General features: G+C 40.6%; 1 protein-coding gene across 2 annotated transcripts; it reads left to right on the top strand.

Annotated features, from left to right (window-relative positions):
- Positions 1-102,275: 102,275 nt before the first annotated feature.
- LOC124615832 lies at positions 102,276-225,312 on the top strand. 2 transcript variants are annotated; one of them, XM_047143982.1, is made up of 8 exons: positions 102,496-103,018; positions 103,096-103,311; positions 111,380-111,546; positions 144,820-145,023; positions 180,522-181,398; positions 181,472-181,690; positions 193,992-194,106; positions 225,038-225,312. In XM_047143982.1, exons 3-8 carry the CDS (start codon positions 111,435-111,437, stop codon positions 225,158-225,160), a joined length of 1,650 nt encoding a protein of 549 aa, XP_046999938.1. In that variant the 5' UTR covers positions 102,496-103,018; positions 103,096-103,311; positions 111,380-111,434; the 3' UTR covers positions 225,161-225,312. The 2 variants fall into 2 exon arrangements, with proteins under 2 accessions (XP_046999939.1, XP_046999938.1); XM_047143983.1 differs by lacking the exons at positions 102,496-103,018; positions 103,096-103,311 and adding an exon at positions 102,276-102,398.
- Positions 225,313-288,358: the final 63,046 nt, after the last annotated feature.

Below are 288,358 nucleotides of genomic sequence, written 5' to 3'. Positions count from 1 at the left end.
AACACTGTCAACCTCTTCAATCTGCATGTCTTCATATGTTATTCACAGGCTGGAAGGAAATCTCTTACAGGTTCTGAACTGCATATAGTGGGTCTTCTCAAAGTTTGATGACAGTGCATTAACTTTAAACCATTTATTAATCTCAGTGAACATTTGATTAGCAGCTATTTCTAAATCTGTACTTGACTTGCTACTTATTGCAATGTTGGTATCATTTCCAAACAAAACAAACTTAGCATGTGGCAATGTAACAGACGAGAGGCCATTAATGTACACCAGAAAAAACAATGGATATAAGATGGAACCTTGAGGAACACCACATGTAATTAATTCCCAATCAGATGAGGACTGACTGCTTACTGCACAGGTATTTTGCAACGACACCCTTTGTTTCCTGCTAGATAGGTAAGACTCAAACCATTTCATGGCACTGCAGGCGACACCATAATATTCTTATTTACTTAAGAGAATGGTGTGACATACCGGACAGGTACAGAAGTTCACCAGAAAAACAGTGACATTGTTATGTTGAACATAGATGCATTCATTCTCAGGTTATAACCATTATGAGTGGCACCAGTGACACGCTCGGCAGCGTAAGTGCGTACCGATATGGAATCAAATGGAGTTTTAAATGGTACAAAGTGCAAATTACATGCCTTATATGTTACATGTGTTTAAATGTTAGGTAATGTTTACTCATGCTCACATTTTAACCATTATTTCCTCATTTACAGCGTACAAAAATGTCGTTAATGCAAGAAGAATGCATTGAAATCGTCTTGATGTCCGGAGGATGAAGCACATGGGTCATTGCTGAGGATTTTAACAGTCACTACCTGACCTGACAGCCCTTTTCTCACGGTGCAGTTGCCAAACTTTTGGTCAAATTCTGGGCAACAGGTTCCATCACAGATAAACTGAAAGCTGGAAGACCAAAATCCGCCACCAATGTAGCAACAACAGTGAGTGTGCTGGCATCATTTATCAAGAGTCTGCAATGGAGCACTTGCTGCCTGTTGCAGGAATGTAGGGTTACCCATGCCTCAATTCTGTGAATTTTATTGCACCACTAAGGGCAACTGTAGAAAAATTCAACTGCTCCAACATCTCAATGATGATGACTCACACGGTCGGATACAATTCACAGAGTGAGTGTCACAGCAGCTGCAGATAAACCCCGGAATCCCCCATGAGGTACTGTTTAGTGATGAAGCCAATTTCTTTATCAATGATGAGGTGAACAAGCAGAATCACAGATATAGGTCGGATACAAATCCGCACTGGATTGATGCATCTAAAACAGCCAGCTTGCAAAAAGTGATGGTCTGATGTGGCATATGGGGTACCCAAGTGGTGGAACCGTCTTTTACTGAAGGTTCATTCACAGCCAACATTATCTGAGGTTGCTGGATGAAGAAGTGTTTCCTTCACTGTTAATGCAGGATGAGACATTTCCAGAATTCTTTGAGTATTATGGTGCCCCACTGCATTGTGGACATAGTGTGTGGACTCACCAGAATGTGCAGTTCCCCAAAAGTGGGTTAGTCATAGGAGTACAGTGGAGTGGCCGCAATGTTCACCAGATTTAACTCCTTTGGATTTTTACCTGTGAAGTCACGTTGAGATGCTGGTTTATGCTGTGAAAATATGGGATCTGATTCATCTTAAGCAGCTCATTGCTGATACATGCAGTCAAATTTAGCAAGATGTGTCAGTGAAAGTTCATCAGGACTGGGATTAGAGGATAGCATTAACACTCCAACATAATGGACAGCTTATCAAACCATTTCTGTGACTTGGTGTTCTCTCGGGAGTGTGTAATATTGTCATAATGCCTTTTTGGTACATAACACTCATGATGTGTATCACTGCTGCCACACATAATTGGTTATAACTCGAGAATGAATAAAGCTGTGTTCCAAATATCAAAGTAATCAGTTTTCTGGTGAAATTATCTGTCTGTTTGATTTGTCACATGACCACTTTGCCATTAGAAATTTTGTGTGCATATATGCTTGCTATTTCTAGAAAAAGAGCTAGTGCTTGAAAGCTGGCGTGAATATCATTTTCTGTTATGTGTTTTTGTGTTCCACGCATCGATCCTCTATAGGTGAGTGGTTGCCTTTCCCTTATTTTACATATTGCTCCGTTCTGGAATTCCTATTTTGTTGTATAGGACTTTATGAACTTAGAACAGATACACCTGTCTGCTTCCCAAGATCTGTGGCTAAAATACATAGATTTTGTAGTTTTGGACTTATTTTGTGTGTAGTGGATTTCTGCAGGGTGATCCAATATATAAAATGAAGGAAAGGCAACCAAGAGCTAGTGCTCTAAAGCAAGGATGAATAGTGTTTTCTGTTATATGTGTCTGGCTCCACTCTTGCCATGCCAACAGCAGTATGCATATTAGTATCTGTGAGGTTGCCTTCCCCTTTCTGTACAGTCCTGGCTGGATTATGGAGTGCACAAACGGTGTAGTGATCAAAAAGCCTGATCTACCATAAGACCATCAATCCTATCCATAACTACAATTTGGGCTGGCTAAAAGCACCTTTAAGACCAGCCCCACATCCAGTTATCTGCTGTCCATTCAGTGACCGCTTCTTTCCAGAGTCACCAGTGTTTCCAGCTGTTGTTTGACCTCCCATGGAACCTGTTTTCAAGAATCACCTCTGAGCAATTAGACTCCATGGGACCTGCACAAATCGGTATGGAGTATACTCCTGTCCCAGTTAGTTAAACACTCAGAATTATTTTATATTTGCTGGGGTATAGGAAAGTTGGTACAGTTGGAGACACAGTTTATATCAAATTTTAAATTAATGTCACAATATTATGAAAGGAAGGTTGCTACTCATCATATAGTGGAGATGGTGTGTGCAGTTATGCACAACAAAAATACTCTCACAAATAAAGCTTTCGGCCAATAAGGCCTTTCTCAAACACACATGCACACGCGCGCACACACACATGACTGCAGTCTCAGGCAACTGAGGTCATTCCATCCTGGATTTTCCAAGTTTGATTTAAATGAATGTCACAAATACGTGGCTGTACTCAGAGATTCAAAAAATGGTTCAAATGACTCTGAGTACTATGGGACTTAACATCTGAGGTCATCAGTCCCTAGAACTTAGAACTACTTAAACCTAACTAACCTAAGGACATCACACACATCCATGCCTGAGGCGGGATTCGAACCTGCGACCGTAGCGGTCACGTGGTTCCAGACTGTAGCGCGTAGAACAGCTCGGCCACTCCGGCCAGCTACTCAGAGATGATAAGACTATTTGCTGCTCCATAAATTAAGAACATTCTAAAAATTTGTTTACCAATTGAATGTACCGTGTTTGGTGCAGAGTCACGTGCATAGTTAGACACAGTCTCAAGGGTGCTGGGGCAAATTTTCAGTAATGTATTCTTCATGTGAAAATCCTGATCTGCTCTGTTCATTGCCTGCACTTAGAGATGTACAGTGTTTCACCCAAGCAAATAAGTCCTGACTGTAATACACATTCTCCTCCAGCTACTATAGCTGGGGAAAGAGGTGTATTTATATTGGATACCATAACATATCATAATTTATGAAACAGATTAACCCTTACTTAGGACTAACAACTGTTATTAAACACAAATGACATGTGTAACAACAATGTGAAATTGTCTGTTTGATTGTGGAACCAACAGTAATAATTTATGTGGAGGATGGGGGCCCAGAGCCAGATCATCTTGCAACGGTACATTCACGTGACTGATAATTAAGTGCAGAGCACAGCGTCCTGGACAAACGACAGCATCCTACATTCAAGATGTCTTGGAGCTGTGTAAAATAGTGGATCCTAGACTGAAGGAGGAAGATAAGGTTGCACATCTCATGAAGAGTGGTGCTGAGGGCATGTATCAAGCCCTACTCCTGAAGGAGGTTTCGACAGCAGACAACTTCATAAAATGGTGTCAGTATATCGAGACAATGGATCAAAAAAGAATTACATGCAAGAAGTTTGAACGGCTTCCAAATGTCATATTGATGTCTGTGATGGAGGAAGCAACTGGTTTCAAAAGCGTTCTTCATCAGATAGTGAGAGAGGAAGTTCAGAAGGCACTTAGATAGTGCGGCAAGTAAAAAACCGAGAAGCTTCAAGAGGTCACTGTGGTGTCACCGCCAGACACCACACTTGCTAGGTGGTAGCTTTTAAATCGGCCGCAGTCCGTTAGTATACGTCGGACCCGCGTGTTGCCACTATCAGTGATTGCAGACCGAGCGCCACCACACGGCAGGTCTAGAGAGACTTCCTAGCACTCGCCCCAGTGGTACAACCGACTTTGCTAGCGATGGTTCACTGACAAAATACGCTCTCATTTGCCGAGACGATAGTTAGCATAGCCTTCAGCTACGTCATTTGCTACGACCTAGCAAGGCGCCATTACCAGTTACTATTGATGCTGTAAAACATGTACCGTCAAGAGCGACGTTCACCATTTATGGATTAAAGTTAAGTATTCCAGCAGCTACGTACGTTTTTTGCTAAAGTCTAATTTCCTTGACCTGTTCCAGACCTCACGCCAGCCTGCGTGAGCTAAAACACGTGCCTTTCGGCTTCCTCTCATAACTGGTGTTGGCTCTCATGCCAACCCACAACAGTCACAAGGGAGGAAGTGGAACAGACATTGAACCCAATCTCTCGTCCTTTATTTCCCTTTAAAACAGTGAAAAATTCGAGACCCAGCCAAAGTTATGTTCCTACAATGCCGTATGAGGAACCTGTTTGGGCACCACCAGAAGACTGACATCTGGAGGACCCAGGATAACTAACCAGTATGTTTCCACTGCAGATGACTGGGACATGTGGCATGCTATTGTGTGCTATTGTCAAGAAAGGCGGTGGATATTCCATGATGCCCGTGCCACAAGACAGCAGACCAGTCTTAACCAACGCCAACTTTGGGACGACAAAGATGAACAAAAAGATGTGAATGGAAATGGAAATGTCGTGTGGCTAGGGCCTCCCATCGGGTAGACCGTTTGCCTGGTGCAGGTGCAGGTCTTTCGATTTGACGCCACTTCGGCGACCTGCGCGTCAATGGGGATGAAATGATGATGATTGGGACAACACAACACCCAGTCCCTGAGCGGAGAAAATTTCCGACCCAGCCGGGAATCGAACCCGGGCCCTTAGGATTGACAGTCTGTCAGCTACCGGGGCGGACAAGATGTGAATGAAGGACGGTGTAGATCACCATCGCCGCAAGCTAGTCACTGGAGAGGACGCTCTCGAACACACCAATCAAGGTCTCTATCGCCATTTAGAAGCTCCAGCTGATCACCTAGCCACTGCAATGTGGAAAACTAAAGGGTGCGACCTTCCTTGGAGGTGAGGCCGCCAAAGAGAAAAATCCTCTGCCATTGATCACTACAGAAATGATAGGAAACTACTTCAATATCCTCATGGATGGCCAACCAGCCCAAGCTCTTGTGGACTCTGGAGCATCATATTCAGTCATTTCGGAGGAGTACCATTGCCAATTGCAGAAAACCATATTCATTGACAACAAAACATCTCTGCTGAAGGTGGCTGATGGGAAATATGTAAAACCTGCAGGAAAATGTGTCATTCATGTGGGTATAAGTGGCCATACACAGCACTTAGAATTCATTGTCGTACAAGAGTGTAGCCATGATGTCATTCTCGGATGAGACTTTTAGAAAGCTTCTCAGACAATTATAGATTGTGGTCACTCGAAATTATGCTAGACAAGATGAGATACTGTGGACAAAGATGTGCATCTGAGTGTGTGGAGACTATGTGTGATGGATGAAGTGATCATTCCTGCAGTCAGTGATAGAAAGATAATGTCTTGCTGTGATCTGAGCCATGTGCAAAATTTTGACAGTATCTCTATGGAAGGCCATTCACAGTTGTTACAGACCATCATTCACTTTGTTGGTTGACAGGTCTTAAGGATCCAACAGGATGACTTGCCAGGTGGGCACTGGGCACTAGCACTACGTCTTCAGAAGTATGACATTACCATAGTGTACAAAAGTGGAAGAAAACACCAAGATTCTGACTGTTTCTCAAGAAACCCTGTGCGAGACCATTGAGACTTTGATGAAGATAGTGACTGTCTCGCTGCACTCCAGGTTCTCTCTGCTGAGCAGAAGGACGCCAAGATATTCAAATTATGCTTACCTTAAATCGGTCAGAGGATGTGAAAGGACAATTTAAGGTAGTTAATGGATTACTTTGCAAGAAAAACATTGATCTATTTGAAAAGAGGTGGCTACCAGTGAGTCCTAAACACATGCACTTAGATGTTCTACAGAAATTCCATGACACACCTGAGGCTGGACATTTAGGATTTATTAAGACATACGACAGGACCCACAAGAGATTTTTCTGGCCAGATTTATTTATGAGTGTCTGTCACTATGTGCCGCACTGTTGAGAGTGCCAGAGGAGAAAGGCAGTGCCTCAGAAACCACCTGGCTGACTCATACCAATTCCACCAGCCGAAACGCCTTTCCAGCATGTTGGGATTGATCTCCTTGGATGGTTTCCAACGCCTGCTAGTGCCAATAGATGGATTATTGGTTGCACTGATTATCTGACACGCTAAGCCATTACAAGAGCCGTGAAAACAGCCGAAGCATCTTAGGTAGCCAAATTCATCGTGGAAGACATTGTATTAAAACACGGTGCGCCAAGGTTGTTAATTACGGATTGAGGGAAAGTTTTTCAATCGAATCTTGTGACAGAGATAAACCATTGGTGCAACATTACTCATCACATGATGACTGCCTAGCATCCACAAACTAACGGGCTTACTGAATGCCTTAATAAGACCTAGGATGACATGCTATCAATGTTCGTCAATGTTGAGCACAGCAACTGGGATGAGGTGCTACCTTTCGTGATGTTTGCCCATAACACCGCCAAAAAAGACACCACATGGTTTACGCCATTTTTCCTGATGCATGGGTGTGAGGCGACTACGACGATGGATGCTGTGTTTCTGTTACATACTGATGATGTGGACGACGACTACATCAGCCAGGTGTTAACCGCAGCTGAGGAAGCTCAGCAGTTAGCTTGACTCCACACACTGCAGGCTCAAGAAAACAATCACCGAAGGTATGATGCGAGCCACCACCCTGTTGTCTACCAGCCTGGTGACCTCGTCTGGATCTTCACTCCTTTTCGGAAGATTGGTCTCTCTGAGAAGCTCCTCGGACAGTACTTTGGACCTTATAAGGTTGTAAGACAGTTGTCTGATGTTACTTATCAAGTTGAAGATTTCGATCCCAACACAAGACTACAAAAGATCAGAGATACGGTCCACATCCTTTGAATGAAGCCCTATGAGGATCCTGCAACCTAGGGTAAATTTGAAGCTCTAACGACAGACAATAAGCACCACTATTTTACATATCTCCAAGGCATCTTGAATGTAGGATGCTGTAGTTTCTCCCGGAGGCTGTGCCCTGCACTTTAATTTATCTTCAGCCTTGCACTTTTGTCGTGTGTCGCCGAAATACTTGTGCAGTTCCACCTGGAATACTTCCCAGCTTGTGAACTTCTCCTCATTGTTCTCATACCACTGCTTGGCAGCGCCCTCCAAGTAGAAAAATATGTTAGCCAAACACAAGGTGTCATTCCATTTGTTAAATTGGCTATACACTCATATACCTTCAGCCACTTGTTTGGATCTTGGCCATCATCACAAGAGAACCCGGAAGGATGTCTGATGTGTTAGCACACAGTTGCTGTCATCGTAACGTCCTCTTCTTCTTCTGTCTCCAATAGATTGCGATCTGTTGAATATGGCTTGAACTCGGGTTCCTCGCCACGTAAGCAGCGGCTCTGTTGTGGCCTGATGGGAGCCACTGTGTCATTGATAATGTGCGCTACACAAGTTCCAATACCCAGCACCTCCGCCAGAATAATGTCACGTAGAAGAAGGTGTAATTAGATGAATGACGAACACTATCTTCACTTAACGAAGGTTTATTCAGCACTTGCACATACAAGAGCGCGGAGTGAACTGCCTCCAGCCAGAACATATATGGTATACAGGGTAAGTCACCTAAAGTTACTGCTGGATATATTTTGTAAACCACATCAAATACTGACGAGCCGATTCCACAGACCGAACTTGAGGAGAGGGGCTAGTGTAATTGTTTAGTAAAAACCATACAAAAATGCATGGAAGTATGTTTTTTAACACAAACCTACGTTTTTTAAAATGGAACCCCGTTAGTTTTGTTAGCGCATCTGAACATATAAACAAATACGTAATCAGTGTCGTTTGTTGCATTGTAAAATGTTAATTACATCCGGAGATATTGTAACCTAAAGTTGACACTTGGAACCTCCGATGTTCAGTTGCGTCTAGTAACAAACACAGGCCACGATCGGCGAGCAGCATCTGCAGGGACATGTTTACGATGACGACCATGTTTATGAGTGTGGCTGTAGTCCACTGTTGTGGTTTGGCCTAGCTGTCGCAGTGTCCGCATGTAGCACTTGCTGCTATTGTTATTCTGCATTCGTCTCCGCACGCAGACCAACTGTAGTACACCGTGTTACCAGACATCTGTGATAGTGTAGTGTTGTAGGAACTGTGACCATGGTGTATTCGAACTCTGAAAAGTCGGAGATGATACTCATCTATGGCGAGTGTCGACGAAATGCAGCTGAAGCCTGCAGGGTGTATGCAGAACGGTACCCGGACAGAGAGCATCCAACGTGCCGCACATTGCAGAACATCTACCGCCAACTGTATGCAACAGGTATGGTCGTAGCACGCAAACGGGTCCGTAACAGGCCCGTCACAGGAGAAGCGGGTGCAGTTGGTGTGTTAGCTGCTGTTGCCATGAATCCACACATGAGTACACGGGACATTGCGAGAGCCAGTGGACTGAGTCAAAGTAGTGTCATGAGCATACTGCATCGTCACCGCTTTCACCAGTTTCATGTGTCGCTACATCAGCAGTTACACAGTGATGACATTAATCATCGAGTGCAATTCTGTCAATGGGCATTAACAGAGAATGCGTTGCAGTTCTACCTGTTTACCGATGAAGCGGGTTTCACAAACCATGGGGCAGTGAATCTACGGAACATGCATTACTGGTCCGTGGACAATCCTCGCTGGCTCATACAGGTAGAGCGACAGCAACTGTGGACTGTAAATGTATGGTGCGGAATCATTGGCGACCACCTCATTGGTCCTCACTTCATTGCAGGGGCCCAAACAGCTGCAACATACGTCGCGTTTCTACAGAATGATCTGCCAACATTGCTCGAAAATGTCCCACTGGAAACACGTCGACGTATGTGGTATCAGCATGATGGTGCACCTGCACATTCTGGAATTAACACTAGGCTTACCCTTGACAGGATGTTCGACGGGCGTTTCATAGGACGTGGAGTACGCATAAATTGGCCAGCCCGTTCTCCTGATTTGCCAGAGATTGCAATTGTGTGCAGCAAATGATGGCCACCACATGGAACATCTATTGGCCTGACATGTCGGGACACACTCTATTCCACTCCGTAATTGAAAATGGAAACCAGTGTGTACGTGTACCTCACCCCTCATGGTAATGTACATGTGCGTCAGTGAAACAGACCAATAAAAAGGTGTTAGCATGTGAACGTAATGTGCTGTTCCAGTCTCTTCTGTACCTAAGGTCCATCACCGTTCCCTTTGGATCCCTACGTAATTCGGTGCTCTCCGATACACACGATCGAACAGCAGAGGAGTGGTACTCAAGCGTCAACTTTAGGTTACGATATCTCCGGATGTAATTAACATTTTACAATGCAACAAACGGCACTGATTACGTATTTGTTTATATGTTCAGATGTGCTAACAAAACTAACGGGATTCCATTTAAAAAATGTAGGTTTGTGTTAAAAAACATACTTCTGCACATTTTTTTATTGTTTGTATTAACCAATTACACTAGCCCCACTCCTCACGTTCGGTCTGTGGAATCGATTCGTCAGTATTTGATGTGGTTTACGAAATGTATCCAGTGGTAATGTTAGGTGACTCACCCTGTATATACAGTTACAGAACATTCCAGTACAATGATTCTTGACATTTGTGGATACTTCTACAATGTACTCGAACTGAATATAGAAATTAAAATTTTACAGTTCAGGTGAGTTTTGAACTCACTGCATTCCATGCAACAGTGTAGTATCATAACCACTACACTACAGTGACTGTGCTACTTAAAGGAAACCTGATTTACTTCCTCGTAGTGGCATTACTGGCATCACTCTAATGTGACTGGAGCAGAATTTGAATAGACATCATCTTTCAGATGTATAAACATGCCTACCAACTTTTTGCTATTTTTTTCCCATAGTGTAATTTCTTTTGTTTACACCTTTCCACTAGTCAACAAAAAATTACTTCCTGTACAAAAAGATTTGAGCATTTAATGACTCTCTCAGGAAGTCCGAAATCATTTTAGTCCACACAGGCATACTTGTTTGGTCACCCATTTGGATGCAGGATTGAGGATAACTGGAACTTAAAACCTAAATCTGACCATTCAGACTTTCTAATTTTCTATACTTTTTGATTACAAGGTTTTCAGCAACTAGTACATTAATGTAAAGTAAAAGATAATATTCAGTAAGTTCTCAGTCTGCAGAGAGACAAAGAATAATTTTAGTTCTCCACATGCAAGACAACAAAAATTTAACTTTTACGTAGGTTTAAGGTTTTGTTTGTTTTAGTTTGTCACAAGTGAATGTTGATCTATATTGTGGTCAAGAAGTGTATTACATTTTGTGCGATGGAGTCACAATCATAAGCACTTCTGAAAGCCTCCTTGCCTCACAGGGCTTAGCAACAGTTTTCTATTAGTCCAAAACTGCATTGGTCACACACATGTATTTCAAAAATGACAATTGATTTTTACTGCAGACTGTGTTGCTGAGAGCGGTAGAAGCACTTGCTCCCGCATTGCATTGCCACTTCTGTGCACAGTGTTCATACGTTCAAAGTGTCCTTTGTTGTCATCAGGGAAATGCATTACTTTATTTGGAGAGTCTGCCTGCTGCAGAATCTGCCACTGAATTTGCTCTGCACTTCACAATTTGAAATCACAAAGGTAAGTGACCACCTCACTAATTTTTCTGTCACTGTTCTCTGTGCCATTGCACATATGTTAACTTATGAATGTCTTTCACATGAGCATCCACAATTGTCCTACATGTGTTAAAACAAATACTTTACTTGCTCTGTCACATTCACTATGGCACATTTTTCTTCTCTTTTTACATACCTCATGTTCTACACATTTTTTGTTTTGTCAATCCTTGCGTCTTTTTTTAATCCTATGGATCAGAATCTTCTTTTTATCAACAATAACCTTAAAGTTTTCTGAAATCTTATACATTAATTTTACAAGGAAATTTTAATATCTGTATAGTTATTTGACTTTCATAATGACCAAGGGCATGATAGATACAGATTGATTTTCGTACTCCCTTTCTTTTATTTTGAATCTTTGTTTTAATTGCACATGTATACAAATATTCAAACAATTATGTTACAATTCTTTTACGACATCCTTGTTTGCTCGCACAGGTACCAAAATCTTTACTTTCACAGGGTTAATGAACATAGATAAATGCGAAACAAACCACACACAAAAGGCTTTCATGGTAGCACAAACATGCTTGCCTTATTTTGACTCTGTCATTGAATCTTTAAGCCCAATGTAAGGCTATCATAGCCCGCCTTGCTTGGATACATACATATAAATGCAAATAAACTTCGAAAGTCTGTTACTAACTACCTGTAAAATTTCCTTTCTATTATCTATCTATGTGTATTATGTAGAAGTTTATTTACAGTTCCCTGCATTTATTTGCTATTTTACTGGAACCATCGCTCTGTTGTTTCAGTCTTGTGATCTACTCTTTTGACAGTACTTAACTACACTCATGCTCATAAATTAAGGATAATGCTGATACATGGTGAAACAATGCTCTGGTGGGTGGTTTGCGAGTTTAAATCACCTCGGGATATGACCATGCAGTGCATTTGACCTGCGGTCATCGCATGGTGGCGCTGGCAGCAGTCCACATATGCAGAGGTGTGTTGTTACATGTCAGAGTACGGTCAGCAAGTAAGTTTACAGTCGTTTTCAGAGATACTAATGGTGACTGTGTGCTGAAAATATCTCAAAGAACACATATTGATGACGTCATGAGGGGTAGAATACCAGGGCGACTGGAGGCTGGTCAAACATAGCAGGTCATAGCATGGGCCCTCCGTGTGCCACAAAGTGTTATCTCAAGACTGTGGCAATGATTCCAGCAGACAGGAAAAGTGTCCAGGCACTACAGTATAGGTCGTCTACAGTGTATAACACCACAAGAAGACTGGTATCTCACCATTAGAGCCCACAGATGGCCACAGTACTGTAGGTAGCCTTGCTCAGGACCTAACTGCAGCCACTGGAACAGTTGTCTCCAGACACACAGTCTACAGATGACTGAACAGGCGTGGTTTATTTGGCCAGAGACCTGCAAGGTGCATTCCACTGACCCCTGGTCACAGGAGAGCCCGTAAAGCCTGGTGTCAAGAACACAGTACATGGTCATTGGAACAGTGGTCCCGGGTTATGTCCAAAGACGAGTCCAGGTATAGTCTGAACAGTGATTCTTGCCAGATTTTCATCTGGCGTGAAACAGGAACCAGATACCAACCCTTTAATGTCCTTGAAAGGGACCTGTATGGAAATCATGGTTTGATGGTGTGAGGTGGGATCATGATTGGTGCACGTACACCCCTGCATGTCTTTGACAGAGGAACTGTAACAGGTCAGGTGTATCGGGACATCATTTTGCACCAGTATGTCCACCTTTTCAGGGGTGGGTCCCACCTTTCTGCTGATGGATGATAATGCCTTGCCCCACCGAGCTGCCATTGTGGAGGAGTACCTTGAAATAGAAGATATCAGGCGAATGTAGTGGCTTGCCTGTTCTACAGACCTAAACCCTATCGAGCACATCTGGGCTGCTCTCGGTCGACGTATCGCTGCACATCTACAAACCCCTATGACACTTCAGGAACTCCGACAGGCACTGGTGCAAGAATGGAAGGCTATACCCCAGCAGCTGCTCGCCCACCTGATCCAGAGTATGCCAACCTGTTGTGTGACCTGTGTATGTGTGCATGGTGATCATATTCCATATTGATGTCCGGGTACATGCGCAGGAAACAATGGCTTTTTGTAGCACATGTGTTTTGGGATGGTTTTCTCAACTTATCACCAGTACCGTGGACTTACAGATCTGTGTCATGGGTGTTCCCTATGTGCCTATGCTATTAGTGCCAGTTTTGTGTAGTGCCACATTGTGTGGCACCACATTCTGCAATTATCCTTAATTTATAAGCATGAGTGTATATTAAATTAGGTCAGTGTTTGAGAGACAGTTCATTGATTTCTGCTTTGTACTTCCATATTGACGAGTTCATGTCACATTAGTGATAACTGTGTATTACTAGGTTCACTCATTTAGCATCCCATTTCTGATGTGTGTTACATATAAAATTATTGCAATCAATATTATTTTCACTTCTGGGTACTGTACTTCTTGCTTTACACTAAAAATTACCTAATGTGGTTCCCATAAGCATAGTCCTCAGTTGTCATTTGTATTTGTGCTAAAGATCATTGTGTTCAAAAACACATATCCATTACTCATTGGTAATTTATGTATGTAACCATGTCTCTATTTTTTGTTGAGCGTCATTGACATGTGAAATTCTGAAATATTGGATTACTATATGCTGTAAAGTTTCATCTGTTTCATCTAGGTTTTTAGACATCTATAATTACAAATACATCACATCATACAAGATACAAAAATAACATAAAATTTTATTACTATTGTACATAACTTTTTAGATCTTTGTGAGGATGTAATCCACATATTTTCTCAGAGTCTCCATTGGCTAACAGGGAACATCTTCTATGATGGATTCTTAGTGTTCTAAATGGACTAGTATACATCAGTTGCCATTTCTTATTCTTCTTCATCATTAATGAAGGTTTTGGATGGTTTTTAAGGAGTACCTTGTCCCCCTATGTTAAACTCTTGTGTTTTCTGTAACCTTTCTTTTCACCACCTGGTTCACATCTTTCTGATCTCTTTCTTTACATCATGGCATTTTGTCCTTTGCCTGGGGTAAGTAGATGAGCAGTCAATTTTGTGAGTAACTAGCTCCATGTTATATTGGTAGCACTTAATGATCTCAGGTTTATCGCAGTAGGTATTAATATATTTCATTAGTGTATTGGCAAATTTGGCTTGCTGTATAGCATCAAGGGTTCGTGATAGTGATAATTTGATATGAATGTGGTTCAAACTAGATTCCACATCCATGTTATTGTGATTTTGATTCATCAAAACAGTAAGACTGCATGATACTGACATACAGTAAGTAATTCCTTCTGTATAATCTTTACCCTGTTACCCTGGCAGTGTCTGCCATACCATGCTTTAGTTTTCAACAGATCCTCAAAGACTTCCTCACCATGAACTGTTAAATTTTATTTACCACACGAAAGGTCAATGACACTGTTCCTCTGATGCATAAATTCTAATTCAATTAAGCAGCTTGCAGTTAAGCTTTTGACAATTAGGAATGTCCATTTCATTGCTCAATTACCTATATGCAATGTAACCTGTGCTTGCCATTTCCCACTTTGTGATTTCGCACCAATAGCTCCCAAAATCTTGCAGTTCTGCACTGGCGAGGTGGGTGTCTGATGAGTCTCACTGATTTTATTGAAAAAATTGCTTGCCACAACATTAGTAAGTTCTTAAGCTATCACACATCATAACCTTTCAATGTATCAGGCCCTAGTGACTGTCAAACATCATCATTGTTCGAGGTCTCATTGACAGTCAAAGTATTATACTGGCTGCATCTATCAAAGTAATAGCAGGAATTGTTCCCACAATCATACTAACAGCTGCCTAGACCAAGTCTTCTGTCTGTTGCATAACTCCTCATGAATGTCCATATCTGCATTTTATCTCAGCATATCTATGATGCAATTACATCTACTGCTCTCACTCCACCTGCAGCTTGCACAAGAGGGCTGAATACAGTCATGTTTAGTTTGTCAACCCACCTGGGATTGGTGGAGTGTACCCTACAACACCTCCACAATTCTAACAGATTAGTTTTGTGGTAGCAACCAGTTTTGATTGCCTGGTTGTGACCAGCTTGGATTGTCACTGGGTTTAGGCCTTCTCCTATCCCCTATGTCTTTGTTGTTTGTGTGAGGTGTTCCAGTGTTATTTATCCTGTGATGCCCCAACGTATTGCCATGCCTGTTCTGTCCATCGTTACTGTGTGTGTTACTGGCATATCCTGGGTAAAACCAGTGATCATTCATTCTCTTTTTTTTCTTTTTTTTGTTGAAATAGGAAGTACTATTTTGACAGGGGTCTGTTTACATTTGCAGGTTTGTGCGTGATTGTGTGCTGTTGTCACACTACACAGCATTTGTAGTCTGATTGTTATGGCTGCAGCTATATGCTGTGTTTTGATCAGTGCCATTGCCAGAGTGGCAGTTTAATTCCTTATGCATTAAATCCAGCAAATCAAGAACAGACATACTGTACATTGCTCTAAATTTGCTTCCAGCACATGGATTAATTTCTCCTTTATATGCAGTGCTAACTTCATTTTTAACAGTTTCATAATACCTTTGTGAGACATGAGTTCCTTCCAATATGTCATTTTATATAGATGTCACTCGAAATACTTTCAATAAACTGCCCTGCCTCATTTTATAGGGCTCAGGATCATACCCTTCCTTCAGAAATCACTCCTTTATGGATCAAGACCAGTACTTATTTAAGCAACCTCTTTCAAATTCTTCACAACTTTGGCATTTTTCAGGTTTTCCACAGTCCAAAGGATGGCATCCCCTGCCACAAATTTGATCTTATGCTGATTGTTCCACATTTGGGGTAACACACCTCTAAACTCTCGTATGAACACAACTGAATGTGGTGACTTCTCTGGAAAAAATACCTGAAAGTGTCTACGTTTCCTGTAACAGTATAGCAGATAATGTCAGTTCTGCCTCCACCCAACCGAATAGTGTCTGTATAGGGACTGATTGGTCCTGTGTCTTCTGGTCCCATATACTGTCTGACATTTAAATGTGCTTTAACAATCATATCACCCACAGGTGTACTTATTGGTGATGGATCATTTGTGGCACTCTTTATTGCTGCTATCTCTTGCTACAGACCATGGACCTGATTATTCACTTGTTCACAACATTATGGTACATTTTGCTTCAACTCGGTCTTGATTTATCATCATCATCATCATCATCATCATTTAAGACTGATTATGCCTTTTAGCGTTCAGTCTGGAGCATAGCCCCCTTATAAAATTCCTCCATGATCCTCTATTCAGTGCTAACATTGGTGCCTCTTCTGATGTTAAACCTATTACTTCAAAATCATTCTTAACCGAATCCAGGTACCTTCTCCTTGGTCTGCCCCGACTCCTCCTACCCTCTACTGCTGAGCCCATGAGTCTCTTGGGTAACCTTGCTTCTCCCTTGCATGTTACATGACCCCACCATCTAAGCCTGTTTGCCCTGACTGCTACATCTACAGAGTTCATCCCCAGTTTTTCTTTGATTTCCTCATTGTGGACACCCTCTTGCCATTGTTCCCATCTACTAGTACCTGCAATCATCCTAGCTACTTTCATATCCGTAACCTCAACCTTGTTGATAAGGTAACCTGAATCCACCCAGCTTTCGCTCCCATACAACAAAGCTGGTCGAAAGATTCAACGGTGCACAGATAACTTAGTCTTGGTACTGACTTCCTTCTTGCAGAAGAGAGTAGATTGTAGCTGAGTGCTCACTGCATTAGCTTTGCTACACCTCACTTCCAGTTCTTTCTCTATGTTGCCATCCTGTGAGAATATGCATCCTAAGTACTTGAAACCGTCCACCTGTTCTAACTTTGTTCCTCCTATTTGGCACTCAATCCGTTTATATTTCTTTCCCACTGACATTACTTTCATTTTGGAAATGCTAATCTTCATACCATAGTCCTTACATTTCTGATCTAGCTCTGAAATATTACTTTGCAAACTTTCAATCGAATCTGCCATCACAACTAAGTCATCTGCATATGCAAGACTGCTTATTTTGTGTTCACATATCTTAATCTCACCCAGCCAGTCTATTGTTTTCAACATATGAACCATAAATAATATGAACAACAGTGGAGACAGGTTGCAGCCTTGTCTTACCCCTGAAACTACTCTGAACCATGAACTCAATTTACCGTCAACTCTAACTGCTGCCTGACTATCCATGTAAAGACCTTTAATTGCTTGCAAAAGTTTGCCTCCTATTCCATAATCTCGTAGAACAGACAATAATTTCCTCCTAGGAACCCAGTCATATGCCTTTTCTAGATCTATAAAGCATAGATACAATTCCCTGTTCCACTCATAACACTTCTCCATTATTTGCCGCAAGCTAAAGATCTGGTCCTGACAACCTCTAAGAGGCCTAAACCCACACTGATTTTCATCCAATTGGTCCTCAACTAATACTCGCACTTTCCTTTCAACAATACCTGAGAAGATTTTACCCACAACGCTGATTAAAGAGATACCTCTGTAGTTGTTACAATCTTTTCTGTTTCCATGTTTAAAGATTGGTGTGATTACTGCTTTTGTCCAGTCTGATGGAACCTGTCCCGACTCCCAAGCCATTTCAGTTATCCTGTGTAGCCATTTAAGACCTGACATTCAACTGTATTTGATGAGTTCCGACTTAATTTCATCCACCCCAGCTGCTTTATTGCACTGCAATCTATTGACCATTTTCTCCAATTCCTCAAATGTGACCCTATTTCCATCATCATTCCTATCCCATTCTACCTCGAAATCTGAAACATTACTGATCGTATTTTCACCTACATTGAGCAACTCTTCAAAATATTTCTTCCATCTGCCCAAGGGATCCACAGGATTCACCAGCAGTTTTCCTGACCTGTCCAAAATACTTGTCATTTCCTTCTTACCTCTCTTTCGAAGACTGCTAATTACACTCCAGAATGGTTTTCCAGCGGCTTGACCCATAGTCTCCAACCTGTTTCCAAAGTCTTCCCAAGATATCTTCTTGGATGCTGCAATTATCTGTTTGGCTTTGTTTCTTTCTTCAACATAACTTTCTCTGTCTACCTGAGTTCTAGTATGTAGCCATTTTTGATACGCCTTCTTTTTCCTTTTACAGGCTGCCTTGACTGTGTCATTCCACCAAGCTGTTTGCTTCCTCCTACTCTTACACACTACTGTTCCAAGACATTCTTTAGCCACTTCTAGTACTGTGTCCCTGTACCTTGTCCATTCCTTTTCCAATGACTGTAATTGACTACATTCAAGTAACTGGTACCTTTCTGAGATCACTGTTATGTACTTGTGCCTGATTTCCTTATCCTGAAGTTTCTCCACTCTTATCCTCCTATATATGGACCTGACCTCCTGCACTTTCGGCCTCACAATCCCAATTTCACTGCAGATTAAATAATGATCATTGTCATCAAAGAATCCCCTGAATACACGTGTGTCCCTCACAGCCTTCCTGAGTTCCTGATCCGTTATTATATAGTCAATGACAGATCTGGTTCCCCTGCCTTCCCAAGTATACCGGTGAATGTTCTTATGTTTAAAAAAGGAGTTTGTGATTACTAAGCCCATACTGGCACAGAAATCCAAGAGTTGTTTCCCGTTCCTGTTGGCCTCCATATCCTCTCCAAATTTACCCATAACCTTTTCATACCCTTCTGTTCGATTTCCAATCCTGGCATTAAAATCACCCATGAGCAGAACACTGTCCTTGTCCTTTACTCTATCAATTACATCACTGAGTGCCTCATAAAAACTATCCATCTTATCTTGATCTGTCCCTTCACAATGCGAATATACTGACACAATCCTAATTTTCTTGCTAGACACTGTCAAATCTATCCACATCAGTCATTCGTTTACATACCTTATTGCAACTACGCCGGGTTCCATTTCTTTCCTGATGTAAAGCCCTACACCCCATTGTGCTATTCCTGCTTTGACTCCTGACAGGTAGACCTTGTATTCTCCCACTTCCTCTTCTTTCTCACCCCTTACCCGAATGTCACTAACAGCTAAAACGTCCAGCCCCATCTTACTTGCAGCCTCTGCCAGCTCTAACTTCTTCCCAGAGTAGCCCCCATTGATATTAATAGCTCCCCATCTCATTACCATTTGTTTGCCAAGTCGTATCTTAGGAGTCCCTGGTTTGTCAGTTAGAGGTGGGACTCCGTCACCTCCAAAGCTCCGAGGCATTTTGCTCTGATTGTTGCCAGCATCATATTTAAAGTACCAGGGAGGCAGGTTGCTAGCCTTACTAGCCCCGAGTCCCATTGAGTTTTACCCCTAACAGTTGAGGGATTAACCGGTGGATTAGGTAGTCTTTGCCTTATGAGCACAAAGGTGACCACGACTCAGAATATGTCCGAGGTGCCCAGCCTTATTCCAAAGTAACTGGTATCCCGACTGTCGGGACCACTTACTTGGCCACTCATACGTTGCCCGTGGTTCATGAACTAGGACATGACTACAGGAACCCACACCATTAACCACAGTCTTGATTTATATCAAGTAATTTTTTAGTAAATCATTAGAGGCACTGCACTTGCGCAATACTTATGGCTCTCACTTTGTGTAGCAGCAGCACATAATTCAGTGTTGTGCGATTGCATCTCTTGCATCCTTAACCAGAACGAGATGTCATTCACAAATTATGTTGCTGCCCATCAGAACTTTCTTTGATCTTACGCTCTTACTGCACAACTAAATTCTGAAGCTGAGTTGTGAGCCCTTGTACTAGTGTTTCAGATGTGGCTTGCACTGTCTGTAGTGTGAGCACATTATTTCTTAATTTTTGTATTGAGCCCAGTATATCTTCATACTTGTCCTTTTATGCTGTTATTTCAGAACGTATTCCTGTGAAATTAATGTTGATCTGATTGGATTGTTACTTCATGACCTGATCAGGTGTTGTTTTGATTTGATGTGATTGTTCTTTATATATTTGATGTAATGTTGATCTACTTTGGTCTGGTTGTTCCCATGCAACTTCATTAAATTTTTCTTCCATCTGTTCATCTAAACTTTTTGCTAAACACTCAGAATTACTTTTCATTTGACTATCTTCTCTTTTGTCATGAACATTTAATTTCTTGCCAAGATCTTGTGAAAGGCTATTAAAATTATTCTATAATTGTTTTGATTACTCTTTCACAACATTGCTTAGTGTAGCACTCATACAAGCTTATAATCTTTGTTAAAAATCACAAATGGGGCTGCTGTTGCAGATGTTTGCTGACCTATTCTGATTGGGAGGCAGATGTACTTCAGTTTTGATTACATCAAATTAGATGTACTCTTTGTTGTAGTTGATCCATGGTGAGGAGATCCTTTGGGATGTGCAACAAGTCAGAAAATAAGAACACACAATAAATATTTACAAAATATGGAAAGGTCCTGATGTAAGTTCCACAGATCCCAAATAAAATTGCCATTGTGAATGTGGAATCAGTCAATAAAAAGAAAACTAACTTAAATGTATTTACATTTAAAACGATATAAAACTTGTCAGCAAATATTATATGTTTAACCACTTAGATGCAGATGATAATTCTTAGGCTATTGTAGCCACACATTATCAGATAAAAAATAAAATAAAAAATCTTTTTACAGTACTTATTCACAATGACTGTATAAAATTTGTACAGAAGTCAGATTGTATTCAGTATTCACATTATGTGATAGTAACAACATACCTACATCAATTGGGTCTGCTAAGAAATTCATCAATGGAGTAGAAGGAGTTGCCCACCAATAAGTCCTTTAGAATCTTCTCAAACTGAAATTTATTATTAGTTAAATTTTTTATGGCTGTCAGCACCTCATTGAAAATGTGTATTGCCAAATAGAGGACAACTTTCTGAACCAAAGTACGTAACTTTAAATCTCTGTGGAAGTTATTATTATTTCTAGTACAGATTCCATGAACTGAGCTGTTGGTTTGAAAAAATATATATTTTAATGATAAATTTCATTATGGAATAAATATATTGGGAAACAGTAGTTAGTATTACCAGTTTCTTAAACAGCCTGAAGGAGATATCAAGGTGATAAGATAATGACCACGGTTCCCTCTTCTAATCAGCAATACTTTTATTACATGACAAACGTACAGGTCGAAGACTAGGTGGGAACTGAGGTCCCGGAAGTATACAAAACAAAGAACAACTCGAAGACATAATACACATATGATGTTCTGGCCTATTGATCTGTGGATCAACGCCACATAACCCCCCCCCCCCCCCCCTACAGTATGGAGTACGTACCCGAAGGCGAGGGGGGGGGGGGTTGGCAAGAGTTTAAGTGGGTTACAGTGAGTTCCTCTGCATCTAACGGCATGGGCCGTGTGGGAGGAGAGCGTGGAGAAAATCCTGGAATGTTGATGCTGAAGTCTTGAAGCCACATCAGCAGTTGTAGTCGTCGGCCGGTGCGGGAGTGCTAGTGTGGAAGGGTGTCATTGGCAGGGAAACTAATGATCACCTTTCCACTTGGCCTAACGTAAGCACGTAGGTTGCAACACGTAACACTCCGAGAGATTTTGAAACGTTTCACTACACATTGTGACACACCACCTAACGAGTCACACGAATCGTCACACGCAAGCAACACTAATGCAGTATCACCACTAACGACAACAGATAATCCACAAATGTCATTAGGATGAACGTGGGTAGAGAGCTAAGTGGCACCTGCTAATGGAGAGGTATGCTGAGCCGGTGGGGTGGGGAAACCGTAGCACGGTGAGGGCAGTGTGCTTCGAGTAGAGGGGTGAGTGTCAGATGGTGAGGTGTGAGTGGGTGTGGCAGGAACATGCGGGCTGCACCAGTTAGAAGAGCAGCGCGGTGTGCTATGGCACAAAGATGGAACTGTTATATTAGAGCCCTGGGAGCTAGGGCCTCTGCTATGGGAGCCGGGAGGCGGAAAACCCTGGTATGAATGTGGGCTTGTTGACGGAGCCAGTGTAGGCATGAGTTTACTCGAATCATGGGCAGAGGAAGAAGGCCGAGGGTGGCCAGAGAGCGTGGTCTCTTCAACGGTGGGTGAGGTAGGGGGAAACTCAATGCAAGCAGGTTTAACCCTGTTGAGGGAGACAGTAGTTACTGAGCCTTTAATTCTGATGTGCATTGTGTTACTGGTTCGTTTGGCAACTCTGTACGGGCCTGTGTAAGGGGCTGTAATGGGGCTTTTACAGTGTCGTCGCGAAGGAACACAAATTCGCAAGTGTCGAGCGCCTTGGGAACATATGTGTGCGGCGGAGTGTGGCTGGAAGGAGGTGGAGGTTGAAGCTTGTTAGAGTGTAACCTCACCTGTTCTACCAAGGACGGCAGTTCGGATGGTTTGGCAACTGGAGTAGGAGCAACAAGTTCACCTGGCAGTGTAAGGAACTGGCCATAGATGAACTCGGCCACTGAGCCTTTAAGGTCTTCCTTGAAAGTGGTCCGCAAACTGAGTAAGACAAATGGCAGGGCTTCCATCCAAAGGAGGCCATGGCAACTTAGGGCCGTCTTAAGTGTCCTATGCCAACGTTCCACGAGGCCGTTGCTTTGGGGGTGGTATGCTGTTGAATGAATTTTCTTGATGCCACACAGCCTACATAGTTCAGAACACAAGGCAGACTCAAATTGACGGCCTTGGTCGGTCGTCAAGTAAACAGGGCAGCCAAAGCGTGAAATCCAGTGTCTATGAAGGGTCGTGCCACTGATTTGGATGTAATATTGGGTAGCAGTGCAGCTTCCACCCAACGAGAGGTTCTGTCTATAATAGATAGCATGTATCTGTAACCCTCGGAGGGGGTGAGGGGGCCCACCAAGTCGATGAGAATGTTCTGGAAGCGACTGGGAGGAGCGGTGAAGCTGCCTAGTGGGGGCGATGTGAGCCACGAAACTTTATTTTGTTGGCACAGAATGCAGGCACGGGCCCAGGCTTGGCAGTCGCGACGCATGTCACGCCAGATGAATCGCTCTGAAATAAGTCTGATAGTGGCTCTCACACCTGGGTGAGCTAGGTTGTGTAATTTGTCGAACACTTGTCTCTGTAGAGGTTTGGGTATAAAGGGACGCATTGTACCAGTTGATTCGTCACACCAAACCTTGCCTATGACACCGGGAAAGGTGAATCGCACAGGTTTGAGTGACGAGCTGTGATCAGAAATAAGGTCCATAATGAGATTTTCACTCTGCAGTGGAGTGTGCGCTGATATGAAACTTCCTGGCAGATTAAAACTGTGTGCCCGACCGAGACTCGAACTCGGGACCTTTGCCTTTCGCGGGCAAGTGCTCTACCAACTGAGCTACCGAAGCACGACTCACGCCCGGTACTCACAGCTTTACTTCTGCCAGTACCTCGTCTCCTATCTTCCAAACTTTACAGAAGCTCTCCTGCGAACCTTGCAGAACTGGCACTCCTTTCTTTCAGGAGTGCTAGTTCTGCAAGGCCAAAGGGCATGAAAAGGCCGAAAGGTGTTGTAACAGCTCTCTTTCCAATATCCTCTGGTGCCATCGGAATTTGATGATAGGCCCTCCTACAGTCCACTACCGAGAAATATTTGGCACCTGCAAGAGCATGGTTAAAATCTGCGACGTTAGGGACCGGGTACTTGTCTATGATAGTACGAGAGTTCAACTTAGTATAGTCACCAACCATATGCCAGGTGCCGTCGCTTTTTGTGACGAAGTGGATAGGCGAGGCGCAGCATCCGGCAGATGGTTCAATGATGCCAGCTGTTAAAAGATCGTCTATTTGTTTGCAAGCCACTTTCATGAGTTCTGGCTTGAGACAGCGTGGTCGGCTTGAGACAGCGTGGTCGGCGAGAGATAGGCGGTCTGTCTTGCAAGTGAGGTTTGTGGGCGGTGCTGTCTGTAACCACGGAAACGCGTGATGCGGTACACGAGGTGACTGTCTGTGTTATAGTGTGTGCGGCGGCCGCTAGGCTGGGTTATGGCGTGGACGGCGAAAGTTTGCATAAATGCCAGCTGTCGGGTGGCTGGGAGTGACAAACAAGTGAGCTACACGAAACAAGGTTGGTACAATGTTTATTAGTAACCGAAGGCGCCGCTCTCAAGCTTGGTGGCGGTAGTGGGCGCGAATGAACAGCTGATGGCAGTAAATCAAAAACATTAACCTGCGCCTGAGAAATTAGTTGCCCAAGCGAGGAGGGGGATGAATGTGCGATCGAATTAACACAGTTAGAGCTGGCGGGAGTGCAGACACTGTACAGTTTAATTGACACATGGTCACAAATGCACTCGGGCGTGAGAACACTGTAGTGGCACCGACTAAACTTGTGTGTTGCCGAAGCATCGTCTGCTGCAAGCTGCTGCCGTGCCGTGCCGTGCCGTGCCATGCCGTTACTTAAGTCGTTGAGGCGACAGCATAGCTCAAGTTGTTCCAAGCGCAGGCATGTAGACTCGACACGCTCCGTGTGCCACTTATTGGTCCATGACAAGAGCTCGGAGGAGGGGTTATTACACTTCCTAGCCGGGTGGACCTGTTTAGCAGTACTATTGACACTCGACAAAGCACACGGGATGTGTTCCTGCGTAGGGTGGTAGAACACTGTATTCTTGACGAGGTCAAGCCACAGTTTGTGGTGTCGTAGAAAGTCGATGCCCAAAATGGGATCATCGATATCAGCCACCAGGAAGGACCACTTGGGGTTGCACTCAAGCGAGAGGGACACTGTATATGAAGTAGAACCTAAGCACGACAAATTGTATGAGTTTACAGCACATAGGACAGTTTTGTGTAGTCAGATCTTTTCAGTAGCAAGACGAGATGGAAGTAGGGAAACATCTGCGCCCGTGTCGATGAGAAAGTTTGTACCAGAGTTCAAGTCGCAGACGTAGACTTGTCCATTCGAAGCAGTAGTGTTGGACACAGAATGGAGTGTGGGACGGTGCCTGTTGTTTACGTTGCAGGAGGTGGTGCCGCTGCCCACCTGCAGTTGAAGTTTGGGTAGGAGCAGGACGGTTTACAATTGCGTGCTTGTTCCCCGAATTTTGCATGGAAGAAACAGTATTTATGGGTGGACATCTGCTCCTGCGAGTGGTCAGACGGCGGCGGCCCAGAATCTTCTGTGGAGTCAGATGTGCTGTGCAGACGTGAACGTGCCGGTAGTGCAGCGAGATTCACAGAGTTAGATTTAGTGGGGCGTCCACGCTGGGGCCCTAGTTGTGGTTGGAAACTGGCGTAGCTGCCGGACTGCTGGGTACGGCGTTCACCTAGTAGAGCGGAGTAAGCTCGGTCGGCGGCGCGCAAGCATTCACTATTTGGTCTATCTTCGTAGGCGGAGATGGCCGCTTGGACAGACAGAGGCAGCTTTTCCATCCAGATCTTGGTGAGCGTGGCGTCTGGCATGTCACATTCACCAACGAGAAGTCGAAGGCATCGCCACAGCTGGGATGGAGATCTGTTGCCGAGGCATTCTTCATAGACGAGCTGTCGAATGTTTTCTCTTCTTGTCTTGGAGACACATTCCAGTATTGCTTGTTTAGCTGTAGCGTACTTCTCATTCGGAGGAGGTGACTTAACCAGGTCATAAATTAAGTCAACACGATCATGGAGGTAGTTCATGAGGCATGTGAAACGGTCATTGTCATCCACTGCACAGACACTTAAAGTTTGCTCAACCAGGTTGAACCAGAATTCCGGGTGTGCAGGTTTGAATGCCAGAAGTTTCGGTAGATTTGACAAACTGGTGGTCGAAGAATGCGGGCAGCCGCTCGCGGACGCAAGAGTAGGCAAGTCAAAGTTAACTCTGCGTCGTGAGGGCGGTATAGAGGAAGCAGACATGCTGGCTGTGTTCATAGTAGCTGGAGGGGAAGCGAAATTCGTTAGCAGGAAGTCCGGCATGGAGCGAAGCGGGACCGGTTGTTGTGGTGGAAGGTCACAGTGGTCACGGCGGTTGCTCGATAGGTTATTATGCAATTGGTCCTCTACATCTGCAACAAAATTGTCCATCACAGAATGACTGATGAGCTTGGTGGAACTTGACACGCTCAAACTACTGCACTGATGAACACTCAGAGTAACAGGCTGGCAAATGTCATTCACATAGTGTGCAACCGGCGCAGAGTGATACACATGTGGAGCTTGCACATTCAAAAAGGTGTCCTGTTGTGGCACATTATGAAAACTGACTCCAGACCAAAAGGTTGCGTGTTCAAATCATGCCGGGGTCACAACTGAAGGAGATATCAAGGTGGTAAGTTAATGACCACAGTTCTCTCTTCTAATCGTCAATACTTTTATTACACGACAAACATACAGGTCGAAGACTAGGCGGGCACTGAGGTCCCGGAAGTATACAAAACTAAAAACAACTCGAAGACATAATACACATATGATGTTCTGGCCTATTGATCCGTGGATCGATGCCACAAACCTCTGCAGGATGTTCTCGAGTTCACACCATAAATAACTGATCTTGCACGTTATTGGGGTCAGAAAACTTTAGCTTGGCTTGTTGAATTACCCCAGAAAATTACCCCATATGACATTATGGAATGAGAGGAAGCATACTACACTAGCTTTTTTTATTTTTGTATCACCTACATCTGACAACATTTGCACAGCAAATAGAAATTTCTTTAGGTGCTTCAGCAGTTCTGTGGTATGCTCCTACCAGTTATATTTGGTATAAAGCTGTAATCCCAAGAATCTAACACAGTCAACTTCTTCTATCTGCTTGTCATCATATTTTAGGCTTCTACTTGCAAGAAACCTTGTACAAGTTCCGAACTTCGTATAGTATGTTTTTTAGGCTTAGTGACAGAGAATTTGCTAGGAACCCATTATTAATGTCCATAAAAATTCCATTATCTGACCTTTCTATGGCTATACTTGATTTACTATTTATTGCAATGTTTGTAGCATCTGCAAACGAAACAAACTTGGCCTCTGGTAATGTTACTGATAAAGGTCATTGGTATACAGAAGAGAAAGTAAGAACCCTAAAATGAAGCCTTGGGGGACACTACATGTTATCGGTTGCTAGTTCAATGATCAGTTTGATGACAGCTGCCTCCATAATGTCGACATTTGGCTCCATCAGTTATCATTTTCAATATTTTCTTGGCTCTGTATTTCTTCTATGTGGTCCATATTTCTTATCTTGCCAATTTTCATCATAACACAGCTATTAATTTTGAAAAATAATCTTATTTACTTCAGCTGTTGTTGCATGTGTTTCAGTAATGCAGTTAGCAATAGTGAAATTCTTCTTGAAATTTGAAGAACATGCACACAATATTACAAGACAAGACAAGATCACACCAACATCTTAATTACATCGAATGCAATAGCGGCCGTCTTAATGTCATGACCCCCGAGATTCCAACAATTATTAAAGTTAAAATTCTGAAAATTGAAAAATTTATGATAGGATATGATATGCCCACTGCAAACCCCAAGATTTGTGACATCTGATAGAAAGAGATAAAGCAATGATCTCCTTACCTGGTGTTTTTGTAGTTCGTTCCAATGACAATAATATTTTTGTAATGTTATATAATTTTCTTATTTGCAAATAAATACAAGTGAGTAACTCTTTCTTAATTCTGTCTTCTTCTTGGACTTATATATTTATATACTTTTCCTCTTATCAGGCATTGTGTTGGTGTATTATGTGCAACAAAGAGATTGTTTGTAATATATAATACATACATAAACTTCAATATGTTCACAAAAACCATGCAGTCCCCATCACCCATTGTAATGTATCTTTCCTTTCTGACAGATAAAAGTGACAGAAATATTTAAATTTTGATAAAAATATGCACTGCATGAATAATGATTTGCCTAATGGAAAGACACCTCCAAATGTGATGGCATTACACACATTGAGATAAATTCAAACTTTCTACCATACTGAATCACCATCATTTAAGTTCTTAAGCCATCACACATCATGACCTTTTGATGTATCTGACCCTGGTGACTGTTGAACATCATCATTGTTTGAAGGGTCATTGATGATGAAAATGTTATACTGACTTTCATGTAAAAAGTAGTAATAAATGTTATTTTGGACTTTGTTAAAAATAGATCTGCAGGTTCGACTTGCATAGAATAAAATACTTAAACCGCATGAAGTGGTAACCTATCAATCATTCTGTCTTCAAGCAATGTGCAAACAGCATTCTGATACATCTACCTGAAAAATATAAGATCATCAAACAAAATTAATCTGTTAGTAGCAAAAGGTTTCTACAATAACTGCAGACACCAGTGTTCATGAATAAAACTATTATTATTTGAAGTATCTGATGTTAGACAGTAATGGGTAAATGAAAATGGATTGATATTTGCTTGGATAATTGGAAAAATTGATTGGAAAGAATAGTTGAGAAAATTTTGAAGGTAATTTATGAATCTGTGCACAATCTTGGGTGAACTTTAACTGATAGCAATTCAACAGACCTTATATATCATTACATTCAACATCAACAAACATAATTTGCGTATCGTACTGTTGCTACCAGCATTGTGGGGTACCAAATAATCACTGCAACCATTGAAATTGTCAATCTGTCTTTAAGTTCTTAAACACACGAAGCACAATATTTTTAGTATTAGTAAACCAAATTCAATAGGTGCCTATCAAGTCTGAGTCATTACCTTCACATTAATTCCATGGTGTTTAGTCGTGAGCATGACAATGTCAGTGCAGGAATTCTCCTCCAGATATGGTGTTAATTGTTGTTGTCTGAACTGAACCTCTTGATGCAGGATCTCAGCAGCGAGTGAAGTGATTAACAGATAGGAGCTGAACTTATACCCATGTGAATAAACGTTTCTTTTCTAATAACTTTTTATAATACTTCTAATGAAAGGTTAAAGTACACAATTTTAACAATGCTGGTACGATGGATCCAAGCATGCATCTGCATGCTACCACTTCCTGAAATAAATGGTTGAAGATACATGAATTAATAAACTGAGGAGCATATTTCTTACTTCGTTTCATACAGATTTTTAACAAAGTATCAAAACATTATCCTTGCCACAAAACAAATCCATTAATTTATTTTTGGCAGTGTCTTTGGTTTATTGCTCAAACAGTTTACATATAGCTTATATATAAGAAAAGAAAGAAAAATAATATGATTCAACACAATTGCCTCCCACTGTGCACTGACGTTATACAGAGGTGCACAGTGACTAAGCTTATTTCCTGTTTTGAGGTTTGATAACCCTGGCCAGTATGGGCATCCTGAATGGTTATCAACTTATATAGGCATGTCAGCTACTTCTAACACATGCATATATAAGTTTTCTCTCCTAATAAAGTTCATGCTGTAACCACATAGTCCCAGTATTGTCAGTCAGCATTTGCACAGTGTTTAGCTTGCGAAGTATGTGCGCACAGCCCAACATCCATTATCACCATAGTTCGTGCTCACATGTCCAGTACAAGGCCAGAGCGTCCATATCATGCATTTACAGCGGCTTTCAGTGCTCAAATTTGTGAAGCTCGTGTTCAGCGGTGTGATCATTTGTGAAATCTTCGGTGTGGTGATAACTGGTTTCCATATTAGTGGCCTGAGAAATTTATTTTACCTCGTCGCTCTCTCTTATTCAGTGGGGAGACCAGCCGTACATCCAACATCTGTCGACAAGTTAAGTTCCTTGCTGCTTTTGTGACATTGTCGAGCACAGAAAATTCAGGTTATATGAAATATTGGCATTTTTAGTTTATCATGCACACACACTCATATTGTTTTAACACATGTGCACTTAACACTTTGCAGCCATGTTTCACATGTTTTTGCTCTTTGTTTCTGAGAAAATTTCATTCAGCTGCATTACATAAAGTTTCTGTAGTGGCCTTTTCGCATACTGTACACATAAAATAATAAAATTCAAATACAATTACAAAATACACTTATCCTATTCATTTGCTGACATGCCATCATTGTCATTCATATACATTAAAGTCTGTCTCATATTCTCTCCCCTTTTTATATATAGGATCATTACTTGTCATTTCATTTTAGTACATTTTATCAGATTTCATTTTCTTTACATTATTCAATTCCAATTTTATGAGTACACATTTTACTCTTGTTTGGTTATACATACTTCATATAACATTCGTACAATATTAGAAACAAAATAGTTTGTTGTTTCTAAGCGCAACTCAAATCTGATGATACCAATCAAATCAAATACGTATTCAGTGCTTAAAGGCAAGCTCAATATTTACTTTTAATGTTTATTATGTAAAGGGTTACCATTTCATGTGTTGAGGTATACAGAGTTGTATCACCAATATGATATGTTACGAATAATGAGCATAAAACAATGTTTTCATAAGTAACAAGTGTGCATAAAAATTTCAGTGTAATTCAGGGGTTGATGCATTCACGAGTAGTCGACACTCACAGTAGTTAGGTTTTGACCTCTTGATTATTTGGTAATACTCACCCTTAGTGCAGCATCATGATATGCGATGTACTGCAACTGTTTTCTTCTTCACATACTTTCACACTATCATATTCATACCTATCATAAACTTACAACTTTATTTACTTGCGGTGTGGTCCTTTCTTATGTTTACATGCTACCTAACACTCTGCAAGCATTTGTCTTTCTTCACTTTGGGGTGTGTCAATGCGTCTTTCCCTGTAAGAAAAAACTTAATACTATTGTAATACTAAATATTCATAGATAAGTGTACAGTGGCTCAATGCGACAGTTGCAGCAGTTGCATGCAGTTGTGTTTTGATAAAATGTAATTCATGTCATTTGTGCATCTCTTCTTTAACCTTATAAGTCTGAAAGATAAAGTGTATTAGAGGCATGGTGTGACCTCTTATTCAGTTTGCCACTTATGCAGCAAACACATGCACCATTGTTCTTGTTTGGGATGGTTCCTATGGAACAGAACACCTTTGCAAATAGTAAAAAACCTTTTTAAGTTTTCATTATCATTTCACATAAGTTTCACTCTTGCCTTACCCCAGCATGTGTCTTCCTGCTGTAATTGCTCCATGTCTTTACATATGTGGACATAGTATGGTCAGAGTGTTTTGTCTTCCATCAACATAGCTCTTATTTCACCACCCTGCTCTAAAAGATTGTTAAATTCCTCTAAGCATTGTGGTAATCAAGAAAGAGCATCAGCTATTATGTTCTGGTTTCCTTTTATGTACGCTATTTCAAAATCGAATTCTTGAAGATACATACACCACCTAGCTATCCATTGGTGTAGCAATTTATAAGTTAACAAAAATGATGAGGACTGATGATCACAGTATACTTTTGTGTGGTTACCCCAAAGGAAATATTCAAACTTTTTAAAGAGCCAAATTACAGCCAAACCCCCCAACCCCATAACTGAATATGAACGTTCAGCTTCAGATAAGGTGCAGCTGGTGAAGCTAATTACTTTAGGGGTGAGTTTTTCCTCTTCTTCTACCATTTGCAAAAGGCATGCACCCAAACCTTGAGAAGACAGGTTGGTGCATAAGCAAAAATCCTACTTCATGTCTGGTTGAGATAAAACATTAGGCTTTAATAATGCTTTCTAGATGTTCTCAAAACTGCTTTGACATTGCTTGTCCCATAACCAAGGTCTGTTTTTCCGGAGAGGATTGAGTAAAGCATCACTGTTCATAAGTTGGTTACGGATGAATTTCCTGAAAAATGAGTATGCTTTCAATTGCCTCTTGTTTTGAGGAACAGGGAAGTTCCTAATGGCATCAAGTTTTTTAAGATCTGGCAATATGCATGCCGAACAGATTATGTGTCCTAAAAGTCTTACCTTTTCTTGACCAAAATTAGATTTTTTTGAGATTTGCTGTTACTCCATGTTTGGAAAAGCAGTTCAATACTTGTTCAATTAATCTTAAGTGTTCTACCATAGTAGGAATGGTGACTAAAAGGCCGTCCGCATACATGTTACCTTACTCAAAAGTTCAGGTCCTAGCACTTTGTCCAGAGCAGAGATAAATACATCTGCACTTACATTCAATCCAAACAGTACTATTTGAAATTCAAAGCTCCTGCTCCCACATGCGAAGGCAGTATACTTCTGACTTTCTACATTCTTCATATAGTTTTATTTGCCAATAGGAGGACCAGAGACCAATTATAGTAAGAAATATAGCATCATGGAATTTCATAAGCTATTCCTTTAAATTGTCTGGACATGTTCATACTGGTACAGTGATCTTATTAATGCTACGTGCATTAAGGACTAAGTGCACCTTGCCATCTGGCTTACTCATGGCCAAAGTAGGACTGCAATAAGTGGAAAATGATGGTTGTATTATGCCCCATCCAATCATCCTGTTAAACTTTTTCTTACTGCTTCCCTCTTTGTCCATGGTATAGGGTATGAAGTAGAACAAAAAGTTTCATGAGAATATACTTCCATTTTGTTCACAAAATCCTTAATGATACCTGGTCTTTGTTCAAATACATGTATATCAGCAAGTACCAGTTCTCTATGTTCCGCTTGCTGTTCTTGAGAAAAGCACTTTGTTTCACTTACCTCCATTTTTATTGTGTCAATGTTTACCTCTTCTGGTGCCAACAGTTCGTTGTTGTATGTGCTGATAAACATGACTATGAGATTTACCAACTGAACCTCAAAGTCATGAGTAACTTCAGTTTTACATCTATCAGTACTTTTCCAGATTAGGTCTATTGCAAATACTTGGTTATTTACTGTGAAGTGACATTTGCGCTCGCCTATATCCATTTGTACTTGGTGTGTCCTAAATGTATCCATACCAATTAAACGATCAATGATTAATTTCTCTACTATAAAAAAAATTGCATCATACAGAAAACTGTCATAATTGAATGAGAATCAAAGCTTGTATTTTGACTCCTTTCAATTTCTGACCAGTTGTAGTTTGTACCTTGCAATTTTGCTCTAGCAGTGTGGGCATACATCCACATTTCTTCTGTTCTTGAAACACTCCCTGTGACATCAAATTAGTCAAAGATCTGTGTCAAGCACAATGGGTACTTCAAGGTCAAATATTTTGGCTTTAATAGTAGCTTGTACCTTGCCCTCTGACAAGTCTTCCTGTGTATCCTCATTACTTTGATACAGACCATCTTTCACATCACTATCTGATGAAGCAAGTGTTGATCAAGCTCGTGCCCCCACTCTCCTCCCAGGTCACAGAATGGGGGCCTACTATGAGTGATTCAAGTTTTCCAGCATCGCAGTGGTGTCAGTCTCTGGGTGAGGTGTAGCTTCTACTACATGGACTGTTGGTGTTTGATTACGCCAGTTAGTATGCTGTGAGGCTCTCAACTCAAATTCTCTTTGCCTTTGCATGTTATTTGGCATATGTGCATTCTTTGCTGGTTGAATTCAGCTGTCTGTGGATTATTTGGCTGTCTGGTATTTTTTTTTGTGTTTGTCAAGTGAATGGCTGATTATTGCCGGTAGCTTGTGTCTGTACACATTGTACAGATTGGTCATACACTATTTGCCCATTGTAGTTGTTTTTGTTACATTGTTGCCTATTTATTTTATATCTGCCCTTGAATTTACGGCTTTTGCCATTACTGTTGTGATTACCGTTACTGTTACCATAGGTCTGCATGGAGTAAGGTTGCCATCTGTGTTGTACTACAAATCCTTTGTTCCCTTGTTGGTCCATAAATCCCTGTGGCACTATCTGCATATTAACAAGCTTGGGTTGTACTGGTCTCTCTTCGTTTATCAAATCTATTGAGTCCAGTACAGATAGAAAGTATTCAGTGTCATGTTCCGGAATGATAATAAGTTTTTCCAATAATGTGGGCGAGTAGACGGATCTTTAAAATTTTCAGCACGTCTACTTGAGATACCAGGTCCATCCAGTATCTGATTTTATTCAAATAGTTTTCAAAATAGCCCCTTAAGCTTCCATGTTTGCTATTTAATGGAGCTGGGTTGAATGCTTCATGTCTGAGCCTCTCTTGTATAGCCTTAGGCCAATATTTATCCAGAAACTGCTCATAGTAGTGACAACATTCTGCCATGTCCTTAGCCCATTTGACTCAAAACTTAATTGGTCTACTCTTAGACTTAAATTTTGTACTTCTGTAGGTAAGTTTTTGCACATATCTTGCAGCTTGCTGACTACATCCATCACATTTTTTACTGACGCGTCCACTTGGGATTGTGTCTCCTGAATTTGAGATAGTCAACAACAAATCTAATTTTCTGGGCTTCAGTCCAGGTACAAGATAAAAAGTTTCGAAATGTTCTGATAAAGACAATAGAGTTTGTTTTTTTCCCTTCAGAGGTAAATACCGGAAATTGTCAAAGCCTAAGTAATCCTTCACCTACAAGTAATGTTGACAAACACACCACGCTGTCAGTGACAGGCATGTTTATGATTGTTTGTGACGTAGCACATGGCCACTGCGCTTGCTCGACAGGTACAACTGCCGGCAAGTGTTGTTGCCTACGCTATTTTCCTTCGATGGGCTAGCGACGTATTGTGGGTAACCAGTAAAAGTATCTAATTTCTCTAAAAGCGTGGGTTTGTTTTCTGTCAAATGTTGTTTTGGAATGTCAGTAGTTTTAGCAATACTGCCTCATAACCTTCCTCTGCTTCCTTTATACCTGAATCTATTTTAGCTAAAAATTTACTTTCTTTCTCTTTTAGAGCTGCTTCTACTGTATCTACATAAATCTTGCACTCTGACACTACCTTTTCAGCAAGGGTGTTGCCCTTATCCAGCGTCCTGGCTTCAGCATTTTCTGTTATTTCCTTTACATCTGCACGCATCCTATGTCTCTGTCTTTTGGCAAATTTTGACTCAAAACTTAATTGGTCTACTCTTAGACTTAAATTTTGTACTTCTGTAGGTAAGTTTTTGCACATATCTTGCAGCTTGCTGACTACATCCATCACATTTTTTACTGACGCGTCCACTTGGGATTGTGTCTCCTGAATTTGAGAATCTGCTCCACTAATGTTTTGTAACTCACCTGCAAGTTGTTCTTCTTTATCGTCTATGAATGATACTCTTTCCGATAACATATTTATATTGCTAGATGTGTCAGTAATTATTTCTTGTTTTAGTTGTTTACCCAGCTCTGTCTACTTCCTGGAAAGTTCGTCAGATAATTCAGTGCGTATAGTTTTGCTCACCTCACTGAACTGTTGACTATTACTATTCTGGAAATCGTTAAATGCCTTATTTTGCTGTTTAAACTGTTGTCCTATATTTTCCTGCTGTTTTGTGAACTGCTGTGTCAATACCCTTAAGTTGTTGTGCTACACTTTCCTGAAATTCCTGTCGTTTTGTAAACTATTGTGTATTTGTTCCATGAGTTGTGTCAAATTGTTTGTCTCACTAGTTTCCTGTTTCTGCATTCGCGATGTTGTGAGCAATTAACCAAAGGAATTTTCGCTGTCACACCCTTGTTTCACTATTTGAAAAAATGTTTCCCAGTGAGAACTGAAAAATTGTCTCATAGAGCGTGATAAAAGTGACATCATGATTAGTTATATAACCAGTGTCATCATTTATTGATAGTTGGACACCAGCCTCATTGTTTTGGTTTCCATCAGCCAGTTCATGAGTTGGCATGCTACTTTCAACTGTTGCCAAACTCGGATTTCAAACATCTTGGCATATAGATTTTTGTAATGAGTTTTCAACAATGGCCATTTCCATTGACTCCATTGTGAATAGTTTTTAAAAACATTATGAATAAAATTTTTCAAAAATGAAATTTTGTCTGTATGAGTACTTTTCAACTAATGTAGGTTTAGCCATGTATTCACTAATGAACCTGATTATTATCTGGTACACTCATGGAATTTAAAACACTCATTTTGAACTTTAATGATGATTTTGTATAAATTTTTGCCCTTTCTGTGGAAATGCACTTTCCGTACAGGATATTAATTGGAAGGAAAAGAGATTACTGCTGCCAGAGAGACAGTGCCAAGTGCGGCCATATGAGCACATGGCGTACCAGCTTCCTGAAATTTGCATTTCCGACTCATGTCATTTGTAGGCAGAATTTAATTTTAATTTGCTCCTTCAATAGTTTTATCATTCCCAATCTTGTTGACATGCAACAAATACAGTGAAAGTTTCATCAGTTGTTTGTAACAATATTATGAATCATGTGTCTCAGAAATTGTTATCACAACAATTGAAAGGTCTGTTCATATTTTGCTCGATGTCGTCCTTTAAACGGTCACCATTGAATAGGTAAATGGTGAAGGAAATGGATTAATAATTGCTTGGATAATTGGAGAAACTGATTGGTAAGAATAGTTGAGAAAATTTTGAAGGTAATTTATGAATCTGTGCACAATCTTGGGTAAAATTTAACTGATACCAATTCAACAGACTTTATATATTCAATGTCAATAAACATATTTTGCATTACATCCTGCTGCTTCCAGTAGTGTGCAGTATCAAATGATCACCACAACCACTGAAACTGTCAATCCATCTTTAAGTCCTTAAACACATGAAGCATAATATTTTTAGGAATGCTTCTCCAGATATGGTGTTAATTGTTCTTCTCAGAACTGAACCTCTTGATGCAGGATCTTGGCAGCAAGTGAAGTGATGAACAGGTAGGAGTGTAACTTGTTTATACATACAAGGGTGGTTTGAGAAGTCTGGTAAAGAAGCAAGGAAAAATATTTGTTTCATAAACAACTCATCTTACTTCTCCTCATAGTCTCCTCTGTGATCCTCCAGCTTTTTCGTCACGTTGGAAAAATACACTCCTGGAAATTGAAATAAGAACACCGTGAATTCATTGGCCCAGGAAGGGGAAACTTTATTGACACATTCCTGGGGTCAGATACATCACATGATCACACTGACAGAACCACAGGCACATAGACACAGGCAACAGAGCATGCACAATGTCGGCACTAGTACAGTGTATATCCACCTTTCGCAGCAATGCAGGCTGCTATTCTCCCATGGAGACGATCGTAGAGATGCTGGATGTAGTCCTGTGGAACGGCTTGCCATGCCATTTCCACCTGGCGCCTCAGTTGGACCAGCGTTCGTGCTGGACATGCAGACTGCGTGAGACGACGCTTCATCCAGTCCCAAACATGCTCAATGGGGGACAGATCCGGAGATCTTGCTGGCCAGGGTAGTTGACTTACACCTTCTAGAGCACGTTGGGTGGCACGGGATACATGCGGACGTGCATTGTCCTGTTGGAACAGCAAGTTCCCTTGCCGGTCTAGGAATGGTAGAACGATGGGTTCGATGACGGTTTGGATGTACCGTGCACTATTCAGTGTCCCCTCGACGATCACCAGTGGTGTACGGCCAGTGTAGGAGATCGCTCCCCACACCATGATGCCGGGTGTTGGCCCTGTGTGCCTCGGTCGTATGCAGTCCTGATTGTGGCGCTCACCTGCACGGCACCAAACACGCATACGACCATCATTGGCACCAAGGCAGAAGCGACTCTGATCGCTGAAGACGACACGTCTCCATTCGTCCCTCCATTCACACCTGTCGCGACACCACTGGAGGCGGGCTGCACGATGTTGGGGCGTGAGCGGAAGACGGCCTAACGGTGTGCGGGACCGTAGCCCAGCTTCATGGAGACGGTTGCAAATGGTCCTCGCTGATACCCCAGGAGCAACAGTGTCCCTAATTTGCTGGGAAGTGGCGGTGCGGTCCCCTACGGCACTGCGTAGGATCCTACGGTCTTGGCGTGCATCCGTGCGTCGCTGCGGTCCGGTCCCAGGTCGACGGGCACGTGCACCTTCTGCCGACCACTGGCGACAACATCGATGTACTGTGGAGACCTCACGCCCCACGTGTTGAGCAATTCGGCAGTACGTCCAACCGGCCTCCCGCATGCCCACTATACGCCCTCGCTCAAAGTCCGTCAACTGCACATATGGTTCACGTCCACGCTGTCGCGGCATGCTACCAGTGTTAAAGACTGCGATGGAGCTCCGTATGCCACGGCAAACTGGCTGACACTGACGGCGGCGGTGCACAAATGCTGCGCAGCTAGCGCCATTCGACGGCCAACACCGCGGTTCCTGGTGTGTCCGCTGTGCCGTGCGTGTGATCATTGCTTGTACAGTCCTCTCGCAGTGTCCGGAGCAAATATGGTGGGTCTGACACACCGGTGTCAATGTGTTCTTTTTTCCATTTCCAGGAGTGTAGATTCTGTCAAACTCTGCAAAATACTCATTGACTGCAAGTTTCAAATTAGTGAACAGGAAGAATTCATTTGGGACTAAGACTGGTGAAAGCCCAGTCACGTAATTTCATCACTGTTGTTGCTGATGTTTGGGATGGTACAGTATCAGGGTGAAAGAGCTTTTTTTTTGGTTCAGTTCAGTTCTGGCTTTTTCCGTGTAATCTATGAGAATTATTCCTTCGAAGTTCCAAAAAACAGTTGCCATCACCTTGTTGTTGTTGTGGTCTTCAGTCCTGAGACTGGTTTGATGCAGCTCTCAATGCTACTCTATCCTGTGCAAGCTTCTTCGTCTCCCAGTACCTACTGCAGCCTACATCCTTCTGAACCTGCTTAGTGTATTCATCTCTTGGCCTCCCTCTACGATTTTTACCCTCCACGCTGCCCTCCAATACTAAATTGGTGATCCCTCGATGCCTCAGAACATGTCCTACCAACCGGTCTCTTCTTCTTGTCAAGTTCTGCCACAAGTTCCTCTTCTCCCCAATTCTATTCAATACCTCCTCATTAGTTATGTGATCTACCCATCTAATCTTCAGCACTCTTTGCCTTATTCAGTGCACTTTCATAAGCCTTCTTCCATTGTTTTGACTGCTGTGTGCTGACTCTGGTGAGTAATGATGGATCATTGTGATTAAAGATTGCCAGACATTGTATTGAAACGTTGCACTGGATACACTTTTGGCCAGTCGTGCCAGCCACCTCGCACACAGTTTCTTCATACCCAATTCTCCACACAAGATATTAAGCACGCATTCAGTTGAGGTGCCTATGGTCTAAGCAATCTCAGGAATTTTTATTTGGCAGTCTCACATTACCATATCATGGGTTTAGTGAATGGTTTCCCTCTTGGTGAACTCAGTTGGATGCCTGGAGCATTTAAATTCATTAATCCAATGGTTAATGGTCTTCAATGATTGTGCAGTGTTTGCGTGAACTTTATCCAATTCTGTTTTGGTTTGTGTGACACTCTCATACTTCAAATGAAAATGTTTGATAACAGCATGAAACTTGGTTTTCTCCATTTTCAATTGCAGTCAACACACTGACCAGTTCAGACAGTGATCAAATGTGAACTGTACAATGTACATTGTTGAAAGTCTTTATATGATGCTTGCAATAATCAGGATTACCAGGCATGAAGGTGCAACAAAAAAGTTCCAGTCTTTCACAGTTATTTACCAGATTTATCAAACCATACTCATATATTTTAAATTAATAGTCATGTAAAGCAAACAATGTTGTGCTCTATGAAAAATGTTTTGGAAAATCTCCATCTTCAAGACACATCAGTAAGTTTGGGTCAGAAGCTTATGTACATGTTCCTGATCAGTTCAGATCAAATTGGGATAGTAAATTTAAGGAATTGACCACGGTTGTCAATGATGGATATAGTGCCCATTGCTGCTTCTATAATCCTGAGTCATGCTTCTATAACCCTGAGTCAAAGAAAATTACTCTCTCCTGCAGTGTCCCTTTCCATGAAGAAGAAACCTGTCACTTAAAAATGAAACAGAGATAGGCTTAATTTTATCTCGGATTCCCATGCTGCAGATGATAGTCAAGAGGAATCCAAAGAGGATGATAATAGTGAACAAATCAAAGAAAATGAAAGGATGAATTTGAGAGAGCAATTTAATCGGTGAGCACCTGCTTGTTTTTAGGGTCAAGATCTAGCCTACTTTGCCATTATCTTTGAATCTCAAACTTTTGAAAAAGCAATGGTGTCACAAGAGTCAGCAAACTGGAAGCAAGCAATGCAAGATGAAATGGCTCTTTGAAGAAGAACAAAACTGGGTATCTGGTACCATTGCCACACAATGACAAGGCAGTTGGATGTAGGTGGGCCTGTCATGTGTAGCAGAAACCTGAGGGGAAAAACTGACTGCCTTAAAGCTAGAATATGGACAAAAGGATATTCACAATGAGAAGTCATCAATTATGAAGACACATTCTTCCCTGTGGTCCAATACAACTAAGAGTTTTATTAGACATATCAGCTTCACAAGATATGGAAAGTGGGCAGATTGATGTTAAGACAGCATTCCTCCATGAGGATTTGAAAGCAGAAGTTTACAATTAGCACTCAAAAGTGTTTGTTGTAGAGGACTCAATTAATGTATGGAAATTGAAGAATAGTCTATGTGGATTCAAACAATCACTATGCTACTGAAACAAAAATTTGTGCAGTTTCTGACAATATTTGAATTTGAGCAAGTGAATGTAGATAAATGCATTCCTGTGCTTTAACAAATAACATTGACCTGGCACTTTGTGTGGATGATGGCACGCTTATCTGCAAGTCTGCAAAGAATATTGGAAAACATTTAGACAACACTAGGATTGACAATAGAAATAGAGGTGAGCAATGGAACATACTTCCATGGACTGGAAATTGAACAAAGCCATTCTGCAAAAAAATCCACATAAGTCAACAAGGGTACATCAGTTGTCTACTTGAGAAATTGGATCTTTTGAAACTGAATTCCATTCTGTTTGATTCTGGAACCATGTTGCACAGTGGACAGTCTCCTGAAAACTATCATGCAGTAAGGGAGATAGATAACAAACTCTGTCAACAGGCAGCTGGCAATTTAATGTGTGCAGCAACTATGTCACAGCCAGACACCATATATGCTGTGAGCATGGTGAGTAGGTTTCTGTATAAACCAGAGCCTGATCATTGGCATGCTGTTACGAGGATTATGAAGTATCTACAGGGTCTCAAAGACACAACAAAGCTAAACTACCAGACTGCTCATCTACTCTGATGTTGATTTTGCTGGCAACTGTGCTACTCATTGTTTAACAGAAGGCTATGTGAGTTTGTTAACAGCCGGGCCTGTGTCATGGTGTTCTCGTCAATAGAAAATTGTAAGCAGATCAACAATGAAGGCTAAATAAGAAGTGTGAAATGCTGCTACTGAAGTTTTCAGTTGTGCATTTTTTTCAGTGAACTTGGTTTTCAGTTAGAAAAACCAACCATGCTCTGTGCTGATAATCTACAACCATACTCTGCAAACCATTGTAAATACATGGCAGAGGGTACATCCCACTGTACTAATTATTAGGGCTTTTTCCCATTATATTCACGTACGGAACTCAGAAAGAATATTTAAAAAGGAGCAAGGTAGTGCCAGTATTTAAAGGAGGAGATAAAGGAGATCAAAGAAGATGTAGACCCAAAACAATCACAACTGTTCTGCCCAAAATAGTAAACAAAGTGATTAAAGATAGTTATAAACTCCATAAAGAAACAAAATATCTTAAATGAAGCACAGTATGGGTTAAGATAGGGGAGATCCACTAAGATTGCAATGGCAAACTTCATAACCCACATTCTTTAGGACCTGGATCACCACAGGAAAGTATCTATTGTGTACTTATACTTTTCCAAGGCTTTTGGTAGTGTCTTTCATAAAATTATTCCAGAGGAACTGGAATGTTATGACATAAGAGGAAAGGCTGTGGATATTATAAAAACTTTTGAAAATAGCCAAAAGTGGGTCGAAATAAAACATAAAGCCAGAAACACAGAGAAAAATGTCTACTCTGATTTTCTGCAGGTAAAATATATAGTAGCTCAGGGTTCAGTAATAGGAACTCTGGTCTTTATCTTGTATATACATTATGTGCCCCTTGCAGTAAATGAAAAAGTGATTATGTAAACTGATGATACAATTCACTAGTATGTAGTGACTCATCGAAGGATTTGTAAAAGAGAGCCGATGGGAACATGCAAATGGCATAACAGTGCTTTAGAGAAAATAATTTATTGATCAACAGGAAGAAGACAATGTCTATAAGATTTGAAACAAACAGAGCTAACAACTCAAAGGGTTTTATTCTGAACAATGGGCTTGCAGATAAGAAGTACATTGTAATGGGTTTCTGGGAAAATTCTTCACAATTAAATTGATAGTGTGTGCTGTTGCATATGCAAGGTGCCCATTTTAACTGAAGACATTGAAATATGTTGAAAACTACACATTGGATAAAAAAAGTCATATTTCCAATTTGTTTGTCTCGGAGAGGACATCCAATGATATCACATACGACCCACTATACCACCCCCTGAATGAAATCTTTAGTGGGAATCTTCGTTTTATGTTGCAGATAGTGATTCTATGGGAAAATGTACATACGTTTTGTCTGAAGTTTTTTCTTCACTTCAACACAGATGATCCTGGTAATCGAAGGCACAGAAATGGGCACACAATCGTAATTTACGACATGCTACTCAATGGCCCTTGAATGTGGGACCCCAGCTCCATGCTGCAACGGTAGGATGAGCCAGTATTTCATAACTACTAATTGGGAAAGTAATTTGCAACGTTGTCTTCCTCTAACACATCTGACAGGGGTCTACTCGAAGCGCCACTGTGGCTGTTGCTGGAGGCGAATTCTACTCTACTTTTCCAGTTAGAGTAAGTGTTTCAATATGGTACCACCTATTTCAGTACACTTAGTGATCCGCTTTTCAAATGACCTTACATAGGACAAATGGTTCAAATGGCTCTGAGCACTATGGGCCTTAACATCTGTGGTCATCAGTCCCCTAGAACTTAGAACTACTTAAACCTAACTAACCTAAGGACATCACACACATCCATGCCCGAGGCAGGATTCGAACCTGCGACCGTAGCGGTCACGCAGATCCAGACTGAAGTGCCTAAAACCGCACAGCCACACCGGCCGGCCTACATAGGACAGAAGCATATCCATGGGATTTCAGCATTGGCGTTTCTGATTCCGTCGACCATGTATTCACAGCCTGTTGGCACTTGCTGGTACACCTTACCTTTCAAATATCCCCACAGAAAGAAATCCAGCGACGTCAAATCTGACGTCGTCAAATCCAGCGACCGAGCGGGTCAATTAATAGGGCCACCTCTGCCGATCCACCGACAAGTGTAAACATGGTCTTATACCTCCCGTGCTTCAATTGTTTAATGCGCTGGACAATCGTCATGCTGAAACACATATCTTGTTGAACGTCCTGCAGTAGGACTGATAGTTTTTGTTTCAAAAATGTTCACTGTATGGATACATCCAACATGCTTTTGATAAAATACGGACCAATAAGTTTGTTCCCCATGATCCCACACCATATGTTAACCGACCAAGGACATTGATGGTCAACTTGCCGTAACCAGTGGGGACTGTCTACACTTCAGTAATGCATGGTATGCCAGTTAATGATGCCATGGTTTGTGAATGTAGGGCATCGGAAAATACCTCGGCTAAGCATGTGGGGGTCATTTGCATTTGCATTTTGACACCGGCCGAAGTGGCCGTGCGGTTAAAGGCGCTGCAGTCTGGAACCGCAAGACCGCTACGGTCGCAGGTTCGAATCCTGCCTCGGGCATGGATGTTTGTGATGCCCTGAGGTTAGTTAGGTTTAACTAGTTCTAAGTTCTAGGTGACTAATGACCTCAGCAGTTGAGTCCCATAGTGCTCAGAGCCATTTGAACCATTTTTTTGCATTTTGACACGCCCAATCAAAAAGCCCAACCTAGTAATGGAAATTGGCGACATGAAGTTCTTGAGGCAGTGACACATGGTATGGATGATACTTACGACGACACAGTATTGTGACAGTACTACCATCCCACAGACATACTGGAATCGCTGTCTAATTGCTGGACTCTTATCTGTGTGTTGTGGTGTACTGCCACTAGTACAGCTATTTCGCTAGCTTCTCCTGTAACATGTTTGCTTCTTTTCCTTTTGTCGGTCTGTGGACTGCCATCAGACATAAAGGCGCACACAACCTTGTGAAAGAGCGAACGAGAGCAAGCTTTCTCAGTTATGATACTAACAACTTTGTTTTTGATGTTCTGTTCCGAAACTACATTACCTGACGCCTCAATAATATTTAGCGCTGTATGCTTTTCTGGGAAATGGAATGTCTCAAGAGCTAACGCCTTCAGGCACCAATTAATGTTAATAAAATTACCAGTCACAGCCAAATATGCCTCACAACTTAGCGAGGTCCAAATATCAGTTGTTAGAGAAACACAGGTAGAGTCTTTCACTTCCAAGGTCAACAGTCTCTTTGTCTTTAGGGTGATTTTCTTCAATTATGTGGCGCATTTTTTTTATTGGTATCGAATATTTTGGGTCCACAGTGCAAAAAATGTCGAAAACCAGTGTCCTCTACGATTGAGAGTGGTTGAAAATCGTCTCTTATCACGGCCACTAGTGCTGCACCTAGTTCTTGTCATTTACTTCACTCTATGAAGCGAAACATTAGCCTTGGATCTGTGTGTCTGCAAGGAGATAAGTTTTGCTCGCAAATTAAAGTGCGAATCATGTAGGAAGGCGACCCAGTTTTCAGCCGTTCAACTGTTCTACCACTGGCAGCCAATAAGATTAATTCTCCTTCAAAGCGGCTAGTGCCGAATTACAGATAGACGGCGAGAATCTGTCTCCTGCATGCTGCACTGTTGCTGGACTTCGTGACAACTGGATTATTCATTCAACTGTCTTTAGTGTCATTAAAAAACTGTCAGGTCACGGCAATAAACATGAATTACTTCACAAGCAGGCGAGGGGCTTATTTACCACGTTTATTGCTTTTTCAAGCGTGAATTTGAAAGTGGGACTCGTACTGTTGACATTTGAAGACACGAGAAAGGACTGCAGAAGCATATGGTGTCGGCAGGTAACCGTAAATAGAACTGTAAACGAAAGTGTCAGTGCTGTAGGAACCTTAGGAAAAATGGACTTCGTGTCGCCTGGAACGCATCAGAATCGCAATGAATCTGTAACATAAATGGATGGTTTTGACAACGATGCTTTAAGGGGGGATTTAATGTATTTTGGTCCAAAAAATCACTTTTTTGAAAAATATTATTTTCTTTGTCTACACAGTTTAATATATGTTGTGTGTGAATTTTATTGTGATAGCAGCTTTAGAAATGCCTTTCAATTGGTAAACTCATTAACTCTGCATTTGCTGCCACTCAAACTTTTTCCGGCATTTGGGAAACTGCTTGCTTCAGCGGAATTTTTGCCAGTGTGAAGGCTATTTTCTTTCGATATCTATGGCTGGCATCTGTATCTCTGGTTGACATCAATATCTTTACATGAAATCTTTCTTGCATGTGGTTTATTTACGTTTTGACAATACTAACACATGTTAGTAGGTGGAAGATTGAATTCGCAAACGTTTACGTGGTAGTCAAAATTTATATACGTAACAGGTGGTGGGAAAACTGTGTTTAGGAAACGGAGGTTTTATGGAAATCGTTTTACCAATAAAAAAATAGGAAGCAGCTCGAAATATTAAGCTCTAAGTTTCAGCATCGAAAATTTGGACAGAAGAATTGTACAAGTTTGTGAATGATGTTGACATGGATTCCACTGGATTCAGACTTACTGATTTAGAGCTTCTCTGCCAGGCTAGAAAGTTCTCATGCTCATGTGTTAGCTGTAAAAATACAGAATGCATGAGTGGGAATATCGAATTATTTTAAATTACTCTGTAATTCGTGTGGCTATGAATTTTCATTTTCCTCCTCCAAAAAAACACACTGTCACTTATGAAACCAATTTTAGATTAGCAAATGATCTGAGACGCTTTTGACAGGGCAGGGAAGGAGGTAATTTATTGTGTGGTTTTCTGAATATGCCTGATGGTATACACAATACTGCCAAAGTTTCTATGAAGGAACAGTGGAGGAATTGGTGGAAATAAACCAAAAAGAAATAGATCATGGGGTAGGTATGCACGACAGTGAAATGACAGTACTAATGTTACTGACCTATGTGTGTCTGTAGGTGGGACCTGGATGAAAAGGGGTCACACATCTCTGTATGGAGTTTCATCTGTTACCGGCATTGACTCTGGTAAAGCCTTAGATGTAGAAATTATGTATAAATACTGCCACCAGTGCGCAACAAGGAAAATGTACAACAATGAAGACAGTGACAAACTGTATCAAAAAAAGCCTGCAGTAGCATGCTCTAAAAACTATAGTGGCTCAAGTGGGGGCATGGAGGCTGCTGCAGTTGTGAGGATGTTCTCCAGATCTGAGGACCAGTATGGTGTTAGATATACTAAATAACTTGGTAATGGGGACTCCTCTTCATTCCAAACTGTAACAGATAAAAATCCATACAGTACAACAATAAAAAGTTGAAATGTGTTGGCCACATCCAAAAGAGGCTTAGTGGTACACTTTGTCGCTTGCTGAAAGAGAAGCAATGTGAATTACTTGAAGATGGTAAACCAGTAGGAGAAAAAGGCAGACTTACTCTGAAAGAAATTGATACTCTTCAGTTATTTTATGGGAGACCTATCAGGAAAAAGAGGCGTGCTGTGTGGGCAATTAATTTCCACAAACTATCCACTGACCAAACACCAATACATAATCTGTGTCCGAAAGACGATTGGTGTAACTGCAACAACAGAAATGAGATGTATTCACATAAACACTTATTACCAGAACCTGTTATGAATGCAATTAAAAACACACATTCAGGTTTCTTGCAAACCCTGATTTATTGAGGAAGTGTCTTCATGCAAAGACACAACATGCAAATGAAAGCCTCAATAATTTAATTTGGATTAGATGCTCAAAAAGGACATTCTGTGGACTTGAAGTACTCAAAATAGGTGTCTATGATGCAGTTTTATTACCTTTATTACCAATTCTATGTCATTAATCAGCCACAGCTGGGCAGACAGCGTCAAGATACAACATTATCAGAATACATGAATACAACTCTACTATGATAGTAATTTAATAGATTACAATAATATCACAACTCTAAGGTAGATACAAGTATATAATGAAATTAAATATAATGGTTACTGTTGGAGTCATGGAACTGAGCTGCAGCTCAGGTAAACACTATGCTATTACTAGAGAAGAATTCTTCAATATTGTAGAAGGGTTGCTCTTTTAGCTTACACAAAACAGTAGTTTTAAACTGCTCCTATGGTAAAGACTGAATGTGATCAGGTAGAGCATTAAACAATTTTAGAGCCACCATTGGGAAGCTGTTTTGTGTCTTTGCTAATAGACACCTTGGCATGTCGATACTGTCTTTGTTGCAAGTTCTGTATTTGTGAAATTCATTTCTCTTTCAGTAAATATCATGGTTTCTCTCTATGTGGAAGAGGCAGTATACTGGCTGTAAACAGTCAGAACTCATAACCTGTTGAAAATTGGTTTACAGTGGTCTGAACTTTTTTTTTTTTTTTTTTTTTTTTTTTTTTTTTTTTTTTTTTTTTGCTTGAAGTAATGATCCTCATTGCTTTATTTTGCAGTAAAAGCACATTCTTGCAGCCTGCAGAATGGCCCCTCAACAACAGCCCATAACTTATGTGGCTGTGGAACATTGCATAGTACACAGTTAGAAGGTATCGTTCTGGTACTATACTTTCTAGCTTCCTCAAGAGGTACATGACCCATGAAAGTTTGGAACATACATGTTTGGTGTGCTGTCGCCAGGTTCATTTGGTATCAATGAGAAAGCACAGAAGTTTAACATCTGCTGCATTACCCAGTGCTCCAGTATTGCTGAGGATACATATCATCGTCTGAGTTTTTTCTTCATTAATTTTCATTTTGTTCATGATAAACCATGCCTTAGCTTCATTGAACAAGACTTCTGTTTGTTGGACTGCATGTTCAAATTCTCTCTTTTTGAGAACAAGGTTGTTTCAATTGCAAACTGCTAGGTGGGCCCATTGGAACCTATGTCATTTACGAAGATAAGGAACACTAGGGGACCTATTACTGATCCCTGTGGCCCACCATGCTGTAGCTTCTTCTCACCTGAATCAGCTTCTTGCACAGAGACAATCTGTCGTCTGTTTCTCAGGTAGGATTCAAGAATATGTAGGACAGATCCCCCTATATCATATGTTTTTAGCTTTCTGAGCAGGGCCTTATGTGGGGTGCAGTCAAATGCCTTATTAAGGCCACAGAGTACTTGTGCTATAGACAGTCTTCAAAACCCTGACTTATGTTTGTAACTAAGTCAAGTACTGGTTGTGTTGTTGACCTGCCCTCCGAAAGTTGCTCATCATAAAAGAGACTATTTCCTCCAAAGAAACTTAATAGTTGTTCTTTCATTATCGATTCCATAGATATGGGCCTGTAGCTTGCACTTCATGTGGACTGCCTTTTTTGTAAACAGGCACTGTGTGTGCTACTTTCAGAAAGTCTGGAAATTCCCCTGCACGGATTCTTTTATTTATTACTACTGCTAATGGCTGTGCTATTTCACTGGTTATAGTTTTTAACGTAGTACAGGACATGCCATAAGTATCAGGGCTCCCTGAAGATTTGTAGCTCCGGAATGAAAAACGTCTTATCACAATGTTCTTCGGCCATATACTGTGGTCCATTATTTTATCTTTTAGGTCGAATTCAACACCAATTTTGAAGCTATTATTTATTCCCTTTGTTTCCAGTTTTTCAACTGTGAAATTGTTGTAATTTGGGAAAGTGTTCTGTAAGAAGTTAGTTACAGTTTCAGCTGTGGTGCCACCTCTTAGTTTACTTAGGTGGAACCAGGCTTTTTTGTCACCGTACAGCATTCCTATTTCATCGCCAATACCTATTATGGCTTTATTTCTGTTTTTACTACTGGCATTCACAAACATTTTTATAGTGGGCCTCAAACACTATTCAACCGATTTTCCATTTTGTAGCACAGTCTTGTAAGATGTTTTGTTTTCTTTTCCTGTGTCTTCAGTGGTTTTGGCCAGTTCATTTCCTCGTTTCGCTACAGTCGAATTTCTTCTGCCTCCTCGCTTGTTTTTCACTTCTTGCCAGTCTGTATTGATGCCTTCTGAAGAGTTTTCATCCATCAGATTGTTTATGCCTGTATTTGGTTTATTTTTAACGTGGGGTTGAGTTTCACTGACACACTCATTCTTTACATTTGTACTAGATGCCACTCTAGCAATGTTTGGGTCTTCAACGTTATTTCTCGTTGGAGAATTACCACATGATGAATTTGCAGGCTTTTTGCTGCTGTTGTGATTGGTGATGGTGGTAGGTGCTGCTTCTCTGACACACTCCAGACAAGTATTTGAACTTTGCCTCGGATTGGCGATGTTTACTTCTTTATTTCTGGCTATAATACATGGCATGTTGTTTTCTACATCCTCTGCACACTGTCTTGCTGTGTTTCTCGATAATTGAGATGCTTCTTCACTTTGTGGTACCAATATTTGTAACTTAGAGTTTGTGGCAATCACAGTGTCTAGTTTTTCTTTTATTTGTTTGTTATCATTGGCTAGTTTTCTCACAATTTGCGTAAGATTATTCACTGATGCAACTAGATCAACACTGAATTGCTGCTTAGAGTACAAGATTTGTTCATGTTTCGCTGTATTAATGTCTTCTGAGATTTCGCCAGCTAACCTCACTTCACAGTTGTCACAAATGTATTTTAAGCGACCTTTTGAGCACTTTAGAATGCGATCTTTGCTGTTGGTGAGCTCGATAAATTCCGTGTGAAACTATTTTCCACACCACAGTCCACACAAAACACTGAATTCCTTATTTTTAACGTTTTTCTCGCACTTAGCACAAAGGATGCTTTTACTGGACGCCATCTTGGAACTGTTGCAATAACGGAAATAATAGCAGAATTGAAGTGCTGAAGAGAGTTGGTATAGATCCTGGTGTATTTACAACAAAAGCATTTTACACCATCGACGAGAGCAGGGTCAAGAAAGCTAACAGATGAGTGTCTTACCGGCAAATACAGACCAGTAGATTCGAAAACGAGAAAAGAGAATCCTGGAGGATAAGGAGTATCAGTATGGAGGATTTTAAAATTGAGGTAAGCTCATTAGATTTAGAAGTATGAGAAGAAAATCTTTGAACCTCATTTTCTCTGTTCTACATTATTTACGTTATTAGAAGCATATCTCAAAACGTATATGTGCTAATGCTATGAAATTTTCAGGAACTGTTCACAACGCGATGCTGTCTCCCTGGAACTAAAATGTACGAGATCCTTCAGGTACATTCTGATTTTTAGATGATTGTATGTAGAAAAGAAGTTAATTTTGGATGTGCAAAATTAAAAACTCTGTTAATTATACAATTTGTACCATAAACTAATAACTGTAGTACAGTGGTCTTATAACCTTCTCAGGACACTACAATAAAAATTTCAGATTAATTGCGTGATTAGAATTTGAGTTATGGGTTTTTATAAAAAGATAACAAAAAGTAAAAAATTCAAGTTTCTGGCAAAATATTAATCCTGAATATTTTATTACATTTTTTCCGTTAAAACACAGCTCTTTTGCTTTACACATGCGGATTTGTATAACTATAATGATTTTTTGATTAAAGGTTCCCATGTTACATCCCCCTCCTTAAAGCACACTGTGTGAATGGCGAATATCCGACATCACAAAAACTGTCACAATTATGCTTGAAAATATTGGTTTCAAAGATAGCACTTCCTCAATATAAATAACTTTAAAAGACGTTGATTTCGATTATGTTGAGAAGAGAGTTTTTAGTTGAAAGAAGTGACACAGGTGCCTGACAAACCAAATCCACTATAAAGGTGTGCAATACAAAAGGAGGCAGCTCAACAGTGTATTACCTTGATGAAACATGGGTGAATCAGAATCTTTCCAGGAGGACCTGCTGGAAAATGGGTGCTGGTACTGACGGTTTTAAAGTTCACATAGGAATAGGTTCTCAGATTTATTCTGTATCCTGGATCTTCGGGTTTTGTTCCTGAGAGCAAACTTGTATTTTAGGTGTAAGAAAAACAGAAGTGTCTACCATCTGGAAGTGAACGCTGCCAGCTTTGTGAAGTGGTTCCCTGAACAATTCTTGCTATACCTTGCTTGAATATCGGTCATTTGAATGTACCATGCTAGTTATTGCATAACTGTTACCAATAAAACACTAAGCACAAACACCAGGAAAACGGATATTATGTCTTTGCTAAAAAATAAAATATTTCACACAATGTAAACCAGACTCATGTTGAACTCCTGCAGCTCATTAATTTATATAAATGACGTGAAGAATGTACAGACTTGATTTTCTTACACGTGAACATGGTCATCCAATTTTGCATTTCCACACACATCAGTCAGTATAATCTCATGGAATTAATTTAGGTGAGGGTTGAAGGCTATGTCGGACAAAAAACATATCATTTAAGATAACAGACACAACATCCCCCCTTCAGTATGGGCACAGTCTGTGCAGCATGCTGAAAACAAGAAAACTTTCATAGTGATGTGAAGATGGAAATAGGTCTTTACCTATCATCTTAATTTAAAATCAGAAGGGGCTAGAGAGCAATGACTGTCGTGTTACTGTGGAGACTTTGTAATTAAGAAAAGTAATAATGTTTCTCACTTTTAATGGCTCATGGTTTAAAAAATGTGTATGTTAACATATCAGTTGCATATATAGCATACAAGAATTTCCTAGGCTTTATTTCTTGCAATTGGCATCCTATGAAGTATGCAGTCTATATTATTCAACATACTGCCAAGGAGGAATTAAGCTCTTCCCAGCATGTCGTATGCTGTAATAACTTGCGAGAATGTGGCTGGATAAATTTGTCAAAAACTCCAATACTTCCATAAGGAAACCCCAGTCGTTTTCAAGGTACGAATTGAAAAAAGCCATAAAATAACAGGGGCGGTTACCTGCCGAGATGTCGGTGGTTTTCGATGTTATCGATCCGCATTCCCTTGGGTTCTTTGCAGAAGATGATTAATTGTTTACTTGTTCAATGGATTAAAACGCCGTCTCTCACTGTAATATCGAACGAGTTAGTTTACACTCATGCCACCCATTCACAGCGAAAAATATGACAATTCACTGGCCATTTTTACAATAGTTTTTTATATTAATCATTTCTAAGAGTAATTTTTTTTGTGTACAGTGGTTACATTTAACTAAAATCAAACACACCCGCATACTCACCTTATGCACTTTTTTAAACTTTCTATGGAATAGAAGCATTTGCCAAGCAAAAATGATTTGAGTTTGTGCTTGAAGTTTATTTCGTTGTGTATTACATTATTACTTACAATAAAGTCCAAATGGCAATAAATGATAATTATTGCAAGCAGTTTTAATGACTTTGTCGATAGACAGTTATAATTTTGTACTTGACGTCTCCACAGAGCTGTGTCAGCTGTTCTCGCCTTCAAACATCATGAAGACTAAAACTGTTCAGCAGTGGATGCAACATTGTCAATATGTGAAGTAAGATTTCTCAAGACGACTGATCGCTATCGGTTTTAAAATTTATTATTCCCCTCACACATTTGAACATAACATACAGTGTACCGTAGGCAAATAAATCCGATTGTTGTCTGCAGCAACACAGTTCGAAAATGTGGAACTTGTTTGCCCGATCTGTGCTGCCACGCATACGCTGATCTCACCCCCTCCACGCTTCCCCAACCATTCTGCCTCTATGCCCGGAAGCGCCATACTACGTGATGCAGGATATAGTCCAATAAAATTGCATATTGCACCATGCAAAAGCTTGGGTAGTTTTAATTTTTGGGTTTGTTGCATATTATCAGAGTCTGATTAAAAACTCAACTTCAGCATACTGCTTCGGGCACTGTCCAACCTTTCACATGGAATTCCCATTCTGTTCGATTTTAATGGATAATATTCTGACCTGGGTATTTTGTCTGATTCGCATTTTTAAAAGATTGAGCCTCTGGACCTATGGATGTTGGTGTTTCATTGCTTGATAAACTGTGCGATTTAAGATGCCTAATCATGCTAGTTGTATTTTTTGAAACATTGCTGAGCTTTTTAGAACGAGTCATGAAACGAACGTTATCTCTATCCTCTGTAAATTATTGCCAGCTCTATGACTTTCGTTTTTGTATACCGGTATCCATATTGATTAGAATCATAACTTTATTCGAAAGAAACTTGATACATACAAGCATAGTGAGCTGTGAATGTGTTTGTGTGGATAGGTGCACACTTCTTGGGCCACATAGATACTTGCTTTCGCCACATGGTGACCCACGGGCCATGTTGCAGTCAATTAACACATAGTACTGCGCACGAGCCTCCACAACTCGCCATCCCATCACTATTGTTCGCGTCATGTAAGATGGCGGCCCAATTTTCAGCCGTTCTGCGCATACCACCCCTCCCTCCCACTAGCCACTGAAGGCCAATAATATTCATTCTCTTTCAAAGCAGCTGGCAGAGAGGTACAGCTAGAGAACGATAATCTCGCTCCTACATGCTGCACTGTTGCTGCGCTTTGTGACAATCGAATTGTTCATTCAACTATATATATTTTTTGTTTCCTATCTTTTTCTTGCAACAGTATAGCTGTGAATGTGTATCTTGTAAATGTTTAAGTCCCATTTAAAAAAAAAAACTCCGGTGATGGCAATAAACTTGAAGTGCTTCACAAGCAGGAGAGGCGGATTATTTACTGCATTTATAACTTTTTCAAACGTGAATTTAAAAGCAGGTATCCTACTGTTGACATTGGAAAACACAAGAACGGACTCCAGAACCATGTGGTGTTGGCTAAGAGAAATGTAAAGTGAATTGTACAGGAAAGTGCCAGAGCTGTAGGAACCATAGAAACAGTTGGTTTCGTGTCGCCTGGAAAGCATCGAAATCGTAAGGAACCTGTGACAATGATGTTTTAAATGGCTCTGAGCACTATGGGTCTTAACTTCTGAGGTCATCAGTCAACGATGTTTTAAAGTGCTCCATGTGAATGATGAATGCCCTGTAACACTGCGCTAATGCACACGATACTCTTTAAAACCTGTACTATGGTAAGTTGACGGGCTTCACCTTATAAGAAAGGATTTTGGTATACATGTTGACCACGTGTACCTGAATGGAGGCAAAATCAGACTTACACCCATTCAGTAACAACAATGATACGTCAAGCAAGTCTGAAGTGCAACTACACGTTAGGACGGACAAGAAACAACACAGCAGATGCTACCAATTTTTAATAATACGGTCGCCAGCCTAATTAGGCATTAACTGAGTTTCTTCCCTGTACAAGTGGATGTACGTTCAAGCATAACAACTCGTAGTAACACTGCATTATATGGTAAATTTTAGAACCGGAAAATCTACTGAACTGATAATTTCACTTTCTGTACCAATATGGATAAACCATAAATACATAACATTACACTATAATGTTTACTACGAACTTCATACTGTCTATTGATCTGATTAAAATCGGGCATAGGTTACCCTAGAAACAGCACTTTCGAAACACACATACAATGTCAATTTTGAAAAAGGTAAAACACTGATAAATTTTGGTTTTATATTGACTTTAACTTTGCTGGTCAAATCAGTTCAGTACACTTCAGAATTCAAATGTATAGAAAAGAAAAAAGGGGGGGACCCTGAAACTGTTACGATCACTGTATTGAAAATTTTGATTATTGAAATCATTAAGCACTCAAGATTTCCAATATATGAGTTACTACTCTTTTTGTCTTATTTCCTGCTCATTTAACTACCATTATTTTTGTCTCAAATTAATTAAATTTCATTACTAAACCAATTTCAACATTATCTTCCAACTTTGTCAGACCTTTGTTATTTACCGATATATTCATTAACAACAAAGTTCTTTAAACATTTTTCTAACATAGATAGGTCTGCAGGTAATTATTATTAACGTAAACTTTAAATCTTCATTTCGGGACACTCAGATTGCACAACATGTGGAAAGGACCCTGTCTAGGTTAGTTGTGAGGATAATTAACTGATAGGACAGTTCTGGTAAAATTTAAGTTGTTATTGAACATTATGGAACAAAAGTAACACTGGTCCACACGAATACAGTACTAAAAGTTTCAACCTGTTCGTATCGATGCGGCGGTCGGCAGGCGGCGAGATGGCGAGGCACAGAGCACACATACAATCACAGCAATGGCTCTTGATGTATCGGCACTTTGCTTCTTCTTAGCGTCGCAATACTTTTCCGTTTAGTGCCTATGGAATATTGCCATGCTGTATAGGCGTCGGAAACGGCACATCCGAGGCTTAACGAAATTACGTTTTCCAGTAGATCCTCCTCGATTCAGAACGTTTTCTCAGACCGATGCCTAATTCCGACTACTACTGCTGAGCCCGTTATGCCGTACAGCGCCCGTGTGCATTTTCCCGCACTCGCCTGCAATCCACCTTTTACCGCTCCCCTACAGACAGGGTATTCACCCGAGGTTTTGCATTCTACATATCCTATTACATTGCCTACGTATGGACCAGGCGCACAATTACAACTTTAACATCTTACAACAGTTTCAACATTTCTTACATTTCAATTTTGTTATAATATTGCTTGAAATTTGGAATAAACATTAATATTCACATCGAAAATTGTTTACATTTCTTTAACACAATGGCAAGAAAAGAAAAGGAAATGAAATCAGAACATCGATTACACTAATTTATCGAAAATCAGAAGAAATAATTATTATATGTACAATAGTATAGCGTTGGTGTTGTTACAGCCCGACATAATGTGTTACAGTTATGCAGGCTTCACGGGTAAGCACTTTGCCGAGGTAAAGAATTTTAAAAGATGTTGGTTACAGATATGTTAAGGAGAGAGTTTATAGTTCTAAGAAGTGACCTTGGTGCAGCATGAACTATATCCCATTTAAAAGATTCACGATACAACAGAAGGAGGCAGTTCAACAGTGTATTACTTTGATGAAACATGGGTCAATTAGAATGATTCCAAGAAAATGAGTGGCAGTACAGGTGGTTTTAAAGTTCTCATCGGGATAGGTCCTCGGTTATTATACTGTATGATGACTCTTCTTCTGGTTTTATTTCTGAGTATAAACTTGTATTTACGTGCAAGAAAAACAGCAGTGATTACCATTCAGCAATGAACACTGTCAGTTTCGTGATTCACAGTTCTTGTCATACCTTGCTTCGAAGTCAGTTAGTGCCAGTTATAATTCCACTCTTATAGAGAAAAAAATCAAGAATAGATACCAAAAAAAGGGAAAATTTTTCCCCAGCTCAAAAATAAAAATATTAACCACTGTATAAATCAGACTCGTGCCGATCTTCTGCAGCTCGTTAATTTATACTGTGCAAATAACATGGCGGAACGTACGAACTTGACTTCCTTGCACATGAATGGAATCACACAGTTTTGTGTTTACCCACGCATCACTGTCATTGTAGCCCCATAGAATTAATTTGGGCAAAGAGTATTAAGGCTATGTGGGAGAAAAAAAACATTAGACATAACATAAAGTGAATCGCTTGTGCATGAGGCAATTGACAATGTCCCACTTGTAGCTTGGGTACAGAATACATGGCATGCCGAAAAGCTTCAGAAAGAAGGATGTGACAAGGAAGTCATGATGCATATTAGCCTTGAACCTATCACTGCAAATTTAAAATCAGATTGTTCAGAAACAGACTTAAGTAGAAGTGACGATGGTATTATGGTGTAGACTTTGGAACAAAGTAATAATATTTCTTAGTTTTAAAGACTCGTGGTTTAAAAAATGTGTTTGTCAACATATCAGTTGCATACATAATAATGAGAACTTCCTAGCCTTTTTGATTAGGACTTTGTATCCTTTTAGTTATGCAGACTATAATGTTCAACATGTTGCGCAAAGAGAAGGTAAGCTTCTCCCACCATGTTGTAAACCTCTATCATTTTCAAGGCACGAACTGGATAAGACCCTAAAATGACTAACTGTTATTTGTCGAGATATCGGTGGTTTAGATGTTATCGGTCAGATTCCCTGGAGTTATTAGCAGATGACAGTTAATTGTTTCTTAGTTCAATGGATAATAAATGCGGTCTCTTACTGTAATATCGAACGTGTTAGTTTACACTCATAATGCCCGTTATCAACGAAAAATATGACAACTTACTGACCATTTCCACGATAGTCTTTTTCATCAGTCTTTTCTACCACTAATTCTTTTTTACACTCAGTGATTACACTTAACAATCGTCAAAAACACACACACACACACACACACACACACACACACACACACACACACCTTACACATTTTTAAAAATTCTATTGCTTAATGTCGTTTTGAGAAAAATTGTACTTTGCGTCTACACAAAGCTGTGTCAGCTGTTCTCGCCTCCCGACGTCACGCAGAGGAAATCTGTGGACATGAAGTAATGACGTGAATTAATATTTCTCTCACGACGATTGATCGAAATTGGTTTTAATATATATTATTCCTCTCACAGATTTGAATGTATAATAGAATGTGCCGGCCGCGGTGGTCTAGCGGTTCTAGGCGCTCAGTCCGGAACCGCGCGACTGCTACAGTCGCAGGTTCGAATCCTGCCTCGGGCATGGATGTGTGTGATGTCCTTAGGTTAGTTAGGTTTAAGTAGTTCTAAGTTCTAGGGGACTGGTGACCAGAGATGTTAAGTCCCATAGTGCTCAGAGCCATTTGAACCAGCCATATAATAGAATGTACCGTATGCAAACGAGACTGACTGTTAACCACAGCAATGCAGTTCGGCAACTTGTTGCCCGCTCTCTGCTGCCGCGCATGTGCAGTTCTCATCCCCCCCCCCCCCCCCCGTACCTTTCCACTCCACCCATACGCACGGAAGCGCCGTTCTAGGTGATACGGGGTTTAGTGGATTTTTTTTTTTTTTTTTTTTTTTTATTGTTTGGGTGAGGAGACCAGACAGCGAGGTCATCGGTCTCATCGGATTAGGGAAGGACTGGATAGGAAGCCGGCTGTGCCCTTTCAAAGGAACTATCCCAGCATTTGCCTGGAGCGATTTAGGGAAATCACAGAAAACCTAAATCAGGATGGCTGGACGCGGGATTGAACCGTCGTCCTCCCAAATGCGGGCTTTAGTAGAGTGTGCACTGTTGTGTTTGCCAACAAATGGAATGCAATTTGTTTCATTCACCCTTTATTTTCCTGCTGAGAGAGACTGTTCGCACCGTAGCAAATTGCCTAGTTGCTTGTTCTGTCAAATTGTTTACCCATTCTTTTTACATCTATCTGTTGCTCGTGTGGTGATACTGCATTTCATTATTCAGGTGTAACAGACAAGTATTCTTACCAACTTGAATGTTGCAGAACGAGCACAGGAAGAACAGAGTTTTTTTAAAGGATTTTGTGGTTCCCTATAGAGTTTTCGTTTATGATCTTTAAAATACGTTTTTGCATTATCGCAGTTCATCTGTACAAACACAGAAATCACTAATATACAAAAGGAAAAGCAATTGTCCTTCGTGTAGTCAAACAACCACCACTTAAGTGTATAACAGAGGACACTCTTCTTAAAACGTAGTAGTGAGAGGCACCCACATGCCTTGCTCATACTATGGCATCAAGCAGTCAGGCCTGCAAGATGAGTGGCCTGCCAAGCAAGTGGATTCATTCTTAATTTATCGAGTAACATGAACTCTCGTACTCACAATTTAGTTACAAATTATCCTCCTGTATGAATAATACGCAACGGAAACACGCATCTGACTATCAGTAATTTACAGAACTCTGACTGTACACTACGCACTGGCAATACCACATTTTCTTTTTGTCTTTTATTTAACGGCTTTTGTCAACACGTGGCCACCGCACTGAATATGAATGGCACACACATTATAAATTCGGGACATTATGACAACATACAATTCGAAGGAAAAGTCCACCAATCTTTTTCTTTTCACTATCTTATTTATTCCGATAAATTCTCTAACCTAAACACACAAATTCTATAACCTACAACAATAACACATGAGAAATACCGCCCAGTGGGCATGGCTTTACATTGGTGAATCTCTATATTATGGTCTCGCAATTATTTTTAACGCTACAGTGCACTTTCTGGATAGGATGGTGGATCTTTTATTATACCTCACACTTCGACTCTCGCAATCATCATCACTAAACTTTCCTCTAGACCGAGCGGTACCGAAGGAACAAGCATAACCCACTAATCTTTTGAAACTACCTCGCTACTCTCCCATGCAAACCACACATACCCAAATTAAATGACATACACCACACTACAACATGAAATACTACACAGAGAATAGTCACAACATTATCACTTTCAGCTTTCCCACTTCAATTAATATTTATCCCAGTTTCACACGACACTGCCCCACTTCGTAATTCTACTTTCCTACTATGAACTCTGGAGATATATGCACGTCTTCCTGTGCAATGCAAGCCAAGTGGCGTTGCTGGATAGACGGCCGACTCACCTTGCTTCTCTCTCAGAGTTTGAATCTAGTGTCACACGGAATCATATCACGCAAAGTAATATTAGGAACGTATTCATCACACACGCGAGTCCTCAACTGATACCATGGACGAGTACTTCTCTTTATCTTTTGTCTCATACACAGTTTGAGACTCACACAGTACTCACCACGTGGAAGTACTCGTCTCTAATTTCAAGTCCTGCACACGCCATTTCGTAAATATTTCAACTTATGGTACACACGCTATTTCTTAAATATTTCAACTTATCGTTGGTCACTTCCAAAGATTACCAGAATCCCATTAATATTACCTGCCTGACATTTAATTCTCCCCACAAAAGTTCCTGAAATAGAGAAATTAATATTTCAAACTACTCTTAAATATTCCACATGCATACCATGTCTCCACTCTTTCGTCATTACGGAGCACAACTAAAACAGGTCTTAACAGCACAGGATCCAGCGGCAGAGTGCTGAAACATGGCCGTTCTCTAGGTCATCTCGCACCTATCTCGAGGTGGGGGAAGACCATGCTACCGTATTGGAATGAAGCTCAGGTAAATTTCATCTCTTTGGTCCCACCAAAGGTGGCCAAAGGATCGTCTCAAAGATGATCATATATTCACATTCACTATCTGTGGTTAGCAGACGACCATACATTCATTCATTTCACAGATCTCACCAAACTGTAGGGATTTACTTTGTGGGAGTGCACATGTGATCAATTAAATAAATAAATTGTCATTCTTTCCCACACTGGTATCTGGCTTCGCTGTACTAATTGAAATTGAGTTATTTTACAAAAAAAAGTGTTGTTCTGACAAAAATAATGAAGTATGTTGTACCTATTTTCAATGTCGGGCGGTACTGTACCCTTTCAGTAGTACTGCTGTGTACTGGACAACGAACTGTCATTTTTGGTTTGCAATGACGGTATTTACACCTTTTTATGATTCAAAATAACGGTGTTAAGGTAATATTGCATTTATTGTTTGGATGGAGACGCCAGGAGAGACTGGGTCAAGTTGATCCCTGGGGCAAAATGAAAAATGATTTAGTTTAAATTCCCATATCTAGGTAACAGCACAGTATGCAAGTGAAATATAGTGCACTGACGTGGCTCGTGCTGTATCGTTCCTTGCTGTACTCTGATCTAGAATTTTCTGTGATGTACTGCAATTTTCTACATCTCTGAATTGAGACTTCGCAGGCAAACAGGTAAGATGTTGCTTTATACTTTGCATCCACAAGTAACTTAAGCAATGTGCTTTTTATAAAGACTGTGTATATGAACTCATTATTCTTTAAACTGCCTTAATAATGGAAAGTTTGTAACGTTGTCGTTTGGGGCAAGTTGGCTGGGGCAAGTTGACGACCTCGTCATCTTGCCCCATATGATTTTTGCTGTGCCTGTTTCAGTTTTACCCTGTCTTTCTGTGTGTTTTGTGTAACAGTCTTCACTTTCATGACTCGCAAAGTATCTCTTAACATGCTGAAAGCGGGCTACTTTCCTAATTTATGACACGTTATGATCCAGACATAATGAGAACTTATAAAAAAAAAATGTCCTACAGAGGCGAGTGGGACCGAAATGCTATGGCTGCTGCAATATGAGATGTCAAAGAGTAAGAAAGACCTGCTGGGTGCAGCAAACGTTTACAATATCCATGAAGCAACACTACGTTGTCATTTGAAGAAAACAGATGATGTAAGAATTGAATGTTTGTTTCATACGCAAAAATATTCGTATAACTTTGTGTGCGTGTGTTTGTGCGCGAGTGTGTGTTGTGTGTGTGTGTGTGTGTGTGTGTGTGTGTGTGTGTGTGTGTGTGTGTGTGTGTGTGCGCGCGCGCGAGCGAACGCACGCTCGCGCGCGCATATGTGTGTGCATCTGTATGTCTGTGCGTGTGCACGTGCATTTGTCTGTGTGTGTGTGTGTGATATTTAGCCTATATAGGGCCTAGATCCTACAATAAATAGGCCTACCACAACATAACATAATATTTAGAGACTATGTAGGACCAAGCGTCAGGTCGCTTATTTATTTGTAATTTTCATAGGAACGGCCTGTTTGTGGTGGACGATTTCGAGAAGTTTTTAATGAAGTGCAACTAAAAGATCTATAGGACTATGTGACAACAATAGATAAAATGTGTTTTGGAATAACGAAGCAGCAATGTAGAAGGCTTGTCTTTGATTACTCAGAGCAGTGTGGGATATCCCATCCATTCAACCCTGTTACCGGGATGGTTATCAAATTTCATGAAAAAATTTAAATTCAGTGTACAGAAACCAGAGGCAACCTCGATTGCTAGAGGAATGTGTTTTAACAAGCCAAGTGTTGATAAGTTCTTCTCAACATTGAAAGAAGTGTGAGAGAAATATAAAATTACTGCTTCTGCCATTTACAATGCAGATGAATCTGGACTCTGCACTGCGCCTAATAAGTTACCAAACGTCATTTCACCCACAGGAACTGCTGCGCTAGTATTAGTCTTAGTAGCAGAAAAGGGGAATTTTGCTTAAATTCAGTAAAGGCGTGGTTGGGAGGTAAAGTCTGGGGCCGCTGGCAGTGTGTAGTAATAGTCAGCACCCAGTAGGCCAGGCAGAGTAAATATGGTCTGGAGCTGTAGCGGCGTATTGCATGTACGCTTTGGAATGAAGCAACAGCAAGGCAGGGAACTGCAGTGTTGATTGAAGTTATTGCGATGCATGAGGCAGGGCACTAGGCCAGAGCCAGGAGCGCGATGTGTAAATGGCTGACTTACAGGAATTTACCCCTGCCATAGTTTATGTCTCTCTCTGACATTATGACAGAAGCGAGGGGAAAAGCAGTATAAATAGACGGGCAATTTTAGCTAAAGACAAGTGTGTGCCAGCTCAGTTGAGAGTCGGGACGGACCTGTGCTGGTCTGCGCTTATAGGGGACAGTCTGGCAGCGACATAGCAAATATTCTGTGTACCTGTACTTTATTTCCTTGTACTTGTTTGGGCTGTATTCCGCCTCTGGGGACGCAACACTGGGTTGGGATGGAAAGGGAGCCAGATACTTGGAGACTGCACGGTCTGCCTGAAGGAGGGCAGTGACAGCAGTCTGCATCAGCTCCAAGACGGGCCAAGTTCACTTCCCACCTGACGTACCGGGGTCCGGGCGAGGTGTACACAGTGGGAAGCGCGGCAGCGCTGCAGCGGCGCCAGAGGCGGTGGTGGGTGTTGCCATCTGGCAAGCACCACTAGCGGCAAGTTGCGGCACTGCATCCAGGAGGGCGTGGGTTCGAGTCCAGTCCTGTCCTGGGAGCAGCGGCGGCCTGACAGCCCTGAGTGGCCAGTACAACCACATTCGTCCCATGGTCGGGCAGAGCAGGCAGGGACCAGGGACTGTAACATTCTCCGTAATCACGAGCAGCTACGCGGCTCAAGACGCCACGCCTCGGCGAGTGGCGACCGGGCGAGCGTGGCTGAGTCCCAGCTGAGCCGCCTTGTTGACAACAGCAGCAGCGTCAGCATACCAGGAGTTGCTGAGCTGGTTGGACTCGGAGAACAGCGCGCGGGCGGAACACCGACATTAAGCTTCTGTAAAAAATGTGAATAAAGCAATGCTACCAAAAACCGCTGTGTCACTCTGCACTGCCCCTTGACGCTATTGAACTTTCTCAGCCTCCTGACAAAATACTGCCCGGTGGGTCTCAGCTTCAGCTTGGTCATCTGGAGTCCCGGGTTCGACTATCGACGCCCGGCAACAGAACTAAGAAAGTCTCCAAAATGTGTCAGTGGAGAGAGGAGGGAATGTTACCATAATTTGTTGCATTACTGCCACAATTTTTGATTTTTGCAAGAAAACGGATGCGACCTGAGCTTGTGCAAAGAGCACCACCGGGAACAATTGGACACTGCAGTCACAATGGATGGAGCAATGGAGATACATTTGTGTTGTTTTTGGAGCATTTTAATTCTCATGTTAAGCCGACTTCTGTATCACCAGTTTTGTTGTTGGTTGACAAATCTCAAATAACGTTGCAGTCTATCAAATTTTGCGGGGAACATCATATAATTATGGTTGGATTTCGACCTCACACTACCCACTGGATGTTTCATGTTTTGGACCTTTAAAGAGCTATTATAGCATGCGTGTGATAACTTTATGGTCATTCATCCTGGGCAGGTGGTTACTGATAAAAATGTTGGTGGGCACTGCCTATGAGGCCCTGCCTATTGCAAAGCAGTCACTGCTGGGAATGCCATTAAGGGATTCAGAAAATGTGGAATCGAGCCTTATGATCCTCTAGTGTTTGATGAGGACGATTTTGCTGCAGCAGACGTCACAGAGCATGCTCTTGCTTCAGACAGTCCTACTGAACATGAAAATCCTGCAGCAGACGTCACTAACCATGCTCTTGCTTCAGACAGTCCTACTGAACATGAAAATCCTGCAGCAGACGTCACTAACCATGCTCTTGCTTCAGACAGTCCTACTGAAAATCCTGCAGTTCAGAGTGAAGAACCTAATGTCCATTCCTGGAAAAAGCTGAATGAAGAAGCACGACCTTTAACTAGTGCCCATCCAGACAAACCAAGATTATGGAGAAGTATTTTTTACTTAAAACCAGTGCCAAAAGAAAAACCAAACATGAGGAAACGTAGAACTCACAAACAATGGGCAGATGTTTTAACAAGCACGCCTATGAAAGACAGTTCATAGCAGGAAGAAGCACAGAAGATGGAACAAGAACTTCGAAAGCAACAAAGGCGACAGGTTTGGGATGCAAGAAATAGAAGTTTTACTAAGAAACTATCGTTTTCCTATTCTGATGTAAAGAAAAAACCCAGAGTTTCGATAAAATCAACCAATGCTTCCCAAGAAAGTTTAGTTCAGTGTCCTGGATGTGACGAGATATGTGAAGACCCTCCATCAGAAGACTGGATACAGTGCTGTAAGTGCTTTAGACGGTGGCATGAAGACTGCTCAAACTGTGAAGGAGGGAAATTTGTATATGAGTTTTGTTAATGTATGAACAACCATGTATTAATATTTATAACAATAAAAATGTATTGCAGTTTTATTAAGTGTCATCTTGCCATGGTCAAAGTCATCTTGCCCCAGTACTGGGGCAAGATAACAGTTTGCATTACTTTCTAAAATTAACAAATAAATTTGGATAACATTACAATAATATGAGATACAGTTACGAACATTGCAATAAATACCAGTGTAATAATATTTGCAATGAAAAAATTTTTCATAAAATAATGAATTTATTAAAAACTTTTAATCGTTAACATCGCCAACTGGCCCCAGTCTCCCCTACGTATAATTTCGTACATATAAATGACACATAATGCTACATATATGATCGTCAAAGGAATAAACAGATAAGTCAAAACAGGGTACAATCCAATAACATTTACACCATATGATTTATTCACTAAAAATAACGTAAGTTCAACTAATAGCTGGTCCCAAAACATAAAAAGGGAAAGCACCAGCTCTGAGATTTTGAGCAGATTGTGCCTTTAACATGTGGGAAGGCAAAACAAGTCTCTACTAAATTAAATAAGAGACCACTGGAAATCTTAGTTCAAAATCCGTGTATATCAGTTCAAACACAAACTGGCAACATATTGGCTGCTTCCACAGCTCCAAATTCAGGCTCAATTACACCTGGCACTGCAGACATAATTGATATATCAGGTAACATAGCAAGAGCCAGTCGTGATACTGTTGCTCAAAGGTCGTGGACTGATGAAATAAATGAAACCACAACCATGTCAGATGATTCAATAAGAAGTGAATATGACTTGGACTCTTATTAACTTCAAGAAATTTAGAGTAAATGGAAGTAACCATGAAACTAATAAAAGCGGCATAGCATGAAACTTTTTCAATAATAAAGAATACCGACATTGAATATTAATAGTATTGGTAGTTCCCTAAAGTTATACAGTTCAAAGGTTTTTTTATATTACAGACATTCACATTATTTTAATGCAGGAGGTGACAAACATCAAATTAGATGACATCTGTGGATGTAATGCTACAGTAAACTCAGGGGCAGGTAGAGAATTAGGACTGTGATACTCACTAAAGAGGGGATTATCATCATCCAAATGGAAACACACTGAAGCTGCACGGATATTGCTGTCAATGACCAGAACAATAAGGTTATTAAAATTTCTGCAACATGAGGAAGCAGTAGAAGACACAAAAAAGTGAGTTTTATATAAAAAAAGATTTCGTTACCATCTTTGGAATGCATTAAAAAAATTTAATTTTATCAAGAGATTTTAACTGTGTCTTAAATGCGAAAGCTCAAATCCCCAATGTTAGCATATCACCAGAATTAACCTATTTAAACAAGTAGATGAATTTATCTGATGCATTGGAACATAAGAATGGAAATGTGCCTGGTTTCACATTTATCATGAACATATCTGCAAGTCGGCTAGATACAATTTATATCTCTAACAACATGAAGAAACAAATCTTACAAACTGAAATGTAACTCATTAGTTTCATGGATCATGCAACATATATCTTAAATCAGACATGTAAAAAGAAAACCTATCAAGTAAAAGATACATGGAAACTGAATGCTGCACATTTGCAAGATGGTGAATGACGAACATTCGAAGAATTTGAACAAAAATACGTTTTGAATAATTCTACAATAACCGAGGGGCTCAAATGCAACAAACCCAAAATACATAAAATGTTAATGAATTACCCATATAAAAAATTATGGTTCAAGAAAACGAGTGAATTTTACTTCCAATGTGTTCGAGACCTTTACAGACTAGATACTCCAGTTATTGGGAATTACGAGAAGATCCAGAAAATAAAATCCAAAATTTTTGCACTGAAGTGTACACGTTTATAAAGATACAAAATCTGGGTGAGAATGCATGGTTATGTACACCATGAAGAAACCTCAATATACCACTTTTTGTATGAAAGAAAGAGTTCACGTTGGATGCTCTCTCTCCAGGTACCGTTCTGCATACACCCTGCAGGCTTCAGCTGCATTTCGTCGACACTCGCCATAGATGAGTATCATCTCCGCCTTTTCAGAGTTCGAATACACCATGGTCACAGTTCCTACAACACTACACTATCACAGACGTCTGGTAACACGGTGTACTACAGTTGGTCTCCGTGCAGAGACGAATGCAGAATAACAATAGCAGCAAGCGCTACATGCGGACGCTGCGACAGCTAGACCAAACCACAACAGTGCACTACAGCCACACTCGTAAACACAGTCGTCATCGTAAACATGTCCCTACAGATGCTGCTCGCCGACTGTGGCCTATGTTTGTTACAACACACAACTGAACGTCGGAGGTTTCAAGCATCAACTTTAGGTTACAATATCTCCGGATGTAATTAACATTTTACAATGCAACAAACGGCACTGATTACGTATTTGTTTATATGTTCAGATGTGCTAACAAAACTAACGGGGTTCCATTTAAAAAAAACGTAGGTTCGTGTTAAAAAACATACTTCCGTGCATTTTTGTATGGTCTGTATTAAACAATTACACTAGCCCCTCTCCTCACGTTTGGTCTGTGGAATCGGTTCGTCAGTATTTGATGTGGTTTACGAAATATATCCAGCGGTAATGTTAGGTGACTCACCCTGTATATATATATATATATATATATATATATATATATATATATATAATTAGGTCACTTTATAAACTGTGGAAACATATTCAAAGTTGAATTCGACTCTCTAACTCTCCCTGCAGGCATATGGAATAAACCTCATAGGTAGTTGGGTAAAGACTAAAGTTTTATTAGTGTGTACAATATACAAATTTAATGTCTCATTTGCTAAACGACATTACACCAGTCACTATGAATACGCTTATAAATGTGAAATACGTCCCAACCGGAATCCATCATCTGAAACAATTTTTAATCAAATTCAGTTACATACAGATAAACATTCCAGAGAAGAATGTAATGAAGACATGGGAAAAATATTTTAAAATTATGAAAAAAATAAAAGTGCAATCGATTTAAAATTTCAGCCTATGATTGGAAAGCTATCTGGAAAAGTATCAGTTGTCAGAATCTACTATCAAATGTAAAGGCAACTTGGTACAAAGTAGTAAACAGAAATGTATCGACCACCTGACAGGATCAGCATCCGGTCCATCTTCTAATTTAACTGACAGTGAAGAACACATAATTGTGTGTAAGAAAGCAATTGAAATTTGGCAAATTGCTAGGCAGAAGCTAGTGAGTGTAAAGAGAACAATTCCCGAATATATTACTTCAACGGAATTTTTAAACACAGTTGATGTTTTGTACCAATGACAAAGCACAATGCTGAAAACTGGATAAAATGAAGTACAATGCACTATATACTGACAGAAGAAAATAAAACCAATGATGATTTCTGGCCATATATCACTACACAGTATTACAACATAAGGAAAACCAAAAACATACAAGGAAAAGTTGCAAATTTCTTAAAACTTATCATTATATAACAAAAAATTAGCTCATTGAAATCGATTAGAAAAAAAAACTGAATAAAAGTTAACCTGGAAAGTATCAACAGATTTCCACAAATCTAACAGTTCATTGACCTTGGAGATGCTTGAGTAGCTGATTACTTTTTACAACTTCATACCGTAATAAAACAAACAAAGTGTTTTCCCACAACTATCCATACTTACAGCTCAAATGTGAATGTCTTAAAATGTGCTAAACGTTTCATAAACTAATTATCATGTTCTTATGTTACTGTGATGTACTTGTGTAAAGTTATTTCGTTAAATATAGTTTTGAAAAGAAAATATTTATCTGATATAAAATCACATGGGTAGAGGGATCGAGTTACAAACCCAAAGAAAGCAGGTTTGTACGTAGCTGTGAGCTAATATTTTTTTTTTTTCATCTTCTCCTTTTGTAACAATTCTAGACCAACAAGCATATTTGTATTCGACCTTGTGTGAAGCTAACATGCCATATTTGGTGGTTTCTGTATTTACATTTCCTTATTACGAAAATACGCTGTTTTTGTTATACATCACATTACAATAAACAGCTCTCTGTGTTTCTGGCACAGTTTATACTACTAAAGTGCTAGGAAGTGTGTGTAAAAATGAAATGCGGGGAGGTAGTGCACTTAACACTGCAGTGCTGCTGCAGCTTACCATTGAACATATGTGGGTTGATATTTTTTCTGGCTTCTCATTATTATCAGCTGAGGAGGAAACTTAAAAGCAGAACATGAATTAGTGATGACTAAAACAACCTGATGAAAGACTACCATTAATACTCTGGTTATTAGCAACCATAAAATTCTGTTAGTAATTCAGTAGCTGCTGCATACATGGTAGTTTCCAATATCTGCAATGACTCATGTCAAGCATTTCAAGGATTTTATCAAAGTACAGACGAGGATGATAACGTCAATAAAAAATCGTTAGTGAAATGGGGAATATACGTACGACTATTGATGTAGGTTACTTGATAAACTCTGCTGTATAGTCTGTTAGAGGGCAGGAAGCGTAATCCTTGGTAAACAATTTTCATTTATCATCAAAAATCTCTAACATAACAGTGATACATCAACCAAGTAATTATAGCATGAATGTACACAAGAGAAATGATCAGATCTTCTGTATAATTTTAATTCTAATCAGCATAAAAGAAATATATTTGTTCTTCTTTACTTTGACAAAAATTTATTTTGCTTTACCTTCTTAATAAAATCGTGTCCTTATCTACTCCATTTCTGCCTTGTGCAAGTGTCTGTAGTAAAATTTACCGTATTACTTACATCCCAAGTTGGACCATATTACTATGAGTGAAATATTTAGCTGCTGTTTCTGAAATTTCCTAAGGGCAATTCATCCATGAGGCAATAAGATGTCAGTGTCATGCACAGTTTATTCGAAATGTACTGCTGGACATGTACACATCATTCTGACATCCTTTCCGGGTGTACCCCATTTTGATGTCACCTCCAATGATGTGAGCGAGTAGATAATTCCCTTACCAAAGGCCGGTGCTGCTACAAGACAGTTATGTAACGAGACTCCAATAAAAGGCCGATATCTCAAAAATAAAATCTTTGGTACTGAAGTAATGTTATAAATCCAGTATGAAATACACACAAGTTGCTAATCGTAATATGCAAGTATTATTTCAGATAAATGATTGTGAATCAAATTTCAAACATTGCACCAAAATAAATTTGTATTATTTCTCAAAATGTGTAACATTTCAATTACAACATGTACATAGCACTACTTCATAATTTAATCATTCTATAGTATTAGAAAAATAACACAATGCTTGCACAGTGAGGCTACTGATAAAAACTTACAAGTTTACCAGTAGTTGTTGAGGACTAAAGTTTGATTTTTGCACCATACTTTGCAACACAGTTGACTTTCAAATTAAATTTCTCCACTTGCCTGTGTAACTTGTTAAATATGTGAGCCTTACTTGTTGATACTACTGCAATAAATTGTGAGTTAGCAAATGAAAATAGTTCTATCTTTGTAGTACACATCCAATTCATATAAATACATAAAAATTGGTTATGTAACATTTCAAAACTCAGATGGTAATTATTACTGCATTAACTTGCAGTTTAAATTGTGTTGTTCCATGAAGATGAGTCAAGTAGAGAATGTTATCTCACATGTAAATTAGTCAAAAATTTGTCTAATGTCAAAGCAAGTCAAAAATTATAGTGACACAATGTTAGGGTATGACCTAGTGGTTCAAAGCATTTGTCATATTCTGCTGTTACAAAGTGGAAACTATGTGACACTTTGCATAATGAACAGACATTAATATAGGCAATAAATGAGGATGGCTAAGCTTTCAAAGTCACCTAAATACTATAGCGCCTCCAAGCTAGGGTATTAATTGCACCTTGAAGTACAAACCATAAACAGCGATGAAAGTGTTGACAGAAACAATACGCATCCTGAACTGAGATAGTAATCTGCAGAGTGAGTACTACGATCCTGAGTGAGCACACATACACATCATGGCATGACCACATTAAAGTTGTTAGTAACTACTTCTGTATAGTTCAAACAAGTCACACAGACATATTAGAGGAAAACTTTGGGTGATTGCCATTACCCCTGGATACTATTCCCTCTCTAATAGATTATAACGTTGTTGCTCATTGAAGTAATGAAGTAAGCATTACTGAAAGAAAGAAAGAGAGAGAGAGAGCAAGTTTACTGTATTGCATAAATCATCCAGTTTACTGATTATGATGACGAGAAAGGTATAGAAATACTGTACATAATATTATTGGAAACTCTTTTCCAGCTGTATCAGCAAGTAGTGCAGAAGGGTCTCATCGGGTTTGTTGTACTAAATCGCTCTTTTAGGCCTAGCTTCACATGATAACTCTATATTTAGCACATTTAGGCAAGGAAGTAGAATTTGGTAACTTAGAGTTCACGATCATATTTCTATATTTTAAGCATAAATTATATATATATATGTATATGTGTGTGTGTGAGAGACAATAACAAGCAATAGGAGCATAGTACTGCAGTTGACTTTATTTCTCATTTGGACATTTTGTTGAATCGTAGTTGAAGTAAAACCTATATTCTGCAACTGTGTATTTCTAATTCGTTATTATCTTTATAAGCTTCTAATTCGTTAATTATCTTTATAAGCAAACATTGGTTTTTAACCATTAATGGAGGGTGTGTTTTATAGTTGTTCTCATATACTACAGCAAATGATATAGCGTTCCCAATGACATTTACAGATGTCAGCTAAATTTGCTGATGAGACAGTACAGTATTTAATGTAACCAGTTTCTGTAGTAATGAATGAAAATAAAGTTGGCGATTTTTCTTTCAACATGTGTGATGAGCATAGAATTTTAGGTATGAAATACAGAGGTGTGTGTGTGTGTGTGTGTGTGTGTGTGTGTGTGTGTGTGTGTGTGTGTGTGCATGTGTGTTTGTGAGTGTGTACGTGTGTACACAGTGCAGAAGAAAATCTCTTTGAAAATTGTGTCATTGTATGGAAATATCTTTGGACATGAGGCCAATTCAATGGAAGCCTGTCATTTTTTAGGAAATGCGGTATACCTTCGAACTTGGCACAACTTTAAGCATTTAAATAGTTGACTGCATCATTTTAAACAATGCTGAGGCTGACTGGAGCGATGGGGGTGATAAATGGGGAGGGAGAAAGGGGGATGGGAGAGGGGAGAGTGCATAGATTGTTGTGTAATGATGAAGATGTCATTGATAAGGCTGATGTCATCACTGATAGGAGTGATCATGTGACTGATAAAGAATGTGGGCTTATGATGTGATGACAGTGATATCACAAATATAAACTAAGTGCACTGGTACACCCATTGGAAAAAGTATGTAAGTCATCATGGAACATTTTCATAGTGATACAGAAGCAATGCAAAATAATAAAATAATGGCTACAAGAAGTCAAAAGTACGAATTCTATCTTATATCATGAATGAGTTTGGAAAGAATATGTTAACTTTTGATATTATCACAGGATGACCTGTCATCCCACTCCTCCAGCTGGCCCAAAAATTTTATCCTGAGAAACTTTGACTTTGAGCAAGTGCATACATCACCTGTGACTTTGATGTACTCTTCCAATCCATTCTGTTGATGGTTTGTGTGAATGCCGATATTTGAAAGCATTATGGGAAGTTTCGACATTCTATAGCGATCTTGAATGTCAGGAACACCACAGAACATCAAAATATTTCACAACTGACATTAAACAGCAGCATTCACAGAGATAAGATAGGACAGAATGGCAAGTCTAGTGTGAACATGCACCAATGCTTTTAAAATCTAACAACAATAAATTATTTCTTTCTTTAACATGGATATAAAATAACACAAGCAGCAGTTTCAGACATTCTTATTTTCTTTCGCCTTTGTATACATACATTTCCTGAACCTAAATTTGAAACAGGCGTCGTTTATAGTACCTTATTACCATAAATTATATTTATATAGTAATTCTGAATAAATAAATGATCACTTATGAAAAATTTGGAAACTGTCAGAGGTTCATATGCAATGGAATTTGTGGTGAATTGTGCAATAAGTAGTGACATTATTGGGAATACAATATCTGGAGAAATTAAAGAAGCTCTCCCATACTACAAGTTCTGAAACGAGGGTTTGGTTCTAGGGCCGAAAGTAACAGTTTCATACTATCTCACCCCACCGCCCTACAGATGTTATCTGTGGTCAGAAACACTTTTCAACATATTAAAACTATATGGAGCAATTACAGCTGATGTACTGAGTTGCATATGTAATGCATCACTAACTCAGGGTATTTTCCCAGACAGGTTAAAAAATGCATTGTCATCCTCTCTACAAAAAAGGGGACAGTACAGATGTCAGTAATTATCGACCAGTATTCTTGCTTACAGCATTTTAAAAAATCGTCGAGAAAATAATGTATTCAAGAGTGGCTAGCCATCTCAACAGTAATGGGATACTCAGTAAATCACAGTATGGATTTCAAAAATGCTTTTCCACTGAGATGGCAATACTGAGTTTCACTACCTGCATAATAGAGCCTTTACATAGTAAAATGCCACCAATCGGAATTTTCTGTGACTTATCCAAGGCACTTGAGTGTGTGAATCACGACATTATGTTACAGAAATTACAGTCCTACGGTATAAATGGAACAGCATATGAGAGGTTTAAGTCATCGACCAAAAAGTTTCTTTATATGATTTAAGTAATTTAAGGAAGTTTGTCACTTCATCTAACTGGGGTGAAATTACTTCAGGTTTTCCACAGGGCGCAATCATGGATCCCCTTCTGTTTTTTTTTTTTTACAGGTATGTGAATGACCCCCCTTCTTATATGAAATAAGAAGCTAAACTGACACTGTATGCTGATGATACAAGCCTCATTATTAATCCAGTAAAAGAATCTCCTACAGAAAATGATACAAATAACATCTTATTACTTGGTTTTTTGCAAATGGGCTTGCTCTGAACTTTGAAAAAACACGATACATTCAATTTTCTACTGCAAGAAATACAATTCCTTCAATAAATATAACACATCAACAGAAGTCAGTAGCCATGATAGAGCATACCAAGTTCTGGGGTGTACATATAGATGAGAATCTTAACTGGAAAATTCATATTTTGGATCTCCTAAAGTGGCTAGGTTCAGCGACTTTTGCAATCAGTATAATTGCCAATTTTGGGGTTATAGAAATTAGAAAGCTAACATACTTTTCGAACATTCATTCTCTGTTGTCATACGGCATAATATTTTGGGGTTACCCAACACTTAGGCGAAAAGTATTCACTGCTGAAAGAAAGTGGTTAGAATAATGTATGGGGCTCATAGTCGCACATCTTGTAGGTATCTGTTTAAAACGTTAGAAATTCTTTCAACATCTCACAGTAAATTTTCTCAGTAATGAAACTTTTTCTCAATGACATGGACAAGTTTAAAAAACCCTTTATTCAGGTGTGCATTTCTTGTGCACTTGACACATTCCACATCATAACTGTTACTGTGAGATTGTTCAATAAAATACCTAACTAACAAACAAAATAATTTCAGATAATCATAATAAATTGTTTACATCTTAGTTAGTACATCATTGCTGTAATATTAAATAAATAACAAGTGAGAGAACTGTAACATTTTTAAAATATCCATCAAAAAATTTGAGGATTGCAGTTAATTTAAGAATACTTACACACTAATAGCATCATAAATTACACGATAGTTTTTGTTGACAGCAGATGTAGACAGCCAGGGAATGTACACCTTTTTTGGCTAGAATAATACCAATTAGGTCATAAACACATCCATATAAATTAGCTCTTACAAAACCAACTCGTATGTACACTATGTTTATTGTAGCTCTTAATTTATATAACTATTCGTCATTTCCGAGACTCTTATCGTTTATGTGTGATGCAAGAGAAATCAGTCACTGTCTTAGAACTGTTGGAAGCTGGATTGACCACAGCTGATATACTTAAGGCTGCTGCCTTGGACTACCAAGGTACTGAAGCACCTCTGGTGAAAGATGTAGCACTTCTGGTGCCCAGAGTACCACTCAATAATACTACATGGCTAGATCACACTGAATTGACATATCCAGGCACTACTGAACACTTGCTCCCTCAGCTCATTTATCCTAATACCTCTGTCCTAGTTCCAAAACATCTCAGGAGCTGAGAGAGCAATCCTCAAAAAAGGAATTGGCTGAGTTCAAGTCATGACCCAACATACAGTTTGATGTCCTACGAAATTTAAAATTGCACTCACTCCATTATCGAGTGAAAGATTCATTCTGTAAACTAAAAAATATCGATAAACTATGTTTGTTACCCACCAAACACACGAATACTATTACTTTGTGATAGAGTTAACTGGAAATTTGTGTATAACTTTCTCTTCCACGATATAGGTTTTCTTTCATAAATTTTCGACACGTAATTCAATCAGCCTTTCTTCTCATATAGTCTTGTTAAGCCATGCTCAAAATTGAGAGTATTTCTTCAAGGTGAGGAAAAGGTATTTTTTTTATGAAATGAGTCAACGACTTTGTATTCCCTAATTCGCCTTTAGGTGCATTCATCTTCCGCATATCAAGAAAAACGTCCAGTTCTCCTGTGATATAACAAACTCATAAAACAGTTTAAACAATCCTGCATCCTTATAAAATTATGTAATATCGGTTTTGTCATGTGTAACACTTGCAGTTTTGTTAACATAAAAGTTTTAGTGTTTTATTGGGATAATCGAATACTTAATAATGACACAACATAATCTAGTTTGCACCAGTAGCTGAGTCGCCAGGACAGCTGACCGACATGTGGTTCAAGTTTACCTGGAAGTACACTGTGTAATCAAAAGTATCCGGACACCCCCAAAAACATACGTTTTTCATATTAGGTGCAATGTGCTGCCACTTGCTGCCAGGTACTCCGTATCAGTAGTCATAAGACATCGTGAGAGAGCAGAATGGGGCGCTCCACAGCACTCAAGGACTTCGAATGTGGTCAGGCGATTGGGTGTCACTTGTGTCATACGTCTGTATGCGAGATTTCCACGCTCTTAAACATCCCTAGGTCCACTGTTACCGATGTGATAGTGAAGTGGAAACGTGAAGGGACACGTAGAGCACAAAAACGTACAAGCTGACCTCGTTTGTTGAATGATAGAAGCCGTCGACAGTTGAAGAGGGTCGTAATGTGTAATAGGCAGGCATCTATCCAGACAATCATACAGGAATTCCAAACTGCATCAGGATCCACTGCAAGTACCATGACAGTTAGATGGGAGGTGAGAAAACGAGAAACATGGATTTCTCGGTAGAGCGCCTACTCATAAGCTATACATCATATTGGTAAATGCCAAACGACGCCCTGCTTGGTATAAGAAGTGTAAACATTTGACGACTGAACAGTGGAAAAACGTTGTGTGGACTGACGAATCACGGTACACAATGTGGCTATTCGATGGCAGGGTGTGGGTATAGCGAATGCAAGATGAACGTCATCTGCCAGCGTGTGTAGTATACCAACAATAAAATTCGGAGGCGGTGGTGTTTTGGTTTGGTCGCGTTCTTCATGGAGGGGGCTTGCACCCCTTGTTGTTTTGCGTGCCACTATCACAGCACAGGCCTTCACTGATGTTTTAAGCACCTTCTTGCTTCCCACTGTTGAAGAGCAATTTGGGGATGGCGATTGCACCTTTCAACACGATCGAGAATCTGTCCATAATGCACGGCCTATGGCGGAGAGGCTACATGACAATAACATCCCTGTAATCGACTGGCCTACACAGAGTCCTGACCTCAATCCTATAGAACAGCTTTGGGATGTTTTGGAACACCGACTTCGTGTCATGCCTCACCAACCAACATCGATACCTCTCGTCAGTACAGCAATCTGTGAAGAATGGGCTGCCATTCCCCGAAAAACCTTCCACCACCTGATTGAACGTATGCCTGCGAGAGTGGAAGCTGACATCAAGGCTAAGGGCGGGCCAACGCCATACTAAATTCCAGCGTAATGGCGCCACAAACTTGTAAGCCATTTTCAGCCACGTGTCAGGATACTTTTGATCACATCGTGTTACTTATTCTCCTTTATCTAGAGCTTTTAAAACTACTTCTGTAAATATTGATACAGCAGCTTCTGTTCCCTTTCAAAACCTGAAATCAACTGATCATTGCACAGAAGTTGGTATTTATTTAGATAATCCATAAGTCGGTTTTTCAAAATACTTTCTGTTATTTTTGAAAAGGAAGACAGTTATGAAACTGGTCTGTAATTCTCTATATTTTCTGTATCATCTTTTGTATGCATGGGAATGTTTTACATGCTGCAGATAATGAGGGAAGCAATCTCATTAGAATGATATATTTATATTGTTTGTTAAGGGTGTCTTTATGCTGCTAATGCAGTATTTTAATAGACGCATTGGAACTTCATGTAGACCTATAGGGAGTTTACTCTTAAATGCATGTGCAGTCCTATTGATTTCCTCCTTATTAGTGGATAGAAGCAGCATTGTGTAAAGCACATAGTTATTTGTAGCTGTGTGTTGTATTTTTGGAAGCTTTTCTTGCAATTTGGTTGCTGTATTAGTAAAGTAGTTTTTTACGAAGTTGTAAAGGCCTTACAGTTATCTATTGAACTATCTGTGTTTCTAAATTTTATTTTCATTTGCTTTGGCTTTGTGTTACCAGTTTCTTGTTTTACTATATTCTAAATTGCTTTTCTTTTATTGTTTGAGTTCTGCGCAGTCTCAGCATTTTGGTTTCCCACAGCAGTTTTCTGTATGTCCTTTTGTATCTGAGAAAGAATTATAAGAAGACTGGGTCACTCTTATTTCCTTCGATATAACTGAGAAATTTGAGAGTGTCAGAGGATTTTCTAATATCGTTCACTACCTAGTTCTTTCTACCACATTTTCCAATATAATGCACTACCTTAGGAAATGCATCCTCAAATTTTGGTATGAATATATTCATATATATATTTGTTGAATTTTTCATTTACATGTGTTCCTTAATATACTTCTGACCATATCTGGCTGATCATCTGCATTGCAGACTTCCACCTTCTTGATTTCAGAAACAACCTCTGTAGCTAAGCACTCTTTTTGTTTCTTTGTGAATATTTTAAGTTCTACTAGTTGACCAAAATGGCTTGATATCCCAAGGTTTTTAACTGGTACCTTACAATGTTTATCTTGATATTTGTTAGAATATGGTCAATAATTGAAGATACATATTTGGTTATTGTTGTGGTATTCGTTACCCATTGTGAGATGCCATAAATGTACAGGATATTCAAGAATCTGTTGCTGACTTCATCCACTTTCAACATACCAATGTTTAAATCTCAACAAATAATAATATTTCCTTTGTGATTACATATCTTGTCCAGCACTTGTATCAATTTAGTGAAAAATGTTTTGACATCATCATTAGGAGATGTACATAAGCACAATTTAAACTGTTTTTAAGTGTATATTGTTATTTTAATTCCACTACTGGAGTTCAAAATGTTTTTCTTCACTCAAAGAAATCATGTCACTTCTTACTATGAACTGAAGCCTTCTTTTAACGTAAATACATGAGCCTTCACACCTCATTAATGTTCTGCAGTAGTGACAAGATAATTCATAAAAAGTTAAAACTATGTACACAATTTCAGTTCCTTTGCGCCAGTATTCTGTTATGCAGACAACCAAGCCATCTATGCCTTCCAGTTCAAGTTACTTATCTTGGGTGCTTCGTATTCCTTCATTCCATTCAAAACTCCTTTAGCTGGGAAGAAGGCATTATCTTCCTTTCACTCACACTGCTACATGCTAATTCTTCTACAGTTGTGCTGCTACTGCTAGTGCTACAGCAGCTGTAGTTGTTTATTTCTGCTCTGCTTGTTGTAATGTATTACTTCCCCCACCATAGTTCTTCTCCTTTTATCCACTTCACTATGTCCAGGATCTTCTGTTGCAACTGCTTTTACAGTTCTTGTTGTTGCTCTTGTTGTTGTAGGCATTGATACTGACACTGATCCCTCTTCTGACAGTATTATTATAGCGGTTTCATTTGCAACTGTTGCTTCTGTGCCATCAACATGCAGGAGGCCCAGCTTATCTTCAACAGGCAGTTGCTGGTTTCATTCTTGCGTAGAGTCTCTTCTGTGTGAGTATACTGTTGTCTCCAGTGGAACTCGATTATTTATTTCACTCTTTGTGTAGATCGTTTTCATTAGCTCTCCAAGGATTTTACATAAATAAGATTTGCCTTTATTGTTTAAGTGGATTCCATGTTTTGTGATGCACATTCTCTCCAAATTCATTGTATCAAGAAAGAAAACATTATCTATCAATCTGCAGATTTTTTTGGTAAACCCTGTTGACTTTCTGGATTTACTTGTTTACACAAGACCATTCTGTTAAATCACGCAAGTGAGTTAAGCCTATTCCAATAGTTTTTTGATTTTTAATTCTGTTTAAGAGTATCTTCAGTGTTTGAGTAACTTCAATTATCTAGTTTTTATTTAAGTCATTTGCACCACCAAATATTACTATCCATTGATTTTGTAGTGCCTGTTTACTATAATTACAGTCTTTTCAAATTTCTTTCATACAGGCACCCCTGCTTTTAAAACCTGTAGCTTTGAGTATTTCCTGATATCATAGGGTTTCAGCTAAGCCTCTTCCACTACTATATGCCTAGAGGACAACATCCATCGTTTTATTATACACTACTTCTCATTTTAATTTATCTCCATTAATATGCGTTTCATATCCAATTGGTTCAACGGAGTGATTGTTTCCATTGTGATAGTTCTTTAGATATATTTTCACACAATGCGAAGTTTTTGTCTCCATCATACATAGGTGGATTAAGCGTCCTTTTGAACGATCATGACCAGGAAAATTAAGTTTTCTATCATTCACCGTTTTATGATTTATTTTACTGTCTTCACGTAATTATTTTGGTTGAAATAGTTTTTTTTGCTACTGGTACTGCACTAGTTGTGTTCTTTAGAGTCTTTCTCCACAAGTTTCGGATAAACATTGTCTCATGTCATTCAACGTTTCAGCATATGCTGTAATACCAAAAACCGCCTGTGGAAGTTGACATATCATGTTGACTTCCAAACCGTTTCCACATTTTTCTACTGCTGCCTCACAACTGGTGCAATAGTTTTCACAGTCACATGAAAAGTGTTTTCGTTCCAGATGAGTGAAACAGTATGCATGGCATCTCTGTGTTGCTGAACATAGCCTAATACCTTTAGGTACGACATTACCACAAGAATGGCATTCAATTGGCTCAAATTAATCGCACGTTACAGAGAGATGTTCTACACCTTTGTTTCTCGTCACCATCTTATATTCAGTTTCTCTTATTGTGCCAATCCTTTTCTTTAACACTTCGAATTGTTTACAGTACTTACGGATTTTCTACCAGCAGCTTCTCGTTCTTTGATAGTATAGGATTTCACACACGAACAATTTTTGCAGCTTGTCTTCAGCAGTGGCATATAGGTAAGTTTTTGATTTCTTTTTCATCAATAGCTGATCTGGCGATGTAGATGCTACACACATGACCTCTTTTACATTATTTGTCTTGTTTACATAGGGTTCCCCCATTGCTTCATTATAAAAAATAGTGAAGGATAATACTTCCTATCATACTTAGCATTAAATCTCGCACTTATTTTTCCGCTGTTTTTAAGTTAATTCTCAAGCTACCACAATCTAAACTCTCACTTGGCTCCATCTTGAAATAATTGTTGCTCATCAAAAATACTTGGCGATGTATTTTGGAAAATATCGTGATTTCCAACTGTATGGTTAGGCAGGAACCTAGAGCTGGGTTCACATACGCAACAAAAGTGTCACCACAGCTCAAAGCATACTGCAGCTGCAAAGAAACTGTATGCGTGATCTCTGGGTTTTCAGAGGTGCAACTTAAGAAACGCAACTTTGTCATGCTGCAAACGGTTCACCTTGGTTGTACTTCGTTACGCCACTTTCCTTCCACCACTGCTCCCTGGTGGCTTTACTTCGAAACATGAGCACTCTGTCACACTTATCGTGGGATAATAGCTGCTGTACTCCATTCTATTACAACGTATTTTCTTTTTGTTACTGAAAAAACTAAAGATATCTCACAATCTTTAAAGATTTTCGGATGCCCAAATACTTGGCGGTGCATTTTGGAATATATCGTGATTTCCGACTGTGTGGTTAGGCAGCAACCTAGAGCCGAGTTCATACACGCAACAGAAGTGTCACCACAGCTCGTATCATACTGCAGCTGCAAAGAAATTGTATGCGTGATCTCTGGGTTTTCAGAGGTGTAACTTAAGAAACGCAACTTTGTCATGCCGCAAACGGTTCACCTTGGTTGTACTTCGTTACGTCACTTTCCTTCCACCACTCCTCCCTGGTGGCTTTACTTCCAAACATGGGTACTCTGTCACACTTATCGTGGAGTAATAGCTGCTGTACTCCATTCTATTACATTGTATTTTCGCTTTGTTACTGAAAAAACTGAAGATATATCACAATCTTTAAAGATTTTTGGATGAGCAAATTAAATGGATTAACCGCTATGTTTACTTGCGACACATCTTCCAAATGACGAAACCCGAATTTCGGAAACTGTTTCTCGCTGGACTCATACATGCACTAAAAGTCACGCCACAGCAAGTGGAAACTGCAATTGCAATTCCTTTGCATGCTTGTACTGCCAGTTTCCAGTGGTGCAACTAAAGAGACGCAACTTTTATCATGCCACAAAAAGTACAACTTGGTTGCACTTTGTCGCGCCACTTTCCTTCCATCACTGCTCTCTGGTGGCAGTATTTCGAAACATAAGCACTCTGTCACAGTTATCGTGGAGTAATTCTGCTATACACCATTCAATTTCACTGTATTTTCGTTTCATTACTGGAAAAAGTGAAAACAGTGGTCGTCAGGCACACTTTCGCAGCTTCTGGAACTACAAGAAAAGCAACCTGTTTGGTTTTCTGCAGCAGTGTGCATATGTGTGTGGGCAATATTTGCAAATCAGTGATGTATCCCACAATGTTAAAGATGTTTGGATGAATAGGTAAGTAAAATTAATATATGTAACGAAAAATTGAGTCATATAAATATCGCGATTTATGCAATCAAGCATTATATAAATTGTATATATAAATTGTACTGTATGTAGCTGCATATAGCAGCAAATAGTTCCTGAGTGTGATGTGTAGCAGTTAATCTAAAAATGAGCTATTCGAAAAACCTATATCAACCAATACAAGAAGATACTAAAATCTTGAAAGAATGGTGAGTCTGCATATGATATTTACATACCAGCAGTTGGTTAGTTTGCCATAGCAGACAGAATTTTCGTCTTCATGTGATATTTCTTTTATACATGTGTTTGTGTCACTGATTTATCTCTGTGTGAAATTTATTTTCAGATCCAACATTTGGGTTTCATCTTCCCTGTATGTACTTCTTCACACAACTCTAATGACACAGCCTGAACTATAACTAGCACATATGATTTCAGTTGACATTGTATTGAAACCTGCAGAATTTGTAGCATCCTGTGTGAATGATAACTCAGAATTCTACTACCAAAAAACACGAGCAGTGGCGCCACATTAGTTGTAGTTTCTGATTAAGTCTCTTCACTTAAATTTCAGAGATAGGCATTTTCATGTTCAATCTAATATTTCTCCTTCTCCTTGATTGATTGGTTATTCATCTTTAGAACAATATACATTGTAAACATTCTTCTTGCAGTACCTACTGCACAATAAGTAACCCTGTTCATATTAGTCGAGTATTTTGAAAACAAGTTGTAACCTGACAATTGTAAATACGTTTCAAAAACGGTTATTTGTTTACGTGAGAGCGAAAATCGATTGTGGAAATGGAAACTGGCAGCTAGATATTGATTTCCTGAATCGATTTTGGAGTGTTGAGACAACCAGAAAATGAGTGTTTCTTTCCCCCACCTAAAATACAATCCATTTCAAAGATATTTGCTTCACATCGCAGTCAGACAATGACGACTGAGGCTACAATCAGCCATTGAAAACATTCTGTTTTCAAATACGAGCTGGTTATTTAGCACGCATAAAGAACCCCATAAAAGATAAAATCGCTCTTCTGTAGCATGGATTTGCCAAGCAAACCTGTATGCATTCAAACAATGTTTGTCTGTTTAAACTGACAGCGAAGCTAATGCAATTCGGGTTCATGTATATTTTGAGAATAGCGTAACTGCAAAAACGCAGACAAAGCAGTCCTGGCATTGACTTTGGCAATGCGTTTACAGAAGGAAAAGAAAACAAGACTCTGGTCCAGGTAATAACTTCAGATATACTCTTACAATCCGATGGTTAGATCAACTATCTTCGAATGTAAAATGAAACTTTTTAAAACTTATAAAAGCCATCATACAAGAACAATCTTGCGTATCAAGTTTGCTCTTACTTACCCACAGATGTATCAAACAAGCCTGCATACATATTTAGAAAGCTTGTCAATTTAACTATATTTCTGAAGCAGATACTTTTCTTATATGCTGTGTTTTGGCAAAAGTGGGAATTGTTACAAATGCAGATAAGGTTTTTTTAACTTTTCCTCTGACACTGTGTTTAGAGAAGAAGAAATAAGACGCTGATCTAGCGAATGGTATAAAATGAGAAACATACAACTGGAAACTTGTTAATGGAAATGTTTCACCAAAAACCTGATTATAACGTCAAATTTCTGTGGATGGACGTTGAAATATCTAATAACTTGTTTAGCTTTTCCATCATCAGAGGTGCATTTACATGTAGGCCCAATAGGCATGAGCCTAGGGGCGGGAGCTTCAGAGAGTGGAAATTTTTGCACAGTATTTAATTTAAGATTTTAAGTTTTACAACAACTGAGCTTACAAATGACAAAAATTCTTAATGTTATGGAATAATTAGGTAGTTTAAACAAGCTGTAAGGACCATAATCGACTCTATATGCTTTTAAATATTATTAGTTTACTTGGTGACTGAATAGAAATTCAAATTCTCAATTTCTGTCTGGTATCATGTTTATAAAATTGTTCAATAATATTTTAAAGTAAGGCGACAGTCAGAGTATCGCCAATACGAGCTTCAAACGTCACTATTCCGATAATGCAGTTGGCTTCTATCTTCTGTTCATTGAGAATAGAGGAAGAGGTGAAATGAAATGAAATTATTTTGCATTGTCATCTTTGTCTTAAAGATTTTCTTTCGTAGCATTGTTTGGCCAAGTAATGCAAGCTAGTCAATGGGTCACTGTGGTGTTTAAAGGAAAAATCTTTATGCTCACGACTTGTGTGGTACGATTTTGAACTGATTACTTATTGTTTGCAAACTTATTTTCTTTTGTATTGGTGTTTGTTGACAATTTTGTGTCTTTAACTTAAATAAGTGTGACAAAAACAAATGAGCAAAAAAAAGTGGGGCGAAATTCGGATATTAACGATGGAAAAGCGAGAATGAGAAGGTCATGTTCTAAAAAACGCTTGGCAGAGCGGACATCGTTTTCACAAAAATGTTGCTGGCTCGACTTTGAGTTCAAGCAGTACTGATGAAAGGTCTAGCTAGCACTACAGCTGTAGTGAAAGAAGTAAATGAGAACGAAAAAATAGTTAAAATCGAGCAAAATAAAATTGTCCTTCAATTCAAGTCTAAAAAAAAACTAAGATTCAAATCAGATATTACAAAGAGAATTAACCTCATTAGGGATGATCATGCAGAGTGGTCTGGTAATGGATCAACAATCGACATTTTTTTTACACCATGGCATTAACCAAATTAGCATTGGTGATTTTTCTAATTCACGAAGATCAAAAGGTGTTAAAGCGAGATATTTGAACCAAAATTTATTTTATCATAACATTTTAAATTGTGAATCAACTTTTTGTGAATATTTAGTACACTCCTGCAGCAAAAGTACTATTTTCTGAGAACCATGTAAATTGTTTGGAGGTGAGTCTGTAGTTGCTACTGTTGGCATTTCAAAGTAGAGAAATATTTCTAATATTTTTATCTCATCATGAAAATTCACTTGAACACATACATTTTGAGTTATCACTTTTAACAATAAAAAAATCATATAGAATGGATAGAATGGTAGAAAAAAATTTTGAATCATATGTTGAGACTTAAAAAGGATGTATCGGTTCAATTTGTTGAAAAGGGTGTTTGAAGCAGTGAAGAAGCTAACAAGTCATTGATTTCCCCTATGTGGGCAAAATGAAAAATTTTATTCATTACATAATAGCCAATTTATGATGTCTATTAACCTTATAGCCCAGTTTGATCCTTCCCTCATAAAGCACATTGAACGATATGTACATACTGGGCAGGGACATACAAGTTATTTATCTTCAACAATCTGTGATGAAATAAAAAAGCTTCTTTCTGAGAGAAAAAAAAGAATTATCATAAGTGATATCAAACAAGCCAAATATTTCTCTAAATATTAGATTCTACTGCAGACATTTCACATACTGATCAATTATCATTCGTATTAAGACATATGAACGAGAATGGTGAGCCTATCGAATGTTTTGTTATGTTTTTACTAAACATGGAATACAAATCTGAAAACCTAGCTGAGGCCAAACTGAAATACTGTCCACAAATTCCATTGATATTACTGACTGTAGAGGCCAGTCATATGACAGTACAAGCAACTTGCATGTGGCTACACTGGTTTGCAGGCACACATTAAAAAACGAAATCCGAATATGCATTATGTCCATTGTGCAGCATATTGTTTGAATGTATATGACATTAGTGCTGCAAGCTGTCGTCAGTAAGTATGTTCATATTTCAGTTTAGTGCAAAACGTTTATAATTTTTTCTCCGGTGCTACACAATGCTGGGTTTAACTTTTTTCTTTCATGAAGCCAGGAATCAAAACAGTTTGTCAACAAGAGAGGAAGAATGTTTAAGTCTAAATGACAATTGGGAGAGTGGTACCAATGCCCTCACACATGTTACCAACAATACCTGTGAGAAACCACTTGGGAAGAATGAGGCTACAGATTTACTGAATCATCTCAGTAGACTAGAGACAGTACTTATGATTACAGTTAGGAAGAACATATTGCAGAGGATTAATAGTGTAAATGTGAAGTTGCACAGTGTAAATATTGACACTGAAATAGTGTGTGAATTACCTGAATCACTTATAGTGTGTATTAGCTCTATTTGTGGCATGTCTGACTGTTACGAAACTAGTTCCATGGAAATTATGATGAATGCACCTATAAGACATTAAGGAAACCAAAAAAATGGTTCCAACGGCTCTGAGCACTATGGGACTTAACTTCTGAGGTCATCAGTCCCCTAGAACTTAGAACTACTTAAACCTAACTAACCTAAGGACACCACACACATCCATGCCTGAGGCAGGATTCGAACCTACGACTGCAGGGGTCTGCACGGTTCCAGATCGTAGCGCCTAGAACCGCTTGGCCACTCTGGCCAGCAAGGAAACGAAAACTTCAGATTAATGAGTTAATGGACTGTGAACAAGTTCTTCTGACTGGCAGGGAGAAATTTAGAGTTGAAACATTTTTCCCAATACTCGACAACTTGTACACTAAATTTGTTATGTGGAAAGAAAATTATAAAACACTATTAAACTCCTTCATTGTTTTCAGTATACTTAAGAATAGTTCACCAGACATTATTTCTGAATGCACAGCAATCTCTAAGCATCATGTGAAACTGGTTTAGAACCTTCCTCCCCAAGTAATGTGTACATTTTGCAACACTTCTGAACTTTTGTGGGGTCGTTGACGAACCAGTCGAAATGAGTAAATTTGTACGAAAGGAGTGGTTGCAGTTCATGTTTGCGAATGTTAACATTGCTCTTGGTATGTTTCTATGAACAGCACTTACAAACTGTTCAGCAGAATGCTCGTTTTCGGGTCTTTAAAGCCTGAAATAATGATATTCTGCATTCTAGTCAGAAATTGTTTGTTTCACACCACACAAATTAAACTACCATGAATGCACACATAATATATCATTTTTAATATCAATTGCAATGTAGACAATAAACAGATAAACAAAAGACTAGTTTCATATATATATATATATATATATATATATATATATATATATATACATACATAGTATCCCTTACACCCACATATTTCTCCCTACCCAGTGATAATGCAGCACTTCCAGAATGTGTAGTTTGTTGGGTAGGATGGATACAATCCGGAGTGTTGGTTACTGGAGCTGGTTGTCTACGTGGAGCTGAAACAGGTAATCTGGGATCCATAGTCTTCTTATAAAAGGTTGGCTTGAGTCTGTAGACGGAGATCGTCTTCTGACCAAGAGACGTTTCAGAAACCAAGCCTTTTTTTGAATGTACCTGTTATGGTCCATTATAGATACATTGTACAGGTTTTCTCTGTGCATCAAGTGTTATAAGTACATGCAGAGAGGTCATGAGTTAAGGATGGATGAAGACAGATATTGTAGCATGATGTCTAACATTAATTGGTTTAAGCGACACCACATTCTGTTTCGAGTTGAAAATGGAAGTTGGAATGTCATATTCCACTGGTGTAGTATCAATGAAATCGGCTGGAATTCTAGTTGTCATGCTGTATGTCATTTCTGCAGCAATGGTATTATATTCTGGAATCAAGTAAGTGCAGAGACCCATTAAAATTTTTGGTAAGTTGTCAACCAAATCATCTGAAAGTCGCGCACTTAATGCTGTCTTCATTTTGCGATACCAACTTTGCAATTTGACATTGGATGGTAAGCAGTGCTTTTGATGTGCTATATATGTAGGGTCATTGTGAAGAGAATTAATAATTGATACTCAAACTGCAGTCCTCTGCCGTTGGGAGTGACAATATTTGGGACTCCAAAAGGTGTGATCCATCTACATTTACATTTACATCTATATCTATACTCTGCAAACCTCTGTGAGGTGCATGGCAGAGGGCATCTCCCATAGTAACAGTTATTAGGGTTTCTTCCTGTTCCATTCAAGTATGGAGCATCGGAAGAGTGATTGTTTATATGCCTTGTGCGTGCAGTAATTATTCTAACCTTATCCTTATGGTCCATATGTGAGCGACACATGGTGAACCATAGTATAACCCTAGAGCAATCATTTAAAGCCGGTTCTTGAAACTTTGTTAATAGACTTTCTCAGGATAGTTTAGATATGTCTTCAAGGGTCTGCCAGTTCAGTTCCTTCTGTATTCCGTGACACTCTCCCATGGATAAAACAAACCTGTGACCTTTTGTGCTGACCTTCCCTGTAGACCTTCAGTCTTCCCCCTTAGTCCCTCCTGATATGGGTTTCCACACACTTGAGCAGTATTCTAGAACTGGTCACATTAGTGATTTGTAAGCAATCACTCTTGTAGACTGATTGCACTTCCCCAGTATTCTACCAATGAAACGATATCTACCATCTGCTTTACCCACAACGTTGCCAATGTAATCATATCCTTGTAAATTATTACAACCAGGTATTTGTATGAGTTGACGGCTTCCAACAGTTACTCAGTATCGTTATAATCATAGGATAATACAGTTTTAGTTTTGGAGGATGTGCACAATTTTACATTTCTGATCATTTAAAGCAAGTTGTTAATCTCTGCACTACACTGAAATCTTATTACGATCTGACTGAATATTTATGCAGCTTCTCTCACATAGGACTTCATAACTGCTTCATCTGCAAAAAGCATGATTTTATTATTAATATTGTCTGCAAGGTCATTAATATACAATATGAACAACAAGGGTCCCAACACACTTCCCTGGGGCACATCCTAAATTACTTCTACATCTGATGATGACTCTCCATCCAAGATAATTTGTTGTGTCCTCCCTACGAAAAAGCTCTCAATCCTGTCACAAATTTCACCTGATACCTCATATGGTCGTACTTTTGACAATAGGTGTAGGTGTGGGAATGCGTCAAATGCTTTTCGGAAATCAAGAAACATTGCATCTACCTGGTTGCCTTAATCCAAAGCTTTCAGGATATCATGTGAGAAAAGTGTGTGGTGGGTTTCAATGATTTCGAAACCGATGCTGGCTGACACTGAGGAGGTCATTCTGTTCAAGATACCTCATTATGTTTTAGCTCAGAGTATGTTCTAAGATTCTACAACAAGTCAGTGTCAAAGAAATTGTACGGTAGTTTTATGGATCACTTCTTTTACCGTTATTATAAATGGGTGTGACCTGTGCCTTTTTCCAAGAACTGTGCACGGTATTTTGCTCGAAGAGGGGCTAATTCAGATACAAATTCGGTATAGAATGTGACAGGGATTTCACTTGGACCTGGAGCTTTGTTCAGATGTAACGATTTCAGTTGTTTCTGAACATCACTGACGTTATTGCTTATTTCATTCATCTTTTTGGGGATAGTAAGAGAGCAACTCTTCCTGCAGAATGCTGTCAACACTTTCTGCAGAGGTGTCCTTCAGTGGAACTGCCTCTGGCCAACGTGTAGGCCTATCTATCATTGTTAAGAGATAGGTGAGCCCCTGAGAGCAAGGTATTAGTACCACTAGATTAACATGTAAATGCAAGAACTGACTGTCAATTTTACTGAAAGGTCCACAGTCACTGATTGTATGTTTCGAAATTTTTGCTCATTGACAGTGCACATTTATTCTTGCCCACAGCTTTACATCTTGTTACAGTGGAAGCCAAATGAAGTGATGTCGGATCATCCACTGTCCCTTTGATGCCAGGATGAACCAAGTCATGTAGGACAAGAGAGACTTGTTGTCTATAGGATAGAGAAACATATGACCTGAGTTTAGCAATAGAATTATCACAAAGTAGCTTTGATCTGTAAGGTAACAATACTGTTAGGAACACTAAGGACCAGGGATATGAATTCATCACTTAGGCCAGTTCTGGGTCACTGCTTTGTGTCTTTGCAATATCTTCATATGAAATCCTGGCTGGTAATATGATGCCCGCAATTTTCGAACATCTATCAGCAGGAATGGTCTCTCGTCCAGGAAGATATAGTTTATCTGTGGTAAATTGAGCGAGAAATTCCACATGTCACAGCTGCCTGGTTGTTGCTTTTTCTGAACGCCGTTTAGAAGGAAATTATAATGGCTTGTGATCTGTGAGTATTGTGAATTCTCTGCTTTCGAACAGATAATGAAAATGTTTGACTCCTGAATATACTGCCAACATTTCATGGTCATAGCTGCTATAGCTAAGTCATGTGTCGGTGAAAGACCTGGAGAAAAACGCAAGTGGTTCAAGTGTGCTTTCTTGCTGCTGATATAATGAATCACCTATTGCATAGTCCAGAGTTCTTTTTCAGTAGCACTATGGCCCTTGGTGAGCCTTGGCTTCTTCAACAATCTTCCTCCACACTTCTCGGTTATTTGCTGTTCTTTTCCACCCCCGGACTCCGATGATGGTGATATCCATTATTACCTAGTCAATCCATCTTCTTCTAGGTCTCCCTTTTCGCCTAACTGAATGGACCACACCTTTCATCATTTTCTTTGGAATTCTATCCTCTGCCATTCTCTCCAAGTGTCCTAGCTATCGTATTCGCTGTGATTTCACAAATTTTACAATGTCCGTGCCTTGTATTAACTCTTGTAATTCAGCATTGTAGCGTATTCTCCAGCCTTCTTCCTCCCTTATTGACCCATAAATTTTCCGTAGTATTTTCCGCTCAGTGGTTCGTAGTGCATTTTTATCATGTTCTGTCGACGTCCATACCTCTGATCCATATGTAATAACTGGGCGGATTAGGGAATTGTACATTAGCAGTTTAGTTTTCCTTGTAACAAGGCCATTTTTGAAAAGTTGCATATTTGCAAAGTAAGCTCTGTTTCCTGCTTGTATTCTTACCCTTATAGACTTTCCAATACTGTTATCATTTGTTATTAGTGCTGTAAGGTGCCTCTTATGTGACGAAGACATTCTTACCAGATTTAATAAATTATTGTCTCTTATTGATGTACTCACGATAGTTAGGAAGTGTTGTAGTCCGAAGCCGGCCATGAACCAGAGAGCATTTCCCACGCTGGCTGGCTAGGTGACGAAGCGACCATATGTCACGCGTAGTGGGGTGGGACTCGGCGCTGGTCTGTCTCAACAAGCGTCAGACTGGGAAATATACGTGATGGGAAGTACCGCCATCTTGGCGCCGAAGTCACCGATTTTGTTTATTTATATTTGATAATTAAAGTCATTTATGGCAACATGAATATTAGGATGTTTAAAACTATTTATCATAATTCTGCCTCGTTAAAATTCACACCCGTTCATTAACAAATGCATACCTTAGTAAGTACGAACTTGACCGGAAATCCACGAACTGTGACGCGACTAGTAAGAGATACGGACTACGCATCAAAGTTGGCAGTCGGCGTTAAGAGCTCTTCCTATCTTGTTCGATGGTAGGCGTGCTCTCAGTTATGAGTAGTTTGTGACATGAGTGTTTCATTATTGATCTAATAGGAATAAAAGTGATATTACGGCATTCTGAATGTTAATTTCGAGTAAGTAGATACCCCAAAGTTGATCGACAGCAATTACAGATAATTAGCTTCCACCGACAGAGACATCCAACGCGCCAATGAAGAATCTGCACCGCGCACAAGTAGGATGAAATCCGGCGACACGACCCACCAAGGCGGATTAAGGAAGGTCTGACTTACACTCGCAAGTTCCGGGTGGAAATGTTGACCAGTTATACTGTATGTCACGTATACCCCATTCTACAGACTCACGGCTAAGCTGAGTAATAACAGTATCAGTTTAGAAGCGAGGGGATATTGCAGGGCTCCCAAGTGATTAAAAGAGGACACTCCTTTGAAGCATTTCCCATTGATTTTTAGGTTTTTAGGGGTCTTCTGGCCTCAGATCGTGACATTACCATATATTTTGTTTTGTTTTCATTTACTATGACGCCAATTTTTAAGACTTCTTCTTCTATTGTCCGGTATGTTTCTAGGAGTGTATTAATATTTCTTCCTACTATAGCAATGTCATCAGCGTATGCACATATCTGGCTAGTTTTCGTAAATATGGTGCCTCTTTTGTTGATTTTATTTACTACACTATGCAGGGCTATATTGAATAGGACAATGGAGAGACTATCACATTGCTTCACATCTTTATTAAAGTCAAAGCTTCCACTTGTTCTGCTTGTCTCTGTCATTGCCAATGTGATTAGTCTTATTAGTTTACCATATATACCAACTTCTTTCAGTACTCTGTATAGTTATTGCTGATTTATGCTGTCAAAGGCTTGTTTGAAGTCAATGAATAGGAAATGTAGATCTATATCATATTCATAGAACTTTTCCATCATTTGTCTTATCACAAATATTTAATCAGTTGTTCCTCTGTCTGGTCAAAGCCACACTGATATTTCCTCTAGTATGCCTTCTGCACACTTCTGTATTCTTTCGTTTAATATACTTGTGAAGACCTTATAAGCTGTGCTTAGAGTGTTATACATCTATAGTTTTCACATGTTGTTCTGTCCAATTTCTTATAAATGGGTATTATTACTCCAATTTTCCAATTATCTGGCATAGTTTCTGTTTCCCATACATCTGATATCAATGTGTGCAGTTCCTTTATAACAGCCTCACTACCAGTTTTTATTAATTCAGCAATTATGCTGTCTTCCCCAGTGGCTCGATTGTTTTTTGACTTGTGCACAACCTGAGAGACCTCTTGTAGTGTTGGCTTTCTTGCCTCATTAGTTTCATTGTCTACTTCCAGCTCCACTCTTTCCTCCTGTTCGTCTGTCTCTTCATCTTCTAGGCTGGTGCTTAGTGTATCTTTGAAATACTCTGTCCATCTACCTACTATCTGTTCTTCCTCCCTTAATTTTTTTTCATATTTACTGGAACAGGCCATTGTTTTTGGTTGGAATCTATTCTTCATATTGCCTAAGGCATGATAGAACTTTCTTATTTCACTCTGTTCCTTTATTTCTTCTAGTTCTTGAAATTTCTTCATATTCCACTCTCTTTTCTTTCTCTTGCACTGTCTGTTAGCTCTTATCCTTAATCCTCTATATTGTCTCACATTATTTCTGATTTCTCTCTGTAGCACTTTTGTTCTTGCCCTTTTCTTTTCCTCCATTGCTGACCTGCAATCTTCATCAAACCATTCCTGGGTTCTTCTATTCCTCCTTATGCCTATTATTTCCTCTGCGGCATCCTTAATGGCTTTTTCAATCCTGTTCCACCTTTCACCTACTCCTACTGCAGTCTCTTCATTGCTCAACTTTCTACTTAGTGTTGCTTGGTACTTTTTTATTTCATCAGGGATGTTCAGTTTATCTGTATCCCATTTCGTCATCTTTCCTATTCTGTTGCCATTTGTTAGTGACAGTTTCTCTCTCAAGACTAATTTTGTCACAAAGTGGTCTGAATCACAGTTTGGTCCTCTGCAGCTCTATACATCCGTAAAATATGGTCAATCTGATTGACTACTCCATTGGCTGCAGACTTCCAAGTACCCAGATGGATCCTTTTGTGTCGAAAGCAGGTACTTTTAATAATCATATTATTCCTTGCTGCAAATTGGCATAGTAAGTCTCCATTCTCATTGTTTTCTTCATGTAGTGAATATTTTCCAGAAACTCCATATGGATGTCCATTCCTCCCTATTTTTGCATTAAAATCTCCTATTACTAGCATCAGGTCATATTTAGGTACTGTGCAGAATACTTTTTCCAAGTCTTTGTAGAACTGTTCTTTAATTATATCCTATTTTTCCTCTGTTGGTGCATGTGCATTAACTATTGATACATTTCTAAATTTCCCTCTTAGTCTGAGTCTGCACATCCTTTCATTTATGGACTCAAATTCTAGAAGGCTTTTCCTAACTAATTATTATAAACCCTGTTCCAAGTTGGCCTGTTCTTTCTTCTGGTCCACTACATACCAATGAGCACTCAGGTTTATCTATCTGCCCATCCCTTGCCATCTTATTTCCTGTAGCCCTACGATATCATATTTGAATTTTAAAATTTCATTCGCTATTTTTTATTTTTCCAGGCTGAAGCATTGTCCTCACATTCCATGATGCTACTGTTAGATCATTTATCTGTTTCCTTTGCCTAGTGGTGAAACAAGCTTTCCATCCAGTATCCAAGGCTTCTGTTGAATTTCCGTAATATTCTTTGTTTACAGTATGGGGTTATTAGTCCCATGCCCAACCCCCAACCTGGAGGACCAGGATTTGTATGAGGTTTTCTCCTCTAGGGAAGCTGGCTTCACTACGCCTCTTGAGCCCTCCCTGCCCTATGTTGTGGGACACACTTTGTCTGGCTCCTCTGTCGAGACCAATCCGGCCTGGGTGACCCTGCCAGTAGCTATACTACCATTGGCATAGCTCTCGACTTCAACGAACAAGCAAACTCTCCCACCCGGCACTGAAGGTGCCTATTATAAGGCGGTGTCCCCTGGGTGGGATAGTCCAAAGTTGTAATATCAGAATTAAGGGAAAATTGTTTGAGGAACATGCAAGTTGAGTTGCTTTAGACAGTTCTTCTTTTAACTTCTCGAGAGGTTTGTTTACTTCGCCAGTCCATGTACCAGGACAATTATCCTTCCTCTTGCTGTTTTTACATAAGTTACATCTGTTTGATGTTGCTGGATTCCAGCAGTATGTGGTAGCGTACATCTGTAGAAATTCGCTAGTTCTAAAAAACAACGTAGTTATGCTACTGTTTTAGGATGACAGAAGTTTTTTATTGTTTTCACTTTTCTTCTAATGGTGTAAATCCTTGATGAGATACACTATAAACCAAGAACGATGTCTCTTTCTGTGCAGGAATGCACTTTCCCACGTTAAAGGAGTTGTAGAGCCGATGCTGATGCATTATGTGTTCTTCATATGATGCTGAAGCAACGAGAATACCTTCTAAATAGGAGTACACAAAAGATAAGTCATTCAGAATGCTATGAATAAATCGCTAGAATGTTTGTGCTGCATTTTGTAGACCAAACAGACTCTTCAAAAATTCGAAAAGTCCAAATGGTGCGGTAACAGCTGTTTTAGGCACATCTGGCGCAACGGAATGTGGTGATTAGCTCTAATAAGGTCAGTTTTGGGGAATATCTTTCTGTTGGAGAGTTGACAGTGAAATCTTGTTAATCAGCATTGGTTAATGGTCTATCACTGTGACAGCCATTAAACCTATATAATCTCCACAGGGACACCAGGTTCCTTCTTTCTTTGGAACGAGATGGAGGGGACAAGACCAATAGCTTTCAGATGGACGACGTGTACCAAGTTTGATTGTCTCCTGAAATTCACATTCTGCTTGTGCTAATTTTTCTGGTGACAAGCGTCTGGCTCGTGCAAGCACTAGAGGTCGTATTGTTGTGATTGAGTGCTGATCATTAGCCTGAGGAAAATCATAATTAAGTTTCTTCGTGAGTATGTTAAGACACCTATTTATGCTGATGATCAATCAAAAAACTGTCGACATATGCATCGACGGAGCCTATACTAGCGATTAAAGTTTCTTACTCGAGTAACTTGTCCGACTTACCATCAAGCAATGGGCCATAATGGCTCAAGAAATCGGCACCAACAGTTGGCTGGAGAATGTCTGCAAGAAGAAATGGGCACAGAAATCTTTGTCGATGACCTATTTCGAGGTTCAGTAGTCGTTCACCATACCTGTGAATTACGGAAGAATTTGCAGCGTGGAGTTTCAGTTTCTGAACGTTTTTTGTGATGTAGTACTGTTGCTGGCAATAAGGAAGCGTCTACTCCGGAATCGACAAGAAAACGAAGATGTATGTTGCGAACCGTTATGAAAAGGTGGCAAGATGTTTCAGCCCCCTCGTTGTGCGTGCGTCAAGTAGCGTACTATTTTCAATCTGAGCATAGCAAACTGTTGGAAAATAAATGAAGATGGTAGTGTGCATTTCTTCGCATTCTGTCGTCGTTTATAATGATACCAGCACACATAATGTTTCTGTGTAAGTCATGGTTATTTCGAGCTGTTTCTCGATTGTGTGCCAGCTCGCACTTTCTGAATCTGGGTCGTTGGTTCCGAAAACTGTCTTTCCATGTGGAAAATCTGTCATTTTGAGTTGGAGACGAAATCACTAGCATATGCGAATTGACTGGGCTTCGTAATCTCTACGTTATTGTCAGCCAAAGAAGCCGCTTCGAGATTTGCATATTGACTAGCTGCCTCGCGTTCTGTCGTCGCTTATAATGATACTAGCACACATAATGTTTCTGTGTAAGTCATGGTTATTTCGAGCTGTTTCTCGATTGTGTGCCAGCTCGCACTTTCTGAATCTGGGTCGTTGGCTCCGAAAACTGCCCTTCCATGTGGAAAATCTGTCATTTTGAATTGGAGACGAAATCCATAGAATATGCAAATTGACTGGGCTTCGTAATCTTTACGATATTGTCAGCCAAAGAAGCCGCTTTGAGATTTACATATTGACTAGCTGCTGTCATAGAATGCACTTTGATAGATAGTCGTTGAAGATACAAAGTTCTTAAACATTCATCTGTTACTTGCGTTCTGGCAAGAGCGCATATGTCTCGGAGCAAAGTAGATGGCTTCTTGTCCCCTAGTTCTACTTTGTTTACATTTTTTGACCTTTTGTAGCTATGATTCTTCAAATTCTGCGATAAGGCGTCTTTTTTTAAAGTCTGTATATGAGGAAGCTGATAATGGTTTGGAATTGGAACTTGGAATTAGCTCAGTAACTTCACTGTAAAGCGATACCAAAACATAAGAATACTTTGTCATCTCGTTGCTAATATTTGTTGTAGTAAATTGTGCCTCCACTTGCAAAACGCATATGTTTACATTCCCCAAGAAAGGTGGTATTTTCACTATCATACGCAGCATTTCCATACCATTATCGTTCCGCGATGAGTCTGGCATATAAAAAATGCATTTAAATTGTCGGTGTAAAACTGAAATAACGACTGGAGTGGTTCTTATGAACTCACTATCACATCAGGCTCACCAGTTATGGATTCTAGTAAAAATAATTACATATTTTACACCATATTAGATTAGATTAGATTAGATTTACTTTCATTCCAATTGATCCGTAGTGAGGAGGTCCTCCAGGATGTGGAACATGTCAGAAAAACAACAATACATGACAAATATTTAAACTAAAACAAATAAGCTAATGTACCATTCCACAGGTCCCAAGTGGAATGATCGTCATTTTTTAATGAACACTAAGAGTCATTTTACAAATACTATTGCACTGAATTTAAAATAAAAAAGTTTTTTATTTATTTATAAGGTAAGAAACATGTAATACAACTACTGTAATACTTATTTACAATGAACACATTACTGCACTGAAATGGTGCAGAAGTTAGATTATACTTACACACACACACACACACACACACACACACACACACACACACACACACACACAAATTTTCAGTGAACACATTACTGCACTGAAATTGTGCAGAAGATATGTTGTACTTATATACAAATCAGTTGGTTCTCCTCAGAAATTCATCAATGGAGTAGAAGGAGTTGGCCACCAATAAATCCTTTAGGCTTCTCTTAAACTGAATTTCATTGGTTGTTAAGCTTTTTATGGCTGCTGGCAAGTTATTGAAAATGTGTGTTCCTGAATAATGCACACCTTTTTGTACAAGACTAAGTGACTTTAAATCCTTGTGAAGATTATTCTTATTTCTAGTATTGATTCCATGAATTGAGCTATTGGTTTGAAAAAGTGATATATTTTTAATGACAAATTTCATTAAGGAATAAATATATTGGGAAGCTGTAGTTAGTATCCCTAGTTCCCTAAACAGGCTTCTGCAGGATGTTCTTGAGTTCACACCACATATAATTCTTACTGCACGTTTTTGTGCCCGGAAAACTTTAGCTTGGCTTGATGAATTACCCCAGAAAATAATCCCATATGACATTATGGAATGAAAGTAAGCATAGTATGCCAGCTTTTTCATTTTTATATCCCCTATGTCTGACAAAATTCGCATTGCAAACAGAGATTTGTTTAGACGCTTCAGCATTTCTGTGGTGTGCTCCTCCCAGTTGAATTTATTATCAAGCTGTAATCCCAAGAATTTAACACCGTCCACTTCTTCTATCTTCTTGTCATCATATGTTAGACATATACTCTTGGGACACCCCTTACAAGTTCTGAACTGCATGTAGTGTGTTTTTTCAAAGTTTAGTGACAAAGAATTGGCTAGGAACCAGTGATTAATGTCTACAAATATTTTATTGGCTGATCTTTCTAAGACTACACTTGATTTGCTATTTATTGCAATGTTTGTATCATCAGCAAACAAAACAAACTTGGCATCTGGTAATGTTACTGATGAAAGGTCATTGATATACACAAGAAAAAGTAAGGGCCCCAAAATGGAACCTTGTGGGACCCCACATGTAATTAGTTCCCAGTTGGATGATGCCTGATAGCTTGATACATGTCTCTTTCCTAATAACACCTTTTGTTTCCTGCCAGAGATATAAGATTTGAACCATTTTGCAGCATTTCCTGTTACACTATAATATTCTAGTTTACTTAAAAGGATATTGTGATTTACACAGTCAAATGCCTTTGACAGATCACAAAATATACCAGTTGCCTGCAATTTTTTGTCTAATGAATTAAGTACATTTTCACTGTAAGTGTAGATAGCCTTCTCAATATCAGAACCTTTTAGAAATCCAAACTGTGACTTTGACAGTATGTTATTTGAGATAAGATGGTTATAAAGACGACTGTACATTACTTTTTCGAAAATTTTTGAGAATGCTGGCAACAGTGAAATTGGACGGAAATTTGATGCTATTTCTTTATCTCCCTTCTTAAACAGTGGCTTAACTTCAGCATATTTCAGCCATTCGGGAAATATTCCACTGATAAACGACTGGTTACACAGATAGCTTAATATGTTACTTAGCTCAGAATCACATTCTTTAATTAACTTTGTTGATATTTCATCATACCCACTAGATGTTTTTGATTTTAAAGATTTTATGATGGACATTATTTCTGTTGGGGTAGTGAGGGTCAAATTCATATTATGGAAGTTACTTGAAATGTCTGGTCTAAGGTAATCCATAGCAGCATCTACCGAACCTGACAACCCCATCTTTTCAGTAACAGTTATAAAATGTTTGTTAAAAAGTTCTGCAACACTATACACATCTGTCACCAATGCATCATTTACTCTTAATGCTATTTGTTCCTCTTCATGTCTGCTTCTACCGGTCTCCTCCTTCACTATATCCCATATTGTCTTTATTTTGTTATCTGATATGACTATCTTTTCCTTGTAATATATTTGCTTTGACATCCGTATTACAGTCTTTAATATTTTGCAGTATTTCTTATAATGTGCTATAGCATCAACATTGGAAATGTTTCGGATTGACAGATACAGTTTTCTTTTTGTTTTACAAGATACCCCTATTCCTCGAGTAATCCATGGCTTCTTTGTAGACTTTGCTCTAACCTTGGTAAGTTTTGGGGGAAAGCAGTGTTCAAATAAGGTAAGCACTTTATTAGCAAAAATGTTATATTTTTCATTCATGCCATGAGCACTGTAAACATCAGTCCAGTGAATGTCTCTGAGGAGTGTCCTAAAATAATCAATTTTTGGCTTACTGATTACCCTCTTGAGCTCAGATTTAACAGATTTTATATCTTGTTCAGTATTAACATTTAACAGAAGGAACTGCATGTCATGGTCTGAGAGGCCATTGACTATTGGTTTTGTAATATAATTTTGTTCATTTGACTTTTCTATAAAGATATTATCAATGGCTGTTTGTGAGCAAGTGGTTATCCTAGTGGGGAACTTTACTGTGGGAATTAAGTTGAATGATAGTGTTACTAACTCAAATAGGTTCTTATTGGGAGAGTCTTTAAGGAAATCTACATTGAAATCACCAGCAACCACTATTTCTTTGTTTTTGGTTGTTAAATGGGCCAGTACAGCTTCAAGGTGGTTTACAAACAGATTAAAGTTACCTGCAGGTGCTCGATATACACTTAATATTATGAAAGATTTTTTGTGAAATTCTAATTCTGTTGCACATGCTTCCATATGCTGTTCTAGGCAAAATTTATGAATGTCTATGTTCTTAAATTTATGACAGTTCCTGATGAATGTGGCAACTCCTCCTTTCTCCATTTCTGATCTACAATAGTGAGATGCTAACCTAAACCCTGTAACACTTAAAAGTTCTATACCAGTGGTCACATGATGTTCAGAGAGGCAGATTATGTCAGCTGGGTTTGAAGACTCTAATTCATCTATGCAGATAGTTAATTCATTAATTTTATTTCTTAGTCCTCGAATATTTTGATGCAATAAAGATAGCTGACATTTCACATTGACTGACTTAAAATTGGATGGAGTTAAAATATCTGCTGACAGTTGAAAATTCTTAACCAATGGCTGTTTATGTTGATGTAATAAGCTGGAATTATGTTTTTTGATTTCTTTCTCAAACTGAAGGTTTGTCTCAGTTCTAACCTCTCTTAAAATTTGTTTTCTTTCTGTCCTCCCTACCCTAAAAAAGGGTCTTTTCTGAATCCTATAACCACTGGTATTTTACCACTCATGACAGTGCCTCCCCCCTTTAACTTTCCTGCTATTTCCCCAGCCAATTTACCCTTCCCCTTCCTGTTGAGGTGAAGGCCATGCCTAGTATAATCCCACCTACTGACAGAATCAACATGAACCACACCAATGTGTGACCCCGCACCCGACATGAGCAGCCGTTCCAGCTCCAAATTAACTCTCTTGACAGAAGAGTTCAAATGAGGTCGGTCATGGCGCCCAAGAACAGATACAAACTCAACACTGGTATGCCTCGATGCTGATGCAATCTTCGCCAGGTCACACTCTATGCTGTACCCAGGATCTCTGTCAATACTGTTACCTGCCCCACCCACTATAACCACGGTGTCTTCCTTAGTGAAATCTTTGCAAAGTGATCCTAAATCCTCTGTCACCTGCTCCAGACCAGCACTAGGTTTAAAAAAATTGGTGACCTGGTATTCTGATCCTAGTTCATCCTGCAAGAGTTGGCCAACACCTCTTCCATGGGAACGGGAACTACCTAACAACAACACTTTCTTTCTCTTTACTGATTTCCCTACATTCTTACTTTTCAATTTGCTGCTGAAAGTTTGTTGTGCCCTGTCTACACCTGTAACTGCTTGAGGCTCACCAGCTTCTAACTGAAGCAACAGGTCAAATCTATTTTCCACATTCACCATAAAGCTGTCAGACAAAGTTCTAGGCCTGTTCCTCCTGTTGCCTGTTGCCACTTCCCACCTCTCTTTACCCTTCTCCCTCCTTAACCTGTCAAGATCTCCCCTGGCCTTGTCTAACTCAGCCTGAAGGGCAGCAATTTTCCCCTCCTGTTCCAGTATCTTCCTATCTCTACTACAAATCCTACAAAACCACTGATGAGTCTCATTTACTTCCCCTATTCCCACGCCACTACAGTCACCCACATGGAAAAAACTACAGCACCCATCACACCAAAGCCCCGACCTAACAATTCTACGGCAAGTCAAGCACTTTTCACTCATGATAAACGTAATAATTTATTAAGAATAAGTCAGTTAAATTACAGATAAACACGAAAATATGGTTACACAAATTTGGCCTATACGCAACTGTGTGTAAACAAAAACAAAAGTGCAAAGTTTCTGAAACAACAAGTTAAACTTTACGCTACTTTCCGGAAATGCTAGTTAAATAATGAAGAGGTACGCTAAGTTAAATTGCTGGAGAGAGCAAGGAACAACTAAACGAAATTCTATAGATTTGCTGCAGCAGAACGTAAACAGAAAATACGACTGTACGGTCTTTTCGCGTTTTCTGCTATATTACGTAATGAGAAATGAAACCTTTAATGGTACACTTAAACGGCACACTAATACACTTATTTACCACGTAATCAGTACTAATCTATGTGTTTTATAATCTAAAATAACTTATCTTTACGAGAACACCAAACCTCGCGCTAGTCGCTTGGCTGCAGGGCTGCCAACCCCATGAATGCAAACATATCTTTTTTAATAATAGTTGCAATGGAAACAGGAAGCAGATAAATAAGACTAATTACTGCAATGTATCTAAAATTTTTAGAATTTACATTTCGTGTGTGTTTTACAGACATCCTGTAATAGTTCCTTATAACCGGTAATCTCGATGTCTTTCTTATTCCCTTCCCAATTATAAATTGGGTATCAACTGTTTACTCACATTATTATTATTATAGATATTTTTATTGTTTTGATCATTGGCCTACCCTTCAGGTAATTTACTTGTTTCACGACAATGTGAAAATATTAGTAGTACAGAATAAAAAACATCGATTCGTTGAAGTCCCTCAGCACTGTGGTCGCTCGTACAATGAAAAGTGAGGTAACCATTTTTTAATTAAAAAGAATCGGAAACCAAAGCGGAGTGTATATTATAATTTGTCATCTTTTACCTAAAGAACTGGAACAGTTTACTTCCGGTAGCTATTTTTCCATCTTACAAAGAAAGATAAAATACATTGGTAACAATCGAAGAGACCGAATAAATTAAATTCCAGCTCAATTCAACATCACACAATATGCAATGATAACCGAGGACGGTTTCTATGTTCTGCATGCCAATAAACTTTGCATCCGTATTGGACGGTCGAGGTATATCTGTACTATCGTTTTTTTTATTTGTTGTTCCTTCAGAGTGGCGGGCTTTTCAGAAAGATTTTGTTTTGTGTATAATTTTTGGTGCAGTTTCGAGCTGATAGCTACAGACATTTCAGTTATGAACTTCAGCCGTATAAATTTAGAAAGTCCAGTAAATATATTCGCGGTAGCAATATTGGTCAAAGATGTCCCCGAGAAAGCTGCAGTATTTCGCAAACATCGAATAAACAAGTTTTATACTCTCTAATTCGCTTTTTAATGTGATTGTACTCAGTACACGTTGCCCATTGGTTACTATCATTTGATGATGAAAACTGATTCATATAAGGTTTTCTAATCTTAACACTCCCCTCAAACATTTTGGATTTTCAATTGACGCTCATTCTGTAATATCATAAAATAATTTCGCGTGTGTTTAAGATTTCAAATATAATTGCTTATCGTTTGCAGTAATTTCATTGCTTGCCGTAATTATAGTGTATTGGCAATATGGGTTCATATGTCGAAATACCTGTAGGTTCAAGCTAGTCAACATGGTATGAAAATGTTCATTTATTGGTTAATGTGGCAAAAACTTGTAGCTTATTCCGTTGTAGTTGCATATTATCAAGCTCGTAAGTTCCTTACAACTTAACTGTTCCACATTTTTTATTATGCATTTCGAACTTGGATAAATTAATTTTATATGTAGGTCTAACCGTGATAGAACTTTATCTAAAAGAATGACAGATAGCTGAGGTAAGGACTGCCTGACAGATATTTGGGCCCAATACAATTAGGAGAAGATTGGTCATAATTAACGTTTGATTGGGTTTGCCTAAATCACGTGAATCAAAAAGACTGTTTGCTTCTTGAACAGGGATATTAACAGCTCCCTCCCCCATCATGACCCAGCTGTGGTAGTCAGGTTTGTATTGACTTAAGTGTTTAGTAGATGTTAAACTCTAAACTTCGTTCCTCATTACATTAGGCATGTATATCAGTGTGTCTCCTGTATATTGTGGTAGCTAGTCGTTCTTGAGTTGGTTATTTTGAAGTTTCTTCCCATGAGCACTGTTTCCATGTTGACAGTGTAAGAGTCCATTATCCATTCTTTAAATTCCATACAGTACATGTACAATACTAATGAAGATGATATAATAATAAATCAATTTTAGTGCTACATTAAAATATGAGCAAATCAATTGTGTGTATGAAAATGAGAGTAGTGGTGTGTGTATGATCTCATAATCTCACTTATGGTGTAATTAAACGAGGAAAAATTACACTTTTGGCATTTTCTCCAATTAAGTGAAGGCTTTTGATAGTGTTAACACAAAATTCTGCTAGGGATACAAAAATGATGTAGCAGTAAAGGCATTCCCCTTATATGACTGGAGTGATATCTTAACAATAGAAAAATGAAGGGTCATTTTAGCGAATGATATGACAGGAATAAGACTAAATTTGGTGAGGGGAAAGGATTAAATATGATGCTCTGCTAAGTTCATTACTTGTCCCATTTCTGTTCATGGCTTCAGTGATTTGTGTGGGATATTGGAGGAGCTTTCAGAAAACTACGATGTTTTGTGATGACACTAGTTCACTGATGTATTCCAAACACAATAGTCAACCCAGTCTGAAGAATAAAGAAACAGACTGCACATCAAAACAGGCCAGGCTCTAATCTTACAGTGAATCATATAGTATAAAATTCCAAAGAAATAAAAACGACATATAGGTGCCAGAACAGAGATCATTCAGCACACACTGATCAAGAATCCACATGTGAAGTTCTTAGGCATTTGCAAGCTAATAAACTTAGGTACCACCAGTACATTGATAAGTTATGCCAAAATTTCAATTCTGTATGCCTTTGCATGTAGAAATGTCTCACTGTGTTGACCTGCAGATGGGATTTCTTAAATAGCTTCGCTCATTACTATCCTGTGGCCTGATATTCTGGAGGTAAGGTAAGAAAAATACTGATTCTACAGAAGCAAGGAGTTAACAGGGCAGTCTTGCAGAAGCCTCTTTGAGGAACTATAAATTCTTACAAATAATGTACCATTAAGTATGGAATCGAAATTTATTTTTGTTTTAGGGACCTCAAGATTTCCTCTGAGAAATTAGAAGCATTTTTGACCTATGAGTTCCTGAGACACACACACACACACACACACACACACACACACACATTGTGGGTCAGCTGCACGCAAGTCAGGGACCTCATGATACAATCCTATCATCTGTCTTGGTAATTCCCTTGTGTAGAGTAAGGACTTAGCTTTGTTTGCAGAGAAAGGTCATTTGTTACGAAGTGAATGTGTTGTAGTAAAGCAAGCAGCATTAAAGATGCCAACAGTGAAACCAAAATAAAAATGTGAAAGCATCAGTTGGGAAACCTCCATCAAATAATAGTAATGTATCTCAACTCTCATCTCTTCTCTAAGAGGAGTAAAGTAAAAACCCTGCACTTGGAAAACAAATAAAACTTCTACCTTAGATGAGAATACTGGTTGAATTGCCACTGAGGTTTAAACTCTGAACTTAGGGCCTACATTAAAATCCTTGTCTGGTTAAGCAGTTGTGTGTTTCCCAATATTTCCATGAATCAGTTAAGGTGAAAGTTGTGAGTTACTTCCTTAGAGCAGGATTTTGTCAATTTTCTTCTACATGATTCTTCAGTATGTCTGTAATGGCCTCGTCAATGGAAGGTTACATTGTAACCATTCTTCCTTCTTTCAGATGGGAATGGGTCCATAATGGAACTTTACACAGATGCAAAGGAAGCACCACAGTATTAAACATCTTTACCCGTCACCTGCATGTGTACTTCAAGGGTATGTCGGAGGGTATTCCTGGCGCCACTACAATTTCTCTGCGTCTTTCCTCCATCATACCAGATTATTACTCTTAGGTACTTTAGTTCTTCCATCAATGTAAGACTAGTAAAACAGATATATCTTTTTATCTATTTATGCACCGTACACTACATTTAATCATGTTTAACGTTAACTGTCAGTCCCTGCACAAACTGTCAATCACCTGCAGATCTTCTTGCATTTTGTTACAATTTTCTGGCATTGCAAACTTCCTATAGACTCCAGCATTATCCACAAACACATCACAGGTCTTATGAGATTATCCATTAGACCAGTTACATGTATTATAAACAGTAATGGTTCTGACACATTCCCTTGGGATATTCCCGAAATTATTTTTACATCTGTTCATTTAATGGAAATAAACAGCATGGCACCTTACGCCCCTGAGGCAAGTTCATACAAAACTGTGAGGCTCATTAATGAGAACAAGAAAAATTTTTTAAGAGTAAGCTAAAATGGATAGTATGGGATGAGGTATATGTAAAATTCACTTTATTCCATAGTAAATTTGTGTCAGTATTTGAAAGTTGTTTCCTTAAAAAATTATCTGGAAGATCCATTAGAAAACAGGTAAACTACGGATAACTAACAGACTTAAAATCTCATGTAAAGGAAAGAGGAAAATTTATATAAAGGCCACAAGAAGTCCAGATCCAACATTACTTGCATAATGCAAAAAATTCTTTAGTATTTATAGAAAGACATTAAAATGTCCAGAAGTATGCATGTCCTGACAAAGAAATATTGCAGATAAGATTAAAACTATATGGGACATTGTCAAATGGGAGGCAGGATAAATAGTCATACAAGATACCATAACAATAAACTAAATGAGAATGTTGCCACTGATAAAGTCACAGATTGCAAATACTTTAATAATCGCTTTATCTCCCCCCCCCCCCTCCCCCAGCTTTTATGCAAGTGCTTTGTGAATATACTGACAAGTGGAAGCGCCAGGTGGAAAAGTCCATCAAATAATAGTAATGTGTTCCACACCCACGAGGATGATCCCATTTTTTGGGTCAATGGAACGAAAATTGAATCTCATCTAATCTAAATATAGCAACAAAAAATAGGATTAAATGGTTCAGATAAAGAAGCAAGAGACTGTATTAGAGAATTTTACCAGACAGGTTAAAATATGCAATTGTTAAACCATACATAAGAAAGGTGACAAGACGGACTTAAATAATCATCATCCAATTTCCTTAGTGACATCTTTTTCCAAAATATTTGGAAAAGTTTTGCTATCAAGAGTAATTGCACACTTAAGTAGAAACAGTTCACATAGCATATCACAGTTATGATTCCAGATGGTTTGCTTGACCGAGAATGCTATTTACACTCATCAAATAGTTGTTGTTGTTGTGGTCTTCAGTCCAGAGACTGGTTTGATGCAGCTCTCCATGCTACTCTATCCTGTGCAAGATTCTTCATCTCCCAGTACCTACTGCAGCCTACATCCTTCTGAATCTGTTTAGTGTATTCATCTCTTGGCCTCCCTCTACGATTTTTACCCACCACACTACCTCCAATACTAAATTGGTGATCCCTTGATGCCTCAGAATATGCCCTACCAATTGATCCCTTCTTCTAGTCAAGTTGTGCCACAAATTTATCTTCTCTCGAGTTCTATTCAATACCTCCTCATTAGTTATGTGATCTACCCATCTAATCTGCAGCATTCTTCTGTAGCACCACATTTCAAAAGCTTCTATTCTCTTTTTGTCTAAACTATATATTGTCCACGTTTCACTTCCATACATGGCTACACTCCATAGAAATACTGTCAGAAACGCTTTCCTTGCCATTGCCAGTCGACATTTTATATCCTCTCTACTTCGACTGTCATCAGTTGTTTGCTCCCCAAATAGCAAAACTCCTTTACTACTTCAATTGTCTCATTTCCTTATCTAATTGCCTCAGCATCACCCGACTTAATTTGACTACATTACATTATCCTCGTTTTGCTTTTGTTGATGTTCATCTTATATCCTCCTTTCAAGACACTGTCCATTCCGTTCAGCTGCTCTTCCAGGTCCTTTGCTGTCTCTGACAGAATTACAATGTCATCGGCGAACCTCAAAGTTTTAATTTATTCTCCATGGATTTTAATTCCTACTCCAAATTTTTCTTTTGTTTCCTTTACTGCTTGCTCAATATACAGATTGAATAACATCAGGGATAGGCTACAACCTTGTCTCCCTCCCTTCCCAAGCACTGCTTCCCTTTCATGCCCCTCCACTCTTATAACTGCTATCTGGTTTCTGTACAAATTGTAAATAGCCTTTCGCTTCCTGTATTTTACCCCTGCCACTTTCAGAATTTGAAACGGAGTATTCTAGTCGACATTGTCAAAAGCTTTCTCTAAGCTAAAGTTGGATGACAACAAGGCATCCACTGATACATCACCCAGGATGGTGCACTGCTGGCTTCTGACAACCCAGCTCCACTACACTCATAGTGACCAACCAACCCTGGCTTCTACATTTGGTCATTTGGTGACAAAAGTGTTCGCTGCCACTTCTACGTTGGCAGTCATAACTAACAATGCAAAATGCAGTATGCTGAGTGCACTGGTTTTTGACTGCAATAGCTATGGAGTGCCAATGGGTTTTTACCAGGTGTCTGTGTGTGCACTGTGGGGAAAGTAAACTCAAACATTTCTTAGAAATGTAGAATGTTTGTTAGTTTGTGCCTTTGGAATGGTTGGTGTATTTTGGTTTGAGCAGGGGATATGGCTCACTGTGTTTAAATATGTAAATCTATAGTAATGAGTAGCCACTCAGACAGATGGTTACATTATAATAAGTGTTACATTAGTAGCACTTTTAAGGTCTCCCTTGTTCTTCTGTTTTGTTGTCTGTAGCATTTTGTGTAATTGTTAGAGGCTCAACCATGTCACTTTCAATGCTACAGGAGGCTACCCTGGGGAAAATGTAAATTTTAGCAACGGAAGTAAATGTGTTACAAGCAGACAGTGCAGCACAGCAGAGAAAGTAAAAGTTGGGACAGAAAAGAAGTTAGCTTTGCACAGTTTAGTTATGTATGACTGTGAAAGGGCTGAGCAGGAAAAGAACTTATCTTGGTGTGAAAGGGTTATGCCAGAGAAAGCAGAGAAAATATGACAAGAATCTGACAGTTGGTGGTTTAAAAATGCCTATGATATTTCTCCAGCAGTAAAGCATATTAGCTTTTTGCCGGAGTTTCAGAGATTAAAAGAGTCATACTTGTGTGGAAGCAGAAAGTACGGATAAAGAAGTAAGTTTAAGTGGAGCACAAAGTACAGGAGTTGCGGAATTAAAGGAAATAATGTAGAATTATCGGTCCCAATATCTTGTCAAAAATGCGGAGTCTGGGTTCGCTTTTGTGTCAGATGAAGTATGTATGTGCTGTACTGAAGTAAATGTGTGAGTAGCAACACGGGTGATATTGATTTAGGTGCAGTAATATCTATGCCATTGGGTGATAATGGTTGTTGTTTAGCAGCCATAGAGCCTGGGCCAAATGTACAGGGAAGTATGTGTGCCAATGATTTTTATGTGCAGGGTGTCATTGAAGATGGTAATTTTGCTGTAGATACTGCAAAGGAAGCACACAAAGTTATTGATAATGTTAGTTATGTTGTGAAGGTTGTGAATAAGTGAAGTAATGCAGGCACATTTATTTCTGTAGGACTCAGATTCATTGCCAACTGTGATGGCAGTGCCTACTTAGAAGGGAGGATAGACAAAGAGAAGAAAGAGGAAAATGCCTCTAAGACTAATGATTGGGCTGGCAAGACTGAATCCTTTCAGGAATGTGTGCCTGAGGATCAGAATAAAGATGATGGTACGTGCAATAGTGTAGGAACTGACAGTACGAAAAAGCTTCGTGTAATTGTTCTACAGCAGTGAGGAGTGAAACTCGGACAGATTGTCTTTCAGGTGAAGGAGACTGCTGCAAATGATACATGTTTCCAAGGTTCTGTTAGCATGGGGGTAGAATTGGCTAAACTGTGCGCAACATCATTACGATTCAGTTCACATGATAAAGTGCTGTAGGGCACAGGGAGGTTTGTTTTGGTGAGCAAAGGCATAAGAAGGCATGGCACTGCAAGAAGTGGTCAATCTGTAATTGGTATTAAAGTGAGGAAACTAACTGGATTTTTCAACCAGTATATTGTGAGCAGTAGTATCATATGTAGTGTTGTAAGAGCATAGTTTTAAGAATGTGTTTTCTGAGAAAATGTAAAGGAAACTTTTATTGCAAAGACAAAGTTCCAGATGATGTACCATGTCATAAAACAAGAAGAAATGTCAGACATAGGAACAATCGAATGAAGAGAATTTGTTAATGTTATTGCACTAATGATTCTATGGAATTGTGTCCATGCGTGAAAATGAGATAATGTCAGTAAGCTAATCTCAGAAAATACTATTTAAATTAAGAAAACAGCTGGCAACATTATAATTTTAGCTGGACTAAAGTAATGGAAAAACTGAATGTACTGTACAAAATTATCAGCTTGTTAGATGTGTGTTAAGACTTCACAGAATTGCCGTGAGCTGGGATCCAGGGTGGGCCAAATTTTGTAAAACAGTGAGGAGTATTGTGTGACAACTCTTTATGTGGTATGGCTAAATAAAATAAAGGTGCAGGCATGGTTAATGCAAGAGCCTTGTGGAAGGTAGACTGAACAGGTGAAGTTACATCAGGAGCAGTATGCTGATACAAGTGCTGTCCTGTGCCATTAAGCAGGTATTGTATAGCTTGGCCCATCTATGGTACTAGTTGTAATATCACTGATGCAGAAGAAAGGCAGGGCTGCTGTACTGCTGGTGACCTGATTGCTTCACATCTGAGCTGTTGCTCTGTTACGACTTCTCTGATGCCTGTGCCTTGGCAAAATGGATGAGCCAAGCCTGTATAAATACTACTCATTTCTAGTATGACGTCTGACAGCCACCAGCTTGGTGGGGAGGGGGCTACACCACTGTAGAAATCCATGTGGCTCAACTAACCACCACCTCTGGACTCTGCTGCTGTTAGCTGTGGCCCTGCTGTTCTTGCTGAGTCTGATGCTGCTGACTTAATGCCCACCAACCAGTGGGCCACCTGCAGGCCCAATTTATGCACCTAGTCTGCCAGAAGCTGCCCTTGACAACAGGTTATTTGCTGACTGCACCATCTTCTTGCCACCCATGTACGGCTTTTGTCTTGGGGATATCAGCTCCTCCAAACATCGACATGATTGATGTAGTGTTACTGTCAATAAATGGATATTTTAACAATGCTGTTTTCATGACAAAATGTCAAATGACAACCAGCCCTTCACTCGCTGCTCCACTGCTATGTGACCCAGGTTGGTGAACTACTGGGGTCTTGATGTCTGACAACACAGTTCCAGGAGGCCAACCAATCCTTACCTCTGCATGTTTTGCAGTGAAAACTGACACATTTTTATCCGAGGAGAATGTACAAAATAAAAGAATCATATATTTGTTCACAGAATATTCCATTATTTGAGTGGCAGACGTATGATTAGACTAGTGTTCATCATTCAGTTATCTGCATCTTCTGAAACAGTTAATTCGTAGTTTGAAGATATGGTAATGAGATTCTCTAACCATTCCTTATAATGGGTACTAATGCCATAGGTACATCCTTCAGTTTTATAGATGACAGTGCTCAGCCCTAACAACCCAGTTTGTGAAAGATATGCTACAGTACAGAGTGAATGTATGACTCAAATATCATGGTTTACATACTTTTTTGAACTTGGCTTCTATTGAATACACACTACTAAGTATCCCAGAGAACAGATGACAGTTAAGTTACCACTTTATCTGACAGTCCTGCATTAGAGATTGCCCTCTTGAGAAGTGACAGAAATGTTGATAGTCTCTTTATTTCCTTGAGCCATGTAAGTGAGAGTTATATAATTTACAATATGTTATATTGCACCTGAAGCTGCAACAACCTATGTATGATGTTGATGTGAACCATAATTATTTATTCTGTTGATCTGTTAGCTAGTAGTTGTGGCCAGTTACACTTTATTCTTGCCAGTGTGACTTAAATAATTCAAAGAAGGATCTGTGGTTAACCGTAATATAATTCACACAGAATTTGCTCTGAATGAGAGGAAGATGCAGTTGAAGAAGAAACATATTATTACTGGATGGACATAATGGAGTGGACACCATTAATGCACGCTGCTAGAAATGGTGAAGTGGAAACAGTTCAGAAACTCTTGAAATCTAAAGAAAAAATTCATTTAAAAAATATGATGGGTGAGAGTTCCTATTTTATTTATTTTTCAAGTTTAAATATGGTTCCTCAAAAACTATTGTCGCTGTATCATAACATTTGTGTATTAAATTTTAATAATACTGCTGTTATGATTCCGTGGTTCACTAATTATCACTGTGTATCAGTGTTGTTACATTTTTGTTGTGGTGGTGGTTGTAACAGCTATATACCATTAACTGTCACTGTGTAGATTTACAATCAGGCAAATTGTCCATGCTGTATTGTAACAAACAATTAAGCTTTCTATTGCAATAACTACATTAAAAAAGAGCTTTAGTCAAAATCTTTAGATTGTTGTGCTATGTTAATTGGTTCCAAAGAGGAATAATCTGGTTTGGGAGTTATCTGGAGGGAATGTAGTTATGAAAACATCTCTGCTTGCACATTGTTCTGACCAATGCTCTTGAAGCATAGTTGTTTATTAGTAAGTCTTAACCTCTACTGTTAGGACCACTTTCACAGAGAAGATATTTTAGAAGAGATATAAATGTTTGTGTCATTGTTAATTGAAATTCATCCTTGTTGTGGCATGTCATCCCAGGCTGCAGTGGAAATGTTTTGGCAAGAATAATTTTAAATTTCATATTCCAGCAATATTAAGTTGTTCCATTGATTCATGACAAGGCTTTATTTTGCAAATTTGTAAGTGTATGATGTGATAAACTGCATCACTGCCCTTTTTCACTTGGTAATACAGATTTCTCTTCTTTGCTCTTCATTTCAAGTGTGTATGGGTACACAGTATGGAATCAGAAGGGTGCTGCTTTCTCCTCCATTGGCAAGTGTACTGCTGAGAGATGCTGTTGACTGGAAATAATTGTATTTTCTCATGTATGAATTCCCTGGCAGAGTGCTTGAACAATTCTAGCTGGATTGTCTGTCTGTTGACACATACGAAAGCACTCTGGTGGACATTCTGGAGGACACTGGACTGCTTCATATGGACACCTGTAGGGACCAATGTTCGAATTCTATGTTCAGCAGAACCAGTATGTTATGACAAGCCATGTGTTGAGATTGCAGTTTAATGATTATATCCATGACCTCAGTAACTTCAAAGATTTAAAAGCACACTTGTTGCTCTTTTTCATTGCTCAGTTGTTTGTTATTTTTTCTGATTTAATAAAATCAACTAACAGTTTTAACATTTTGTGAGTGTTATTTAAGTGTGAGAAACTGAAAATTTGTCACGTTATTTGCCCTGTTTGTTTTAAAATGAAATTTGTAATAAAATACATGGGCACAAGTAAACTCTTATGTAAAAGTTTTTCGAGATGGCAATTGAAGTGGAAAAATATTGAGTTCAATTATTCGATGGAACAGATTTCAACAGCCGGAAATTTAGGATGGAAACTCTTCTCAAGGAACTGGTAGCTTTACCATTTGTACAAGTGAATTATCTCATCACAAAAGTTGAAATTATGGATGGAGAGGGGGACATGCAGCGTGTCACAAAGGAAACATAATTAGCTGAACATGATCAGAAATGTAAGTCATCTTATTCAACGCATTGCCAGTTGTCTCTTGGAATATGCAAAAGATAAGATAACCTCTTTTGATTTATGGACATCTCTGTGCAATACGTTTGAGAGAAAACGAATTGCTAGTCAACTTTTATTGAGAAAATGATTGTTAACTGTAAAATTTAATGCAACAAATAATGTGCTAGTTAATCACTTTCTAAAGTTTGATAAATTGAGTCAAGATTTATGTTTCACTGGAGCAACTGCCAAAGAAATCAATATCTTGTGCCATCTACTTTAAACAATGCCTATGAAATACAATGTAGTGGTCACTGCAGTCAAAACGCTCTCAATGAAAGAGTTGATGCTGAAGTCAAATCAGAGGGGAGTCGTCGGGAAAAGCAGTAATGATACACCCTGTCCTACAACTTTCTAGACTCAACAATATAAAAAATTTTTATCAGACACCAGTAAAACAAGAAATCAACAAGAAATTTTGGGAATTCCTTCAACTTTACTTGTCATCATTCTGGAACACCTGGTCACAAAAGGGCTAACTGAAGGGTTGAGTTACCAAACAAGATTGCAGGAACCAACAACTCATGGCTAATGTCAAAGAAGAAGATGCTTTTTATTTTGCACTGTCAACTGAAGAACAATCAGTGAACAACATAAATTGCCATTGCAAATAGGAATGAATGTCAGCTATATGTTTTAAATTTTTGCGAAGTAAAACCTTGTCAGCTGCTTCAACTGAAACTACTGTGAATCTGTGGCACAGCAGATTAGGCCACTTGAGTTATGATGGCATTAAATGCCTCCAATCACAAGTTGATGGTATGGAACTGTACACTTCAATAATCCCCACGGAACAATTCTCAAATTGTGTAGAAGGAAAAGAATCACAGCTGAGTTGATTGTCAGAGACCTGTGTGGGCCAGTCTCACTGGAACTGTTCAATGGAAAGAAGTATTTGCTTATGTTCATTGGCAACTTTACACATTTCACAGCGGCATACACATTGTAATTGAAGTCTGAGGTAACTCGCTACCTGAAGATGTTTCATGCCATGGCTAAGCTAATTTCACTTTGAAGATCAGCAAATTAAGTGTGTATACGCCCCAGGACAACTGGGAAAAACCCAAATTTTTTTAGAATTCCAGGAATTTTACAGTGCTTTAGTTTTCAGTTAATTTTTTGTAATTTTGACTGATGACAAAGAGTATTACTGTTTCCCGCTACTGCAGAATAGTACTGCAACAATAGTACATAAGTGAGGAAAAAAACCGTTAAGTTGCAAAGGAAATCCTCCATTTATAACAAAAAAACACAGTGCACACACAAGCATCTGCCAAAGGCTTTAGGACGAAGACTGTGCAATAATTCATACTACAAGTGCAAACAAAGTTGACACTCGGTTCAGTGGCTGATGGGAGCAACCATAAAGTCATTTCCCATTTACAGCCACTCCCATCACGCAAATATAAACAGCAAACTACTTCCGATGAGCATGACATCAGAATTGTGTGCATTAGGTTTGTTTGAGCACTTTCCAGCGGGCTCACACGCATGCGCAGTTGAGACGCATATGAGCAGTACCTTCTCCTCCTCCTAGCTGCTTAAAGTGTGGGTTTTAATGAATTTGCTGTTTCCTCTTCGTTTCAAGTTCTCCCATCAAATAAAACAAAATGGATTTCTGTGGGCGGGAGTTATCAAGTGAAGTAAAATACATTCATATAATTATGGAAGTTTAAAATATGTTATTAGTTTGAGTTTTCTGATTTTATTTTATTTCCACAGTTTTGGCTGTCAAGCATTACGCACCTTGAAGAACAGTGAAGTTGTTTTTGTTGGTTTGCTAAAAGAAATTGGCTTTTATTAATATTTTCGCTGAGGCAGTCAATTTATTTGAAACAAAGTGTTTCAGTCCACTTTATTGGCTAGTTTCAACTGTTCACTGAATTTCAAGCCCACGTTTTCGTCTTCTGGTATGTATGGCATTATATCATAATAAAGAACCTAACATAAGGTAATACAATACTGGTACTTCATGAAAATCCCAGAGCATTCAACTCTCGTTTGAAACTTAACACTTAGAGGATCAGCCATTTATAAGAATTTGGAGCCCAGAAGACCAGACATTTTTATTCATTATTTAATACTTTACTGGCACATTTGTGTGATGTAGCTTAAAGTGCAACACAAGCAAAAAATGACCAATATTATATGTAAAAGTGTAGCTCTTCTTGTAGCCACACTGTGTATGTTAATTTAAACCCTTAACTTTTCCGGTTTGTGTGTTTGCGCTACTTAAGTGTTGTTGCTATTGGCTGACTAAATCACTTGTTGTAAGCTCCGAACATCTGCTGTCAGTGGCTGGTGAGATAACGTGACGTGAGTTGTGATTGGCCTTCAACACCACATAGCAGTTTCGATTTCGGTGCTTCGGAAACTAATGTGCTGTGTTTGGTGGAATTCAAATTTATATTTTTGTAATACCAAAATATGCAGTGTACATGTTGCTGCACATCAAAGGTCTTTCCGAAACATTTTTTTTTTTTTGCTGGGTTTCGTTTACTAAAGTGCCGGAAAATTCTACACCAGTATATAAAACATTAACCTTTCAAAGGATTGACAAGTTTTGCAGTCCCTAGGGAAAGTATACTGTTGCTTAACACAGAAAAAGTGTATTTTTAATCAGGAAATCAGGGAAAAGTCCAGGAATTTTTTTCTTTGTCCGTGACACACACTGAAGCTGCACTGTGACAGTGGTAATGAATACATGTCAAACAAGTTGAAGTAATTCTTTCCATAACAAGTAATACAATTTGAGTTTACAATCAGATATATGCCTCAGCAAAGTGGTGTCTTGGAGCAAATGAACAGAACTCATTGAGAAAGCTCGTTCTTTGATACTTCAATGAAAATTAAGTAAGATGTTCTGGTCAGAAGCTGTTCGTACTGCTGTATACCTACTTGATGGAAGTCCTACTGCCTCCTTAGGGTTCGTGCAGTTTTGTGGTACAACACGAATCCTAACTTGAGTAAACTTCAGAGTGTTTGGATGTATTGCTTATCTACTGGTACCAAAGAAAATGAGAAAGGGGAAGTCTGTCAAGTCCTTGAAGTGCTACTTCACTGGCTACTGTCCTAATAGCTACAGACTTCGGTGTCCAGACAGGGTGTATACAACCTGGGAGATCGGGGGGCAGGGGGGGGATTTTTTCATCTGGGAGAAAACTGAATTTTTTTAGAATTCCGGGAATTTTTCATTGTTTTAGTATTCAGTTAAATTTTTGTAATTTTGACTGGTAAGAATCGATACTCTAACAAAGGATATTACTGTATCCCGCTACTGCAAAATAATACTGAAACAATAAAACATGAATGAGGGGGAGCGGGGGGCGGGGGGGGGGGGGGGGACGAAAATAAAACATAAACTGCAAAGGAAATGTGCCATATACAACAAAACACAGTGCTCCTACAAGCATCTGCCAATGGCAAAATGTATGAAAGGCTTTAGGAAAACTATGCAATGCTTCATAACAACAAATTACCTCCGATGAGTGTGACGTCACAACTGTTTACATTAGATTCGTTTTAGCAGTTAAGAGCGGAATCATGCGCATACGCAGTTGAGTTGTGTATGAGTAGTACCTCTCCCGCTTCTGGCTACAGAAATGTGGCTGTTGGCAGTGTAAGCAGTCGCAGCAAGCAGCTAGATGCAACTGGAAAGAATTTACTGCTGCACCCAAGCTGCCAGATTCACACATGTGCAGCATGCCTGTATCTATGAGGGGGGGAGGGCAAACCGAGGTATCTGTCCTGGGTGACAGTTGTGTGTGTGTGTGTGTGGGGGGGGGGGGGGGGGGAGCAAATTCGTATTATTGATGAGAAAAAACCTTACTTCACAAAGCACCTAGCATCCAGCGCACGTTGGTCTATCGATTACTCATGTGATTTTGAAACGCACCCATGTTGGTTTTTGAACACACTCTGTAGGTTGATTTCTGAATGAATCATAAGTTGATTTTTGAATGCGTGCATAGTGTACGTGATGTCTCTGTTAGGGGAATCCTCGTCACATCTAGAAATAAACTTTCATGTGGGCAAAAGGGAGTTGAGTGAAGTAAATCTGAACAAGTGAATGCCAATTGCTGTCTGATTATGTGGTTGATCTTGTTTGCGAATGATCAGTGTTGTTATAATTACTAGCGAAATCCATAATTCAGACTACCAGAGTGGAAATAAATGACTAACAGGAATAACAGGTAAGAAAATTACGTATTATCTTCTCAGTGTATCCAAGAAAATGAAATTTTGTCAGAAAATTTTTGGGCAGATTGCTACACTAGTAAGGGCGCCTCTGTCTAGACATGTCCTCCATTTTAGCTCTTTGTCTGGGGTCCGGTCAGATTTTTACAGTGTGCGGCTTTTTCGCAAAGTTGAGCATAATACAGTTAAATTTACAGTTCATCCCATTCTATTGCTCTTTTATTAAATACTTTAACTATTGGCACAGCCTTCGTGATAAACGCGCATGAAGGCGGTGTTAATAGGTGGCACCAGGATCGTCAGTGTTATCGTTGATCTACCTATAAGCGAATGCAAATATCGATTATTTAAAATTTTCGTTTTGTATCTTCGCTTTGTATGTAATTTTTAACGGAGTGAGTTACATAAAATATTTGGCTATGCCTAAACGAAAGTGTACATTTTCTGATGCCCTTTCCTGCAAATATCCGGCTTTAAGAAAGGGAGAAATCAATTTGAAGCGGAATGTAAGCTATGTGGAGCTGGAACGTATGTCTCAGTGGCTAATAAAGGTAAGAAATAACTCGACAGATTAACTGTCACGGTTGTATTTCATTGTTTCAATTTATTTGTATTCGGAAGGTTAAAGTGCAGCTTACATGTCATCAGCTGCTGCTTGAATTGTAGATGTTGGTAGCAGTGTGTCGAATGAAGGAAGGTGAATGGTCTTACGTTTCTTGCTTTGTAGACAATTCTGTGTTGTTGACATAACAAAACAATTGATGCCACACTGTCACCACAATCAATGTTTTTAATTTTTTTTACATTGCTCAGTTAACCACCACCTGACCATCAGTAACAATTAACTACTAGTTTTACCGGTAATTCCCGGCTGTCACATGACTTGTCCAAAGCTGACGGGTGGTATCCTCATCTGCAGTTGACCCGTTTGATGTGTCCTCTTTTTTCTTCCTTTGTCCTCCTTTTTGAAGCTGTTTGTCCTCCTTTTTAAACAATTTCATCTGGTCACCCTACTTTTACGCAAGTTGAACTATGTCCGAGAATGTACAATGAATTTCTTAAGTCACAGAGCGTTTGATGATTAACCATTTAGAAGTATTTTGAGCCCAGAAGATCAGACACTCATGTCGTTATTATGAGCAAATTGATGTGGTGCTACGGGAAGCTCTCTCTCTTCTGCAGTAGCTAATTTATTTGTGGAAAACTTTGACGACAAGTCACTGGACTCAGCTAAAAATTTTATTGGCACATTTGTGTGATATATCTTAAAGTGTAACATGTGCAAAAAAGATCAACATTATATGTGAAAGCTTAGCATCACTTCCAGCTTATTAACCTTAAATACCAATATTATATGTGAAAGCTTTTCTTTTCTTGTAGCAACACTATGTATATTAATTTAAAACGTTAACTTTTCTTGTTTATGTGTCTGCGCTTCCTAACAGTGATGTTACTATTAGCTGACTACATAATGTGTCCTGTGGTCTGAATCTCCACTGTCATCGTCTGGTAGGATGACGTGACCTGAGCTATAACTGGCTTACAAAAGCACTTCGCAATCTCGATTTCAATGGTTCAGAAAATAACATGTAGTGTTTGGTGGAATTTGAATTTATACTTTCATAATACGAAAATATGCAGCATACATGTTGCTTCACATCAAAAATCTTTCCACAAGTGGTTTTCTTCCCTGAGTTTCGTTTTCTAAAGGCCAGGAAATTCTACACCTGTGTATAAGAACATAACCATTCAAAGGATTGATAAGTTTTACAGTTTCGAGGGAAAATATACTGTCACTTAATTAGATGGAAAAAATGTGTTTTCACCTGGGAGAAGACGTATTTTTAACCATGAAGTCCGGGAATTTTTTTTCTTTGTCCGCTTATACACCCTACCAGAGGAAGGAGACATAGTGACAGGAAGGAACATTTTCTGTGAAGGAAGATTTGACTTTGAAAGTACACTGATTGAGGGCTGGGTTTTGGATTCTGTATAGGTATCATCAGAGAAGGATCACAAAGACAATAATGGAGCAGAATTCACCAAAGAAAACTTCTTATCAAATGATGGGCGTCGTGAAAGAATTCTGATACCAGAACTGACCAGTGACAGCGAAGAAACAGAAAAGAAAACTGTTTGGAATCGTTGCAGACAGAGGAAATACCTGGATGACAAAGCTGTTCTTGCACATGTCTGTGTACGTGCGGTTGGATATGGGTGTGTGTGCGAGTGTATACCTGTCCTTTTTTCCCCCTAAGGTAAGTCTTTCCGCTCCCGGGATTGGAATGACTCCTTATCCTCTCCCTTAAAACCCACATCCTTTCGTCTTTCCCTCTCCTTCCCTCTTTCCTGATGAAGCAACCGTTGGTTGCGAAAGCTTGAATTTTGTGTGTATGTTTGTGTTTGTTTGTGTGTCTATCGACCTGCCAGCGCTTTCGTATATAATGTAATTGGATAGATAAAAAATATCTACTCACCAAGTGGTGGCAAGAGCACACACACACACACACACACACACACACACACACGAGTTTCACTTGTGGAAGCTTTTTGCAGAGCCAGAGGCTCCTTCTTCCTGCGGAGGAGTTGAAGGGGAAGGAAGAGGGGTGAACGAAAACGACGGGAGAGGCTTAGGAAAAGGAGGAAAGAATTTTCTTTCCTTCTCATCCCATCAGGTATGTCTCCCCTGGCTTCTGGATGTTTCCATACTGTACCACTTGTCCTAAACCTCTCCAGTCAGAAATAGAGAAGTGTCCAATTCCACCCGTCTGCTGTGACTCATGACATCACAAATATGGCGGAAACAACCATACACTATGACTCCAATATGGCGCCTATGATGTCATTACGTAAACATGACAACAAACACGAAAATACATTGAAAAACCAACACACACATGTTCCACAAAAAACCTAATGACACTAACGGGACAAGCGTGGGAAATTGGGGGTTTCTGAGTGGGGACAAAGTAAATATAAACAAATTTAGACACACACCACCATACCAAACCACACAAAACGACGAAAAAAACCGACAACACCAAACTCCCTCTGGAATTGGACACTTCCCTTGACCTATATAGCTCCACACCAGCTCCCGATCCCACAAATAGGAATCGAAAACTTCTCTTGATCTATACAGCTCAACATCAGCTCCTGATCCCACAAATTTGAATTTAACACTTCCCTTGACCTATATAGCTCAACGGCAACTCCCGAAACCGGAACACCCACAGCCACAAACACAAATTGGAATCAAACACTTCCCTTGACCTATATTACTCAATAGCAACTTCTGATACCAGAACACCCACAGCAACCACAAATTGGAATCGAACACTTCCTTTGACCCATATAGCTCAACAGCAACTCCTGATACCGGAACACCACAGCCACAGCCACACATAGTAATCGAACACTTCCCTTGACCCCAACACACAACATATACACTAAGAACAAGAAAAATGAAATCTTACCACAACAAAGTTCCGGCGCCACAACCTAGGTCACCCACCACAATCACACGCAGGCACACCACCTGCTAAACATGCCTTGGTGCACAGCCAGCACATCTTGGCACAGTGTTACACCGTCCGGGTTATCTGAATACTTCCCACTGACACCAACCTATCAGAACTCCGGAGATGGGAACTTGCCCTTCAATATATCCTCTCTTCCCATTACGCACCTGGCCTCAACCTCCGCTAATTTCAAGTTGCCGCCCCTTGTACATCACTTGTCACTCAACAACATCTTTGCCTCTGTACTTCCGCCTTGACTGACATCTCTGCCCAAACTTTTTGCCTTTACATATGTCTGCTTGTGTATGTATATGTGCAGATGGATATGTGTGTGTGTACGAGTGTATACCTGTCCCTTTTTCCCCCTAAGGTAAGTCTTTCTGCTCCCGGGATTGGAATGACTCCGTACCCTCTCCCTTAAAACCCACATCCTTTTGTCTTTCCCTCTCCTTATCTCTTTCCTGATGAAGCAACCGTGGGTTGCGAAAGCTTGATATTTGTGAACGATGTTCAGCTACAAACATTCCACATTAAACTAATACTGGATTGTTTCATTAAACCAGATGGAGTTAGAGTAATTGTCACTATTGATAGATAGATAGATAGATAGATAGATAGAGTAATTGTCACTATTGCATTGAAAGAGGGGAATTTTGAAAATGTGGGTCAAATCCAGACGTGGGGAGTGAACCTGAGTTAACCAAAATAAGTAATGTTACATAAATAAACAAAGTAGGAAAAATTCATTACTGATGCCCTAGGAATAAACTAGGTTGTCAATAGGTGATATCTATCCTAGACACCAAATCTGAGAAAAGATATCAATTTAAAAAGTTAGAATGAAACTAAATTCATCTTGTCGTTGCTGTAGACCATATGCATTTCTTATTAAGTACTATGCACTTAGATACTCAGACAAGACATTTAACACTTTTTGAATTTTTCTACAATGTTGTGTTTATCATTTTCATAAGAGAGCTTGAATTTCCCTATTGCATTTACTTAGTTACACAGATGAGAAATGCACTTTTACTAGAGTTATTAAATCACAAAATGTTTACCTCAAATCTGGAAGATGTGCCATTGCTTGACTGTAAATTTATTTCAGTGTCAATTTTGTATTATTTTGCGAATGGATGAGTTAATGGATTAAAGCAACTGTTTACCGTGCTATCTTGATGATCCATGTTACATTTATCTTTACTCAGATTAAGTGCTGCTCAAGTCTAACATTTTCTGAACTACATTTTGGAACTACCTTTCTATAATAATAATTCTAAAATTTCAAGTAAAATTTAAATTGTCATCATTCTACACACACACACAGCAATACAGATATCAATAGTTATTCTCCTGCTATCCTTAGCATGTATTAAAATTATCCCTCCACAGTTTTTTGTGAGATTATCTTCATTCAGTTATGTATTATCTTCAGCCCACAAACCAGAGACCTTGCCATGGTGGAGTGACTAGTGTGTCTCAACAATTTCGGCTCACCAGGGGTGCCTCAACTCTTTTGTGAGTGCATGAATGGGGCCCCAAGCCATAACAATACTTCTTTTTTTGTGCTACAATCTCACTTTGTTGTTATATCTTTTCTCAGACTTAGTCTCTGGGAAAGATATTACCTGTCGACAACTTTGACTATTCATATTGCATCGATTACGAATTTTCTCCACTTTGTTTATTTAACACTACTTACTTTGGTTAACTTGTATTCAGTCCTCACATCAGAGTTTGACCCACATTTTCAAAGTTTTTTTTTTTTTTTTTTTTTTTTTTTACGTAAATTTGGGGAAAGTCACCCAATGCCCAGCTTCATAACTAGTCCATGTGGCCATTTGTCAGGTACCTGTATGCTGCTAGCCTTCTGACAATGCTGAGAAACACACTATTAATGCCTAAGTTGTTACTTCCCCACACGTGCTGAGCAGATGATGCCTGTCACTTTGGGGCCACTGGGACTTCAGGCAGCAGCCATCAAGCCAGGTGGCCATTCTGTGGCTGGGTGGCACCTGTCAGGACAGCCATCATTCGGAGCAGGCAGCCTCATGGTGGATATATCGAGCTGTGAAAAACAATTAAAGTTGTGCTGTTTGAGACTTTCCCACTGTAGTAACTGCTTCGTCAGTTCACGGGTGTCACATTGAGTAATGTTGTGGAAGCTGCACAATATTTCGAGACAGCTGTTCACCATCTTCAGGTCCTTACTGATGTGTTGCTGCAATTGCTCGCCGATATATACAATGACTTGCTAGAAAAGCGCAGGTGCCAAGGGGTGAGGTTATAACGTCACTGTAGACGAATTACAGAACACGGTGACATCCAGTGCACCCTACTGGAGAAACAGTCCAATGTCTTCGCATTCCTGACACAACAAAAGCCTGTATCTATGAGCTGCCATCAACCATCTCATCGCAGTGGCATGTTACGGACTCTTGTTCATGGAGCTAGAATTATCTTAGATGCAGGGAGCTTATCAGCAGAGCTTAGCCATCTTCACTCTGTGTTTGTACAAAGCAGATACTCTGATAAACGGATCTGTAATGCTGTTAAATCTGCACACACTAAAGTTCAAGAATGGACAGAAGAACGGAGAGCTCCATGAGGAGGGATTTTATACTATATATTGGTGGTTTGTCCTTTAAGATTGGGAGGCTGTTCAAAAAACATCAAATAAAATGCGTCTTCTGCTCTCCTGCACAAGTGAAAACTGTGCTGTGTTCTGTTAAAGACAACCTAGGTGTAATAAGACCAAGGATGTATAAAATCCCATGCCGTTGTGGGAAATCATACATTGACCAGGTATGTTGAACATATAAGTCACACCAGACTGGGTCAGCCAGAAAAGCCTTCTGTGGCTGAACACGGTCTTGGCACAAACATAGCATGAACTACGGAGAGAAAAGGTCCCTTCCTTCCGTTTCCACGTACTGGGACTCCATCGTTAAAGAAACAGACAGAATACATATAAGTAACAACTGGATCAATAGACACATGGGATTTCAACTCGGCAAAGGCTCAGCATTGACAGTACTAAGGCATCAGTGGCTGCAGACAAAAAAATCCAAGTCAACACAGGTAAAGAATCAAAGTCCGCACACTTAAACTGGACGCCAACACACTGCCTGCGTACACACTGGGCCGCTATTTGTTGCCATGCTTTTCCCTCGTTGTGAATGTGAAGACTATGGCCCATTTCTCTGGCAGGGGGCACTGGATGCCGCCATGTTCTACAATTCGTCTGCGATGACATTATAGTCCCAACCCTTGGCACCTGCATTTTTCTAGCAAGTCAGCATATATATCGGTGAGCCATTGCAGCAACATGTCAGTAAGCACCTGAAGTTGATGAGCAGCTGTCTCGTTGAAATATCATACAGCTTCCACTACTTTATCTGACATGATGCCCGTCAACTGATAATTAAAGTTACTACTTGGTGGCCATGGAACTCTGGTACTCTCTCCTGACAGACCTGAATGCTTCATTGTGGATTTTTATGACTCAAAGAACTTCCTCACTCCCCCCCGCCCCCTCCCCCCCCGGTCTATGTCACAAGGTGATGGGCAGAAAAATCAAGTGAGCTGCAGAAACTTACTCCCCTCAGGAGGGTCCTGTCCTTCCTACCTACTGAGCCAATGTTTGTATAGACAATACTGAAAAAGTGGTTGGAGAAATCTCTTCCCTTAGTAAATTACAAAATTGATGTGTCTTAATTAAAATAGCCAGCCCTGAGCATTTCTCTCCTGCAAAAGACATTGTGGGTACCTATTACTATAACACTCCATAATTTCCTGAAGACAATACGGGGTTAAATTTTCACTGAGACTTAATGATGCAGATGGGTGAGGAACCGTATAACAAGATTAACACTGGAGCCATCATACTCACTTTTTAGCAGTATTCTCTTCCTGAGAAAGTCAGATCATGGTCTGGTCGACCACTTTATGAAAACTCACCATACAAACAACCATTATTCTTTGTCAGCTGCAGAAATGAGCACCCTCTCTGATCTCTGAATTGTGCTACTCTAATTAAAAAACATAAAATCCAGGAGATTTTAAGACTGCCGATTGCCTTTTTTAAGTATGACCACCTATACCTTCATCCTTGGCGTGCGGCCTGAAGCACTTTGCCACGGTTCGCATCTCATCACCCTGTTGGAGGTTCGAATCCTCCCTCAGGCATGGGTGTTTGTGTTGTCCTTAGTGTAAGTTAGTTAAGTTAGATTAAGAAGCGTGTACACCTAGGGACTTATGACCTCAGCAGTTTGGTCCCATAGGAACTTACCAAAAATTTCACGTCATTGTGATACCAAATTTCGCCACTACTGCAGCTAGAACATCAGTGCCACAAATACTTACACTCTCCATTCCCCAGTTGTTGATGTCTGGTAGTATCATATTTAAATTAGCCCATGAGGGAGATAGGCCCTCCCCACCTGTGGTTACCACAGAACTGTCTTCAGGAACCTTGACTTATGTCCAGAGAAACAGCATCTGCCTCTGACATCTACTGGTGACAAGGCTCCCTTTAGTAACCCCTTTTGACAAATGTCTGCAGACCACTGACTCAACACCAGTTAGTGACTGAAGGAGCCAGAGACCATGGTTCTCAGTGCTGCCTGCGACATTTCAGTTCCTACTCCCAAAGCAGAAAAGCCCTCAGAAGAAACAGGAGACCAAGAAACCTCTGGAAAAGGCTACTCCAACAATCCCAGAGGCGCCAGACCCCTGTCCACCATTGACTTAAAGTATATGCCTGTAGACATTGTTCTGTCTCCATTGGTGACAGACAGCGATCCTGAGGTGTGACCTGTGACCCATTGGTCCCTTTATGCCTAACCAAGTTGCCTGTAATATAATTCGATGGAACTGCAGTGGACATTACTGCCACTTGCCAGAACTCCTGTTCTGCGATCTGTGTTTACTCCATGAAACACCCATCACTGATGACCATTCTCCAACCCTTCAAGGTTACAGAACCATACTCTGGCTCCAAGTGGTCTATATGTTGGTTTGCACATATTTCATCAGAGAGTGGATTCCTTTCCATATCACATAGGAAGCAATACTTTTGTGAGTATGGTAGGTCCCTGCAATCAATTGAGATACCTTCAGGAATGGCACTTATGTATCTTAATACGGTCACTGTAATGCGACAACTCTATCCTTCTTGTATTAGGGGATTTTAGTGCAGTCCAGCAGTTGAGTCCCATAGTGCTCAGAGCCATTAGTGCAGTCCAGTCACCACTTGATAAACAGATTGTCTAGTTCAGATCTCTGGAGGACCAACTAGTAGTTGTATACCTCTGCTATCACTTTCATCTCTTCTCCTTCAGATTGTACCAATAAAGTTGCGAGAGACTGCTGGACTGCTATCCCTCTTTCTGTGGGCCCCTTCCATTATTGGGCAGTACCATGGTGGACCAGAGATGTTGCAGTACCTATTTAGGACTGCTGAAGGGCCCTGCAGTGCCTCGAGTGACATCCTTCACAGCCTCCCTTAATAACTTTTGAGGGGATAGTCCTGGGAATGCTACGTTACCTATTTTAAGACGTCTGCTTCTTCATCCCAAGTGTGGACTGGGCTGCCAGAGATCTAAAACTGTTCCATGTGTCCTCCCTCATGGTGGTATTTCTGTCGATGTGTGGGCTCATGCCAAATGTGTTCTGACCCACTTCGTAACACGGTCTTCTTAACTTACCACCTTTCTGAATGCCTAAAAAACAAGTTGAAGCCATCATCCATCCTTCACCTCTGGTAATCCTGAATTACACTCAAGAGCCAAAGAAAGTGGTATACCTGCTTACTATTGTGTAGGGCCCCCACAAGCATGCAGAAGTGCTGCAACACAATGTGGCACGGACTGGACTAATGTCTCAAGTAGTGCTGGAGGGAATGAGTCCTGCAGGGCTGTGCATAAATCTGTAAGAGTACAAGGGGGTGGAGATCTCTTTTGAACAGCATGTTACAAGGCATCCCATATATGCTCAATAATGTTCATGTCTGGGAGTTTGGTGGCCAGCAGAAGTGTTTAAACTCAGAAGAGTGTTCCTGGAGCCACTCTGTTGCAATTCTGTATGTGTGGTGTGTTGTGTTGTCCTGCTGGAATTGCCCATGTCAGTCGGAATGCACAATGGACATTAATGGATGCAGGTGATCAGAAAGGATGCTTACATATGTGTCACATGTCAGCCATATCTAAATGTATCAGGGATTCCATATCACTTGAACTGCACATGCCCTACACCATTACAGAGCCTCCACCAGCTTGAGCAGTCCCCTGCAGACGTGCAGGGTCCATGGATTCACGTGCTTGTCTCCATACCCACATGCGGCTATCCGCTCGATACAATTTGAAACGAGACTTGTCCAATCTGGCAACATGTTTCCATTCATCAACAGTCCAATGTCAGTGTTGACAGGCCCAGACGAGGCGTAAAGCTTTGTGTCATGCAGTCATCAAGGGTACACGAGTGGGCCTTCAGCTCCGAAAGCCCATATTGGTGATGTTTTGTTGAATCGTTCACACACTGACACATGTTGATGGCCCAGCATTTAAGTCTGCAGCAATTTGCAGAAGGGTTGCACTTCTGTCATGTTGAATGATTCTCTTCAGTCGTCATTGGTCCCATTCTTGCAGGATCTTTTTCCATGCGCACTGCTGTTGGAGATTTGATGTTTTAACAGATTCCTGATATTCATGGTACACTTGTGAAATGGTCATATGGGAAAATCCCCACTTCATTGCTATCTTGGAGATGCTGTGCCCCATCGCTGGTGCGCCAACTATAACGCCACATTCAAACTTGCTTAAATCGTGATAACCTGCCATTGTAGCAGCAGTAACTGCAGTGCCATATTCTGCCTGTTTACATATCTGTATTTGAATACACTTGCCTATACCAGTTTCTTTGGTGTTACAGAGTATATTGTGAACCTTTCACTGACTGAGAATTACTTCAGGCTCTCAACTTGTCACTTAATACAGCCCCAGGCCTTGATTCGATCCATAGTCAGATGATCCAGCATCTGAATGCTTCACAAAGACTACGTCTATTCGGGATCTTTAGCCGCAGATAGCTTTGCCTTCACAATGGGTGGATGGTGTTTCCTCTTTATCCTTAAACCTAGCATAAAAATTATGTCCATTGGCATCTAACGACCAACTAGCCTCACCAGTGTGCTCTGCAAACTGTTTGAGAGGATATTAGCCCAACGGTTACGTGGGATTATCAGATCACAGTGCCTTTTGTCTACCTGTCAGTGTGTTTCCACATCTGACTATCTGGTTAGTTTGGAAATCGCAATCCAGCAGCCTTATTCTAAATGCTAACATGTCATTGCAGTTTTTTTACCTACATAAGGCATATGACACTGCACAGTGTCTTCACATTTTACTTATCCTCCATGACTGGAGCATTTGTGGTTTACTAATGGTTTTTATTTGTCAGTTTTTATTTCTCCAATTGTTTTGTGTTGGAGTTCGTAGGTTGTGCTCAGATATCCACAGACCCAAGAGAATGGTGCCTCTGGACTCTATGCTTACACTCTCCTTATCATCATAATGGGCTAGTGACTGCCAAACCAGTGGTTGCCACTGTACTGTAAGTTGACAACTTTTGCATATAGTATAATTCCAGATCTGTAGAGATGGCTGAGTGACACCTCCAAGGAGTAGTCATCTGGAGGGCCTTTGCTTAGACTCTTTTCACATGGCTTCCAATTTTCTTCTGTGAAAACTCAGGTCATGCATTTCTGTCGGCATACCAAGGTTCATCCTGTTCCAGAACTCTACTTCGAATACATAGTGCTTGCACATTGTTGTGCAGTGTCAATTTGAGGGACTCACCTTTGATAAAAATGTGATACGACTATCCCATATTTGTCAACTGAAGACTAGCTTCATACGATTGCGTAATGCTCTCTTGCCAGAACCTCTTGTGAAGCAGATTGTTTTACTCTACTCTGTATTTATCAGGCCATAGCCTTGTTCCACTTGGACTATGGTTGCCAGATTTATAGTGTGATGGCATTTCCGCCTCTGAAATTACTGGACCCTTTATATCATGTGGAGTTGGACTGGTCACTGGCACCTTCCAAACTAGGATGGCAAATTGTCTCTTTGCCAAAGTAGTAATCTTATCACTTTGGTGCCAATGGTACCAGCTCATACTCATGCAATAGATTTGCGACTATTTCCTAGTCATTTGACACATCTGTTTTTTTCATATTGAGGGTCGTGACAACCTGAAGCTCACCACCAGGTGAGGTTCCTAGTTGGAATGCACCTCAAGACCCCCTGCCTGGATCTCTGCCTACACCATTTAGAATGTGGCCCCCGTGCATGGCTGTGCGCTCCTCCTTGGTTAATACCCAGATAATAAATATAATCCAGAGACCTAAAGATTGTGATGCCCATGATCATATTGCATCTGAAACTTCCTGGCAGATTAAAACTGTGTGCCCGACCGAGACTCGAACTCGGGACCTTTGCCTTTCGCGGGCAAGTGCTCTACCAACTGAGCTACCGAAGCACGACTCACGCCCGGTACTCACAGCTTTACTTCTGCCAGTACCTTGTCTCCTACCTTCCAAACTTTACAGAAGCTCTCCTGCGAACCTAGCAGAACTAGCACTCCTGAAAGAAAGGATATTGCGGAGACATGGCTTAGCCACAGCCTGGGGGATGTTTCCAGAATGAGATTTTCACTCTGCAGCGGAGTGTGCGCTGATATGAAACTTCCTGGCAGATTAAAACTGTGTGCCCGACCGAGACTCGAACTCGGGACCTTTGCCTTTCGCGGGCAAGTGCTCTACCAACTAAGCTACCGAAGCACGACTCACGCCCGGTACTCACAGCTTTACTTCTGCCAGTACCTCGTCTCCTACCTTCCAAACTTTACAGAAGCTCTCCTGCGAACCAAGCAGAACTAGCACTCCTGAAAGAAAGGATATTGCGGAGACATGGCTTAGCCGGTCGGGCACACAGTTTTAATCTGCCAGGAAGTTTCATATCAGCGCACACTCCGCTGCAGAGTGAAAATCTCATTCTGGAAACATCCCCCAGGCTGTGGCTAAGCCATGTCTCCGCAATATCCTTTCTTTCAGGAGTGCTAGTTCTGCTAGGTTCGCAGGAGAGCTTCTGTAAAGTTTGGAAGGTAGGAGACGAGGTACTGGCAGAAGTAAAGCTGTGAGTACCGGGCGTGAGTCGTGCTTCGGTAGCTCAGTTGGTAGAGCACTTGCCCGCGAAAGGCAAAGGTCCCGAGTTCGAGTCTCGGTCGGGCACACAGTTTTAATCTGCCAGGAAGTTTCATATCAGCGCACACTCCGCTGCAGAGTGAAAATCTCATTCTGGATATTGCATCTGTTCCTCACAGTTCTTCAGGAGTATTGTGGCATTACTACCACATGCACTGACGGGTGTAAAACAATGGATAGGACAGGATATGTTTTTAGGTCTCCCCCAGTCAGAAATAACAGTTGTTGAGGATCAAAGTGGGGAAAAAAAAACCCTAGTAGAAATCCTTGGGTAACATAAGAGATATTGCGTTTAATTGACAAATAGAGAAGATATAAAATGCAGCAAATGTTGTAGACAATAGAGAATACAGAACCCTAAAAATGGAAAACAGGTACAGCTGGAGGAGTAACACAAAGCTGTAGTACCATGAATAAATGGAAAGACAGATGCTGCCTACAAGAAAAGTAAAGAGCCTTTTCGAGGAAAGAAACCACATGTACATATATCATGAGCTCAGATAGCAAACCAATAGTAAGCAAAGGAGGACAGGCTAAATATTGGACGGAATAGAAAGGCTTGAAAGGAATTGACTTCAAGACAATATTATTGGAAGGGAAGAGGAATGAGATGAATTTGAAATCAGAGATATGATACTGCAAGAATAATTTAGTAGTGTACTGAAAGACTCCTGGAGTAGATGATAGGTTCACAGAATTATTGAGGACTTTTGGAGAACATACCACAGTAAAACTGCTTCACCTGGTATGCAAGATTTGAGAGGTGGGAAATACCATTCGACTTCAAGCATAATGTAATTATTTCTATTTCAAAAAGGGAGGTGCTGACAGATGTGAATAATACTGAACCATCAGTTTAATAATTCATGTTTTCAAAGTACTAACATAAACTATTTATGGAAGATGAAAAAACTGGTAGAAGCTTACTCTGGGAAGGTCAGTTTGGGTTCTGTATAAATGTATGAACATGTGAGGCAATGCTGACCTTATGACCTCCTTAGAAGATACACTGAAAAAATGTTCACTACATTTTTGAAATGTGGGGGAAGCTTTTGACAATGTTTAAAAGAATGCATTCTGAAATACTGAAAATAGCTCGGATAAAATGCAGGGAGGATCAGGTGATCACAACCATATGGTGCTGTCTTCTACAGTGGATAGCTCTGTTAATGATTGCTCCTTTGGCATTTTCATTCAGCCTGGAGGCTGCAGATACATACAGTGCATTGCAATGGGCACTCCCTACTGGTTTTGTGCCATGCATGTATTTGCAGTGTGATGACTGTTGGAATATGCCAGAGAAATGACCATTAAAAACTTTCCACTGCAGTGATATTAATGCACCACAGGGTTAATGGGCCATGATCTGAAACATTTGACCTGCCTAGTTCCTGACAATGATATCTTGGAGCTACTGGAGTGTACAGCAGGTTTGCAGACTGTACCATGAGCACACATGCTGCTGGTGGTGCATGAGCTCTGGGCACTCTGGGATGGGTGTGGATCTGACAGTGTGTAGTATTTGTACTCATGTAGCAACCCTGTGATGGATTCGTATGTTGTAAGGAAGGTTGTCCAAGTCATCATTTGCATCTTCTTGGTCATCTGCACTTTTGAATGGCTTGACCAACTGTTCCTCTTCTGAATTGGATGCCAGTTGGAAAGGTGTGTTTGGATGATAGATACCATTATGGTGGCAGGATACCTTAAATGCAAAATTATACAATTTGCAGGCCATAGTCTGACACAATTGTGTGTGGAGCTCCTGCAATTGCAAAAATGAATGGAGGGAATCCAGATCATAGCTCTTGCTAAGGTTTTTGTCATCCAGGCTGCACACCAGACATCAGAAACAGCATCCACAAATAACAGCCAGTTTTCTCTCAGGGACTGTCTGATGGAGTTGATAAGCACCCAATCCTCAGGGTGCTGTGGTTTGGGCCACAGAGAAAATCTCTGTTCCATACTGCCATATTCTGGACACAGATGTTGCAGAGTCAGATTTTGTGTTCTATATTAGCGTCTATGTGCAACCAATAAATGTTGTATCTTCATGTACAACATCCTCCAGTGTGATAGGCAGAGTAGGTAGAGGTTATATGATTAGAATGATGGTACTACATTCCACATCTTGAACTGTCAAGAGGAATATTCCCTCCCTGATATTAGGTGAAGGTGCAAGGAACAGTGTATGGAAATCAAAGTTGGGTGTTTTAACCAGACTGCACCTACCCATACTGTGTCAACAATGGTACCCAGAAAAGTAGTGATTGTTTCATTTAGAATGAGCTGCTTTGCAGGATGTGATAGGAAATTCGTGTGATGCAAGGCTCATGGATACATTGACCTGAAAACATATTGCTTTCTACTGATAAGACAGTGTCTAGGTCCATCAGTGTATGGGAGTGGGCAATGATGGTGGTATATACAGCAGTGTGATGATAATTTATGACAGAATGATAATTACTATGGAATAGTGACCATTGGTGAAAATATTTTTGCAGCCTTTTCTAGGAGTGATGGCCAAGCAGTGAAATCAGGTGCTCTTGTGGTCGTGATAGGTGGGATTTTGTGCCTTAAAAGTAAATGTGCAATTCCTTGATTCAATAAACAATGGTTGGTGCTACCACCTCACTTTCAGTGTAATTGTGTTGCCCCACCACTAATATCTTGGAGGTCTTCACAATCAATTGGTCTATTCCATTGGCATTTTGTGGTATAGAGCCATGCCTATACCATACTGCCACATGTCTGTTGTGAGCATGAGAATTGTGCCGGGACCAAATGTCCGTACCCTCTGTCAAACACTGTTTCTTCTGGCAAACCATAGAACACATAAAATTGTCAGCCTAGATTTGTGGTTGATTCAGTGGATAAACAATGAGAACTACCTATGATGTAATCTTACTAAGAAACAAACACGGTTTAAAATTTTTGCGAACTGACTAATTGAGTAATATATCAGCTTTCCTTGCCCCATCCCCCAACTGATATTTAATTTAGAAAAAACGACTTTTGTCAAGCCGATAGCAGAAACTATTCGATTGGAGTCACTGTTAAAGCACTTATAGATTCTGTAAGTGTTGCTCCCATGTGGGCCATTTCATAATGCTGTCTACAAGTTTATCCACCCCGTGGATCCCTTAAATGAGCTGCCCCAAATACTTGTGGAAAATAATGGGAGCACTTGTGACTGCAAATAGTAGTGTATTGTACTTGTACAGGGTGTTTCAAAAATGACTGGTATATTTGAAACGGCAATAAAAACTAAACGAGCAGCGATAGAAATACACAGTTTGTTGCAATATGCTTGGGACAACAGTACATTTTCAGGCAGACAAACTTTCGAAATTACAGTAGTTACAATTTTCAACAACAGATGGCGCTGCAAGTGATGTGAAAGATATAGAAGACAACGCAGTCTGTGGGTGCGCCATTCTGTACGTCGTCTTTCTGCTGTAAGCGTGTGCTGTTCACAACGTGCAAGTGTGCTGTAGACAACATGGTTTATTCCTTAGAACAGAGGATTTTTCTGGTGTTGGAATTCCACCGCCTAGAACACAGTGTTGTTGCAACAAGACGAAGTTTTCAACAGAGGTTTATTGTAACCAAAGGACCGAAAAGCAATACAATAAAGGATCTGTTTGAAAAATTTCAACGGACTGGGAACGTGACGGATGAACGTGCTGGAAAGGTAGGGCGACCACGTACGGCAACCACAGAGGGCAACGCGCAGCTAGTGCAGCAGATGATCCAACAGCAGCCTCGGGTTTCCATTTGCCGTGTTGCAGCTGCGGTCCAAATGACGCCAACGTCCACGTATCGTCTCATGCGCCAGAGTTTACACCTCTATCCATACAAAATTCAAACGCGGCAACCCTTCAGCGCTGCTACCATTGCTGCACAAGAGACATTCGCTAACGGTATAGTGCACAGGATTGATGACGGCGATATGCATGTAGGCAGCATTTGGTTTACTGACGAAGCTTATTTTTACCTGGACGGCTTCGTCAATAAACAGAACTGGCGCATATGGGGAACCGAAAAGCCCCATGTTGCAGTCCCATCGTCCCCTCAAAAAGTACTGGTCTGGGCTGCCATTTCTTCCAAAGGAATCATTGGCCCATTTTTCAGATCCGAAATGATTACTGCATCACGCTATCTGGACATTCTTCGTGAATTTGTGGCGGTACAAACTGCCTTAGACGACACTGCGAACACCTCGTGGTTTATGCAAGATGGTGCCCGGCCACATCGCACGGCCGACGTCTTTAATTTCCTGAATGAATATTTCGATGATCGTGTGATTGCTTTGGGCTATCCGAAACACACAGGAGGCGGCGTGGATTGGCCTCCCTATTCGCCAGACATGAACCCCTGTGACTTCTTTCTGTGGGGACACTTGAAAGACCAGGTGTACCGCCAGAATCCAGAAACAATTGAACAGCTGAAGCAGTACATCTCATCTGCATGCGAAGCCATTCCGCCAGACACGTTGTCAAAGGTTTCGGGTAATTTCATTCAGAGACTACGCCATATTATTGCTACGCATGGTGGATATGTGGAAAATATCGTACTATAGAGTTTCCCAGACCGCAGCGCCATCTGTTGTTGAAAATTGTAACTACTGTAATTTCGAAAGTTTGTCTGCCTGAAAATGTACTGTTGTCCCAAGCATATTGCAACAAACGGTGTATTTCTATCGCTGCTCGTTTAGTTTTTATTGCCGTTTCAAATATACCGGTCATTTTTGAAACACCCTGTATGTTCCAAAAGGTGTGTTCAACATAAATATTTGTTGTTTTTCCACATCTGCTGGCAACTACATATATACATCTGCAAAAATAATTAAAACAAAAGTTATAAGCTCTATCTACCTTGGCTCGCAGTTCTGCAGGATGCGGAGTCAGACATAAATCTGTATTAGACTGCACAGTAACTGTTGCTTTGAAGTCGTCATAAGTGCTTATAGCCTCATTTGGGATTATTATTATTATTATTATTATTATTATAGGTACCATGGCCTTATCCAATTCGCTTGATGACACCCAAGCCTGCAGTAAGTCAACTTTGTTGTCTACTGCCTCCATTACCAGGTGAGAAAGACGGAAACATAACTGGGCTGAAGGTATCAATGACACTGTAAGGGGTCCACAGTCCCATATGTAAAGATAAATGTAGTTTTGTTTCCCACAGGTTGAGGATAGATATCAGTAGTCTAGAACCATAAAGATACAGCAATTGTTAGTAAGTGGAGTGCAGGCAATGTGCGGGGTCAGAAGTCGCTTAGAGAGCTATAAGTGAGCAGGAAATGGTGTAATGGTAGAAGGCCGCCTGTAATACATATTGTCAACTGAGCGTATCCCTGATGCCACAAGTTGATCCTCAGCAATTTACCAAATGTCACAAGAGAGTTCATTGTGAAGTGTTTTTATTAAGTATCTACATCGTATCTTGATTACAAATTTCGCATCAACTGTGCCGACAACCTAGAATTTGATTGCAGTAAGGACTATGGTGTGTTTGTGTTAGTTAATGCTATAGTGTGTGGAGATATCAAAAAATGATCTGTGATGAGTACAATCATCATTAAATTGTAAGATGAAGGGAGTAACTGCCGCACAATTTTGTAAAGTAAGAATATAAAATTTAATTACAACGGAACACCATAGTGATTATTATTATTATTATTATTATTATTATTATTGAATGTTATTGATTGTGTTACTGCATTATTCAGCAGCCAAAACACTGATACGAAACTACTCCCACAATGGTATTAGCCAGTCAGCCCCTTTATCCTTAGTACACAGTCAGTATAAATCATTTATTAGGCTTCTACTTGATAATTAATAATATCCAAATCAATTGGGAGTGTTTAACACATAAGCAAAAAATTCTTTTGCGTCTGCCAACATAGTTTCAGATAGCTGGTCATAGGTTGACCCTATGTATCCTGATCATTAAATGCCATGTACTGTGAAATTAGATTAACTTTCTTGTGGATCTAGTCAATGAAATGTATTTAACCCAAAAATCTTAGTAAACCTGATGATGCTACTGCTGATGGTGTAAGTGATCTACATACATTCTCATATTTAGATGCTATGCTGATTTGATCTTTGATATGTACTGATTGATTAATATAAGAAACTACTCATTTCTGAGGCTTGGAGCAGCAGAGCCAAGATGCTAGTAAGTGTCCAAATTGATAAGTAACTTCCTCACTCATGCCATCTTGAAATTCTGCTTTGCATGCTCTGGTTTCAGTACAACCACAAGCTTGCCAATAGTTTTGGTGGGCACTGCGATCACTGGAGTGATCCTGAGCATTGGTGCATCATATTGTGGTGGTTCAGTGGGTGAATGAAACACGAGAGCCAGATCTCATTTCTTGTTGCAAATGTAGCACACAGCATTGTGATGCAGGCAGTGCTTTCGACTATGTTCGCTGTAGCACTCAGGACATAATTTTATGACAATTCTGGTCTTTGACTAAGCCCTTAGTGTGAAGCTTCAGGCAAAGTTTGAGCCTTGTGATTTGCTGGTGATGTTGCACATGCCGAATGGGAATGATAGAGGAATACATGGTCTGGACCATGGACGTCTACTGACATTGTGGGGTAACTAAATACTGTTGTGTTGTCTACATGGCAGTCCTTTGCCAATCAAAGTGTGGTAGAGCTGCTGCATGTGAGCTTGTGTACTATAATATTGGTCAATGAATCACAAATACTGCTGAATCCTAAGCTACTGGGGTCAGATTGTGGCTGTAAAATAGCATCACTTCATACAACTGACTACAAGAAGATAATAATAAAGCATGATTAGTGGCAGGATCAACAGCTTGATTAAACTTGCAGTGAAGTATGAAACAGTAAATAGGTTTCCCATGTCTTCTTGTCCTCATTGAAGTTGTCAAGGAAAGAGATGATGCCACAACTTTTTGTTCAAGTACTTGCTACAGTAACATTTTGTGTTGCTGCTGGAGTAGGAGCTTTGGTTGTTCATCTACAACCACAGGGATACTCTGCAAATAACAATTAAGCGCCTGGTAGAGGATTCATTGACTCACCTTCACAATAATATTTTGTTATTCCACTCTTGAACAGCTTGCAGAAATAACAAACACTTATATCTTTCAGTACGAACTCTGATATCCCCTATTTATTTATGATCATTATTTCCCCATATGTTGGTCAGTGTCAACAAAATATTTTCACATTCAGAGGAGACAGTTGGTGATTGAAATTTGTTGAGAAGATTCTGCCATAACGAGAAACGCCTTCATTTTAATTATGCTCACCCCAACTCTTGTGTCATGTCCATGACATTCTCTCCCCTATTGATGATACAAAACATGCTCCTGCTCTTTAAACTTTCTCAATAGGCTCCATCACCCCTATCAGGTAAGGATCCCATACTCTGCAACAGTACTCCAAAAGAGGATGGGCAAGCATAGTGTAGCCAGTCTCTTTAGTAGATCTGTTGTATCTTCCGAGTGTTCTGCCAATAAAATGCAGTTTTTGGGTCACCTTCCCCACGACATTTTTTGTGTTTTTTTTCCAGTTCAAGTTGTTTGTAACTGTAATTCCTAGGCGTTTAGTTGAATTTACGGTCTTTAGATTTGATTGATTTATAGTGTAATCGTAATTTAACGGTATCTTTTTAGCACTTGTGAATGACCTTGCCCTTTTCATTAATTGTGGTCAGTTGCCAATTTTCTCACCATACATATATCTAAATTGTTTTACAGTTGGTTTCTGACCTCCTGATGACTTTACTAGACAATAAATGACAGCATCATCTGCAAATGACCGAAGGTGGCTGCTCAGATTGTCTCCTAAATCATTCATATAGATAAGCAACATCAGAGGGTCTATAACATTACCTTGTGGAATGCCAGAAATCAGTTCTGTTTTACTCAGTGACTTTCCATCACTTGCTACAAACTGTGGTTTCTGTGACAGGAAACCACAAATCCAGTCACATAACTGAGACAATATTCCATAAGCTCACAATCTGATTACAAGTCGCTTACAAGGTACGATGTCAAAAGCTTTCTGGAAATCTAGAAATACAGACTCAATTTGAAATCCTTTGTTGAAAGCTCTCAGCACTTTGTGCAAAGAGCTAGTTGTTTTTCTCAAGGGGAAGGTTTTCTAAATGCGTTTTGGCTATGTGTCGATAGATCATTCTCTTTGAGATAATTCATAATGTTCGAACACAAATATGTGTTTGAAAATCCTGCTGCATATTGATGTTAATGATATGAGCCTGTAATTTAGTTGATTGCTCCTATTGCCTTTCTTGAATATTGGTGTGACCTGTGCAACTTTCCAGTCTTTGGGTACGTATCTTTCATTGAGCAATTATATGATTGTTAACTGTGGAGCTATTGCATCAGTGAACTCTGAATGAAACCTAATTGGTATACAATCTGAACTGGTGGAAGACTTACTTTCATTAAGTGATTTAAGTTGCTTCACTACTCCAAGGATATCTTCTTATAAATGACTCATGTTGGCAACTGTTCTCGATTTCAAATTCTGGTATATTTACTTCGCCTTCTCTGCCCAAGGAATTTTGGATGGCTGTGTTTAGTAACTCTGCTTTAGCAGCACTGTTGTTGATAGTATTTCCATTGCTGTCATGCAGAGGAGGCATTGATTGTCTCTTGCCACTAGCATACTTTACATATGACCAGAATCTCTTTGGATTTTCTGGCAAACTTTCGCTGTGGAAACTAGTATAAGCATCCCATATTGAAGTCTATGCTAAATTTCTGCTTTTGTTAAACATCACCAATCATGGGGTTTTTATGTTGGTTTAAATATGACATGATTTTTTCATTGTTTCTGCAACAGTGTTCTGACCTGTTTTGTGTACTGTCGGAGATCAACTCCTTCATTTGTAAATCTACTTGGTATAAATCTAAATTACTGTTGGTAAGATTTCTTTGAATTCAAGCTACATCTGGTCTTAACTTACATTGTTAATTGGGAAGGAGTGGAGATTGTCTCTCAGGGAGATATCAAGCAAATTTTTATCGCTTTTTTTTTTAATCACTATATTTTTCATTTATGTTTGGTGGATTTGGGAGTTATGGTATTCAGTCTAACTTGAAAACCTTGTGTTCACTACTCCCTATACCCATTTTGATGCTTGATAGCTCAGGATTATTTGCTGCTCAGAGGTCAAGTGTTTTCACAACCGTTGAGTAGGCTTATGAACTAATTGCTTGGAATAATTTTCAGAGAATGCATTAAGCACAATTTTGGATGATGTTTTATGTGCATCTCCAGATTTAAACATGTATTTTTGCCAACATATTGAACACCCACCAACTATAATAGTATGAGTTGGGTACATGTTTAAAATTAGACACAGGTTTTCTTTGCACCTTCCAGCAATTGTATCCCCTGAGTTGGGAGGTCGATAAAAGGATTCAGTTCTTATTTTGTTTCCGTTGCCAAGAATAACCTCTACCCATATTAACTCGCAGGAACTATATAGTTCAGTTTCACTACCAGATAAACTACTTCTTACAGCAACAATCATGCCATCACTAACTGTATTTAGCATATCTTCTCTGAACACCATTAGATCATTCGCAAAAATTTTGGCTAAACTTTTATCTCCGGATTTAGCCAGCTTTCAGTGCCTATAACAATTTAAGCATCAGTGCTTTCTATTAGCGCTTGGAGGTCTGGTTCTTTTCCAACACAGCTTCGACAATTTACACCTGTTACATCTGCAATTCCTATATCTACATTTTTCCTGTGTTCGATGTGTGCCCTTTGAGACTGAAACTCTGTCTGTGTTTTTCTGAGACCCTCTAACTACTCAGTCCATGCTACGCAGCCCCCACTACCTGTTTAGCCACCACCTATGTGTAATGGACTCCTGACCTATTTAGTCAAACCCAAAATCCCACCACCCTATGGTGGCTTAGAAAGCCAACTGGAGGCTTTACTCCTCCCTGGCCACCTTTGACGAACAACATTTCCCCACTTGGGATGACCAGGTAGAATATCTTACAAATGTTGTCTGTACTGCCGCAGGATGTTCCATTCCTTGAACTTCCTCTTTACCAAGCCGTGTCCCAGTCCCTTGGTGAACTGAGAGGTGCTATGATGCAATTCACGCATGGAGACACGCTCTCCACATTTGTAAGCATCATCCTACAATGTCAAACTTCATTCATTATAAACAGTTGCGTGCACAATGTCATCGCATCCTTTGTGATAGCAATAAAGATAGCTGGATTTCATTCAGTAGTTCTTTTAACAGTTCCACTCCTTCTTTCATTGTATGGACCAACCTTCAACAGCTCTCTGGGACCAAGATCCAATCCCAATTTCCAGTGTGGCAGTAGCAGATAAAGTCATAGTGCACTCTATTGTTATCTCCAACAACTTGGACTGCCATTTTGTGGAGATTTTGAGCTCCTTCCCCTACCACCTTGCTTTCCTCCATTGGAAACGAGATGAGGCAGCTCAGGCCATACCCTTCTCTTGTCAGAATTGTGAGTGCTACAAAGCCGCCTTTACTATGAGGGAGCTAGATGGTGCTCTCAAATCATCCCGATCCTCCGTGCCAGGGCCAGACCATGTTCACATTCAGATGTTGCAGCACCTTTCTCTTGCAGGCAAGTACTTTCTGCTTCATATGTACAACCACATCTGGGCAGAGGCCATGTTTCCCAGACACTGGCGTGAAGTCATTGCCATGCTCATACCTAAGCCCAGTAAGGACAAACACTATCCTTGTAGCTACCGCCTCATTTCTCTCACAAGCTGTGTTTGCAACGTGATGGAACGTATGATTCGAGCCCGGCTGGTATGGTGGCTTGAGTCTCGCAATTTACTAACCACAGCACAGTGTGGATTTCGAGCACGCTGTTCTGCGGTTGACCATCTTGTCACTTTGTCCACCCATGTCATGAATGGTTTTCTGTGAAAATCCCAGACTTTGCCATGTTTTTTTAATTTCAAGAAATCTTAAGACACCTGCTGGAGGACTGGTATCATCCATACGCTGAACACATGGGGCTTCCATGGCCACATGCCCCCTTTCCTTCAGGAATTTTTAAAAGACTGAGTTTTCAAGGTACGTGTGGGTTCTTTCTTGTCGAACACCTTTATCCAGGAAAACAGTGCGCCTCAGGGTTTTGTCTTGAGCATAATCTCCTTTGCCATCTCCATTAACCTTATGATGGCCTGTCTCCCAGTGGCCATCTCTGGCTCTCTTTTCATTGACAATTTTGGCATCTGTTGCAGTTCTTCATGGACTTGCCTCATTGAGCAGTGTTTTCAATGATGCCTCGATTCTCTTCACTCATGGAGCATTGACAATGGCTTTCATTTTTACACTGACGAAACCATTTGTATGAATTTCTGGCAGTGCAGTTAGTTTCTTCCACTGTCTTTACATCTTGGACCTGTTGGTCTTTTATTCTTTAAAACTACGAAATTCCTGGGGCTCTTGCTCAATAGGAAACTTTCTTGGTCCTCCCATGTGTCTTACCTTGCAGTCCACAGTATGCGATCCCTCAGTTTCATACAGTCCTCAGTGGTACTTCCTGGGGAGCAGAGCGAACCACCACCCTCTGTAAGTACTGGTCACTTGTCCATTCGAAAGTAGTCTATGGGTCGTTTCGTTTATGCATCTGCATGTCTGACACTCTTACGCTGTCTCAATACTCCTCACCACCGTGGCATCCATTTGGCCACTGATGCCTTTTACACTACCCTGGTTGAGAGTTTGTATGCAGAAGCTGCCAAACAACTGCTGTCCTCTCGCTGTGACTTTCTCCTCAATAGATATATGTGGCCATCCATCCTGTACCACCTCCTTTGATTGGGGCACATCTCTCTTCTCTGTTACCTCCTGGAGTTTGCTTTCGGCTCTTGCTCCAGCAGCTTAACTTCACTCTATCTGTCACTTTCCCAATGGGTGTGAACCTTTCACCACCTTGGCTTCATGCGGCGGCCTGTGTACACCTCGGCCTTCATTTACTTCCTAAAGACACTATTCCAGCATTGCTGTGTCGCTGTAAGTTTCATGACCTTCACACGGAACTTCGCAATAGTACCTTTGTGTACACTGATGGCTCTCAGACTGACCGTGGTGTTGGGTGTGCCTTCATCATCGGCACTAACAATTTTTGGTATCAGCTTTTGGAACACTGCTCAGTATTTACAGCTGAGCTCTTTGCCCAGCATCAGGATGCGCAGTCCATGTGGCGACACAGGTTGTGCAATTGTGTCATCTGCTCTGATTCGCTCAGTGCCCTTCAGAGCTTCAGTGTGCTGTACACCATATCCCTTAGTGCAATGGCTACAGAAAGCTGTCACTTGCTCACTCTTATTGGAGCCACTGTGATATTTATGTGGGTTCTTGGTCATGTTGGTATGCCAGGAAACAAGGCTGCTGACGCTGCTTCCAAGGCTGCAGTCCTCATACCTCAGCCCACTGGTTCTTATATTCCCTCCAATGATATCTGTGTTACCATCTGCCAGGAGGTGGTGTCACTTTGGCATCACAACTGCTCCTCCCTTCATGGGAGTAAGCTCCAAGTTATTAAGCCTCTCCCAGTGGCTTGGATGATCTCCCCTTGGCCTCTTGCTGTGAGATCATTTTAGCTAGGGTGTGTATCAGACACTAACTTTTTTCCCCATCACAATTTCTTAAGTCGTGCTGCCCCGCCACTTTGTGCTCTTAACGTTCAACCTTTGATGGTCTGCCATTTCCTGATGGGATGCCCTTTTTTTAACCACTTACTTTCTCATCTGTGTGTGCCATCTGAGTTATCGGATGTTTTAGTGAACGATGCGTGGGCTGTCGACCACATTTTACTTTTAATCCACCGCAGCAGTATGGCGAATGCTATTTAATTTTTATGTCAGAACCTCCATTTCTCTGCGTCCCTGTTTTTAGCTGTCTTCTCTTCTGTTGATTGGGATTAACGTGTAGTTGTTTCTAACTTCTCATTGTCTTCATGTTCTACAGTTCTGGTATGAGTGCATATGATCCTAGTTGTTTTTGCACCCTGAAACAAAACAAAACAAACCCTATGGCCCAAGTAGAGGAATATGCAGCCTACACAGTCGCAGAACCGCCTGAACCTCTGTTTCAGACCCTCCACTTGGCTCTGTACTAGAGGTCTGCAGTCGATCCCATCAACTATGCTGCAAATGGTGAACTCTGCTTTCATCTTGCAAGGAAGACTGGCAACCTTTACCTCTCCTGACAGCCACTTGAACCAGAGAGAATCTCTTCCAGTCTGAAGTGACACACATCATTGGTACCAACATGAGCCACCACCTGCAGTTGGCTACACCCTGTGCTCTTCATGGCATCCGGAAGGATCTGATCCACGTCTGAAATGACTCCATCCAGTATGAACACAGAGTGCACATTGGCTTCCTTCCCATCCTTGGGAGCCATGTCCCTAAGGAGACCCATAAAACGTCTAAGATTGGAGCTCCCAGCTACCATTAATCTCATCCTCCATGCCCCGAGGTGACCTGACTAATAGAGAATATAAAACAAAACTTTGACTTACACGAATAAGTCACTGCCAGTTTTGCCATTCAGGAATGCCTCATAGATTCGTTCTTTCCTACTTTTCCAGTCTAAGCATTGTACTATTTCCACATTTCCTTTAAATCAGAGTTATTGTTCTGTCTCAACTTCTTAGTCCATTGTTAAACAGTTCTGTTGCACTCATTATGCAAGAGCTACTAGTTTTGTAGGGTATGAAGGAAAAGCAAGAAAAAGATAAGAGAGGAAGCTGCAGTTGGGCTCAAGGTATACCCGTATATCTCAGCCATTGGAGTATTTCCTAAAAGTTGAAGAGTCAAGTTTGAATTGAAATCTGGAAATCATGTCAGAAAGTGGACCTCTGTACAGCTTAGAGCGACATGTCTCATTGTGATGGATAGTGTGCTGGATTGATTCAGCTGGGTTCCATGCATTTACTAAATGTCTATAACTATGGGGGAACAATATTATGTGCATTATTTTTTAAGGGGCGACACTCAGGGGGAGAGAAGGGAGAAATCTTGGATCCTGGCAGTAAATCCAGAGCTATAGTTCTAAGTAGAGGTGTAAGCAGTCAAGAGTTATGTTCTGTTTTGATTTCTTTGATTCGTTGTTTTTACTCATTTTCAGTATTCTTGTCTGTTCATCTCAATTTTTCTCCAGTTTCTTCTCTCTGTTTTGTTTGCTTCTGCTCTCTGGTCTATTTTTTTTTTCTTTTAAACCAGGCTCCACTTTTCAGTCATGAGGTTTTACTGTACCATTGATTGTAGCCAACCTGAGTAATTTCTGCTCATTATTAATATATTTTATTATTTGCCTATATTTTTCTTTGTGTATTCTTTTATGCTTATTTTGGTCTAGTCCACCCCTCCCTGTCCAACATAACCCAATCCCCCCTTCCTCCATCTCCCCCTCCCCCTCCCTCTGTGTGTGTGTGTGTGTGTGTGTGTGTGTGTGTGTGTGTGGGTGGGTGGGTGGGTGTTCAAGTAAGCACTAATCTCCTACAACCAAAGTTATGAGATCATTATAGACCATCGGTCACTCAATAGAGGTAACTATGTCCTTATTTGCAACATTCTGCAGGAAGATCTGTATAATTTTTCTATGAATTTATTGTCTAATAGTTTGGTTTGTTCTTGTTCACACTTGTGATTTCTCTCATTCCTCTTTCTTAAAAAACAGGAGCTAATTTACTTACGTTATCTGCTGCAAGTGGCAATAAGTCAGTTTTTAAAATGATACTTGGAGAAATGAAGAACATGTCAGCTGAAAATACGGTGGATCTGTCTTGTGGTTTGCGGGTTGCTGCACTGTTTGGCCACACAGATATTGTCCAGTTCATACTGAATGCTAAATGCGACCCTAATGCAAAAGATCCTGTGTCTGGTAAGTCTATGTTTCTTCGTATTTTCATTGCATTACTGTTTGAAACTGCGAGAGATGTATTTTAATTTACTTTCTCACATGGAACATGAAATATAGTGATAGCTGTTTCTGAAGAAAATGAGTTGGTAATATATCTAAACAACAATGAAAAAGAACTGTAGAAGAACTGTAGAAATAGTAACATTGCTGTATCTTCCATCCTCCTGTATCCCACAAACAAAAACTGCATTCAGTAGTTGGAAGAAAGCACAGGTAACACTCATCTGTAAGAAGGTAGCAGAAGTGTCCAATATCATTGACATATATTTTTGTAGAATCTTAGAACATATTCTCAGCACATACACAATGAGATACCTTGAACAGAACGACCACCTCCAAGTCAACCTCCATGGATTCTGTAAACATCAGTCATGCAGAACCCAACTCTCACTTTTCTTACATAATATTTTCCTGAAAGCTGTGGAGCAAGACAGTCAGGTAGATGAAATATTTCAGGATTTCTGACAAGCATTTGAGTAATTTTCTTATAAATTCTTATTAACAAAAGTTTGATCATATTGGGTTGTTGTTGTTGTTGTTGTTGTTGCAGTTGCAGTGGCAGTTACAGTGGTGGCAGTGGCCTTCAGTCTGGAGGATGGTTTGATGCTTATCCTGTGCAACTGTCATCATCTCTGAATAAACATTGCAGTCTGTATCCATTTGGACCTGCTTACTGTCTCCATCTCCTGATCTCCCTATACATTTTTTACCCTCCATACTTCCCTCCAATACTAAATTGAAGTTTCCTTGGTGCCTCAAAATGTTTTCTATCAACTGATCCCTTCTTTTAGTCAAGTTGTGCCACAAATTTCCTTTCAGAAAAGGCTTCCTAAAACTTAAGTATTATTTGATATTAACAAATTTCTCTTCTTCAGAGATGCTTTTCTTGCCATTATCAGTTTACATTTTATATCCTCTCAGTTATTTTGCTGCCCTAATAGTAAAACTCATCTATAACTTTAAGTTCTCGTTTCCTAATCTAATTTCCTCACCATCGCCTGATTTAATTCCACTACACTCCATTATCCTTGTTTTTCTTTTGCTGATGTTCATCTTATATCATCCTTTCAAGACACTATCTGTTCCGTTCAACTGCTCTTCCAAATCCCTTGCTGTCTCCGACATAAGAACAATGCAATCAGCAAACCTCAAGTCTTTTATTTCTTCTCCCTGGACTTTAATTCCTACTCCAAATTTTTCTTTTGCTTCCTTTACTGCTTGCTCAGTATACAGATTGAACATCAGGGATAGGCTACAACCCTGTCTCGCTCTCTTCTCAACCACTTCTTCCCTTTCATGCCCCTTGACTTTTATAACTGCCGTCTGGTTTCTGTACAAGTTGTAAATAGCTTTCGCTCTCTGTACTTTCCCCTGCTGCCTTCAGAATTTCAAAGAGAGTATTCCAGACAACATTGTCAAAAGCTCTCCCCAAGTCCACAAATGATATAGATGTAGGTTTGCCTTAATCTATCTTCTAAGGTAAGTCACAGAGTCAGTACTCTGACTCACGTGTTCCTACATTTTTTTGCAGTCGAAACTGATCTTCCATTAGGTCAGCTTCTGCCAGTTTTTCCCTTCTCTTATAAAGAATTTGTGTCAGTACTTTGCCACCATGGCTTATTAAATTTATAGTTTGGTAATTTTCTCATTGTCAGCAACTTATTTCTTTGGAACTGGAATTGTTACATTCTTCTTGATGTCGAGGGTATTTTGCCTGTCTCAGATGGTAGAGTTTTGTTATGGTTGGCTCTCCAAAGGCTGTCAGTAGTTATTACGGAATGTCATCTTCTCGTGGGGCGTTGTTTTAGCTTAGGCCTTTTCTCGCAGTATCATATCTCCCATTTCATCTTCATCTATGTTCTCTTCCATTTCTGTGTTATTGTTTTCAAGTTCATCTCCCTTGTATAGACCCTTTATATACTCCATCCATCTTTCCCTTCTTTGCTTGGGACTGGTTCTCCATCTGCACTCTTGATATTCATACAGCTTCTTCTGTCTTCTCCAAGAGGTTCTTTAATTTTGCTGTAGGCAGTATCTATATTTGGCTTATGAAATTCGCTTCTGAATTCTTACATTTGTCCTCTAGCAAATACTGTCTAGCTGTTTTGCACTTTCTGTCAATCTCATTTTTTAGACATTTGTATTCCCTTTCATCTGCTTCATTTACTGCATTTTTATATTTTCTCCCTTCATCAACTGTATTCAACATCTCTTGTGTTATTCGAGGATTTGTACTAGCCTTGTCTTTTTACCTATTTGATCATCTGCTGCCTTCACTGTTTCACCTCTTAAAGCTACCCATTTGTCTTCTACTATATTTTTTTCCACTGTCCTAATCAACAGTTGCGTAACACACCCTCTAAAATTCTCAAAGTCCTCTGGTACTTTCAATTTATTCAGGTTCCAACCTCTTAATTTCCTACCTTTTTGCAATTTCTTCCATTTTAATGCACAGTTCATAACTAATAAATTATGATCAGAGTCCACTTCTGCCCCTGGAAATGTGTTACAGTTTAAAATCTGGTTCCAAAATCTGTCTTACTATTATATAATCAGCCTGAAATCTTCTGGTGTCTCTACATCTCTTCCACATACACAACATTCTTTCATGATTCTTAAACCAAGCATTAGTGATGATTAAATTGTGCTCTGTGCAAAATTCTACCAGTTGGCTCCCTCTTTCATTCCTTTCCTCCAGACTATATTCCCTTCTCTTCCTTTTGCTACTATCAAATTCCAGTCCCCCATCACAATTAAATTTTCATCTCCCTTAACCGTCAATAATTTCTTTTATCTTCTCATACATTTCTTCAGTCTCTTCATCTGCGGAGCTAGTTGGCACATAAACTTGTACTAGTGTGGTAGGTGTTGGCTTTGTGTCTGTCTTCGCTACAGTATGTTCACTATGCTGTTCATAGTAGCTTACTCAAATTCCTATTTTCTTATTCATTATTAAACCTAATCCTTCATTACCTCCATTTGATTTTGTATTTATAACCCCATATTCACTGACCATAAGTCCTGTTCCTCCTGCCACTGAACTTCACTAATTTCCACTGTATCTAACTTCAGCATATCCATTCCCCTTGTTAAATTTTCTGTCCTGCCTGGGCTATTAAGGGATCTAATGTTCCCTGCTCTGATCCATAGAATGCTGCTTTTGTTTCTCCTGATGACGACATCCCCCTGAGTAGGCGCAGATCAATCAATCATCCAGACTGTTGCTCCTACAACTACTGAAAACATTTCTGCCTCTCTTCAGGAACCACGTTTGTCTGGCCTCTCCACATATACTCCTCTATTGTGATTGTACCTACATTGCGAGTATCTGGATCATTGAGGCACACAGCCACACTGCCTCGGTAAGGCCCATGGTTCATGGCAGATCATAATGGGTATCAAACAAAATTTGTGACTAGATTGAGGTTTCTTGTTAGGGAACAGCACAACATGTTGTGAATGGAGAGTCAAGCACAGATGTTGAAGTAACTTCAGCTGTAGGCCAAGAAAGTGTTGAAATTCTTGCTGTTAATGTTGTATGTTAATGACCAGACAAACAGTATTAATAGTGAAACCAGATTTTTGCAAATGATGTAGTTATCTATCATGGCCAAAGGCAGCAAAAATATCCAGTCAGATACTCACAAGATTTTTAAAGTGGTGTAAAGATTGGCAACTTGGTTAAATGTTCAGAAATGCAAAATTGTGGACTTCACAAAATGCTAAAACATAGTTTTCTATGACTACAGTAACAGTTTAATCGATGAACTCGTATAAGTACCTTTATATAACAGTTTGTGGTGACATGAAATGGAATGCTTGATTAGGCTCCATCATAAGTAAACCAGGTAGTAGACATTGGCTTGTAGCTGGGATACTACGAAAATGCAATCAGTTTTCAAAGAAGACCCATCCTATAATATTGCTTAAAAGTGAGAGACCCATACTAAATAGTAATAACAAGGGATATTGTACGTATACAAACAAGGTCAGCATGTATCGTCACAGTTTTGTTTTAACCATTGGGGAGAGTCATGAAATGCTGGAAAAATGAAACTGGTGTATGCTTGAAGATAGGCAAGCCATAAAAGCCTACTTAGAAAGTTTCAAGAATCAGCATTAAGTGAGGAATCTATGGACATAGTAGAACTCCATATACCTCATCCACAACAAATGCAAAGACAGAGGCTTTCAAGTAGTCTTCTTCTCCACACTCCACATGCAAATGTAATGGGCAGGAACACTACTATGTTACACAATGGGAAGTTCCCTTTACCATGTGCACCTCACTGTGGTTTGCAAAGTGTGGATTTAGGAGTGATATAGAGTCCAGTGATGATATATAATTAAAAAAATGTACAATTAAAAAATCTAGAGGAGATTGAATCTTACAATAGAAACGCTGTCTCTACAGCAGTAAATAAACATATTTTCACCTACTGTATTTACTGGCCATCAAACATTAATACAACGTAAATCACTGGATTCTTGTGCCTTTGAAAAATTAAAAGTTCACAAGAAACTAAATGAAGTGCAAGGAACTGACATATCGAGTTCCAGAAATTCAGAGTCGAACACTTGATATTAACATGAGCGTGTTCACAATTTTCAACAACACATATGCAGCAGGGCAAGATGACAAGTTAGTCAGAGTCCAGCTGAGCACAGCGATTTCATACTCAGTACAATTGCCGTGATGGTCAATATAGGCTTGTCATAGCTAGTGGTGATCTGCTGCCTGAAGAGAAGTGATGTCTGCAACTTCTGTGTATGGTTACATTACCACATTCGAGACCAATTACAGAGACCAGTAATCACACAGGATAGCTACCGTCACTTGCGGTGCAGCCACTAAACATACATTGTGCATGGTCTCCAGCACCAATGCATAGTCATCCATCAGTGCCAAATATATAAAAAAAGTGGACCCATAGAAACCTTTTCGCTTTCTGTACAGTTAACTTAGAAATGTCACATTATGCACTTTTGTATGTTGTGACAGGCGTACAGTAGAAATAGTTTTCCATTACATAATGTGTGGAAATCAATTGTATACAGTATTTTAATTTTCCAGACAGCAAAAATGTATAAGCTGAAGCATGGCTGACATACACTAAAAGTGGCAACTGATTTTAATTTTAGTATTTTATTTTTTTTTTAATTCCTTCATCACAATAATGAGAAATGTAGAGGCAGGAAAATTTTTGGGTAAAATGTACTTGTACTAGGGGGAAGGGAAGATTCAAGAAGAACAATGAAACAGCAGCTGACATTCAACTTCCTGAGTAGTAGTAATCAATAGGACTAAGATTAGAGCTCAACTCAAAAGAATTCATAGTGTGAAAACGAAAATAAAAGAAACAGGATGTGGAACTGAGAAAAATGAACTTATAAAAGTAAATTTTCTAGAAGAAAGATGGATTCTTATTTGTTTTTGCAACTTCACCTTTAGACATTCAGGTTGAAGTCCAGGCTTGGGAACATGAAAGGTTACTTTCACTTGAAGTGCCCAATGAAGACAGCTAGGGTAATCATAGCAATAATATGTACAATATGTGCATCCAACTTCTGCACAATGTCACAGTGTGCTCAAATCACATGTTTAATAAGTGCAGTATTTGTCAGTGTATGCTAGTGAAACTAAAATACAGTACAGATCTGTACATTATGACAATCGAAATACTAATGTGGAACAATATACAAAAATGAGTATAGTTATTCATCTGCAAACAAATGGTGTTTGTGAATAGGCACACTTAAATCATCATGCTGACTATCAATATACCCAATATTTTGGATGGTACATGTGATTGTGCCTCAGAAGATCTTGTGACATGAATGACTTCATGCTGTTTACTAAGGGGTCTGATGATATGTGCATCCGACTTCTGCACAATGTCACAGTGTGCTCAAATCACATGTTTAATAAGTGCAGTATTTGTCAGTGTATGCTACTGAAACTAAAATGCAGTACAGATCTGTACATTATGACAATCGAAATACTAATGTGGAACAATATATAAAAATGAGTATAGTTATTCATCTGCAAACAAATGGTGTTTGTGAATAGGCACACTTAAATCATCATGCTGACTATCAATGTACCCAATATTTTGGATGGTACATGTGATTGTGCCTCAGAACAAGATCTTGTGACATGAATGACTTCATGCTGTTTACTAAGGGATCTGATGATGGAATTTAGTGATTCTGAAATTGATCAAGTTTGAATATATGGTCATCAAGAGCACAGCTGCTACTTGGAAATAAATTGTGTGAATAAAGAGAGACAAATAATACCATAGTTGTGGCTCTCCAACATGTTTTTGATTGGAAACCCATAAAATAAAAACGAAGAAAGGCAACCACTCACCTGAATCTGATTCCTGTGTCGTGCATAGATGCACAGACTGTTAAAACTTAAAGTTGAACAAATGTATTTCAAGGAAGACGCAATACATGTAAGTTACAGATCAAGTAAACAGAGTAAGACGTGTGTACACTTTAACGGTCAAATCATAACTGAGTCCGAGTCTAGCGGCCGCTGGCTGGCTGGCCGCTTAGGTGGTGCTGCTGCTGCTGCGTGGCTGGCAGACAGTGCCGCATGTAGAGGACGCACGTAACTGCACTTTGAAAGATCGGCGAGTCACAACGCTTTTTCCCCCTTTGAAGTTTTTGCACAGGTCTTGATGGAGGTGGCCTGTAGATTGCTAACATCCATAGGTGTTGTTTGACTGGCCATAAAGTCTCGAGGAGGAGGCATCCCGTACGGACGGAAGTGTCCCCGATGATAACGGGTCGAGATGACAGGAGACGTCGGGGGTCGATTCTGCTGGGGCCCCGTGCATCAATCTGCCCGTTGCGGCAAGTCCGGTTGTTATAACAGGAGACAAGGGCGATGTGTCCGCGTCCGTAGGAGAAGGAGGCGAGTAGAGTTGCTCCGACAGATGGTGGTCATCTGGTTCCTGCATGGGCACGTCTCCTAATGGTGTCAGTTCTTGTGCTGGCACCGGTATGATGGTGAGAGGACTGCGTTGTGAGTAATAAGAGATTCCAGTATCCCGAGCCTCAGGTAGAGCCGAAGGTGGTGTAACGGCATCCGGAACAGGCGTTGCTGACACACGAGGCTGAAGCTGGTCCGAATGACACACTGCAACACCCGTGTCCATCTGGATTTGATACAGGCGTTGGCTCCACGGTGTCGTAAGATGCGGCCAGGACTCCATTGGGGCTGCCTGCCATATCCCCGTACCCATACAAGGTCGTCGACGGTGAATCGGCCAAGCGAAGGCACCCCCGGCCGTGAGGTGGAAGGCCGCAGAAGATGAAGTAGCGTGCGGGGCTGTCGGCCAATTAAGAGCTCAGCTGGGCTGTGGTCGCCCATGGGGGTGAAACAGTAAGAAGCCAGAAATTGGAGAAGCGCATCATCAGCAGCAGAAGTCAGGAGTTTCCTCATCTGAGCCTTAAATGTGCGGACCAGTCGTTCAGCCTCACAGTTTGACTGTGGATGGAACTGACGGGCCGTAACATGCATGACGCTGTGACAGGCACAAAAATCCGCAAAATCGGAAGAGGCAAATTGCAGACCATTATCAGTAACAAGAGTAGAGGGAAGGCCTTGGTGGTTGCCACGGTGGTAGGCGACGTGCAACGGACAATGAAAGGAAAGTTAGAGTAGGTGTCAATAACGAGAAGCCAATAAGTACCTAAAAAAGGTCCCACAAAGTCAGCATGAATACGCTCCCATGGCTTCTCAGGCGAAGGCCACGGTGACAAAGATAACTTCGGGGCGGCGGCCTGTGACGCACAAGGGCCGCAGGCAGCGACCATGTGTGCAATTTCAGAGTCGATGCCGGGCCAGTACACATGACAGCGCGCCAGAGATTTTGTGCGAGAGAGGCCCTGTAACCTCCCCCACACTTATCGACCCTCATGACAGTGAAAAATTAAACCGCGTGCACCTAATGGAAATTTAGGAAAAGCAATCGTCACCGAAGTTAATTTGTCGGTAAACAGGGAGGAAAGGGTTACATCTAAATCAAAGGAAAAATGCAAATGAAATTGGTGGAAATTAATTTTGAGAAAAGGGTAAAATTAATAAAGAAAGTAAATGTGCAGTCGTTACATTAACGATTAATTGGCGTTAATTAGGTATTTGAGATTTGGGGAAAATTACAGTCGCCAGTCCCATGGACAACTACTATAATAACTGAAAATGAAAGATTAATGCACATATATTTAGCACTAAAAGCGTGGCAACTGAAGTTTGGCACATGTTGTGTGAAAACTGAATGTTTGTCAGAAGTAATAAATTTCGCTACACGCTGACTTAATTTAGCAAAAGAATTAATAAAACCGGAAAATTCAAAGTTAATTTAGTGACTGAAATTAATAGTGAACTTCGTTTCTGAAGCACTACAAAATTCAATAAAATAAGGTTAGTCTTGGGCTACCTCAAGAATCATTTCAAAAGCTACTTGAATCTATGCAATTTAGAAATAAGAGATTTTACTTTGAACTTGAATTAAATGATTCTGAACAATTAACAATAGTAAAATTTAGTACGTACCAAGCTGGGCTGCAGTCACAGGTAAGCTAAAATATGGTAACAAAACTCACACTCTTAATTTGTGCTTGTGTAATCTAAATATTGTTGCCAGCTATGAATACTTCAACTGAATTTTGAAAATAAAGCAGTGAAATGGAATGATATTACTTTAATGCTGGCGTTTGTATTTCAACGACACTCGGGTTCATTCTGGAAAAGGAAGGGTCCCTGCTTCGTAATGCAATTTGGACAATGAGCAACAAAGGTTCATGCTATGTTGCTGTAATTATGAAACAGTTTGAAAAGCTGAGGTCTGCCATACAGTTCTAAAACTTTACATGCTTCCAGTCTTCCTTGTTGGTTGATTGAAGGTTTGAAGTCGTCGATCGAGGAGGTGGCGACAGTCACTCATTGTCGGCCATCGCTGTTGCAGAAGCTGGATGTTGGCGCGCCTTCTTCTCGACATGGTCACCAGGTGAAATGGGATCTTGATGTGCGCCAGCTATTGCTTCCTGTCCGCGACACCGTGTCTGAAACTATCATAGCAAGTCAAGCGCAATTACATTCTGCCAAACCCTAAAAAAGCGGCAACTTGCGGGAGCATCACACAACACACCTGCTCCACCGCCCTACTCCAGCCAGACTCTCCCTCTGCCCGCGCTCCACGCGGCTGAGTTAACCCCACCAAAGGTCCTACACAGTTTGGGTCTTCACATGACCTATCGATGTAATCGTTCAATAGCATAGTTTTCCTTAGGCAAGACCCAGCGTAAAAATACAAATAATATTTACAAAACAAACCAATTATACATCGACATAAATGCAACATTCCTCGTGGGAAAAATATATCTAAAAACAAAGATGATGTAACTTACCAAACGAAAGTGTTGGTATGTCGATAGACACAGAAATAAACACAAACACACACACAAAATTCAAGCTTTCGCAACCCACGGTTGCTTCATCAAAAGAGAGGGAAGGATGTGGGGTTTTAAGGGAGAGGGTAAGGAGTCATTCCAATCCCGGGAGCGGAAAGACTTACCTTAGGGGGGAAAAAGGACAGGTATATACACACACACACACACACACACACACACACACACACACACATCCATCCGCACATATACAGACACAAGCAACATTTGTAAAGGCAAAGAGTTTGGGCAGAGATGTCAGTCGAGGCAGAGGTACAGAGGCAAAGATGCTGTTGAATGACAGGTGAGGTGTGAGTGGCGGCAACTTGAAGTTAGCGGAGGTTGAGGCCTGGTGGGTAACGGGAAGAGAGGATATACTGAAGGGTAAGTTCCCATCTCCGGAGTTCTGATAGGTTGGTGTTAGTGGGAAGTATCCAGATCACCCGGACGGTGTAACACTGTGCCAAGATGTACTGGCCGTGAACCAAGGCATGTTTATCCACAGGGTGATCCTCATTACCAACAAACACTGTCTGCCTGTGTCCATTCATGCGAATGGACAGTTTGTTGCTGGTCATTCCCACATAGAAAGCTTCACGGTGTAGGCAGGTCAGTTGTAAATCACGTGGGTGCCTACACTCGTGGCGCTGCCTTTGATTGTGTACATCTTCCGGGTTACAGGACTGGAGTAGGTGGTGGTGGGAGGGTGCATGGGACAGGTTTTACACAGGGGGCGGTTACAAGGGTAGGAGCCAGAGGGTAGGGAAGGTGGTTTGGGGATTTCATAGGGATGAACCAAGAGGTTACGAAGGTTAGGTGAACGGCAGAAAGACACTTTTGGTGGAGTGGGGAGGATTTCATGAAGGATGGATCTCATTTCAGGGCAGGATTTGAGGGAGTTGTATCCCTGCTGGAGAGCCGCATTCAGAATCTGATCCAGTCCCGCAAAGTATCCTGTCACAAGTGGGGCACTTTTGGGGCTCTTCTGTGGGAGGTTCTGGGTTTAAGGGGATGAGGAAGTGGCTCTGGTAATTTGCTTCTGTACCAGGTTGGGAGGGTAGTTGCAGGATGCGAAAGCTGTTTTCAGGTTGTTGGTGTAATGGTTCAGGGATTCCGGACTGGAGCAGATTTGTTTGCCACGAAGACCTAGGGTGTAGGGAAGGGACCGTTTCAAATGGAATGGGTGGCAGCTATCATAATGGAGGTACTGTTACTTGTTGGTAGGTTTGATGTGGACGGACATGTGAAGCTGCCCATTGAACACATGGAGGTCAACGTCAAGAAAAGTGACATGGGTATTGGAGTAGGTCCAGGTGAATCTGATGGAACCAAAGGAGTTGAGGTTGGAGAAGAAATTCTGGAGTTGTTCTTCACTGTGAGTCCAGATCATGAAGATGTCATCAATAAATCTGTACCAAACTTTGGGTTGGCAGGCCTGCGTAACCAAGAAGGCTTCCTCTAAGTGACCCATAAATAGGTTGGCGTACGAGGGGGCCATCCTGGTACCCGTGGCTGTTCGATTTAATTGTTAGTATGTCTGGCCTTCGAAAGTGAAGAAGTTGTGAGTCAGGATGAAGCTGGCTAAGGTAATGAGGAAAGAGGTTTTAGGTAGGGTGGCAGGTGATCGACGTGAAAGGAAGTACTCCATCGCAGCGAGGCCCTGGATGTGCGGAATATTTGTGTATAAGGAAGTGGCATCAATGGTTACAAGGATGGTTTCTGTGGGTAACTGATTGGGTAAGGATTCCAGGCGTTCGAGAAAGTGGTTGGTGTCTTTGATGAAGGATGGGAGACTGCATTTAATGGGTTGAAGATGTTGATCTACGTAGGCAGAAATACGTTCTGTGGGGGCTTGGTAGCCAGCTACAATGGGGCGGCCGGAATGATTGGGTCTGTGAATTTTAGGAAGAAGGTAGGGGTGCAGGGTGTCGGTGGGGTCAGGAGGTTGATGGAGTCGGGTGAAAGGTTTTGTAGGGGTCCTAAGGTTCTGAGGATTCCTTGAAGCTCCGCCTGGACACCAGGAATGGGATTACCTTGGCAAACTTTGTATGTAGTGTTGTCTGAAAGCTGACGCAGTCCCTCAGCCACATACTCCCAACAATCAAGTACCACGGTCGTGGAACCCTTGTCAGCCGGAAGAATGATGATGGGTCGGTAAGCCTTCAGATCATGGATAGCCTGGGCTTCAGCAGTGGTGATGTGAGTAGGATTAAGGTTTTTTAGAAGGATTGAGAGGCAAGGGTGGAAGTGAGAAATTCCTGGAAGGTTTGGAGAGGGTGATTTTGAGGAAGGGGTGGTGGGTCCCGCTGTGACGGAGGACGGAACTGTTCCAGGCTGGGTTCAATTTGGATAGTGTCTTGGAGAGTTGGATCATTAGGAGTAGGATTAGGATCATTTTTCTTCATGGCAAAGTTATATTTCCAGCAGAGAGTATGAGTGTAGGACAGTAAATCTTTGACGAGGGCTGTTTGGTTGAATCTTGGAGTAGGGCTGAAGGTGAGGCCTTTGGATAGGACAGAGGTTTCGGATTGGGAGAGAGGTTTGGTGGAAAGGTTAACTACTGAATTAGGGTGTTGTGGTTCCCGATTGTGTTGATTAGAATTTTGAGGTTTTGGGGGGAGTGGAGCTGGAAGTGGAAGATTGAGTAGATGGGAGAGACTGGGTCTGTGTGCAATGAGAGGAGGTTGTGGTTTGCTGGAAAGGTAGTGAAGGGTGAGTGAGTTTCCTTTCCATAGGTGGGAAACCAGGAGATTGGATAGTTTTTTGAGGTGGAGGGTGGCATACTGTTCTAATTTGCGGTTGGCCTGTAGGAGGATGCTCTGAACATCCGGTGTGGATGTGGGAGAGGAAAGATTGAGGACTCTTATTAAGGATAGGAGTTGACAGGTGTGTTCATTGGCTGAGTTGATGTGTAGGTGAAGGATGAGGTGGGTGAGGGCAATGGATTGTTCAGTTTGGAACTGGTATAAAGACTGATGGAAAGAAGGGTTACAGCCAGAGATGGGAACTTTAAGTGTGAGGCCTTTGGGGGTAATGCCAAATGTCAGACAAGCCTGAGTAAATAAAATACGGGAGCGTAATCTGGCTAGGGGGAAGGCACGTTTGCGGAGGGAATGTAAATAAATATTAATGGGGTCGTTGTGGGGATGAACCCCAAAAGTGCCCCACTTGTGACAGGATACTTTCCGGGACTGGATCAGACTCTGAATGTGGCTCTCCAGCAGGGATACGACTTCCTCAAATCCTGCTCTGAAATGAGATCCATCCTTCATGAAATCCTCCCCACTCCACCAAGAGTGTCTTTCCGCCGTCCACCTAACCATCGTAACCTCTTGGTTCATCCCTATGAAATCCCCAAACCACCTTCCCTACCCTCTGGCTCTCATTTCAGGGCAGGATTTGAGGAAGTCGTATCCCTGCTGGAGAGCCACATTCAGAGTCTGATCCAGTCCCGGAAAGTATCCTGTCACAAGTGGGGCACTTTTGTGGTTCTTCTGTGGGAGGTTCTGGGTTTGAGAGGATGAGGAAGTGGCTCTGGTTATTTGCTTCTGTACCAGGTCGGGAGGGTAGTTGCGGGATGCGAAAGCTGTTGTCAGGTTAATGGTGTAATGGTTCAGGGATACCGGACTGGAGCAGATTCGTTTGCCATGAAGACCTAGGCTGTAGGGAAGGGACCGTTTGATGTGGAATGGGTGGCAGCTGTCATAATGGAGGTACTGTTGCTTGTTGGTGGGTTTGACTGTTGCTTGTTGGTGGGTTTGATGTGGACGGACGTGTGAAGCTGGCCATTGGACAGGTGGAGCTCAACATCAAGGAAAGTGGCATGGGATTTGGAGTAGGACCAGGTGAATCTGATGGAACCAAAGGAGTTGAGGTTGGAGAGGAAATTCTGGAGTTGTTCTTCACTGTGAGTCCAGATCATGAAGATGTCATCAATAAATCTGTACCAAACTTTGGGTTGGCAGGCCTGGGTAACCAAGAAGGCTTCCTCTAAGCAACCCATGAATAGGTTGGCATAGAAAGGGGCCATCCTGGTACCCATGGCTGTTCCCTTTAATTGTTGGTATGTCTGGTCTTCAAAAATGAAGAAGTTGTGGGTCAGGATGAAGCTGGCTAAGGTAATAAGGAAAGAGGTTTTAGGTAGGGTGGCAGGTGATCGGCGTGAAAGGAAGTGCTCCATCGCAGCGAGGCCCTGGACGTGCGGGATATTTGTGTATAAGGAAGTGGCATCAATGGTTACAAGGATGGTTTCCGGGGTTAACGGATTGGGTAAGGATTCCAGGCGTTCAATAAAGTGGTTGGTGTCTTTGATGAAGGATGGGAGACTGCTTGTAATGGGTTGAAGGTGTTGATGTACGTAGGCAGAGATACGTTCTGTGGGGGCTTGGTAACCAGCTACAATGGGGCGGCCGGGATGATTGGGTTTGTGAATTTTAGGAAGAAGGTAGAAGGTAGGGGTGCGGGGTGTTGGTGGGGTCAGGAGGTTGATGGAGTCGGGTGAAAGGTTTTGTAGGGGGCCTAAGGTTCTGAGGATTCCTTGAAGCTCCTCCTGGACATCAAGAATGGGATTACCTTGGCAAACTTTGTATGTGGTGTTGTCTGAAAGCTGACGCAGTCCCTCAGCCACATACTCCCGACGATCAAGTACCACGGTCGTGGAACCCTTGTCCGCCGGAAGAATGATGATGGACCGGGCAACCTTCAGATCACGGATAGCCTGGGCTTCAGCAGTGGTGATGTTGGGAGTAGGATTAAGGTTTTTTAAGAAGGATTGAGAGGCAAGGGTGGAAGTGAGAAATTCCTGGAAGGTTTTGAGAGGGTGATTTTGAGGAAGAGGAGGTGGGTCCCGCTGTGACGGCGGACGGAACTGTTCCAGGCTGGGTTCAATTTGGATAGTGTCTTGGGGAGTTGGATCATTAGGGGTACGATTAGGATCATTTTTCTTCGTGGCAAAGTGATACTTCCAGCAGAGAGTACGAGTGTAGGACAGTAAATCTTTGACGAGGGCTGTTTGGTTGAATCTTGGAGTGGGGCTGAAGGTGAGGCCTTTGGATAGGACAGAGGTTTCGGATTGGGAGAGAGGTTTGGAGGAAAGGTTAACTACTGAATTAGGGTGTTGTGGTACCAGATTGTGTTGATTGGAATTTTGAGGTTTTGGAGAGAGTGGAGCTGGAAGTGGGAGATTGAATAGATGGGAGAGACTGGGTTTGTGTGCAATGAGAGGAGGTCGAGGTTTGCTGGAAAGGTTGTGAAGGGTGAGTGAGTTGCCTTTCCGGAGGTGGGAAACCAGGAGATTGGATAGTTTTTTGAGCTGAAGGGTGGCATGCAGTTCTAATTTGCGGTTGGCCTGTAGGAGGATGCTCTGAATAGCCGGTGTGTATGTGGGAGAGGAAAGATTGAGGACTTTTATTAAGGATAGGAGTTGACGGGTGTGTTCATTGGCTGAGTTGATGTGTAGGTGAAGGATTAGGTGGGTGAGGGCAATGGATTGTTCAGTTTGGAACTGGTATAGGGACTGATGGAAAGAAGGGTTACAGTCAGAGATGGGAACTTTACGTGTGAGGCCTTTGGGGGCAATGCCAAATGTCAGACAAGCCTGAGAAAATAAAATATGCGAGTGTACCTGGCTAGGGTGAAGGCATGTTTGCGGAGGGGATGTAAATAAAACTTAATGGGGTCGTTGTGGGGGTGTTGTGAGCGTGACATGGTATTAGAAGGTGGAAAGTGTAACATGAGGTTGAAATGAAAATGAAAATAACTGGAGAAAGTAACTGGAGATCTGTTGTGAAAAAAGGCGAAAAAGTGTTGGTTAAAGCTGGGCTGTGATGATCCTGTGGTGAACTTGGGTTGGTAGACAACGATGTGCATAAAGGTTAGGTGGTTGTGTTGCCGCCAAAACACGTAAAAGGGTGGAGAAATTCGGGAAAATTTTGAAAAAACTAAGTGTAAATTTATTAAAAGGAGTGGTTTTGTAGTGGCAGATTATGAGAATGAGGCTAACAATTGTCTGACGAAGAAATAATGACGTTAAAACCTGTGCGAAGCGGCTAAAAATGATCAATGATGTGTAAAAAACGGAAATGGAAATAAAGCAAAAGTTATTAGAACTAGCCGAAATGGTTGTTTAATAGGTGAAAGGAACTGTTTGTGAACTAGAAACGGTGAATTTTATAGCGGCGGTAGTGTTGAAAGCGGAAAAAACATTCAACAACATCTTTGCCTCTGCACTTCCGCCTCGACTGACATCTCTGCCCAAACTCTTTGCCTCTGTGTACGTCTGCTTGTGGCTGTATATGTGTGGATGGATATGTGTGTGTGTGCGTGTGTATACCCGTCCTTTTTTCCCCCTAAGGTAAGTCTTTCCGCTCCCGGGATTGGAATGACTCCTTACCCTCTCCCTTAAAACCCAAATCCTTTCGTCTTTCCCTCTCCTTCCCTCTTTCCTGACGAGGCAACCGTTGGTTGCGAAAGCTAGAATTTTGTGTGTATGTATGTGTTTGTTTGTGTTTCAATCGGCCTGCCAGCGCTTTCGTATGGTAAGTCACATCATCTTTGTTTTTAAATATATTTTTCCCGCGTGGAATGTTTCCCTCTATTACATTCGTATCATTAATTTGAACCCAACAATCACGTTTGTTATTGTCACTGTTGCATTTCGAAATCTTTTCTGTTGTCTTATTTTCTCTTTCTGTTTTTGCCAGTAGGTTCACTTTGTATTCACCTTCTTCTTTTTACCGTAATCTACTATACAATTTTATCCCGCCTATATATACTCAATAATACGTAAACCACTTCCAAACCATAAATAAAAAAAAATTTCCGCTTTCAACACTACCGCCGCTATAAAATCCACCGTTTCTAGTTCACAAACAGTTCCTTTCACCTATTAAACAACCATTTCGGCTAGTTCTAATAACTTTCGCTTTATTTCCATTTCCGTTTTTTACACATCATTGATCATTTTTAGCCGCTTCGCACAGGTTTTAACGTCATTATTTCTTCGTCAGACAATTGTTAGCCTCATTCTCATAATCTGCCACTACAAAACCACTCCTTTTAATACATTTACACGTAGTTTTTTCGAAATTTTCCCGAATTTCTCCACCCTTTTACGTGTTTTGGCGGCAACACAACCACCTAACCTTTATGCACATCGTTGTCTACCAACCCAAGTTCACCACAGGATCATCACAGCCCAGCTTTAACCAACACTTTTTCGCCTTTTTTCACAACAGATCTCCAGTTACTTTCTCCAGTTATTTTCACTTTCATTTCAACCTCATGTTACACTTTCCACCTTCTAATACCATGTCACCCTCACAACACCCCCACAACGACCCCATTAAGTTTTATTTACATCCCCTCCGCAAACATGCCTTCACCCTAGCCAGGTACACTCGCATATTTTATTTTCTCAGGCTTGTCTGACATTTGGCATTGCCCCCAAAGGCCTCACACGTAAAGTTCCCATCTCTGGCTGTAACCCTTCTTTCCATCAGTCCCTATACCAGTTCCAAACTGAACAATCCATTGCCCTCACCCACCTAATCCTTCACCTACACATCAACTCAGCCAATGAACACACCCGTCAACTCCTATCCTTAATAAAAGTCCTCAATCTTTCCTCTCCCACATACACACCGGCTATTCAGAGCATCCTCCTACAGGCCAACCGCAAATTAGAACTGCATGCCACCCTTCAGCTCAAAAAACTATCCAATCTCCTGGTTTCCCACCTCCGGAAAGGCAACTCACTCACCCTTCACAACCTTTCCAGCAAACCTCGACCTCCTCTCATTGCACACAAACCCAGTCTCTCCCATCTATTCAATCTCCCACTTCCAGCTCCACTCTCTCCAAAACCTCAAAATTCCAATCAACACAATCTGGTACCACAACACCCTAATTCAGTAGTTAACCTTTCCTCCAAACCTCTCTCCCAATCCGAAACCTCTGTCCTATCCAAAGGCCTCACCTTCAGCCCCACTCCAAGATTCAACCAAACAGCCCTCGTCAAAGATTTACTGTCCTACACTCGTACTCTCTGCTGGAAGTATCACTTTGCCACAAAGAAAAATGATCCTAATCCTGCCTCTAATCATCCAACTCCCCAAGACACTATCCAAATTGAACCCAGCCTGGAACAGTTCCGTCCGCCGTCACAGTGGGACCCACCTCCTCTTCCTCAAAATCACCCTCTCAAAACCTTCCAGGAATTTCTCACTTCCACCCTTGCCTCTCAATCCTTCTTAAAAAACCTTAATCCTACCCCCAACATCACCACTGCTGAAGCCCAGGCTATCCGTGATCTGAAGGTTGCCCGGTCCATCATCATTCTTCCGGCGGACAAGGGTTCCACGACCGTGGTACTTGATCGTCGGGAGTATGTGGCTGAGGGACTGCGTCAGCTTTCAGACAACACCACATACAAAGTTTGCCAAGGTAATCCCATTCTTGATGTCCAGGAGGAGCTTCAAGGAATCCTCAGAACCTTAGGCCCCCTACAAAACCTTTCACCCGACTCCATCAACCTCCTGACCCCACCAACACCCCGCACCCCTACCTTCTACCTTCTTCCTAAAATTCACAAACCCAATCATCCCGGCCGCCCCATTGTAGCTGGTTACCAAGCCCCCACAGAACGTATCTCTGCCTACGTACATCAACATCTTCAACCCATTACATGCAGTCTCCCATCCTTCATCAAAGACACCAACCACTTTCTCGAACGCCTGGAATCCTTACCCAATCCGTTAACCCCGGAAACCATCCTTGTAACCATTGATGCCACTTCCTTATACACAAATATCCCGCACGTCCAGGGCCTCGCTGCGATGGAGCACTTCCTTTCACGCCGATCACCTGCCACCCTACCTAAAACCTCTTTCCTTATTACCTTAGCCAGCTTCATCCTGACCCACAACTTCTTCACTTTTGAAGACCAGACATACCAACAATTAAAGGGAACAGCAATGGGTACCAGGATGGCCCCCTCGTATGCCAACCTATTCATGGGTCGCTTAGAGGAAGCCTTCTTGGTTACCCAGGCCTGCCAACCCAAAGTTTGGTACAGATTTATTGGTGACATCTTCATGATCTGGACTCACAGTGAAGAACAACTCCAGAATTTCCTCTCCAACCTCAACTCCTTTGGTTCCATCAGATTCACCTGGTCCTACTCCTAATCCCATGCCACTTTCCTTGATGTTGAGCTCTACCTGTCCAATGGCCAGCTTCACACGTCCGTCCACATCAAACCCACCAACAAGCAACAGTAGCTCCATTATGACAGCTGCCACCCATTCCACATCAAACGGTCCCTTCCCTACAGCCTAGGTCTTCGTGGCAAACGAATCTGCTCCAGTCCTGAATCCCTGAACCATTGCACCAACAACCTGACAACAGCTTTCGCATCCCGCAACTACCCTCCCGACCTGGTACAGAAGCAAATGATCAGAGCCACTTCCTCATCCTCTCAAACCCAGAACCTCCCACAGAAGAACCACAAAAGTGCCCCACTTGTGACAGGATACTTTCCGGGACTGGATCAGACTCTGAATGTAGCTCTCCAGTGGGGATAAGACTTCCTCAAATTCTCCCCTGAAATGAGAGCCATCCTTCATGAAATCCTCCCCACTCCAAGAGTGTCTTTCTGCCGTCCACCTAACCTTCGTAACCTCTTAGTTCATCCCTATGAAATCCCCAAACCACCTTCCCTACCCTCTGGCTCCCACCCTTGTAACCACCCCCGGTGTAAAACCTGTCCCATGCACCCTCCCACCACCACCTACTCCAGTCCTGTAACCCGGAAGGTGTACACGATCAAAGGCAGAGCCACGTGTGAAAGCACCCACGTGATCTACCAACTGACCTGCCTACACTGTGACGCATTCTATGTGGGAATGACCAGTAACAAACTGTCCATTCGCATGAATGGACACAGGCAGACAGTGTTTGGTGGTAATGAGGATCACCCTGTTGCTAAACATGCCTTAGTGCACGGCCAGCACATCTTGGCACATTGTTACACTGTCCGGGTGATCTGGATACTTCCCACTAACACCAACCTATCCGAACTCCGGAGATGGGAACTTGCTCTTCAATATATCCTCTCTTCCCGATATCCACTAGACCTCAATCTCCGCTAATTTCACGTTGCCGCCACTCATACCTCACCTGTCATTCAACCACATCTTTGCCTGTGCACTTCTGCCTCGACTGACATCTCTGCCCAAACTCTTTGCCTCTGTATATGTCTGCTTGTGTCTGTATATGTGTGGATGGATATATGTGTGTGTGTGTGTGTGTGTGTGTGTGTATATACCTGTCCTTTTTTCCCCCTAAGGTAAGTCTTTCCGTTCCCGGGATTGGAATGACTCCTTACCCTCTCCCTTAGAACCCAAATCCTTTCGTCTTTCCCTCTCCTTCCCTCTTTGCTGACGAGGCAACCGTTTGTTGCGAAAGCTAGAATTTTGTGTGTATGTATGTGTTTGTTTGTGCTTCTATCGGCCTGCCAGCGCTTTCGTATGGTAAGTCACATCATCTTTGTTTATATATATATATATAGCAAAAGAATTACAATATATAAAGACACAGAAATGTCATATCTTCAGGTAACAAAATAAGGACAAAAATTTGAAGTACAATAGATGGAAATAGGACGATATGCATTTCCAGCGTTAAACGTGCCCCACATTGTCTGAGGATGTTCGTGTAACCTAAACAGACTCAGAAAATGTCCCAAAAAGGAAAAAAACAGCGGAAATGCATATGCTCAAAACATCCAAGAAAATTTAGCGTTTGGCTAATTAACCATAAACCAATTTTTAGACCATAATAATTGAGTGGAGACACTCCTAACCTTATTCCACTCTGTCATCTTACACAAAAGAAAACAGGTTGACAATATATTAAAATTCATAGAAAGCATAGAATATGGTTTAGCTATTCTAAAATCAGCAAAATTCCTAACAGTGTCAAGAAATGGAATACTATTTACAAAATTAATCTGAGTACAAGGTCATAAAACAGGTAGAACAAAATACGCAAATTAATAATTAATTACATAGAATACACATTTTATATAACATTTTCATAATTAATATTCTCGTCATGAGAGTCCACTTAATGCTAAACAAGGAAATAATATACAGCAGATGGAAAAAAACATAAATATTGACGTCAGAATTCTTTCACATCAGCTGTCTGGGAAGAAAAACAACTCTGCCTTCCGTACCCGCAAGTGCAGAGAATGCCGACAGCGTATTGTTGCGCCCGCCTGTGCGGCACGCTTGATCTCACTGGCCTGTGTAACGGCATTTCCAGAACATCCATTTCACTGAATTCTTACGGAAAATCTCACTGCCGAGTAACCTCAAGGAGTCCATTAACACTTTCACAGTGGATATCTCAACACTGTCCATCATCACACGCATGTACTAGCCTGAAACGTAAAACAGCGTCTAAGTACATCGGCAATGACTAGTAAAACACACGTTCATTAAATCTTACAGCTAGTTACAAAATCGTATTTACATTCCTTGATGTACCGTGACTCAGCTGAAAACTTGAACTAGCAGCTTGGATTTTTCAATTGATTAATAATCAGTTACTCTTAAATCATTTAATCAAAATGAATTACTTATTAATTACAACTCTTTAACGAGCTCTTGGTCAGGCAAAAGCATGGCAACATGGCACATCCTTAAATCTTACACTCTATATTTACATACTGTACAAATTACCCATTCTGTGGTATTAATCAATCCTAGGTTGGTACAATTTCAAGTCTACAACGTTCCGTATACCTAATAGTTTTCCAGAGCTTGGATACTCTAAGCAATAAGCATTTGTGTGAGGTATACCAATGACTTTATATGGTCCGTTATAAACAAACTTAAATTTAGAGATTTCACTGTCTATCTCGCTCGATTTCTCGTGAGCTTTTACAAGTACCAAGTCTCTAATTGCGAACTTAGCAAAACGCGCTTTAGCGTCATGACGACGTATGCGAGTAGCGGCTTTTAGCTTCATTATCTCTCGCAAACGATGTTTTTCCACACCAATACTAATGTCAATCAGTGGTGGGAATTTGATTATCTCATCTACCTCCCGTTGCACTGCTTCCTTTTTGGACAGCGGTATAGCATATGGTCTTACGAAGAATGGTTCGTGCGGAATTACATGCAACTTGCATTTATATCCTTCCACAAGTCCCGGTCTCTCTGAAAACACACTCTCATTCCTCATTATTACTTCATACAGGCCTCGCCTTTGTTCGTGAGTTACGTTTGACACACCGTCTACAATACTTTCCAATTCACTTTCTACACTATTGTCAATGCCGAGATTCCTCTAGTTACAGTAGTTCAAATTCATAACTATGTCAATGGCATCCGGCCAGTTAACAATGTGTATAGGCTGGTATTGCCTATGCACACCATCTCCTGCCTCGTCAAAACTAACTACTATTGTTTTATCTTGTGACGTACATGTCAAAGTTTTGCTTTCGCAATTAATCACTGCACGGTACTTTAATAGCCAATCTAACCCGATAATTACTTCCGTAGTTAAGTCTGGCACGACGACAAACTCTTGTTCAAATCGTGCCCCACATATCTCGAAGTTGACAAAAATCTGTTTTGTTACCGGGTTACTGGCCTTTCCAGTAGTACCGATAATTTTCACTCCTGTTACTGGCGTTAACTACGATACCAGGGCTGTCTTTCAGTAACTGAAACATTTTTCCAGATACAGCACTGAATTCTGCACCGGTGTCAATCAACACGTTTAGTTGTAGGCCGTGCATATTAACAGACACTACTATCTGTCTACACTTATCCTCGACTGTTTCTTTATTTCCCCATAATAAATCCTTGTCTATATCCAGGTCATTCCAGAAAAAAAAACATCCGGATTTGATCGCAAATCCGGCTAATCTGGCGGCTTTTTCAGCCTCTGTTCACACACAGTTTTAATTTCAACACATTTGTCCTGAGGCTTAGTCTGTAGCTTCGCCTCCAATACCGAAACCTTTTCCTGTAACTCGTCAACTAGTGATTGTTGCTTTCCTATCAATTCACTAATTGTCACCTTCGTTGATTCCTCTTTGGTCAGATTGATCTCATCTGCCAATCTACCTGGAGGAATGTGCCCAGTAGTATCAGCAATTACTTCCTCTGGATCTGCACAACCCACACTGCTACCGTCTGACCGTATAATGTCAGCTCTAACCTCATATACGCTGTAGTCTACGTGATTTTCTACCAATCGTGTCTGGCTATCACTAAAATTTTCGTAATCTTTCTCCTTAATACTCTCGCATTGTTTAAACTGAAGTTTTGCGTCGGATGTGTCAGCTACTTCTACCACTATAACTTTCGGTAAGGTCTGCCGGTTAGCCGGCCGAAGTGGCCGTGCGGTTAAAGGCGCTGCAGTCTGGAACCGCAAGACTGCTACGGTCGCAGGTTCGAATCCTGCCTCGGGCATGGATGTTTGTGATGTCCTTAGGTTAGTTAGGTTTAACTAGTTCTAAGTTCTAGGGGACTAATGACCTCAGCAGTTGAGTCCCATAGTGCTCAGAGCCATTTGAACCATTTTTTTCTGCCGGTTAGGGCCAGAACTTTCTGTTACTACTTCAACATCGAATCTTGCTCGTGCTCCCCATTAACATCAACTACTTCTGGTAAAGTCTGTCGATTAGGGCCCGAACTTTCTATCACTTCACAAACACTATCTCCCTGCGGGACGAGACACGGCAAATCCTGCCCGCGCTCCCCATAAATACTTCTCACGTACAGGCCCCTATAATCTTTTAGTTTGTCGTATAAGCGACCGAACTGCCTTAACCAGACCTCATCCCTCTCTGCATCCCCTCGCTCTATGATGGACGTGTTATCCGACATCTGATCTTCTCTCAACAATTGCGAATCGTTCTTAAACTCAATCATTTCCAGAACACTACTTAAATTGTTCTCACTGACAGTGAATGTATTTTCTACTGCCGTGTCTACAGCTGATCTACTTGTGGGCGCACTCCTTTCTCTTAACACTGGCACACTCTCCCGCCGTTGATTATTCCATACCGAATTTTCATAACGACGACACCTGGGTTTTTTCCTGTTATTGGGCCGCCAAAATTTCTCCACGCCCGGTCGGCCCCTCACCGGCGCGGCTAATGGTCTCCGTGTCTCGTCCCAGCAGATCTGCTCCTCGGATGCTGCTGAGGTGGCTTATCACACCCTCTGGCGTTATTACTATTCTGTGAAGCCTGTATCACGTTAGTATGATACTGGTTTCCGTCATTCCTGTTATTATTTGCATTGTACCGATTGTTATTACGGTCCGAACCATTATTGTTATTGCTGCCATGGTTGCGGTATGCATTATTCCCATGATTATCGTTGTTGTGGTTGTTGTGGAACCTGTTGCTGTTACCACAGCCTCTACCACTGTCGCGATTATTGCGCCAATTGTCCTCGTCCTCAACTCTTTCCAGAAAATAATTGATTGTCTTGTAATTGCTTCCTACGTAGCGTTTTGTATCATCTGGTAGTTTCTTGTAGAGTTCCCAGACTATTTCGGATTCCGTGCGGTGATCACGCAGATATTCCAACTTGCGGATCCAGCCCTCATAAAACTCCTTCATCGAGCCACGCGAATTCGCACCGAAAGGCCTCGATACAACAAATTCGCGCCAGACACTTTGTTGTTTTTGCTCTGACCAGTATTCAGCCAGAAACAAATTTTTAAACTCGTCAAAAGTCAGGTTCATAATGTTGAGGTTTAAGCCCCAGCGCTTGGCATCACCAGCCAACACGTCAATAACCACATTAATTTTTCTGTCATTAGTCCATGACCTGGGTAAAACTCTTTCACATATTTTAATGAAATCCGTCGCGTGTATACCGCCTTTTTTCAAGGGGTCGAACCGCTTCTCTGTCGTCAATAATTCCAAACTGTGTGCACAGATTGGCACATAGCTCTGTTTTTCGTCAAGTTTCTTTTCTATTTCCGACACTCCCATAATTACTTAGCGAGTGGTTGTCGCAAGCGTTTCCACCTCCCTCTTTTTCTCTTCACAGGTATTAGCCTGCTCCCTCACTTTAGTATCTACTTCGGACACTAAAGCCTTTAAAGTTTCCACCTTTTGTTGATCCTCTTTTTTCACTAATTGAATTTGTTCTATCACCTTATTTTCGATGATTGGAGCAACGACTTCTCCTACACTTTTCTCGATTCTGCTAATTTCGGAATCAAAACGAGTATTTACGCTCGCAATTTCCGCCTGAACGCCTATCATTTCCTGTTTAAGATTACCGATTTCGGTATTAATTACAACAATATCTTCTTTGATTTTATCAACTTTTGTGTTAACAACTCCAACATTGTTGTTAACAACATTAATAGCTTTGTTCTGATTGTCTAGCTTCCTGTCAATTTTTTCAGACCGAGCTTCTTGCTTGGCAGACCGCGCTTCTTGCTTGTCAGACTGAGCCTTGATTTCGTTAATCAAAACATTCAATAAATCAGTTAAATTCCAGGAAACTACCGGTTTTACTTCCATAGCGGCTTCCTCTTTAATTGTCCCCCTGTATTCGTCATCAAGGGGTTCAGATTTAATTTTCACTTCCGATTCCGAAACATTTTCTAAAGTTTGGAATTCCATTTCTGCTCTTTGTTGCGTTTCGGCAGTCGCGTCTTTCATGCTAGCCACCTCAGCCTGAACAATAGATTCCGCGGTATGCGTTTCCCACTGTTCGACCGATTGTTCCGCATCCAAGTCTACCAAATTTTGGTAATTGTTGCCTTCACTCATTTTAATAATTTTCAATATAAATGCCAAATCTCAATCTAATTAGGTTTTCTCCCACTACTTATTCTTGCTGACGTAACTACCTGTTTATAACCAGTACTTTGTTACGAGATTTGCACAATGCAAAATTCGTGTCCAGAACAACCTCAAATCCGAAGATTGTCCTGTCACCTGGTCGCCACGTGTAACCTCCCCCTCACTTATCAACCTTCATGACAGTGAAAAATTCAACCGCATGCACCTAATGGAAATTTGGGAAAAGTAAACGTCACCGAAGTTAATTTGTCGGTGAAGAGGGAGGAAAGGGTTACATCTAAATGAAAGGAAAAATGCAAATGAAATTTGTGGAAATTAATTTTAAGAAAAGGGTAAAATTAATAAGTAAAGTAAATGTGCGGTCGTTACATTAACAATTAATTGGCGTTAATTAGATATTTGAGATTTGGGGAAAATTACGGTTGGGGAAAATTAAGGTTAATGCACATATATTTAGCACTAAAAGCATGGCAACTGGAGGTTGACATGTGTTGTGTGAAAACTGAATGTTTGTCAGAAGTAATAAATTTCGCTACACTCTGACTTAATTTAGCAAAAGAATTAATAAAACCGGAAAATTGAAGGTTAATTTAGTGACTGAAATTAATAGTGAACTTTGTTTCTGAAGCACTACGAAATTCAATAAAATAAGGTTAGTCTTGGGCAACCTCGTGCTTCCAGTCTTACTTGTTGGTTGATTGAAGGTTTGAAGTCATCGATCGAGGAGGTGGCGACAGTCACTCATTGTCGGCCGTCGCTGTTGCAGAAGCCGGATGTTGGCGCGCCTTCTACTCGACACAGTCACCAGACGAAACGGGCTCTTGATGTGCGCCAACTAATGCTTCCCATCCGCGACACCGTGTCAGAAACTATCATAGCAAGTCAAGCGCAATTACATGCTGCCAAACCCCGAAAGCGCGGCAATTCGCGGGAGCGTCACACAACACACCTGCTCCAACGCCCTACTCCAGCCACACTCTCCCTCTGCCCACACTCCACGTGGCAGAGTTAACCCCACCAAAGTTCCTACACGGTTTGGTTCTTCACACGACCTATCGATGTAATCGTTCGATAGCATAATTTTCCCTACGCAAGACCCAGAGTAAAAATACAAATAATATTTACAAAACAAACCAATTTTATATATATATATATACACACATTATTATTAATTCCCATCAAGGAGAGCATTAAAACACAATCAATATTCACAATGACAATATGGTACATAAATTTGTACACTTCAAATTAATGGCACTTTTTTCTGTCTCATTCTTTTCTCTTCCCAAAAACCTCTCATAAATTCACTGTGTTTCTTCTTCCTCTCTTCTGTCCATTTCTTTCCTGATTTCTTCTCTTTTGGTGTTTCTTCAAATTTCTGTTTGTTGATTATTTTCTCTGTATTTTCCTCTGTTTGATATTTCTTCTGTGGAGATGTTTAGATTTTTGAGGTCCTCCATGGTTTCCTTTACCCAGGTAGTTTTCACCTTATTCGTCACCACTATGTTAAAAATCTTCTTGATCAGCCTATTTTCATTCATCCTATGAATGTGCCCATAGAATTTTGCCCTTCTTTTTCTGATATTGTCTGTAATTGTCTCTGCCTGTTCGTAAAATTCCTTTGTTGGTCTCTCTATCCAGATCCCCTGTCTCTGAACTGGCCCATAGATCTTCCTCAGAATTTTCCTCTCTTGCTTTTCCATTTCCTTGATTTTAGTTCTTCCTCTGATTACTGTTGTTTCTGAGGCATACAAGGCCTCAGGTAAGACTACTGTTTTGTAATGTCTTAATTTGGCATTGACAGAAATATTTCTTTTATTGTAATGGTTCCATGTAAGTCTGTATGCTTTTTGTAGTTTTGTAACCCTTTCTTCATATATAAAATAGAGGGAAACATTCCACGTGGGAAAAATATATCTAAAAACAAAGATGATGTGACTTACCAAGCTAAAGCGCTGGCATGTTGATAGACACACAAACGAACACACACAAACACACACACAAAATTCAAGCTTTCACAACCAACGGTTGCTTCATCAGGAAAGAGGGAAGGAGAGGGAAAGATGAATGGATGTGGGTTTTAAGGAAGAGGGTAAGGAGTCATTCCAATCCCGGGAGCGGAAAGACTTACCTTAGGGGGGAAAAAAAGACAGGTATACATTCGCACACACACACACACACACACACACACACACACACACACACACACACACACACACACACATATCTATCCGCACATACACAGACAAGCAGACATTTGTAAAGGCAAAGAGTTTGGGCAGAGATGTCAGTCGAGACGGAAGTACAGAGGCAAAGATGTTGTTGAATGACAGGTGAGGTATGAGCAGCGGCAACTTGAAATTAGCGGAGCTTGAGGCCTGGTGGGTAACGGGAAGAGAGGATATACTGAAGTGCAAGTTCCCATCTCCGGAGTTCTGACAGGTTGGTGTTAGTGGGAAGTATCCAGATCACCCGGACGGTGTAACACTGTGCCAAGATGTACTGGCCATGAACCAAGGCATGTTTAGCCACAGGGTGATCCTCATTACCAACAAACACTGTCTGCCTGTGTCCTTTCGTGTGAATGGACTGTTTGTTGCTGGTCATTCCCACATAGAAAGCTTCACAGTGTAGGCAGGTCAATTGGTAAAGCACGTGGGTGCTTTCACATGTGGCTCTGCCTTTGATCGTGTACACCTTCCGGGTTACAGGACTGGAGTAGGTGGTGGTGGGAGGGTGCATGGGACAGGTTTTACACCGGGGGCGGTTACAAGGGTAGGAGCCAGAGGGTAGGGAAGGTGGTTTGGGGGTTTATTAGGGATGAACCAAGAGGTTACGAAGGTTAGGTGGACGGCGGAAAGACACTCTTGGTGGAGTGGGGAGGATTTCATAAAGGATGGATCTCATTTCAGGGTAGGATTTGAGGAAGTCATACCCCTGCTGGAGAGCCACATTCAGAATCTGATCCAGTCCCGGAAAGTATCCTGTCACAAGTGGGGAACTTTTGTGGTTCTTCTGTCGGAGGTTCTGGGTTTGAGGGGATGAGGAAGTGGCTCTGGTAATTTGCTTCTGTACTAGGTTGGGAGGGTAGTTGTGGGATGCGAAAGCTATTTTCAGGTTGTTTGTGTAATGGTTCAGGGATTCCGGACTGGAGCAGATTTGTTTGCCACGAAGACCTAGGGTGTAGGGAAGGGACCGTTTAATGTGGAATGGGTGGCAGTTGTCATAATGGAGGTACTGTTGCTTTTTGGTGGGTTTGATGTGGACGGACCTGTGAAGCTGGCCATTGGACAGGTGGAGGTCAACGTCAAGGAAAGTGGCATGGGATTTGGAGTAGGACCAGGTGAATCTGATGGAACCAAAGGAGTTGAGGTTGAAGAGGAAATTCTGGAGTTGTTCTTCACTGTGAGTCCAGATCATGAAGATATCATCAATAAATCTGTACCAAACTTTGGGTTGGCAGGCCTGGGTAACCAAGAAGGCTTCCTCTAAGTGACCCATAAATAGGTTGGCGTACGAGGGGGCCATCCTGGTACCCATTGCTGTTCCATTTAATTGTTGGTATGTCTGGCTTTCGAAAGTGAAGAAGTTGTGAGTCAGGATGAAGCTGGCTAAGGTAATGAGGAAAGAGGTTTTAGGTAGGGTGGCAGGTGATCAGCGTGAAAGGGAGTGCTCCATCGCAGCGAGGCCCTGGACGTGCGGAATATTTGTGTATAAGGAAATGGCATCAATGGTTACAAGGATGGTTTTTGTGGGTAACAGATTGGGTAAGGATTCCAGGCGTTCCAGAAAGTGGTTGGTGTCTTTGATGAAGGATGGGAGACTGCATTTAATGGGTTGAAGGTGTTGATCTACGTAGGCAGAAATACATTCTGTGGGGGCTTGGTAGCCAGCTACAATGGGGCGGCCGGAATGATTGGGTTTGTGAATTTTAGGAAGAAGGTAGGGTTGCAGGGTGTCAGTGGGGTTAGGAGGTTGATGGAGTCGGGTGAAAGGTTTTGTAGGGGTCCTAAGGTTCTGAGGATTCCTTGAAGCTCCGCCTGGACACCAGGAATGGGATTACCTTGGCAAACTTTGTATGTAGTGTTGTCTGAAAGCTGACGCAGTCCCTCAGCCACATACTCCCAACGATCAAGTACCACGGTCGTGGAACCCTTGTCAGCCGGAAGAATGACGATGGATTGGTCAGCCTTCAGATCACGGATAGCCTGGGCTTCAGCAGTGGTGATGTTGTGAGTAGGATTAAGGTTTTTTAAGAAGGATTGAGAGGCAAGGGTGGAAGTGAGAAATTCCTGGAAGGTTTTGAGAGGATGATTTTGAGGAAGGGGAGGTGGGTCCCATTGTGACGGAGGACGGAACTGTTCCAGGCAGGGTTCAATTTGGAAAGTGTCTTGGGGAGTTGGATCATTAGGAGTAGGATTAGGATCATTTTTCTTTGTGCAAAGTGATATTTCCAGCAGAGAGTACGAGCATAGGACAGTAAATCTTTGACGAGAGCTGTTTGGTTGAATCTTGGAGTAGGGCTGAAGGTGAGGCCTTTGGATAGGACCGAGGTTTCGGATTGGGAGAGAGGTTTGGTGGAAAGGTTAACTGCTGAATTAGGGTGTTATGGTTCCAGATTGTATTGATTAGAATTTTGAGCTTTTGGGTGGAATGGAGTTGTAAGTGGGAGATCGAGTAGATGGGAGAGACTGGGTCTGTGTGCAATGAGAGGAGGTTGAGGTTAGCTGGAAAGATTGTGATGGGTGAGTGAGTTGCCTTTCTTGTTTGTGTGTCTATCAACATTCCAGCACTTTCGTTTGGTAAGTCACACACACACACACACACACACACACACACACACACACATATCAAAACAATTACGATATATAAAGACACAGAAAGTCATATCTTCAGGTAACAAAATAATGATAAAATTTTGTAGTACAATAGATGGAAATAGGAGGATATGCATTTCCGGCGTTACAGCCCCAATGCCCTTGGTGAAGGAGGCACAAGACCAAAGCACGCAGCGAAGCATTGTTGGTGGAAAGGAGGATAACACCATCCCTAGCCGTGAGGCAGTAACGCAAAGTGCAGTAGTTCCGCAACAGATCAGAAGTCTTAGCGGATGGACGATCTGGCCAACCCTTTTGAATACAGCGTAAAACCCAGGAAAGGGTATGGTCAGAACCCGTAGCAGCCGCCAGCCGGTCCCCGGTGATGGGGAACCAAAACACAAAAGTTCGTCCCTATCGAATGCCAGATCAGGACCCATGGGAAGGTGAGACAGTGCATCAGCATTCGCATGTTGAGCCGTCGGCCGGAAATGAATCTTATAATTGAAATGAGACAAGTAAAGAGCCCAACGCTGGAGGCGGTGTGCAGCCTTGTCAGGAAGTGACGTTGATGGATGAAACAAGGAAATAAGTGGTTTGTGATCCATAACATGATGAAATTTGGATCCATAGAGAAAAACACCAAACTTATGAAGAGCATAAATAATGGCCAAAGCTTCTTTTTCAATTTGAGAATACTTTTGTTGGGCATCCGTGAGCGTTTTGGAGGCATAAGCCATGGGTTGTTCAGAACCGTCAGAAAAACGGTGCGCAAGGACTGCACCGAACCCATATTGAGAGGTGTCCGTGGCAACAACAAGATGTTGGCCAGGTCGATAAGTAGCCAGGCACGGGGCCTGTTTCAGCATGGTCGTCAATTTCTGGAAAGCCGCATCGCATGACGCGGACCAGTGCAAAGGCATGTTTTTATGCAACAGGCGATGCAACGGCTGAGTCACCGAAGCAACAGATGGTATAAACTTGTGATAGTATGCTATTTTCCCCAAGAAGGCCTGCAGTTCCTTAACAGATGTAGGGAGAGGAAGGGCATCGATCGCAGCAACAGTTTGCTGAAGCAGATGAAGACCATCCCGAGAGAGTTGAAACCCCAAGTACATGATAGATGCCTGAAAGAATTTAGATTTCTGAAGATTACACTTGAGACCGGCAGTCTGTAAGACATGAAAAAGTGTGCGGAGATTTTGAAGATGTTTGTCAGTGGAAGAGCCAGTGACAAAAATATCATCCTGGTAATTTATACACCCAGGGACAGTGAGCAATAATTGTTCCAAGAATCGCTGAAAGAGAGCAGGGGTGCTGGCAACCCCGAATGGCAATTGTTGGTATTGATAGAGGCCGAAAGGCGTGTTAAGGACCAGAAACTACCGGGAAGCAGCGTTGAGAGGAAGTTGATGATAAGCTTATTACAGGTCAAGTTTAGAAAAATACTGGCCTCCAGCAAGTTTAGTGAACAATTCTTCAGGTCGAGGCGTAGGGTAAGTGTCGATAAGGCATTGAGCATTTACAGTGGCTTTGAAATCGCCACAGGGATGAATATCACCATTTGGCTTTGCCACGACAATGACAGGAGAGGACCACTCACTGGAAGTGACAGGAAGCAAGACCCCTGAAGCAGTGAGACGATCCAGCTCCCGTTTGACCTGATCACGAAGGGCCACAGGAATGGGCCGAGCCTGAAAAAACTTAGGCCGAGCAGTGGGTTTGAGCATGATATGAGCTTCAAAGTCGTTTGCACGGCCTAACCCAGGAGAAAAAGGGACAAAAATGTCGTTGACAAGGAATACAATTGAGCATAAGGAATAGCATCAGAGATGATATTGACAGAGTCATCTATGGAGAACCCAAAAACGCGAAAGGCATTGAAACCAAAAAGATTCACCGCGTTACTATGGTCTACCACAAATATGGGAACAGTGCGAATGACAGATTTGTAAGATACCTCAGCATCAAACTGTCCCAAGAGAGAAATCTTCTGTTTATTGTAAGTCCGTAATTGCCTAGTGACAGGTGACAGAATTGAAGAACCCAACTGAAGATACGTCTGAGAATTGATGATAGTGGCAGCAGAACCAGTATCCACCTGCGTGCGAACATCTCAACCAAGTATTTGGACAGTGAGGAATAACTTCCCTGAAAGGGAAGAAGTACAATTGACGGACAACACTGAATCAGAATCAGCGTCATGTTCATGAACATAATGTATGCGGTCAGATTTGCAAACGGATGACACATGACCCTTTTTTTTGTGGCACACGGCCCAACATTGTGGACAATCTTATCGTGAATGTTTCGTAAAACACCGCGGACATGAAGGAAGTTGCTGTGGGTTTTGCTGCAGTTTCATAGAGGTTTGTTTACAGTTAGGCCGAGGCTGTGCTTGGGAGCATACTGCTGCCACGTTGGTTGGCGGGGACACGCCACATGCTTCGTCAACATCACACAGAGGTTGTAGTTCCCCGACGTCGCCCCATGCCTCTGTTTGCGCTCCAGCGGCACGAGAAATTTCAAAAGACAGAGCGATGGATAGAACTTCATCTAGAGTCGGATTTGCCAACTGAAGGGCACGTTGCCTAACTTCTTTGTCAGGCGCCAATCGGGGATAATAGCATCCCATACCATGGAATTGGCATGGGATTCTTTGTGAACTTCATTAACAAATTGACACTTTCTACTGAGGCCATTAAGTTCAGCAGCCCAAGCACGATATGATTGATTCGGTTGTTTTTGACAACGATAAAAGACAACACGAGAGGCTACCACATGCGTTTACTTTTGAAAATAGATGGACAGAAGTGAGCACATTTCAGCAAAGGACAAAGATGCAGGATCTTTCGAAGGAGCCAATTGTGACAACAACTGATACATTTGAGGTGAAATCCATGAAAGTAACAGAGACTTACATGTTTGTTCGTCCGCAACATGTAATGCCAAGAAGTGCTGTCGAAGACGTTTTTCATAATCAGACCAGTCTTCCGCCGTCTCGTTGTAAGGAGGAAAAGGAGGTAGAGACAATGACGCGAGATGCCCCGAATTTGATGCCGCAACGAAATCATGAATCACATTTGTGAGAAGCATTTGCTGATCTATGAGACCTTGCAGTAGTTGCTCTAAAGTAGCCATGGAAACATGTGAGTCAACGATGGAAAAAAACAATCCCATCCTCGTCGCCAATTGTTATAACTTCAAGTTGAACAAATGTATTTCAATACATGTAAGTCACAGATCAAGTAAACAGAGTAAGACATGTGTACACTTTAACGGTCAAATCATAACTGAGTCCGAGTCTAGCGGCTGCTGGCTGGCTGGCCGCTTAGGTGGTGCTACTGCTGCTTGGCTGGCAGACAGCGCCGCATGTAGAGGACGCGCATAACTGTGCGGCGGCACTTTGAAAGATCGGCGAGTCACAACACAGACTTAATTAGCTTCTTAGTTATCATTCCTTTTTTTTTTTTAAATATGAAACTTGTGCATGCATGCCAACCTTGCTGCCCCCCCCCCCCCCCCCCCACACACACACACACAAAAACCATATAGATACCAAAAAGAACTACACCACGATAATGCAGACAGATTAAAGGCTTGCTCACATTGACAGGAGTGAGCGAAGGTGGAAGATATGAGGGTTGAGAGGGGTAGAGGGGTAAGATGTCAGGAGCAAAGAGTGGGTGGGGAGGTAATGGGAAACATGACAGGGCAGAGGCAGGTAGATCTCACCGTCAGTGTTATTCAAAGTAAAATATTGATGCATTGCATGTTAATAAAGTTATGAACCTTCAACTGTCTTGGGAAATAAGCACTTCAGATACATTTCCAGCATCAGCAGGCTCAGCTGTAAGTATTAGTCTTTTGTCATACAGTTTTTTTTTCCCTGCAAAATCATCTCCCAAAAGTATTATTGTTTCTTCCAAATTCAGTCTTATATGGTGAATCCTACTGTAATTTTTTGACCTAGTGAAATTCACATTAATGGCCTTGTTTCTGGCACACAGAGGAAAGTGCATGGCCTTATTTTGGTTTCTTTTGTTGGTTTTCTGAGTGGAAAATATCCGAATCACTTAATAATTCTGGCAGATGAACTCAAAGTAATAGCAAGACATTTTGGCAATGTACTGCCTTCTATCACAAGTCCAATTTTACCTGCTGAACCTATGACTTGCAGCGAATTACGCATATACTCATTTTGGTATTGCACTCCCCAGCTTCACATAGCTGTGGCCAGAGGATTTGTCTGATGTAGTGGCAATAATGTATATACACAAACCTTCTTTGTGAATCAGTTTAGCTATTAGTGAAAACTGTATCAAAACTGTTACAGCAGTTCCTGAGAGGTTAACCTTCACAAAAAAAAAAAAAAAAAAAAAAAAAAAAAAAAAAAAAAAAAAAAAAAAAAAAAAAAACAACTTTGGGGGCCTTTAAATTAGAACAGTTATATATTCAGTGTTATTAACTGGTATGAAACATTCATTACAGATACTAGTGACTCAAGAAACAGAATTCCAAAGAACTTGTCATGGACCTCTGATTTCGAAGCCTTAGCCATTGTAATAAATTGACTCATATTAGTTAACATTATAGTGCATGGAAAAAGCTCACATAGAGCAACACCTCACAGATCAGAGTATCTCAAACCATCCTGGCAACTATTTTGCCTACAAAATACTGTAGATAATCTTTGAAAGTGATCTCTGAAGGTAGATTGATTTATTTTATTAGACTTTTTTACAAATAGTTATTAATAGCTGATGAATTTACCTCACTGTGGATCTGAGAATTTATTATATGAATTTGCCAGGATATTCCTCCAATAATAATTTATTTTTGTTGAAATGTCAATTTAGTTCTAAAGTTATGAGAAAAATACTATGTAACTAATGTCTAAGTACCTATTCATACATTACACAAAGCATTTCTAATCACACTGTTTTTGCACAGTTTCCTCAGTGGATTAACATTTAGAAGAAATTGTTTTGTTGTTTGTTTTTAGATGTGTAAACTGTTACTAGAGGCAGTATAGTGTAATAGTAATTATACATTAGTTACTACTTCGTTTGGAGTTTTGTTGCTATGTTGCTGTCACGTAAGTTTATTCTTAGTTTCAATGATACTTTCTGATTTCAGCTGTTCCTATACCATGAATAAGCTGCACCATGCAATATTATTTCCTTGCTTACGATGATATTTGTAAATTTTAATCTTGGAACAAGTGAAAATATACTGACAGTTATTAGAGACAATTAATGTAAAAGTTAATATTCATTTAAATAATGCTTATAAAATCCAAGTGATTCACAGCTCTCTATTTATTGCAGGAGCCACAGCACTGATGCTAGCAACATCATGTGGACACTATTCTGTTGTGAGACTGATTCTGGCATATGGTGCACTCGTTGACAGTACAAATGTGTTCTGCCAGTCAGCTATTGATATAGCTGAATCAAAGCAGTATAATGATCTTGTAGAACTCTTGAAAACGAAAGTAGCACATGATAGCAAAAAGTTTCGTCCCAACTTCTTGATGCCTTTAGAAATGCCAAAAATGGATTATAGAGTCAAAGAATTAGATACAGTTTCAGGTGCCACAGATATCCTTTCAAAGACAGCTGCTTCTCCTACAGCTAACAGGTTCAATTTTGCAACAGAGGAATTGTTGTCTCCTCAGACTACATATATGCCAGAAGTACCAGACACCAGTTATTTGTCACCTATAACTTCGCTGCAAGTGTGTGGCTGTGAAACTTATAGTCCTGGTGACTCCATCTTTCTTTCTGAAAATCAAGCCTGCAAGAAAACAGATGACAAAACGAAACAAATTGTTTCTCAGCCTGGTAAGACAGTGGAAATGGAGCGTTCGTCAAATGATGTGCGTTATTATCTCAGTCCACACAATTATCATTTCTCAAAAAAGTTTGAGGTTCCAAAAAAGCAAGAATTTTCAAGAAACATTGAGAGAAGCATTCAGCAAGAAAAGTTTTTTCAAGATAATTTTGAACTTTCTTATAACAAAATGTTTCAATATGACACGTGCAGTCAGCCCAGTTCCCCATATTCTCCTTCTCCAAATTCTCTTTCACCAACATCAAGAAATGTATTCTCACACAGTGACCCTTCTGTAATTCATGAACTGAATGGTGGAACTGAGAGACAGAAACGTAAAAAGAAAGCCTTTTGGCATGTTATAAGGAGAAGGTTAGTTGAAAGTAATTTTCTTTCACTTTGCAACCCTCAGAGACAAGGTCTTCATACTCAGCATTACTTGCAGGGTGCGCAGTCTTGCACATGATAAAAATGGGTATCATTTTTACCATCCTTACTGCGATTCTGCTGTTTCTAAAAAAAACACAATATCATCTCCTCGCATTTGGATAGACGATAATCTGAAATTCAAGTCTACTGAGGCAAATCCAGAGGGAGAAAAGGAGGAGTCTACTTGTAAAATGGTAGTATCTCCACTTTCTTCCAATGTGGAATCTGAAAAAAGGTACCAATTAACAACCTTAATATATATTTGAGACGTAGTACATATGTAATACAGTGGCAATTTGTAAATAATATTAGCTTAGTTTTATTTAGATAAAAAGTGTTGTTATAAATGAATGCAGAAAAACATTTCCTCATTATCACAGATCTAACTGGGTCTTTTGGACGGCCGAGTAAAATGTTATTGCGTCCATTTGCTGTTAGGATGGGATTTGTGGGCGGTAGTTCCAGGTAGTTCAGAATGTGGCCTATGATAACTGTTGGCAGACAGGCGTTCTATGTACTATGCACACATGGGGCCTTCGTGGTCATCTTCCCACTTTCATCCGGGAATTTTTAACATACAGAGTTTTCTGGGTACGTGTGGTTTCCTCCTTATCCCACACCTTTTCACAGGAGAATGGGGTGCCTCAGAGCTCCGTACTGAGTGTCATCCTCTTTGCCATAGCCACAATCCAGTCATGAAATGCCTTCCAGCTGGCATTTCCAGCTCTCATTTCGTTGATGACTTTGCTATTTATTGCAGCTCCCAGCAGACATGTCTCCTGCAACACTGTCTTCAGCATTGTCTGGACTGTCTCTATTCGTGGAGTGTCACAAATGGTTTCTGCTTTTCTACTGCCAAATCCATTTGTGTCAACTTCTGGCGGTACAAGGCGTTTCTTCCACCATCCTTGCGACTGGGCCAAAATGCTCTCCCGTTTGTGGATGTAACGAAGTTCTTAGGGCTTATGTTCGATAGGAAACTCAGTTGGTCTCCCCACATGTGTTATCTGGCTGCATGCTGCACCCTGTCCCTCAATGTTCTTCGTGTATTGAGTAGTACCTCTTGGGGAGCTGACCAGATTGGCCTCTATCAATCTCTTGTCTGCTCCAAGTTGGATTATGGATGCATTGTCTACTCCTCTGCACAGCCGTCTATCTTATGCTGTCTAAATACAATACACCATTTGGGGATTCGTCTCGCCACTGGTGCCTTCCGTAGTAGCCCAGTTGAGAGTCTCTAAGCAGAAGCCGGTGAACTACCACTGTCATACCAGCGTGACATCCTATGCAGTAGGTATGCGTGTCAGCTTTCTTCCATGCCGGGCCACCCAATCTTTGACCCTTTTTTTTTTTTTATGACATTCTTGACTGCGAATACGAGATGTACGTTTCTTCTCTGCAGCCTTCCAGTGTCCGCTTTCGTCACCTGCTTCAGCAGCTGTAGTTCACACTTCCTGTCACTTTCCGAATGGGTGAGAGCCCTTCACCACCTTTGCTTCAGGCTCAGGTTTGTATTCATTTTGACTTCAGCTCGTTCTCGAAAGATTCATCTCCCGAGCTGACCTATTGCTGCAAATTTCTCAAACTTCGCTCACAACTTGCCGTTAGCATATTTTTGTACACTGATGGTTCCAAGTCGGCCCATGGTGTTGGCTGTGCTTTTGTCGGCGGGAATGATAAGTTTCAATACCGGCTTCTCAACTAGTGCACACAGTTTTTACCTCAGAGCTTTTTGCCATCTATCAGGCTGTTCACTACTTCCGGAGGCACCAGCTTACTCGCTGTGTGATCTGCTCTGACTCCCTCAGTGCCCTTCAGAGTCTGGGTGATCCAGATCCAGTACACCCCATCGTTCTATGGATCCTAGACTGCCTCCAATTGTTCCCAGATGGGGGAACCAAAGTGATCATGTGGCTTCCTGGCCATGTTGGTATGCCTGGGAATGACGCTGCTGATGCTGCAGCCAAGGCCGCAGTCCATCTCGGTTGGCCCGTCTCTTACTTTGTTCCCCCACAAGATATTCGTACTTTTCTCTATCGGCGTATCACGTCACTTCAGTATGACCATTGGTGCTCCCTTCATGGAAACAAACTCAGAGAAGTTAAACCTCTCCTAACCGCCTGGTCGACTTCCTCCTGGCCGTCTCACTGTGAGGAAATAATGTTAGCTCTGTTGCAAATAGGGCACTGCTGCTTTAATCACCGCCACTTGTTGAGTGGCGATCCTGCATCCAGCTGCCCTTTCTGTAGCCAGCCATTAACAGTCAGACATTTCCTGATCCTCTGCCCCTATTTTAGTCACTTACGTCTCAGGGTCGGGCTGCCACCCGCTTTGCCGGACATTTTAGTGGATGACGTGTGAGCTGTGGCTCATGTTTTAAGTTTTTTTTAAAAAAAGCAGTAATATGACAAAAGAGATCTGATTTCTACCTGGTGACTCCGGTGTCTTGTCGATGTCTTTTAGATACTCTTCTGTAATGTCTTGATGTTTTAGATTTGTTTTTTCTTCCTTTCTGTATTGGACCTTGAAATGGTTTTTTACCGTCGCCGTCCCAGCATTCAATGGTTCTATACTGGGCACTTATGACCTTAGATGTTTTGTGACCAAAACACCTCCCCCCTCCTCCCCCCCCCCCCCCCCCAAAAAAAAGAAAACAGTGAAGAGAGAGACATGCTGTGTATGGACAAGCATTGTCCTGTTGAAGAATTCACACTTTTTTCTTTCTTTCTTTTTTGCATGAGAGGTAACATGAGAACGCAGGATATCTGTGGTGTAATGTTGTGCCATTCCCTCAGTCATTACTAGCTCTAACCTGAAGTCATATTAGATGGCTGCCCAGACCATAACTCCAGGAGCAATGTACCTCTTCAAAACATTGGAAGAATGGAACTACTTCCAGGTTGCTACCATACTCACTGACAACGGTCGTGTGGGATAATGCAGAACTGTGATTCATTGCTGAGTGCAGTGTGACACCATTCAGTAGTGGTCCATGCTCCCAGTCATGACACCATTCCACACTGTTTGTGTTGTGGTAATGGCAGGCTATGTATGGGACAGTAAGTCTCTAGTCTGGCTGCTGATAAGCTCTGATCTATAGTGCAGGGTGCCACAAATGTTGCAGATAATCTATTTCTAGTTCTTGGACAGCAGGCAGTGCAAATGTGCTTGGTGTGAAATACAGAAATCCTTCCTTGTTGTGGTCAGAGATGGTTGACGGGAATCTTGATGATGGGCATGCCTGCTCCTGTGTTCCCCAATCACATCCAAATCCACCAAAAATCTAGATATTTCACAATTTGAACAGCCGGCAAAATGGAGACTTGTGCTGAGGCCCCTTTCAAACCTTCAGGTGCTGATAAGATTTACTCACATAAGTACATAGCGTCTCTGTATCCATTACAGTTCTTGCTCAACATCTGACACTATTCATGCTCCTTATACTATACCCTATCAGGCCTGGCGACAAGACTAATGCACCTTGGTGCTCATTCTACATGTTGCAGAGAATTGCAATTCTAACCATTTACAAAGGGGCTATCCAATGATTGTATGTACAGGGTGTAACTAAATTACCTTTTACAGACTTTGAGAACTGGTTTCTTATAACAAAATAAGAAAAGAAAGTTCAATAAACTTGGGTTCCAAAATACATGTACCTTAAGAGCTATGAGCACTTGTTCAATGGAAGGGATATTTTGCAGTAGCAAATATAAAAAAGTTTTAGAGCCCATGTTTACTGGACATTTTTGCTTGTTGTTATCCATACTGCCTCCTCCCAAAATGTGGAAAGCAAAGAGCTTGAAGCGGAAGATGTATGTTTCATAGTATCGAAAATGAACTAATCCTTGTAGTTCTTAACCCTCGAGTGGGCACACCGTTCTTCATAACATATGCAGGTGTGTGGCACACATGTACACATGTAAAGAATCATTGTCTTTTTTGTTGGCAAGGTAATCGATATGAGTAAAATCATAGTTTAATCACAATTTAATTAAACAACAATAAAGTAAATTTACATTACAGAGCTAAATCACTATTTAAATACACAATTCTAACGGGGTCTTTTGTACGGCCGAGTAAAATGTTATTGCATCCATTTGCTGTTAGGATGGGATGCGTGGATGGTAGTTCTGGGTAGTGCAGAATGTGGAACACGGAAAACTTAGTTTTACCATTTATTAATAAAGACAGTGCGACAATGCATTACGTGCATCTGGTAACCCATCATCACTGTGTCGAGAGCGATACATGTTCGCAACTGGCCGGTCTCAGACTGCTCTTCGTAGCCAGTGGCTGTGTACATGCCACGGCGTGCAACTGGTGCTTTCCGCTACGGCCGTACAATTCTGCCGTTACAATCACCCTTCCTCATGAAAACGAGCTACCGAAGGTTGCTCGAGATGACCTCCTGGGCGTCATGCGTTTGTCTTGCCAATGGCGGCGTTGGGGGGGGGGGGGGGACACTTCAACATTTATTCTGTTTGCAGACACAGTGATGATGGGCACTGGCGAGCGGGTTTTCAGGACAACAATTTCGTACATTACGTAGGCTGTACATACAAGAGACATCTATAAAAGCACAAAGAACACAACACTGACAATCAAATATGGATTAGCATTATTGGAAGATTCAATGGACTTAATTTTAGTTGCTACTTCTAAGAAATTTAACTCATTATTAGTATATATTACACTTCCATGGATATCCGCAATTAAATTGTCATCCTCGTGTAAGCTGGACAGAGAATGATTTGCATAGATCAGTAAGTATGATTCATTGTAATAAACAGGTAACATCCTTGTTAAAGGGAATATTTCATCTGCATAAAAGGTGGTTGGTAATACAGAAGGCATTTCAGACAGATCACATGATAAATCACAGTGCGTAACATTCAGAATTAATCCACTACCAGTTAATTTGAATGTGAAAGGTAGTTCAGGTGTGTCAAACGTTTTACAGGTAAATGTGATTTTGAGAGTTGAGTTAAACAAATATATTATACCTTCAGAATATCTTTTAAGGAATGATTGATGAAGATGCATTAAAATCCTAGGGCAGTCACCACGAGGCAAATTGTTCATAAACAAATCTTTCTCACAACTGTACACTCTAGTATCTAAGAATACTGCCGTCTCTGGCAAATTAGCTTAGGACTACGTTTACACTTACGAACATCATGTTCATTCAGGGATACAAAATATCTTCTATCTTTACTGATTAATAAATAATCCTTTAGCTGATAAATTGTGTGAATACCTATTGGCTCCATTTCACAGGGTAAGTATGAATTTTATACATTTCAAAATTATGCTTGGGTCTGGCAGTCGGTATAGAAACAATTACAGTTAATTGATCTTCAATCATAAAGAATATGTGGTAGTTAATCTGTAATAAGCATATAAATTGTAGGAATTGACAGGGTAAATCATGGTAGATTATGCATCTAGCTTATGTTCAATCAACAGCAACAGTTGTAAAAATCGGTCTGGATGCAATAAAACACTATTCAAGAAATCATTTGAACTACTTTCTAATGCTACTCTTAAATTGAGAGCATCAAATTTAACGTTTGATAAACTGACTGTAATTCTTAACAGTAGGGTGTTTAAATCTAAATGTGCACTCACAGCTTGAAGAATTGCATATTATTCACGGATGGTTGCATTCATTTCACCATGAATTGTGTTAAAATGTGTAATGAACTCTTCCACAATTTGTTCAATAAACAATGTGTGGTTAGTAACAGTCTTTTGCATATTTCGTAACACAATTATTTCATTAGAAAGGTTAATTGAATTTGAGTTAGACTGCTGCTCTATAGCTAGTATTTTATCCTTTATGTCCAATAGATCTTGGCTAGTTAAGGCACCAAATACCGTACTAAGGACTCTACCTCCAAAATCAAACCAGGCATGTTTGCGCCTAATCAAGCTTTTATGTGCCAAGAGTTTTAAGAAACAGTTAATATCTTGCTCATAGCTAGCGAAAGTGGATTCTGCTTGCATTGTTGCAGTAATCCAGTTGTTATACCAAGAGGTTCCAGTTTCCAAGACTGTATCATTATTCTTAATTGAACAGATCAAATCAATTTGTTTTTTAACAGAATCAAATTGTTGGTGAATCTCAGACAAATTATATTTAAGCACAATTGTAGCACTGTGCGTTGAGACTACAATATCTCATTGTGGTTCAAACAACACACCTGCATTCTGTGATACTATGTCTACAGCATTAATGGAACACACTAACATAACAAAGAATGGAATTACAGTAAACGTGGTTAATAAGTACTACACACTAGAATTAAACAATGAATATGAAGAAATATGTGTCTTCGGCGACCTGTGGAGCAGATGTTATTTACACTTGAGCAACTTGCACAATAGCTGCGATTTTATGTTGCACAGCTCATTCACATATGCACTCAGCTAAACGCAACACACCTTGCATTCACTCACACTACACACGCTTACGGAGGTTGTAAGTGCGCCTTGGGCTGGATCACTGGGTTGGCGGCGGCGACGCCTTGGGCTCGAAGTCTGGACTGTGAACTCACGGTGCTCGGCTCCTGGATTTTGAAGCAGCTGGTCTGCCCCTTGGTCGGTCCTCGTCGTCGTCGTCCTGCGTTGCTACAGGAAATCTACCCAGGTAGGGCTTTACACAGTTGACATAGACGACAACTGAACAAAAAGGCAGTTGGAACTTTAGAGTGACAGGTGACACCACCTCCAATATCGGGTATGGTCCCTTCCAAAACTTCTTAAACTTTTTGACCTGTGACTTCATTAGTACTATGTTGCTCAGGTAGACAAAGTCTCCCACTCGATACTGCGGCGCGACTGCTTGGTAATCATGTTGCTTGGCTTGCGAAAGGAAGGACTGATGAGTCCGCTCTTTCACTCCCCTCCATGCGTTCTTCAGTTTGTGAGCTAACTCCCTTACGTGTTCATTGCTGATCCCGGCTGTCGATCGTGTAAAGTCCAAGGGTAAATGCATCTTCCATCCATATACAATTTCATAGGGACTGAGGCCCGTTGATGAGTGCATTTTAGCATTGTAGGCATTTACAACATATGGAAGACAGACATCCCAATTATCGTGTTTGCTGCTTACATAGTGGCTAAGCATTTTAATGATGGTTCTGTGTACTCTCTCGATGCGACCATTGCCTTCAAGGTGTGCTGGTGTGGTTCTCAACTGCGTTATTTGCATCAGCTTACATGTTTGGTTGAGTAAATCACTCATAAAATTCCTCCCTTGGTCACTGATAATGCTTAATGGAGATCTAAACTTTGGAATCCATTCCTTCACAAAAACTTTAGCTATGGTTTCAGCACTTTGATCAGGTATTGGTACCATCATAAGATATCTGGAGAAATGATCTAATATCATCAATATGTACTTGTTTCCATCCTTAGTCTTCGGCAGGGGACCGACGACGTCTAACCCAATTCTTTCAAAAGGTTCACTCGTCTCCGGCAGTTCTTGAATTGGTACCTTAGTTCTTCCAGAATTATTCCGTCTGTTGCAGGAATCACATTGTGAAACAAACTCAAATACATCAGCCTTATGACTTGGCCAACAATACTTTTCAGCTACTTTGATTTTCGTTGCCTTTTTACTGCAGTGTCATTATAGTAAGGAATCATGTTGTTCAGTTAGGATTTGCTCTCTCATGCTTCCTGGAATAACTAGGTGATTCCCTTTATTAGTAACTTTGTACAGAAATCCATCTATTTCAAGGAACTGTTGATCATTTTTCCATATTTCACATTGTGGCTCTTCTTCTTGGGCTGCTTTTAATTCCTCCTCACGGCTTATGGTGACACAAATACGAACCTTATGACTCATCGCATCAGCATTCACATGTTGTTTCCCAGGACGATGGATAACTGTGAATGGTAAGCGCTCAGTTCTAACGCCCATCTTGTTAGTCTCGAACTAGGATCCTTTAAGCTCAACAGCCATTTAAGTACGGCATGGTCTGTGATTACAGTAAATTCTCTTCCTGTTAAGAAACATCTGTTTTGTTTGATACCAAAGACCAGAGCACAAAGTTCCTTTTCAGTGGTAGTGTAGTTACATTCCACCTTATTTAATTGCCGGGAAGCAAACGATACTGGATGTTCTTGACCATCAAATTTTTGGTACAAAATAGCACCAATTGCAAAATTTTAAGCATCTGTGGAGAGGATGAAAGGCTTACTGAAATCCGGATAGGCCAAAAATGGAGCTGTGGTTAGAGCAGTTTTCAGTTTCTCCATTGCATTTTTGCATTCTGTTGACCAATTGAATGTGGCTCCTTTTTTAAGTAACTGCGTCATTGTCCTTGCGATATCTGCATAATGGGTTATGAAGCAACAATAGAAATTCGATAAACCCAAAAATGATTGTAGTTCTTTGACTGTTTGTGGTTCAGGAAAAGTTTTGACAGCTTCAATTAATTTTGGATCAGGGTGGACACCTTCACTGGTTATAACATGTCCAAGGTACTTCACTTCACTTTGTGCGAAGTGACATTTATCTACTGATAAAGACAAGTTCGCACTTCTGATACGCTCAAATACTGCTTGAAGTCTCTCAGTGTGTTGCCTCATGTTTTCACCAAAAATTATCACATCGTCCAGGTATACAAGAGCTTGTGTTGGGGTGAGCCCATGTAAAACAGAATGCATTAGGCGTTGGAAGGTAGCTAGGGCGTTTTACGTAGTCCAAAGGGCATACGGAGGTATTTGTACACTCCTGTTGCAGTTACAAATGAGGTTTATGCTTGATCAACTGGATTAACTGTTAATTGTTGATATCTGCTAGTTAGATCACAGAATGAGAATATGCGACATCTGCCCAAATAGTCTAGGGTTTCCACCAAGTTTGGTAACGGGTAGATGTCTGGTGTGGTGATGGCATTTAAAGATCGGTAATCAACGCAAAATAGGAGCAGATTTCTTCTTTACTAGGACCACTGGTGATGACCATGGTGGATCAGGAGGATCTCTTGGTTTAATAATTCTGGCCTCTAGTTGTTCCTTGACCATATCTTCGACCAATTCTCTTTGACTGAATGGAATTCGGTAAGGCTTCTGCGTGATTGGTGCTGCATTTCCAGTGTGTATGCGATGCTGAACTAAGTGAGTAACAGGTAAATTTGAACGTTTTCTGAAAAGATCTGAATACTCTAACAAAACAGGTGCTAAACTCTTCTGATCATCAGCTGACAAATGTTCAATCTTCTTCCAAATTTTGTTCTTTAATTTGATTTCATTTTCAGCTCCTTGTTTCAATGTTTCTGTATTACAAGAATCTGTTTTTGTGACACTGCTGCTTCGTTTGGAATCAGTATTACATCATCGTTACTTATGCTTGACACTTCAGCAACCTTCGTTCTTCGTGGCAAAACGACATCTGTATTGCTCATATTCGTTATTGTTATTGGGATTCTTACCATGTTTGGCCTCACCATTGTAGCTACACCTATACTTCAGGCAACATAAAAATGCATTGTATCCAATAATTCACAAAGTTCCGACCGTTCGGTCAACAACAGAGCTCCTTTTCTAATCAGTGGCGACTTTACTTCAACGTGGATTGTCTTTCCTGTTCCCTGAGGAATTTGCTGTGGCTGAGTAATTTGTACTTCAACTCGGAGGGTTCCAACTGACGCGTCTGTCGGGGTGATCGGTCCCTCGATGTCAGAATTTCGGCTCCTTTGAGTGAGTGTGACAAGAAGAATGATTTTCCAGATTGTAATTGTTACGACCTAGTCTGATCCTTCCTTCTGCAACAAATATCTCTGCCCCATTAGCGGATAAGAAATCAGATCCAAGTACACCATCGTAGCACGTTTCATTATTAGAAACCACTTGCACCGTTGCTGTGTATTTGTCCTGGCCTAGGCACAATTCTACATCAACTTCTCCATAGTTATGTAGTTTCCCACCGTTCAGCCCCCACACATTAAACATTGGCGGTCTATAGAACACCACATCAATGAGGTCTGTGCTCCTGTGGCAATCAATAATTTAATATTTTTTCCACAATAAAGAGCACCTATCACGAAGTCATTATTAAATTGATTTTCAGCTACACTAACAGGAATCACTGCCTCGGGCAAGGGGCGGACGCTGTGGTGGCCCGTACGTCTCTGTACTCGTTTAAAGATCTGCCGAGTTGTCCGCTGCTCACATTTGGTTTCTTTTTGTTGCGACAGTTCCTCACTAAGTGACCCTGTATCCCACAGTTGTGGCAAGTCCTGTTCTCCTTACAATCCTTGCGCTTGTGACCGGGCCTATTGCATCGGTAACATTCCACATTTGAGTTGAACACACGAACACACTACGTTCTTCTTTTCGCATGTCATTTGGGCGTCTCAATGCTTCGACAAAACCAACAGCTGCCTCTGCTGCTTCTTGAAATGTTTTACAGTGTGAGAGTCTGACAGCTTTGTTTACTTCTTCCCGATACAACCCATGGATGAATGTGTCAAGTTCTCTCTGATTGGCTTCGAAAAGCTGGATCCGGTTTTCATTTTCATCCTCTACAAGCTCGTAAGTCTGAGCATTTATGTTTCAGATTCTATCAGCGAATTGCTCGATAGATTCGTTGCGCCGCATGGGCAAACTATGAAGTTACTCATGGTAGAATCTGATTGCATTTTTGCATTTGAACCTCTAACCACTACCATTTTAAAATCATTGTAAACTTCTGTTTTCATGCAAATCAGCTCCGCACTAATGAAATCTGAAATCTTGTGTGGCTCCTTGGATTCTCAATTTAGCAACTGCTAGCTTATCTGAATCAGTCCACGAACCCAACAGAGTTGCGCCTTCGAGATTCCGAAAAAATACTTTCACATTTTCCTCAGGTTTTCCACTGAACACTTGTACAGATGGCAACAGTGAAAAATAAAAATTCTTTATTGGAACAGAAGTGCCATCATGTGACAAATCAACCGGGAGGCTACGCTCGCTTTTATCTGCTTTTAATTGTTGAATCTCTCTTCGTAGTTCTTCTATAACGGTTTGGAGATCGACCGTGTTACTCGCGTTTGCATCTACCATTTTGAATGCAGTTTATAGCGGTCACTCAATACAGGGAAATTTAAAATCCATCACTGCCTTTTGTTTTAAACCAATCTGAGTAGACTAACCTGAATTCCAGCGCTGGATGTCCTCGTGTTGTCAAACGATGTCCTTGACTGCTGCTGCAGCTTGCTGTGTTGTCATGAAGATGCTCCGATGTTAAGTTTACACATCGCTGCACTTTTCAGGACTGTAGGTTTTCCGAAAATAATCCCACACCTGTCACCACTTTTCTAACGGGACTTTTGGATGGCCGAGTAAAATATTATTGCGACCATTTGCTGTTAGGATGGGATGCGTGGGCAGTAGTTGTGGGTAGTGCAGTATGTGGAACATGGAAAACTTAGTTTTACCATTAATTAATAAAGATGTTGCGACAATGCATTATGCGCATCTGGTAACCCATCATCACTGTATCGAGAGCGATATATGTTCGCAACTGGCCGGTCTCAGACTGCTCTTTGTAGCCAGTGGCTGTGTACACGACAAGGCGCGCAACTCAGATTGCATTTCCCGTCAGCATTCCGTGTGATAAGTGCACTGCGTGGCAACTCTGGTGCTGTCTGCTACGGCCATACAATTCTGCCATTATACAATAATAAAATAAACTTTTCATTGTATCACTCTGCTGACACACAGAATTGTTACTCCACAATAATGACCAGCTTGAAGCATTAAGCAGTGCAGTTGTATCAGATGCCTTGCAGTCGCTTATTTGATCATTAATTATCTTGTAGATAACTGACCTGTTGTGGGATTGTGCTGCTGGCTCAGAATCTGGGTCATTTCCTTGCATGGATTGTACATTTTTTCTCAACTAGTTTGCTGTTTATTTTGTATTACTGCTGCTCACTTGGACATATGACAACAGAAATTATTACTGTCTCAGCTAAAACAATAATGAAGGAGTAGATATGGGTATGCAGTTGTAAAACAACGATGGAATGCTACAAGACAATGTTATTTGTGATTGGGACATTTTATACATACGTGTGCCTGCTCAGGGGTTACAGTATACATCTTAGAGCCCATGTTTGCTAGATATTTTTTCTTCTTTTGGTGTTAGGAACCTCAAAATCTATAAAGGGAATTTAGTTACACCCTGTATGTGTGTAAGATTACATTGGCATTCAGTCTTCTGAGTGCTAATCACCCTGTAAGTAATTTAGAGGGAAAGGTAACAACTTATTGGGTAGTAGAGTTTTTGACTCACTGACTCACGTACAAATGAGACTGAAAATTTTATATTATGATCACGTTAATTTTTTCCTACATGCTTTTGCATTGATATTCTATAAAATTTAGAACTGTGACAATCATTGTGTATAGGAAATGTGAATACTAACAGTATAATTACTGGCATACAGTTTTGGAACCAGATTTTAAAATTATCATTCATATGAAAGCTTTTGTAGGAATGTTGTTTACTGTTAATGTTTGCAATCATTTTTCAGCTATAAAAATACACCCATATCTGTTCAGAAAGAAAGGCCGGTTAAAAGCGAGTTTAAGGAGTTCCTTTGTGCAAATGGGCTTCATCATTTTATTGACATACTTTTTGAACATGAGGTAAGTGGTGTACAGTAAATAGTATACTGAATAAATGGTTAGTTCTCATCATTACAGTCCTATTAAATTGTGAAATACTAAATCATTCTGCATCTCATTAAAAATTGATGTTTGTAGTAAGCAAGAGTAGATTGCAGATGTGACGTATTCCTAGCACTCACAGGGAGATATTGAACCTACCAGTTACTTATGTCCTCATGGAGTAGTACATGACTTTTGTAAACTCAGTTTGCTTATTAATATCTTCTGGATACTACGATCATCTATAAATTTATCTTGCAGAGATGGCCCTGCTATAGTTGGAGTCACGAACGATGGCAGTTGAGTTTAGGCTTGTTCTGCGCACTTGTGTCATGCATACTCTGATGGTCAATGAATGTTCAGTAGTGTTCTGAGCACTCTGCTCTGAATGCCATAGCTAATGTGAGCATTAAACGTGATTGTTGCTAGTTGTTTAGTGAATTTAGATTTCATTTGTTGTGAGTTGTCATTGCTGATGGTTGTGGTAAGTGATGAATTCTTCATAAACAAGTGAGAGACATAATTTGCAGGATATATGCCTTCTTCAAGTGGAAAGCACCCATTTGTGCTTACTGCAACTGTCGCTTGGAATAATCAAGAATGCCATTCTGTCCATGAATAGACATGCGCAAACTGCCACCGTTCATGGCGCAGACTGTAGTCAGTCATGGCTAATGACCTTCGTCACTTTGCTCAGATCATCTTCTTTGAAGATTTCGTGCATCAGTTGGAAAAAGATCTCATTTTGCGTCCTTAACTACGTAAATCATTCATTTCCAAAATTCCTCTGTTTCAACCATATATTGTAAAAATAATGCTTGATACAATTCGCGTTACAATAAGACTAGCCTCCTCCTCTCTGGTCCATACACAAAAGAGTGAGACAGTTTCATTTTATATTAAATCAACCAAATATTGCAAAAATAATGTTTCATACTATGCACTTTACAATAAGCGCTAGGCTGCTCCTCTCCGGTCCGCATACAGAAGAGTGGGTCAATCTCATTGCATACATTCAAAATCCATTATGGCCACCTGTTAGTCATGAAGGTTGTCATGTGCCCTCACACTCATAATCTCCTCACTACCAACTACTGATGCCTTAGTTATAACTTCCCTGTGCACTCTGAGGAGTAGGTGCTGTCCAGTCAGAGGTCCTGGGACTCCAGTCAGTGTCTGCTAAGGAGAGCAGCTGGTGAGAGTGAATGGTGTTAGGGTGAATGAACAATAATGAAATAGGTCAAGCTCACCCAGACTGATGAAAATGCTGATACAGCCATCTCTTTAGATAGAAAATAAAATTTCAATGCCGATAATTAAAACCCTCTGGCATTCCTCTCTTTGTCCAGGTCGTAAGATGAGGATAAGACAGGAGAATATGGAGTCAGACAATGCATTTAGTACTCGGTGCACTCCAGAACTGATGAATTTTTGGATATGTTGAAGCCATTGTTCTTAGAAAATATTGAGGATAAATTTGAACAAGTTGCAATTCAAAAAAATGAGGAAAACATGGAATACTAGTCAATCATAGGTACTTTATAAATGTGACAATCTCGGGGATGTATCAGTTGCCATCTCTCCATATAAAAAACTAACATGACTTGGCTTCTCATATTTCATTGGGACTTCACATTACAAAGTGACACCAGCTTGGAATAACACAGAATCCATTTTGATCAATATGTTCAGAGTGAACCAAAAGATAACTAGATGGACACTGATGTTTTTATCCTTGTCACTGAAGAAAACTTTTTACTCAAGATTGATGCAAATATGCAACATCAAACCTTGTTGGTATCTGAGGTTTGGAAATATGTCATCTAACGTTTGGAAATATGTCATCTAACGTTTGGAAATATGTCATCTAACTGAACTGATGAACCTATCTGTGGGGGCTGTGGAAGGAGAGCACTTGAACAGACTTTGCAAACTCACCCCTGTATTCACAAACTGCCCCCCTTCCCCTTGTTGGCAACACGCCCAGCATTCAAGAACATTTTATAATATTATAAATAAATATAAATGACTACACCTGTCATGATATCAAACTTGTCTAATGCAGTAGAAAAATACTTACACACTGTGCAATGACAACAAGGGTGCAACTCTTCCAATTCCCAATTCTAGCCACATGTCAAACCAGTTGTGCAACACAGGGAATGTCATCAGCCTCAAACTCATCAGCCTAGATTCATTGATTTCTTCTAGACTCAACAGAATGGACAACTGCTGTTGAAGTGCTCTCCAGCAGTGAAACAGACCAGCAGCCTCATGCTATCCAATTGATGAAAGAGCCACAGGCTGAAGATCAGTGTAACCATCTTTCATAATCAAACTTACAGAAACTGAAAAATCATAGGATAAAAGAAAAAAAAAAACCTGAAACCTAGTCCAGTGCCTCTGACCAACTTGGACATTGTCCTAGCTGAAATTGACCCTTTGAATGGTGATGTAGTATCACACTCACAGATGGAACATAGATTCTTAGTGAGGTAACTGCAACCACTCTTTACCACCAGCACTTTCTTTAACCCAAACCTAACATTATTTTACTGGAATTGTAATGGTTACCATTGACACATGGTTGAGCGTTACCAGTTAATGGCTGTCTACTCCACTACGTGCGTGATTTTATAAGATATGAAGTTTTTAGAAAATTAAAACTACCAGAAATTGCTGTTTCTACTATAATAGCTGGACTAATACTAAGAGTGTATCTGGAAGTAGGAGTCTGAATGGTAATATGTTTTGGCTTGACCTGTTAGACAACATTTTTCCACACAAGTGACACCATTTGCTGCCCCTCCCCCCCTTTCAGCCTTCCTCTCTTTTCCCTCATACACTATCACTGGTGTCAGCTTTCGCAACTAATTGTGATACTCCCCGCATAAAAATTCCGTACTTAGATGCCCGGGCCACCTGTCTCAGCTTGACGCACCAAGTGATTGCTACTAATTGTAATACATTCTGCATATAAATCTTACAGTTTTTGTTTGAGAAAGCAATGGTATGTAACATTTATGTCTTCCCCCCCCCCCAACATAAATCATGAGACAGTGGTCTAATTGAAACATTGAGTCCACCTTCTCTATTGCTGGAGGACGTCAGTGCTCTCAATACACTGTGGGGTAACATACACACATTCCATAGAGGCAAGTTAATAAAGCAAATAATTTTTAATTTTATTACTCTACCTACATAACACTGGAGCTTCAACACTTTAACACACATCATGATACATATTCCACTAAAGGTCCTTCAATCTATAGCACTTAGTCTAATAGAATTCTATTGTAATTGTACATACTGCAGAAGTAATGATCCCTTGTTCTTCAGACCCTCCCCACCGGAACCTGACATATCGTTTGGAAGAAAAAAACATGTCATCTATCAGAGTGCATCAACAAATGCTCTAATCACACAAACACAGACTCCACACATAATGCTTACCCTGTTGTACCAAGTACGCAGGCAAGATGTCTGCAATAGTTCATAACAATGTTTTGCTGCACTGTCTATTTTCTGTAATTATGATTCTATGCTTTTATGTGCTGCTGACACCTAGTCACTGTGTTCTTCAATGTGTGACAGTTGTATGGTACCACTTGGCATCATCATATCCTGTCTACACTTGATGAGTTAGTTTTATAGAGTTGCTTACTGATGTTCATACACCTCAGGGTGTCCCAGAAATGTTGCAGAAACAGGGAAGGTGAAGCATATCATAAGGATTGAGAATTATGCAGTAACCAATGAGCAGCAGCAGAGATTAAGATTGGAAAGGAAATGAGAGTGATTCATTCAAAACATTTATTGAACATAATGCGTACATATGGTGTATGACATGAGTACAACTCTGGTGTTACAACAGATGCTCGAAGTTTGCTCTGTCAGATGCCACACATGCCTGACACAAACAGAGCATTCACTGCTGGACACTCTCAAACACATCAGGAATTTCTTTGATTGTAGCAGTTGTGCAGGCAGTTCTTGTGATGAGATCTGTTTTGGACTTCAAAGGATTGTGATACATGAGAGATTTCATGGCTCTCCACAGAAAGAAATCAAGATTCAATAAATCCGATAAACTTGGAGACCAGGAAACTGGTCCACCAATCCCATTCCATGAGTGCAGAAATGACCTGTTCAGATGTGTACAAACAGCCAGTTCACAATGAGCAGGCACCCCATCATGCTGGAACTACATGTTGCACCTCACACTTGTTGGAAGATCTTCAAGTAAGCCAGGAAGAACCTGTTGCAGAAAGGTCTTATAATTTGCAGCACCCAAGTGGGATGGTAAAACGTACTAAGTGACTTAGCAGTCACTGACCAAACCTGCCCACACGTTAACTGCGAAGCGATGTTGTGCTGCATGATGCCTCACACTGTGGGGGTTTTCTGGTGCCCACAAATCCTCACTGTGGTGATTGAATCCACCGTCCGTAGTGGATGTGGCCTCAACAGTGAACAAAACATAAGTTAGGAAATGCACGTCTCAGCCAGTTTGTTTTAGAAATGACTCTGCGAAATGCACATGTGTAGGATGGCCATTGGGTTGCACTAACTGCACCCCATGGAGGTCAAAGCTGTGTAAGGACTCTGTATTCAAAACTGGATACTACTACAGGACATCCTTTAAGTCCAAGGCAACAGCATTGTATGCTGTAGGCAACAGCATGTATGCTGTACTTGGATTAGTCCCGATGCCATCCAACACACTTTCTTCCCTAATGACCAAACATGCTGATCGTTGCCTTCTGTCACTAGCTCTGACACGTTTTAATGACTCATTCTCGCACAAATTTCAATGCAGAAGTGCAAACAAACCGTGGTGCGGTTGATGTCTTTCTGGGAACTGTTCTCAATAAAAGTGTCCAGCAGCTCATACACTGCACTCAGTTATTCCAAAATTATGTTCATGCCTGCGAGCTCATCATTCCATGCTCCTCATATGCTGGATAGCACTTGAATGAGGAAATCCTCATGTTCCTCTCCAGTACATTAGTGTTTAGCACCACCTAATGGAGTTCTCCTCCATTGCTCTCATGTACAGCACTACCTAGCAGCATATGATGACATTTGTGGCCATGGGTTGCTATGCAGGTATCAATCCTTATGATGTGCATCATCTCCCCTAGAAGTTCATTGCAACATTTTTGGGACACTTTGTACATGAAAACAGTCTATCATGATTTGTCCTGAGTGTTGCACTCTTCGCTATCACAATTAATGATATTATGGTTGCCATTGGAATCACATCTCCCGAATAACCGTAAGAGGATGACTTGTGTACACATTAGTTTCACATCTACAATTTTTGGCTTCATGAGAGTGCGCAAAACTGAACCTGAAATTCATTAGTGACGAAGTTCCGTGGACATGCACCGACTGTTTGCAGTGGGAAACATCAGAACTTGTAAGTACCACAAAGTCAAAAGAAGAAATAATTAAAGTGCTACAAAGTGATATCGGAACTCTCAAAAAAGAGATTCAGTCTCTGAAAGAAGAAAATGCAAAACTAAACAGCAAATCGGCAAGCTGCACATGTGGTAACCCATTGCAGAACAAAGCAAACAAATGTGAGGACTCTTGTGTGCAAACTCCGTTACCGAGCAAAAAACAAAACCGTGAAAACTTATTTGTGCATATTCCAGCAAAAACAGTGGCAGGAAGCGAAACGTAGTAATTCTGTAAACTCCCGCGTGCAAACTCCGTTACTGAGAAGTAAACAACCTGTGTAAACGCGCATGTGCAAATCCCAGTGAAAACAGTGGCGGAAAACGAATCGTGCCGTAAATCTATAAGCAAAACTGTGATGTGTAAGAAAAAAGATAAATGTGAAAGCAATCCAGCAAAACAGATTGACAAAAGTTATATCTTTGTTATTGGCGATTCCATGTTAAAAAATGTATTGTTTCCGAACTGTTCTGATGTTTCGTTGCTACCATGCGACTGCAGAGAGGAGTAAATTGGACTTAGGTTCCAATTATTCCGATAGTTACAACTCTCCCTTCTCCATGTGGGAGCTGGAATCAACTCTGTCTGACACTTGTGACATGGCACCTGGTCATGACCACATCCGGTACTGTATGCTTAGACATTTGCCAGCAGCATCGAAAAAATCCTCCTTGAATGTTTTAAACTTTTATGGCAGACCCGTGGAGAGAGGCAGTTTTGATACCTCTTCTCAAACCAGGAAAGGACTGCAAGTCTTCCAGTAGTTATGGGAGTATCGCCTTAACAAGCTATGTAGGAAAGACCCTGGAGCGAATTGTTAACTGGTGTCTGGTCTGGCTGTTAGAGACCAGGCAACTCCTTAGCTGCTCCTGTGTGGATTCTGAAGATTTCAGTCCACTGTTGACAACCTGACTCTGCTCGAGGTGGCTATTCAACAGTTTTTCCTACATAGACATCACTGCATTAGAATACTCTTCCATATCAGTAAGGCATGCAATACTACATGGCAACACAGTATTCTCGCTCAACTGCATTAATGGGGCTTTTGTGGCCATCTCCCCACTGTCATTCGGACCTTCCTGTCTCAGCGCTATTTTAGGACCCAAGTTGGTGACTCACTGTCAGATCATTTCAAGCAGGAGAATAGTGTCCCTCAGGGCAGTGTTTCAAGTGCTACCTTCTTTGCCATAGCCATCAATAGTATCATGTATACAGTATAGAGTCTAGTGCAGTGCTCCCTATTTGTAGATGATTTTGCTGTTTTCTTTCCTCCTCCAGTTTTGCATCAGCAAGCCATCAGTTGCAACTTTCTGTGCGGCAGTTAGAGGAGTGGGCTGCAAAGACAGGTTTCCAGTTTTCTGTGGATAAGTGTGTGCATGGTCATTTTAATTGTTCTCATAGTATTTTTCATTTACCTGCCTTGCTTATAAGGAACACCATTCTAAGTTTCAGAAATTCAGTGCAATTTCTGGGCCTCATTTTTGACTCCCAATTGTCATGGTTACCGCACCTGCGAGGCCTGAAAGCCAGAACCCTGCGGGCACTGAATATCTTAAAGTGCCTTAGCCACAGGTCTTGGGGAACGGGCAGAGCGTGTCTCCTCCAGTTATAGGGCTTTCATGCATTCATGGCTGGACTATGGGTGCATAGTGTATAGATTGGCGAGGTCTTCCTTTTTGAGGATCATTGATGCTGTTGACCATGAGGGGCTTCCGCTGGCCATGGGTACTTATCGGACCAGTTCCATACCCAGCCTTTGTGCTGAGGCAGGGGAACTGCCACTTACCATCTAGCAGCAGCTCCTCCTGGTGCACCAAGCATGTAAGTTTCTTGCAGCTCCAACTTCACCCGCTCACCATCTTGTTGCTCCTTCGTCTCTGGACCGTTTTTTGCCATCTCTGAGCCACGATGCTGTTTGGGAGATTCACGTGCAACATGTGCCGGAGTCCCTTGGTGTGGAGCCCGTACAGCCCCAATTCTAGGGTTTTAACTGCCTGCTACCCAGGTTATTGGAGAGGCCCAGAGTGATTTTAGATTTGGTGAGGTACAAGAGAGATTGCACTCCTGCTTCTGTTTTTAATGCAACATTTTCTGACGTTTTATCTGAGCACCACAACTATGTAGCAGTTTTTACAGGTGGGTCGAAATGGGGATTCTGTTGGTTGCTCTGTTGTTTTTCCGGATCGTATCCTCAAGATCCGACTGCTTCCATCATTTACTGTCTTTGATGCAGAATTATCTGTGATTTTGCGGGCTCTGGAGCAGATGAGACGTTCTTCCATCCTAAATTTCTTGTCTGTTCCAATTCACTCAGTGCCCTTCACTTGTTGCAACAATTTTATTCAGCAGTTAAAATGGTCCAGACCATCCAGGATGCCCTCCTCCAACCACGATGATAGGGGAAGGAGGTGGCTTTCTGCTGGATTCCAGGGCACATCAGCATTGCTGGGAATGAAAGTGCAAATCTCGAAGCCAAGGAGGCGTGTGCCATCCCCCTGCACACTCTCATCTCGGTGTTGAGCTAAAAAGAATCGTGCATCGGTGGGAGGATGAGTGGCTGGAAGTGGCTGACAATAAGCTCCATTTAGTCAAGCCCACAACACATGTGTCATCTTCTTCCTTCCAGCCATGTAGATGGGATGACGTTCTCCTCTCTCATCTTCAGATAGGCCACAGTCCTATGACGCATGGCTTCTTGATCTGGTGAGAGGACCCTCCAATGTGTGGTGCTTGTGGCATCCAGGTCACCGTGCGCCACTTTTGTGACCAGTGGGCCACGGCTGACTTTCCGACAGATCTGCCAACTCTTTTAGGTAATAATCAAACGAATGTGGTTAGAATTTTAAAGTTCTGTGCCTTGTCCGATGTTTTTACTAAGATTTTAGGGAGAGGGTTTTAATTTGTTCACAGGGTGACTGGGTCGCCCATATTTTATGTAAGTGTCCAGCCAGTGACAATTTCCTGTAGTGTCCTTGAAGCTCCTTTCTCGTTTCACTTACATTTTATTCTCTTTTTCGTCTTTTCCCACTTTCATTGCATGTATGCTCCTATTTTACAAATGTTGTCCACATTTGTTTCTTTTACTGAGTGTCAGGGCGCTGATAACCTCGGTGTTGAGTGCCCATAAGCCCCAACACACACTAAAGCCGTATGTCCCACCAACCATGAAGTGATTTTGGTGCTTGTGATTTTGTGCTGCCATTGTACAGCTGGCCATTTGTGTGGTGGTGTGGAGACTCACTCCTTGAGGGGGTCCCCTGTATTCTGCCACCTGTGTGTGTCAATTGTCATGAGTGCCACTCCCCTCTCTCTCCTAATTCCCCAGCTTACAAGAGAGAAAAGAAGATCAAAGAGAGTACAAGTGCCTGGATCGCCTGTCTTATGCTGAGGCTCATCAGAAGTATGGGAGACTCCATCCAGTGTAACTATCTTCAACGTTTGCCTCTGTTACATCCTTTCCCTCTCCTACTTTCTTCCCCCATCCCCTTCTCCTCTCCCCTTTCCCTGCAGTTCCCACAACCTCCCATCCAGGAGCCAGTCCCCCTGCCCGGCTGAAGAAGTGCCCCCCCCCCCCCCCCCCCTCCTTCTTTGGCACCTGTCGGTGATAAAACCCCCCAGTGTCTCTCCGGCTGGGAAGCCTCCACCACAATTTGGCCATGAGACGCACCATCTGCATGCCCCTAGGTCACCCCACTCTCTTTCGGTTCCAGATTTTGCAGACTCCGTACACCCTCTACACCCTCCACCTCTGAAAGAAGAGAAGAAGAAACATAATTCCCAAGACAAGGCGCCCCCCCCCCCCCCCACCCCCTCTCCCCCCACCTGGAGGTGCCATCTCCTCCATCGCTGCCTCATTCTGGTGTCTTATTTATGAATGTCACACCGTCCTTGTTGGTGACGACCATTGATGGAGTGACATGACATCCTCTCAGCTTCTTTATGTCTGACTCATGCCACACGAGCACCAGTAGAATTGCAATGGATACTATCATCACCTACCAGAAATATATTATCTTGTCTTCTCCTTTTCTGCGCTCAGTTGTGATCTTCAAGAAATGCGCTTCTGTGATAACCATTCTCCAACATTTTGTGGTCATCAGGCATTCTGTCCAGGAATGCTGACGGGCACTGCAGCGATTTAAATGATACCCTACACAGACCAACTTCCTCACTTTTTAGCATCTCTGTGATAAGGCATGTTACCTTATTAAGCAGAGTAAAAAGGAATGCTGGGAATGCTATGTTTCCTCCATGGGGACATATTCCTCTTTATCGCTGGTGTGGTACGAGCTCTGTAGCCTTCTGGGCTGCAGCGACAGTCAACTGTCCAAGGTCTTAACCTCCAATGTGCTCTGTGCACTAGTTCATTGGTCCATACAGAACACCTTGCGATGGCATCAGCGTCCTCGTTATTTTCTGCTACCTTTTTCTGGCAGAAACACTGAGTTGGACAGACCCCTCTCTGTTTCTACCTGCACAACAAGACACGGCCCCAGGACCAGATTCCGTCCACAACTAGATGATCCAGCACTTGGATGTTCCCCAGAGACAACATCTCCTCAGGGTCTTCAGCCACATTTGGCTCATGGGTGCTTTCCCATCACAATGGGTATAGTTATCGCCATCCTTAAGCCTGGAAAGAACCCAACGTCTCTCAACATCTACTTCCTGATTAGCCTGACATATGTACTTTGTAAACTGCTCAAGAGGATGGTTAGCATCAGATTGTGTTGGGTACTCATCTTGGGGCCTTTTGTCCCCGTATCAGTGTGGCTTCTGGGCAGGACAATCTCCAATTGACCATTTACTCAGATTGGAAACAGCAATCCAATAGGCTTTTACTAACCACTGGCACCTTGTCGTGGTCTTCTTTGACCTACATACAGCATACAACATTGCTTGGCGCCATCACATTTTGGTTATCCTCCATGGCTGGGGCTTCAGTGACTCTCTTCCAATTATTACCCGCAAATTTTTCTCTCAGCGGCTCTTCTGGGTTCAAGTTGGCACTTCACTCAGTGCCTCTCGGATTCAGCTGAACGGTATCCCACAGGGTTCTGTGCTAAGTGTCACACTATTCCTCGTAGCCATCAATGGGCTTGTAACTCTGTTGGGCCTGTGGCGACCCCAACATTGTATGTCAACAATTTTTGCATGTGGTACAGCTCCCACTTGGTAGCATCTACTGAACTCCAGCTCCAAGGTGCCATCCGATGGGCCTCTGTGTAGGACATCTCCCATGGCTTCTAATTTTCTCCCTCCAAAATGCAGGTTATGCATTTTTGTTGTCGACCCACAGTACACCCGATCCAAAACTTTATTTAGGCAACCAGCTCCTCGATGTTTTAGCACAGTCTCATTTCTTGGGCCTTATTTTTGATAAAAATCTGATATGGCTGCCCCATGACTACATTCATGCGGAAGCTTAATGCTGTCCGCCTCCTGGCCCACACATCTTGGGGTGCAGATGGTACCACTCTTCTCCATTTTTACTGTGCTCTGGTCTTGTCCAGACTAGATTATGATAGTCAGGTTTATGGCTCAGTTGCCCCTTCCTCTCTGTGACTACTTGACGGTAGGATAGATCTATTCCAGGGTCCTATGATCTGTCACCCCTATGGTTTTCCGGCGTCTGTTACATGCCATAACCCTTTGGTCTCTGCTATCCATGACTTCTGTGCCCTTGGCCATGCTGCCTGCCTGGTTGTCTTTCTCTGGGTCCCAAGTCGTGTGGGCATCCCAGGGAATGAACAGGCTGACCATTTGGCTGGAGAAGCAGATATTTATTTACCTACCCCCCCCCCCCCCCAATTCCCTTTCATGATTCCAGTACAGCTGCAGGTATGCAGAGCTACATCAGATCTCTCTCTGCCCAAAAGTGGAATGAGATCTGGTGCACTACTGCTCATAGTAATAAACTCCGCACACTCAAGGAGTCTACTACAGTTTGACGCATTCCCTTCTGCTCCTTTCAGAAGAAGACCACTGTTTTATACCGTCTATACATTGGTCATATCAGGCTCACCCATTGTTTCCTTCTGTATAATGAACCATCCCCACAACATGGTTGTGGACCCAGACTGACAATATCCTTAATATTGGTGGAATGTCCCCTTCTTTTGGCTCTTTGTGCTAAGTGTAGTCTTCCAGATTGCTTAATTTTAATATTAGCAGATGATTCACGGATGGTTGACCTGGCCCTCAGTTTCCTCTGCAAAGTGGTTTTGACTTTCAGATATAATGGTGTGCTTTACAACTGGAGCAGCGGCAGGGTGGTTGTGGTCCGGAACCTCTCTTCGTATCTTCTTGGTCTGGAATCCCATGAACATAATTTGACTCCCCTGGCTTGATCTTTCCACTTTGAGTGACCCTCTTTTTTCTGAGAGTAACTTCGGAATCGCGGGACTGATGACCTCGCTGTTTGGTCCCATAAACCGTCTCAATTAATCAATCAATCAATCATAACACTCATCCATGGCAGTTGGGTTGCTAAATAGGTCATTTGAACTGACCTGACACTGCTGCAAAATTGCCTCTGCTGCCTCAGTTTGGTAGGATTTTTGATGGGTGTCGAGCAGTCGCAGAATCCAGCAGGTGGCAACCTTCTCAAGTTCAAAATATGCAAGATTTTGGAAACTGATCTATGACTGATTTTCAGTATCTGTATAATATTGTCTTGATTGTGACATGCTATGGCTTCCACTTCTCTTGATATTTCTGATTTTTCATAGAAAGACAGTCTGCTGCTTTGTTCTTCACATCATTCAGACTTTTTTGACCATACTGAATCGATCTGCACCACATGACCATAAAATGGTGCATTGGTACCATATATTTCCACAATTTCAGCATGGTATCCTTTAAATATCAAGAATGAATTGCCTCACAATACTCCACTTCATTAACTGGCTGCACCGTTTTTGTACAAGTGTAATACAAAGTTCTCCTCACACTGCCATGTAAAAAAGCAAATTCATTATCGTACAACCTTTCTTATTCTTTCCTTAGTTATAATTTTGAAGATATAGGAAGGGTGAAAATTATAAAAAAAAGAAAAGAAAAGAAAAATGCTCTGTTTTGAGAGCCATTTTCAAATTTAACCAATTCTTCCCATTTTCCCATTTGGAATTCTGAAGTTGCATATGTTTTCTCCATTTTCCAGTACTTTCTAAGCAATTTGAGGTTCACCAAAAATGTAATTTTCGTGAAAAAGATTGAAACCACTATTTCCAAGGAAAATTGTGTTATGCTTCACATTAAGACTATTTTCACTGCCAACATTAACCCAAATGATATGTTTCTTTGATGGATGTATAGTATGTTGCTTAACTATTTCATGGTATTGTTACCTAATTTCTGTCCATGCATATTAGTTGTTGCAGGAATATTGATTTTTACCAAAGCTGTTTCAACACACAAATGTGCAAAAGTCTCCTGAAAACACACACACACCAGGTGTCTTTCTTCAGAGTCATCATGTATATTTCTCCGATGTTTTGACAGATATTTGGAAATTTGTTTTTGCAATGTGTAGACTGAGGTGGCCCAAACATATTGCTCGTAACGTCTTTCATGTGATGTCCAGTGACACTGTAAAATGTCAGTTTGTTCCCTGTTACAAACGAAATTATTTTTTAAGCAAAATGTGATGTGCCCATTCAACAGTGTGTTTCCAAATTAGTCAAGTGTTACATATGTTTCAGTAATGTATATTAACAGGAACTGTAAAACATGAAGAATACCTAGTATTCTAGCAGCGACTGGCAAGGCAAGGGGAAGACCTCAGGCAAGACCAACCGATTCGCCTTGTATTTGACAGATCACTTGTGCACAACCTAAACTGAAAGATTTTAAGATATTTTGCTTCAACACCCCCCCCCCCCCCCCCCCAATTTTTGAGAAAACTACCCCTGACATTCATGACACAATCCACTCAGAATTGACAAGATCAATAGATGATTGAAAGCTGAGCATTTTTCATCAGCATATATGGTGTCCACAAATGCAAATTTTCCCAGAAATCAAGAAAAGAAACGTTTTTGAGTACCGCTTATGTATTGATATGGTAAGAGCTGTTCAGTGAAAGTGCTACTGATGTAGCGACTAAGGCATCTGGCTGCGGAGTGGAGAACTTGTGTTTGATTCCCATTTGCTTTCTTCTTCTTCTTCTTCTTCTTCTTCTCCTCCTCCTTCTCCTCCTCCTCCTCTTCTGTCTTCCTCTTCTTCTTTTCAAATTTTGTAGACATAGGAGGATTGATAAGGTAAATAAATAGGGAATAATAAGGCAGGCTAATAAATTTCTCAAATGACATGGCTTAGTAAAGAATTAGAAACTTAATCCTTATCAATTTACAAGGTCTCTTTCACTCATTCTGTTACATATACTCGCCGCGCGGGATTAGCCGAGTGGTCTAAGGCACTGCAGTCATGGACTGTGCAGCTGGTCCCGGTGGAGGTTCGAGTCCTCCCTCGGGCATGTGTGTGTGTGTGTGTGTGTGTGTGTGTGTGTGTGTGTGTGTGTGTGTGTTTGTCCTTAGGGTACTTTAGCTTAAGTAGTGTGTAAGCTTAGGGACTGATGACCTTAGCAATTAAGTCCCATAAGACTTCACACACATTTGAACATACATATCCTCAGTTTCCTTCCAACAACTGGATGGATGATACTTGTCATATAAACTTTGGAGGTGAATACACTTATGGCTTAAAAAACAGCTAACAGATGCAACTTCATGCAGCTATTTCACTCCCTCCAAACAATCTGAGGAAAACAAACTTGGTTTATATTTAAAAATATTTCTTTTATGAGAATTAATTTTGATCCATATCACACATTCAATAACATTTTCTGAAAAAACTGGTACTGGAAGTGCATCATGAATTATGCTGTGGATCATTACTGCATCCATTCAGTTGTGCAATTCCCACTTGGCTTTCTGAAGGAGACTGTAATTTTGAAGCCTCTAAATAAAGTTTTTAACTCGGTGATAAAAATAAACCTCTCCTGGTACACAGGTGTGCCGTTTGGTGGTATTACTTCTACCATGCAAGCCAGTTAGACCTTGTCTCATGTAAACATGCTATCACATGTGATGACCGAGCGAGGTGGCGCAGTGGGTAGACACTGGACTCGCATTCGGGAGGACGACGGTTCAATCCCGGGTCCGGGCACCCTGATTTAGGTTTTCCGTGATTTCCCTAAATCACTCCAGGCAAATGCTGGGGTGGTTCCTCTAAAAGGGCACGGCCAACTTCCTTCCCCATCCTTCCCTAATCCAATGAGACCGATGACCACGCTGTCTGGTCTCCTTCCCCAAACAACCAACAAACCTATCACATGTGATGATGTTAGTTTGTCCGTCCCAGGACTTCAGTATCAGACAAAATTTGTTATCAGGGACATATGACTTTCAAAATTCTCAAGGTATGTTTTGCAAATTGAATTCGCCTACTTCCAACATTTCGAGTACATGAAGATAACATTTATAATGAATTGATTAAACAATTGACCAGTTCTATATCCCAAGAAACAAATTAATCATTAGTTCCTTATAAGCACAGGAAAACTTGTGGCAACAGTGCTACAGACACTGTTTTTGAATATTGCAACATGTATGAATGCATTATTTCATCTACACTACCAGCTGAGAGAAGGGTTAGTTTTTATCCCTAACGTGATAATGTGTCGACTGCTTGTCATCACAGCAATCTTACTTGGAATGAGGATTAAAATTGTAATTCTTTGCTAGTCCAAATTGTATGAGAAATTTATTTGGCTATTTGCTGCTATTACTTATTGCTCTTCTTAGCTTATTGAGCCTATTTCCACAACTTTTGGTGTGGGGAAAATATACAGATGAAGGGGCTGGGGGGGGGGGGGGGGGGCAGATTGTGGAATACAGTTGGGAATTGAACAGAGATTCTCTGTTTCCCAGCAAGATGCTTTGGTCATATGCCAGCAACACTTTTGTTTAACAGTGCACACCTCATAGATACACAACTGGCAGTCAGAAAGGTTTTGTGAAAATATGGATCAGCTGACCCCATATGTGTTAGTGAAAAACACTCATTTTTAAATTATATATCGATTCTGTTAATTCTCAGTTGATTTTGCTACATGAGCTTTAGTAGGAGTCTCAAAAATGTGGGAATGGAGTTAAATTATCTTAGAATCTTTCTTTTTTTTTTTTTAGGTTAAAAAAGTGACTTGCAAAGTGTGCGGATTTGGTTGGCCATGTCTGTGGTCTCCTCCTTGTGAGTAGTGTTGCTTTGTGACACACGAGGCAGCAGCAGCCAATGTGGGGCAGGCAGTATAGGGTCTTCAAGATGTACTGCAATTGTATGTACATGTGTGGCAGTACATGCCTCAACTTGTTATTATTTTGACAGTTGTGTGGTTGGCTGCAATTTGTTCTTCACAAGTTGAGACATATACCGGCATACTTTTATACATGTTTATCTGTTGTAGGCATCTTACGACCATTTGTGTGTCATAACAGTACTTACAGTGTGTCACTGAAGATGGGCATGCAGCTCCTATATCAATCGGGCATAATATAATTTTAAAAATAAGTCTTGTGCAGCTGATATTGAGTGCAGCCCATGTACCAGTCTAGCATAATAGAATTTTAAAAATAAATCTTATGTATCTGATGACAGTTTTAGTAATAAAAAATGAAGTTTCTGAGATTTCATATCACTAACAATCTAATGCTCGTAGACATTTGTGAGGGTTTGTAGAAAATTCAATGTTGAATGCTAAAACAAAATTATTAAATATACCCTCTAATTGTATAGTTCAGGCCCTGAGCAGTTGACTGGCTTAAAATAAAGAAGCTGAATATTGTAACTAATTTTTAAGACTGGTGTTCTGCATAATGTGGGAGCACCCTCCCCTCCCCCCGCCCCTCTCTCTCTCTCTCTCTCTCTCTCTCTCTCTCACACACACACACACACACACACACACACACACATGCTTGACTGAGATTTCTGTTTGCACATTCTTTTAAATAATGGGGATATACAACTTTAGTTGAGTGTTCTAGATACTGTAGCTTTTTCTAGACAGTTTATAGAACAATCAGTGCAGATGTTGTTTTCCATTTGTCTGAATCACGATGACAATATACATAATCTATTCCTGTTGGCTTCACCTTAGGGGAGGTTGGTTCAAGTTATAAGGTCTTCAGTTTTCTTTCACAAGGCTTGGAGCAAATAGAAAAAATTGATTTGGCTTAAAATATGTGAGTACTCTTTTTGTATGTAGGACACAGATAATAGCACTGTATGGCACACACAACAGTGTCTGTAGGGAGAGTGAGGACTGATCTGTGTACAAGAAACAGCGAGATTTTGTATGAATGCATGCTTTCACAGTGATTTCACCAGAAAACACCTGGATACAAACGGCCGTGAGCGTTTGGCCATTCACCTGCAACTGACAAGGTCACTTTCAGCTTTGGATTGGGACTAGATCGACACAGCAACAGTTGCACAGCAAACATCATCGAGACAGAGAGCAGTGGAGAAGCAGAAAGGGAAATTCGATAGACTTTTGCTGCAACAACATGGAGCAGAACATAAAGTTATGGAACATGCTGTGATCAACATGACAGCAAGAAACATTGACGCAGGTGCCATCTCAGCACTTAAGAAGGGACTTGACTTTGCTCCTTCACCACAAAGCATCCCCTTCACTGACATATTGAGTGGTGTAAGTGGTTCATAAGTTTCCAAGTGATGTGGCTGGGGAAATTCGTAGAGAAACAGGCCGTATCCTTTTAAAATCCAAACCACCAGTTTCAAATATGACTAGAGCTGAACACAGAGACCTCCGTGCTCTCCAGAATGATCCTCTCACCGTCGTCCTACCAGCTGACAAGGGCAATGCTGCTGTCTTAATGGAACGAGCCGACTATGGCACAAAAATCAGACAGATGTTGGAGGAAGACAAATACCAAAAATTACCTCGGGACCCAACATGCAGAATAGTGAGACTCCAGAGTTTCTCAAACGATCGTCACTGGACCACGTTCTCTGGTCTGCCGAAGGTGCATAAGAAGGACACACCGTTGACACCGATAGTGAGTACCATTGGATCGCCAGCCTATAAACTTGATAAACATCTGGCCAGCCTCCTCTCTACACACGTTGGACACTGTGGACACCATATAAAGAATACGGTGGACTTCATCAATTGGATTAAAGGTCTGCGACTTGTTGAAGGGGATATTCTGGTTAGCTTCTAAGTGATTTCTTTATTCACGTGTGACCCCATCGCAGACTCTATTGACTTGCTGTCCCAACTCTTTGACGACACCATCATGGATTTATTTAAGCACACTCTGTCGTCATATTTCTTACATGATAGAGAACATTTTAGCCAAACTGACGGCGTGGCGATGGGAAGTCCATTAGCTCCAGTAGTAGCCAACCTCTTTATGGAGCATTTCGAAGACATCGCCTTGGACACAGCTCCTGCAAAGCCGATCTATTTTTATCGCTACGTCAACTATACCTTCGTCATTTGGCCACATGGACAAGAAAAATTAGAAGAGTTCCTGGAGCACCTCAACAGCATCCACAACCACATCAACTTCACAATGTAAGTAGAGAAGGAGGGTTCCCTGCCGTTCTTGGACATGCTTGTCTGTCGTAAACCCAATTGGTCTCTAGGTCATAGCATTTACCGCAAGCTCACCCACATGGATCGGTATCTGCATGCCACCAGCTTCCATCACCCAGCACAGAAAGAGTCAGTTCTGAGGACCTTAGTACATCAAGCTGAAACCATCTCAGATGCTGAAAACTTGCCGAGAGAATTGAGCCACTTACGCAAAGTTTTTGAAGAAAATGGTTACAACAACAAACAGATCTCACAAGCAATGTCATCCAAGCTTCAAAGGAAGAAGACCTCTTAAGAAGACACCAAGCAACTTGCATTTTAACCGTTTTGTGGTTCGACAACAGGGAAGATTAGTCGGCTCCTGAAGAGCCATAAAATAGACACAATCTTCAGGCCTCCAGCAAAGATCCGGCAACTAATGAAATCTGTGAAAGACAATGTAGGCCTCAGAACACCAGGAATTTACAAGATCCCATGTGGATGTGGGCAGTTTTATGTCAGCCAGAATGTTCGCACTATTGAACAGCGCCAAATAGAACATGAAAGGTGTTACCATCTGTGCTATCCCGAAAAGTCAGCTGTAGTAGAACATGCTCTGGAAAACAGACAGCGAATTGCATTCGATGAGAAATCTATTATTAAATGGACTAATGGCTTCTGGGATAGCGTGATAAATGAAGCCATAGATATTAGAATTTCTGACTACACCTTCAATAGAGAATGGTGGATTGCAGCTGAGTACAGTGTGGGATCAGGTGTTGAGCGAGTTGAAACAGGCCCGGCAGTTGCGCAGCCAAAACATTACCATATATGGTGCAGGACCGAGCACCAGTGACGTCACGAGTGACGGTGCAGCTATATAAGCACGGCAATGACAACCACACGACAGTCATCCACTTGACAATGGCAGAGGAGATCTCCGCCGAAAGCTTGTGGGCAGTAAACCACTTGACACAGCTCGAAACCCGAGAATGTTTTATCAGCAAGATTTTCATTACAAGAGCAGCAGGTAATCATTCGTTTTCTCCACTGTGTTTTGTGATACCCTTTGAAATTCATCGCCTGTTGAGTGAGACTTGCGGTGATGATGCCATAAATGTGAAGAATGTGTGGTCATGGATGGATAAGTTCAAAGAAGACCAAACTTCATATGACAGTGAACTAAAACTATTTTGGCTTCGAATCGTTCCGTTTGATAACGTAGTCATGCAAGTGCAGACAGTTGTTTTGGAGAATTGCCAATTGAGTGTGAAAGCTGTTGCCTCTGAAATTAGCATTACCCTGCGATGTGTGCAGACTTGAAAAAACTGTGCTCCATGTGGGCGCCAAGAATGTGGACATACAGGAGCTGTGCGTTTGGCAATTTGCTCAATAATGTTCACACATGATGATGATATAAAAGGGACTTTCCATTAACTATTGTGATGGTGAATGAAACTTGGATGCCAATTTGCAATTTTGAAATGAAGTGCTTACAGGTACCATGAAATCATGGCATTGATGCTGTGAAAAGTGTGTGTGGCTGCGGGGACATTAAATTCAAAAATGGCAGAATTTCCAGATTTTGTTTGCAACTATTTTCTGATAAAAAAACCAGGAGGCCTTGGACCCTCAATCCACCTTGTGCACTACCTCATAAAAACTGTAAAGTACTCATAAGGGGGAAGATGATACTAAATGAAAATTCACAGGTTGAGAGGGTATGTGATGTTACTTCAATAATTACAATCAAGTCAAATTTATGTAGAACTTGGCTGTAAGAACCCACTTATCATTATGATGTAAGAACCCACTTATCGTCATGATGTAAGAACCCACTTATCATCATGATGTTGCCCCTCACTCCTGGGTGCATCCACTGATCCAGTTGGGAAGTCTTTATTAAAGTCGTCATATCCTCTCTCCACGGGGAAGCTGGCTCACAACTCTTGTAACTGGACCTTGATATCCCGAATACTGACTCTGGGACAGAGTTGACATCCAAGTTAGTCCCAAACAAAATCTATCAGGACAAATCTGGAGAGCTTGCAGGGCACTGGAGTACCTCAACATGAGGATGCCGACAATATGCTGTTGTACTGTCAGACTTCCCTCAGACACTACCAGCTGAGACCTGAAGCCATACCCAATGGCTCCCCACTGTATGATGCCTGGACCCACACTACTATGTTACTCCAGAATATACAAAGAATGGGACCCCTCCATAGATTGCAGAACCGTTATTATGTGCTGAAGACAATGTAACACCATCCGTCAGTATCCCAGTCATGAAACCACTCAAACATAGCCATTTGTGTTGTGTTGATGGCAGCCTATGCATGAGATGGCAATTTCCTAGCCTGGTTGCTGATGGCTCACCAATGATTAGGATGGCACAAATGTTGCAGGAAGTCCATTACTTGTTCTCTTATGGCAGACAACCATTACTTGTTCTCTTGTAGCAGGCACAGATGAGAAGGGGATACAATACGCTTGGTGCACAATGTAGTGATCCTCTTCTTTGGTGACTGGATGTGGTTGGCCAGACCTTGACAACAAATGTGCCTGCCCTCACATTCCCATGCAGTCCAACATCCGGCCACTGTCATGTTGGAATGACCCCCACAAATCTGAATATTGCACAACTCAGCCAGCCAACCAAATGGAGAGCCACAATGAGGTCCCATTCAAACCGTGTTAAGTGCTGATAAACACTGTCTTACACTCAGCAAATTAGTATCCTTCACACTGATCATTGTACGTTTGATGCTCTTCATGCTTCTTACATATTCTAACAGGCCTGGTAACAACACTAAGCACAAACAAAACTAATACACTATGGTGGCTTTTCTACCTGTAAGATAGAATTGTAATTCTGATCATTTACATACCCACAATGGAGCATACCAAGTTAGACTGATATCTGACCATGTCTTATGGGTGCTTCTTTTTTGTCAAGCAGTATATTTTCCACTTCTGTCCAAGTCAGAGGAGACTGAGTCTGCTTTGGTATCCTGGCATTCAGTCCAGATATTTTCACAGTTCATCATATTTCAGTGTATCATCTCATTCCATCTCAATCATTATTGATCTCTTCATGCTCACAGTTATGTTTATGCATTTCCATAGCCACAAAGACACTTGTCAGTTGAAAGTTGTTTCTGTATGCCTCATTAACTGATTTACACAGGGTGACTGAAAAATTCTCGATCCATCCAATAAAGGTTGTCAGTAGCCAAAATGGTTGTGTCTATTCTTCGATACAGTCCCCTTTTAGGGACACACCCTTTGCCACCAGTGCTGCAGGCCCATTATACCCTTCTTGTGGAATGTTTCTTTCTGAATGACAAAAAAAAGTCCTCTACCACAGCCACGGCATCATCATCTGATCAAATATGGGTTCCAGCTAGATGTTTCTTGAGCTTAAGGACGAGATGAAAGCCGTAGGGGGACAAATTGGGTGAATGTTTAAGCAGTTGGAAGCCACAGGACTCGATGGAAGACTTTTCAATGACGGGTATGTGTGCAGGCGCATTGTCCTGATGAATGTTTTATCAACATCTCAACACATTTCACTTTGATGGCCTCCCTCAAACACATTAGATGAACAGCATAATATTCTCCATTTACTGTTTCACCTTTTTTGAGGTATGCAGTCAGGGTAAACCCCCCCCCCCCCCCCCCCAACCCGAAAAAACAGAGGCTATCACCTTGCCAGCTGATGTGACTGACTTGAACTTCGTCGGGTGGGTGAGGAGTGGTGTTTCCACTGTTTCAATTGGACACTGGATTCAGACTTAGTGGTGAGCCTATGCTTCATCCATTGTCACAAAACATTTGAGAAATGTCACAGGAACTGCCTCAAAAGTGGTCAAATTTTCAGTAGATATGACATGTGTTTGGCATTTGTCTTCTGGTGTGAACATTCTTGGGATCCATCGACATGAGACCTTTGGCATAAGCACAACTCTTATGATGTGTCCGGCACATTCCTGTGTTATGCCCACTCTCTTTGCAAAGTAGTGTTCTGTCACATGCCAGTCTGCCATGATGATATCCTGCAATGCAGTAATGTTTTCCTCCATGTTGGTCATTAATGGATTTCCACTAGTGAGGTGCATCTTGGCCGGAAGTGTTGCCCCACTTGAATTCTGCCACCCACTTTTTCACATTCAAGTAGGAGGGGAATCCGTTTCTAATGTCCTTGTCAGGTCATTGTGGATCTCCTGTGCACTCATGGCCTTTTTCAGCAAGGACTAGATGACCGCATGCTTGCACTCTATACATATTTCAACTGTGTATACCTTGGACCTTCAAGCTCCAGTATATGTAACAAAAAAGATATTAAGGAAAAACTTGGTATGTGACCATGTATGAAAACTCCACCACCTGTCCAAACAATAAAACCATGTTTTTATTACTGCACACCACTTGTTTAAGGTATTTCAAATTAGTTAACATATTGTGCCAATCTTCCGTTTCCAAGTGGTTGCCCTGAATCACGAGGTGCATTTTCAGGTTTTCCATTTTCAAACAGCTATGATTATTGTTGAGGATTGTTTTGTGCCCGGAAAAGCTTCTCTTCCACATAACAGGATGTCACAGGAACACATTTGAAGGTGGGGTCTCTACAGGCTAGCTTTAGTTTGTTATCTTCAAATCTTGTGACATTCCCAGAAAGACTGCCACAAATTTTGTACATTGTGGATTATACAGGACTCTTCTGGAGAACACTTTGCAATTGATTGTTCACTTTGTCAGCCACATGACCGTGAGTTTGACCCAATTCACTTTGCACATGATGCACAATATCCAGGCCATCACACAGCTGAGTACCAGCAGCTTCCACTCATGTGATGTCTTTTGATACCACAGAAAAGTTGATACTGATGTATGCACACCTTTCACAATTTTTACAGCATCTGATTCATCACTATCAAGCTCACAAAATATTGTCTTTATTTTGGTACAGTTGCTACAATAATACTCAGCAGCATTAAGCCAAGAACCACACATGTATGAATGGGCCGAGTTGGAATCAGCAGTGGAGATGCTTGTTCCTTGAATTTCTGAAACTGTAGCGGAGCTTCCACATACATTTTCTTGCCACAGGAAATTAATTTGTCAACATCATAGTAATTTGATCACACCTCTTCTGCTGCTCTGTGTAACACATGTGCAGAGTAAGGCGAGGGAGGTACAATGTACTGGGGTAGAGAATCTGGAGCTCCTTGGCCACTTAAGTCATGTATGAAGCATCCTCTGTTACTAGCAGTAGCACATTCAGTGTTCATACCATGTGGCCACATAAGCTTCATAGAGTCATCAAACAAAATGGCAATTGTCAAGTTGTTTACTCTCTTGAAAGCTTCACATGACAGGAGGAACATTTCTCCAGCCCTGTCGACTTTCAGAACACCAACAAAACCATTTGCAACTTAATGCGTACACACATCGGGGATGTCATCTGTGAACACACAGACCATTTGATCAGCTACACTAATTATTATTTTGTTGCTTACTTCCTCGTAGCACATTGAGAAATAGTTCTTCTCTATGTAGACTCATCTGGAACTGGACATTTCATGTAAATCTCCGAGAACTATCTGAAGTAGCGATTCTTCAGTTTCTCTAATTGGATGTTGCAAGACACCATCATCTCTCACACGTGCTTGAAGAATGATTTCAGTCTTAAAGATGGACCTCTCTCCTCAGATAACAGTGTTTGTCTATTGTCGTTTTCAGCACTTTTCTTCACACAGTTTGATGGTATTACAGTGTTGTTGCACATTCAAGTCCTTTTCTGCACTAACTTTAACTTTGCATAGTTTGCAAAATAATATTTTCCCCATCAGTGCTGAAAAACTTATCTTCAGAATCACAAACAAAACATCGCAACTTCTGCTTTTGGAGCATCATACTTTTGACATGTTGAAGCAGACTGAGATTGTATTCAAACTGAACTGTGTGAAAATGTCCATCTTTGTTGGGTCAGAGAGAATTTTGTCGATCCTGTGCCAAACTGTCACTCGTCAGCGAACCGACTAGTGTGTTACACTACTTGTCTACTATAATCCTGATAAATAAAGTACTGTAGTAATTGTTGTGCTTATTTGTGACAATATCACCTGAAACATTTTCGTGTGAGCAACATTTTTGTGTTTTTATTCTTGTGGCCTGAAAAGAAAGACAAATATGCATTTTGGAAAAAGGTTGACTGAAATACGACCTATTATGGCAAACGTTAGCTGAAAGTATCTATTACTAAAAACAGTGTATATATGGGCTTCATATGCACAGTAGAAATTCATTTTTCTGCACTACAAAGCCTGGATACATGTGTAAATTGTTGTAGATTTCACCCTGATGTTCAGGAAAAAAATATGACTTCTCAATAAAATCCAAGCTCTATTGAACACAAATGCATTCAGTTTAATAACTGGTTTTGATTACTGCAATCATCATCAAGTTATCTAAAAAAGAACGGATGTTAATATTTATAAATAAAAGCATTAGATAAGTTACAACACTGTGATCACATGACCTGAGAAGCATTTAACAAATAACACACCTGATTCCATAAATTTAGCAAAAGAAGCAAATCAAATTTTTAGCAATGATTGGGGTATCATCACAAAATATAGAAGCATGTTGAAACTGTGATGAGTACACGTAGCATGTGTTGTTGGGCCATCATTAGCATGCTTGCTACCATGAAAGCCTAGTGAAAGAATGGCTAACATACTGTGGAAAAGCCATTGAGCATCAGTTGAAATGAATTGAGACATGCAGTGCATCATTATATGCATCCAAAGGACATGCTCATAAATCAGCATTGCTTAAACATCTCAAGGTTCACATGATGCAAGTTGGTCAGTGGTGATGTGCCACTAAACCTTTGTTTTCTTTATTGTTGTGAGCAAGTTGCAGTGGATGTCTACATGAACTGTATTTTATTCTCAATAATGCTACTCTTCAGTCTTACAGAAAATTATGGTGGGTTTTAGATGTACAGTGTTTAACTTTCCCTTTCCATCTAACTTAAAAAAATCATTCAGCTTATCTGTTTATAACTAACAGTATTTAACTTTTGACAAAATTTTCCTGTCACAAATCTAAGTTTTTCACATTTAGTAACTAGTGGAGTAAAGGAAACACTCACTAAATAGTTAAGGTACTGAGGCATCAGTTGGCAATAAACAAGACTGAACACTTTGCTAGCTTTGGGGAAAGGCAGCAAGTGCATAGGATAGGAATGTGGCACCATTGAAATTTTTTGTGGTGACAGATGGGGAGTTGTGCACAGCACATAATGACATAGAGGATTGGATTGGTAGGGGAGATGACCACGACCAGGACGAGTAGTAGTCTGTGGAGAAGACGAAGTGTGTACTGGATGACTGAATTTAGGTTCCTGGAGCAAGGTGTAGCTGGGTTTGGGGAAGGGGCTTGCAGAGATTAAAGCCAGTTGGATAACAGGAACAAGGAATGTGTTGCAAGGACAACTCTCCTCCATATAATTTAGAGGAGGTATATGGGGAAGGACCCAGATACCACTTGTTATGAAACAGTCATTGAAATAGAGTCTATTGTGCTTTGTCACGGAGTTGTCAGTTCTGATCTTGGCCATTTTTGGCAGCAGCTATTCACATGAGGGGACAGGTGGTTGGTAGTCATGCCCACATAAAATACTTTGCATAAATTACAGCAGAGCTGACATGACATGACTGATTTCACAGGTGACTCTGCCTCTGACAGGATAAGATAAGCCTGTGACAGGACTGGAGTAGAGTCTGCTGGGTTGATGTATGTGATGGGTCTTACTCATTGGTATTTCATAGTGATATTATCCATTCACAAGGGCTTGAAGGTAGGTATGGTGGAACAATGGACTACCACATTGTAGAGATCAGGTAGTTGCAGAATAGCTCTTCGGGAGGGGATGGGAAAGATTGTGGTTAGGGTGTTCCTTATTTCTGTGCTCAATGATCAGTTGTTTCAGTCCCAGACGATGTGAAGTGGCAGTGATGGGGAGGGGGGGGTGCAGGTGTGTTCTTTTGCAGGTGGTTCCAAGGATGGTTGGAGGATTAGTGGCATGTGTGAATACAGCATGGAAAATGTTTGGAGACTAGGTTTGGTGGAGGGGGAAGGGGTGTAATGCCTGGTGAAGGACATACTAAGATCTTCAGCATACTGGGTAAGGGGTTGTTTACCACTAAATATGTGCGATCCATAAATGGCCAGAATATATGGGAACTTACTGTGTGTGTGTGTGTGTGTGTGTGTGTGTGTGTGTGTGTGTGTGGAGGGGATGGCAGCTATCAAAATGCAAGTGCTCTTGACAGTGATCTTCTTATGGAGAGAGGTGTAGATTAGAGAAGTGGAGGTCAACATCTAGGTAGGTGGCACATTGTGATGTGCAAGACCAGGTGAAATGAAAGGTTGTGACAGAATGTGGATAGTGTCCTGGCCCTGGGTGCAAATCATGAATGTGTCATCAGTGAAATGGAAAGAGGCATGAGGCATGGAATTTGGGTAACTAGGAAGGTTTCCTCTTGATAGCTCATAAACAGATTCGTATGGGAACTTTCCATGTGAGTGCTATGGGCTTGCTATGTATTTGTTTGCAAATTCTCCTTTTAACATAGAAGTTGTATAATGTAAAGATGTAGTTAGGTAAGTTTATAAGGAATGAGGTGTAGGAGAAGGCAAGGCAATGAGCATGAGGGTACATTGGTGGTTGGTGTGTACAGAGGTAGCGTCAGCAGTGACGATTAGGGAGACAAGTGGTAATGGAGTGGGTGTGGCTGACAGTTGGTGAAAGAAGTGGTCCATATCTTTGATAATAGGAGCCTTGCAACAGGCAATGGGTTTAAGATTTTGATAAAAAAGAGCAAGTTTTCTTTGAATGATAAGACAGTAAGCAGCTACATTGGGGCCCTGGTTTGTTAGATTTATTTATGGATTTTAGAAAGCATAGGGATTTAAGGTTATGTTGGACTTATGGGATGGGATCACTATAGCAAGGCTTGTAGGTGTAGAGTCAGACAGTTGGCAGACACCTTCCTCCATGTAAGCATTGTAGTTCACCATGATAGTTATGAAACTTCTTCTGCAGGGCCTATTATTAAATCAGAGTCTAATGTGAAATTGTGGGTGACTGTTCTTTTCACTGTCTAGAGATTTGTGTACTTGTGAACAGAGATATTAAAGCAAAATGAGGCCAAGTTGGAATTAGGGAATTCCTAGAAGATGACCAAAGCCTCCATCCAAAACCGTCCAAAAACCAATATTGCTCAAAATTCTGAAAGCCTTAAACTTGCATTACCCCCCCCCCCTTTCCCCGTTCCTATCCCCACCCCTACCCCAAACCTAGTTGCAGACATTTCCTGTGTCATATTCACATATGCCCTTAACCTCTGACTGCCCTCAGGAACCAACTTCAAAACAGCACCCCTCCTTTACCTGTATCATCCTGGAGTGGAAAACCTAAACTGTATCTTTTGCCAGGACTTTGACAATTTGTCATCATTCCCAGAAATGAGGAGCATCCTACTCAAAATCTTTCCCACCCTTCCCAAAGTACTAATATGCCACCCACCCAAAAGGCACTCTGTGCTATTCCTTTCTTACACAACACCTATTTCCACTCCTTGCTACATGGAAAATATCCCTGTGGAAGACCCAAGTGCAAGACAATGCAATCACTGAGCAGATACTGCTCCAGTCCAGTCACAGGCTTACCTATCTTATCCCAGGCAGGGCCATCTGTGAAAACAGCCATGTCTTATATCAGGTCACAGTATGTTTTGTGGGCATGATTACACACTAGCTGTCCACCCTACTAAATAGCCATTGTCAAACTGCAGCCAAGATCAGATTTGACAGTGCAGTGGCGCAACACTGTTGAGCACAATATGCTTGATTTCAGTGGCTACTTCATAACCTGTGCTTTCTGGATCCTTCTAAACAATAAATTGCCTTAAGTATGTAGATGTGAGTCATCCTTGCAACATAGCCTTTGTTCCCGTAATCCTCCTGGCCCAAATCTACCTATCCCCAAGCCCCACACCCACCTCTATCCCCAAGCCCCACACCCACCTGCAACCCTGCCCTATGAAACTGACTTCAGTCATCCTGTGTCCAAACGCTCTTCTCCACGTCTGTCCCTTAGTCTATTTTATTTCTCCCTCCTCACTCACTCTTCCTCCAAGTCATAACTTCTCGATCCAGCCAGAACGCACCTATGCGTGTCCTATACTGTGCACCTGCCTGTCCCCTCGCAGCCATCACCCCCCCTCTCCCCGCCCATTTGTTCGTGTATCAGTTGCGCAGTCTGAGGCGTCTTGTCACAGTCCGCGCGGCTCCCCCCGTCAGAGGTTTGAGTCCTCCCTCAGGCATGGATGTGTGTGTGGCATCCTTAGCGTAAGTTAGTTTAAGTTAGATTAAGTAGTTTGGTCCCATAAGAACTTGCCACAAATTTCCAACACAAGGATCCAAACAGGTGACAAAAATGAGTACCAAAATGTAGATTAAACATGGTAAATAGTTAATCAACAAATCAAAAAGGGATATTTGAAGTGACTGTGACAAATCACATCTAAAATCAAAAGGCCATCATGCAAATACAGTTTTTGTGGTAAACTAGGGCATGAAAAAGTGAGGTACTTTTTAGGAGACACTGAGTGAACCACATGCAGTCACAAAGCTTATTTTTACTTATTTATCAATTGGCCACTTCCAAAATATGCATTAAAATCCTTTGCTGCATGAACAGTAGTTGCATATCACACATTTTAATAATTTAAATTACTGAAATGAGATTAATTCTAATTTTTAATCTGGAGTAATACTGACAAGCGACATCAAAGAAATATTGTTCTTTTATATACACATGTTTGTGTGAATGTGGAAGTAAGTGTAAGAAAGAGTTAATAACATGTTTTATTTTAAAAAGGTTGAATACCTGTGCATCATTATCTAACTGAAAATTACAGAAAGCAGTATTAAAATTTGGTATGTTCATTTGGCCTCTTAAATCCAAGAAGCGGCAGAGTACACACATAAAAGAGGGTTGTAATTAGGCAAGTTTTCGGAGCCAGTGGCTTCTTATTCCAGCAGAAGGGCTAAAGATGAGTCCACAACAGGTTTGAAATCCAGTGGAGTAGTTGACCTCAAAAGGTATGTAATTAAAGGAAATATTGTGTACTCTTTTCATCAAATGAGAGTTAATCTCAAACAGCTTTTGGAATTAATCATCTCTTATTTCTATGGACCACCATCCTAAAATCAAACTGCACATAACATTGAATGCTGTCATTCAGGAAATGGAAAGAGTAGAGCATTCAGAGAATTTACTTCACTCTCAGTACGACAAGCATGTAGCCACCTCCGAGTATTAAGGTATGGAAATAAACATACTTTGTTCGATGTGGCTTGCTGCAAGTTTCTTAATTCAGGACTGCCATTATCTTCAGCTTAAGTTATCAACATGGTAAACTACATCCAATGGACTGCCATAGTAGAAAGGAAACCTGACATATGTCATCACACAAGTGTTTCCAAAAGAGATTCTGAAAAAGGCCCTCAAACTAAGTGACGTTTGACCTTGAAGACAAAGCAAGGGATATTGGTAGATTATTCAAAGTGCTTGCAAAATATGGCTGCCAAAAGATTGTAGGATCCTCATTTGAAAAAAAAATAAAGCTGCTCCATCATACCATACATTAGCCTCAGCAGGTATTTGTGGATTTTTATTTAGATAAATCACATGAACACTATTAAGACAACATCACAAATTTTGTAGAAGGAGATGACAATTCTCAACCTAACTCCAAATAAGAACCAACATACATTGATGAAATATTGCTTAGGTTTGAGGTTGATGATGTTCTACCCACACTGAATGAGGCAGTACTAAAAGATGGGGATGTGAGATGCTAGAATTAGTGGAAACAGGCAAAGGAGAGTGTACATACCTTCAACCAGTGAGAGGTAGGAATTTATCCCTGATGTTGATTTTTGAAGTGATGAGGAAAGTAATCCTTCAAATAAGATATTAATTAGCACGGAAAGGTGACCACTAATAACTCTTTTTTGTTTTTCATCCATCTTCTTTTCACTTAGTTCTTAATTGTGATTCTCATTTCTCTTCTTCACGGTCCATTTCTACATCTCATTCTGTCCTTCTAACTGAATTCATAACATGACAGGGTGTCAAAAACTTGATCTTTGAGTCTAGAATCCAGACTGTATGATTTAGTCCTTTATTCGCACTTGTCTTTAAAAATTGGAAGAGCATGGCAAGATTTTAATTATTGCTGCCATATGTTATTTTATTACATGTGATAATAATGTTTGCCTGCAGTTCTGGTTAGTCTAGCTTGCTGTAAATGATGAATAAGGTTGTTAAGTAACTTCTCACTACCCCATCATTTCATAACATCCCAACACAAAAGTTACACAGGTCAGCTTGCTTTATACTACCATAATGATGAGGTTTATAGTTTATCATAATACAATTCCTTTCCACTTTCCAGCTTGTTTAATAGTCTAAGGATGTCAGTTTGTCTTTTTTTCTGTGAGATCTTTACATTCAGGAGTTATAGTTGTGATAATGATGTTGGTATTTTAACTTTGTTTCTTTTTCCATATATTTTCTTCAGTGCATTATTCTTCCTAAGCTCAGACTTGTGGAGGTGGGGAGAGATTTGTGCGGGTTACAAGCCCAGATGAAGGATACTTATGTGCCTGTTCACTGTTCTGTGTCTTCTGTGTTTGGTGAGAAACATACTCAGTCATGAATTTTCCAGCAATACAAAAATTTTCATTTGATCTATTTTCCAGCTTGATTTGGAGACATTCTTTGAACTATGTGACATGGACCTTAGAGAAATTGGAATAACCAGCAGAGAGGACCGCAGGAAGATTCTGAACGTTATTGCTTCCCAAAGCCATTACTGTACTTGACTTCTGTGAATAGATTTGTGTAAAATATTTATTGCATAACTCTGGACAAGGCATAGTCCTTTGTGTGTGTGTGTGTGTGTGTGTGTGTGTGTGTGTGTGTGTGTTTGTTTGTTTGTTTTACTTGTTATGTTGTATATTTGATTTAATTTGTAGATGGCGATTGACTATAATGTAATTAAAAAATTGACAGTAGCAAAAATATATGATTTAAAACTACTAATTAAAAACTCAGTAAATTGTGGATAAATTTCTCCCACTTTGTTGCATCCAATATTTTTGTAATGTGAACCCTAACAGAAATAGGAACTGATTGTCCATTTATGGTGTCTACTAGAACCATTATCAGTGGTTTTATTAAAGTATTTTGAAGAAATTTGCTGAAAATACCTAAAATTAATTATTTAAAACCTGAGGATGCTAGAAAATGGAGTGCCAAATGAAGAAATTGGAACAGTTCAGACATATTCTTCTGTTTGAGTTCAGTGGAGAGGTGACAGCAACGGAGGCAGCCAGAAACATTTTTACCATGCACTAGATAGAACACAGCAAGAAAATGGTTTACTTTTTTTTTTTTTTAAAAAAAAAGAGGACTGTTTTGACATTAATGACTATCCATACTTTTGAAGACCTTCGGGGTTTGATGAAGAATCAGCAATGATCCATGTCAGTGTACTTGACAACTGGCAAAAGTGACGAACTGTGATCACTCCACATTTATGCGACATTTGCATGCAATGGAAAAGGTTGAGAAACTGGGTGTAAGTCCTCATTAAAATTGAAGGCACACTTTCTCAGCCTCTGACATTCACACATGTGTATAATACGTAAAATTGGTACTAATACTGTCAAAAACTGTGAGGGGAGAATGAGGTAATGCTTGTGACTTCCACATACAGGTCCTACAGGTCATGTTAAATTAGGAGTGCTTAATGAAATCCAGTCAGTTGGAGGTGAGTGCAAGTTTGATAAACCCTTAGTTTCCAAGCTTGGTGCTGATTAGCATTGACAGCTCTCTGTTACAGTTTTCTCTGGACATATTTCTGTGACCATCATTTGGCACAACTGTGAGATGATGTCAAAGAGAATGGACTGTTATACTAACCGCTTGGATTGTGAGTACAGTACACAACTCTACAAAAACAATCAGCCACAAGCACTTCACTGGGTAAGACATTTTGGAGGAGTGGGGTTCAACTGTCTGTCCAGCCATTGACGTGTAGGTTTTCTAAGATTTCCATAAATTACTGGAGGTAAATCACAATATAGTTCTGCTCAAAGCATGCAGCTGATTTTCTTCCCATGTCCCAGCTGATACTGTCCTTTTTCTACAATAACTTCGTCATAAATTCACAATAAATTTTAATCCTCCTTCCTTTCAGTTTCAGAGTGAACATGTACCAATTGCATGGATAGCTGTTGAGACAAAACTTTACTGTGATTCAGTGTGTAGTACAGTAGTACAGTTAAGCTGGGAGGTACATTCCCCCTTCCTCCCAAACGCTCATATTTGTGAGGCTGGTAATGTTGTATCCTGCAAACATAAGTCTGGAAAGCCAGAAGAATTTTCAGCCAAACAGTATTAATGTGACATAGTATATCTATCAGTAAATACTCTTGTGGTAAAACAGCCCTAACACTGCTACAAATGGAGTGAAGGAGAGAAGAATGTGGCATGTAAGGTAACTGATAGCAGCCAATATTAGTGTTGAATATATAGTCATCAGGAGAAAGAAAACTGGCGTTCTGCGGATCGGAGCGTGGAATGTCAGATCCCTTAACCGGGCAGGTAGGTTAGAAAATTTAAAAAGGGAAATGGATGGGTTAAAGTTAGATATAGTGGGAATTAGTGAATTTCAGTGGCAGGAGGAACAAGACTTTTGGTCAGTCGAATACAGGATTATGAATACAAAATCAAATAGGGGTAATGCAGGAGCAGGTTCAATAATGAATAAAAAATAGGAGTGTGGGTAAACTACTACGAACAGCATAGTGAATGCATTATTGTGGCCAAGATAGACACGAAGCCCATGCCTACTACAGTAGCACAAGTTTATATGCCAACTAGCTCTGCAGATGATGAAGAAATTGAAGAAATGTATGATGAAATCAAAGAAATTATTCAGATAGTGAAGGGAGACGAAAATTTAATAATCATGGGTGACTGGAATTCGGTAGTAGGAAAAGGGAGAGAAGGAAAAATAGTAGGTGAATATGGACTGGGGCTAAGATATGAAAGAGGAAGCCGCCTGGTAGAATTTTGCACAGACCACAACTTAATCATAGCTAACACTTGGTTCAAGAATCATAAAAGAAGGCTGTATACATGGAAGAAGCCTGGAGATACTGACAGGTTTCAGACAGATTATATAATGGTAAGACAGAGATTTAGGAACCAGGTTTTAAATTGTAGGACATTTCCAGGGGCAGATGTTGACTCTGACCACAATATATTGGTTATGAACTGTAGACTAAAACTGAAGAAACTGCAAAAAAGTAGGAATTTAAGGAGGTGGACCTGGATGAACTGACTAAACTGGAGGTTGTACAGAGTTTCAGAGAGAGCATAAGGGAACAATTGACAAGAATGGGGGAAAGAAATACAGTAGAAGAAGAATGGGTAGCTTTGAGGGATGAAGTAGTGAAGGCAGCAGAGGATCAAGTGGGTAAAAAGAAGAGGGCTACTAGAAATCTTTGGGTAACAGAAGAAATATTGAATTTAATTGATGAAAGGAGAAAATATAAAAATGCAGTAAATGAAGCAGGCAAAACGGAATACAAACATCTCAAAAATGAGATCGACAGGAAGTGCATAATGACTAAGCAGGGATGGCTAGAAGACAAATGTAAGGATGTAGAGGCTTATCTCACTAGGGGTAAGATAGAAAAAATTAAGGAAAATTAGAGAGACCTTTGGAGAAAAGAGAACCACTTGCATGAATATCAAGAGCTCAGATGGAAACCCAGTTCTAAGCAAAGAAGGGAAAGCAGAAAGGTGGAAGGAGTATATGGAGGGTCTATACAAGGGCGATGTACTTGGGGACAATATCATGGAAATAGGAGAGAATGTAGATGAAGATGAAATGGGAGATATGATACTGCGTGAAGAGTTAGACAGAGCACTGTAAGACCTAAGTCGAAACAAGGCCCCTGGAGTAGACAACATTCCATTAGAACTACTGATGGCATTGGGAGAGCCAGTCCTGACAAAACTCTACCATCTGGTGAGCAAGATGTATGAGACAGGCGAAATATCCTCAGACTTCAAGAAGAATATAATAATTCCAATCCCAAAGAAAGCAGGTGTTGACAGATGTGAAAATTACCAAATAATCAGTTTAATAAGCCACAGCTGCAAAATACTAACACAAATTCTTTACAGGCAAATGGAAAAACTAGTAGAAGCCGACCTCGGGGAAGATCAGTTTGGATTGTCGCTATGTGCTGCCTCAAAAATCATTCTCCACTGCTTCCTGCCCTTCACTGTTTCCTCACAATTGACTCCATTTCAAAGCTTCTGTATATTTCCATGTCATCTTCTCATCTGCTTCTTGGCCTATCCAGGGGTCTTTTTATTGTAGTGTGGGCAATGAAAGCTTGCTTTGGAACTCAGGTCTCTGGCATAGAGATTACAAGGTCTCTGGCAAATGGATTACATGACCTACCCATTTGTGTCATTTGTCATTTTAATATTGTAAAATATGGGACTCTTCCATGATCTCAATTTTTCATTGCCCTTTCTTGTCCTCCAAGTATCTCCATCTCTCACCGAGCTCCAGATTCTTCTCGTCACCTTTCTTTCAAATATTAGAAGCTTTCGCATCTCCATTTTATTAGGTTTGTGTGAAAGTTTGTAGAGTTTTTCCATAAGTTTAATAAACACAATAGACACACACAACAGAGACCTTAGTCATCGGTAATACATTCCCGTTCATTATTTACAACAGTCTGACAATGCTGGGGTGACTTTACAATTCCACAACTCTAGAAACCATGTGGTTTTGAGGCAAAGAACTGATCAAATCATATTTGGAGCACATTTTCACCCAACACCCCAGTGGGCTTGCCACTCTTTGGCAGGTTAGTGCTTGGCTACCACGGGACCCCAGCCTACGCAGCATCGTTTCTCTTCCATGCTGTATGTCTATCCTCATGCACTTATTTTTCCATTCCCTTGGGGAACATATCTGGGATGTCTTGGAAATGTAGTCTGCACATTCAGTAGCTGATATCAGACAGTCTCCCCCACTTTATTTTCATTCCTTTTTTTTCTTTCTTTGTTCCCCTTCTCTTATCCTTCTTCCACTTCAGCATCTGGTTTCTCTTTTTCTTCTTCCTCCCTGTGCCGTGCTGAAGGCCAGTCCATATGACTTACACGTAACAGGTGACTAGGTAATGCGAAATACCCAGCCCCGCATTGACAGGTAGGATTCGCATGTACCCCTGGTACAGGCGAGGCCCAGGGAGGGGTGATTGTCTGAGCTGCTACCTTTCCAAATTGCCGATTGGTCCCTCTGTCAGGTGTTTGGAACCTGAGGTGTGAACATTCACCTAAGGCGGGTGTGCTCCCTTCTGAGGGGGGTCCCCAGGAGGAAGAAGTGCACCATAGGAGACGCTGGCAGTCGTGGGAGATTTTCTCGCAATGAGTCAATCATCATTTTCACAGTCAGTGTCTACCAAATATAAAAGGAATGAGGCTAACAATTCAAAAACCCTCTGAGCTGTACCACGGTTCCTTGTGATTTATATACTGAAGACGGGCAGTCCTTTGCTACGGTAAATTCTTTTATCATTCAGAAAGGTGTTAACGCAGTTGCTGGCCATGTGAAACCCTGCCCTCTTTTATGAAATGGCACTTTGCTTTTGGAGACTACTTCAAATTCCCAAGCACAACAACTGCTTGCCACTTCACTCCTCCATGGCTATCCTGTGTTCATATGAAGGCCCATTGAATGCTGAGTTATTCCCATGGTTTTATTTACACTCGGCTACTCGATGGTCTGACCGAGGCATAAATCCAAAGGTATCTCTCTGATCAGGGTGTTTTTGCAGTCCATAAAGTGATGAAAAAGGTAGTTGCATCGTTAGTGCCCACATGCACTCTTTTTCTCACTTTTGATAGAGTGGCACTTGAGTCAAAGATCAAAGCAGGCTATGAAGTTATCACAGTCTGACCATTCATTCTGAATCTGATGCGCTGCTACCAGTGTCATCGTTTCAACCATACTCGAATGTCCTGTCAACACCTGGTCAACTGTGTAACCTGTGGTAGGGATGCTCATAAGGACAAGTGCCTGCCGCCTCCTTCCTGCTGTATCAACTACAGTGGTGACACCACTCGCGTCCTCCTGAGACTGTCCCAAATATCTCAATGTGCAGGCTGTCCAGGAGATCCAGGTAAAGGAAAAACTGCCTTACCTGGTTACTTGCAAGCTTTTGGCTAGTCAGGGGACTGATGACCTCAGAAGTTAAGTCCCATAGTGCTCAGAGCCATTTTTTTGGCTAGTTGCAAACCCTGTGTTCTACCATCTGGCACTTTCAGTACTGTTCTTGCTACATCTCGCTCCATGAAGGACATTTCCATGCAGACATGAAACCTCAAATTCAGCACTGCAGTTGTGAAATTGCCCAGTGTCATGGTAGTATCCCATCTCCTCCTCCAGCTGTGCCACAAGCCACCAAACTTTTGCCTCACAGGGTGAAGTCACCTGCTACACAACTGGTGGGCTTGAAGGGCAGAAAGAATACTCCCATAAAGACTTGCTAGGACCCTCCAGCCAACAAACATCTAGGTCTTCCTGTGCCAACCAGAAAGGCTCCAAGAAGTCAGAGTCAAACGGTCTTCTCCTTTAGCGACTTGGAGATCCTCTTCGATGGTGTCGCCACTTAATACTCTCGCTCGGCCAACCTCCTTGTTGCCGGTGTGCACCACCAACCGTTTTTCCCCTGGGCTCCACATGTGGACAAAGGCAGAATACCGACACCTCTGTACATCTAGTGGAGTAGGATCCTCCAACCTCTGTGCCGTATAGCAGTGAGTCTTCGAAGGCTGGCACTTGGCTGCCGCCATGGTGACACCACCTCATTTTTTCCATCTTCCCCTTTCCTCATTATGACTCTCCTTTAATGGAACGTTTGCAGCCTTCGATCCCACAAAGTGGACTTCGGCTGCTTGTTCTCTGTCTCCAGCAAACAAAACTGCATCCTCACGACCACTTTGAGCTCTTGCGTTTCTTCCCGTTTCGTTTTGACCTTTCCCCTGAGGACGGCATCCCATCTCGCGTGGGAGTCATGCAGGATGATGATCATAGTCAACCGATCTCCATGACTACCCAGCTTCGTGCCCTCTTGGCTGACCTTCCCAATCACCTTAACCTCATCTGCCTTAACACGGAAGCACCCACATTTCTTTCAGACTCTCAAACACTTATACCCATTTGAACATTTCCTTCTGCACCGCCCAGCTTGCCCATCGTCTTAAGTGGTCTGTTCCCTCTGACATGTACTCGAGTGACCTTTACGCGTACTATCCAATCGCTGACTCCCACCCCACCTACGTTCACACCCAAATAGTGGCTTTCTAAGGCCAACTGGCAGCTTTACTCCTCCCTGGTGACCGTTGAAGAATGAGAGTTCCCTGTTTGTGATGACCGTGTAGAATATCTTACAAATGTTATCCACCGCAGAACATTCCGTTCCTCGCACTTCCTCTTAGCCGCGGCATGTCCCGGTGCTGTGATGGACTGAGGCGTGCCGCAACACAATTTGTGCACAGAGATGTGCTCTCCGCATTTTTAACCATCATTATACAATGCCCAACTGCATTCGTACAGACAGTTGCATGCACAGTGTTGTCGCATTCTTTGGGATAGCAGAAAAGCTAACTGGATTTCCTTTACTAGTTCTTTTAACAGTTCCACACCATCTTCTGTCGTGTAGGCCAACCTCCAATTGCTCTCTGGTGCCGAGGTCCATTCCCCAGTTTCCGGCCCGACAGTAACAGATAATTTCATAGTGGACACTGCTGCATCTCCAACTCCTTGGGCCGCTATTTTGCAGACATTTCGAACTCCACCCTCTATCACCCTGCCTTCCTCCATGGGAAATGAGTGACTGAGACTCAGGTGGTACCCTTCTCTTCTCAGAATCATGAGTGCTACAATGCTGCCTTTACTATCAGTGAGGTAAGTGATGCTCTCACTTCATCCTGATATACCGCCCCAGGGTCAGACAATGTTCACGTTCAGATGTTGCAGCTTTTATTCCTCCATATGCAAATCGCATATGGGCAGAAGGCACATTTTCCAGATGCTGGTGTGAACCCACTGTCATACCCATAACTAAGCCTGGGAAGGACAATCAGCTTCCTTCAAATTGTCGCCCCATTTCTCTCACCAGCTGTGGTTGCAAGGTGATAAAACATATGATTCATGCTCGGCTGGTATGGTGGTTCCAGTCTCCCAGTTTATCAACCACTGCTCAGTGTGAATTTCGAGTGTGCTGTTCTGTGATTCACCATCTCATCCCTTTGTCAACCCATGTCATGAATGGTTTTCTGCGGAAATACCAGACTGTGGCCATTTTTTCTGATTTGGAGAAAGCCTGTGACTCCTGCTGGACAACTGGTATCCTCCATACTTTCTACATGTGGGGCTTCCATGGTCGCATGCCCCATTTTCTTCAGGACCGAGTCTTTAAGGTATGTGTGGGTTCTACCTTGTTTCACCTTTATACAGGAAAATGGTGTGCCTCAGGGTACTAACCTGAGCATCATCCTCTTTCCTATCACCATTAACCCTATTAAGCCTGTCTCCTGTCAGGCATCTCCAGCTCCATCTTCATTGACAATTTTGCCATCTATTGCAGTTCTCCATAGACTTGTCTCCTTAAGTGGCATCTTCAGCGATGTCTCGATTGTCTTTAGTCATGTAGCATCGATAATGGCTGTCATTCTTCCACTGACCAAACTGTTTGTATGAATTTCTGGCAGCGCAACAAATTCTTCCACCATCTTTACATCTTGGACCTGTTGCTATTCCATTCGTTGACACTGTCATGAAATTCCTGTAGCTCATGCTCAGTAGGGAACTTTCTTGGACATACTGTCTGGCCACCTGCTGTACGCGGTCCTTCAATGTCCTACGTGTCCTCAGCAGTACTTCCTGCGGAGCAGACTGGATCACCTTCCTCCGTTTTTACGGGTCCCTTGTCCATTCGAAACTAGGCTATGGATGTTTCATTTATGCATCTGCACATCCAATACACTGTCTCAATACAATCCACCATCATGGCATCCATTTGGCCACTGGCGCCTTTTACACTAGCCCAGTTGAAAGTCTGTATGCCGAAGCAGCTGAACTACTGCTGTCATACCACTGTGACTTTCTCCTCAGCAGATAAGCATGCCGTTTGTCTGCCATGCGTGGCCACTCACCCTGTGTTTCCTTTTTTGATGACTCCTTTTATTGCCAGTATAGGGCACGTCCCTTTTCTCTGTTACCTCCTGGATTTTGCTTTCAGCTCTTGCTCCAGCAGCTCAACTTAACTCTACCTGCCACTTTCCTGATGGGTGTGAAACCTTCACACCTTGGCTTTGTGCAGGGGCCTAAGTTCACCTTGGTCTTCATTTATTTCCTAAAGACACCACTCCAGCCTTCTTCTATCGCTGTAAGTTTCACGACCTTTGCATGGAACTTTCGCAATAGCACCTTTGTGCACACTGATGGTTCTTGGACTGACCATGGTGTCGGGTGTGCCTTCATCATTAGCACCAAAGTTTTTCTGTACCAGCTTCCTGAATGCTGCTCAATATTTACAGTCGAGCTCTTTGCCCTGTATCAGGATGCGCAGTACGTCTGGCGACACAGGATTTTCAATTGTGTCATCTACTCCGACTTGCTCAGTGCCCTTCAGAACCTCAGTGGATTGTATACTGTCCATCCCTTAGTGCAGTGGCTACAGGAAAGCTGTCACTTGCTCACTCTTGATGGAACCACTGTGATGTTTATGCGGATTCCTGGTCATGTCAGTCTAACAGGAAACTAGGCTGCTGACGCTGCTGCCAAGGCAGCAGTCCTCGCACCTCGGTTCTTCCACTCCCTCCGATGATCTCTGTGTTGCTGTCTGTCAGCAGATGGTCTCACTTTGCCATGACAACTGATCCTCCCTTAATGGAAACAAGCTCCAGGGAATTAAGCGTCTCCCATTGTCTTAGACAACCTCCTCTTGGTCCTCTCGCCACAAGGACCGCATTTTAGCTAGGTTGCATATTGGACACTGTCTTTTTAACCATCGCCATTTGTTAAGTGGTGTTCCCCCACCCCATTGTGCTCATTGCCCTCAATCTGTGACAGTTTGCTATTTCCTGATGGAATGCCCTTTTTTTTTAACCACTTATGTTCTCATTTATGTTTGCCATCTGAAATATTGGCTGTTTTAGTGAACGATGTGCAGGCTGTCGACTGCGTTTTTCTTTTTATCCGTCGTAGCAATTTGCGAAGGACATTTAATCTTTACTTCAGGACCTCTGTTTCTCTTTAGCCACAGGTATCTTAGTGTTTGATGGTCCCCCTCCCCGCGTATATTATCTGCAAGAAGCTCAGCAAACCTATGTTTCCCTCTCATATTCAGGTGAAGGCCATGTCTGGTAAAGTCCCCTCTCCCAATTGTAGCAGTTGGCACTGCACCCCACAAAACTCACACTTGCGCATGTAGCTGCAACTCCTATTTCATCCAGGTCACTCCTAATACTGTAATTACTGTTCTTAGCCTGGCTGTTCCCTGCACCACCAATTAAAATAACCTGGTCCTCTTTTCCAAAACCTTTGCACAAATTCCTGGCCTTAAAAAAATTTAAGAAACCTCCCATCTTGTACAAGAATCAACCAATGGCATGGATGACTGCTACTTTATTTTGTGAATGGTATGAATTGATTTTCATACCTGAAGAGAGAAAAAGAAAAAAAAACACCAAAAGGTCAAAGGAAAAGAAGGCAGTAAGGTAATGTTAATTCTGGACAACACACTTGCCCAGCCCACAGAAAGCCTTCTTGATGTTTCTAAATACTAATACTGCTGCCAAACATAATGAGTTCACTGCATCCAATGGACCAATCAGTTATTGAAACTATGAAGTGACTTTATAGAAGACAACAGTTGAGGAAGTTTTTGATAGAAGATGAAAATGAAGATGCCATTGCAGCTCATCACCAAAAATTGAATTTAAAAGACTGCTCTTACATGATGGCGGAAGCATGGAATTTGGACAAGACAATCACATTAAAAAGAGCTTGAAATAAATTGAAAAGCATTTCAACCAAAGATGAGGTACAACAAGATTATGATGAAAAGTAGCAGTGTGGAAAGGAAGAGGAAGAAAGAAATGTGGTAGAGACAAAATATCCTTTGAGAGCATGAGAAAGATCCTTTTGAAAATTCTTGGACATTCTGACTGCAGTGCAGAGGATATAGCTGAGTGACTTGCTTGTGATTCTGTGAACCCTTGATTCCAAATTCTCTGTGATGCTGAAATCATTAAAAGTATGGGAGAAGAAACAGATGGCCAGGAGGATGACACTGTCATTGAACGAGATATGGGACCATCAGCTAGTGAGGCATTTACGTGTCTTAACACTGTACTAACATGGATGGAGCAGCAAACTGAGTGTGACCGTATGCAGTGAATCACTGTCAAGTGTATGAGAGACTTGGCTGCACAAAAACAACCGACTCTGACCGTTCTGTTCAACAACTGGCATTGTACATAAGTACAGTACTGTACCAAATCGAAACAATTTCTAGTCACTGAAATAATATTGCAGTGGTAAGTATACCCAAATTTTGCCTTTTTTTGGTAGAAAAAAGGAAATGACCTATTTTCCTGATTTGTCCTAATATCCAAATATTTTATAATCCAGATTTGGGCCTGGTCCCAAGTCATCCAGATAGTTGGAGTTTTTTTTATTTTATTTATTCTTATTTTATTTTTCATTTTTTTACATATCTAGCTTCGTAAGTCCAAATTGAGGAGCAAATCTCCAAGGTTAGGAACATGTCACTATAAGAAATTACAACATAAAATTAATAACAGATAAAATAAATTGTTTATGAACCCAAAAAAGACAAGTCATAATTTTATGTAAGCCCAATCAACAATATAACACTAGAATCAGCTTAATTTTTCATGGAAGTCTTTGGCAGAATGAGGAAACTCTTCAGTATAGACTTGAAAGTGTGTGGATTACTGCTAAGGTTTTTGAATTCTTGTGGTAGATTATCGAAAATGGATGCAGCAGTATACTGCACACCTTTCTGCACAATAGTCAAGGAAATGCAATCTAAATGCAGACTGTATTTCTGCTTAGTATTAACTGAGTGCAAGCTGGTAATTCATGGGAATAAGCTGATATTGTTAACAAGTAACGACATTAAACAATATACATATTGTGAGGCCAGTGTCAGAAAACCCAGACTAATGAACAGGGGTATCAGGAAGCTGACCATTCCTAAAGGAAAACATTACGAATGTGGCTAAGTACAGGGCTAACATGCAGCACAGTACTTTAATATTCTACTGGGTACTTCAGCATATCCATGAGAGTCCTTAGTATTCAGTGATCTAAGCACTGACTCAATCTCCCCGTTGTCAATATCACAACAGAGGAGTATTTCAGACATCAGTCTTGGAAAGGCATTTTCCAAGAGTTATATGATTCTCTGCAAAAACTAAGGTTTTATTTAACTCACCAGCAATGCTCAGACAACAATTGTTAAATACTGTACATATATCTGACTTGTCAGCAACATAAACATTTTTACTACGAACTGACTTTATATTGTTGACCTTATGCCGCTGACCAGATACTTCCTTCACGACTGATGATAAAGGTTTTAATTTTATCCTGTGAATTAGCTATTCTATTTTTGCCTTCGTAATAACATTTTAAGTACATTACAATACTGTTTGTAATGGGTTACTGTAGCTTGGTTGTGACTACTTCTGACATTTTGATATAATTCCCTCTTTGTTCTACATGATATCCTTATCCCATTAGTCAGCCACCCAGGCTGCCTTTTATTGCTAGTACCCTGTTTAGAACATTCTAATGGAAAGCAACTTTCAAAGAGGATGAGAAATGTTTTAAGAAAAACATTATATTTGTCTTTTATGTTATCGGATCTATAAACATCCTGCCACTCTTGTTCCTTAACTAAGTTTAAAAAACTCTCTATTGCTGTTGGATTGGCTTTTCTACATAGTTTGTAATTATATATAACATTTGTTTGAGTACAAAAACCTTTTAGTGTTAAAATTTGTGCATCATGGTCTGAAAGGCCATTCACCCTTTTACTAACAGAATGCCAATCTAGTAATGAAGAGTGAATAAAAATATTGTCTATGGCTGTGCTGCTGTTCCCATGCAACCTGGTTGTATAAAATGCAGTCTGCATCAGATCATGTGAATTTAGGAGATCTTCCAACATCCTTTTTCTTGCACAATCACTTACAAAATTAATACTGAAGTCACCATGTGTAACTAATTTTTGTTACATCCTATAAAGTGAACCAAGAAAATAATATATGCATTGCTGGCAGAAAATTGCAGCACCAAAAAATAATCAATGTATAGTAATGGAGTTTCGGGAATACATTAGTTAGATTACATATTTAAGTGACACATGTAATGTAAGCATGAGATAAGCGATTGCAAATGAGAAATGCTGGTACACAATAACCATTGTAACTGCCAGAATATTGAATACAAGCATGCAAAGCTTACATTGTGTTGTAAGTGTTCCAGATGTCAGTTTGTGTAATGGAATTCTATGCATGTTGCACTTGGTCGGCAAAAACAGAAAGGTTTATATTGTTTGTGGATGATGCTGGAGTTGTTGTCTGCAGATGTCCCATATGTACTTGACTGGGGACAGATTTGGTGATTGGGCAGGCCAAAGCAACGTGTCAACAGTGTGTAGATCATGTTGGGTACAACAGCGGTACGTGGGCAAGTGTTATCCTTTTGGAAAACACCCCCTGGAGTGCTGTTCATAAATGGCAGCACAATTACCATACTTACATACAAATTTGCAGTCAGGGTGCCTGGGATAACCATAAGAGTGCTCCTGCTGTCACACAAAGTCACACACCAGACCATAACTCCAGGTGCAGGACAAGTATATCTAGCACACAGACAGCTTAGTTGCAGGCCTTCAAGTAGCCTCCTTCTAACCAACATATGGCCATCACTGGCACTGAGGCAGAACCAACTTCCATCAGAAAACACAATAGACCTCCACCATGCTCTTCAATCAGTTCTCACTTGACACGACTGAAGTTAGAAATGGTGGTGGTTTCGGGTCAGTGGAATGCAAGCAACAGGGCATCCAGCTCAGAACTGTCCTTGAAGTATCAATTTGTAATGGTTTGTTATGCCACTGTGGTATTAACCTCTGCTCAAATCGCTGCTGCAGATGCAACACAATGTGGCAGAGCCATACGCTGAACACAGAGGTCTTCCCTCTCGGTAGTGCCATGTAGTCACATGGAGCCCAGTCTTCTCACAACAATACATTCTTGTGCCAGCAATCGTGTGCAGTTGCTACACTTCTGCCAAGTCTTTAGCAGTATCACAGAAGGAACACCCAGCTTCTCATAGCCCTGTTACGTGACCTTGTTCAAACCCAATGAGGTGTTGATAATGATGCCTTTGTCACGTTAAAGACATTCTTGACTAACATCAACTCACCACGTCCGATATCGAAGGTAACTAACGTCCATGGCCGTTATAGCATGTTGAAGAAAACCTGATTTGTATCCTCATAGTGGCACTACTAACAGCACTCATGCAACTGGTATGAAATCTGAATAAACATCATCTTTCGGATGTAGAAACACATCTACCAACTTCTGTTTGTGTCGCTTAACTCCTCCTTGGTGTTGCAATCCTTTTTTTGTCAGTGCATGATCAAATCACAGCAAAGCCATGCTAGGCACAATTACTTGTACATAATATTGATGTAATTAAGGGGACTCCAGTTTACCATCTTTGCCCGAAAAAAGCATGTTCTTTGAGAATTTTTTTCTTGATATGTGTTCTCGATATCAATGTCAAATTTGGTCAAAATGTTTATTGATATTTCCTCTACAAACTGGAATTTTTTCGACCGGAAATGTCGAATAGCAAAGGCAGAAGTGCCATCAGAACGAAACAAAATTTCGATGTAGACCTCCATGCGCGGTATGTCATATGTCAGCCGGCTCGTCTGAAATCAAAATTGAGTTGACGTTAGCAAAGTATATAAGATTCTTTAGGAGTTGTACCTCGCTTATGTTATTTGGACCATAGGAAACAAAATGGCGGCCATTTGAAGAAAAACTGGGTTTTTTTCATTGATTTTTCAATTTCGTCGGCCAAGTAAAAATATTTATAGTTGATGAATGGGAATAAAAGTGGTACAACTCCTAGACAATTTAATTAGCTTCGTCAGAAACAAAGAATCATGCCCATCGGTTCAGTAGATTTGAAGTTACCATACCGCGCGATAAAAAAAAGTCATTTCAAGAAAAAGGCGTTTTGAAGTTTTGACTACATATAAATGCAATATTATGCAACTTACGTTCATATGCTATTTTGGGTCCATAAACTAGTCCTTCCTCTTCCTCACAGAGGGCGTTCTGGTTGATCTGGGCCATCCTGCGCTGCTCCAGAGCCTCTCGTACGGCCGGTGACAAGCTGTTTTCGGCCACTTGAATCTTGTGGTCGTCCAAATGCTTGGCGAACTGCGTCGAATATAGTCCCAGGGTGAAGTACATTGTTGTCATGGTCTTCAGAATTGCTGAATACCCTTCGTTGAAGCTACTCACTGCCAGGAAAGTCTCAGTCTCCACAGTCTTCTCACCAGAATGCAAATGCTTGGGGGCTAACTTCCAAATACACACGTTCAAACTTTCATTTGAATTTTGTGTGTTTCCTCCCAAGCACAGGTACAATAACTCGACCTCTGAAAGAAAAAAACTGGTGCGTGAAAAGGGCTGGTTTCAGGCCGGTGCATTTTTTTGGTTCAACCGCAAATAACAAACATTTCCGTTCCGTATTCGGAAAAACTGTTTCAGGGGTGGATTCAAAACACTTTTATGGATCCAAAAATGCAATTTAAAAAAATCGATTTTTTGAACCAAAAGGTAGTAAACCTCCCCTTAACATTTTTATGTAAAGCACTGTTTGGATAAATCAAATCTCATATTTGCACTAGTTAGCAAATGAATTTTTGTTACATTATTATCACACATGAAAGTTCATACAATAATATATCTGGATTCACTAGTGAGCTATTCTAAAAATGTAAAACCCTAATTGTAATTTGTAAAATTACTGAAATAAAAATGCATGCATCTGATTTCCATTATTGTAACTTCCTACAGGCACCAGTGATGGCATCCACAGATCAGTCTGCCAGTCGGTGTTGTTAAAGATTTTTTGGTGTCAAGACTGTATTAAATGATGCTTAAATATTGTAATACATGCATTGAAGTTAAATTCTTTGTTTCATGTAGATAATTTCACAGTCAGCACATTAAAAATTGCATGACACTCAAGGAAATGGACCAGAGACAACATCTTTAATGGAGGAGCAACAAAATCAAATCAGTTAAACCACAGTTTATTTCAATGACAGATACCAAGGTTAACTGCTCCATTCAGCCTAGGCACATTTCACCATCTTAAAATTGCTGGTTTATAAATTCTTCCATGACAAGCTGAAAATGCTGTCAGGACTCTGCACAGTTTCTTACAGGCAGTCACTTCCTTCTCAATTTGAATACAATGTTGAATTAATGGCATGGCAAGGAATGGTCCAGGAGGGTCCAATAACCTTATGTACTCATCTAAAAGTCTCTCCATGTCTTCGTTGTCTCAACGATCTGGATGTGTAACTTTCTTCGTCATTGCGTTCAAACTGACAGACTGTCCCAGTGTTGTGTACGTGGTGTGACAATAAAGAAACTGGACTCGTTGTTGTGTGCATTTCCACCTTCGTTGATAACAGAGAAGAGTAGGGAATAACCTTGGAACTCTCCCTGACAAACATACAAAATTTCACGCTGCTGTGGTGGTCAGTCAGGCAGTGAGCCTGCTTAGAAACAGGTTGTTTGTCTGAGCTCCATCAGAATTATGCTGCACATTAAAGTGGAACAATATGTTAAAATCAAATTACTCACAAAACTTTGAAAATCTCCCACAGAAACTTATGATTTCTTGAAACAAGTTTATGGTAATCAGCGTCTCTCATACGAAAGTTTTCGAGTGAGTTAAGAGGTTCAAGGCCAGTAAGGAAGACTTTGAAGACAATTCAAAATCCACTTTTAAAACTGAAGAGAATGTGGGGGTATTCAGTAGAATTGTTTGAGAAGGCTGCTGCCTAAGCATTCAAGCAATTTCAGGACTTGTCTGCATAAATAAGGGGACCATTAGGCAAGTTTTGCATGATGATCTGGGCATGACAGTTTTGTGCTAAAGTAGTGCCAAGAATCCTCACAAATGAGCAAAAGCAACATCAAGTGGACTGCTGTGCTGACACTGTTGAAACATTGAAAATGACCCTAATTACCTCAGAAAAGTAATTACGTGTAATGAAACATGGATACTCTGATATGATCCAGAGACTAAGCGACAACCTATGCATTGGAAGAGCCCTCAATCCCCTAGGAAGAAGAAAGTTTGTGTAAGTAAATCACAATTCAAGGCACTGATGGCGTTTCCTTTGATATCCAATGGGTTATCTACATTGATTGGGTGCCTGAAGGTCAGACTGTCAATCAAGCTTGCTATGTAACTGTTTGGAAGACCCTCCGTGAATGTGTGTGACAAAGAGCATATCTATGGAAGAATCGCTCATTGATTCTTCGTCAGGACAACATGCCGGTCCGTAACACGATGTCTGTGAAGAGGTTTTTGGTGAAAAACAACATTCCAGTGATGGAACATCCACCGTATTCACCTGGCCTAGCACCATGCAGCTTCTTTCTCTTCCCAAAACTAAAGTCTGTGATCAAAGGAAGCAGGTTCAAGTCCATGGATGCAGTGAGGGAAAAAGCGAGGAGTCTCCTCAGCGACATAACGGAAAAAGACTTGCAGCACTGCTTATGTTGAAGTGAACAACATTTCAGTTGTGTAAGTTTTTTCAATAAAGAGTTAAAGCATGAGTCAGGTCTCTTTATTTGCCACACCTCATAATGTGATGTGAATTCCTTGTGCAATATGTCCTCACCTACTACTTCTGAGCTGTCATAGTACCTTGTGATCTTCAATTCTAAAATTATCAATACTGACCAGCACAACTCTCTTTCATTTTCCTTCCATAGGATAAACCAGGCCATGCAGAACATTGTACTTTGTTATTCTTCATTCACGACAAAGGCTCAACACATACAGTGGTCAGTAGCAGATAGCAGATCAGTTCTACATCAATCCAGTTTAACTTTCCAATACCTTCCAGCATGATATCCTGTGTGTTGACTGTAAGAGACCTTGTACACAGTTTAGGGGGGCGTTCCTGACGTTGTGGGTGTTCATTGTTACAGTAATGGATTTTCAACTGTAAAACCAAGATGATATGGTGCTCTATCCAGTTCAATTATATGCTGTTCCAAGTTGGCTTTGATATGATGTGCAACTAGGAAATATAAACGGAGTATGACATCATAACCACTGCAGACCATGGGGAGAACTTCTACTTTAACCCAAAAGTCACCCCCCCCCCACCACCACACACACACACACACACACACACACACACACACACACACACACACACACACAGAAACTTGTTACCATTGAACTGAGTGAATCTACATGACCCCCAGCAACACCACTTAATGGCCAGCATGGTAGATTTAATTTTACTTTATCAAGTATACCCTTACTTGCCACAGATACCTGATATGCAGTATCTAACAAGGAACTGCACAACTTTCCTTTCAATTAAGCAGTCAGAAAAAAATCTGTCACTGATTTCAAACAGATGACCTGTGCTAACCCTTAGTGGAAACAGTGTGCAGTATCCACACACACCTCTCCACCTTTAATGGTAGAGTACAAGGACCACCAGGTGACCATTGTCCACACTTCTGCAGATATCTGTTGTTTCAGATCATCCATAATGTCTAAAATGTTTACAAGCCCAATACCGCTATTTTCTCCAATTTCTCTTCATATGATCCCAATGGCCACATCCGAAACATTTAATATCTGTATTAAATACCATCTTATTCTCCCATGACTTGTTGAGAACGTCTATCTCAGCCAATGCTGCTGCAGCTTCTACTGCCTCATTCAGCGCCTTTTCAAATTCCACATGAATTCTGTGTGACATGTCTGAGGGTAATCCTCAGAAATATACATCAGGTGCCCATAGAATGCTAACTGTTTGTAAGTGGGATAAATCACAATTGAAATTGTGCAGATATCACTGAAGGAGAGCAAGAAGTTCAGCGATGGTGAACCATGTTAATATGCAGTACAATGTGACAAAATATACCGCAGAGTACTGCAAGAATAAGTGGACCTCATGTATAAAATAATGGCTGTAGGTTCTGAAGGAGAGGGTGCAGATATGCATGTGAGAGCATGTTGAGTGCACATAATTGTCGCATCACCAAATTTTTGCTTCTCAGTAGACTTAAGCTGCCCAAACATAAAATAAATCTATACAGATAATTAGTGATGGTTAAGATACATGTTCAATAAGAGAACTCATTTAACCCAATGTTAACACTTATACTACTATTACTAGTACTACTATTATTTATTAGAGGTACAAAATGGCGATCCTCCATTTATAGAGACAGAAGAAGTAGTAGTGAATAGAGAGGACAAAGAACAATGTAATAATCCCATTGACTCTAACATATTGAGTTCAAAGAATATACATATTTTTCAGCAAGCTACTTAAATACATGACAAAATTGTTGTATTCTTCAGCAGAGAACCACAATCCACAACCAACCATCCTAGGAAAAACACTGTAAATGGCACTGCAGAAGCCAACTGCCCACTGCACCATTATAATTAACAGATACAATATCCAGGGCTGCTCTCAAAACTGGCAGTACAATGTGTCAAATTTTAGTTGGCAGATCATTCCGTAGTATTGAATTGGCAGAAGTCGGTAAAACTCAACGTGGCTTTTCCGGGTAACCATTCATTTTTGGCTGCAACCAACATAGCTGTCCACGGTACCGTGCGAGGTAGCCATTGCTGTCTGCTGTCATTTTGTTGCACTTCACTGTATTTAGTACTGTTCCCTTTCCTTGCAACAAGTGCACATAATTACTGCAGTTAGGATCTTTATTAAACATTACAATACGTATGAAAATTTCAGTTTTATTTACAAAAAGCATTTAAGAGATTCTTTTCTTCATTGCATGATTTCTGCTTTTTCAGAGGTATGAAGCACAGCTTATGGTGCTGGCACTGCAGGGGCTCGGTATGCCTTGTCCCCTTCCCCCTCTCACACAGCTCCTAACCCTGCATTTGCTATGTGAGGCCGGGCTTGCTCCCTCTGCTCCCCACTGTCCTCTTCTGAAATCTGACACATTACTGACAAAAGTCATTGAATAGCAATATGTACATACAAGATGGCAGTAGTATCATGTCCACAAGGTACAAAGGGGCATTGCATTGGCAGAGCTGTCATTTGCACTCGCATGATCGATGTGAAAAAGTGTTGGATGTGATAATGGCCACACAACAGGAATTAACAGATTTTGAAGTTGGAACGGCAGTTGGAGCTAGACACAAGGGACATTCCATTTCAGAAATTATTAGGAAGTTCAGTATTCCAAGATTTAATTTCAAGAGTGTGCTGATAATATCAAATTTCAGGGATTACCACTCACCACTGACAGTGGCCAATGGCCTTCACTTAGTGAGTGAGAGCAGTGGGGTCTGCATAGAATTGTCAGTCCTAAATGACAAGCAACACTGCCTGACATAACAGCAGAAATCAATATGGGACATAAGAAGAATGTATAGATTAGGACAGTGCTGTGAAATGTGGCATTAGTGGGCTATGAAAGAAGATGACTGATACGAGTGCCTTTGCTAACAGCAAGACAACACCTGCAGTACCTCTACTGGGCTCATGGCTGTATCGGTTGGAATGAGTCCTGATTTCAATGGATAAGAGCTGAGTGTGACACAGACCCCACAAAACCGTGGACCTAAGTTGCCATCTAGGCACTCTGCAAGCTGCTGGTGACTCCATAATGGTGTGTGTTATGCTGCTTAGCATGCCAAATGATATGTGACCAAGTGGTAGACATGCATACAAAATACAGTTCTGTTGAGGAAAGTACACATGAACTTAAGCATAAATCAAGCATTGAATGAATAAACAAACATCACTGTAAACTGGTTGCAGTGTGAATACTCAACTTATACAATGAAGATGTGCCTGTGGTACAATACAAAGTCATTTTGCAACTGACGGTGTGCGGACATGCACAATTGTAAGTCTCTGTACAACAGTTCTGTTACACCTGACTGAAGATAAAGTTCCACAAAGCTAAATGTCCTAGCCGTGAGTTGGTGTCTCTGAGGTGAGGTAAACACTCAATAGTAATGTACGTCACTGTACTGCAGACTGTGCCTCTACATGCAGTCGAGTCTCACACCTAATGGTGCAGTCACACAGAGGGCATGGGTCTGACGCCACTCAGGGTTGGATGGCACCTGTTACAGTAGTGACTGACTGCTGGTAGACAGCTGCTGCACTTGGCTGCAAACATTTGAGTCTCCAACGATGACTGTCCCCTGAGCAATATCTGTTTTGCAACAGTACTACACTGTGGGCTGTGTTTACTTGGAATGGACTGCGCGGCTGCTATGGGAGTCAGCATCGACACAAAGCAGACGAGAAGTTGTGATGGCTGGTGGCAGGAATCCAAAAACATCTGTACAATACACTTAAAAGAACTATTTTTAAAAAGGAAAGAAACATAACTTAACTTCTTGTTATAAAGTGGATTCCTGTGCCTCCTACATGCAACTGCATTACTCTCTATGACCACTCGCAGAATGCAGGCTAAATATTGTCTTCCTATTACTCAGTACTAATGCTCTTGATGTCTGTGACCAAACTGGAGCCAACCAGCAGTGGTTAAGTCAGCATTGACAGGGGGCACTGAACTCTGTCTCCCTGAAGGTGTGGCACTGCCCGTTCTTTCCACTGGCGCATGGGTCAGTGCCTTCTTGATGCCATTTCACTGCACAGTGCTGGTCGGTGTGCAGTTGATGCTGTAGGACTGCATACCTCTAGTCTAACTGTACTGATCATTGGCTGGAAATGGTTATGTTCATCTATTTGGAGAATATTTGCAGCCATTTGTGGACTTCATATTCCCAAACAATGATGGAATTTTTACAGATGCCAATGCATCGTGTCACTGGGCCACAATTGTCTGCAATTGGTTTGAAGAATATTCGAGTGAATGATTTGGTCATCCAGGTAACCCGACATGAATCCCGGTGCATAGTTATGGGACACAATTGAAATGTCATTTCATGCACAATATGCTGCAACAGCAGCACTTTCACAATTATGGACAGATAAGAGGCAACGTGGTACAATATTTCTGCAGGGCCTTCCTAAGACTTGTCGAGTCCATGCCACATCGAGTTACTGCACTATGCCGGGCAAAAGAAGGTCCAGTGCAATATTAGGACATGTGATATGACTTTCCTGGAGACTAGAAATCTACTCTGTAGGCCATAGACACAGGTTCCCAGATAGATGCCGTGGTTCTTGACTTCTGCAAGGTATTTGATACAGTTCCCCACAGTCATTTAAAGAACATAGTAAGAGCAGATGGACTATCAGACCAATTGTGTCATTGGACTGAAGAGTTCCTAGATAACAGAACGCAGCATGTCATTCTCAATGCAGAGAAGTCTTCCGAAGTAAGAGTGATTTCAGGTGTGCCGCAGCGAAGTGTTGTAAGACTGTTGCTATTCACAATATATATAAATGATCTTGTGGATAACATTGGAAGTTCACTGAGGCTTTTTGCGGATGATACTGTAGTATATCGAGAGGTTGTAACAATGGAAAATTGTACTGAAATACAGGAGGATCTGCAACAAATTGGCGCATGGTGCAGGGAATGGCAATTGAATCTCAATGTAGACAAGTTTAATGTGCTGCGAATACATAGAAAGAAAGAGCCTTTATCATTTAGCTACAAAATAGCAGGTCAGCAACTGGAAGCAGTTAATTCCATAAATTATCTGGGAGTACGCATTAGGAGTGATTTAAAATGGAATGATCATATAAAGTTAATCGTTGGTAAAGCAGATGCCACACTGCGATTCATTGGAAGAATCCTAAGGAAGAGCAGTCCAAAAACAAAGGAAATAGGGTACAGTACACTTGTTCGCCCACTGCTTGAATACTGCTCACCGGTGTGGGATCCGTACCAGATAGGGTTGGTAGAAGAGAGAGAGAAGATCCAATGGAGAGCAGCGCGTTTCGTTACAGGATGATTTAGTAATCGCAAAAGCGTTATGGAGATGATAGATAAACTCCAGTGGTAGACTCTGCAAGGGAGACACTCAGTAGCTCGGTACGGGCTTTTCTTTAAGTTTCGATAACATACCTTCACCGAGGAGTCAAGCAGTACATTGCTCCCTCCTACGTATATCTCGCGAAGAGCCCATACAGAGGATAGAGAGATTAGAGCCCATACAGAGGCATACCAACAATCTTTCTTTCCACGAACAGTACGAGACTGGAATAGAAGGGAGAACCGATAGAGGTACTCAAGGTATCCACCGCCACACACCGTCAGGTGGCTTGTGGAGTATAGATGTAGACATATCCCATTACTTTTGTCACCTCAGTGTTTGTCAGGCAGTATTAGTGTTTGTCGGGCTGTAGTAGCTTCTTGAAGACTGGCCTGGGCATCAGCATGTGCAGGTCCAACAACACAGAGGCAGTTGCTTCTTGACTACAACAAGTAACTCTCAACCCACTACAAAGTTAGACCAAATTTATCTTTAGATCCATAGGTAAAAGTTAAATTTCATTAATATTTTGTATAAGTTTCATTACAAATTCTACTTCATTTATAATACAAAAATTACATACATAAACATAATTTTGATAATTTCAAAAATATTCCCCAAAATTAAAGCAAAATATCTTTAACACAACTTTTAGTGGTTTGATTCTTATTTTGAAACAATTTCTTATTACATGTCTTATATTTGTACCAAAATAAAATGTTACTGTTCTCTCTCTCTTTTAGTGTTCAACCCTGATGTTTCAGCAGAGCGCCATTCCTCGTTTCTGTCTGCTGTCCTCTTGATTTCCACATATGTATTACATCCAACATCATTCATGATCTGTTGCATGTATGATATCCTTGGTCACCCCCACTGATTCCTTCCCTCAATAGCTCCTTCTGCTATTGCTTCAATGATGTGTCTTAGGATGTGCCCTACAAGTTTGTCTCTTCTTGTTTGGATGTTCCTCCACAGAGATCTGGTTTCCTGTACTTTTCTAAGCACCTCTTCATTTGTTACTTTGTCTCTCCAGTTGATCTCCATCATCCTTCTATAGTACCACATATCCATGGCCTCTAACCTTCTCTCTCCTCTTCCCATTGTCCAAGTTTCACATCCGTATAGGGCCACACTCCAAACAATAGCTTTCATGATATGTTTCCTTATTTTCAGTCTGATGTTCTTGCTGGTGAATAAGTTCCTCCTCATATTAAATGCAATTTTGGCCTGTTGTATTCTGCTCACAATTTCTTTCCAGTTTCTACCATCCCTTATGATTTTGCTTCTCATGTAGGTAAATTCCTCTATCACCTCCAGTACCTCTGTTCCAATTCTCATTCTCAGGGGATCATATTCTGCTTCTGTATTGCATACCGTCACTTTAGTCTTTTTCGTGTTTATTCTCATTCCATACTGATGCATAGCACCCTTTCCATTGTTCTGAGGACTTCCTCTGGATCTTCTTTTGTCACCATGACTACAGCGATATCATCTGCATAATGTAGTGTGTCTATCTTCTGCCCACTAATTTTGATCCCTACCTCAGTAGTTTCTCGAACTTGGTCTATAGCTTCCTGGATGTAAGCGTTGAATATAAGAGGGGAGAGAGCACACCCTTGTCTCACCCCTTTTCTAATATTTGCTTCTTTTTCCTGGTGACAGTTTCTAATCACTGCCACCTCATTCTTATAGAAACTGAGTATCACAAGGATGTCTTTGTAGTTCATTCCACTTTTCCACAGCACTCTGAACGTCTCTTTCCAGATAACATTATTAAATGCCTTTTCCAGGCAATATAAGTTGGTTTATTTTTGTGTAATTGCTTTACGATAAGGAATCTGAGTGCCAGAATCCATTCTCTTGTTCCCAATCCCCTTTGGAAACCAAACTGATCTTCACTCAGAGAATTTTTGATGCATGTGATGTTAGGCTTAAAGTTTGGTACTGTTCATATTTTGCAACTGCTGCCTACTTTGGTATAAGAACAACCAAAATTTTTATGATCTCTGAAGAATGTCCGTACATCAAGTAATAACATTTATTTCAGTGTATCGAACAACACAAAACATAACGAAAATGAGCCATTTATGTATCATTACAATACGCACATCTAAATAAAGTCCATTACAATATGCACATCTAAATATAGTTAAGAATGTAAGAGTTTGTTGTGGAAGACACGTATTCGAAAAACAAGACGACATATATCCCACTGAACTGGGCTATTATGCAGAGGCATTATTCTGAAAATTTGTGTTATGTGATCAAAAATATGTATTTTCAATCATCGATAATGAACTGCAAATTTCAGTGGTATCTGATAGACTTTCATACTTCATTTACACACTTTTTGACACAATGTTGTAAAGTGCCCTCTTATCCGCCCCCCCCCCCCCCCCTCCCCCAAAGTTGGTACTCAGTGAAACACCTTCCTTCTTGTGATTATCATGCTCAAAGTAAGTGACAACATGCCTCCAATCACTCAGAATAACTTTTCATGTTGTTGAGGTTAAGCAAACTGTTTAGCTTCTTTGCTTGAATTGCGAATACATTCTTCCAGTGGATCTCAGCCTCATAGGATGCAAAGTTTGGCACCTGTAAAACTAACATGGATGTAACATAGAGTTCCTTGGGAGGACGATTTAAGATAAACAGTAGCAAAAGTAAAGCAAGTGTAATGGGATGTAGTCAAATTAAACCAAGAAGACAGTGCCTCATGTTTCCCATAAATCGAAATCGTAAATCAACACAGTGCTGTACTATCAAATGTAGCTAAAATGGAGGTTTAAACTTTGAAATGTGTCATGAAGATAAATGAACAGTGACTGGTAACAGTAAACTTGTTGTTTCATTTGATATCAATAACAGTCGTGGTAAAGCCTAACCTAAAATGCTGGCATTTAAAGTTAATCTGCCCACTCATGTAATCAAGCCTATTTTCGCATACAAAAACAGCCCAGATCTCTCTCTTCCTCTCACCCCATCTTTAGCCTTTCATCCCTGTCTCTGAATCCCAACCGAAATTGTTCTTTATAATTTTACCACTGTTGGCAACACAATTATAATGATACTCTTTTGCTATATGTTCTTTCCACATAACAGTTTCCAGACGCCATCTCTGTGTACAAAATAAGACAGTTTACATGTGATGTGTTACTACAGTGAAACGGACCTGTGACCGCTGGAGGCAGACGTGCCACATATTCCCCCAAAATCATAACACAACACACACATATGTCATACTAACAAATGTTAGGTTCACATGATGATGGAGGCTTAAACCTTTGAAATGAATTGTAGAGATAAATAAACAGTTACTGGTAACACTAAACTTGTTGTTTCATCCGAAAGCCAGGTGATGTTAAGGAATTTGATTAGGAAATGAGACATTAAAAATAATAGATGAGTTATGCTATTCAAGCAGTAAAATAACGTATGATGGTTGAGGTAGAGAGGATATAAAGTGGCAATGGCTAGACAAGCATTTCTGGAGAGAAATTTGTTAACATCAAATATAGATTTAAGTGTCAGGAAGTCTTTTCTGAAGGCACTTGTCTGGAGTGTAGACTTGTACAGAAGTAAAACATGGACTATGTGCAGTTCAGGCAAGAACAGAATAAATGCTCTTGAAATGTAGTTTTACAGAAAAATGCTTAAGATTTGATGGGTAGATCACACAAATTAGAAGGTGGTGCTGAATTGAATTAAAGAAGGGATCAGTTGATAGGACACATTCTGAGACCATAAGTTATCATCAATTCATCATCGGGGGAAGTGTGGGGTGTAGAAATTGCAGTGGGCGAACAAGAAGGAGTACAGTAAGCAGGTTCAAATCAGGGTTGCAATCGTTACTAGGAGATGAAGAGGCTTGTACCAGATAGAGCAGCATGGAGAACAGCATCAAACTGCTTTACGGGCTGAAGCCCACAACAGCAACAACAAGCCTAAAATCTCATTAATTGCCTCGTCACCACCCTCCTCTTCTAACTTATATTTATTCCCAAAATGAGAGGAAAGATATTTTGGAATAATCTTATCTTTCTAGTGATTTATTTCAGTTGCAAAACTTAGTGCTTAAACATCAGTTGTGGATCCAATAGAGAAATAGCACTGCAATACTTCCGGCAGAATTGTTTTGACACTTGACATACAGCGAAGAATGAAATGCAACTTGGTATGGTAAGAGACTATTTTTCACATTATGGTGAATAATAAACCAAAATAAAAACAAAACAAATCACATGAAACAGCGAAGTATTCTCTGTTATTCATGTGGATAAATTTCAAAAATTCTTGACATGAGAGGCTATAAAGTTTATCTGTTGTAACAAGAGACCGCATTAGATGCATCATAAAAACCTTAAAATATGCATGAAAAGTGCCGATATATGCTAGATCAAATATAAAAAGACTAGTAGTTATTGCGACCATATCACAAAGGCCAGGCGAAAGATCGGTACATTTAGAACGCTGATATCATCTTCTGAATACTTTCTGGTAGAGGTTGGGAAGGGAGCATTTCTGGGATTATTTTCTAAAAATTTGCAAAATGGGGACACACCACATATTACACAATTTGTTCCTTCTACTCTATTGTTATCAGCAACGAGCGGATGCGATGCGATTGAAGGTTCGTTTGAGCAGTTACCAGAAAACGCCAGACAACAGGCTGTACTGCGCATGCGCAGCTACGATGACGTAGGCAGCCCGTGCTTGGTGCTTGCTCTGCTCGTACGCCTTTTCACTGCACAGTGCTGGTCGGTGTGCAGTTGATGCTGTAGGACTGCATACCTCTAGTCTAACTGTACTGATCATTAGCTGGAAATGGTTATGTTCATCTACTTGGAGAATATTTGCAGCCATTTGTGGACTTCATATTCCCAAACAATGATGGAATTTTTACAGATGCCAATGCATCGTGTCACTGGGCCATAATTGTCTGCAATTGGTTTGAAGAATATTCGAGTGAATGATTTGGTCATCCAGGTAACCCGACATGAATCCCGGTGCATAGTTATGGGACACAATTGAAATGTCATTTCATGCACAATATGCTGCAACAGCAGCACTTTCACAATTATGGACAGATAAGAGGCAACGTGGTACAATATTTCTGCAGGGCCTTCCTAAGACTTGTCGAGTCCATGCCACATCGAGTTACTGCACTATGCCGGGCAAAAGAAGGTCCAGTGCAATATTAGGACATGTGATATGACTTTCCTGGAGACTAGGAATCTACTCTGTAGGAATCTGCAGGATTTTCAAAAAAGACAATCATGTGAAACCGAGCTCGCGCTATTCGTCCACGAGACTCAGAGGGCCATAGACACAGGTTCCCAGATAGATGCCGTGGTTCTTGACTTCTGCAAGGTATTTGATACAGTTCCCCACAGTCATTTAAAGAACATAGTAAGAGCAGATGGACTATCAGACCAATTGTGTCATTGGACTGAAGAGTTCCTAGATAACAGAACGCAGCATGTCATTCTCAATGCAGAGAAGTCTTCCGAAGTAAGAGTGATTTCAGGTGTGCCGCAGGGAAGTGTCGTAAGACTGTTGCTATTCACAATATATATAAATGATCTTGTGGATAACATTGGAAGTTCACTGAGGCTTTTTGCGGATGATACTGTAGTATATCGAGAGGTTGTAACAATGGAAAATTGTACTGAAATACAGGAGGATCTGCAACAAATTGGCGCATGGTGCAGGGAATGGCAATTGAATCTCAATGTAGACAAGTTTAATGTGCTGCGAATACATAGAAAGAAAGAACCTTTATCATTTAGCTACAAAATAGCAGGTCAGCAACTGGAAGCCGCCAGAGCTTGTTGTCACCCGCTGGGGCACGTGGCTGATAGCAGCAGAATACTATAGAACGCATCTCTCAGCTGTCCAGAAGGTGGTTGAAAATATATCGGAGGATACTGCATCCGTAACTGCAGCACTGGAGTTACTGAAAGATTCTTCTTTAAAACGGGACTTATCTTACATTAGGGCCCACTACACTTTTATGGCAGGAATAATTTCACAATTAGAAGGCTCAGGGAGACCTATCTATGATAATATTTCTTTGCTTGAAGAAGTCAAAATGAAAATTAATGAAGTGCCAGGTGAAGTAGGGGAAAAAGTACGGGCAAAAATGCAAACGGTTTTGCAGAAGAACACTGGCCTGAACGAGATGTGTGCAGCTGCCGACATACTTAATGGAAAATCCAGCACTCCTGACTGCAGCATTCCTGTCCAACATGTGTCGAAAATGAAGTACGCGCCTGTCACATCTGTTGATGAAGAACGTTCTTTTTCAGCGCATAAATTGATTCTGACTGACAAGCGCCACAGCTTTTCACCAGAAAACCTAGAAAAGGTTTTGGTTATTTATTGTGAAGCCAACTAAGGTCAGAATATGTGAAACTACGAATGAATTAATTAAACCATTGCCACATTTTTTTACAGAGATCTTTATCTTGCAGGAACTCAAAAATATTTGGAGTTATGTTCAACATTAATGTTGTAGATTGCTGTGCTCTGTAACTGTGTAAATATTCATTCTCCTTGTTTTAATGACTAATAAGATGTTCATACTGTCAACACTGTGTATTTTAATTTATTTTTATTTTCTCTGCATCATTTTTATTAGAGCCTATTTTAGATTTTATATAGCCTAAATGAATTACTGAAGGAGCCTATTTTAGGTGCCTAAAACGCACTTTTTTACGACCTAAAAACCCGTGGTCTACTTATAACTATGGCTGCTACATTAATTGCTTGTAGGATGCTTGTCTATTGACCACTCTATGAGCAGAAGTAGTTTGATGATCAGTATGTTGAAAACAGTGAGAACGGAGCTTTTGCAGCTAGTGGTGCTCTTCTTCCTGTTTAATTTTTCTTTTTTGTCTGCATCCCACATGCTTAAATCCGGAATGAGTGCTGGGAGAATGTACACTATGTGATAAAAAGTATCCGGACACCTCCAAAAACACGTTTTTCATATAAGGTGCATTGTGCTGCCACCTATTGCCAGGTATTCCATATCAGCGACCTCAGTAGTCATTAGACATTGTGAGAGAGCAGAATGGAGCGCTCTGTGGAACTTATGGATTTCGAACATGGTCGTGTGCTGGGTGTCACTTGTGGTTCAAAAATGGCTCTGAGCACTATGGGACTTAACATCTGAAGTCATCAGTCCCCTAGAACTTAGAACTACTTAAACCTAACTAATCTAAGGATATCACACACAATCATGCCCGAGGCTGTAACAGTCGCGCGGTTTCGGACTGAAGCGCCTAGAACCGCTCAGTCACTGCGGCCGGCAAGCCACACATCAAGCCAGTAAACGCCAAACGACGCGTCGTTTGTGTAAGGAGCGTAAACATTGGACGATTGTACAGTGGAAAAACGTTGTATAGATTGACGGATCACGGTACACAATGTGGCGACTCGATGGCAGGTTTTGGGTGTGGTGAATGCCCAGTGAACGTCATCTTCCAGCATGTGTAGTGCCAACAGTAAAATTCGGAGGCGGTGGTGTTATGGTGTGGTCGTGTTTTTCATGGACGGGGGTTTGTACCCCTTGTTGTTTTGTGTGGCGCTATCACAGCACTGGCCTACGTTGATGTTTGAAGCACCTTTTTCTTCTCACTGTTGAAGAGCAATTCGGGGATGGCAATTTCATCTTTCATCACAATCGAGCACCTGTTCATAATACACGGCCTATGGTAGAATAGTTACATGATAATAACATTCCTGTGATGGACTGGCCTGCACAGAGTCCTGACCGGAATCCTACAGAACACCTTTGGGATGTTTTGGAATGCTACTTCTTGCCTGGCTTCACCGACCGACATTGATACCTCTCCTCAGTGCAGCACCCTGTGAAGAATGGGGTGCCATTCCCCAAGAAACCTTCCAGCACGTGATTGAACGTATGCCTGCGGGAGTGGATGCTGTCATCAAGGCTAAGGGTGGTTAACACCATATTAAATTACCCATTACCTGTGGAGGGCGCCATGAACTTGTAAGTCATTTTCAGCCAGGTGTCCGGATACTTTAGATCACATAGCATATGTGATGTACCTTCACGCATCACATGCGCAATTTCAGAGAGTGCGCGTCCATACAGTTCACAGGCTCGCTTATAGAGGCCGTCTCTGTCATGTAATATGACAATGTCATGTTAGAGTAATTATCACAAGAAAGAGAAAGCAAAATTCTGAGTAATGGAAACTTGTTCCGAGCTGTGGACACAAGGAGGAGAGAAGTGTATGCTCCTGACATCCACCTGTGTCAAACATGCGTCACACTATAGTAAGCTACCACCATCTGGCGGCAAAATGCTTACTGGGTGATGCCCAGTAGTGGCTAAATATTGAAACTAATAAATTATTTCTTATGTTAATTGTGTATAAACAGCTACTTGCAATATTATTTGAATATGTGAAAATAGCATCAGTTGGCTTCAAGTAAAGATGTTGTATTGTACAGGGAACACCCGTCAATGAGAGAAATCAAGACTTGGCATGCAGAATTCTGGTGTATAGTATCAGACAGTAATGCGACTTTTATCAGAGAAACAGTAATGACAAGGCTCTCCAAGTTCATGTTGCTAACAAGTGAACTTTTGTGAGCTAAAAGTGCTATGCCTTAGGCAACGTGTTTATCATTGGTACTGGCAATGGTTTACAACCCAGGAAAGCTGTGTCTAGATTATAACTAATGTTGGGTCATATTCAACCAATGGTATGATTTCTGTGCTGTTGCACATCTTGGATAACACAAGGCATTTTTGTAAGCTTCTGATGCAGGAGGATCAACTACTTGCTATTACAGCAAGTAATATATGTGGACTCAAATAGCATCACAGCTTGGAAAGAGTGTAGCAGTCTCCAGTAAGGTGCATGGCAAAGCTCACTATAATAGTAAAGTATTCTTTTCATGTGTGATTGTGCCAGTAACGGACGCTAATAAACCGGCATTAGATGCGGTATTATTTGTGCTAGTATTTCTTAAAATTGTACACAAATGTTTCCTTTGGTTTGCATGTTGTACATATTACTGAATAATAATGTTGTTCCAAAAGTTTAATTCATGGTGTGTGTTCTCATACAGATGAAGTAATTCAATACAATGTTCATATTCTATGGTGTGCTAAACCATACCAAATTTGCAGTGGTTCCTATATCACTGGATGCTACGGCAAGTAGCGACATACAATGTCTACACAAATTCTGAGTTTCTTATTTACCTTTATTTCTGAGACCATCTTTGAGCAGAGATTAATGCAGTAGATTGAAGACCACAGGTATGATGCCACAGCTTATACTGTTTAGAATTGACATTGTGACTTTGCAATTAATTTCAAAAGTAAAACAATGTGTGATGATAGTGCAATGAGTATTTAGTGATAGTAACTGCAACAATGAAAATCGGCTTTACAAGCAAGCTAAATGTTGTTTGCCAATCAGACAATTTGCAGCAACCACAGTGCACATCGTGTCTATAACACAATGCAGGTTAAGCACTACATTCTTAATGAATTTTTTAATTGCATTAAGAGCCTTCAACTCATACAGAATCCCTTGTCATAATTTGTTTTGAAAAGTGGATTAAGCAGCATGGAATTCATGGCTTCAACACATTAAAGTATATCTAATCTTATGAACCTTACTACATTTAATTGTATTTCCTGCAATATTATTCTATGCATTATGAAACGTCATGTTTTGAGCGCTATTTTGAGAAGTGAATTACTAGATCTATTTCAGTGTTAAAAATGCTGCGGTTTCTCCCATAGTCCAGTCATCTCAAAATGATTAGTCATTATACTGTTATAAACTACACTATTGTCCATCAAATTATTAACTGTTTTCCAATTTGTACCATGTGATAGCTAAACAAAAGCAATAAAACTATTCAGCTATTAAACGAGTATGCCCCTATCCTGAAGTCTGGAGCTACAGGGCCAATTTTAATATCAGTTATTTCAGGGTGGTGCATCACAGTCAGCCTTCTGGCGCACTGTGGTGAGTCACCAAAGAAACAGTATTATGTAAGTGATGCAAACGAAAGCTCGGCCTACTCTGTAACGTGTCTTACTGTTGTCCACTCAATATCTTAAATTGAACACTCATATCACAGCCCTAAATTCAAAATTAGCAAAAATGATGTATGTGGTAAGAATTCTCTGCAACAGTACTATTGCAGAAATAGTTAGGGCTGTATACTTTGCTCATGTACATTCAATACTGAAGTGCGGTATCATTTTCTGGGGAAATGTACATCAGGCCATAACAGTTTTCAGGAAACAAAAGGCAATTATAAGAATAATGAAAAAAGTGAGCAGCAGAAAATCATGCAAACCTTTCTTTAAAGATCTAAAAAGATCCTACCCCTTCCCTGCATTTATATACTGGAAGTAGTCACACACGTCAAAAAAAGCATACTGAGAAAAGAAAACCCTTTTCCTCAAAACAAAAGTGTCCATAATTACAGTACCAGGTCAGACAGTAACATACATGTTAATCTTTGTAACACCACATTATGCCAAAAAGATGTTTATCATGCAGGAACAAAACTTTACAACAGATTACCAAGACATATAAAATCTCTTACTGAACTACAAATCTTTAAAAAGTCCGTGACATCCTATCTTCTGAAAAACTGCTACTATTCAGTCTCACAGTATGTTATGTAAGAAAAAATGTTATTAGTATCTTTAATTGTAGAAATAAGTTATAAATATACAGTATTTCAAAATTTTGTAATTATTAACTGTATAGATCCAATTTGTCATAAAAATTTATAAAATGAATGTTTGACATTTGAAAATCCAATAGCTACAAAGGTTTGTCCAATATCCTGTGTACAATATATGTACTTAAAAAGAGATTTATATGGACAAATAAATACATAAATATGTTCAGTGCTATGTACAACCTGTACTTCATTGTATCTTCAATCAGGTCTATAAAGTGCTATGTTCCATAAATCATAATTGTTCTTGCTATAACAAACTTGGCGACGAGTAAAGGTAACGTTTTTTCCGAGTGTTAGTGTCAGTGCCAAGTCACCTGACAAACATTTCAATGGAAGAAATACTCCAATGAATCGTTGCCCACCAGGAAGCTCTCATGAAACAACAGCAGGCTCTCACCATTCTCTCAATCAACTGACATTTGAATGTTTGTGACAGGCTACTCTTCTGTCTGTGCGACCATCACTCTTTCTGGCACATGATGAAATGGGTGGAGACTGGGACTCCTACAAGACATGGCTATGCCAAGATTTACAGGTTTTTCGCGTAGGTGGTGCAAACCTGTGTAGGACTTTCTTTCTTTCCTGCCTTCCGCTGCACATGTATCAGTTGTTGTGCTAGCTTGCCCCATTACAAGAATCGGCCAGCTTATTGTGTCATGAAATGTCCAAGCTTCTCTCAACCTACTACTGGGGCAGAACGCATGTAGTTGCAATGCATGTAGAATTTTATCATTGTCAAAAACACTTAAAGCAATCTTACAAAGCCTGGGCTGCTGAATTACATGGGTTGAGCTGTTGTAAATTTGTCACTAACACCCATCATTAATCCTATGCTGATCACATAGTGTGTGATGTTTTTATTCGTCTGACCCCAGATAAGAAAGTCTGCGAAAAAGCAGTTCAGTGAGAGAATCCAACACTTACGGATGTGTGCAATGTAGCACAGTCCTTTGTAGTGTCACGAGCCAAAAGCCATCAGACTGCTGCGGTATCGGAAGTTGCTCAGTCAGCCCCTGTTAGGCATGCTACAGGTGTCCAGCCTGACAGGGAAGCTGTTACAGCAGTAAAGCCTTTGACTCAGTGTTGCATGGGACAGAGTCCGTTACAGCCAAAGCAGCAACAGGCTGCGTCACAACAGCGGCCACGTATCCCCTTCCATCTTGCCCGTACTGCTTCATCCAACACAAGTGTTTTCCTCCATGCCCTAAGCAATGGGATGTTTACAAGTGTCGAAAAAACGGCCATATTGCCTCAGTAATTCCTCGGCAGATGTGTCGGGCACAGTAGCGCAGTAGTACTGATGGACATAAACTGTCTCCCCAAACAATTTGTTTAATGAGTTGCGCGTGTTTAATAAACCGCTAAAAATCTGAGTGGTCGCAGGAGCTGTTGTAACTTTAGTAAACACACAAATGTACGTGGACTTTGGCTCCCCTTCCCTCACACAGGTTTCATGGATGTTGGTTAGCTACAATAAACGTCAGATTTCGATACTAGGTCAGTTCTCCACTTCTGTTGTTCACCCTCTCTCCTTCCTTGTTTGGGATCATTCTCATACTGCAGACCAGTTCGGGTTAGATGCTTTAAAAGCTTTCGGTTTCTCCATTGCCGATAAGGTGAATTTAGTGTGAGATCAAGTTCTGTATCAGCAACTGTAGGTGCTACCGGTTTTCAGACCCACATTACTATGGAAGAGCCCGCCTGCACTTTTTTTTTTTTTTTTTTTTTTGATGGGGTAGATGCCTGTTGTGTTGCACGACTCTGTCAAGGCCTAATTAGGCCATGTGACGTCGCTCGATGTCATTCGGCCTATTTCTTCTAGTGTACCACTGGTCATCATTAACAAACCGATGGGTAAGGTTCTACTCTGCGGCGACTTCAGTGTTATGATTAATTCACAGTCCATGATAGAAACATACCTTTGCCCAACCCTGACGAGTTGCTCGCAAGATTATCATTCAGAGACTGCTTTTCCAAGATTAATTTGTCGGAAGCTTATCTCCAACTTCCCTTGGGTGAGGCCACTAGGCGTCTTCTCATTGTCAATACTCCTTTCAGTCTGTATTTGCGTTTTGGCATCCCTAGTACGCCCGCAATTTTTCATCATTTTTTAGAGCAGCTGACAGCCTCTGTGTCTGGCTGCATCAATTACCTCGACAATATCATTGTCTTGGGTTCTTTCACTGAAGACCACCTAGTGAATCTCTCATCGATGTTTTCTGTTTTGCAGTCTGCAGGTCTCAAATGCAATCGTGTCAAATCTCAATTTTTTCAGCCAGGGTTTGAGGTTTCTCACACAAGATTTAAACCATTGCGGCATCAGGTTGATATAATTGCGGCTTTGCCACAGCTGACCTCTGTTAATGAACTGCAAGTGTTTCTAGGTAAAGTTGCATACTAGCATATGTTTTTACTGGGCGCATCCACTGTTGCTCAGCCATTGCCTGGGCTTTTGTGTAAAAGTGTGCACTTTTTTTCTGTTCCCCAGCTTGTAACTGAGCATTCACTTTGCTTAAATCTAAGCTTCAATCTGCCTCATAGCTGCCCACTTTTCAGCTTGGCCACATTATGTATCTAGAATATTGCATCCCTTTTATGATATGACATTTTTGTACCAAAATATTTGTTGAGTGCGTGAATGCGTTACTTAAAATAAGTTTTTCTTACAATACTCACTATTTGACAAAGGCATATCCTCACGTTCTCATACTGCCGTTTTCTGTCTTCTAGATCTTTTCTTTTTCCTGCTTTCTTTTTTGATTCGAAGTGGGATATTTATAATTAGAAAGCTTTATGTATTTAAACAGTATTTGTTACGCTATACTTTACTGCAACGTAGTAGTCTGATGACTGACCAATTCTGAAGCAACGTTTTATGCAGATATCTTTACAAAAAAGATGAAAAATTTTATCACGCCAAATTTTCTCAGTAATTTAAAAAAAGGGATAGGTAGTGGATAAAAGACACTGAGAACATGATCATATATCTCCATGCACCTGCCTGCCTGTCAGAAAATTAGTGTATTATGAACTCTCCTACAACTGCATTCACTATGTTATCTTAACTTACCAAACATTCAAGAGTAAGCAAATTTTGTATATTTTTGATGCCATTTATCTTAAAATTGGCTCATCTGGTTTCATAAATGTTAACAACACTGAAGAAAATGCATCTGAGTTTATCATAAACACATATTTTCATTTTGATGTCATTTCAATTAAGCTGGAAAAATTTGGCTTACATTTATAAGGAAATTAATCCTATTAACACTTTAGTTAGTCCATTGTGGCACAGCCAAATGAATGATAACGCCATCATAAGGGGGCCAGATCGAATAGCCAAGCAAGATCAGCCATGGATGAGTCTCTTTACTGCAGGTTCTCATGCAAGAATGTGAAGATTTGATTAATTTACAAGGCAAAAGTTAGTTTCCTTTTGGTTCCCAAGCCATGATTCTTACTTATTCATTTCAACAGCCAAAATTTGTTGTTGATATCCTATAAAATTATATTATTATTGTTGAACTTGGAGCTGAAACTATTGTAATTATCTGCTATCCCCTAATCCAGCAAACATATCTCTGAGCAAATTAGGAGGAGGATCTACCAGTCCCTTGAGGATGCATGAAATAGAAACTGGTTAGTGTATCTTTGGCTTCATTTTCGACTGCATTGATTTTTCCAATCGACAACCCACGTAAACAAACAACACAATGACTAGACCGCATTTCAGTTATATCAACATATTTTTATATTGCTTGATGAAATTGGTCAACAATGGTCACAAAGGATTGTTAATCTGAAGTCTTTATTTTTTCGGTTGGAACAAAACAGTGGTTACGATCTCTTGTTCCAGACTTTACATCCACTTTCAAAGCACTTTTTGCGATGAACATCGACTCTTTCAGTTACTTCTTTTTTGATGAAAATCAATTAAACACCATGTATATATTTCTTTTGAACCATAGTTTGGTCTAAAAAAAGTTAATCTTGCACTGATGATAAAATCGCTTATAAGATCGAAAACATTGAGAAAGTTCTTAAAATTTTTGTACTGGAAATTGGAACAGTGAATATGCTTCGTTTCTATCAAGATGCATTTAAGATGCATGACAGACCAACCAAAAAGACATGCACTGCAACTGTATTTTGTTGTAGACATTCATTTATTATACAGTAGCTGGTACTTTTTAATCTTTCATTATTAGTTTTTATCACGTTTCCAGAATGGAAATTTCATTCTGTTGCTGAATGTGCACTGATGTGAAACTTTTTGGTAGATGAAAGCTGTGTGATGGACCGAGGCTCGAACTCGGGATTTCTGACTTATGTGGGCTAGTGGTCCACTGACTCAGCTATGCTTAGGTAGCTCAGTCGGTAGAGTACTTGCTCATGAAAAGCAAAGTTCGAATCTCAGTCTGGCACACAGTTTTGATCTTCCAGGAAGTTTCATTAACACATTGAATGCTAAGAGGCTGCAGGTGGACACAGAAGACGTTCACACCCGGTGGTGTGTGCCCACAGGTGGCCACACACTTCCAAGGTTATTAAAAAGACACACTCCACTCTGCTTAGTATGTTATATCTTTGGATGGTGTAAAAATTCTTCATTTAAGTCCAGTACTGTCTCATGGATTATTTGCAAAGACACGAAAATGTATCAAATGTGCTGATGAAATGGCTCATAGAGTGTCCAAGGTTTGAGTGGATGGAATCTTCTGGAACTGCAACAAAAGCCGCCACTTTGAGTATACAGAGGAAGGAGGTAGGTGATAAATGTTTGTTACTGATAGAGTCTCACGTTCGATATGCGAGGGTCGTTCAATAAGTAATGCCCCACAAATTTTTTTAATGCCATTAATATACATGGACAAACGTCATTGTTAGTGCTTCACATTTGATGTTTTTCTGTGCGCCAGTGATGTTTCGAACCGTTCTGGCAGATGGCAGAGTCGTAGTACAGATGGCAGAGTCGTACTACAGCGTCAAAATAGCGTCTACATACGACTTACGTTACAAGCAACGTGCTGTTATTGAATTCTTGTGTGCAGAAAAATAAACCTTGGTGAACATCCATAAACGTTTGTGTGCAGTGCATGGCGATGCTGCAGTTGAAAGGAGTACAGTTATCGGATGGGTAAAGAAAGTTACAGCCTGAGGAAATGCAGAAACAGAGCTCCATGATCAGCCACACTCGGAACGTCCTGTCACAGCCACTCCTCCAGACGTCCTGAATCCCATTATTGAAGACGCCGGCCATGAAAGCCTAAACATTATGATCATGCTGAATCGTGCGAATGACATTATTCCTGCCGACCGGCGCATTTCAACTCGACAATTGGCTCTGCAGTTGTCAGTCAGCATTGGAAGTGCGGCTGCAATGCTCGAGACTCTCGGGTATTCAAAGAGGTGCCCACCATGGGTTCCACGAATGCTCACGGCAGACCACAAGATTCAAAGAAAGGCCATTTCATCTGAATTGTTGAAGCGTTTTGAGACTGATGGAGAGGTCTTTCCCTCACAGGTCGTTGTGGGGGACAAAAGCTGGGTGCCCCACTTTGCGCCAGAAACAAAAAGGCAGTCCATGGATTTGCATCATCCTCATTCATCACAAAAGAAGAAATTCAAGACAACCCCCTCTGCTGGAGTCATGGTGACAGTCTTCTGGGATCGTAATAGCGCTATTCTCGTAGATGTGATGCCAAGAGGGTTAACAATCAATTCAGAGGTATACTTGAAGACTCTGAATAAACTCATGAACCGTTTACGAAGTGTTTGGTCAGACAAGAATTCAGCAGAAATCTGTCTCCATGCGCTAATGCACGCCCACACATGTCTGTGAATTGCCGGCCGAAGTGGTCGTGCGGTTAAAGGCGCTGCAGTCTGGAACCGCAAGACCGCTACGGTCGCAGGTTCGAATCCTGCCTCGGGCATGGATGTTTGTGATGTCCTTAGGTTAGTTAGGTTTACCTAGTTCTAAGTTCTAGGGGACTAATGACCTCAGCAGTTGAGTCCCATAGTGCTCAGAGCCATTTGAACCATGTCTGTGAATCTGAGAACAAATCGCCAAATTGGGTTGGACATCATTGCCTCATCCACCCTACAGTCGATACCTGGTACCCTCGGACTTCTATCTCTTTTGGCCGCTTAAAGATTCTATATGGGGAACACACTTTGGAGATGACGAGAGTGTCAGTCAGGCAGTGAAATCATGGCTGCGCCTACAGGACAAGAGCTTTTGCCAGCAGGGAATACATTCTCTTCCACAATGCTGGCATACAGGCATAGATCATGATGGAGACTATGTAGAAAAACAGGATATGGACATTACATGTTGATGTATATTGTCACCAAATACTGACTCTTAATGATAAATATGATGTGAGAAAAAAATGTGGGGCATTGCTTATTGAACGACGCTTGTATTAATAAACATTGATCCCCTTACCTTATCCTATGATGATGGTTGGTTGGTTTGGGGCAGGGGACCAAACAGTGAGGTCATCAGTCCCATCGGATTAGTGAAGTATGTGGAAGAAATGCGGCCATTCCCTTTCGCTGGAACCATCCCAGCAATTACCTGAAGCGATTTAGGGCAATCACAGGAAACCAAAATCAGGATGGCCGGACAAGGGTTTGAACCATCGTCCTCCCGAATGCAAGTCCAGTGTGCTGACCACTGCGGCACGTCACTCGGTCCCATGGTGTAATTAAAATATATTGATCCGCCTACCTCCTCCCATCATTTTATCAAAAAACACTGATCCACTTGTTTAGTGTGCTCGCGCAAGTAAATTGTGTAGCAAACCAGCAGAGCAATATTTCACTGCTTTTTCGAATGTACCATGGGTTGCGATGCTCGCCTTGGTTTGCAGACACTAACGCAATTTAAATGGCTGCGACTCTAACAAGGGCAGTTAAATTCATAATCCTCATATACAGAAATGTTTCACCCTTTCTTTCAAAACAGTTTTGTCAACTCATTTTTAATCATGTCCCTACACAACATGTGGAAAGTTTCTACATTCATCTAGGAAGTCCCTAAGTACGCAAAAAGTCTCCGAGTGACGAAAAAAAGGCTAATCGCTTGTTGAGTAGTAACATTGCCCTTTATTTACAATTTTGTAGGGTGAACGCTCACTGTTTTGAAACAAAATATTCACGATGATATGGAGTCTTTGTTTTGGAAATGACGTACTGTTTCCAGTTATACTCCACCGGAGTGTCTGAAAAGAAAAGAGTCATTTTTGGTTTTTATTGTTATATTTTTAAATTTCATTGTCGGTTTCCTTTATCTAAGGCTGTCTGCCACTGGATACTATGCAAGTGCAGGGATGCGGATAGGGGTGTGGCGAGGAATAGATGTTGTGCACCATAGAAGTAACGAAAGTTAGCTGCCAGACGAAAATTTCTGTGCTTCAAACGGCTGCTGTCAGTATTTCACAAAGTCCCAATCTTCAGAGTATTACATTGTGAAACGCCGAAACGCGTATTCGAAGAAATAAAAATTTGCGTCTGAATGTTGACTTTATTTTTTATATAATCGTAAAACAAAACTGGTGCACAATAAACACTGAAACCAGTACCACTGCCAAGATTATGAAGATGTTTCACAGTTCTAATAACTTACGCAGATCGTGAGTCTTGCCAATACTTGCTGTGACTGAAATCATGCACAGAAGTATCAATGTTTCATAAATGCACGTTACAGGGACGCTTGTGCACATTTTGGTATCCTATTAGTCTCATTACGTGAGGTAAAAAGAACGCAACAGCTGCTTTTTGTAGATTATTTTATTTTTTCACACTACTGGTTTCGAGTCCCATTGCACATCTTACTCATTTTCCTAACGTACAGCTCGTGGTGAAACAGTAAACACTTTAAAACGTAAAATGTCCTCATGATGCGCCTTCCTCGTACGCAGTCGCCGACGCACGCGAACATAAGGGCTTGCACAAGAATTAGTAGAGAGAACGCATATAGGCATGCCCGTTCTCGTGTCCAGACATTGCCTAATTGTGGAAGAGGTCTACTGTGTAACTGCCTAATTGTGGAAGAGGTCTACTGTGTAACCAACAGAGACACGAGCAATATAAAGTAATGACAACGTTTTATCTGCATATTTCAAAAGGGGGTCACAATGAGATTTTAGATTTTCTTCTTGGGAAACTGCAGCGATAAGGTTGGCAATAAAATTTTGTTAGGTAGTAACTCGCAACTTACATTCTCGTTTGAATTATTTATTCCTGCTTTCAATTCTAACACATTTGAGGCTTGTAATGTCGAAGAATGGTAATTTATTATTTGATTGTTTTATATCTCTTTTCACTGCAGGAGATGCCTAAGCTTGCAATCATCAGCGTATGTTGCTCCTATACAATATTAAAATTTGTATGTATTATCATCTATAAGTACTTTTCTTTCGAATCATTATGACTCATTCCATATCCATGCAATTCTCGTTTATACTGAGTCAACAGAACGTGAATAAATAAGAAATAAAATGATTCTTCTTAAAACTGAGAAATTCTTATGGGAGATTCTTAGTCGTTGTGTGAAGGTTAATTTACTTTCAGTGTGTTAATTGTATTTAATTATGAAATGTGATATGAAGAAAAATGGTTCAAATGGCTCTGAGCACTATGGGACTTAACATCTATGGTCATCAGTCCCCTAGAACTTAGAACTACTTAAACCTAACTAACCTAAGGGCAGCACACAACACCCAGTCATCACTGTGATATGAAGAGTAATGTACTTGGACTCGACAAATTTGGGAAGTTCATAGACGGCAGAATGCACTAGAACGAAAGTTATATTATTCAGTTTCGTGTTTCTTTGCATCATCAGTGTACTTCTTCGAGAGCTACACACACCCCATCACTTCTTTTCTTCAGATGTCAGGCTCCTTAGTTGGGCTTTCATGTCGCCATAGCACTATTTTATATTTTCGCAGTCCTGGTTTAGAGTCGTTTTGTACCTCTTAAGCACTTCACTCATGTATAGCTCGTGGTGAAATACTAAGCACTTAACAACTTAAAGGTATGTCCACAAGATGTGCCTTTCCTCATGTGCAATTGCAGACGCAAGGCCAGTTTCCATATACCCTTTTCATAAACTTTTTGCTTATTCCATTTTCCTGTTTCGAAAGTTATCGTATCTTATTCTTTACAGAGATATGATCAGAGACTTTTTATCTTTAGATAAAAGTTCAGTCTTGATCACGTTATGTCTGTTTTAATGAGTAACCGGTTTCGGTTTTTTCTATAAAACCATCATCAGACCCATTGGCTCCCTTGGGTTGGTAGGTGGAGCTCTCCTTGCTGCTGTGCAGTCAACTGCACAGTTGACTGCACAGCAGCAAGGAGAGCTCCACCTACCAACCCAAGGGAGCCAATGGGTCTGATGATGGTTTTATAGAAAAAACCGAAACCGGTTACTCATTAAAACAGACATAACGTGATCAAGACTGAACTTTTATCTAAATATAACAATTAATTGGTCACTGAATTCCAAAAATGTTTACCAAAATTGGACTTTTTATCTAATAGATGATGCTCAGGGCAACACATCTCGAATTTTTATTCTAACAGTGTTCAGAAGCAGGCATTCTACACAACTTTTTTCTTTGTCTGTAATCATCACTAAACTTAAGTGTGCTTACTTTAGAGTCAACAGACATTACTACACACATATCGCTTTACAGTATCTAAACTCAACGTACTACACAATCAAATACATATGGGCCCCAGCTGCCTGTCGTCTGCTAAAAAGCGCAAAGATTCCCAGCAAAGACGGGCAGCAATGCACCTCATGCATGGCCTCCATTTCCACATTTCCAGGGAATTACGCATGCACACCTGCACATGCGTTGTTGCGCTTCTGAAATGTTGACACATGCGTGAAGTTGAATGGAAAGAAGACATTGTGTACTGCACCATGCCGTTTTAGATACCATTGGTTAGCAGCAGTTGTTAGTAACACGAAACCTTTCTGAATATTGTCAGCGAGTTGTGATCAGTACCAGGAAGCAGCGGCTGTTAATAAAGGGAATTTACAACACAAACTAATAACTACTTCATAGGACATCATTGAGTGTATAATTTCATTTTTATGCTTATCTGATTTATAACAGAAAAGAATAGTTACATCTACCTGACTGATGAGCGAGTAAAGTTTTCATGAATATGATGAATGCTCAATAAACACAGTCATGCAGTACAGTAACTTTACAAAATTACTGTAGAGGGAAATACGAGGGTCACTCCAAAAGAAATGCATGCTATTTTTTTTTTAAATCCATCTTTTATTCTACATGTTTGATAGTTTTACAGTGTGTAGATACATCCTTTAGCAACAATATTTTCATTTCTCCACGTAATTTCCATCCCTCTCAACTGCCTTACGCCATCTTGGAACCAGCGCCTGTATATCCACATGGTAAAAGTCTGGACCAACCTGTTGGAGCCACTGTTTAGTAGCATGCACAAGGGAGTCATCATCTTCAAACCTTGTTCCACGAAGAGTGTCTTTCAGTTTCCCAGAGAGATGATAGTCACATGGAGCCAGGTCAGGACTGTAAGGCGGGTGTTTCAGTGTTGTCCATCCGAGTTTTGTGGTCGTATCTGTGGTTTTTTGACTGACATGTGGCTGTGCATTGTCATGCAACAGAAAAATTTCCTGCTTTTGCCGATGTGGCCGAACACGACTCAGTCAAGCTTGGAGTTTCTTTAGTGTCGTCAGATACGCATCAGAATTTATGGTGGTTCCACTTGGAATGATGTCCACACAGCAAGAGTCCTTCGGAATCGAAAAACGCCGTAGCCATAACTTTTCCAGCATAAGGTGTGGCTTTGAATTTTTTTCTTGGGTGAATTTGCATGATGCCACTCCACTGATTGCCTCTTCGTCTCTGGTGAAAAATGATGGAGCCATGTTTCATCACCTGCCACAATTCTTCCAAGAAATTCATCTCCACCATTCTTGTACTGTTCCAAAATTTCGCTGCATATCGTTTTTCTTGTTTCTTTGTGAGCCACTCTCAACATCCTGGGAACCCACCTGGCACAAACCTTTTTTAATGCCAACACTTTCAGTATTCTGCAAACACTTCCTTCCCCTATCCCAAAATAGCATGACAATTAGTTCACTGTGATGCGTCTGTCAGCAGTCACCAATTCGTTAACTCTCTGCAGATTGTCTGGAGGAGTGCGCAGTATGAGGCCTGCCGCTGCGAGGACAATCCTCAATATTGCCATGCCCGCTTTCATCACACAACCCGCTTGCCCACCAACTGACTGTACTGCGATCGACAGCAGCAACTCCATACACCTTTTTCAACGTCTTGTGGATGTTTCCCACTGTCTCGTTTTCACAGCACAGGAATTCTACGACAGCACGTTGCTTCTGACGAAAGTCAAGCGTAGCAGCCATCTTGAAGACGTGCTGTGACTGCGCCGCTCACGGGAACAGGTTGAACTAAATTTGAAAACAAATGGGAGGGATGTATCTACACACTGTAAAAGTTTCACACATGCAGAGTGAAAACTGTGTTTTTTCAAAAATAGTGTGCATTTCTTTTGGAGCGACCCTTGTATGTATAATCACCTCATTTTTACTGAAAACGTCTGTTGATGTCAGCATTTGCTGAAGATTACCGAAAATCATACATATGTTGGTCATGCAGAGTGAGATGCTTATCGTTATTTGGTAGATTCTGCAATCCTTGTTATGAGATTTTATAGCAAATTTAACTGTTAGCAGTGACTTAAGAAGTGAAGCCCCCATCCCATTTTATTCGGTGTGGTTTTTTTTTGTTTTTTTTTTTTTTTTTTTTTAGTGTCACACAACATAGAAAAAGCTGTCTCTGTGTTTGAATTCGGAAGTGTTAACACAATCTTTGCAAGTGTAGAAATATTTGCAAAAACAGTTTGTCTTCCAAAAATTTTGATTGACGAGACAGTTTACTCTGAAAGACTGGCTCTGCTGCTGGTAGTCTATATAACACTTCGATTGCATCAGTCTGGTAAAATTGGAGGCACCATAGACTGAAATTATGAATGTTGTTTTCGATTCATTGGATGTATTTAGCAATCATTCACATTCACATTCAAAGGTAGATTTGGTCTAAAGGAAGTAAAGTTTGAGCATTAAAACAATTTCATTTACCCTTTCGTTTAAAGGAGACAGACTTCATAAATTTTTGACTAAGTGTTCTGACTAATCTCTGGCTTTGTGGGTGTAGCTGCCCTTTTAAATTCTGCTTACTTTAAAAAGAGCATTTGCAATGTTAAAAAACCAAGAACATATTTCATAAATTCGAGATAAGCTTTTGTGTAAACGTTGTTCATCTCACGATTTGTCATTTCTGCCATCATCACTCTGTCATTTAACCTGGCAGCAGGAAATAGGTGTTGCAGAAGTGTTACTGCTCTGGTCCTCGCTATACACTGCTGTGATGCTAGCCACCTTGTTTCAGAAGTTCTTAAAATTTTATGTTTCTCTTAGTTAATAAGTTCTTGAATCAGGAGAGCATTGGTTATCTTTTTTCTGCTGTGGCTAAAGTAGTATGCTATATATGTTATTAAATCTTCTACATTTCTTGACAGCTTTGTTGCAGCTTTACTGGTAGCTATGTGCAAAGAATGACTTGTACATTTAATAACAGAAAACGAGTTATCTGTCTCAGGTTTCAATTTTGTCATCAATGAGCAATTTTTCCCTACCATCACCCATGTGTCATCTGCCACTATGGGAATAATATTTTTAACTGGAATATTTTTCTCACTGAAGCATGTGGTGGCTGCATCACAGAGAGTTCGTGTGGTGCAATGTAAGACATCTAAACTCATGATTTCCAACAACTGTGTAGTAGTACAGGGTACACTTTCTGTCTAGATAAATACACTGACAAAAAATCGCAGTATCAAAAAATAATTAATGTAAGGTAATGAAATTTCGGGAATACACTTGTCTAGGTAACATATTTACGTGATTAACATTGTAAGATCACAGATTAATGCAAGCGTGAGATAAACCACTGCAAATGTAGAATGTTGGTACATAAATAAGCAGTGTAACCGTCAGAAGGTGCCCAATGTCAGTTTGGGGAATGAAGTTCTATGCCTGTTGCACTTGATCGGTAAAAACAGAGACAGTTAATGCTGTATGTGGATGGCACTGGAGTTGTTATTTATGACATCCCATGTATGCTCATTGGTGAGAGATCTGGTGATCAAGGAGACCAGGACAACGTGTCGACACTCTGTAGAGCATATTGGGTACAACAGCGATATGTGAGTGAGTGTTATACAGACAGAAAACAGCCTTGGAATGCTGTTCATGAATAGCAGAAATAAGTCGAATCACGAGATTGACTTACAAATTTGTAATCAGGATGCATGAGATAAACATGGGAGTGCTGCTGTTTTCTTATGGAATCGCATCCCAGTCCATAACTCCAGGTGTAGGTCCAGTGTATCTAGCACTCAGACAGGTTGGTTGCAAGCTCGCAATCAGTCTCCTCGTAACCAACACATGGCCGTCACTAGCACTGAGGCAGGACCAGATTTCATCAGAAAACACAGCAGACATCCACTGTATGTCCAATGAGCTCCCACTTGACACCACTGAAGTAGCAAATGGTGATGTTTTGGGGTCAGTGAAATGCACACTAAATGGCATCTGGCTCAGAGCTGTCTTCGAAGTAGTCGACTTATAACAGTTCATTGTGGCACTATGGTGCCAACTACTGCTCAGATTGCTGCAGCAGATGTAGTTCGACACATCAGAGACCCATGCTGAACAGATGTTTCTCCCTCTTGGTAGTTCCATGGGGCTGTCTCAAGCCCAGTCCTCCTGCGACTGTACATTCTCGTGACCATCGCTGCCAGAAATCATTTACAGCGGCTACATTCCTGCCAAGTATTTCCGCAATATCGCAAAAGGAATATCCAGGTTCTCGTAGTCCTATTACACTACCTCATTCAAACTCAGTGAGTTGTTAATAATGGCGTCTTCGTCGCCTTAAAGACATTTTTGACTAACATCAACTCTCTAAGTCCAATCTCAAAGCCAACTAACGCTCATGGCCGTTACAGCTTGTGTTTAAAGCAAAGCAAACCTAGTTTGCATCCTCACACTGGCGCTAAAAGCGCTAATCTTATGCGACTGGCGTGAAATTTGATTGGACATCATCGTTCAGATTTAGAACCACACCTGTCAACTTTCGTTTATGTCGCGAACTCCTACTTGATGTTACGATTTTCGTTTCCGTCAGTGTATCTAACAACTATACACAATAATTTTTTACTGTAAATGTTAGTATCATCCTCTGAAAATAATGAAAACTTATGAGTTCGCAGAACATCATTCAATTTATCAGACTCTACTTTAGCCACAACATATTGTAAAATAACTAATTGTGTATTTTCTTCTATGGATTTTCCTATTTTGGGTAATTTTAGAATCGATTGAAATGTATTTTATTGGCTCACATTTATGACCCATTGTTGACATGGATAGTGAACGCCCAGAAAATACTGTCGCCAATCTTCTTTCAGCAGATTTAGTGTCCTCTTTGAGCTTAAGACGTGTGTAACGTAGTAACTACACTACGTAGTACTGTATAAATATACCCATTCCATTTTGCAATTTTATTTAAAGGCTTAAATAGCATTTTTAATAATAATAATAACATAAGAGCTTCACCCAAATGTAAACCAAAGTAATTCACGCCACCCATAAGACGACGTGATTTAATATAAATTTCGTTATTAATCAAAGTAAATTTAAATGAGAGTACGCAGAAGGTAGAGGGCAGGCATACGTCGAACGATCAGTATAGAAGCTCTGAGTCATCTCGAGCGGAAAGCCGCACTGGTTGATAAGGCCAGCTGTAGATGGGAGTGCCAGTTACGAGAGAAAATGATAGGTTTCTAGTACCTCCTAGAACAATTTCAGCATAGTAATACCGTTCCGGTATCAGAAAACGCGCAGGATTGTGAATGGTGATGGGAACCGCCTGTGGAACTTTGATGGCGGTATTGTGAGATATTGTTGTCGAGAGAAAATAGTCCTCCTTGTTCTTAACCCTTCAGGTTAAGAAAAAATATATTTTAAATGTAATCTAAAGCAAGTAATTGAGGACACCACTTAAGGAAACAATCTCCTCTCTTACACGCCAGTTTCTTTCATTAGTTTATAATATGAGTACCAACGTGGAGTTACGAATAAAGTAGAAGGGAGCACTAGTTTTGACGTTGGCGCTTTCGCTCTGGAGAGTCGCTCAGGGTCATTCATGATGGACAGACCCATATCTGACCACTCCTTGAAATGCTAACTTTATTCGGTGAGTAAGTACTTTTACAGTACAAATGGCTTTCCAGAAACTGCTCCAAGAGTCTAGAATTGCAGTTGAGCTGGAACAGTTTGTTTCACAATTTAATATGCCAGTAAAAGTGTACACGAGGCAGTGATTTTATTTGTGTGATATGAAGTCTAATTGGGATAGTGATGAACTTTAGAACAACGGTAGAATCGCATATCGCGATCAAAATGCGATCTCATCGTCATGGGTAACTGATTTCTCCCATGGCTCGGCGCTGGTGTGAATTTCTGAAAGCCTTCAAGATTTTATTGTACGCAAGATTGTCATAGAGTCAAGGGCAGTTAAATGAATCTAAATTCATTGTGTAATGTGATAATGTTCAGGCGTTGTTTGTTGTAGTTGCATCATTAGAAGTCCGATGTGGCAGTGCAAAATTAATTGTTTAACTCTGAGTGAAACTGGTATCTAAATTCTATGTACGTAAGGAGAAAACAGATCGTTCTAGAAGGAGATAATGTATATTGCATTATTCTGATGGATAGAGCTTGATTAATTGTGAACATGATTTACAAACATAAATGAGATATGTGTCGTCATAAGGCATATAAGGGTAGATGTTAGCCTGATACTCTGACATTTGGGTACTCCTAGATTAATTACAATACTGTAATAGCAATCCCTTGCAGTTATAACATGTGCTTTATTGGAGGGCACTGTGCTTCTCAATTATATTTTAATTATCACGGTAGGTCCGTGTTTTTACATTTTCATTTGTTGCTTTCCAAAATTGGTTACAGTGAGTAGCATCGAGAGGAGGAGTATTTTTGGAAACCAAACATCTTTGATAAATATAAAGGTCGTGGTCTGCGGTGCTTATGGCACGTAACAAACGTTAGGTGGACGTTGGCCCTCTGCATGCCCTACTTAATACAATCCATGTGGCACCAAGGCTCTCACATGACTATCTACTGGCACCAATACTTTAATGATAGTATGCAACTCATGTTACATCATGTTACAGCATTCGGTATAGTCAAATGGTTCAAATGGCTCTGAAAACTATGGGACTAAAAATCTGTGGTCATCAGTCCCCTAGAACTTAGAACTACTTAAACCTAACTAACCTAAGGACATCACACACATCCATGTCCGAGGCAGGATTCGAACTTGCGACCATAGCGATCACGCGGTTCCAGACTGACGCTCCTAGATCGGTGTAGTCATAATGGTAGTCAGGTGGAATAAATCTCAGAATAACAAACTGCTGCAGTGACCCTACTAACATCCAAGTGCTTGCAGTAGGTTCATCCATCTGCAGTGAAAACACTGTTTATTAAATTGTGACACTTAACTTTTGTGGGAATTGTGGTTTGCTTGTTTCAGAAGTTTGCTTCTTCCAGCACACAAACTAATATCACACGCTTTGCAACGAGAATGATAACTGTGTTTGGGATTTGCAGTTAAATACCCTTTAAACTTTCTTTTTCTTGCCATAGTTCCCTAAATTTGTGTTTTCGACTTTGCCTGTCACTGTTTTTTAACTCATTTTTCTTTTTCTGTGCTGAAACCATAATAGAAAAATACTAATACTACTGTTACACATAAAAAAGACTTTAGAAGCTTTTGTTGGGACTCTAGTACCTGAACTGCTCTCCTCAAGCTGTTTATCCTTTATTTTCTACATGTGAACGCACAACAAAGACAGAAACACAATAGCTGCAACGGAAGTTAAGAATATAACTGAGGAAGTAACAAAGGTGCAGAGATTACAGTAGAAGCGCTAACAGTTGCCTGATTGGCCCCTAGTTCCTGTCGTTGCATGTCAGCCCCATTTGGAACACTGTGTGTTGATTTTCTTTTATTCAAGATGCTTCCTGGTATTAGGGTTGACTCAATAGTGGCAATTTTTGTTCTAATCATTACGTTGTATTGCTACTATTTTAGTTTAATTTACAATGTTTGTTACAAGTACTGCATTTGAAAATGATCGTCTTGTTCTGTGCATTCCCAAATAAAATACTTTCTTTCTGCACCTCGTTTCATCCATAGATTCACAGGCCAATCCAAACGCGGTGGTGACAGATGTTTCAAATGTTTGAAATTCGTACAGTTTGGCAACTTTTTCTTTCTAATTTTTTATTTTATAATTTTTCTTTCTTCGACAAAAAGTCCCTAAGTTTTACAGAGGGATCGGAAATCCGTTCCTACGCCCCTATGTTTTGCAAAAAAAGAGCCAAAACCCCTTACATATAGAGCAACTTTTTCTTTCTAATTTTTTATTTTATAATTTTTCTTTCTTCGACAAAAAGTCCCTAAGTTTTACAGAGGGATCGGAAATCCGTTCCTACGCCCCTATGTTTTGCAAAAAAAGAGCCAAAACCCCTTACATATAGGGACATGTCACTACGATTGGCAACTGTACTTCAAAATACGTCGTCTGCCTACTGCTCTCTTATTGTCTGTAACACAAATAGCTAACACACCTTCCCTTGTTTCCATCGTATCTCATGGCAAGCACTGACACCTTATAATCTCCTGTAATGGGCTCTGTACCAACATTAGTTTTATTTTCTGATGTTTGTAGACACACACACACACACACACAAAGAAGTGCAAATTTGCTGCAGTCATACTATCTAATTCACAAAATTGGAAATCTGACTTCAGGTAGTTTCTGTTTTGGTAGGTGACAAACTGCTCAATAGTATTTTTACTTATGATCTTTTTCTCTGTCTACTTGAGTGAAAACGCAGTCCTTTGTGAATAGACAAATTTGACTAAATTATTTACGCTTAAGAAAATTTATAATCGTTTGCAAGCTTGTGTTTTGGTGTAAGACTGTTACTTTTTTCATCTCCAAACCAAATCGTTTTTCGCTTTCAGATACCTGACTTCGCTTATGGCAGAATACTCAATGGAAAAAATATCCATGTCCTCATGGAACATTTGCGATGTGTACAAAAACTGAGCAAAACAATAAAGGTTAGTAAGACACAAAGGTAGAAAATCCACATTTATATCATTAGTGAGCACTGCGAAAATCGATTGATTTCCGATGTTAGCAGACGACGATACAGTTCTTTAATCAACGTCACCGTGAAAAAAAGGAGGTTAGAATCATGGAGGTAAAAAAAAGAAAAGAGGTGCACTACAGACTTAACGCTACATGCTGTTTTTGAAGCCAGAGTGGGTGGGGCCTTCCAACATTTTAAGTAGCCCGAAATATTAGGAGACTACTGTTTACAACTGATTCTTGTTCATTATTTCTGTCTTGTGCGCGCAACAATTGTTTTAAATACTAAAAATTGTAGAGCTTACATGAAGGCAATTCCAGACATTTTCTGTTCGTGAATGGGTATTTACTCTAGTAATACGACACAGTTAAGTGACGTCACAGGGAAGTGTCACAGCAGTAAACTATGAGGATATGAATGCGGTGAACCTAAAGCTCCCCGTAAACGATCAAACATTTTGTCAAACTTAACTGTGCTTGCCAAATATTTGATCGTGTACGGTCCAATTTGACGTGTTTGTCAAACACAAGTCGTGTATATGTATTTGAGAGAAATTTTGATTGCCAGAAAGTTTGCTAAGATGGCGGACGTTGTTTATGTTGACGCTCCGCCGTATATGTTTGGTGAAAAATTGTTTTATTACGATTTCTGTCAATATATCGTGAGTTTCCGCTACTATGATATCTACGAGCAAGTATAGAGACGAAATACCACTGGCAGTTACCAAAATGTTGGACGTACCACATCTTTCCCTGCCATATATTACGCATCTTCCCCCATGAATCATGGAGCTTACAGTTGGTGGGGAAGCTTGCATGCCTCAGCGATACAGATAGCCATACCGTAGGTGCAACCACAACAGAGGGGTATCTGTTGAGAAGCCAGACAAACGTGTAGTTCCTGAAGAGGTGCAGCAGCCTTTTCAGTAGTTGCTAGGGCAACAGTCTGGATGATTGACTGATCTGGCCTTGTAACACTAACCAAAACGGCCTTGCTGTGCTGGTACTGCGAACGGCTGAAAGCAAGGGGAAACTATGGCCGTAATTTTTCCCGAGGGCATGCAGCTTTACTGTATGGTTAAATGATGATGGCGTCCTTTTGGGTAAAATATTCTGGAGGTAAAATAGTCCCCCATTCGGATCTCCAGGCCGGGACTACTCAGGAGGACGTTGTTATCAGGAGAAACAAAACTGGCATTCTACAGGTCGGAGTGTGGAATGTCAGATCCTTTAATCGGGCAGGTATGTTAGAAAATTTAAAAAGGGAAATGGGTAGGTTAAAGTTAGAAATAGTTGGAATTAGTTAAGTTCAGTGGCAAGAGGATCAAGAGTTCTGGTCAGGTGAATACCGGGCTATAAATACAAGATCAAATAGGGGTAATGTAGGAGTAGGTTTAATAATGAATAAAAAAAATAGGAATGTGGGTAAGCTACTGCAAACAGCACAGTGAACGCATTATTGTAGCCAAGATAGATAGGAAGCCCACGCCTACCACTGTAGTACAAGTTTATATGCCAACTAGCTCTGCAGATGACGATGATATCGATAAAATGTATGATGAGATAAAAGAAATTATTGAGATAGTGAAGGGAGACGAAAATTTAATAGTCATGGGTGACTGGAATTCGGTAGTAGGAAAAGGGGGAGAAGGAAACGTAGTAGGTGAATATGGATTGGGGCTAAGAAATGAAAGAGGAAGCCGCCTGGTAGAATTTTGCACAGAGCATAACTTAATCATAGCCAACACTTGGTTCAAGAATCATAAAAGAAGGTTGTATACATGGAAGAAGCATGGAGATACTGACAGGTTTCAAACAGGTTATATAGTGGTCAGACAGAGATTTATGAACCAGGTTTTAAATTGTAAGGCATTTCCAGGGGCAGACGTGGACTTTGACCGCAATCTATTGGTTATGAACTGTAGATTAAAACTAAAGAAACTCCAAAAAGGTGGGAATTTGAAAAGATGGGACCTGAATAAACTGACAGAACCAGAGGTTGTAGAGAGTTTCAGGGAGAGCATTAGGGAACGATTGACAAGAGTGGGGGGAAGAAATACAGTAGAAGAAGAATCGGTAGCTTTTAGAGATGAAATAGTGAAGGCAGCAGAGGATCAAGTAGGTAAAAAGACGAGGACTAATAGAAATCCTTGGGTAACAGACGAGATACTTAAATTAATTGATGAAAGGAGAAAATACAAAAACTCAGTAAAGGAAGCAGGCAAAAAGGAATACAAATGTCTCAAAAATGAGATTGACAGGAAGTGCAAAATAGCTAAGCAGGGATGGCTAGACGGCAAATGTAAGGATGTAGAGGCGCATATCACTAGGGGTAAGATAGATACTGCCTACAGGAAAATTAAAGTGACCTTTGGAGAAAGAGAACCACTTGCATGAATATCAAGAGCTCAGATGGAAACCCAGTTCTAAGCAAAGAAGGGAAAGCAGAAAGGTGGAAGGAGTATATAGAAGGTCTATACAAGGGTGATGTTCTTGAGGACAATATTATGGAAATGGAAGAGGATGTAGATGAAGATGAAATGGGAGATATGATACTGTGTGAAGACCCAAGTCCAAACAAGGCCCCAGGAGTAGACAACATTCCATTAGTACTACTGATAGCCTTGGAAGAGCCAGCCCTGACAAAACTCTACCATCTGGTGAGCAAGATGTATGAGACAGGCGAAATACCCTCAGACTTCAAGAAGAATATAATAATTCCAATCCCAAAGAAAGCAGGTGTTGACAAATGTGAAAATTACTGAACTATCAGTTTAATAAGCCACAGCTGCAAAATACTAACACAAATTCTTTACAGGCAAATGGAAAAACTAGTAGAAGCCGACCTCGGGGAAGATCAGTTTGGATTGTCGCTATGTGCTGCCTCAAAAATCATTCTCCACTGCTTCCTGCCCTTCACTGTTTCCTCACAATTGACTCCATTTCAAAGCTTCTGTATATTTCCATGTCATCTTCTCATCTGCTTCTTGGCCTATCCAGGGGTCTTTTTATTGTAGTGTGGGCAATGAAAGCTTGCTTTGGAACTCAGGTCTCTGGCATAGAGATTACAAGGTCTCTGGCAAATGGATTACATGACCTACCCATTTGTGTCATTTGTCATTTTAATATTGTAAAATATGGGACTCTTCCATGATCTCAATTTTTCATTGCCCTTTCTTGTCCTCCAAGTATCTCCATCTCTCACCGAGCTCCAGATTCTTCTCGTCACCTTTCTTTCAAATATTAGAAGCTTTCGCATCTCCATTTTATTAGGTTTGTGTGAAAGTTTGTAGAGTTTTTCCATAAGTTTAATAAACACAATAGACACACACAACAGAGACCTTAGTCATCGGTAATACATTCCCGTTCATTATTTACAACAGTCTGACAATGCTGGGGTGACTTTACAATTCCACAACTCTAGAAGTCACTGCTGCAACTAACGCGAATTCTTTACAGACAAATGGAAGAACTGGTAGAAGGTGACGTCGTGGAAGGTTAGTTTGGATTCCGTAGAAATCCGTGTGAGGAAGTCAAGTCGTTTCTGAAAGTATTTGTATGGAGTGTAGCCATGCATGAAAGTGAAACGTGGGCGATAAATGGTTTGGACAAGAAGAGAATAGAAGCTTTTGAAATGTGGTGCTACAGAAGAATGCCGAAGATTAGATGGGTAGATCACATAACTAATTAGGAAGTATTGAATAGAACTGTGGAGTAGAGAAGTTTGTGGCACAACTTGACCAGAAGAAGGAATCGGTTTGTAGGACATGTTCTGTGGCATCAAGGGATCGCCAATTTAGTATTGGATGGCAGTGTGGAGGGTAAAAATGGTAGAGGGCGACCAAGAGATGAATACACTAAACAGATTCAGATGGATGTAGGTTGCAGTAGGTACTGGGAGATGAAGAAGCTTGTACAGGATAGAGCAGCATGGAGAGCTGCATCAAACCAGTCTCTGGACTAAAGACCACAACAACAACACCTATTACGCATGAAGAGGTTATGAACAACATCAGTATTTTAGGCATACAGTGACTAACAGGTGGAGTGGAATGAGATAAACGAAATCGATGTTCTCCGTTTCTTCCACAGACGATATTTGCTATACATTCCCATGCTGTGATAGTTTAATGACCTGTCATTAGAGGTCCAAGTAGAAGAGAATAAATTTTCGCATACTTGTGTCTTCTTTTTCAGTGTGAGGCTGAGGTAATGCTAAACAAATTATTAAATGTTTCACCTGAGTGAAACGTTTCCATTAACAGTGTGCAGTCGCATATTTCTCATTTTAAATCATTTCCTAGTCCACCATATTGTTTTTTTTCTTCTTTAAACACAGTGCCAAAGGCAATGTTAGGAATGCTTTATCTGCATTTGTAGCCATTCCCACTAGTGCCAAAACATAGCATACATGAAAAGTATCTACTTCAAAAGTAAGGTTAAAATTACAAGCTTTCTTAGAACGTGTATGGGCTTGTTTGACCTATCATGCCTAGACAAGAGCGAAATTGCCAGGAAAGTTGGCTCTTTTAGGAGGGACCTTATAAGTTTTAAAAAGTTTCATTGTCAATTTAAAGAAAGTTGATATAATCATCTGGTTCAGGAAGTAGTAGGTCCTTTAGCGTATTTTCGTGGGTGAATCTGTCATTTTAAGCCATCCCAATGACTGCAGTCTTATTTTCTTCTTCTTCCATAAACACAGTGCCAAAGTCAATCCCAGGTCTGCTTTGTATGCATTTCTGGCCGTACTCAATATGCTCAAAATACACACGAACATGAATAGAGCCTGCATCAAAGTGAGGATAAGCTGACAAATATTGTTTGAACGTGTACAGGCTTGCTTGGCAAATCTGTGACTGGATTGTAGCGATTTTGTCAGACATGTTTGATCATTTATGGGGGCCTTAATGTTGTGTGCTAGTTTAGATGGTGGACATCGGTTTTAAGTTTGTGATGTTATTCCACTTCCCTTCTGCTTTTACATCCCTGATTAAAATACAGGTGTCAGTTGAAGCCAGTGGGGGTAGCAGTCCGCCGTTTGGGGAGTCTTATACGTCTGTTTATCGATTAAAGACCTGTACTTACCCTCATATCGTTAATGCGTTGAGTTGACTGTCAGTTCTCGGTATATGCTTTGAAACAGTCCACTTTCTGTGAATGACTACTCATAATCAGACAGCTAAAAGCTAATGTATTTAACGCCAAGCCTGATGTACATTGTGCCAAACAGTCCTGTTTCAAGTGAGATCGAAGTGTCAGCCATAGGAACTCTTGAGTACACTCAGAACAAGACCTTTCTAATCTCCTCATTTCCAGACATAAAATTTATATTAAGATTTTTGACACTGAGGTAACGGTTTTCACAAGGAACAAGGCGGTATAGTATGAGAATTATTGCTACAGATTCCAGACAAAGAAGGATTTGAATTGACAGTTCCGAGTATTTTCTTCGGAATGGTATACTTTCATTTATGAACACCCACATCAGATAGCTGTAAATTTTTTTTTTTAAAGACAGTTACAGTTCTCATTATTTTGTTCCTGTTTTAAGTTAACAATGTCAACAATACTTCACTTCACTGCCAGATGTAATAATAATCTCGGCACTGAGGTGGCGGTTGCTTGGAAGAACAAGGCAAAATTGTACAAAAATTATTAGTTTACCTCCCGTACCAAGAAGCATTTTTTCTAAAATAAATTTTAAGGCACTATCGCGTGAGGCATTCTGATTTATATATGCTCATATAATCAGCTATGAAATCTGTAAAAATAATTGCTGAAGTGTGCACTTAGATGATCATTTTATTTAAAAGCAGCCGCATGCAACGCAATAGCTTGCAACATAAAAATGAAAGACGAGATTAAATAATGTCACTGCATTCACAAAATATTATACTAAATTAAATTACACAGACACTTCCATCAATTCTGTTACTGTGTGAAACTATGGGTACACCTAGTAGGTTGCGTCTCATAGAATAATGGCCGTCACAAATAATTGTCTGTAGGGATCGCAGAAATGGGTCCGATCAGGATGGCTTCCAGAACAGAAAAGGTCCCATCTTCTCAGCAAGCCAACTGAACTGCGTAATTATTCTAATGTTTCAGCGGTTGCACGCCACAATCGATACAACTGCTTATACTAATTAATATCATAAGTAATTTTTTATTTATATTGTGAACATTATCTACATTTTTGCGATATATTCACGTCCATCCTGCAAATGTGCCTTTAAACTGCCCCCAACTGATTCACTTGGCTCCACATTGCCCTCCAACTGGACATTTGGCCATGCAGTCATATATGTGGACAAAAGCTTGCCCACCAAATAGGGTGACCAGGGTGGTCTCAGATCTAATAATCCACCACCTAGGTCGCCAGTCTTTGCTCCTAGCCATCCCATTTGGTTCTACCTTCTCTGCTCGCCTGGTTCAAATTCATTGTGCTTTATACTCTCAATGTATATCAAAACTGTTCACAAAGTAGTGACCGTGTCATTGTGTTGCTAAAAGAATAAAATGAAAGTTATATAGAACACTGTACTGCTAGTCACTATGATTCCATATAATCAATAAACATTCTCAGAACCTGATGACTGCAACAACTTTCTTCAGATTAACAATCAAACGTTTAATAATTGGTTAAAGCCCGTGTTAAACAGCACACATGTTTGCCAAATCTGCTCTTCTCTAGCCACAGATGTGTCAAACAATCCTGTGCACATACCAACAAAGTTTGTCAGTTTAACCATACTTTTGGAGCAGATGCTTTTTGTATACACTATATGTTAACACTAGTGGGAATGGCTACAAGTGCAGGTAAAGCATTTCTAACTCTTGTGTCTCCTTTGACATTAACTAAAGCAGGTAATTAAAGTGACCACAGTTTCAAGAATCACACAAGAAGTGATTTATTGTACAAAAAAGCGCACATAACATACAGACCAAACATATTATTAAGAATAAATAGTAGACATGGAAAATTAACAGCAAAGAGCACATATAAGAGCAGGGGCATGGATTCTCATTACCAACACACCCACTAGAATCAATGTCCAAAAAATCATACTATCAGTCCACATCTTAATCATTTGATGATGTCTTGTTCTTGCAAGTGACTTAGTTAACACATCAGCGAGTATTTGCTCAGTTAGGATTTGTTCCACTATGAATTGCGCTCAGTCTAACATTTCTCTAACAGAATGATGACTGATATCAACATGTTTTGTCCTTAGACTCCAGCCACTTGTTTTGGATAATCATTTCCACATTTGTTATCGCAATGAAGTTTTATGTGATCACTTTCAGGGCATTGGGAGACTTCTTTTTTGGTCTCTGTTGCCAGAGTGCTTCTTGACAGTCTGAGGCAAAGGCCATGTTTCCAGTTTCAGTAGTTGATAAAGCTATTGTGGGCTGTTTCTTGCTGCTCCAGGAAATAATAACTCCTTATGATTTAAACAGAAAAGCAGTGTGTGACCTCCTGTCTTCTTTATCTGCCCTGTCTGCATCACTACATGCTGTTACATCTTGATTTTATTTTTTAGGAAATTGTAGCTTGAAGTCCTTAACCCTTTTCAAGTCTCTCATGAGTATTTTGACTGTCTGCCAGTGAGGCATACCTAGATCATTGTTGAAGTAACTTTAACTGCAATTGCATGTGCAAGATCAGATCTTGTTCCCAGCTGTGTATACATCGAACTACATACAGTTTTTCTGTAATGAATATTTCTCATGACTTACCTCTCTTTGGCTGTCTTGGGGCTCATATCATGTGTAAGTACGTGACTGATGTCCAAAGTTTCGACACTGCTTGCAATTTTCCAAGTTGTATTTATAATGAGACTGATACATCCATAATAGTCCCCTTTTACGATCTCTTGATATTGTTATGCCCAAGAAATTTGACAGTTCTCCTAGCTCTTTCAATTTAAGTTGTTCTTTGGATTTATTTTTAAAGATTATCTTATTGATTATTGCTAAAATTAACATGTTATCAACATAAATTGCAACAATCAGTATGTTCTTTCCTGCTATCTTCTTGTAAAGTTCAAGTTTAAGAGTGCTTTATTTAGCTTAATATTCCAGTTGGGACTACCTCGTTTTAATCCATAAAGTGCTTTTTTAAGCCACACAATGCATTTGTCCTTAACAGTTCTAGTGTTAAAATCAGTCTCTGTAATTTTTACATAAATGTCCTCTTTCAAACTACCTTGCAGGAATCCTGTCACAACGTCTAAGTGATCTGTGTCTAGGCCAAGTTTGCTAGCTAAATCAAAGACAGATTATAGCAGATCACTGGGGCATACATCTCTGCACAGTTTACACTCTTTGTCTGTGTGCTTCTTTAACCACCAGCCCAGCTTTGTACTGAAAATGTGTTGTTGGAGATTCTTTCTAGTCTTAAAAATCCATTTGATTTCTATTTGGTTTTGGTTTGGTTTGGTTTGGTTTTTATTGCCTTTTTCCTTGTCTGATTTTCAGCGTGTGACTGCAATTCTTCTTTAACTGTTTGAAAACAATTGTATGACTGGTTTCTTTGTAAAGCATCTTCTAGTGATGATGGATCTGAATTCTCTGTCTCTGTAGAGTAGTAGGTCACGTAATTATTCATTTTTATTGCTTTTGGAATGCTCGATGATCTGGTGAGAGTTTGACTTTGCTGTGAGAGTTTTTATTTGCATCTGATGAATTTGAATTTTCTAAGCTGCTTTGATTGAGTTCATCTGTAATGTGCTGAGATTCAACTATTTCTGTTTCATGTTGCTTAACTGTGGAAATAATTCTTATGAATGGTATTTTCTTTAAATATCACATCTCTCGCTTTTATTAATTTTTGTAGATTGGGTTGAAATAGGCAATATGCATAGGCAGTATGCATTCAGTGCTCTTCTTTTCCCATTTACATCTGGTTGCTTTGGCTACATGAATGATAGCCTCACTGTCAAATATTCTTAAATGCTAAAGGTATGGTTTTCTTCTGCAAATACTTTTTGTGGCTTCATTCCCTTTAAAGATTTTGTAGATGATTTAGTAATGAGGTAAATAGCTCTAGGGACTGCCTGTCCCCCTTCCCCCCCCCCCACCCCCCATTCCCCCAATATTCAATATTCGTTTGGTAAGCTTACGAGATTAAAAGCAACTGGCTTTGTCTACTAATGTTCTGTTACACCTTTCTGCTACTCCATTTCGTTCTGGTGCGTAGGGTACTGTTGTTTGGTGAATTAGTCCTTCCTTCTATAAGAAGTTTGCTTCGTGGTTCACATATTTCTTCTCATTGTCTGTGAGCAATGTACCAATGTTACAACCAATTTGTTTTTCCAACAACTTCTTAAAATTTTTAATGACTTGCAGTACTTTTATTGTCACGTAGTATGTATAAAAGTATCTGCCTCGTATAATCAACTACTAGCGTTAGGCAATACCTTGCACCTCCAATCGATGTTGTTTCCATCAGTCCACACAAGCCTGAATGTATTAATTCAATGATACCTTGTGCTCTTAACTCAGACTGTTGGAAGGGTAATTTTGTCTGTTTACCTTCTAACCATAATGGAGAATCAGTAGTGCACTGCCACGCAGGATTAACCTTGCAGTCTAAGGCGCTGCAGTCACGGACTGTGCGGCTGGTCCCATCGGAGGTTCGAGTCCTCCCTCGGGCATGGGTGTGTGTGTGTTTGTCCTTCGGATAATGTAGGTTAAGTAGTGTATAAGCTTAGGGACTGATGACCTTAGCAGTTAAGTCCCATAAGATTTCACACACATTTGAACAGTAGTGCACTTGTAACTAATGCCACTGGCCATACCTTTCTGCAAAGCTTCCATCCCGTGAGGATTTAAATGTCCTAATCTCCTATGCCACAAATTCACATCATTTAATAGTGATACTCACTTGGCTTTAATGAAATGATTATCTGGTTGGTCCAGTCTCTAAATACCGTTATAAAGCTTTGCTTTTGCAGCTATGTGATAGAATTTTCCTTTTCCACTATCTTACTTACAGAAGTAATTCGTATTTAAATGTGGCATATAAAGAACATCAGTTACTTTACTTTTTGTTATCTTTCTACAAATTCAATGGGTAAGTTCTCATTATTTACCACTACCATTTGTGAAGTCAATATCGTTGTACATGAATTCAATTCACAAGGGAATTTAGACATATGTACTGAAGCACCATAATCAGTAGACCAGTCATTATATATAGCTTTACCTGCTATAGTGGAGAATGTCTGATAATTTGAAGTCCCTTCCAGTTACTTGCTACTTCCCTTGGTTTTGCTTCGATAATTTCCTGCAATATGATCATACTTATTACAATTATAGCAACTCAGTTCCTTAGAGGAACTGTGCACAAAATTTCTATTGTTTTTCTTTTTCACTAGAAGAGCCACATCACTATTCATGGAATAGTAATGCTCATCCTTCACTTCTTGCAGAAGTTTCATTTTAAGAGAGTTTCCAGTTGTTGGTATACTGAAATTCTCTATACTTATAATCATTGGTTTGCAGTCATCCAGAATGGCCAATAAAATGCACTATACCCAGTCATCTTTCTCTTCAAAATTCAAACTATTTAACTTATTGTAAGTGGAAAATATTTTAGATACATATTCTTCTACTGATGTACAGTTCTTCTGTCGAGTTGTAAGGAGAATGGCCAGAAAAATAATTCCGCTGTGTCCAGGGTCTTCATATACCTGTTTCAATTTGTCCCAGGCTTCTTTAGTGGTCGTTGCGTTTGAAGGTGCAAGTAAATTGCTGGATCAACTGATAACGTTATTTTTTCAGATACTTTTGACTCATCCTTTACTTCATCTGAGACACATTCCGTAGTTTCTCATGTGAAGATAAGTTTTGATAACTAACTGCCACATATTTTAATTCTCTCTATCTTTCAGTTTCTCTGTAATCTCTGAGCTTCTTTATCTTTCGTGACCTTAAGCAATCTGCATTTACTGGGTAGACTGGGTATGCTGGACGCACAACTTGATGTGTTTTCTTTTGCTTTGACATTGGCTTCATCAATTAGAGCGAGTGTAGTTTGAAGAAACACATAAGAAGCCTTTTATTGTGCAAGAGCGTGCAACAATACACAGAACAAACATATTGCCAAGAAGAAAAAGCATGTATGAAAAATTATAGGTAAATATATATGTAACAGCAGAGGCATAGATTCTCGTTCCAGCACTAACACTGTGTTTAAAGGAGAAGAATAAAATGAGGCTCCAGTTTGAGGAATGGTAAACTTTCAATTACTTGTTTAGAGTTACGTGTCCTCAGATTGAAAAAGAAAAGACATATGTATGCGAAAATTTATCCTCTTGTATTTGGTCCTCTAATGACAGTTCAGTAAAATACCATACCTCAATGTGGTAACATACGGCTCTCATCGTCCATGGAAGAACGAGTGAACTTATTTTTTTTTATTTCATTGCACTCATGTTTATATGTTATACATTTAATACTGATTTTCTTCTTAACCTCTTCCTGCGTGATATATGGCTGGAAAAGATGCAAAAACCTCTTTTGGAAATCGCCAGTG

This window comes from Schistocerca americana, chromosome 5 (assembly GCF_021461395.2).
Source record: "Schistocerca americana isolate TAMUIC-IGC-003095 chromosome 5, iqSchAmer2.1, whole genome shotgun sequence".
In the NCBI taxonomy this organism is placed as follows: domain Eukaryota; kingdom Metazoa; phylum Arthropoda; class Insecta; order Orthoptera; family Acrididae; genus Schistocerca; species Schistocerca americana.
The sequence above is the reverse complement of the archived record's forward strand: the minus strand, read 5'-3'. Positions and strand labels throughout refer to the sequence as shown.

Excerpts from the sequence above, each read along its gene's own strand:
- LOC124615832 (XM_047143983.1), top strand. The coding sequence starts at position 111,435 with ATGGACATAATGGAGTGGACACCATTAATGCACGCTGCTAGAAATGGT. Across the intron at positions 145,024-180,521 it reads TGCAAAAGATCCTGTGTCTG|GAGCCACAGCACTGATGCTA; the intron begins GTAAGTCTATGT and ends TATTTATTGCAG. Across the intron at positions 181,691-193,991 it reads AATGTGGAATCTGAAAAAAG|CTATAAAAATACACCCATAT; the intron begins GTACCAATTAAC and ends ATCATTTTTCAG.